The following is a 288,358-nucleotide window of genomic DNA, read 5'->3' as shown; positions in this document are numbered from 1 at the left end:
TTTTGGTTAAGGTTTAGGTTATAGTTATAGGTTTTGGAATTTGAGAATAGGTTTAGGTTATAAGTATAGGTTTAGGTTAGGTTATAGGTTAAGGTTTAGGGAATTGAGTTTAGGTTATAAGTTTAGGTTTTAGGTTTTGGAATTTGAGAATAGGTTTTGGTTATAAGTATAGGTTTAGGTTAGGTTATAGGTTAAGGTTTAGGGAATTGAGTTTAGGTTATAGGTTCAAGTTATAGGTTATAGGTTATAGGTTTAGGTTATTGTTTAGGTTGTAGGTTTTGGGATTTGAGAATAGGTTTAGGTTATAAGTATAGGTTTAGGTTAGGTTGTAGGTTAAAGTATAGGGAATTGAGTTTAGGTTATAGGTTTAGGTTGTAGTTATAGGTTTTGGGATATGAGAATAGGTTTAGGTTATAGGTTAAGGGTGTGGTCCTTGCAAATACAGATATAAACACGTCCTGCTCCAATTGGCCAGGCCCTTCCAATGCTGTCTATAGGAAATGGACAGCTTCATCATAGTCATAACAGCTGTTCTCATCTTTCAAGGACCCGACCCCCGCTCAACATCCGGATAGCTCTGACGCACATCCGGGTTTGCTCCACCAATTTCGAGTAAATATATAAACATAGCCTGTCCAAATGGCCAGGTCACTCCAATGTTGTCCATAGGAAATGGACAGCTTCATCATGGTCATAACAGCGGTTCCCACCTTCTAGGGACCCCCACTCAACATCCGGATAGCTCCGACGCATATCCGGATCTACTCCATCAATTTCGTGCTAATACATTTAAAAATAAAATAATTATACCTAAAAGCATCTGGATACCTGGGGAAGGCCTCCTATATTCGTATTATTGGTTACTCATTCCTTTGTCTATAAGCCACAATCGACCAACACTTTCTATTGCTACCTGTACTCTGAAACCAACACAAATATAACTGGGAAATAATATAAGGAATAAGAAAAAATGAATTTACCTGTACACATCATTAAATGTTTCCCTATAAGGAGGTGATATTATATCTTTGATAGCCACAACCTGTATAACAGAGAAAAATGCAACCGATACATTTGGAATATAACTGGGAAACAATATAAGGAATAAGAAAAAATGAATTTACATGTACACATCATTAAATGCTATAGGTTTAGGTTTAGGTTATAGGTTATAGGTTATAGGTTTAGGTTTAGGTTTAGGTTTAGGTTAAGGTTTAGGTTTAGGTTATAAGCTATAGGTATAGGGAATTGAGAATAGGTTAAGGTTTAGGTTTAGGAAATCAAGTTCGGGTTCGGGATCGGGTTTAGGTTTGGGTTTTCAAGTTTAGGTTTAGGTTTAGGTTAGGGAGTTGAGATTAGGATTAGGTGTAGGTCTAGGTTCAGGGATTTGAGAATATATTTAGGTTTTAGATTTAGGTTTAGGTTATAGGTTATAGGTTTACGTTTAGGTTTAGGTTAAGGTTAAGGTTAGGTTATAGGTTATAAGTTTAGGTTATAGGTTATAGGTTAAGGTTTAGGTTATAGGTTTTGGTTTAGGTTTAGGTTAAGGTTTAGGTTAAGGTTTACGTTTTAGTTATAGGTTATAGTATATAGGTTATAGCTTTAGGGAATTGAGAATAGGTTAAGGTTAAGGTTTAGGTTTAGGAAATCGGGTCCGGGTTCGGGATCGGGTTTAGGTTTGGGTTTTCAAGTTTAGGTTTAAATTTAGGTTAGGGAGTTGAGATTAGGATTAGGTATAGGTTTAGGTTTAAGGATTTGAGAATTCATTTCGGTTTTAGGTTTAGGTTTAGGTTTTAGGCTTAGGTTTAGGTTATAGGTTTAGGTTAGGTTATAGGTCAAGGTTTAGGAAATTGAGAATATGTTAAGGTTTAGGTTTAGAAAATCGGGTTCGGGTTCGGGATTGGGTTTAGGTTTGGGTTTTCAAGTTTAGGTTTAGGTTTAGGTTAGGGAGTTGACATTAGGATTAAGTGTAGGTTTAGGTTTAGGGATTTGAGAATACATTTAGGTTTTAGATTTAAGTTTAGGTTACTCATCCCTTTGTCTACAAGTTACATTCGACCAACAATTTCTATTCGCTACCTGTACTTTGAAACCAACACAAATATAACTGGGAAACAATAGAAGGAATAAGAAAAAATGAATTACCTATACACATCATTAAATGTTTCCCTATAAGGAGGTGATATTATATTTTTGATAGCCACAACCTGTATGACGGAGAAAAATGCAACTGATACAGTTTGTTACAATTCAAAGGAGAAAAAAGTTGTAACTGCAAGGCTTACATACCATAAGTTTGTTATAACTTTAACTTAAAACATAAACACAACACACATCAATGCATACCATAAGTTTGTTACAACTTTAACTTACAACATAAACACAATACACATCAATGCATAACTGACACATTAATCATGTCTACCAAGTTAGGCAATTTGTGCAACTGCATGGCCTACAAAGCTTGACGGTAAATCTTGAGACACTCATAAGGAGAATGATTGTCCCATTAAGATTGATCATCCATTTAAATGCATCAACACATCTAATATGATGCATATACCCATGTTGATACATGGAGAGGTGTGCTCACTAAGTGACACTCTTACCTAATGGACCATTCCTGCCTAACAATTCCAAGCCCCTTACTCACTATACGTACTTTCTATTTACTCATCTGTATTAACAAAGCTACCTATTTCTGTTCAAGTATTGCCCTATCCTTCTTACCTTGTTTGTGTACTTTGGTGTCTTTTAATGCCAGTACTGCAAGTAGAAGACTATCTAGTACCTTAGGGATAAACGCATGCATCAATGTGGGGACCATATGTGTAGTGGATTTCAAAACAACACTTAACGCGCTAAGTGCACCGCCTCCTTTTGCATGGCCATCCATTTTAGTAACAATCACAGCACCAACCGTGGCACTTTGTTTAAAAGCTTGAGCTTAGTCAAATGTTGCTTGGCCAATACTGCTATCCATAACAAATATAACAAGATCTGGTTTCTACAACATCAAGGAACTTAAATTAGATATAGACAGCATGTTGGCAACCAACATAAATGAATAAGAGTGATAAACCTTTAGGATAAGAAAATGAATACCGTTGCTTCAGACACTTGGTGCATTTCTTCAAACAAAGCCGCTTCCTGTTTGTGGTGTCCACTTGTGTCTACAATTATCAGATCACAATTTTCCTTCTTAAATCGTTCTACACCTTCTGCTGCAATTTTTACAGGGTCTGACTCCATGTAGCTATGGATACAACACAAATGATTTTTTATGTGAAAATGTTGGGGAAAACACAAAATGAAACAAGCAGTGTTATGTAGACATAAACATATTTTATCTGACTAAAAGACAAGCAGCACTGGCAGCATTAACAAATTTGGAACTCGTTCAGATATTCCAGGACCTAAATCGGGTTTCACTGTGATGACCCATTCTCCATGGTTGCTTTTGAACTCATACCTATGATTCAAAATTTTTGAGGCATTAGCACCGAAAAAAAAAATCACATTCAATTTTTATAAGGAAGTCATGATAATAAATAATAATACCACACTGCCACTACTGTGTATATTTCAAGCAACAAAATAAATACACCTAAATAGGGGATGGCCCTAACTAACCCCTCAATACAAAGCTATATAATGAAAAAAAAAAAACAGACCTCTATGCACAACCGCAACACTTGGATCCCCAAAAAATCAAACATCAAAGGATCAAGAGACACTTGGATCCCCAAAAAATCAAACATCAAAGGATCAAGAGAATTGCAGCTTTACAAGGCCTACCCTATCAAGCGGAAGTCATGATAACGTACTTGCATACCAATCAAGCAACAGCAATTGAACTTTTATGATTACAAATGCTACTCAAGAATCCTTAATAATGCAACTCAATTATTTCAAATACATGCATATATATATACACACACACACACAGAGTAAAAGATTAGATCAGTGATATAGGAACATGCATTTGAAGGAGAACTGAGCATTTTGTAGATCTTGGCAAGCATGGACCTACACAAAGTATCAAAGAACATATTACCAAAAGGGTAAAAAAAGAAAAACAATAAGTATAACAAAAGCACCAGCTCTAATTTTTGGGATAAAGCCCTAAAATGATCTGTAAAAATGGATGAATGGCATGGATAAAATATATACATTATGGTGGGGCCATAGATTATGGTGGTGCTGCAGACGAAATCGAATTGCATACTGAGTTACTCAGTACGCTCTTATTGTACTGAGTAAACTCAGTAGGGCCCACCTTAATCCCTAAATCCCTAAATCCCCAAATCCCCAAATCCCTAAATCCCCAATCCCCAAATCCCTAAATCCCCAAATCGTTTCAATCGGTATTGAGATTGAGAGAGAGAGAGAGATACCTTATGTGGATGCACGAGAGAGAGAGAGAGAGCACCGAGAGAGATAGAAACAGAGAGAGGGCGCGGTGGAGAGAGGACCGAGAGAGAGAGAGAGAGAGAGAGAGAGAGGATGCGCGAGAGTGAGAGAGGGGGGCAAGGGAGGGCGGCGAGGGAGGGAGGGCGGCGAGGGAGAGAGAGAGAGAGAGAGAGAGAGAGAGAGAGAGAGAGAGAGAGAGAAGAGGGAGGGTGCTTGGGTGCGCGCGGCTCTTTTGAGCTCGAGCCCAATTTTGGGCGAGACTGGACGGTGCTCTGTGGGCCCCACCATGATGTATGCTTTTCATTCATGCCATCCATCCATTTTTACAAATCATATTAGGGCTTTATGCTAAAAATTAAAGGGAAATAAAACTCAGGTGGTCCACACCACATGAGAACAATAGTGATTGGATATCCACCATTAAAATCGTCCTAAGGCCCAATGTACTGTTTATTTGACATCAAATATGTTGATTTGGTCATCCAGGACCAAATGAAGGGAAAAAACAAAAATAAGCTTGATCCAAAACTTTTATGGCTATTGATCATATTTTTAATGGTCGACGCTCATTCAACACTGTTTCCTGTAATGTGGTCCACTTGAGATTTGCATATATCTCATTTTTGGTCTCATATTGTAAAATTATCTGTAAAAATTATGGACGGCATGGATGAAACACATACATCGTGGTGGGAGCCATAGAGCACTGAACACTAGTCATTGGTTGGTGTCGGGGGAGTAGTCAATCCATTCTCAAGCGTACAGAGTAAATCCTATGGGGGCCACCATAATTTATTCATTTTATCCACTCCATCCATCCATTTTAACATATAATTTTATTACATAAGCTCAAAAATGGAGCCTATAAAAATCTGAAGTGAACCACATCATAGGAAATAGTATAAACTGAACGTCTACCATTAAAATAATTTGTAAGGCCACCGAAGTTTTGGATCAAGTTGATACTTTAATTTTCCCTTCATCCATGTATTTGTGATCTATTGAACAGGTTGGATGACAAATAAAAATCATTGTAGGCCATAAGAAGATTTCAACGGTGGAAATCATTATTCCTACTGTTTCCTGTGGTATGGTCCACTTCGTCCACGTCATCCATCTGAGAGAGAGAGAGAGAGAGCGAGAGAGTGAGAGAGGGCATGAGAGTAAGAGTGAGAGAGGACAGAGAGCGAGAGAGACTTCAAGTCTCTCTCACGAGCGGTCATGGGTCACATGGTTGGTGCTCTGTGGACCCCACCATGATGTATGTGCATGTTTCATCCTTGTCATCCATCTATTTTCATTTTATTTTATGGTATGAGACAAAAAATGAGGTATATCCCAATCTCAACTGGACCACATTATAAGAAACAGTGTTGAATGAGCGTCGACCATTAAAAACCTTTTGGGGGCCATATAAAGTTATGGATCAATCTGATATTTTTTTCCCTTCATCTGGGCCTGTATGACCTAATCAACAGATAGGATGTCAAATAAAAGGTACAGTGGGCCTTAGGAGGGTTTTAATGGTGGATATCCAATCACTATTATTTTCATGTGGTGTGGTCCACCTGAGATTTATATCCCTCTCATTTTTAGTATTTGGCCCTAATATGATTTGTAAAAATAGATGGACAGCATGGTTGAAACACATACATCATGGTGGGACCCATAGAGCACCGACCAACATCCAAAAACGGTTACTCGCCTCGATCATACTTCGTATGAGAAAGACATTGGGCAAACAAGATTGATCAACAATTTGAGTGAATTTTGATTTAAACATCTGAAATTATTTACTCTTCATGTCCGGACTGATCAGATTGTCCAAAAACAGTTAAAGGTTGTTCATAATATCAAAAATATATAAATGAATAGAAAACACAAACACAGCTTGATCTAAAACTTCTATGACCTCCAAGAAATTTTAAATGGTAGAGGTTCAATCACATTATTTCCTATGGTGTGGTCCACTTGAGCTTTGGATATGCTTCCTGTTTGTTCTTTAGACCTCAAATTATCTGTTAACTTGGATGAATGGAGTGGATAAAATAAATAAATAACGGTGAACCCCATAGAGTTTACTCTAATAAAGGTAACGAGTAATTCACTCAAATGTAGTGGAGAAAGGTTTCCTTAAAACATTCATAATCATATATTGGGCCTGCCTAAATGTGATTCACATATCCAACCCACTCATTATGTGTGTCCCACTTGGATGAGGGGTCAGACCAAGTTTCAACCGCATCCAAAACTCATGTGGGCCCCACCAAGTGCTTTTATATTTTTTAGGATGTCTTCACATAGTTTTAAATGGTATGACCCACTCGAGTTTCGTTTACCGATGATTTTTGAGATATCTTATAACTATAAATGGGACACATCAAATCCACGGTGTTGATGTTCGACACACATCATGATGAGGCCCACAAAACTTACTAACATCAATTCTTAGGTTCTCACAAGGTCAGTTATAAGTTGGGTCACAATTTTAACCAGAATATTTGGCCCATTTTACATGTCTAGTCCATTCACTCTATTTTACTAATCAATTCTCAATTTGACTAGTTACTCGCCTCAATCAGGCTACATATATATGAGAAAGATATTGGGCATACAAGATTGACCAACAATTTCAGTGAAATTTGATTTAAACATCTGAAGTTATTTACTCTTCAATTTGAACTGATTAGATTGTCCAAAAACGATTAAAGGTTCAATTAGTGGATGTGCCTAATAATTTAGTAATTTTATTTTTCACAAATAAATTTAACATTTTTTTTTAAAATGTATATATTTTTTTACTCTTTTAACTAAATATCATTTTTATTATAAATAAATTTAACTTTTTTTTTACAAAATTTAGTTTTCTTTTTTAAAAATATATATATTTTTTACAATTTGTCAATTTTTTCACAATTTTGTTTAATTTTTTAAAATTTATTTTTCAAAATATCATTTTTTAAATCTCACTTTTGTTATATAACTTTTTAATTTTTCTTGTCAAAATACAAAATCTAGTTTTCTTTTTTAAAATATATATTTTTTTACATTTTTTCAATTTTTTCACAATTTTGTTTAATTTCTTTTCTTTTTTTTCAAAATATCATTTTTTTAATCTCACTTTTGTTATATAACTTTTTAATTTTTGTTGTCAAAATACAAAATCTAGTTTTCTTTTTTAAAATATATATATTTTTTTACAATTTGCCAATTTTTTCACAATTTTGTTTTATTTTTTAAAATTTCTTTTTCAAAATATCATTTTTTAAATATCATTTTTGTTATATAACTTTTTAATTTTTCTTTTCAAAATACAAAATCTAGTTTTCTTTTTTAAAATATATATTTGACCGAATTAGGGTGCATTGGATGGGATTTAAAGGTAATGATGGTGTTGTCAAAAGATTGTCTTAAGATCCATGGGATTGCTATATATCCTAGGATCAGATCACCTAGTTTGTTTGGCACGCCCGGCCAATCTATAGGGATTTAACTTCCAATCCCTTCCAATCTACCTGTCCAAACGGGCCCTAAAATGATTTGGAAAAATGGATTGACGATGTGGATATCATAAACCGTGACTTTGGGCTACGAGCTTAAAAATAAAGTCAATCCATGACTTGGGTGGGCCACACCACATACTATAGTTGAGAGGGTTACCCTCTCATTAAAACATTCATAATCATTTATTGGGCCCACCTAGATGTGGTTCATAGATCCAGCCCATTCATTATATATGTGTGTCCCACTTGGATGAGGAGTCAGCCCAAGTTTCACACACATCCAAAACTCATGTGGGCCCCACCAATTGAATATTTTTATATGTTTTACAGATGTCTTCACATAGTTTTAGATGCTATGGCTCACCTGAGTTTTGTATACGACTAATTTTTTGACTTAAATGGGACACATCAAATGCATGGTGTTGATGTTCTACATACATCATGGTGGGGCGCACATAGATTAACCTCATGGGAAGTTCCTAAGAGGTGACCTTATAGTACCATTTCACTATTTAGATAACTCCTTCATGGGTGTTACTCTAACCGTGTATGGCCCGCCTTAATATATTTTATGTATATCGACATCGTCCATATATTTTTCCATCATATATTTAGGATGTGATTTCGAATCATAAGAACTCAATAATCTCAGGTGGGTCATGAAATCGCTCTTATGATGATTTTTTCACCTTTGAATTTTGTTGTTTTGATGAGGCTGAATGTTGAATTCTAGGGGTTGTAGGGTTTGATTTTGTTTTCTTGTTAAAGATTGTTCGATTCTACTAGTGGTGTTTGGAAACTAACCTCTGATATTAATTTGATTCCATTTGGGAAAAATTCTGTCTGTGTCAATGTCTTGTGTTTCTGCAAGTTCTAGGGTTTCTAGTGAGACTTATGTGTTGTGTTTTACTGTTTTGGAGTCCTTGGAGCTAATATGTGGGGGCCGACTGTGGATGGGTGAAGAGCTGGGAATGCCTTTCATGGAACAATCTCTACCACCTGATTGGTGGACTTAGTATGATTGGATGGATGTCGGTCGTATTTTTTTTTTTTTTTGAGATTCCATTTGGCTTAAACTATATTCCAGTTCCTTTTTAATTAACAAGCAGCTTAAACTATATCTAAGCTGTGCAAGTTTACATCTCATTGCTTTGGAGATGAGTTAATAGCCGAAAAATGATAACATGAGAATGGCCTATACTAATGTATGCATTTGGTACCAATTCTTAATGTTGGCAACACCTGGCATACATGTACCTCTCCAAAGGTCACACTGATTGGATGATCTTAACTGTCTGAAATTGTCGTTGGATTAATTTGGACCATTTTCTTTTTTACTATCCTGAGGAACATTGACTTGTACTATTCTTTTTAAACATCTATATGCTTCAATCTCCTTTGGTCTGCACTTGTGTTGAAGGGCACATCTATTCTGTTGAGTAGAACACTTATTTTAATATCACAATGATTGGATAATCTTAACCATCTGATATTACTGTTGAATTTAGACCATTTTCTTTTTTACCAAGGTATTGAGGAACTTTGATTTACACTCCTCTTTCTTAAACGTGTATATTTTTTTTTAACCTCGAGTTAACACTTCTTCTTCTTCTTCTTCTTTTTCTTTTTTCTTTTCACGTTTACATGTTTTTAATCCCACCTTGTGTATTGTAGGCCACATCCATTCAATTTGGTATAGATCCTTTTTTTTTTTCAATTTTTCTTGTGAAAATACAAAATCTAGTTTTCTTTTTTAAAATATATATTTTTTACATTTTTTCAATTTTTTCACAATTTTGTTTAATTTCTTATTTTTTTTTCAAAATATCATTTTTTAATCTCACTTTTGTTATATAACTTTTTAATTTTTGTTGTCAAAATACAAAATCTAGTTTTCTTTATATATATATATATATATATATATATATATATACAATTTGTCAATTTTTTCACAATTTCGTTTAATTTTTAAAATTTTCTTTTTCAAAATATCATTTTTTTATCGAAATCTTGTTATATAACTTTTTAATTTTTCTTTTCAAAATACAAAATCTAGTTTTCTTATATATATATATATATATATATATATATATATATATATATATATATATATATATATATATATATATATATATAATTTGTCAATTTTTTCACTATTTTGTTTAATTTTTTAAATTTTCTTTTTCAAAATATCATTTTTTAAATATCACTTTTGTTATACAACTTTTTAATTTTTCTTTTCAAAATACAAAATCTAGTTTTCTTTCTTAAAATATATATTTTTTTTACAATTTGACAATTTTTTTACAATTTTGTTTAATTTTTAAAATTTTCTTTTTCAAAATATCATATTCTTATCGAATTTTTTTTTCAAAATTATCAACATTATTAAAAGTTCTTAATTTTTATTTCAAAATCTAGATTTTTATAAAATTACATTTTCTTTCAAAATCTAAATTTTTTTCTTAAACATTGTTAGTTATTTTTCTAAGCTTTTTAACTTTTTTTTTTTTCGAAATTCATAATTTTTTTTGTTCTTAATATTTGACTTGAGCATTAGTCTAATGCAGACGGTCTTTAACAGTCTCACATAACCATAATAAGACGGCTAAGGACTGTCTCTAATAGAGACGGTCATTGACAGTCTGCTAACGACCGTCCCTAATACAGGCTATTTTTGACTGGGTTATAAAACTAGTAAAAGAAGGCCGATGACCCTCTATAATTGAGATGGTCCATGACAGTCTCAACTTACCAATACAAGACAGTCAATGACTGTCTCTAATAGAGACAGTCCTTGACAGTCTCAAACAGAGACAGCTAAGAACCGTCCCTAATACAGATTATCTTTGACGATCCCAAATTACAGGAAAAGACGGCCAACGACCGTCTCTAATTGAGACGGTCCTTGACAGTCTCAAATTACCAGTAAGAGACAGCCAATGACCGTCTCAAATTCCGGCATATAAGATGGTCAGGGACCGTCTCTTATTCCAGACGGTCAATGGCCGTCTTTTATCTGCAGTTAACGACGATTTTTGACCGTCTTAAATGCTCTGTGGACGTTCAAATTTTTAAGACAATAATAAGGCGGTCAAGGGCCGTCTAAAAGTTTAGAGACGGTTTACGGCCGTCTCTAAAGCATCTTTAAACCAAGCAATTTTAGAGACGGTCCAGAACTGTCTCTAATTCCGTCATTTTTTCCCATTTTTCACGTAGTGGTAAACTTGTGGTTATGCTTCTTACAAGATAAATGTACATTGGAAAATCCTCTTTGTAGGATCCCAGGATCGGAACCTGGCATATGGGCACTAGGAGCTGAGAATGGGGTACTACGGAGGCTATCGGCACCGGATCTGACGATCAAGATTCTTATGAATCCGATTTCTGAGTTTGGGGCATGACAAAAACCCTATCACATGAATTTTTGTGCTCATAAGCTTGTTGGGCCACCATTGTGTTTATGAGAATACACCCGTCCATATGTTTTGTCAAATCTTGTTAGGACATGCATAGACGGATCTGAAACTCAAGTAAGCCGCATGATAGGAAAAAGTGGGTATTGTAATGCCTACTATTGAAACCACCCTGGGTCCACCATAATGTTTATATGTCATCAAAATCGTTTATAAGGTCATTCTTACTCATACAAATTGAAAACACAAAAATATTAGCCTAATCCAAAACTTGTATCCCAGCAAATGTTCAATGGTGAATATTCAATCCTCTATTTTCGATGGCCCACTTGAGTTTTTGATCTTTCTCATTCTTTTAGCTCATGTCTATACATGATCTGGTACAATGCATGGACGAGGTGAATTTCTCACAAACATCATGGTATGCCCCACCTAACTTTTGAGCACAGGAACTTCCTGCAAAGGTTTTACAGGCAATCCTTGACCATGGAAATGGGAGAAATTTGTGACTAAAAACTATCCAGGTAACTTACACAGTCCACTAGATCTGAACGGTTAAATTGACTCTCACAGTTGATCTGACCCGAGAGATTTATCTTTTTTGTTCTCGATCGCATCTGTTGTTAAAAAGGATGTCTTAAATCTTGGTCCGAGATGCTCGACCAGTCGAGGGACTAGCTCGACTAGTCGAAGGTTACGCAAACTGCGTAAATTTGAGGCGGTTTCCGGATTATTCCAAAGTTGGTGCGAAAGTGCATGTAGTTTCCTAAATTATAAATAGGAGTCCCTAGGGCCATTCTAAAGTATTCTAAGGCTTTCTAAAGTATTCTAAAGGGTTTCTAGAAGGAGTTCTAGGGTTTCAAAGGGTGTAGAAAGGGTGAGATTCAAGCTTGTTTGAATCGGGTAAGTCCTCTCTCTTTGTAATTTATGCTTTCATAGTGGATTTCTGTTTCTTTGTGCTGTAGTTTTTTCCCCATAGGGTTTTCCATGTTAAATCTTTGTGTTTTCTTGTGTTTGTTTGGTACTCTTGGATTGTTATCCTAGATTCATATCTGTGTGATTCTACAGACCAAATCCCAATAAGTGATATCAAAGCTATCGTTAGGGCACAGATCTGAGTCTACAGGATTAGTAATAATGGGAAGTACTATGTATGATATTGAGAAGTACTTAAGCAAAAATAACTTTGAGTTGTGGAAGATCAAGATGATTAGTTCCTTAACCAAGTAAGGCAAGGATGGTGCTCTTGAGGTGAAAAAGTCTACCATGACTGATAATGAATGGAATACCCTTGATAAGAAGGCCTTATCCTCATTCTGTTTATGTCTCACAGATGAAGTTCTTTATAATATTTTGAGGGAGAAAACTGCAGCTAGTTTATGGGTGAAGTTAGAGGATATCTATGTGAAAAAATCTTCTGAAAATCACCAACACTTGAAGCGGTGGTGGTATAACTTCAAGATGACAAAGGATGGAGATCTGGAGGCCTACATCAGCAACTTTAATAAATTAGTTTGCAAATTGCTAGATATGAAGGAAGTGATCAAAGATAAGGAACAAGCATGTAGTTGTTGAATTCTCTTCTAGTATCGTATGAGTCATTTAAGGACATAATATGCACCATAAATAAAACCCTGAGTATCGACATCGTAATCTCAGCCCTTCAAGGGAAGGCCATGAGAAAGCTGAACGTCGACATAGGGACATCTTTCAATGCACTGATTATGAGAGGCAAGAATTTTGAGTGAGGTACAGAATCTTCAAGACATAGATCTAAATCCAAAGGCAAGGGCAAAGGAAAACTAAAGTGCTGGAGCTGTGGGATGTCTGGACACATGAAGAAGGATTGTACCAATCCCAAAGCGAAAAAAGAAAATTTAGCGGCTTCTTCCAAGGAGGTCAATGTTATCACATCTGATGAAGAGATAAGTGGTGGTGATGTATTGTCTGTGTACATGACCGGACACTTGCACAAAAATCATAGAGATGAATGGATCCTCGACACATGAGCGTCATATCACATGACTCCTCATCGGAGTTGGTTCACCAGTTATAGGAATGCGATGGTGGACAGGTCTTTATAGGCAATGACAATGCCTATAATGTTGTGGCTATTGGTACGGTGAGCATCAAGATGTTTGATGGAATGGAGCGTACTTTGAATGATGTCAGGTATATTCTTAATATGAAGAAAAGTCTGATTTCTCTCGGTGCACTAGAGGCTATAGGGTGCAAGTTCACTGGTATTGTGGTGTCCTTAAAGTTTCAAAAGGGACACTCGTGGTTATGAGAGCGCAAAGGTATGGAAACCTTTACAGGTTAATCGGAAGCACTTCAAAGGGTGGAGCAGAAGCGAATGTTGCAGATTCCATGTCTGCACGTATGTGGCATGCTCGTCTAGGCCACATGAGCGAGTGAGGTATGAATGTACTATCTGATTGTTGTTTGATTCAAACTTTTAAACATTCTGATTTAGATATATGTGAGCATTGTATATACGGTAAACAATCTAGATTATCTTTTAAATCTGGAAAACATGTATATAAGGGAGTGCTTGATTATGTGCACTCTGACGTATGGGGACCATCGCCAGAGGTTTCCATTATGGGGTCATCATGATTTATTTCATTCATTGACGACTACTCTAAGAAAGTTTGGGTTTACTTCATAAAATGTAAATCTGAAATTTTTACCATATTCAAACAATGGAAGACAATGGTGAAAAAATAATTAGTGTGAATAATAGAGGTTTGAAGGACTGACAATGGTGGAGAATTCACTTCCACTGAGTTTAATGAATATTGCAAAGAGGAAGTGATCATTAGGCACAACATAGTGCACCAAGTGCCTGAACAAAATGGTGTGGCTGAGCGAATGAATCGAACTCTCTTAGAGAGGGCCCAATGCATGTTAAGTAGTGTTGCATTGGGAAAGGACTTATGGACTGAGGCTATTAACACGACTTGCTATTTGGTGAATCGGTCTCGTTCTACGGCAATTGAATGTAAAATCTCAGAGGAAATATAAAGTGGTCATGTAACGCCCCAAAATTTTCAACACCTGAGTATTGAAAGTTCTCAAGCATTACCAAGAAATTAACTTATATGTACATGTGTAGGATACAAATCTAATTACCCTAACCTTACATCTATCCCCTGACATGAATCTAACCATTGGGAATGATCTCTATTCATAGATCAAGCCATCTGACCATTGATTATCCATCATGAGACTTGACTTGTGGACTTCCCTTAAGTAAATGAGTGAAACTGTTGAGAGCAGTTGTCATCTATAAATTAGGTCATCCGACCATTAATCACATGGATTAGTACATGTACATTCCCTACAACTAAGTCAATGTATAATCCTTCACCCATAAGTATCTAGATATAAGTTCCTTTATAAGAATTACTTAAAAATGTGCTTACAACTATGTAGACCCATTAGATTTCACAAAAAAATAAATAAATAAAAATCTTAGATTATCAATAATTACGATAATGCCTCTAACCTAGACCCTTGAATTCTAGATCGCGCAATTCTCACGGTCCGTTTAAGATAAAATTTTATACCATGCCTATGAATCATAAATTAACCGTACATATCAAATTTCAACCCTTATATCATTCCGAAAGTGACCTAATTGACAAGATCAGACAATAACCATTGATATTGGGGCCACCTGACCTTTGGATAAGCTTCAATTTTGGGATCGATCCCTTAAATTACATGGAAAAACGAATGGACGATGTGGATTTCCCAAAAATATCACGATGGGTCCCACCTAGAGTCATGTGCACATACAGCACAGGCATGACCATAGTGCGCTGAACAAAACATCGGGTCAAACTAGGTTTGACCTGATAAAAATCCTTCCCTCACGCAGAAACTAGGCCTACGTTGGGCCACCCTCCTCGCCCTTTTGGATGATCTGAGTCGTCCAACGTACTCAGGCGAGGATTTCGATCAAAACCTCGTCATCCCCATGCATCCATGAGCATACATGAGACCACAGTAACGAGGAATACCATACCAGGTTGATTGGTGGTGTAGCCCACTCAAAATCCAGATCCATTCCAAACTTAGACCCGCGACTGGGAACCGACACAGAAACTCGAAGATGGGAATTGATCCTTCAAAGAGACAACAGGAGTGGACCCGACCAACCTCAGCAGGAGCGGAACGTCCGCAGCGTAAAACAGACGAAGTCAGTTGGGAGAAGTTGTGGCCCACCAAGCATGGCCGATTGGAAAATCCAGGCCGTTCACCTTGTCGGCCATCTAAAACCATCCAAAGGCACATCATCATTAAGAGAAGGAAGGAATCTAGTGGGATTTGCAATCCCCAGTTTTCACGTGAAACTACCACAAGAACGGAAGTTCTGTCCGAACAGACCTCCTTGCAGGTCCACAGGTTGAACGTTCTTGCACCCAAGAATGTGGCCATAGATTCTTTTTATGGGCTTCATTCAATCAACATTTCAGATCCATCAGAAGGGATAGGAGGAGATCAGAACGGGCGTCGCAAAGTGTTCCGCAGCCACGCTGTTACACGCTACGCAACCGGAACTTCGCAAGAAATTTCTAGATCTAGGCTGCATAAGAAACCCCAGGTCCGAACCAGCTATAAAAAGGCCTTGTCCACTCCACAATAAAGAAATAAGCAAGAGAGAGAGAGAGAGAGATCAACGGTAGGAGAGAGAGAAGGAAAGGAGTGAGAATAAATAGAGAGAGAGAAGCTTTGTCCGTGTAGCAAGGAAGAAAGAAGAGAAGGAAAGAGAAAGAGAAAGAAAGGAAAAGATAAGAAGAAAGAAAGAAGAAAGAAAGGAAAGAAAAAGAGAAAAGAGAAAGAGAAAGAAGCGAGAAAGGAAGAGAAAGAAAAGGAAGGAAAGAAAGAAAGAGAGAGATGGTGTACTGAGTTGACTCGCCGAGTCCTAGGACTGAGTCAGGGCCAGGTTCAGGTAAAGTATGTAATACCTAATGTCTTGATTCAAGTTTTTCTGAAATAGGAATTAGTTAAGCCCTATATCTAGGCTATAAACATAACTCTAGATTTAATCCTAACCTTGTAAACCTTGTAGATCTTATGATATAGGATAATATTGAATGCGAAGGAGTATGCAGGAACACCTAGCCTAGGATGAGGACAATTCGACTTTAAAAGTGAGGGTTTTATCCTTTAAGCTTACGTTAATTTAAGTTGATATATTTATCCCACCCTTTTATGCCTTTATGCTATTTTATCGTGCCTTTTCTGTACCTTTTGTCTTAATTGAGTTGATGCATTTTATCTTGCCTTTACACTTGTCCTTTATATGCCTTTTATCTGTTATCATATTTCCATTACTTTTTCTCTGTTTTCATTTTAAATTGTTATCATCAATTATTGGCCTTTTGAGATTTTTACATGATATCTATTGTAAGAGGCTTTCCTGAGTTTATGCAAGGCTATGGATATAAGCCTTGCTCTTGCCTTTAATCATCATGAGTTGGCCTTAACCATTCTCCTCACATTCGAATTGACCTTCATTACTCACCTCTTATTCAAGCTGTTTATTGTCACTCACTTCTTTTACCTTAAGGGCTCGGCAAGTGTCTTGATATTCTTAACCTTCCATAGATTAAGAAATTCTCTCTTGATGCGAGTATTATTATAACACCCCGTACTTTTTAGTGCTCGGGTGTTTCCAGGTAATCGAATTTAGAATGAGTACAAATCTAATTCATCTAAACATTTACACATTCTAGTCCAAATCTGACCATTATGAGCGATATTCAACTATAGAACAAGTTATATGTTCGTTGATTCTTTGAGACAGATCCCTACATCACCAAGACACTCTATTTTTAGTATTTCAATCACCTTGATATAACAATTGCTCTGATGGATAAATCAGACAGTCCAATATGAATCATAGAAGACTCTAATATTGAATTATCTTAAAGACCAGGACATAAATCGTCAAATGATACCCATTTAGGCATATAAACTAAGCATTATGACATTAAATCTGCCCCATCTTTGGCCTGAAGACACAACAGTCGTGTCCATGACAAGTGGATGGAGCAAATTCCATTAAACAATTTTGGGACCCAATTCATCAGGTTTACAGTTCAACAAGCCCACGACATTCAAATTCACAACTCACTACGTGATCATTATTATCCCAACTTTTGGTAGTTGAACTTACCATAGAAATTCACTTAAATAGGCCTAGGGACCTTTAGAAACCCAATGATTGAATGGAGAGACAGTTTGACCGTTAGATTGCTGATGATCAACGCGTAAAGAATATTAATAATCATACGTAGTAACTAAAAACACTAAACTGTAAGTTCAAACCACCTAACAACATCAATTTGACAAACCCTTCATGACAAAAATACCTGAACTAGCCCTGCTAGAGATCTGACGGTGCAGATCTCTTAAATCATGAGGTGGGCCCCACTTTTTAATCACGCACATGCACAGAACCATGTACACTTGCTGTACATGGGATCGAGTTTTGGGTCAAACAAGGTTTGACCCGATAGAAATCGAAAAGCAGAGAAAATTTCAAATCTCTCCTGCCCGACGTTCTCTCAAAACCGGACCCTGTTTGACGACGCAGATGGCATTCATCTGAATACAGTTACTTGATCCAGACCATTCATCTGATAGAGAGGGTCCCACCGACCCTAACCATGTTTAAATCTACGATTGAAAATCACTTACACAACCTCAAGCAACGTCCAGTCAAGTAGTGTGAGAGAAAAATGTAGGCGTGTGGAGGAAATCCAGGTCTTCTCCCTGGCTGGCGAATCCAGCCGTCCGGAGTCATCAGACTCCATCCATGCACGCAGCGGAGGCCTCATCACATCTACAGTCCCCGGAAATAGTCCCCTACCCAGCAAAAGGCAGAGAGAACCTTGCCATTTTAGGAAACTGATCATCCAAGTCGTTTCTCCCTCTTCTAGAAGCTTCTCTCGAAAGATCCTGGCTGTAGGACTTAGGGTGGTGCGGAGATCTCGTAGCAAGGCGAGATTTTGGCGAGATATCGTAGCGGTGCTAGTAATCAACCATTTTCGGATTAGAGTCGAAACTAATGGTCCCTACTCACCATTGGGTGGACCACACGTACTCTCTTAGGATCATCCGAACCTTTTAAATGTCCCAGATCATCGAATCACCCAACCATTTCGAAAACACCATGGCTAGGGCGTCATCTCCCCTGATTAGATTGTTTTTGCCCCATTTCGAAAAGTCGATCCTTTCTCCGATCCAAGACGTTCATCATGTGGCCCATCCCACCTAAAGCTCATCAGAGAATATTGTATGGGCCTATACATACGTTCAGTTATTTATAAACACCCTGATGATGGATTTCTCGACGCTTCCTTGGTTAAGTCCATGCTAATCTTTGTAATTAGCAGTAGAAGTGTCTGGAAAAGGTAAGGCTATAAATAGCCGGGAATTAGGGAGCCTTTCAAGGTGCCTAAAGAAAGAAAGGAGAAAGTGAGAGAGAGAGAGAGAAGGAGCCAGCCGCTGGAACGAGTTCCAACAGTGACCCAACTCAGTCCCAACGAGAGTTGGGCCAGAATCGGATCTGGCCGTCCATTTGCTGAGAAGAAGAAGGAGAGAGAAAGGGTGAGGGAGGAAGATTCCTCTAGCTTAATAGCCCCTGCTTCACTCGGCGATTTGAAACCGTCTCCTGGTCAACTTAGAAATGCTTTGAGATTTCCTAACTGACTCAGCGAGTCCACTCAGGTGAACTGCTAAACCTGTAGACTCGATTCCCTTACCATCTCATCTCACCTCCTCTGATGCCAAACCTACACTAGGCCTCCAACTCAGTTGTGCCTAGAAACAAGTCTGGAAATCAGCCCAACGTTCTAATGAGTCAGGTCCGAATGCTACCAGGAGACTGAGTTTGGCTTAGGGTTGTGCATCCTTGATTTTGACGAGCTCGGACAGAACGCCTCGTCTAAACCCTCTCAGCAACTCAGAACGATCACTGCTCAGGTAAAACTCTACAACCGGTAGTTTAAATTGCTATTGACTCAATAATGATAGTAACTGGCTGGATTCTTCTCAACTGAGTTGAATCTAAAATAACCCTCAAACTGATGGCAGATGCCACCTCAAGAGAACTTGAGAAGCCTCACCAGTTCTGGAACCCAACAACTGCTACTACAGTGGGTGGTTTCCCTAAACCCGATATTCAACTAGCTGCTAGTTGAGAATCCCTACCGAGTCAACTCAGTAGTGACTCACTGATGTATTATATCATCCCACTCAGGTACTAATCGCAACAGTTCACCTTGAAGAATACTTCCCTTCAGTCAATCCCGATAACAAGGACTCCTGAACATATCTTGTAAAGACCACAAATCAGGGACAACACTCACCCAAGGTGAGGGATATCCCACTTGACTTCCTCCTTTCATGAAATTCTAAGATAGTTTGAACTTAAATGTATAATAACATTGTGTTTGTGTGAATGGTAATTATGGCTCTTCTAATTTTAATTGATGATCATGCTCCTAATCCATCTTATAAGAATTGTGTTACACTCATTATGCTACACTTAGAATTGCTTATATCCATGTACACTCCCACTAGTTACATTATGAGGTAAGAGATCTTGTTTTCATTTGAAGAATGAATTGCTACATTACCCATATCCATGTTAGAATAGTCTTATAATATCAAACATAGTAAGTTAGTCCTTAGTTTCTTATTTAGATAAAATATATGCGAACTATTATATTAACTTCTATAATTCATGTAATACAATTGTCCTACAATTAACAACTACTTGTTTAGGAGTTAGCCTTGCATTCTCTATGTTTTCCTAAGTAATGGTTTGATTGGTACCTAGCCTTGTTAGAGGAGAAAAGAGACATGATGCTTCCATTACTTTTATCTCACAAGTTGTACAAAGAATGTCAAGGGTGGATTACTACCTCACTTAAGAAGGATAGTGGACTTGTTAATAATTTAGAATGCTTGAAATGTCTCATGTTTAAATGCTAGATATCCTATTTACAGACCACAAGTCTTGACCGTGCTTATGAGATTAATCTTGTTAATCCTATGGAATGTGTATGAGCATCATGGTACACGACATTCACGCATGACATATGAGCTTTTTCGAGTGCTCAATGTAAGCTACACTCTATTCGATTTATTGAAAGCTCTAACACTTTAGTTTAACTCACAGAACCTATGCATTTGGGTCACTTTGGGTGCTTTTCTTTACATGAGGCTGTTCCGGGATTAGACACTCCTCGGGAGTACCCCATGTATTTTTTCAAGAGATCCTTGGGTGCACTCACCTGCATGGTCTTTTTCGGGTGGCTAGTTCTTCTTAAGCGTACTTATGAGTATTTTTCCAGGTGACTAGTTCTCTTTGGGTGACCCTTTATTTTCTACAAGAATGATCAAGAGGAGCAAGAAGAACCAGAAAGATTAATTGTAGACGTTCAGATTGATACAGATGATACTCAGGCAGAGACAGATGCGCAGACAGAGGTACAGGATTAGGTGGAGCAGCCACCTGTGAGAAAAAACCCACCACATGATCATAGGTTATCGGCAAGATACATGGACGACTCTAATATCGCATATGCCCTCATTACAGATGAGAGGGACCCGTCAACTATTTAGCAGGCTCTTGATGAGCCTGATGCAGAAAAGTGAAAGGCGGCTATGGATGATGAGATGAACTCATTACACAAAAACCATACATGGGAGCTGGTGGAGCTACCAGTGGGCCGAAAAGCGATCAGATGCAAGTAGTTATTCAAAAGGAAACAAAATAATACAAAGAAAGGTTAGTAGTGAAGGGTTATGCTCAGAGAGAAGGAATTGATTTCATAGAGATATTCGCGTCGGTGGTTAAGTAGATGTCTATCAGATTTGTGTTGGCACTGGTTGCCCAATACGATCTCGAGTTAGAACAAATGCATGTCAATACTGCATTACTGCACAGGGAGTTGGAAGAGTAGATCTACATGAAGTAACTAGAGGGCTACGAAGTTAAAGGGGCAGAAAAAAGTTTGCAGGTTAATGAGGTCATTGTACGGCCTAAAATAGTCGCCTAGGCAATGATATAAAAAATTTGATTCTTTCATATTGAGTCAGAAATTTACTCGAAGTGAATACGATTACTGTGTCTACTACAAAACAACGAGTGATGGGACACTACGCCAAAATCATGAATTTGCGACGGACTCACTGGACACTGCCAAAATCTCGAATTTAATCGCTTGGTTTAACGACGGATTTAATCCGTCGCTAACGAAAAAGTTCATCACCAATCCCGTCTCTCGAAAATTCCTAGTTCAGTAGTCGCGGAATTTTGCGATGAACCAAAATCCATCATTAAAATCTGATTTACGACGGATTGTGGTCCGTCGTGAAACGGCGACGGAGTAAATCCGTCGCAAATATTGATTTTATAACGGAATTCCCACCCAAAATAGCAATTCGCGACAGTTTTTAGTTGCTTTTGCGACAGATCATGGTCTGTCGTAAAAGGACTTTTCCCTTGAACATTTTTTTTTTCATTTTTTTTTTGAATATAGTGGAAAATTATGTTTTTTTGTAATTTAAGAATTGTTTTTTAATAGAATTTCAGTAGTTTAATTGTACATCTGTGTATCTAAGATTATTTTTTAACAATTGATTGAATGCAAAGAATTTTTTATTTTGTTTTTATATCAAATGAGTGGAAATTATTATTAATTTTTTTTCTTTGAAACTAATATTTAAATGAGTTGTAATATCACATGAAAAAGAATATTGAGAAGTTCAAAAAATTTAACAATGTTAGAGAAAAAATTGAGATTTTGAAAAAGAAAAACCATGATTTAATAAAAATCTATTTTTTTTGGGGGAAAAAAGAATATTGAATAAAGTTGATAATTTTGAAAAAAAGAATTTGATTCCGAGAAAAAAAAAAAAGATATCCTGAAAAACAAGATTAAAAAGACTTTAAAAAAAATGTGAAAAATTTGACAACTTTGAAAAATGAAAATATTTTGAAAAAGAAAATGAGAGTTTGTATTTTGAAAAATAAAATAAAATTGAGAAGTTCAATAAAATTTGACAAGTTTGAAAAAAATACTTTTAAAAAAATGGAGTAGTTCGAAAGAATTGAAATTTTCAAGATAAAACGATATTAAAAAATAGATACTTTAACAAAAAACTGATATTTTGAAAAGAAAAATAAAGAAGTTAAAAAATTTTGTGATATTGAAAAATAATTGAAAATGTTCGAAAATTGAAATTAAAAGAAAGTGATCTATAAAAACACTGAGATTTTGAAAAAAAAAAAATATCATTTTGAAAAAGATAATTCAAAAGTCGAAAACAAAATTGTTCTTCGAAAGGAAAAAAAATCCGCATCTTGGAAATTTTAAGGAAAAAAAAAGATTTTGGGAAAAATTTTAAGATTTTGAAAATAAAAATTCCGAATTTGTATTATTATTATTATTTTTTTTGAAAAGTTTGTTAATAAAAATGAGATTTTGTTAAAAGTTTTGAAAGAAAAATTAAGATTAAAAAATATACATTTCAAAAAAAAAAAAAAACGTGATTTTTAAAAGGAAATTGAGATTTATCTGTGAAAAAAAAAAAAAAAATTTTTTTGCTAACTTACTAGGCACATCCATTAATTGAACCTTCAACGGTTTATGCACACAGAGTCACTTGTGAAATAATAATAGCCCAAGTATAATGAAGTGTAATTGGGATGTGCTAAGGTTGATCTGAACGGTCAAGTATGTTCGAAACGTACATGCTATTAAGGATAGAGAACAAAAATCGGCTCCATATAACTTGAAACAAATCAAATCCATCCAAAACACTCTTTAAATGGGCATGATCAGTTTGTCTAGAACTAGACTAATTTTGGATAATCTGAACTGACGTTAAAATCAAATCTAACCATTTGATTGCAAGATATGGCCCATCATATTGTTGATCAACCTTGTTTACCCAATATCTTTCTCATCCAAAACATGATTGTGGCGAGTGACTAATTAAATAGAAGTTTGAATATAAAAAAATTGTATTTTCAAACAAATTAAGAAGTTTCAATAAAATTAATAAGTTTGAAAATTTTTGAGAATTTTATATAGAATTTGAGATTTTGTATTTTGAAATAAATGAGATTTAAAAGACAGATTTTTGGTAAGAATTTTACGTTTTGAAAATGAAAATTAGGAAGTTTTAAAAATAAAAATGTGATTATTGAAAAAAAAAAAAAAAGTTCAAAATTTTGATTTTAATTTGACAATGTTTGAGAAAATATGAGATTTTGGAAAAAAAAAAAATGAAGTGATTTTGAAAAAATAAATATGATTTGTATTTTAAAGAAAATTGAAAAGTTTGGTAAAAAAAAAGAAGACGAGATTTTGCAAGAATAACTTATAATGAATTGTAATGACAAGAATAACTTATAATGACGAGATTGATCTAATTCTATGATAAAGTCATTCTAAAGTTGATCTAAACGGAACGGTCAAATGTATTCATAACGTGCTAATTAGGATATACTACAAAATTCAGCCTATTTCGACTAGGCGCGCAAGTCAAGGGCAACACATGGAAAATATGGATGGTGTAGATATATAGAAAATATATAAAGGTAGGCCCTACACATAAGGGTAACACCCTTGAAGGAGTTAACTAAATAGGAAAATGGTACTATAAGGTGACCTCATGGAACTTCCATTGAGGTCAAGTTGTGTGGGCCCCATCAAGATGTGTGTAGAACATCAACACCGTGCATTTGATGTGTTCCATTTAGGTCATACGATCCCAAAAATCAGCCGTATATGAAACTCAAGTGGGCCATAGCATCTAGAACTATGTGAAGGCATCCTAATATATATATATATATATATATATATATATATATATATATATATATATATATATAAGTATTTGGTGGGGCCCACATGAGTTTTGGATGCGGCTGAAACTTGGTCTGATCCCTCATCTAAGTGGGAAACACATAAATAATGGGATGGATCTGTGAATTACATCTAGGTGGGCCCAATATATGATTATGAATGTTTTGTTGGGAGTGTAACCCCTCTCAGCTATAGTATATGGTGTGGCCCACCTAATTCTTGGATTAACTTTACTTTTAAGCCCATTGCCCACCATGGAATGGTACATCTGACTGATGGGGTAGATCCAAATTTCAAGTGGACCTCACCATAGAAAAGAGCGGGATAGTGATCAAAACCTTCTATAGCCCAAAGAAGTTTTTAATCGATGGGGTCCACTCGAACATTGGATCTGCTCATATTTTGACTCATGCTCTAAAATTATGTGGTAAAATGGATGGATGGAGTGGATAAACCTGAAGCATTCATGGTGGGCCTCACAGAGTTTACTTAGTATGCTACACGTGCTTAAAAGTCTTGGTTCGCAAGCCGAATGTTGAGATGCGCCTGCCTAGTAACTCATTATGCTTATGGTACTGAGTAAACTCTACGAGGTACACCATGTCTTATGTCTTCCATCCGCTCCGTCCATTCATTTTACCAGATAATTTTAGTACTTGAGCCCAAAAATGAAGCATATATAATGTTCAAATGGACCACACCACAGGTAACAGATGAATTGAATGTTTACCGTTATAATTTTCTTGGGGGCCAAATGAGGTTTTGGTTCAATCTTATTTTGTGTTTTCCCTCCGTCCATTTCTGTATGATCTTATGAATAGGTTGGATGACAAATAAACATCACTGTAGGGCCCAGCAAGGTTTCAGCGGTGGAAATCATTACCCCCACTGTTTCTTGTGGTATGATCCACTTGATCATTGGATATACTTCAATTTTGGGCTCAACCCCTTAAATTAGATGAAAAAAATGGATGGACGGCATGGGTAGACCACATCCATTCAAGGTGGGCCCAAATGAGTTTTCTCAGTACGATAAGAGCGTCTGAGTAACTCAATATGCAATCCGATGCCGTCAACAACGGCAGTAACTCTCCTCTCTTTTCTTTTCTTTTTTCTCTTTTTTTTTTTTTTCCTCTCAGATTAGCTAGGGCGTGCGCCGGCCCTAACTCTCCTCTCTCTCTCTCTCTCTCTCTCTGTGTGTGTGTGTGTGTGTGTGTGTGTCTCTGTCTCTCTCCATCTCTCTCTCTCTCTCTCTCTCTCTCTCTCTCTCTCTCTCTCATACCGTCCTACCTCCTCCCCTTCTTCCATTCTCCTTCCATTCTCATACACAGAGGGAGAGACGTGGAGAGGAGCTCGACGAGAAGGGGCCAACCCATTCGGCCATCCAACCTTCCACCGGCCGAAGTGAGTCCACTCCCCTTGTTCCCTTCTTCCTTCTTCCCCATTCTTTTTTTATTTTAATTTTTATTTGATTTGATGTGAGTGAGGTCTGATGTGTGGGGCCCCTGTTTATGTACATTGCTGGGCAACCGGACCAATCTGACTGAGAGCCTCATGGGATTCTAAATGTTTTTTCTCAAACCATTTGGATGGGCCAATAATCCAAGGGTTATAATCATCTAATCACGCATCTATTCTGGATTCCTTTAGATCAAGGGTCGGGATTCCTGAATCAGGGCTCCTACATATACAAACTTTCATATCACCGTACAGTTCCTGACACCCACATCGTATTTTTGTGATGGGATGCCAAACAGTCAACCCATCTCCTTCCTTGATACTTCACTTGAATTAACAAATAACAATCTTGTGAGTTTATATACATTGAGAAAGTATTGGCAATTTAAACTGACTCTGTCTTACCTTACTTGTACAAAGTACAAGGAATCAAGGTGCTTTGAGATGGCTTTACTTTTATCATGTTGGCTTACCATTGAAACCATTCTCATCCCACATGGATTTGATAAATGGTATCGCCTTAGCTTCTTCATCCATCCAGTCCTGCTTGTTTTGTGCCAGATTTTCTTATGGGTCCAATTTCTAGCAAGTAGGATATTGATTTTAGTCATTCATCCTCTTAAACGCATTTGGTATGCGTTTTTATGGGTCTTTATACTCCTAAGAAATTGAGTAATTTCCATGAATTTCCAATGCGGACCAGATGATTATGGAGCTACACAGGGTAGTGGAACGTATGAAGCATTCAGTGTTCATGGCCCAAATCAAAGTATAGTGTTATATCATTCTTACAAAGATGCGCAGATCATAGATGGATCAAAAGGAGTATTAGGAGATAATAGAGACCTGTCTAAAGAGGAGGAAGACAACTAGGAAGAATTAGATGTTCAAGTGTATGGGGATTCAAAAGCGGACAATTCGTCTTCCCTTATGTGTAGCTCTGAGTCGTCTTCCCTTATGTGTAGCTCTGAATCGTCCATCACCGAAAGGGTAGTGGAGAGTAGAAGTGAAGAAGATGTACAAATCGATGAGTTTTACAACAAGTACACTGAAAGTGTAACGCCCTGAATTTCGAGGCTCTAGCAAAACTCTACTCCCGAGATCCAACGCATCACTTATGCAACATGGATAATGATGTTTAGATGTCGTCCATAGCAATGCATTAAACGTGAGTGAGATTATACTAAAATAGCATATCATACTCTGGAAATAATTAAATTAAGCAAGCGGAAGACTAAAACATATATATTTAAATATGTGGGTGTTTTACCAACTTCAGAGTATGAGTATGTAAGCAGGCTGAATATATATAAGTATTGTTTCAAAATATACAAAAGGGGAAATGTAAAGTGTTCAACTAAACCAAAATCCCAGTGTTCCCTGTGTATCAGCACGAGGTCTACATCGACCTGCCTGATAATTGAAAGTAGGAGAACTCCTCCTCATCCATGTAGTCCTGCTCCATAGCATAGACTACCTCAGTACCTGCATCTAAACCATAGTCTGGTTGGTGTTTTAAAACACTATCCCAGGTGGGAATGAGTAACTAATTCAGTGGAACTATAAAGCAAAGGTTAACATGTTATCAAGTCAATCAAGTAGTAATGATAAAGCAATACAATAAGCATTTCCTAATTACTCTTATTAAAGCAGGGGTGATATGCAGTAATGATGCATGCCCTCGCACAAAGCTCCCTCAAAAGTGACTCCATCAACCATTTGCGCATGGCAAACTTCCTAAATGTGCACTTCCTCGCCAAAGCACATGCAAATGCGGTGCATAGTCGTTTAGCCAAGTACTTAATTAGGCTTATTCATATAGCAGATTTGGGAAGCTAAGGTACCTCCCTTTTTATCATTTACCCAAACTTAAGGATCCATCTAGGGTCGTCAATCCTAGTTAACTACATACGATAGGCAAGTTGTAGGGCATCATCCCTAATGAAAAGCAGTGGATGGGTAAATTCAAGAGTTTATACTCGCAGTCACTACGGGGAGGCTCGTCACCTCAACGCAGACCGATAGCTCGAATACAGTGTCCCATACCACCGTATTCGGCCCACGAGTTTGGGTTGTTCACCGGTCACTACGGGGAGACTCGTCACCCCAGCGTAGGCCGACAGACCACAGTGTCCCATACCACCATGCCCATCTCATGAGTCTTAGCGGATCGTGATACTATGGTTAAAATGGGGTTTTACACTGGTGGGGGTATCTTAGATTCAAGCAGTGGCGTCCATACATGGTGAACATACAATAGGTCAATCGGTTTGTTAGGGAAGTTTGATTGGTACAGGCACACGCCGATTTAATCGATATGGAGCACATAAGCACCCCGTGTGGCCTAACCACTGCCGACAATCCTCGTGCGACCCGGATTCGTCAAATTTTCCCGATGTGACACGACTAATTCGGCCACCTGAACAGGGACTGTTACCGATTGCTTGGACTACATTGTAGCCCCAATCTTACTCAGATGTAGCGAATAAATACATGTGATAATCATTTCAGCATTTGACAAACAATCCAAGTAAATACTTCATTTGAGCATTTTATCAAATACCTTGAACATGTTAACAAACACTTGCATTTTATTCATAAATTGCGTAGAGGCAAGTATGATTACATGAAATAAATTATACATGCGTACAAGGTAATACAAAATACTATCTTAATACTTGTAATAAGTACAAGTCATCCACAATTTCTCATTCAGACAATTCATCAAACAATTAGACTACACTATACCAAATACATAGACTAGGTTAGTTACAACACATTTTAGCAATTCCTTATACGGAGAGGTTAACTTACATATGTCAATGACTAACCCTATATCAGAAATCATGGAACGCACAAATCATATTCAAATACTCTTTCAAACATTTCAACAAACACATGGAATGCATATTTTTCCCAAAACAATTTATACATGTATATTATATAGAAATCAGTGTATCTAAGACAATATGGCAGCAATCAAGTCAGACATAAATCATTAGCTGACATTGAAAACCATAACCTAAACATTTATAGTCCGTACCTTTCGTCGGAATACTCGATTCGGACGCGGTTCAAACACTACGATCCTGAAAACGAAACGTTGGGCACCTAAACAATGAAATAGGTTAGCTATTTCATCGATTACTTTATTTGGATCTCTAAATCAAGATTAGGGTTAGGATTTCTTACCCAAATCATAACCGAAAACGATTGTGTAGCGAAACAGGAGAGGTGATTCAGCACGTGGAGTAGCGGGAAAGAATCACAGCAACGATCTCCCTATTTGTCTATTCTCTCCTTACTCTTTTCTCTTCTTTTCTCTCTTCTCTCTCCTAGGGTTAGAGAAATTCGTATGGAATAGAAATGGGGTGGTTTAAGGGCTTTATATAGGCCCAGAACTGATGCAAATGGCCCCAGGGCTATGGTATACTTGGTTTCTATCCAAAGGGCGATTGTGTTTGACAAACAGGGCCCATAAGAAGGTCCACAACTCACATACGTCGTAGAGTAAGTTTCCTAACAATGGATCTATGCCATGATGTGAATTTTGGTGCGGTCGGATTAGCTGATCGACCGTGAAGGACCCGTGTCAGATCAACTGTCGTACTTACTGAATCGGGGCTACAAGTATATGGATATGTGCAGGGAAATTTCCTTTTCCCATGGTGAAGTTTAGTCAGAAACAGACGGTTCGAAATCCTCAATTTCGTGCGTGAGCGAATGGCCCAATTCACTTAAGTTTCAATATATTTTCTAAAGATATTCGCGTTTCTCACACACTTCACTCAGGGCTCAAGTTGTACGTTTCTGGATACTATCTGGGCTTGATTCCCGCAATGGTTGTCAAGCCCAATAAGACGGACATAATCCTATAGTTTCGCGGTCATCGGACCTTCAATGTGCGGTCTAGGTCCGATACGGAGTTCAATGTACTCCCGAGAGCGATAGGCTCTTCAGATTTCTCCTAAGTTTTTAAGGGACGTTGAGTCAATGGTATTAATGATTTTGGGTATTGCCATTTGTGGAAATGGTAGTTCGAGTTAAATCCACCAATTATTTAGTTTAGTACTTAACTAAATTCCGCTCTAATTATGACAAAATAAGGTCCTAGGGTAGTTCTATGTCCTTTTTTTTAGCACTTTTAGTTAGTATATTATTTTAATTATTTTTTTTCAATAGTTTATTATCAATTCTACTTTATCTCCACCAAATTTTATTAAATTTCGTGTTCTAGAAAAATTCTAAAAATTCTGGAAGTAGCAACTGTCCGAACTAATAATTTTTGGACAATTGTCACATCAACCTAGATTTAACTATATTACAATTTTTATTTTATTTTTCACATATTTTTATATGAAACTAGACTTATCAAGCTTCAATCTGGCTTTTGAATCACCTAAATCAGAATTATATTGAGGGAGATATGACTTTTTTTAAGTCGGTCGAAAAATGTAGAAAATTGCAGCGAGGGTCCACCAAAATTTGGTGCACCGGCGGCGCGCCGCTAACCAGGTGGTAGCACCGCGCCCCGTTGGTGGTCCTAGTGGTGATTCCGCCACTCGATTCTTGAAATGAGTGTATCTTGCAAACCGGAATGAGTTATTTGACGTGCAATATATGATTTTGGGGTATGAGAAGCTAAGCTATTCAAATAACCTGATTATTTTGTGAGATTCCATTAGGTTATTGGTCTAAAGTCTATTTTATTTGTATTTTTACTATTTGTAGTAAATTTTAGTTTAATTATTGTTCTTCATCATTTAAACTTTAGGATTTGTGTCTAATATAAAAGTACTTGGAAAAATTTGAAGAATAAGGTGGTGAAAGGTGAGATTTTTGAAGGAGATGGGTTGGAAAGGGGATTTGAGACTTTGAGATTTAGTTTTGAGAAGTTGATAAGGTATTATGATAGGACGTCCATCTCCAAGTTGGCAAAAATCCGGGATGTTACAGAAAGAATGAAATGGTTTGACCTACTCAATTACAAGTGAACATGCGGAATAAGTGAGTATTTCTTCACCAACCAAGGAGATCTCAATATGCAACACAACACACTATGCCACAATCTATGTCACCCAATTACGGTGTTGTCAAAATCTTATTTTGGCACTTGAAAATTTAAGTACCAAACATGGGTTGTGGCACACCTTTCAACTCATTTCATTTGATTATGTTCTTGATTTTCTCACTAACCATTACCTTTTATGATAGATGCTGATGCAGGTGCAATCTTGAACAAGAAAATGGAGAATTCAAGCTTATTAGATAGCATTGAGCCTGTGAAATTCTCTCTCCTTTATATAAACTGTAGCAAGGAGGCTAGAAGAAAGCTTATAAGGAGCTTGGAGAGTGATTTTGAAATGGTGTATGTGGGCCAGACATGCTTGTGTTGGGAGGCCCTTCATCATCGATATAGGAAAGTTGAGGCACTTGCGGACTCTTCTACTTCTATAAGAAGTGCATTCTATGAGAATGTGGCAGGCAAATTTCAACAATTTCAGGTCTTGTTGGAGAGATTTATGGAGAATGAGAGGATTGGAGGTCAAAGGTTTTGGAATTATGTCTATAGCAGACTGACACTCAAATATCTACTACAAATTCCTGAGATTCCAGGTATTGAACTTCTCCTACAAAAGAAATGCAATGGCCACTCGTATCATTTCATTGTTTAAAAGCACAAAGTCTTAGGAGCATGGCAATCAACAGTGGGATGCAACAGGCAAATGGTTTGGAATACCAAGCCATGGGCCTAAACAGAGTTGAACCCGTCTTGTGCACAGACACTCCTTGTGAATCATATAATTCCTTTTATTATTATTATTATTATTATTATAAATGCCTTTCTTTAAGGCTTTAGAGACAGTGCATCATTTCTACTCTGATTGCCACAACCTACTGTAAGAGTGGCATGTACCTCAAATTTGAACCACACAATCAGTGGTAATCACCACAGATGAATTCATAACCCAAAAAGTACAGTGGAAGTACGATCCAAACTGGCTGGTTGCGGGATATCTGATAGACAAAGAAAAAGTAGTAATGGGTCCAAAATCAACAAACAAATGGCAATGAACCATGGGTAGGGAGCATTGAATCAAAATCTGATTTGGGAGATATGACCAATCTATACTAGGTTCTGCTATTTGGTAGGGAAATTTGAGGAAGATGCCACACGTTTAAACAAAAATGAATTCACGGTGGGCCCAACAGAGTTTACTAGGTAATATGTGTTGAGTTAGAACAAAGACGACCAACAGACTATATCCACCTTACACTGAGTGGTCTATTGGCATAGGTGCACAAACTGCCTCTTTTATCTCTCCTTCTTATAATCCCTTTAACATTGGGCTGTTTGGGAAGCTGGAAATGGTAGATATCACATTGATTTCCATGAATATGGTGCTTTTGCTTATTGTATTATAAGAAGTAGCTATAGAAATTAATTGTCATTATTATGCTTTTCTTGAAAAAAAAAAAGTAAATTGATTTCTTCTTAAAAAAACTTTAATACATGGGCAGTAGAAATTTATTGTCATTATTATGCTTTTCCTTGAAAAAAAAGAGCAGTGAATTGATTTCTTCTAAAAAGCTCAATACATAGGCATTCCCTCTCTTTAATAGAGACACCAACCAACCATTAAGGGCTCCTTTGGTTTTTCAACACCATAAAGAGCTTCTTCCCGAGCAATGCCATGGATTACACACACACATATCGATATTTTCATCAAGAATAGTTGTAAAACAGTGGACTGTGGATTCTTTTCCATATATTTTCACCCTTTTAATTTCTCAAGAAGGATTTCCATTTTTACATTTTGCATTCTTCCTATCTAAACGCATGAAAATAAAAGCAATTGGTAATTAATAAGGAAAAAAGAAAAAGCAATCAGAATTTATATTGATATCTGTGATGGACAAAAGCTAGATATTCAGCTCTAAACTGTTGCAACAACAAGGCAAATGAGATGGAGGGCTACACTCCAGCCATAGTTAACCAACACTCTTAAATGGAATTGAATCACCACTGTACATGTGGCAAACAATAACTGCATCACGGGCCTTATTTTGGATAGACAATAGACCAAAAACAACATTATTAGGATAATCTTAACCATTTGATTTCACCTATTCAATTATTGTTGACCATAATATTTCTAATCATCCATTCTTTCAGCTTGGATGGTTAAAGATCATTCAGTTGGTGTGTGTAACATCCCGGTTCCCGAAACCCGAGTACACTACTCGTTTTCCAAAAACCCGAGTGTTAACCTTTAACAGTGGCTCAAATTTCACTTACATTTTTTTTCTCCCTTTTATTAGAGTTAATAAACTAGAGCAATCAAGTATAAGAGGGAGTCCAAATGTGCAAATCCAAATGTTTCAAGCGGTTACTCGAAAACTTATACAAACCAATGTCTTAACCTTTACAAACATAACAGTATAAATTAAATACAAATAAAATCAGGAATAGAGAGTCGCAAGATCATCTGGCTCCTCCCATTCCACATGAACACCAGCATACGCATCCTTTATGTCTCCTGCACACTGAATACGGTTCGATAGCGTCAATGGCTATCCAGTGAGGTATAACCCCCAAGATTTATCGTATCGTCAAGATAATTGACCAGAGTTATCAAAAAATGTATAACAAATATTACACAATGATTATCATGGAAATCAGGTAAGGTTCATCAAATATGCATTCATTAAATAAATTACAGAAGATGATCTTGTTTAAATGCATGGATGTATGCACGTGCTCATAGACTTGGGGATGCACATCCAACTGGTAAAAAGTCGCCCAAGGAGAGCTAGCCACCTAGAAAAATACTCAAAGGTACGCCCAAGGAGAACTAGCCACCCGAAAAAGACTATGCAACAAGGTCGCCCAAGGAGAACTAGCCACCCAGAAAAATACTCAAAGGTACGCCCAAGGAGAACTAGCTACCGGGAAAAGACCATATAATATAGATCGCCCAAGGGGAATTAGTCACCCGGAAAAGTACACAAAGGCACGCTCAAGGAGAACTAACCACCCGGAAAAGACCAAATAATATAGATCGCCCAAGGAGAATTAGTCACCCGAAAAAGTATACAAAGGTATGCCCAAGGAGAACTAACCACTTGGAAAAGACCATATGCCATGAAAATGCATGATTAGCACAACCATTATTATTCCAATTTCAAACCATCATTTTAATGAAGCTCAAAGGTCACTATGAGGGGTTTGTTACCCAGTATAGGCCGACAGTTCAAGCATAGTGTCTTATTCCACCATCTCTGGCTCATGAGGCTAGCAAATAGGGTGTTTAAATGTAACCTACGCAACTAGTGGCCAATCGTAGCCCAACAAATGGAATTTACCATCGCAAGATTACATAGAATTATTCATTAAAGCCACTTGGGGCAATTATTTCATAAAAGCCACAAGGGCCGAATATTCCATTAATGGTACGATAAGAAGGGATTATTCCCCAAAAGTCATATAGGCATAAATGATCCACAAGATGACAAGTCCACAACGTAAATTTATTTAATCCATAACACAGGTGGCCACTAGTTCGAGGATTTCCTAAAAACACCATCAAGTAATCATAAATAATAAATTTTGCTACACATATTGTTGTTAACACATGCATAGCTAAAGTATTGACCTTAACACAGGATAGAGATAATTGAAATTCATCACATATTCAAATATTTGACTTTAAACTTAATTCGTCAACTATTTATAACATTCGAATTCAACATGGGCAACCAACCATATTAGACAATCGATAAGATATATGAACGAAGGCGAATAAATAAGTCAATTATCTAGATGTAGAAAAGCTTAAAGGGTGAGGAGGTGCGTCTCCCGATGATGATAGGGTTAATTGTAAACGCCTTAGTTGTGAAGATCTAACAAAATTAGAATATTGTGAGGGGTTAGATTTCAATGTTATTAAACTTACATGATTAGGATCAAGGTTTAGGGTTTAGATTACGCAAGTTAATTTTAAGCTTCGATGTTAGGACTCGAATCCTAATTTTTGTGCAATGAATAATATTCGTCTTAAAAGTATTGACTGGTAATATTAATAATGATATTTCACGAGTTGATATTAATATACCAATAATACCTAATATTATTATAGCATAATTAACAGTCTAAATTAGAACTAATGTTAAAAATCATATTAACAAGGATAATGATAACCCATAATGAAAATAATAATGATAAGGATATTATTTTAAAGACATTATTACACTAATCCTTAGCTAATACTTTAATAATAACAAGACTATAATAATTATTAATAATGTAATGCTAACGGAATTAATGGAAGAGATTTGAGACTAGACTCACCTCGCTGACTCGGTTGCGTCAACTCGACTCACTATTCTTCCTAGTTTCTCTCCTCCTTTTCTCTTTCTCCTTCTCTTTTAATCATTTTCCTTTCTTCTTCTCTACTTCCTCATGCAAGCCCCGCACCCTTTGGACTTGGTGCAAACACATCAGACCCGACCCGTGACTCGGGCGAGTCGAGTTAGCAACTCGCGTCCTCCTCTTTCTCCTCCTTTCTTCTCTCTCTCTCTCTCTCTCTCTCTCTCTCTCTCTCTCTCTCTTGTACCTTCCTCTCTCTTCCTTTCTTTCCCATTTCCTTTTTTCTCCCCCGAACTCAGTAAGCCAACAATGGCGCTAGAGTTCGTCATTTAACAGGGAAACGAGTCGACTTAGTGACTCGTTCCATCTTTTTCTTTTTCACTCCGATTTCCTTCCTTCCTTCTCCTTTCTTATTTCTCCTTTCTTTTCTCTTCATTTCGGCCAGTAAGGTCTGTATAGACCTGGCCCTAACTCGGCTTAAATCGAGATAACTCAGTGTAGAGCTGCTAAGTCGAGCTCCCATTCTCTCTTTTAGTTTTCTCTTCCTTTCTTCTTCTTCTTTCTGCTCTCCCTCTTCCTCTCTTCCCGCTTTCCTTTCTGATTGTCTTCCGTTTCTCCTTCCTAAGTCGGCTAGCAAAGAGTCTGGCCGCAACCCAAACTCGCCGACCCAGACTGACTCATCTCAAAGCCCGACCAACTTGATTCGAGTTGAGTTGGTGAGGCAGATTAACGTGCTCTCTCTCTCTCTCTCTATTCTTTTCTTTCCCTCATTCTTCTCCCATTCCCTCTTGCCTTCTCCTCTCTGGATAGATGGAGAACCCACTCAATCGTGGCCCGACCAAGTTCGCGACCCGGTGCGGCGGTGGTAGCACCTCACACTTTCTTTCTTGTTGTCTTTCTTCTTCTTCTTCTTCTTTTTTTTTTTTTTTTTGGACGTTGGCTGCCCTAAAAGGATGCTTCTTATAGGCCCTAATAATCCGAAAATATCGGCAACTAATCATAGGATTAGTCGCAGATTGCGACTTAAACTCGAAGTAGAACTCGTGTCCGTTACTGATTTCCCACGGATCCACTTGCACGAGCCCAAACAACGGTCAGGGATGCTCCTCTGGCATCAAGGGCTGTACACTGGACGCTTAAGATCAGCAAATGGACCCCACCACTTGCTGATGGTTTTTTTGATCAAACGAAGAAGATGATGGCCATAATCATAGCTGATTTTGATTAGGTGGCCCATCCATCTATCTGAGGCACATGGATGGTGTGGATAGGTCCCATGATCACTGTGGGACCCTCCAAACGGACGGTGATTAACGATTTTTCTTAATGGGCTTAGGTTCGACGTGTAACGGCGATGAAAGACCTTAAGCAATAGCTGAGGAAGCCCTACTTTGAAGGGCTGAGATTTGCTGATGTGGAGGGCTGTGATCGAACGAGACAGGCTATCGTAGATCGCCAGCGAGGCGCTAACAGTTTCCATTTTCGGAAAGGCCAGCCGAGTGCATTGCTCCCCTCGCGATGTTAGTCGTGTGCATAGAGATGCTCACCAACAGCTACAACCACTTAGGGTTTGTTTGGAACCATCGTATAGATACGATGAACGGTTCAGATCCATCATGGGGTCTATGATGGTGGGCCAAAATCTAGACAAACGGACGGTCTCCGTTTAAAACATGAGCAGGTGGTAAATAAAGGAGAATTTCTCCTTCTTCTTTTTTTTTTTTTGCAAATTCTCGGGTCAACATATTTTGACAGTGTTGAAGGGTCTGGTGCACTGTGAGTGCATGCACATCTCATACACATGTAGATGCAGTGGGGCCCATAGGAATGTCTTTGACAAATCCAGACCGTCAGTTCATTTTGCAAGACCATATTAGGGTAGAGTATTGAAGATGAGGCAGATCCAAAATTCAGATGGGCCACTTTATTTTATTTTTGTGATTTAACTGACGATTTCCATTGATCTGATGATTGGATCATTCTAAAATTGAACGTCAATGGTCAAAATGGTCCCAAGGGCCCCTTAGTTGGACATCAATGGTTAGATTACTGATAAGATGATCTAATATGCATTTAAAATTTTAAATAATTTTGTTACAATATTCTTAATAACGTTATTATTATTATTATTATTATTATTATTAAAATTTTAATCATTGAATATTTATATTCAGTTATGATGGTTCTATCTTTAGGAGTCCTATTATAGGCCTTTTCAAACTAATTTATTTATTTATTTCACTTTATTTTATTTCAGATTAACAGTTGGATGTGACGATACAAATAACCTACGTTATTAACCTTCATTAGGTAAGTCCCAACCTATCACTTAATTTCTATTTGATTATTTAGATTTTCACTTGTTCAAGGATAACAATCTGGTGACCTTAAAATTTGTTATTTGAGTGGCTCACAAGACTTTGTAACTACTGAGATGAAGATCTACGGTGGATCTCCCCAAATTAACGATCAGGTGGCGTAATCTTTGGATGAAGATTACCCTTAATGGTCAATTTAGGCTATAATGAAGGTAAATGTTCAAATAGGCTAGGTTTGTATTTATACTAAGTTAGGTTACAAGGTAACACCCGAGTACTAGAAAGTACGGGGTGTTACAGTGTGATTCCGGGTCGAGATTCCGTCAGTGATGGGCTTTAGGATTTGAATGATTTTGCATTCATGTACATGTATGATTGGCCTTGGGATTCAGAACACAGGGGAGGACTCGTAGCTACAAATCTAGCAAGCCAACTACAGGTGTAACCCTTCCTAGCTAACTACCACTACACCAAAATCGCTAATTAGGAACGACTATCTATTTGGAAGCTACCATTTTCTTTGCTATCCAAATAACTATCACTACATCCATCTCGTACTTGTTTCTCTGATCCTGTTTTTTCATTATGTTTCAGCTGGTGTAGGAGTGTAACAATAGTGTTGTTCCAACTACTATTGCCAATGCTTATTCTTCTTTGATCCTCTAAGATTTTATTTTGTGGGGAATTATTACAAATGGACAAGTTCTAGAAATGTTAATCATGCATTTTGCATTTTAAAATGGATGAGCTTTAGAATATTTTCTCATTACAAACTGAAGCAAGATTATGCTTTTCATAATCGTACCCATTTTCTTTGCCTTATCCAGGGCCATCAAGATTTTGGTTTCCTTAGCTGCAACATTTCTGATTGACAAAAATATACATGTTTTTCTCTTTGCCTTGTTCTGGGCCATCAGTGCGATATCAAAATGCAGTAGAATAAAATGAGATGGCTGATGTTAAGTAAGTTTGTGATGGTTCCTTTTTTCACCTTTTATACAAGGAATCATCCATTGAGAAACACCTGTAGTGGAAGTTTGATGTATGTGGATCTTTTCATGCACACAATCACAACCTTAGCAGGAGAACAATGGGAAGCTGATATATTTGGTCTGACTTTTCAAGATATGTTGTGATGGAATAGCACTTGTCTCTCATCATTTGGATTCGATTGGACAATGATAAGATTCACTTTGGCTATTAGTGTTTCATGATCAGTTGCTTTCCATTTGTACAACTTCTCTCTATTTTTCATTCTAATACAGAATCCATGTTCACCTCCAGTGATATATTTCATCTTTTATTAATGGCATGTTATGGTCCTAATTGATGGTTGATATTATTCTTCTTCAGATTAGCAATCCTTATCTTCCTCTTGCTTCTGGTGAATTGTCAATGGCAGCTGAAATAGCATTGACTGTCGTCTCTACTTCTCTGGTATTTCATCTCGCAAGTAGTAAACATCTGCACTATAAGTTCAAAACATGTCTGATCAACTGATGGTCCAAATCTCAAGCTTGTCTAATCAGCTGGTGGGCCACATATATACATTTGAGTGTGGGCCATCATTCATATCCTTTTGTTTCCATTTCTCTGGCACATGAATGGCTCATGTGATGAGCAGATTGGCCTGATCTCTGAACCAGGGTGTCCACACAGTAGGGCTTGCATGTTGTGCAGCTTGAAGCTCACACAATTGTGTAGTGAATAATCTGCAAGTTTCATTAGTATGGCTCCAATTAGGTGCCCAAAACAATTCCTAGTAGTAAGGATTTTCTAACGTCTACCACATGCTTATGTTCAGCTGCAATTGCTATCATTTCTATGGGTAGTGTGTTAAGTTATGATTTGTAAAGCCGACCAAAAGGCCGTGATGATTATGATGATAGTGACAATGAGTGAAGTTATGCTTTTTTTTATATGCTCTAATATTTCATTCATCATTTCAGAGTATTGCAATGGCCTTCATGTTTCAGTCCCCTCCGCTTCTTTGGGCCATGCTTCTTAAGTTCCCGTTCGGAGGTGCATATTCAGTTGATGTAAGAGCATTTAATCTTTTTGTTTTTTAATTTTTATTTTACCATGATTTAGAAAGGAATTATAGATAGTGAATGTCATTTGCAGTTCATAAGATGGAAACAAAGGTTAACCGTGCCTTGGTTATTTTACTGACATCTTTAATATTTGACAAAAAAAAATAGTAGTAAATGAATGTGCATGTATCAGCCGTCGTCTCTAAATATGATGGGAAGGAATCTAGAATGCATTCCAGAAAAAAGAAACCTCTTGCTTTTATACTATTTCCCAAACTCCACCTCATTTTATGCATGACTTAGAGCTGCTTACACTAATAGATCCTTAATTAGTTAACTGAAAAAGTCAGTCTTGCCCTTGGTTAAGCACAAATATCACTATTTTTCCATGCATTTGAATTAATCTTCTTTTATATACTAAAATTTAATTTAGTCTTACTAACAGGTGAAACCAGTCATGTCATATTTACTTCGAGAGAGAACTCTGCTTTACCGATTGCTGCATATCAGGTAATTACAGTTGTTATTACCCCTTTCAAGTATATCTTACCCATCTTAAACTTATATTCTACCTCATTCATCATTGTTATCTTAGTTTTCCTTCCAGCCATTTGGGCTTGGTTGTTAAATGGCACATAAGCAAATGTTTTATGGTTGGTTATACAACCTAGGGAAGAGCATAACTGCTCCATCTTTCACTATATTTGATTCATTCACAATTAGTTCATCGACAAGACCTCTTGAAAAGGTAACACTATCTTTTTGCTATCGTCCAGTTTTTATTTATCCTTGAACAGGGATTACCCTGCTTTCTAATTTTATCATAGACTAGTTGTTTATTTCTGCCTTGCTTCTTTTGTTAATTGGGTCCAATCCCTTACACTCCCCATGTCTAGAGTATCACCTGCTCTCAATGTACGGAGATGTTGATGATTATTATTTTTTTAAAAGAGCCTTTGATTCTTTTTATTTGTTTCATATAGAATCTGTAAACATGGCATTCCCTTCTTCTTAATGCCATGCCTGTTTCTGTTTTAAAAAAATTGAATTTACACTGACCACTCTGAGTTCTGTGTTTTCTAGAATTCATAAGCACTGTTCTTTCTTCTTCTATCTATATCTGCTCAATTGCTATTTTTCCTGACCTGTTTCAGGCTTTCAGCAGACAGACTTCAAAAGGGAAAAAAAGGCAGTATGGGCCTAAAAGCTTACAAAAATGCTACTGATTCTCTGAAAGTATAGGTCAGAGAGAGAGACACTAGAGCACCATTTGAATCTGTCAAAGCTGCTGTCAGCTTATTTGGTGAAGGAGCCTTCTCAGCTGAGAAATCTACTGTGAAGAGATCAAAGGCTCTCCCCACAGAGGTAAGCTATAAATCCAAGGCATCTATTTCTGAAAAAACGACAATGGTATTTTTTGGAAGCTAATTGATGTTTGTTTTATAAGCCCAACCGCTCTCTCTGGACATAAAATGCATAGTTGCATAATCCTTCTAACAAGCTTTCACTCCCATTTCAAGTTGTGCTTTGAATCAAACTTATGCTCCAGCTCCGTAACTGTTATACTTGCTAATGTTTTGGAACAGACTTCCCTGCTCCCGCATTCCATTCTGTTACGAAGGATCATATTGGCTGTTGAATTCCTTGTATTTTCTATTTCTTGTTCACATGGATCTATACATACTATTTGGTCTCCATTGGCGTAGCTTTACTGGAAGCCTGTCAAGGCTACCTGCTGTAGTAGGCTTCCAATTCCTAGTCCTGCCATGACAAGTCAATGTGGCATGTCTGGGAGATCTGGACTCTTCATAAGGTGCACCCCTCTGCGCTTGTCCTGTGGCCCAAAAATACGTAGGTCCGATCATTTGGTGGGTCACATATATGCATTGAATGTGATCGCAAGTTACTTTTGGAACCATCCATACACATTTGAACTGTTTTGCCTGCATGAGGATCCGACCAGCGTATTTTTATATATATGAACACTGGATCCTGCATGCAGGAATGTGTGATTGGAGGACTTCCCAACCTTCGATGGTAATGTTTGCTGGTGAGTCCTATGGAGTGTTTATTGCTGGAAGTGGGACTACTGATCAGGTGATGTACATAATTGAAAATGCAGTTTGATCTCTTTGTTAATATATAAATCACGATCCCATCCCTTTTTCTATTATGGATTTATGGATCTAATGATGAACCTGTGTAGAGATAGGTTTTGAATGCCAACCTGAACAAATTAATAATACAAGTCATATCAGGATGAAACATTATCACTGTTAAGTTGTATTGTCAATAAAAGGAATCTGACTTGTATAGCTTTCCTTCCTAAAAACCAGTCCAAACTTATTATGTAATTAGTGAATTTCCAAATGGTATGGAATCAATTTTGCATTTTAATTACGGCCACTCAGCAAATTGGAAATTTAGTTTGTCAAATTCAACTCTGTTCCTCTTCCTAGTGAACTGTACTCCATGCTTGGTAGTAGATATGAGAATTGTGGGTGACAGGATGAATATCTTTATGCAAATCTTCAACGAAGTATTCCATTTGATCTCCTTTGGTAGATTACAGAGAACTAGAGAAGAACGGTTTTCATTGGACCTCCTCTAATATGCGAAAAATATGAATTGATGTCTCAGTAAGTTTTCCTAAAAATTGAGATATGCCCTTTCCAGTTCTCCTAACTAAAAGTCGGTCTCTTTTATTGTTCTCAAGCCAAATGCTTTTCACAAGAAATTTTTGTTGCCTCAAGGTCTATAAAAGCTTGGTTGAATTCTTCAAGGAACCACCAAACCATATATAGTTGGAGGACTATGATCTTCTGAAAAGGCAATTTGAAGCTATTAAAGCAGATAATGATATCCTACATGCCCAAAACAAGAAACTCCATTAGGTATGTTTTGAGGTTTTTGCATTAGATTAGTGTTGAACTCTTGAAATGGTTGTGGGGTCTCTTAGAATTGTACTTTTTTCATTGAAATGATGAGATTGAGATTGGATGATTTACTAGATCATGGATTTTAACTACAGAAGGATTTGTTTTTCTTATTTTCTAGTAATATTTTTAATTTTTCCTTTCTATTTAGTGAATTGGTAGATCATGGCTCAGAAGAATATTAGATTCTTTTCTGTTGGGTTTTCTGTTTAATTTCGGTGATTATTTTTGAATAAATTAGGATTACTAGCTGCTTGAATTAGATTTGTATTCATCTCTCTTATTTTCGAGTCCTTTCATTCTGAAATATAGTTCTGTACATCTTTGAAATCTGGAGGAGAATGAAGATTGGCCTCATTGATCAATCTCATCCCCATGTGAATTATTTTTTGAATGACTATCAGGTATAAGATTAAAAAAAAACAAAAAAATTACAAACAAATCTGACAAATTTTATTAATTCGCTTATATTTAAGCGACGGATTAACAAGTTGACAATGGACTGTCGCCAATATTTTTAATGACGAATTCGGGTGGTTTTTTTTCAAATTTTAGCGACGAATCTTATCCGTCGGTAAGATCCGTCGCAAAAAAAACCGACCCAGTAAACAGCGACGGACCAAAAGACGGACTATCCATTGTTTACTTGGTTTTACGACGGATTTGGTTCGTCGTAAATTTGTGATTTTGACGTAGTGACAGATTCATCATCCTAGTATTATATATATTGATAATATATTGATCGCTAGTCATTATATGTCTGAAATCAACGTACTAAAGACTCAGTTATCAGGGACATTTGAGATGAAAGATCTGGGGACTGCAAAGAGGGTTCTTGGCATATATATTCACAGAGACAGGAAGAGGAGCAGGCTTTACTTATCACTGGCAGAATGCCTTAAAAAAGTGTTGATCAAGTATGGAATGGACCAGGCAAAGACGGTGAGCGTTCCCCACGCGACTCACTTCAACCATTCCTCGCAACAATGTCCTAAATTAAACGAGGAAAAACAGATTATGTCTCATGTGCCTTATTCAAATGCGGTTGACAGTTTAATTTATGTCATGGTTTGTACAAGACTAGATATTTCACAGATAGTCGGTATTGTGAGCAGATATATGTCAAACCCCGGTAAATAACATTGAGAAGCGGTGAAATAACTACTTCGATACATTCGATGTACAAAAGACTACGTCTTAACTTTTGAGAAGATAAGGGCAAAGTTGGTAGGGTATGTGGATTTAGACTACGCAGGCAGTGTGGATTTCAGGAAGTCTACTTCAGGATACTCATTTGTACTAGCGGGTGGAACAATTAGTTGGATGTCGAAGCTTCAGTCTGTGGTGACCCTTTTCACGATCGAAGCAAAATATATGGCAGTAACGGAAGCATTTAAGGTGTTTGGTTAAGAGGCATGATAAATTAGTTGAGACTTCAGTAGGAGGCCGTGCCAGTTAATTGTAATAACGAGAACGCTATCAATTTGGTTAAAAATTCTATTTATCACTCAACCACTGAGCACATTGATGTTCGTCACCATTTTATCTAACAGGTGCTTGAGGAATGAGGTATAACAGTGGAGAAGATTCACACCAACGTGAATTCGATGGACATGCTTACCAAGGTCGTACCTACAGAGAAGTTCAGGTTCTGTGCAACTTCTCTGGGCTTAACAATTGTCACACCCCAAACTCGAAAACCGGGCTCACAAAATTTTCGATCGTCGAATCCTGTGCCAACAGCCTCCGTAGTACCCCATTCTTGGCTCCTGTCACCCATATAGCAAGTTCTGTTCTTAGGATCCTACAAGGAAGATTTTAATCATGAATTCATTTCATAATAAGCATAACCAAAGGCATAACCCACAAACAATAACCAGAACTTCATCACAAAATTCACTATGATAAAAAACTTTAAGATACAATGTGGAGAAAGAGAAATACAATGATAATAATAACAAAACTCCAAAAGCTCTGCGACACGCTCTTGCTTCCTGTTCAGCTATGGTTTAACGTCACCTGCACGCATCAATCATGCATAAGCTTATAAAAAGCTTAGAGGGTGGTGAAAGTGTGTGTGTAATATAAACGTACTCAAAATGCAATATCAGATTGATGTGGAATATATTGATAAGTCCATGAATGCTATCAGCAATACCAAGGCTATGTAATGCAAGGCATGAATGCTATCGGCCACACCAAGGCCATACGATGCAAGGCCTACATAACCAATGTCATGTGTAAGATGCAGCTCAAGCATACCAATCCACATTAATTCAGCTCATCTTTGGAGTATCATATATCAGTATAGTTCTCTCTAGATAATCACCAGGGTCTAATACACTATACACCACATTGTCGCCCTACACTGGATGCACAACTGTGCAAGCGGAAGAGACCTCACTATCCGCTTGGCCAATAGTCAGCTAATCTCAATCCGACATATCGAGAGCAGACTCATTTACGAGCTGGTCATTCTCAGCCTAGCAATTGCCCCCTCCTCTCAGGCGGGTAAGGCCACACACTCTTCCAACCAATTACGACATAGTAGGACATGCGGCCTCCTGGTATTCAGCTCTCGTGCGCTCATGCATCCACTCAGTCTAAGCATTGGAGCATCTTCCGGTATTGTCAGGTTTAAGGACTTTCACTAAGGGACATCCTTCGCGCCCCATGTAAAGAGAAAATTTTCGATGTCCAAACCTACCATCTACGATATGCCTGTGGAGGCTATGGCCCTAATGTTACTAGGGTGTACAACAATCATAACACACAATGCAGGATGTATGAGTCACGCAGTACAATCATACATCAATCCTGCGCATATCGTGCACTCATATGGGACAACTTCGCCTATCAGGGAGTTCGATAAACAACCTGCCTTATGTCATATGCATTGGTCAACCACATCTCATAACAAACATGCAAATGATGCGTATAGGCATGTATCATAATGCTATGTTGTCACATACTCATAATCGATATCGATAACCGGCCTATATACAAGGCGGGGTCCATAGATGAATAGCCGATCTAAACTATAATATAAAGATTGGGCCTCAACTGTGGATATACCAAATTCGATAGCACGGATCCATCCGTCTACAGCAATGATGAACGCTCCTTATATCAAGGTTGGGCCTAGGTGGCCTACCTATAAACCTAAGGATCCGGAAAGGGTTCCTTCTCCATACTATTATATGGCCCGCTAGATGCCTTAGGGGGCCCAAATGAGTCCTAGACGGACTTCAAGACTAAAAAGAAATAGTCTTACAAGCAACTAATGGGGGCCCAACATCCTGGGTTATCCCAATACGAATAGATGGATCGTGTAAATTGAGAGTGCCTTGGTTTGTTAATTAGCGTGAGTGTTGAGTCAGCAAGTCAAGTGAGCCCCATAGGAAGATCATTCAAGCGTCTGCCTCAACTAGATGTGTGCACCGAACTCATCAAAGGTAAACTTTGCGTCACATCTCATGTCCTAAAACACCCAGGTATATAAAACCCTTAAAAGTGGATAGAACAACATAGGATTTAAAGTATGAAAACTATTTTGCAAATTAGGAAAATCTCTAAGTTTTCAGCTTTTGTTGATATATCGAGATCACCTCGATGAGATCGGACACCAGTTGTCGATGTCCTCGGAATGCAATCAATATCATCGAATTGAGGACATCTTGTGTCCAACAACCAACTTGATCTCTGGACAAAATTATCGATAAATCGATGGAACAATCGATTTCATCGACATTCGAATTCCAAGATCATCAAGACAGCTCGATATAATCGAACTCTGGTCAGTTTGTGTCCAGTAAGCTGTTAAGGCAAATCATGTATTTGTCGATGACTTGAAGGGAGCCTCGATATCCTCGGAATTCAAACTCCGATTGTATTGATGGACCTACGATGTTATCAAATTCGGACCAAATTGTCCAGCAAACTTTTAGGAAAATCCTCTTTAAATTATTCGAGGAATCAAGACTCCCTTGATAATATCGATATTCAAATATCGATCATATCTAAACTAGGTCGATATCATCGAATTCGGACAATGGAATGTACAGCGAACTTATAGGAAAATCTTCTATAAAAGATCGATGAATCGAACTAGGTATCGATATCATCGACATTTGAAATCTGATGACATCGTGGGAGGATCGATAATATTGAAGCCAGCTATCTCATAATTAGCCTGCTCTCTTGTTTTTTCATTGTCGAGAAATCGAACCATGTTCGATGAAATCAGAGTTCGAAATTCGATGACATCGAAGCATGTTCGATATGATCGAGTTGTGTATAAGAGATTCAACTGTGATTGTCAGTAGAATTCATATCATCGATCTGTCCCTCGATATCGTCAAAAGTATACGTTCGATGATATCGAACTCTAACAAAAATCTGACTATTTTATTACTGTTGGATCTCTTTGCCTATTTAAGGAGAGCATGCTATTGGTTGCTGTATTGAGAAAAATAGAGAGAGCTTTGAGAGAGTAACTCACATCACCTACCTTAAGCTTCTTTTCTCAAGGGAGTTCATTCCTCAATCCACCCTCATCATTGATATTCGATATAGTGAATGAACTTCCGCATTCAAGGATCTTCCAGCTACCACCTTAATAGCAGATCATTGAGCTAAGATCCCTTAAATGCCTAAGATCTTCAAATTACTCTGTCACTTCAATGATTATCATTTAATAGAGTAATTACCAACATAACCTTGACCCAACCCGTTGCCATACATTGGAGCATCATCAGTGTTGTGGATCAAGGGAGCTGAAGATTCTTCGTCATCAATGGAGGAGATTTTCATCATCATGCTTAATGGGGCTCATCTACTTACCTGTAAGTTAATAGAGTCCAGAGACCTTGTTGATCATTCTTTTGTATATGATTGGGTCACAGGTGATTCACTCATTTCAAGTCCTCATAGGAGGCCTCTGACAGGAGAGTACGTGTGGGTGCTGTGTGTTGACCCTTGCTCTTGTAGAGCATAAACTTAGGTCCTTAGTATAGTTCCTTGGCCTGTGTGGCCTAAAACTTAGGTGTTGTGTGTTGACCTTTGCTCTTGTGTAGGGCATAAACTCTAGGTTACTTATGTGGATCCTTAGCCTATGTGGCCTAAAATCCTAGGTTCCTTGTGTGGATCTTTTGCTCGTGTGTAGAGCATAAAATCCAGTTGTTGTGTGTTGACTCTTGCTCTTGTAGAGTCCTTAATGTAGGTACTTAGCCTGTGTGGCCTAAAACTTAGTTGATGTGTGTTGACATTTGCTCTTGTGTAGGGCATAAACTCTAGGTTCCTTGTGTGGATCCTTGGCCTGTGTGGCCTAAAACCCTAGGTTTCTTGTGTGGATCCTTTGCTCGTGTGTAGAACATAAAACCCGGGTGCTATATGTTGACCCTTGCTCCTGTGTGGGCCATAAACTTGTGTCTCGTGGAGACATGTCTAGGTTCCTTATGTAAGTTATGAAGGTTAGAGGTGAACCGGATTTAAAACCTCCTTTAGTGATGTAACGCCCTGAAATTCGGGGGTCGAGCATAACTCAACTCCCGAGTTTCAAAATATCACTTATACAACATATGTAATGATGGATGTATGTTGTCTTTATGAGTGCATAAAACATGGAGTAGATTAAGCCAAACTGCAAACATAATCCAGGGATAGGTGAAATCTGCAAGCGGAAGACTTAAAGAAATATATATGTATATCTATGTAAGTCCCTGAGATATGTATGCTCTGCCAGGTCATAATTACAAGTGTTTGTTTTTAAAATATAAGTATCAAAATGAAATCATCTATTACAAAAGAAACCTAGAATCCCCATAGATTAGGACATGACTCACATGAACCCGCCTGAGAACTGCATAAAAGAAAATGCGTCCTCGTCATTCTCATACTCCTGCTCTGCCTCAGGGGTCGCATTATCATCTGCATCTAAGACAGAGTCTGGTTGGTGTTGAAACACCGTCCCAGAATGTGGGAGTGAGTGATCAACTCAGTGGAACTATACAGTAAAAGTTAACATGTTATCAAATCAATCAAGAAGTAATGATAAGGCAATACAATCAAACACGTCCTAATTACTCTTGTTAATGGAAGGATGTATGTAGAAATGATGCATGCTCTCGCCTGCACTCCCTCAGCGTCTTCATCTTACGGTACGCATGACAACCTCCCGCAGTGCCCCCGGCACCAAAGCACATACAATGCGGTGCATGAACATGATTACCAAGTTGTTATTAGTCCTTTTTATACAACAGGATTGAGAAGCTAAGGTACCTTCCTCATATCAATTTCCAAACGGTGATCCATTCTAGGGTCGTCAGTCCTAGACAATCTCATACGATCATATGATTCTATGTCGCTGTCAAGGGCTCGTCACCAATCAATGCATGCCTATCATACCTTAGTTACTACCCTAAGGCTCGTCGCCTCAATGCAGTATCAAGGTATGCTCGAGGTCACTACAAAGGGCTCGTCACCAATCAATGTAGGCCGACAGCACGAATATAGTGTCCCATACCACCATAATCGGCTCACGAGTCTGGTGTGCTCACTGGTCACTACAGGGAGGCTCGTCACCCCAGCGTAGGTCGACAGCTCGACCACGATGTCCCATACCACCATGCCTGGCTCATGAGTCTTAGCGGATCAAGGTACAATGGTTAACGGGATTGCATTGGTAAGTTTGGTACCTTAGATTCAAACAATAACGTCTATACAAGGTGCACATCCACCGAGACAATCGGGTTACTTGACGAGCTCGACTAGCATGAGCGCACGTTGAGTCGAACGACATAGAGTGCGCAAACACTCCGTGTGGCCAAACCACTGCCGTCAACCCTAATATGACTCGGGTTCTTCAAACACGTCCTACGTGGCGAAAACAACCTCGGCCACGAACTCAAGGTTTGTTACTGATTTCCTGGACTATTTCATAGTCCCAAACACATTCATGTATAACCGCTATTCATACTAGCAAATCAAACGGTAATGGATCAACAATTCTAATCATACAGTATGTGAGCCTTTGATGAATATCAACTTAACATAGATTTACACATAAGTAGTGCCTGAATTTAAACAACAAAGAATGTAAATTGCATGTAGGAAATCATATACATCGATAAGATAGTTAAGAATCTCTTCTCAACGCCCGTAAATAGGATAATATATTACACACTAGATCATTCAGACATTTCTACAAACACTTAGACTACATGTTCCAACATACATGACGTCTGTCGGTGATAACACACATTTGGACAATTCCTTTCGCCAAGGAGTTGACACATACAACTAGCACGAATACATGACAATTAATCATGGCAAACACATGTTCGTATTTCATACGTATACGATACTTTATACATATACAAGGAATACACAAATCTCAATATAGCTCATATATATCAGGAACGCAATATAAACATCGCATTTGGCATGTGAAATTGCATGCACAACAATAATAAACCATTAACCGACATTGAAAGCCTTGAAAACCATAACCTATACGAATATAATCCGCACCTTAAACCAGGAAGTGCACAACAGATTAGATTCAGACGATAAGTCTTCGTCAACGGTGACTAGATAACCTAAGGCATGAATAAAAAGAGATACATCAACACTTAGACTATTCTAAGCTCGAAAACAGGTTAGGGTTTGATTGACTTACCCAAGAATGAACTTAGAATCGTCGGAATAACGATTCAGAAGTGATGGTTTAGGGACGCAGAATAACGGGGAAGAATCTCAAGATGATTCACCAACTTCTCTCTCACTTTCTCTCTCTTTTCCTCTCTCTCTCTCTAGCTAGGGTTTAGAAAAATTCGTATGGAATTTGAGAGTGAGGGTTTAAGGTCTTTATATAGGCCTAAAATTGATGAAAATAGCCCCAGGGCCAAGGTATACTTAGGTTATAACCAAATCGGGTCTATTTCGATCCAACGGACCGCTTCTGGTGGTCCCTTTTCCACGTGCGGTCTGACTTAAGCTCACTGACCATAGATCTAGGTCAGGCTGAGTTTTTGTACCGATCGAATTTACAGATCGCTCATGGCGGACCAATCTCAATTCAACGGTCATCGAAACTTTATTAGGTCCACCGACATTATGACATGCCTGGGTCATCTTCCTTGATCCGAGGGTAAATTTGGGTCAGAATCCAACGGTTAGATTGCTTAAAATTGACGCGCAAGCGACATGACTCAGATTTCATAAATTCATATTTAATTTCTGACCTTTCTCACACTCTTTACTCCGGACACAAGTAAATCGACTCATGACATCATCTGGACTTGATTTTTGAGGTGATTATCAAGCCCAACAAGGTGATCATAATTGTCTAAGATCATCGCTATCGGACTTTCGACGCGCGGTCCAAGTCCGATACAAAGTTTCCAAGTACTCCCGAGTGCAACTGGATTTAACGTTGAATCCTAGATTTCAGGGTAACCTAGCGCTAATGATTCTACAGGTTTTGAGTCTTGCAGATCAAATTTAAAGTGATTGGTGCTAATTTCACAAGCAATCGAGTTTAGTATTAATTAACCCACATTAACTTTCAGAGAATTTGAGGTAGTACTCGGTTCTTTGCACAAAATTTTTCAGGTCATTACAATCTATTCCCCTTAAAGAAAAATTTCGTTCTTGAAATTCGTACCTTCTCATACTCCTCAAGGATTTGAGGGTAGTTCTTTCTGACCTCAGCTTCAGTCTCCCAAGTAGCCTCTACTTCACTGTAATGGGTCTACAGTACTTTCACAAGAGGGATGACCTTACTACGCAATACCTTCTCCTTCCTGTCTAGGATATGTGTCGGTCGCAGTACATATATGGCATCCTCGCTTAACTGCACTTGCTCCCAACTGATAATATGCGAAGGATCAGGAATGTACTTCTTCAGCATAGAAACATGAAATACGTTATGCACGCCCACAAGTGGTGTGAGCAAAGCAAGACGGTATGCTACCACTCCCACTCGATCCAGTATTTGAAATGGACTAATAAATCTCGGCATGAGCTTTCCCTTTTTACCAAACCGCAGGACTCCCTTCATAGGGGAAACCTTAAGAAATACATGGTCTCCAACCTCAAACTCAAGCGGTCACTGCCTCGTATCAGCGTAACTCTTTTGCCTGCTCTGGGCTGTCAGAAGTCGATGTCAAATAATCTCTGGGCCAATCAAACTACGCTCGTCAATTTCTGCCCAACAATGCGGTGCTCTACACGGGCGACTATACAATGCCTCGTAGCGAGCCATGCCGATACTCGCCTGGAAACTGTTGTTATACGCGAACTCTGCATAAGGGAGACAGTCATCCCAACTGTCCTTGAAATCCAAAACACAAGCTTGCAACATGTCTTCCAGAACCTGATTCACACGTTCCGTCTGCCCGTCTGTCTGTGAATGAAACGCGGTGCTGAACTTCAATTTCACACCCATCGCTTCCTAGATACGAGTCCAGAAGATAGATGTGAATCGCGTGTCTCTGTCAGACACAATCTCCAAGGGAACTCCGTGCAGACGTACAATCTCCTTGATGTACAACCTAGCTAACTCGTCTGCAGAGTTTGTGACTCTGATCGGTAAGAAAGGAGCCGATTTTGTCAATCGGTCGACGATCACCCAAATAGAGTCATGTCCCTTCCTCGTTCTCGGTAGCCCTGAAATAAAATCCATAGAGATGAAGTCCCACTTCCATTCTGCTATGGGCATGAGCTGAAGTAGGGCGTGACATCGGCGATGCTCTGTCTTGACCTGCTGGCACGTGAGATAACGAGATACGAACTCAGCAATGTGAACCTTCATGTTGTCCCACCATTAGGATCTTCTCATATCTTAATACATCTTCGTGCTACCTGGATGCATCGCAAGCTTAGAATTATGGGCTGACTCGAGAACCTCCCATCTCAAGTCAGGAATGTCTGGGACACATAACCAGCCACGATATCGTAGGCCTCCATCTGAACCAACACTCCACTCAGAGTCCTCATCTGTACTAACTCGCTCTCTCATCTTCGCTAATAGCTCATCATCTGCCTGAGTTGCAATAATCCTCTCGTCAATGAGGGGCTGTACTCGAATGTGTGCGATAACCTTATACGGCTCTTCCACCGTGAGTTTCTGCTCAAAGTCTTGCACAAACTCCATCATATTCCATTCTGCTATCATTAGCGGAGCTGCAGACTCTACATCTTTCTTGCGACTCAACGCGTCTGCCACAAGGTTTGCCTTGCCCGGATGGTAAGAGACATCGAACTTAAAGTCTTTCGATGCTTTCATCCATCGGCGTTGCCTCAAATTTAAGTCATGCTGTGTGAAGATATACTTAAGGCTCTTGTGGTCGCAAAAGAGCTCGAACTCCTCTCCGTAGAGGTAATGTCTCCAGAACTTTAATGCAAAATGACAGCTGCCAACTCCAGGTCATGTGTAGGGTAATTCTCTTCGCGTTTCCTCAACTGTCTCGAGGCATATGTAATCACCATGTCCTTCTGCATAAGGACACAACCCAGATCAAAGCGAGAGGCGTCAGTATATATCGTATACTTAATCCCTTGCTCTAGCAATACTAGCACAGGGGCGGACGTCAACTTGTCCTTCAGCTCCTGAAAAGCTATTTCCACCTTTTCATTTCAAGCAAACTTCAAGTCTTTCCGTGTCAACTGAGACAACGGTCTGGTTATCTTCGAGAAGTCTCGTATAAAGCGTCGATAATAGCCTGCTAGACCCAGAAAGCTTCTCACCTCAGTAACCAAACCAGGCTGCTTCCAGTCCTGAACTGCAGCTACCTTAGCGAGGTCGACAGCTATCCCTTCCTTGGATACCACATGTCCTAGGAACTTGACTTCCTCCTTCCAGAAGTCACATTTTTTGTACTGCGCAAAAAGCTGATTCTTCCTGAGAGTATCCGAGACCGCTCTTAAATGCTCCTCGTGCTCTTCCTGACTCGTAGAGTATATCAAAATGTCATCGATAAAGAAAATGACGAATCAGAACAAAAATGGCCGAAACACTGTTCATCAGATCCATGAATACACCCAGTGCATTCGTAAGACCGAACGACATCACAAGGAACTCATAATGGCCGAAACTAGTCCTGAATGCGGTCTTCTGCACGTCCTTATCCTTGACGCGCAACTGATGATACCCTGACTGAAGATCAATCTTCGAAAAGTACCGTGGCCCCTTCAACTGATCAAACAGATCATCGATCCTGGGCAAAGGATACTTATTCTTCACTGTCACCTGATTTAACCTGCGATAATCTATACATAATCGCAAGGAACCATCCTTCTTCTTGGTAAACAGAACAGGTGCTCCCCAAGGGGACACACTAGGTCGAATAAAGCCCAAATTCAACAAGCCATCGATCTGCTTCCACAATTCCTCCATTTCACTTGGAGGCATGCGATACGTAGGCAAAGAAATAGGTGTCGCACCAGGCATGAGATCGATAGTAAAATCAATCTCACGCCGAGGGGGTAATTTAGGAATCGACTCGAATACATCTTCAAAATCCCAAACTACTGGCATGCTTTCAAGCGCCGAACTAGCAATACTCTCCAATAGAGAAGTATAATAACCAAAACGGAAAGGGTAACTGACCTGAACAGGGAAAATAAATGTCTCGCCCTCAGGTCCATGGATTGTCACCAGCCTAGCTTCACATTCAGTCTCAGCTCGCATCTTCGTGAGCCAATCCATACCCAAAATGACATCGTAATGATATAGAGATGCGACAAACAGGTCAACAAGAATCGATCTGCTCCCTAGATCAATCAAACAACCTATACAAATCTTGGTCATATCAGAGGACATCCCTGTAGCGGTAGTGAGTGTCACTCCCTTCATAGTAACAGTGCCCAAACTCAGGCGCTTAACTGCCGCATACGATATAATAGAGGTAGTGGACCCAGTATCCACCAACATGGAAACGGGAATGCCTTGAATGTGAGCTGTAACCTCAAAAGATCTCGATGCCAAGTCAGCCCCAGGCGCTTCAACTGTAAGCGTGTGAACTCGAGCCTGCTGCGGGCGATTCGGCGGTGGAACCATGGGTCGCTGAGGTGGCCTGACGCGAGGTACAGAAGGTCTGAAAGATGAGTGATCTGGCACTAAACAAAGGAGTGGAGTTGATATGACCTGAGGCATCCGACGACTGATCCTCTGTGGCGGAGTAAATTCACTGTCCTGCATTCGCGTAAAGCAATTACGATCCGAATGCCCAATCTTCCCACAGTACGAACAACGCAAGTCAGAACGCATCGGCTGAGCCGACGATGCTACACGTCTTGGAGGAGAATCTGCCCACAGCCTCTTGTCGGGAAATGATGTACTCGGAAAGTCAGGTCGCGGTCTGGGAACCATAGGTGCTCGCATACGGGACGACCTGTCCCCGTCCTGCTCAACTCGCAGGGACATGCTCACCAACTCAGCATAAGAAGATATGCTAGCACAACACATCTTTGATCGAATCTCAGGCCTCAACCCCTTAGAAAAATGCCACATCCGCATTGGCTGATCGCTTAGAATTAAAGGAGCAAAGTGACCTAACTCAGTGAACCGGTTCTCATACTCCGTCACCGACATCCCTCCCCGACGGAGGCGAAGGAACTCACTCTCTTTCTCATGTTAGTACGTAACCGAAAAATACTTCTCGTGAAAGCGTGCCTCAAACGCCTGCCACGACCACTCATATCCTTCTCAAACATGAAGGAGGCAAGCTCGACCTACTCAGCCTCAGAACAATAAAGCGGCCTCAGCATCTTAGAGATACGATCAATTCAGTACTTGGCATCCTTGGGTCTATGAGAACCCGCAAATGTGAGGGGTCATAAGCGTTAGAATCGCTCAAATGTGCCGCTAGCACTAGTGTTCCCAGATGGGTGCATAAGTGAAGCAGGTGGAGTCGCCCCCATCGACCGAGCAAAGATGCCAGCCATGGAAGACAAAAACTGCTACTGCTGCTACTACTGGTGCTGGATCTGTTGCTGCTGCATCAACAACATCATCTGCTCAAGCCTATCAGGAGGCGGAGCGGACGAAGATGTATGAGGCATCGACGCAGATGCATGGTTCGGCTCAGGAACCGAAGGCGTGACTGGTGGAGCCATGAGTGGTATCACAGGAGTCGGCCCAACAGCGGGGCCAGTAGCTGGCTGAGAGTACGGCCCATCACCAAAATGAGACGTGCTCGACTGTGGATCCGTCTGGCTATCGCATAGGGGGAAAACCTTGGCAAGCGACTCGCCCAAAGAGAGACGGGCCGAAGTCTTCGAGCCCTTAGGAGGCATACCCCTACATTCAACAGAGGATGCAACCTGTGATATTCAACATCCACATAATCCACCCACACAGCATTTACATTACAACTCATGGAAAAACAACATGTATTTCATTTAACAAAATTGTCGCAATATAATAACTGCAGCATTACATGGATCGCGACAGAGAAAGCATGCGAGCTAATACATCTTAAGCTTCAAACCACAAAATAACTTACAAACTACTACGCCTATAACGGCTACACACAATAACAAACAACAAAATAGAGCAAGGGACGACTACATCTGCAGCTACTCGTCAGAATCAGGAGATGGAGGAGGGACACCTTTATCCTGCAGACAACACATGATAGACTTTAAAGTTCGAGACATCTTCTTGAACTTATGTTTCACGAGGCCTCGAAGATTCATAATATCCTAGCGTAGGACAGCCTGACCCTCCTCAAGCCGAGCTATACGGGCATCCCTGGCGGCCTGATCTGCGCCCTGCTCCGGTGCCACAGGAGGAGAACTCTCACTCTTATCCTGGGCCTCCACTTCCTCCTCATCCTACTCTTCTTCTTCTTCTATCTCAGCTCCACCTTCTTCATTACTCTTTTCCTCATCGCTCTGTCTCATCCTCACTTTCTTCAAGTAAGGTTTGTCGTCGACGAGGCCCAATATCCATCTGATTAAGAGTCGTCACATTAACGTAACGGACAAGTACCGACTTTTTTGCCCCGAGTCTGTAGCCAAACTCATGTGCAAGCTTACAGATGAGTCGACCAAATGGGAGGATTCAGTCCTCCTATTCAAATGAGCGATAAGGACAATCTGACGCAAGATGTACGTTGGCACACACAGCTTCTCTCCTTGCCCCACCTGATATAGAAAATCTATCATTAGGCGCGTACACTCACTGCGGTTGCTCCACCATGGATAAACATTGAATGTGCAAATGTGGTGAAGCAAGTGGAAGTCGTCCGTCATGTTGGTTGCTAAAAGGCTTCTGTTAGGCTGCTATTCGACCAGACGACCACACAGGAACTGCGTGTGGCGATCCCTCTCACGCGCATTACTCAGATTCTTCTCACTTGCATGAACCTCGCCAAGTGGCACGTTCAGAAGTCGGGATATCAAAGTGACGTTGATCGTGGCCTCCCGATCTCTTCCGCAAGGGATCTTGAACTGCAGTGGCTCCAGCGAAGGTTCCCGAATGTGGGCATAAAAAGCTCGGACAGTACCTACATTGGCGCGGTATTCACCCTCGAACATCGGACACCAACCGGCCCCTTACAGGCGCTCCAATAAGAGATATTCCCCAAATAGCCACGGATCTACATGAGCTTTAAAAAGGACCCTACGACCCTCTTAAACTCCATGAGATAGCTCCCCTAACAAGGTTCTTCCAACGGGAGACTGAGGATCGAGATCCCGCTTTGTCCGAAACTCTCGAGTAGCGGTCGTGCTCGCGGCGGCACCTCTCTGACTCCGTGCACGGGTTGGCCGGCTAGGCCCGATTTCATCAACGGGAGCTCTCTTCTTCCCTATGAAAGAGAATTGAGGAAATAGAAAATATGATCGTAACAAGCTCGAATAGGGCCATGGAAAATGAGAGAAAAGAGGGAAATGGGAAGAATGGTGGGGCTTCCACGAATTTGAGACTCAAAGGAAGGATTTGAGTGCTCAAATGGAAAGAAAAGAGAGGGAAAACAACAATGGAGGTGGTTTTGAGATGGGTAGAATGGGGATGCACGAAAATGGAAGAAGAAAGGGTTTGGGGAGGGATTTTTGTGGGGTTTTGAGAAAAATTTTAAGAAAAGGAAAGCTTGGAGGGTGGCTTTGTGAAAGAAGGAGAGTTTTTGGGGGGTTAAAACCGTGCAACCATGGAGGAGTGGGCCACACTAGTCCCCACATGTGTCGGCCCGAGCCGGCCAGCTGGGCAGCGAGGGCTCGCCGAATCGGCGAGGTCATCGTCGGTCTCTGGACAGTCCGGCGAGGACTCGCCATTTGGGCGAGGTCCTCCTACCCCCTAAGCTAAAAAATGATGTGGGTCCCACCCTGGGTCCCCTTGGAATTGCCCCGATTGGACCCCTAGTTTGATTCGACGCTTATTGGGTCACTTAGAATAGAATCTGATACATATACACTATTACCGACTTTCTAAAGGCTGAAAAGGGATGATACATCGTCTAAACCCGTCAATGGACGGTCTAGAAGAGATTTGGAGTCGCTATGTGTGATCAGGAGTGTGCACGGACTCGATCTCGGCGATCATTTTCAGTCAACTTTCGCTGATAGGAGCAACGGGAAAACTTACACAAATTCTAGATTAATCTCACACCCTCCTACACTAAGGTGGTGCCAACGTGCATTGTGTGACCATAACCCAGGTTCGGTTTAATCCAAATCATGCTCTGATACCAACTTGTAACGCCCTGAAATTCAGGGGTCGAGCATAACTCAGCTCCCGAGTTTCAAAACATCACTTATGCAACATATGTAATGATGGATGTATGTTGTCTGTATGAGTGCATAAAACATGGAGTAGATTAAGCCAAACTGCAAACATAATCCAGGGATAAGTGAAATCTGCAAGCGAAAAACTTAAAGAAATATATATGTATATCTATGTAAGTCCCTGAGATATGTATACTCTGCCAGGTCATAATTACAAGTGTTTGTTTTCAAAATATAAGTATCAAAATGAAATCATCTATTACAAAAGAAACCCAGAATTTTCGTAGATCAGGACACGACTCACATGAACCCGCCTGAGAACTGCATAAAAGAAAACGCGTCCTCGTCATCCTCATACTCCTGCTCTGCCTCAGGGGTCGCAACATCATCTGCATCTAAGACAGAGTCTGGTTGGTGTTGAAACACCGTCCCAGAATGTGAGAGTGAGTGATCAACTCAGTGGAACTATACAGTAAAAGTTAACATGTTATCAAATCAATCAAGAAGTAATGATAAGGCAATACAATCAAACACGTCCTAATTACTCTTGTTAATGTAAGGATGTATGTAGAAATGATGCATGATCTCGCCTGCACTCCCTCAGCGTCTTCATCTTACGGTACGCATGACAACCTCCCGCAGTGCCCACGACACCAAAGCACATACAATGCGGTGCATGAACATGATTGTCAAGTTGTTATTAGTCCTTTTCATACAGCAGGATTAGGAAGCTAAGGTACTTTCCTCATATTAATTTCCAAACGGTGATCCATTCTAGGGTCGTCAGTCCTAGACAATCTCATACGATCATATGGTTTTAGGTCGCTGCAAAGGGCTCGTCACCAATCAATGCATGCCTATCATACCTTAGTTACTACCCTAAGGCTCATCGCCTCAATGCAGTATCAAGGTATGCTCGAGGTCACTACAAAGGGCTCGTCACCAATCAATGTAGGCCGACAGTACGGATATAGTGTCCCATACTACCATAATCGGCTCACGAGTCTGGTGTGCTCACTGGTCACTACGGGGAGGCTCGTCACCCCAGCGTAGGCCGACAGCTCGACCACGATGTCCCATACCACCATGCTCAGCTCATGAGTCTTAGCGGATCAAGGTACAATGGTTAACAGGATTGCATTGGTAAGTTTGGTACCCTATATTCAAACAATAGCGTCCATACAAGGTGCACATCCACCGAGACAATCGGGTTACTTGACGAGCTCGACTAGCACGAGCGCACGTTGAGTCGAACGACATAGAGTGCGCAAACACTCCGTGTGGCCAAACCACTGCCGTCAACCCTAATACGACTTGGGTTCGTCCAACACGTCCTACGTGGCGAAAACAACCTCGGCCACGAACTCAAGGTTTGTTACCGATTTCCTGGACTATTTCATAGTCCCAAACACATTCAGGTATAACAGATATTCATACTAGCAATTTAAACGGTAATGGATCAACAATTCTAATCATACAGTATGTGAGCATTTGATGAATATCAGCTTAACATAGATTTACACATAAGTAGTACCTGAATTTAAATAACAAAGAATGTAAATTGCATGTAGGAAATCATACACACCGATACGATAGTTGAGAATCTCTTTTCAACGCTCGTAAATAGGATAATATATTACACACTAGATCATTCAGACATTTCTAAAAACACTTAGACTACATGTTCCAACATACATGACGTCTGTCGGTGATAACACACATTTGGACAATTCCTTTCGCCAAGGAGTTGACACACATACAACTAGCACGAATAAATGACAATTAATCATGGCAAACACATGTTCATATTTCATACGTATATGATACTTTATACATATACAAGGAATACACAAATCTCAATATAGCTCATATATATCAGGAACGCAATATAAACATCGCATTTGGCATGTGAAATTGCACCCACAACAATAATAAACCATTAACCGACATTGAAAGCCTTGAAAACCATAACCTATACAAATATAGTCCGCACCTTAAACCAGGAAGTGCGCAACAGATCAGATTCAGACGATAAGTCTTCGTCAACGACGACTAGATAACCTAAGGCATGAATAAAAAGAGCTACATCAACACTTAGACTATTCTAAGCTCCAAAACAGGTTAGGGTTTGATTGACTTATCCAAGAATGAACTTAGAATCGCCGGAATAACGATTCAGAAGTGATGGTTTAGGGACGCAGAATAACGGGGAAGAATCTCAAGAAAACCATAACCTATATGAATATAGTCCGCACCTTAAACTAGGAAGTGCGCCACAGATCAAATTCAAACGATAAGTCTTCGTCAACGACGACTAGATAACCTAAGGCATGAATAAAAAGAGCTACATCAACACTTAGACTATTCTAAGCTCCAAAACAGGTTAGGGTTTGATTGACTTACCTAAGAATGAACTCAGAATCGCCGAAATAACGATTCAGAAGTGATGGTTTAGGGACGCAGAATAACGGGGATGAATCTTAAGAAAACCATAACCTATACGAATATAGTCCGCACCTTAAACCAGGAAGTGCGCCACAGATCAAATTCAGACAATAAGTCTTTGTCAACAGCGACTAGATAACCTAAGGCATGAATAAAAAGAGCTATATCAACACTTAGACTATTCTAAGCTCCAAAACAGGTTAGGGTTTGATTGACTTACCCAAGAATGAACTTAGAATCGTCGGAATAACGATTCAGAAGTGATGGTTTAGGGACGCAGAATAACGAGGAAGAATCTCAAGATGATTCACCAACTTTTCTTTCACTTTCTCTCTCTTTTCCTCTCTCTCTCTCTAGCTAGAGTTTAGAAAAATTCGTATGGAATTTGAGAGTGAGGGTTTAAGGTCTTTATATAGGCCTAAAATTGATGAAAATAGCCCCAGGGCCAAGGTATACTTAGGTTATAACCAAATCGGATCTATTTCGATCGACGGAGTGCTTCTAGTGGTCCCTTTTCCACGTGCGGTCGGACTTAAGCTCACTGACCATAGATCTAGGTCAGGCTGAGTTTTTGTACCGATCGGATTTACAGATCGCTCATAGCGGACCAATCTCAATTCAACATTCATCGAAACTCGATCAGGTCCACCGGCACTATGACATGCCTTGGCCATCTTCCTTGATCCGAGGGTAAATTTGGGTTAGAATCCAACGGTTAGATTGCTTAAAATCGACGCGCAAGCGACACGACTCAAATTTCATAAATTCAAATTTAATTTCTCACCTTTCTCACACTCTTTACTCCGGACTGAAGTAAATCGACTCAGGACAGCATCTGAACTTGATTTTTGAGGTGATTGTCAAGCCCAACAAGGTGATCATAATTGTTTAAGATCATCGCTATCAGACTTTCGACGCTCGGTCCAGATCCGATACAAAGTTTCCAAGTACTCCCGAGACCAACTGGATTTAGCGTTGAATCCTATATTTCAGGGTAACCTAACGCCAATGATTCTACAGGTTTTGAGTCTTGCAGATCAAATTTAAAGTGATTGATGCTAATTTCACAAGCAATCAAGTTTAGCGCTAATTAACCCACATTAACTTCTAGAGAATTTGAGGTAGTACTCGGGTCTTTGCACGAAAATTTCCGGGTCATTACAAGTGAGATCCGGTACACTTAGGGGTTGAGTGCGTCTGCCAGAAATAGAGTAAGTACATAGCCGAACCACTATAAACGATTGCGTTTAGGTTTGATATTTTCACCTTACTAATTGTGTTTACTTTGAATGTTCTCATAAAGCATGCTCACATGATTATTTAGAGCTAATAAGGATCACATCCCATACACACACAGTCGTATTGTTCATTCATCATAGACTGAACTTGCATACTGTTTAAATACTGATTAGTCTTATGATTGGATCCTCTATTTGGCTTTGAAGCCATTGGAGTTAAATTGGGGTCATCTTGATAGGAGTTTGTTAAATCAGGATTATGATAGTAGGATTTTAAATCATCATAAAAATTTTATAAAGTCCTATTCATCCCCCTTTAGGACACTTTGTCCTATTCTCACTTCTACTAAAGCAGTCTTTACCACAATTTCAAATGGTATCAGAGCGGGTCTCTCTTAAGGGCTTCACCGCATAGAGAGTGATCTTGATTAAAGTTGGTAATATGGCCAAAGGAGAGGGCTCATCTATAACTAGACCTCCTGTCCTTGATGGTTTAAACTATGCCTACTGGAAGGCTAAGATGCACTACTATCTGAGATCTTTGGATCATGATGTTTGAGACATTGTTCAAAATGGATATGTGCCTCCAACCAATCAGGTAGTACGTGATGATGGCACAACCATATCCAAACCGAAATCCAAAGAGTTGTGGTTTACTCATGATAAAGAAAAACAGAATGCAGAGGCAAAAGCAATGAACGCCATTTACTGTGTTGTGTCTCAAGAAGTCTTTAATTAGATCAGTATGTGTGGAACAGCTAAAGAAGCATGAGACTTATTGGAAACAACTCATGAGGGAACCAGCAAAGTAAAAAAGATCCAAATTGCAACTCCTAGCATCACAGTTTCAAAGTCTCAGAATAAAAGAGCATGAGACATTCATGGAGTTCTTCACAAAACTGAACATCATCTGCAACTCCATGGGTGGATTAGGAGAAAAAGTTTTGGTCCCAAAAATCTGTAGGAAAATTCTGAGATCCTTACAGGAACGGTTCAACTCAAAAGTTACAACCATTGAAGAATGTAGAAACATGAATGAAATGAAAGTAAAAGAACTAATAGGTTCCCTACAAACATTTGAAATACACTTCAAGCAAACTCCTAAACCCTAAAATATTGTCCTCAAAACTTCAAAACACATTAATGAGGAAGAGGAAAGTGAAAAGGATAATGATGATGAGGAAGTAACTCTCTTGGCTCAAAGGTTTAAAAGATTTTTCAACAAAAATCGTGGCCGGCGATATAGAGGTAAACCGATGGACAAAAAGCACAATATAGGCAAACCCTCCAAAAAGTCCAGAGAACCTCAGTGTTACAACTGTAGGAAATTTGGACATCTGTCCACTGAATGCCCCAATAGAAAAACCAAAGGAAAAGCCATGGCCACCACCTGGGATGACACTGAAGATTCAAACTCAGACCTCAGTGATTCAGAAAGTGATGGAGACCAAAAGTCCTAGAAAATACTCATGGCCTCCACATCTGCAAACATTCCAGTGATACTTGAGGAAATTAATGAACCTCAGATTGAAGAGACGTTTCCATCAGATGATGAGAAAGAAGAAGAAGAGGAAGAGAAGGATAAATTATAGAATGCCTATAATCAACGTTATATACATATCATCCATATCCTTAAAAGACTTGGGATGAATGAAACTAAAAATAAATTGCTGCAAATGGATCTAGATAAAACTTCAGAGATCAATACACCCTTGATCAATGATCTTCAGCAATACCACTCTGAAAATGATAAGATGGAAAGAATCAATTTATCCCTCAAGTCTAAGTCCTTAAAACTGACTGAACAGATTGAATTATTAAAAGATGAAAATATGCATCTTAAGAATGAGAATCACATACTTAGGTTTGATGCAGAATAATCTAGGAAGTCTGTTGAACTAAATTATAAATTCTCCTAGAGTAGTGAAAAATTAGAAAAACTCTTTGGGATGGGAAGACTTGGGAAAGATAAGAGTGGATTGGGATATGAAAAATTCAAATCAAGCTCTAAAAATGCAGCACCAATGATTGAGAAATTAGCTGCATCAGGAAGTAAACAAAAGCTACTTCTATCTGTCATTCATGTGGAGACTCAGGCCATTTTAAATTTGAATGTATTGCTTCTAGGTGGACTCAATCCAAATCCGGTTTGAATCATATTGGTAAATATAGAGCAACTGGAAGAACAGTATAAAATGCCAAGAGTCCACCAAACAATATGGCAAGAGGTAAAACACATCCATCTCCACCCAGAATGACCAAGAGAATGGAGGAGCTATTGAATCAAGTAGCTAAACTGAATCATAAAACAAATGATCTAATGAAACAAGAAAAAATGATTCAGTTACTTAATGTACCTAGACAAGTTCCTGACAAAGTAAAGGGAACATCCTCAAGGAAACCTGTCACAACATGGGTAGTGAAAGAAAAGAAAAATTGCCTTGTTACTCACTCAAATCATATAACAAGCAATAATACTAAGTGGTACCTAGATAACGGGTGCTCAAGACATGTCACAGGTGACAAATCTCTTCTCTTAAGTTACTCACATATTAATGATGGGATAGTTACTTATTGTAAGGTCCGTATCCTAGAACGTACCGTTTCGTAGACTCTCCCGGTCCTCCTGGTTGAATTTCGGCAACCTACGACTTGTGATCGGTGTTTGTGCGCGACCCTGAGTCGTGTGCTGTCAATCTGAGTCAACTTGACCCGAGACTTGTACCCTAGCCACCGTGCCGTCGCCGTGTATTACGTGTCGAGGCGATGCCCAGGTCAGGAGATGTGAGCCCGCGTTCAGTTCGAGGAAACGCCGCACATTTGCAAACCCAAGAGAAATATGTCAAATCAATCACATCACTAGTCAAAGCAAAACACCCATCCCCAAGTACAACCACCTTCCCCAAAGTCAACTCTCTCTCTCTCTTATAACCAAGTACACACCCATCACTTCCCATCACTCCATCACTCACTCACACCCATCCCTCTCTCTCTCTCTCTTTACATCCCATCCTCTCTCTCTCTCTCTCATTTCTCCATTTTCAAGCTCCCAAGAGAAACGTCCAAGCTTCCATGAGAGAAGCTAGTGTGGCCCACCTTCCTACCTCCCATCTCCACCATCCAAAGATCATTTCGACCGTTGAAATAGTTCCCTTGGAGCTCTAGAGGCTATAGGCGGAAGAAGGAAGAGGAGATCAAAGGTAGGAGTTCATAGTATTTGATTTTGATGTGGAGTCCACATGATTTGAGACCCAATTGATGCATGCATTGTATAGGGAGGGCCCATAGTGGCGGGGTCCCTCCCCTTCTCATGATCTCTCTCTCTCTCTCTCTCTCTCTCTCTCTCTCTCTCCCTCTCTTTTTCCTTAATTGCATGGCCCACCTTGATGTATTATCCTCACCATCCGATCTGAAGGCCCACCATGTTGTTACCCATTTTTGGGACATATCTGATGAAGGAAAAACACAAATATCGATTTGATCCAAAGCTAGTGGGCCATGCTGCCATGGACCCCACCCTAATTCATGGTGTATCCATGTCGTCCTGTGTGAGGACCACCATGATTCATGGGTTTTATTGCACCGTCCAGCAAGGCCCACTCGATGTGGGATCGGATTGGCTAGTGTACCTACAGTAGCTATATAACTGCTGTATTGACGTCATCAAGTGAGGTGGGCCCCATCATGCGGTAGGTATTATATCCCACCATCCATCACCCCACCGTGATGCATGTCTTGTATCCACACCGTCCGTCCAGACATGGGTCTGGACGGTGGACCATTTCAATATAAAAAAACAATAATAATAAAAAATGGAGCAGATTCAATATCTGGTGGGCCACGTACGTGGACCCCACCCCTGATGTATGTGATACATCTAAACCGTCCATCCATCTGTGAGGACCCCACCGTGATGTATGTTTTGTATTCCAGCCGTCCATCAAGTGGGACGTGTAGACCCCACCTTGATGTGTCTTGTATCCAGGCCGTCCAGGGCCCGGACACTAGACTTGATAAAATTATTTATATAGTATAATATATACTATATGGCTGGTGGGTCCCATGCATTTGGACCCACCTCATGCATGTATTCTATATCTAGGCCGTCCATCTGTTGGACGACCAACAGCTTAATGCTGCCTATGATGTCAGCAGATACATGGGTCCCTCATGATGTATATGTTATATCCCTATCGTCCATCATCTGGATGGTGGGCCAGCAACCTCCCAGTTGCTACATTCGTCAGCAAGCTCTGTGGGTCCCACTGTATGACGTCAGCAAGTTCTGTGGGTCCCATTTGGACCGTGGACACCACCATGATGTATTCATTTTATCCACACCGTCCAAATTGTGCTGGACGGTGTTGGACAATGTTTAAATAGTGCTGATTTACATGGACAATGTTTGGACAGTGCTGATTTATATAGACAATGTTTGGATAGTGCTGATCATCATTAGTGAGCCATATGCTGCCCCATAGAATGATAGTGCACAGCGATACACATGTTGCACTTACCACTATTGAAATGATTTTAGATGCAATCCAAGCCCTCACCCACATTATAGTGGGACCCACCGCGAAATATATGTTATTCACACCATCCATCTGGCTCTCATGTGATGTATGTGTTTGATCTGAGCTGTCCATGGATGAGGCCCATGTGGTGTATTTGAGGGCCCATATGCAGGGCCCACCTGTTATGTATTTGTGGCCTTTGACGAGGCCCAATATGATGTTTTTATGGCCCACTTTGATGTATTTGTGGCCCATCTGTGAGGCCCACTTTGATATAATTGTGGCCCATATTTGAGGCCTAGGTGGTATGACCCAATGTAATGTATTTATGCCTTAATTGATGTGGCCCACTTGTTGTATATGAGGCCCATGGTGCGGCCCATTGATGCGGCCCACTTAATGTATATTTGAGGCCCAATGTGATGTATTTATGACCCATGTGCCGAGGCCCATTGTGATGTATTCGAGGCCCATTGTGATGTATTTCCGGCCCATATGTATATTTCGCCCATCGATGCGGCCCATAGTGATGTATATGTAGCCCTTGTATGAGGCCTAATGCGATGTATTTACGGCCGTTGTGATGTATTTATGGCCTATTGTTGTGAGGCCCATTGCGATGTATATTAGGCCTTTGTGCGAGGCCATGGGCCCACTATATGTTTGGCTCTATGTGGGCCACTCCTTAGAAGCAATGTTGGTTAAATGTCTACATTGATGAGCAATGATGGTTAAATGTCCACATTATAACCTTCCCTTAGGCCCTTTGATAGTTTGATTGTCGAGACCGATTATCGAGGCTAATTTCGATTGTCGAGGCTGATTCCAATCATCGAGGCCGATTGTCGAGGCTGATTATCGAGGATGGATATCGAGGTCGATCATCGAGGTCGATTGTCGAGGTCGATTATCGAGGACAGATATCGGGGTCGATCGTCGAGGCCGATCGTTGAGGCTGATTATCGAGGATGGATATTGAGGCCGATTATCGAGGCTAATTGTTGAGGCCAGTTATTGATACCGATCATGAATATGTGACAGCTTATCATCATGATACATACCCATACGCATCATCTGCATGTTTGTTATGAGATATGATTGACTACTGCATATGCCATAGTGCAGGTGGTTTATGGGACTCCCTGATAGGAGTTATCCCACATGAGTACACGATATGCGCAGGATTGATGCATATTAGTCTGTGTGACTCCTGCATCTTGCATTGTGTGTTATGATTACTGTACGCCATAACGACATCAGGGCTATGGCCTCCACAGGCATGTCGTGGATGGCAAGATGGGATACTGAAAATGTTTGGTTCGAGCATCTGGGCACTTTGGATGTCCGTGGGTGAAAGTCCCTAAACCTTCGTGGCTAAGAGACGTCCCAACGTTTAGATTGAGTGGATACATGAGCGCCCGAGTGCCAAATACCAGTAGGTCTTGTCTCCCACTGTGTCGTGGTCGGTTGGGAGAGGGTGTGGCCTTATCCGCTAGATTCGTAATGGGCAAAACTAGACTGAGTTTGACCAGCTCATAAATGGGTCCACTATCGACATGCCGGGTAGGTATTGATTGACTATTGGCCAGGCGGATAGGAAGGTCTCTTCCAATCACCTGGTTATGCGCGATGGGGCAACAATCTGGTTTGGAGTATACTAGACCCCGGTGATGATCCCAGAGATGTACAGTACTGATACACGGACTTATTGAGTAGGAGTTGCATACTCATTCATTCATCATTCACTATCCACTCGGGTTGGTGGTGCGCAACTAATTGTTGTGTACCTTCGCAATGGCAAGGATTTCGGTTAGGGCGCGGGACTAACCTGAGATCAGGAGTCTATTATATTGAGTTTGGCTATCTAAATTTATGTATGAGACTGGTTTGGATATAAGTCCCTTTGATGGACCCCATAGCCTGCGATACTATGGACTATCATCCCGACTTCACTCCAGCTTGGTCATTTCATTCACACCGCATATTGTATTGCATCCGCAACATTTAACACTTTGGATTGCCATGTTTCTGCATTAATATGGCCGTTAACATTCATGCCTTGCATCGCATAGCCTTAGTACGATTGATGACACTCATGGACTTACCAGTATATTTCCGCATTACTCTGATATTGTGAGATTTTCAATATTGTATGATTATGATGTTGTATTTGTGTACTTGGCACTTACTTTGTGCATATATTTACACCACCCTCTAAGCTTTCTATAAGCTTATGCACGATAGATGCGTGCAGGTGGTGTTAGATTGCAGTAGCGTTGAGTTTGGAGCATGCAGCGGTCTTCTGGAGCTTTGATTTTCGATATATGTATTTTTCCTTTCAGCATTGTATTCAAATGTTTATATTAGTGGATATGTGATGATGATGTTGTCTTTGTGATTTGGGTAAACTTGTGTTTATGCTTATTATGAAATAAATGTATGTTAAAAATCCTCTTTGTAGAATCGCAGGATCAAAATCTGGCATATGAACGTTGGAAGCCGAGAATCGGGTACTACGGAGGCTATCGGCATCGGATTCAGCGATCGAGAATTCTATGAGCCCGGTTTCCGAGTTTGGGGCGTGACACTTATGGTGATGGAAGCACCACTAAGGTAGTAGGGCATGAAACCATAGAAGGAATGGAGATGCTAAAAAATGAGAATGCTCTTTACATAAAAGGTCTAACTCACAATCTTTTATGCATCTCTCAAATATGTGACAACAAGTATATGGTTACGTTTGACAAGCTAAAGTGCAAGATCCTGGACTTATCAGGAAAACCAGTTATGGAGGGTCTTCACACCAGTGACCACTGATACGTCATCAAAGGGAATGGAAAGGTTGATCCATATGCCCAGTGACAATTGAGCATGGAAAACAAGTCCAGGTCATGTCATCTAACCCTGGATAGATGTATGAAATGATGTATTCTTGAAGATTATCATGATATATCTGAGGTTCCTATACCTCAAAAACTCTTTTTTATGTATAAGCATGACTGATGTTTATAATTTCGGTGTCACATCTTTTTATACAAATTTCACTAGGTATACAAGCTGATAAGAATATACCATGTGATATACATGCTGGTCTGGCTATCGAAATTTGGAGATAAAATGTCATATTCTTCTCCTCGATAAATTAGTTGTCAAATTGAATAACTTGATATCATCGAGCACACATCGATATCATCGACGGCTTCTCAGAATCAGAAACGTCGGACTAAATGATCTGTTATCGAACTCCTATTTCGATAACATCGAATGAGGCATATCAATATCATCGAACCCAAACTCGATGATATCGAAGGTCATTGCCCGATAAAAAGCGGGCGAGCAGGAAAAATCTATTTTGTTTCTTCTCTTAACTGTTCGTCTTCTCTGGCCGTTTTTCCCTCTTTTGTCAACCACAAGCCATCTAGGGTGGTTCAAATCAGGTAATTTCTTGCACATCCTCTTAATCCCTCAAGGCATACGCTAGTAGTTTGGGTCATTCTAGATTGATTGACATATTTCAGTTGGAAAATCCCTTATTGGAGCTCATAGTTTTCAGTCTCTTGTCAAAATCCTTCCCACTGTCAAATTTTTTTTTTTAATATTATCTTTGTCCAAATGAGTAAAGACAAAGGGAAAGCACCTGTTGTTGGGGAATCCTCCAGACCCACCAAGCAGAAAACTCTAGCCCTAAAGAATAGGGCTAAGGCACCAGTTCAGAGGTCCTTAACACACCAATGGAGTAGACAAATGACGCGTGGTGAGGCTCCCGCTGCTGCCCCAACATCCCCACATGCTGTTGTAGGCCCTCCACCTCATATTCTTGAAAAATACATAGGGAGGCGATTGGTGCATGAACGTAAGGTTGACAGGGAGTGCATCAAACCCTTCAACTTGGAACCCCTATTGGATGCGATCGATTGACTGCCCCTTCTTGATTTCAGATGTCCATATTATGATGAGAGGACCTACTATTTTCTTGCATATTATCATTCTCCAGTCCTAGATCCACCATCCATTACTGTCACTATTGGGGATGATAACATTGACATTACTGCAGAATCCATAGCTAGCATTTTCAGTCTTACCTGTCTCCAGTTGGCTTGTCTGATCTTGACCTTGAGAACCCAATCACTCGCTCTAAGATCACAAAATTCCTATGCCAGGATAGAGATATTCCGTGGTACCAAGGGAATGTGTTAAAAGCCAAATATATGAGTCCTAAGTACCAAGTCTTGCGTGGAATATTCTCCACAAATGCTTACCCTAGAGGAACGAATAGATCTGATCTTATCGTGTTCATGGTCATCGTTATGTACTGTGCTGCAACTGGTATCAAGTTATGTCTACCTACATTGATTCTTCACCAGTTGGCGAGTGTCATCCACACCTCCAGAGAAGTCTTTGTCCCTTTCCCTCACATCATTCATGTGATATGTGATACACTTGGTCTTCCTACGACAGACGATCCTGAGTGTCCACTACAACATTTCAACAAGGTCAATGTTCAAAAGCTGGACCTTAAGTTTCATCCATATCCGGAAGGCCAACCTGAGGAAGAAATTCATGGAGAAGGGGAGATGGGAGAAGGAACAGAGCCAATAAGCGAAGATCCACAAGAGCCTCAGCTAGTTCCAACTCCGACTGATTCCGCTCAGACCCAACGATTCAAATTTCATCAAGATAGGGTTGGGGCGATGCAACATGGATTGGCTCGAATATAGGACAAGCTGGAAAAGCATGATGAGCAGTTCTCGGCATTGGAGATAATAGTGTCTTGAGTGCAGCACACGGTCTAGCAGCTCGTTGATCTGCTGACGTGCCGTCGAGATGACACGGCGTCATCCTCATCGGCACCAGCACCATAGAGTCGATAGCTCTCCTGCCATCACATACACCGATTACTCATCTACATGTATGGGCATATGTATCTTTTTGAATGCCCTACGTTCTTGTGTGTGTATGTGGTGGCTAGCTAACATGGAAAGTCTAACAAGCTGTTGTTAGTTGTTGTGATTTATGGATATCCTCAAAATGAGGAAAATACTTGTATTTTATTGTGCCCATGGTTGGGCTGGACATTTGGTTAAGTTGTTTTGTTTTAGATGTTCAAATACTGCCAAGCTTGGGCAGTTTTCTTTTGGATATTTTGAAAGCTGATCAATAATATATATATATATATATATATATATATATATATATATATATATATATATATATATATATATATATATATATATATATATATATATATATATATATATATATATATATATATATAGTTTAGATGTTTACAACATTTCCTAATTATGATGCTTGTTCTTTTGCAAATTACTCCGTGATCATTGAAGTTGTAAACTAATTTGTGATTTCTAGTGATGTTGTTATCTGTTTTTGTGAAATCACAAATCTCCTTTAACCATGATTCTCACATGTCTTTATGCTTCAACTTAAGTTAACTAATATTGATATATTTCCCTTTGCTAATGACTGATAAAAAGGGGAGAAAAAAATCCCACCATGGAGAAAAATTGTGTGTATTTATGTATGTATGGTGGTACAGGTGTTAGGGGGAGCAGTCGCAAGAAGATAAGGGGAGCAGCTACTACTAAATGTTACAAACCTTGTGTGTGAACTCAAATAGTATATTTGTAAAATTGTGTAAAGTTCCTGTACACACAATTTAGGATGTTGGTCTAGGTGTTGTTTTAGGATTTTAGGTGTTTTGTCACGTAATTGACAAAGGGGGAGATTGAAAGTACCCTAGTTTGTCAATTAGCTTAAGTGTTGAGTCAGCAAGTCAAGTGAGCCCCATAGGAAGATCATTCAAGCGTCTGCCTCAACTGGATGTGTGCGCTGAACTCATCAAAGGTAAACTTAGCCTCACATCTCATGTCCCAAAACACCCAGGTATATAAAACCCTTAAAAGTAGATAGGACAACATAGGATTTAAAGTGTGAAAACTATTTTGCAAATAAGGAAAATCTCCAAGTTTTCAACTTTTGTCCATTTATCGAGATCACCTCGATGAGATCGGACACCAGTTTTCGATGTCCTCAGAATGCAATCAATATCATCGAATTGAGGACATCTTATGTCTGGTAACCAACTTGATCTCTGGTCAAAATTATCCATGAATCGATCGAACAATCGATATCATCGACATTCGAATTCCAAGATCATCGAGACGACTCGATATAATCGAACTCTGGTCAGTTTGTGTCCAGTAAGCTGTTAAGGCAAATCATGTATTTTTCGATGACTTGAAGGGAGCCTCGATATCCTCGGAATTCAAACTCCGATCATATCAATGGACCTTCGATGTTATCGAATTCTGACCAAACTTTCCAGCAAGCTTTTAGGAAAATCCTCTTTAAATGATTCGAGGAATCGAGACTCCCTTGATAATATTGATATTCAAATATCGATCATATCTAAACTAGGTCGATATCATCAAATTCGGACAATGGAATGTCCAACGAACTTATAGGAAAATCTTTTATAAAAGATTGATGAATCGAACTAGGTATCGATATCATCGACATTTGAATTCCGATGACATCGTGTGAGGATCGATAATATCAAAGCCAGCTGTCTCATAATTAATCTGCTCTCTTGTTTTTTCATTGTCGAGAAATCGAACCCTGGTTCGATGAAATTGGAGTTCGAAATCTGATGACATCAAAGCATGTTTGATATGATCGATTTGTGTATAAGAGATTCAACTGTGATTGTCAGTGGAGTTCATATCATCGATCTGTCCCTTAATATCGTCGAAAGTATACGTTTGATGATATCGAAGATAGCTTGATGATATCGAACTCTGTCAAAAATTTAACTATTTCATTACCGTTGGATCTCTTTGCCTATTTAAGGAGAGCTTGCTATTAGTTACTATATTGAGAAAAAATAGAGGGAGCTTTGAGAGAGTAACTCACATCACCTACCCTAAGCTTTTTTTCTCAAGGGAGTTCATTCCTCAATCTACCCCCATCATTGATATTCAATAGAGTGGATTGGTGAATGAACTTCCACATTCAAAGAACTTCCAACTACTACCTTAATGGCAGATCATTGACCTGGGATCTCTTAAATGCCTAAGATCTTCGAATTACTCTGTCACTTCAATAATTATCATTCAATAAAGTAATTACCAACATAACCTTGACCCAACCAGTCGCCATACATTGGAGCATTGGAGCATCATCAGTGTTGCGGATTAAGGGAGCTGAAGATTCTTCGTCATCAAAGGAGGAGATCTTTATCAACGTGCTTAATGTGGCTCATCTACTTATCTGTAAGTCGATAGAGTCCAGAGACCCTGCTGATCATTCCTTTGTGCAGGATTGGGTCACAGGTGATTCTCACCCCTCTCAAGTCTTTATAGGAGACCTCCGACGGGAGAGTACGTGTGGGTGCTATGTGTTGACCCTTGTAGAGCATAAACTTAGGTCCTTAGTGTAGTTCATTGGCCAGTGTAGCCTAAAACTTAGGTGCTGTGTGTTGACCTTTGCTCTTATGTAGGGTATAAACTCTAGGTTCCTTGTGTGAATTCTTCGCCTGTGTGGCCTAAAACCCTAGGTTCCTTATGTGGATTCTTTGGTCGTGTGTAGAGGATAAAACTCGGGTGTTGTATGTTGACCCTTGCTCCTGTGTGGGGCATAAACTTGTGTCTCGTGGAGACATGCCTAGGTTCCTTGTGTAGGTCCTAAAGTCGACCTTGTGTACGTTGTAAAGGTTAGAGGTGAACCTGATTTAAAACCTCCTTTAGTGAGATCCGGTACACTCAAGGGTTGAGTGCGTCCACCGGAAGTGGAGTAGGGATGTAGCCAAACCACTATAAACGATTGTGTTTGGGATTGATATTTTTACCTTACTATTTGTGTTTACTTTGAATGTTCTCATAAAGCATGCTCACATGATTATTTAGAACTGATAAGGATCACTTCCCCCACACACAGGGTCATATCGTTCATTCAACATAGACTAAACTTGCATACTGTTTAAATACTGAATAGTCTTATAATTGGATCCTTTATTTGGCTTGGAAGCCATTGGAGTTAAATAGGGGTCATCTTAATAGGAGTTTGTTAAATCAGGATTATAATAATAGGATTTTAAATCATCATAAAAATTTTATAAAGTCCAATTCACCCCCATCTAGGACACTTTGACCTATTCCCACTTCTATTATAGTGGTCTTTACCGCAATTTCACAAACATCAATGGGGCCCAATGATTTAGGTTAACCCACTTAGAGAATGATGAGAATGAGCCTAATAAAGGCATAAGGGAAGGTTACAATATGCACATTTAACCTTCATTGCCCATCAATGTGGACATTTAACCAACATTGCTCCCAAGGAGTGGCCCACATAGAGTCAAACATATAATGGGCCCGTGGCCTCACGCAAGGGCCTCACATACATCATAATGAGCCTCACACAAAAGGCCTAATGCACATCATGATGGGCCTCACTTATGGGCCACATAAGCATCACATTGAGCCTCACTCATGGGCCACATATACATCATAATGGGCCTTATCACATGGGCCATATATACATTACATCAGGCCTCATTATGAGGGCCTCATGCACATCAGATTGGGCCTCACATATGGGCCTCATACACATCAGATTAGACCTCACATATGGGCCTCATACACATCCGATTGGGCTCATATATGGGCCTCATGCACCTCAGATTGGGCCTCATCAATGGGCCACAAATACATCACATTGGGCCTCATTCAAGGCCTCATATACATCACTATGAGGTGGGCCCTACACATTCCAAATGGGCCCCATCTATAATGCCCCGTCCAACCAGCACAGTGTCTTGTGGCATCCACATAGGATTTGCCGCAGGACCATTCGTTTAATCTACTCATGGTGAGGTACCACAAGTAAATTAATTAAGGATTAGCCCAACTAAGTCGGCCTGACGGGTCATGTTAGGACCTAGTGCGGGCCGCCAAGCCAGATGGCCATTTACACTTAGAAACAGCACGTGCGGGCCATATAGCGACCAAGGAAGGTCAGAAAAATTCAAAAATTTAGGAAGTCGTAGCTCTCACTGGGCTTGTGGTCCATCGTGGACCACGGACCCAATGGACACCCAGAAATAAATTATCTATGTCGTCCCAATGACACTTGCCAAATGCAACCCTCAAAGGCCAGAGTTGAAATTTGACACTCGTAAGTGAAACTGAGATTCCAGGCTTTCTAGCCATCGGATCTCTTCTACATTTACGGTGAAGGTCTAATGTATTGTTCTGCGCCCTTCAATAGAATCTAGGACCCGATCGTGGATCGGTGACCGTTAATCATAAATCGGACCCGTACGACCAAACCCCATATTCGATCATTCCCAAATTTTGCATGGCCCTTCATCGGCCCATGGAACACATATCCTATAAGTTTCATGACTAAAGGGCCACCAGAACTTCCCCAACAACCGGAATGGACCCCACAGGGCCATTTCAAGATCGGAATCGTATGATCAAACCCCATATTTGGTCATCTGTTTGTTCTCAAACTTTGCATGAACCCTCATCGGGCCTTGAGACACCTGTACAGTAAATTTGGTGGCCAAGGGGGTGTTAGGGCCGCTCCAACATCAATAGGGAGTCCTAGAGGACCATTGTGTGCATTTAAGGAAACTTAAGGCCAAAGGGCCCAAGTTTAGGAAATAAAGCCCTAACTCTTTCATAACTCCCTCCTTTACTACAACCACCAAGGAGTAAAGAGAGAGTAAAAGAGCAAAGAGGAGAGAAAGAGAGTCTGAAGGAGAGCTAGGTGGACCTTAGATCGAGGTGGGGCCTAAGGAAATTAAACCTTACAACTCCCTACCTCTTCTCCAAGAAGAAACCCTCCTCCACGACCGCACATTCATCCCGTTGATCGTTTAGGTAAATCCCTCATCCCTTCTTCTTGAAACCCATGTGTTGAGAAGGGTTTGGCTTGGATCTCTAACATACAAGTGCTTGCTTTAGGGATTCCAGCCGATATACCTTAAAGCCCTCATTTCAAGGTCGTTTTGCAAGTCTCCAATGATCCATAGCTGCGAACTATTGCTCTTAGGTGGCCTAGCACCAATTATGATATGAGTCTAATGATTTTGATTGCTTGAATGATACATTTGGAGAATCTGGACAAACCTAGGAAGGACCCTACCCTTGATCCTATCGATTCACATGAAATAGTTATGGGATGTTATTGCCTTTCCTATGGTTTGGTTCCAATGGATGATTGCATGTACTTGTCATGTTTGGTTCTCATATGATGTTGTTCTTGTCTCTCACATGATTTGTGTATGGATGATTACATGCTCATGCCTTGTTTGATTTTCCCATATGGTGTTGCTTCATAGTATGTATGATTTATTACTCTTGTGCATATGAGTCCTTAAGATGAAGGAAGTGCTTAACTTCCTCACAAACCCACACAACTTACATGCACTTTGTTACATGATAATGATAGCTTGCTTGTTAGGAGTATCTGATTCGTATGATCGAGATGCATGAAAACATGATATTGATATGCTAGTTGATAACCTGGATAGTTGGCATGTTATAGATCACCATCACACCCTTGGGTTAGTCAGGAACATGAGGAGAGACGGTAGTCCCATCGGTAGGACTATGTTAGGACTTGACCCATGGGTTTGGGCAGGTGTGTACGGGTGGCAGTAGTTCGACTACATGCGTCCTTGTGCCCAATGTCGCTTTTCACGTGCTCATCTGACTCATGCGGTCTAGCCTACTTACTAACCAACCTTGTTTGTTAACCTTATTTTCTCACATATGTATGGAACCTGGAACACCTTACAACCGTTGAAGCCCATTACTAACCATTTGAAACCAATCCACCTCCTCGTGAGCTGGGCATGGTGGAATGGGACACTTGGTCTAGCTGTCGGCCTATGCTGGGGTGATGCGCATCCCGTAGTGATCATGAGCGATCCCTTCCTTAGCACTCCCCATATGCTTGAAGTCGGGGATGGGGAACCCGACGGGATCAAGGATCGCGGAGTCTTGGCCTCACACGTTGGGGGGCCATAGCCTCGCAACCAGTTCAGGGCATTTGATACGTGGGGTGTATCAGATTCCCCAACCTATTGGATAAATGGACTTAACTAAGAACTCGTCTAACACGATCACATTGCATCGCACTATTTAGGGTGGCGACTCGGCAGTTGAGGTCGATCTGAGGGAGTGTTGGTCATACGCGATCGTTAGATGGAGTCGCTCGAGGGAGTGTTGTGGCGAGAGCATGCATCATATCATCCATCATGCATGCGCATTAATAAGATTAGTTAGGTGTTATGAATGATTTTTTTCATTAAATTCATAATATAATCGATGCCTGTTATAACTTAAGACTAATAACACCCACTGAGTTGATCGCTCACTCCCACTTTGGGATGGTGTTTTAAAACACCAACCAGACTCTCCCGTAGTTGCAAGTGACGAGGAGTATCAGGAGCCTAGCGGCACGAGCGTTGACGAGGAGGAGGAGCTGTCTTACTTCCAGCTGATGGACAACTCTCTATCGGCTTGATAGGCAGGATTTAGATCGCTAAGCAGTGGGCTCAGCTCTATTCTTTTTGGACATATAAATTTTTTTTATGGTTTTTGTTGGGCAATGCCTCGTGCGACCCATTTATATTTTTGGACTTGTACCTATACTTGATTTCTTTAATTTCAGTAGACTTGTGTGTTAGTGCTTTATGTTACAGGAAATTCCAGGCTCCGCATTTAAACTTAATTTAAGCACATATTAACAAAAACCGGTTATAAGTGACCTCGGGAACTCGGGAGTCGAGTGTATACACGACCCCCGATTTCCAGGGCATTACACCATCAGATAGACAGTTTGGATCAAACATGTACATTACGGTTGGCCTCACATCATGTTTAGATGGACGGTGCTGATATACAATACATACAGCAGCGTGGATGTAAGCCACATACATTATGGTTGGCTCAAAACAACACCGTCCAAATGGATTGTGGATATAAAATAAATACATCAAGGTGGGTCCCACCCCCACATGTGCCACACATGTGGGGTGGGCCCCTCATCCAAATAGATGGATGAAGTGTATAAAGCACATACATCAAAGTGGGGTCCACTGTCCTGAGCAGATGGAAGGATGATAGATATAGAATATATACACCAAGGTGGGTCCCATCCCCACATGTGTGGGGTGGGCCCCACATCTAAATAGATGGACAACTGGAGAAACACGTACATCACAGTGGCCTAAAGAACTTGCTGACATCTCTGCAGTAGGCCCACCATCCTGAAAACGGAAGGACGGCTGGGATGAAATACATATATCAAGGTGGACCACACAGATGGGTGGCGTGGTATACAACACATCATCAAGGCAGGGGCCCACACAGTCTAAAATGGACATGTGGCTATGGATGAAACAAATATACCATGATGGGATCATAGAACTTGCTGGCGTCAATTGCAGCCATAGCTGCTGGCCGTATGGATGGTTCAGATACGGCACGAGCATGAGGTGGGCCCACATGTGTGGGACCCACCAAATAAAGCAAATATTTGAGTTTATCCCATCCAAACAGGCTTGAGAGGCTGCTGGACATCCAGCAACATGGATAGTAAGGACGTTCAACAAATCTGGATGGCTGGGACATCGTACACACATCAAGTGGGCCACACACCTCATCATCATCATCACCATAAAAAGAGGAAGAGAGAGAGAGAGAGAGAGAGAGAGAGAGAGAGAGAGAGAAGGAGAAACGTGTGATGGAGGGACCCCGCCACTATGGGTCCCTCATTATATGCATCATATACCATTCATCAACATAGAAAAGAAATCTGGACAGCAAAATAACATAAAAATCTGAGGTGGGGACGCCATCCCCACCATGCAAATCAGGGGTCTAGATGACCCTTAAAGGCATGGATTAGGGTAGAAATCATCATGGTGGGGTCTATAGAGAATGGATCCACCATGGGTCATGCATGCAAGAAGATGAGCCAAGGGCCACATTAAGGAGATCATGGAGGATATCCACCATGGATTGGTGGGTCCTTCAAGTCCCTAAGCAGATGAAAGAAAGAAATCTAAAGGAGGGGATGAAATCTAGCTCTAAAGTGAACCCACCTTCAAATATAGGACTTCTTCCACCAATGGCCTCCAATGCTCCAAGGGGACAAGATTCAATGGTCGAGATGGTCTCTTGATGGTTGGATTGGGAAGATTAGGGAGAGGAAGTGGATGGAATTTTTTGGGAGTCCATGGCTTCTCTCTTGCTAGCAATGGAGGAAATGGGAAATGAATGAGAGAGAGAGAGATAAGAGAGAGAGAGAGAGAGAGAGAGAGAGAGAGAGGGAGTAGCTTAGGTTGGCAATGAGTGGTTTGGGGAAGAGGTGTGGCTAGGGTCATTATGATTTGTGTAAGAGGCATGCTCTCATGGGGAAGAGAAAATGATCATGGGCTAGGGTGGTTAAGGTAGGGTGAGGTCATCCTCATAATGGCCTAGGGAAATATGTCATGGGTTAGGTGGGTCCAACAATGTGTGGTCCACGGCCATGATCATGCGCGGCCCACATCTTATGATCTAGACGTCGGATTGGCGCATGAGATGCGACGTTTAAACCGTGGCGACAGCGTGGTCACAATGGCAAATGTCTTGGGTCAAGCCGACTCGGGTTTATAGGATGAGACTTTAGGTCGTGCACAAATGCAATCTACATGTCACGGGTCGTCGAAATTCGTCCGGGAGGACTGCGAAATCTTATGGAACGGAACGATTACTAGGACATGGGCCTGACAACTCTCCCCTCTTAATAAAAATTTCATCCTCAAAATTTACCATCATGTAGGATAAAACAAGGGAAGAAGAGAAATCATCATCACATCTATAGATAACAATGAATGTAATACAAAGCATAATACAAGCACAATCAATCTGCAAACAAATGGGGATAATGCTCTTTAATCTCAGCCTCGCGCTCCTAAGATAACTCCTCAACAGAATGATGACCCCATTGAACGTTCACCAGAGGAATGACCTTGGTCTGAAGGACCTGTTCCTTCCGATCAAGGATGCGAATCGACTGCTCAATAAAGGAAGCATCCTCACAGACCTGAAGAGGATGCCAATCAATCACAGGAATGGTGTCTGACCCACATTTCTACAACATCGAAACACGAAAAACGTTATGGATGCTAGACAACTTAGAAGGTAAGGCAAGCCTATAGGCCACGACGCCAATGCGCCTAGTGATCTCGAAAGGTCCAATAGATCTCAGGGAAAACTTGCCCTTCGCTCCAAATCAAACCATGCCCTTCATGGGCGAGACCTTGAGATACACTCGGTCCCCAACTGCAAACTCCAAGGGACAATATCGATGATCAGTAAAACTCTTTTGCCTGCTTTAAGCTGTGCACATCCTCTGCCTGATGATGTCAATAACCTCTGATGTCTACTACACAAGCTCGGGGCCTAGGAGATGGTGCTCTCCAACCTTGGCCCAACAACCGGGGGATCTACACGGCCTTCCATGCAAAGCCTCAAATGGAGTCATACCAATAGTCGCCTGATAGCTATTATTATACGCAAACTCAGCCAGGCACAAATGCTCATCCCAACTACCCGAGAAGTCGATTATGCAAGCCCTGAGCATATCCTCAAGGATCTGGTTGACCCTCTCAGTTTGCCCATCGGTTTGCTGATGATACGTGGTGTTAAACTACAAGGCAGACCCCATAGCCTTTTGAAAGCTCCTCCAAAACTGAGACGTGAATGTCGGGTCTCGATCAGAAACGATCGAAACTAGAACACCGTGCAGTCTCACGATCTCATCAACAAACAATTTGGCAAGCTGGTCTAAATGCCATGTAGTAGGAATCACAAGAAAACGTGCCGACTTCATCAGACGATCAACGACAACCCAGATGGCGATATGACCGCACTGAGTTCTCGATAAGCCCATAATAAAATCGGTGGATACGTGCTCCCACTTCCACGTCGGGATGCTTAACGGCTACAATGGACCAGGGGGTCTCTGATGATCGACCTTGACATGCTGGCAAGTGTCACACTCGGTCACAAAACTGGCTATCTGGCACTTCATCCCTCCCCAAAAATACTGACGCCTCATATCACAATACATCTTAGTCAAGCCGGGGTGGATAGAAAACCGTGATCAATGTGCTTTGGTCATAAGATCTCTGCGTAACTCCGAAACATCCAGGACACATAACCGACCTCTGAAGCGAAGTCTACCATCAGAACCAATCTGCCAATCTGACTGACTCTCAGATGCTGCCTCTGCCCAATAACTCTGCAATAACTCATCTGCCTACTGAGCCTCGATCACCCTTGTGACAAGAGAGGGATGAATTGACAGGCTCGAGAACTACATAATAAAATGCTATAAGCCAAACTCAAAGTCAAAAGCTGACACATCCTCAAGCATCTTCCACTCATGAATCATCATGTGCACCACCAGGCCTTGTGGCTAACGCCTAAGGGCATCCACCACCATGTTCGCCTTGCCCGGGTGGCACTGAAGATCAAAATTGTAATCCTTCAGGAGCTCCGTCCAACGTCTCTGCCTCGTGTTCAACTTGGACTGAGAGGAGATACTTCAAGCTCTTGTGGTTAGAGAAAAGCTCGAACCTGACCTCATAAAGATAGTACCTCCACACCTTTAGTGCGAAGACAACTACTACCAGCTTCAAATCATGCATAGGGTAGTTCAACTCATGGACCTTGAGCTGGCGAGACGCATAATCTACCGACTTCCCGTGCTACATCAGGACAACACCCAAACCAATACGCGAAGCATCGAAAAATACAATGAAGCCTTCACTCCCAGAGGGAAGAGTGAGGACAGGAGCGGACTTGAGACGGTTCTTCAACTCCACAAATGCTCATTCACAAGCGTCATTCCACATAAACTCTGCGCCCTTCTAGGTCAACCTGGTCAGCGGTGCTGTAATATAGGAAAATCCCTTAATAAACCGTAGATAATATCCCGCCAAGCCAAGAAAATTACGGATCACGGACGTGTTCGTGGGCTGGCTCCACTGACGCACTGCATCAACCTTTGAGGGGTCCACTGTGACACCCTCCCTTATCACCACGTGACTAAGGAACTTCACCTCCTCCTGCCAAAACTTACACTTTTCCAGCTTTGCATACAGCTAGTGGGCACGGAGGGTCTGCAAGGCGATCTCCAAATGCTGCTCATGGTTCTCGTAGGTCCTCGAATAGATTAGAATGTCGTTGATAAAGATCACAACAAACTGATCGAGATAAGGCTGAAAAACCTCGTTCATCAATTGCATGAGGATTGCGGGTGCATTGGTCAGTCCGAAGGACATGACTTGAAACTTAAAGTGACTATAGTGCGTCCTGAAAGCTGTCTTCGGGATGTCCTCCTCTCAGACTTGAATCTAATGATGACCGGAACGTAGGTCAATGTTCGAAAAGAACTGTGCACCCTGCAGCTGATGAAACAAATCATCGATCCTCAAGAGTGGATACTTGTTCTTGATCGTGACCCGGTTGAGCTCGCGGTAATCCACGCAGAGCTTCAACGAGCCATCCTTCTTGACGAATAGTATCGACACTCCCCACGGTGAACTACTCAGAGGGATGAAGCCCAACTCTCGCAACTCGTCCAATTGCTACTGCAGCTCTCGCAACTCCATCGTTGCCATACGATACGGGGCCTTTGAGATAGGCATGCTACCAGGCACAAGATTAATCTGGAACTCAATATGCCGGCGCGGCGGCAATTCCGGAATCTCCTGAAACGCATCGAAAAAATTGCAAACCACATGCAACTGCTCAATACTCACTGCGACATGCTCCTCTACTGCACAAAAATCAAACAAGACAATGACTCTCCTTTGGGCTCGACAATGAACTGGAACTGTGACAAGCAACGTATACAGAACGTGAGTGTCCTCGCGGAGTAGTTTAAGATGGCATGGTACTCGGCAAGCCAATCCATTTCAAGGATGACGTCGAACTCCGACGTCGGCAATACGAACAAATCAGCGGGCAAGAAGGTCTCCTCGACCAAGACAAGGTAAGACAAACAACATTGGCCTAGCACTGTAGTTTTCCCCAAGGGCGTCGATATGACCAACCCCTCACAGGCAGACTGTATCGGTAATCCAGTCGAACGGTAGAAATCTTCGGACATGAAAGAATGAGATACACTAGAATCGACAGAACTTGAGCAATGCATGCAGAGACAGGAATAATACCCTCAATGACTCCTCCAGAGGACTGTGAGTCCTGCTGAGCTGCATAGAATCTATCCTGAGTTGGCTGGGGAGATGCTTGTCTCCTCTGAGGGTGCTGCTGCTATTGCTGAGGTGGCCTATACTGCTGTCTCGGCTGCGACTAGGGCCTCTGCACCGAAGGTGGCTGCGGTCGTCATTGCTGTGGAGGCTACTAAGGTGCTCTCAGTTGCTGCTACTACTGCTAAGGGCAGAGGCACTCCTTCATATGGTGCCTTACTCCACTGCATCTAAAACACGTCCTTACAAATGGCCTCTGTGGTGGTGTTCGAGGTGACACTGGTGCTCGGCGGGTCGTGTGCCTCTACCGCTGTCGATGCTACTGATGCTGCGGGCCACCGGAGGGGGCCTACCTCTTTCGGTCTCTCCTCCGATCATGATTACTCTGCATACTGGCCCAATTAGCCTCATAAATCTAAGCCCTCCGTACTACCTCCTCGAAGGTCGGGAGCTCGTGTCCAATAACACGGCCTCGGAGGCCGTAACGCAAGCCGTTCTCGAAACGGCAGGCCTTCCACTCCTCATCGTTAACCAAGTACGTCGTGAACCATGATAGTGCCACGAAACAGGCTGCATACTGAGCCACAGTCATGTCTCCCTGTACTAGGGTCTCGAACTCTTATGCTCGCTGGCGACGAATGTGGTTGGGGAAGTACTGTCGGTCGAATCGGTCAACGAAGTCCTCCCATGTCCAGATGAAGTCAGCTCCTGCTGCACGAGTGACGGAGTTCCACCAGTGCTCAGCCTCACCCTCGAACAAATATGTGTCCAAAGGGACTCGCTGATGGGTTATGCACCTCATAGTCTTAAACATCTTCTCCACTCGGGAGCGTCATCTATCTGCTACGGTTGGATTGGGCTCTCCCTGTAATCGCTGGGGATCGAGCCTAAGGAACTCTCTCAACAAGGCCCTCGCGCGTTCCTACTCGGTCGACTCCGGGGTCTCCGCGGGGCACCTGCCCTGCCCCTGGAGGGCGGTTGTCACAGCTTGAAGCATCTGCTGCAACTGCTCCACACCAACTAGTATGGTAGGGGCTGTGCTGGTCTTAAGCGGAGGCACAGGATTCTTGAGTGTGGGAAGAAGAGGCTCCGGCGAGGGAACGGGGACTGCCGGAGGTGGAATAAGAACCTCGGGCAGAGGAATGAGATCCTCAAGTGGTGGAGAGGGAGCCACTCGGGTCACTCGGGCACCTCAGGTGCCTTGTGTGACTCGTGTGCCTCGCGTGTCTCACGTGCCTCATCTAGGTGGTATGGTCTACAGCAAAGAACAAAGGCATCCATCAGCCTTGAGAACCCTCGAAGGCTCAGACATTAGGGAACCAAGTTAGAAATATACACACTCAGGACTTACTTGTCCTAAGCTCATTACAGATATGTGATGCTGTCCTGAATTATCCCCAAGTTATGATTTGATACCAACTCATGTCACACCCCAACCTTGAAAACCGGGCTCACAAAATTCCCGATTGTCGAATCTGGCGCCGATAGCCTCCGTAGTACCCTATTCTCAGCTGCTGGCACTCATATACCAGGTTCCGATCCTGGGATCCTATAAAGAGGATTTTAATCATGAATTCATTTCATAATAAGCATAATTAAAGGCATAACCCACGAACAATAACCAAAACTCCATCACAAAATCTACTATGATAAAAAAAACTTTAAGATACAATGCGTAGAAAGGAAAATACGATGATAATAATAACAAAACTTCAGAAGCTCTGCGGCATGCTCCTACTCCTACTTAACTACGGTCTAACGTCACCTACACGCATCAATCGTGCATAAGCTTATAGAAAGCTTAGAGGGTGGTGAAAGTGTGTACGCAATATAAGCGTGCTCAGAATACAATATCAGAGTGATGAGGAATATACTAGTAAGTCCATGAATGCTATCAGCCATACTAAGGCTATGTGATGCAAGGCGTGAATGCTATCAGGCACACCAAAGTCATACGATGCAAGGCTTACATAGCCAATTCATGTGCAAGATGCAGCTCAAGCATATCAATCCAGCTCATCTCTGGAGCATCATATATTAGTACAATTCTCTCTGGATAATCACCATGGTCTAATACACTATACACCACATCGCCGCCCTACACTGGACGCACAACCGTGCAAGCGAAAGAGATCTCAATATCCGCCTGGCCAATAGTCAGCCAATATCTATTCGGCATGTCGATAGCGGACCTATTTACGAGCTGGTATACTCAACCTAGCAATTACCCCCTCCCCTTGGGCGGGTAATGCCACACCCCCTTCCAATTGACCACGACATAGTGGGAGACGTGGCCTCCTGGTATTCGGCTCTCGTGCACTCATGCATTCACTCGGTTTAGGCATCGGAGCATCTTCTGGTACCATCAGGTTTAGGGACTTTCACTTAGGGACATCCTTCGTGCCCCATGTAAAGAAAAGATTTCTGGTGTCCAAACCTGTCATCCACGATATGCCTGTGGAGGCTATGGCCTTGATGTCGCTAGGGCGTATAATAATTACAACACATAATGCAAGATATATGAGTCACGTAGTACAATCATGCATTAATCCTACGCATATTGTGCGCTCATGTGGGATGACTCCTCATATCAGGGAGTCCCATAAACAACCTGCTCTATGACATATGCAATGGTCAACCACATCTCATAACAAACATGCAAATGATGCGTATGTGCATGTATCACAATGCTATACGATTACATACTCATAATCGATATCGATAATTGGCCTATATACAAGGTGGGGTCCATAGATGAATAGCCGATCTAAACCATAATATAAAGATCTGCCTTAACTGTGAATATACCAAATTCGATTGCATGGATCAATCCGTCTACAATAATGTTGAACTCTCCTTATATCAAGGTTAGGCCTAGGTGGCCTACATATAAACCTAAGGATCCGGAAAGGGTTCCTTCTCCATACTATTGTATAGCCCACTAGATGCCCTAAGGGGCCCAAATGAGTCCTAGACGGACTTCAAGACTAAAAAGAAATAGTCCTACAAGCAACCAATGGGGGCCCAACATCGTGGGTTATCTCAATACGAATAGATGAAACGTACAAACATCAATGGGGCATAATGATTTGGGTTAACCGAATTAGAGAATGATGATAATGGGCCTAACAAAGGCCTAACGGAAGGTCACAATGTGAACATCTAACCATCATTGCCCATCAATGTGGACATTTGACCAACATTGCTCCCAAGGAGTGGCCCACATAGAGCCAAACATATAGTGGGCCCATGGCCTCACGCAAGGGCCTCACATACATCATAATGGGCCTCACACAAAGGGCCTAATGCACATCACGATGGGCCTCACTCATGGGCCACATAAGCATCACATTGGGCCTCGTTCATGGGCCACATATACATCATAATGGGGCTTATCACATGGGTCATATATACATACATTGGGCCTCATTATAAGGGCCTCATACACATCAGATTGGGCCTCACATATGGGCCTCATACACATCAGATTGGACCTCACATATGGGCCTCATACACATCTGATTGGGCCTCACATATGGGCCTCATGCACATCAGATTGAGGCTCATCAATGGGCCATAAATACATCACATTAGGCCTCATTCAAGGCCTCATATACATCACTATGAGGTGGGCCATGCACATTTCAAATGGGCCCCATCAGATGGATGGTTTGGATCAAACATGTACATTATAGTTAGCCCCACAACATGTCTAGATGGACGGTGCTGAAATACAATAATACATTAAGGTGGGTCCCCTCTAGAAAACAAATGGACGGTGTGCTATATGACACATCAGCAAGGCAGGGGCCCACACAGTCCAAAACGGACGGGCAGTGTGGATGTAAGCCACATACATCACGGTTGGCTCCAAACAGCACCATCCGAATGGAAGGTGTGGATATAAAATAAATACATCAAGGTGGGTCCCATCCCCTTGTCCAAACAGATGGACATAGTGTATAAAGCACATACATCAAAGTGGGGTCCATCATCTTGAGCAAATGGATGGACGGTGGATATAGAATATATACACCAAGTTGGGTCCCATCCCCGCACGTGTGGGGTGGGCCCCACGTCTAAATAGATGGACGGCTAGAGAAAGACGTGCATCACAGTGGCCCAAAGAACTTGCTAACATCTTTACAGTAGGCCCACCGTCCTGAAAATGGATGAATGACTGGTATGAAATACATATATTAAGGTGGATCACACACATATGGATGGTGTGGTATACAACACATCATTAAGGCAAGGGCCCACACAGTCCAAAATGGACGAGTGATTGTGGATGAAACGCATATATCGTGATGGGATCACAGAACTTGCTAATGTCAATTGTAGCCATAGCTGCTGGTCATATGGATGGTCCAGATAAGGCATGGGCATGAGGTGGGCCCACACGCGTTGCACCCACCAAATAAAGCTGATATTTGAGTTTATCCCATCCAAACAGGCCTGAGAGGCTTGTAACGACCTTGGAAATTTTTGTGCTAATCTTTCCTTAAGTAGTTGTTTTTGGGGTAATTAGTGCTTTACTTGATTGCTGGTGAAATTCGCATCAATCACTTTAAATTGTATCTGCATGGCTCTAAACGTGCAGATTAGTGAGCGCTACGTTACTCTAAAATCTGGGATCCATCGCTAAATCCAGTTGTTCTGGGGAATTTTTGGAAGATCTGGATCGGACCTAGACGTCGCGTCGAAAGTCCGATAGCAATGATCTTAGGCTGTTGCGGTCACTGTGTTGGGCTTGACCATCACCACAAAAATCAAGTCCATATGATGTTTTAGGTCGATTTGATTGAGTTCGGAGTGAAGAGTGTGAGAACGGTTGGAATTTAATAAGATTTTATGAAATCTGAGTTTGCTCGCGCGACGATTTTAAGCTATCTCAATCCGTTGGATTTCGACCCAATTTCACCCTCTGGATCGGGATGGTTGGCCCAGGCATATCCTAGTGCTTGTGGACTGATCGAGTTTCCGTGACCGTTGAATTGAGTGTGGTCCGCCACTGCTCTGAAGAGCCGGTCGGCACGAAAACTCGGCTGACCTAGATCCATGGTCGGTGAGCTTAAGTCCGACCTTTCGTGGTTATAGGCCCACCGAAGTGCTTCGTTGGATCGAGAAAGGCGTACTTTGGTTATTACCTAAGTATACCTTGACCATAGGGTTATTTCCATCATTTTAAGGCCTATATATAGTCCTTAAACCCTAGCTCTCATTTCCATACGAATTTTCTCTAACCCTAGCTTGGGAAGAGAGCTTGGAAAGAGAGAGTTAGTGAGAGAGATTGGTTGGTGAATCATCTTGATTCTTCCTTGTTCTTCTTCACCTTTGAACCTTTGCTTTGAATCGTTCCTCTGACGATTCTGAGTTCTTTTGGGGTAAGTTAAACTAACCCTAATTTGTGTTAGAGCTTAGATTAGACTTGGTGTTGTTGTATCTCATTTCTATCCTTATTTTAGGGTATTCTTGCGCCGTTGACGAAGACAACTCGGTCTAAATCAATTCGGCTATTCTTTCCTCGCTTAAGGTGCGGACTTTAAGTGTATAGGTTATGGTTTTCAAGGCTTTCAATCCCAGCTTAGTGATTTATTCTTGTTATGGATGAGATTTCACATGTCAAATGTTATGTTTACATTGCTTTCTGATATGCATGTGCTATATTCAGATTTGTGTATTCTAAGTGTATTTATAAAGTACCGTATACGTATAAAATACGCACTTATGTTTGCCATGATTATTGGTCATGTATGTATGCTAGATGCATGTATGACAACTCCTTGATAAAAGGAATTGTCTAAGTGCATGTATTTCAACATACGTCATGTATGTTGTTCCATGTATGCTAAGTGTTTGTAGAAATGCATGAATGACCTAAGTGTAATGATTACACTAAATGCGGGCGTTGAGAAGTGATTCTCAATACTTCTATGGATGCGCATGATTTCCTTATGCATTTACATTCCAAGTTATTTAAATTCAAGCATCTCCTATGCTTACATTTATGTTAAGTTGATATTATTCAGATGTGTATGTACATGATTTGAGTTATTGTTCCATTATTGTTTTACATTCCATATGAATATCTCGTAGTAGTGTAGGATATTTGGGACTATGCCTTAGTCCAGAAATCGGTAATTGACCCTATATTCGTGGTTGAGATTGCTTTCGCCACGTAGAGGACGTATTAGACGAACCCGAGCCGTATTAGAGTTGGCGGCGTGGTTTGGCCACGCGGAGTGTTTGCGCACTCTATGTCGTTCAATTCAACGTGCGCTCGTGCTAGTCGAGTTCGTCAACTAACCCGATTGTCCAGGTATGTTAACCATGTATGGACGCTACTGCTTGAATCTAGGGTACCGAACTTACCAGTGAAATCCTAATAACCATGGTACCGATCCGCTAAGACTCATGAGCCGGACATGGTGGTATGGGACACCGTGGTCGAGCCGTCGGACTACTCTGGGGTGACGAGCCTCCCGTAGTGACCAAAGTGAGCAACTAAACTCGTGAGCCGATTATGGTGGTATGGGACACTATATTCGTCTTTGTCGGCCTACATTGATTGGTGACGAGCCCTTTGTAGTGACCTCGAGCATACCGGATACCGCAAGGAGGTGACGAGCCGATCTGTGGTAGTAAGGGCATGAAAGGCGTGCATTGATTGGTGACGAGCCCTTTGCTACGACCTCAACTATATGATCGTATGAGATGTCTAGGATTGACGACGACCCTAGTATGGATCATTGTTTGGATGGTGATATGAGGAAGGTATCTTAGCTTCCCAATCTGATGTATGAATTGGACTAATAACAACTTGGTAATCATATCCATGCACCGCATTTGCATGTGCTTTGTAGATGTGGCGCACTTTGAGGCGATGTCATGCGTAACGTAAGATGAAGACGGTGAGGGTGTACGCGTGAGGGCACGCATCATATTGCATTCATCCTTGCATTAACAAGAGTACTTAGGATTTATTTAATTGTCCCGCTTTATCATTACTGTTTGATTGAGCGATAACATGTTAACCAAAGTGCCTTATTGTTCCACCGAGTTGATCACTCACTCCCACGCTTCCTGGGGCGGTGTTTCACACCCACCGGACTGCCTTAGGCCACGATGTTGCGAGATGTGGATGCGACGTCGAGGCAGAGCGGGAGCTGGATGACGACGAGTTGCCTTCTCCTATATGCAGTTTTGAGACGGGTTCTAGCGAGCCTCGATCATTGCGCGGGATCTATGGGATTACTATTTTGGGAACTCGAAATGATGTAACTTGTACTTATAAATTTTGATAAATAACACTTTTACACGATCGGGTTGTATAGTAATTCAAGGACTTACACTTGTACACATATTTTACTATAAGTCTTCCGCTTGCTTTATTCACTTATCCCTGAATCATATCTGCGTTTTGGCTTAATCTATCCCATGTTTATGTGCTAATACAATCAACATACATCATTCATTAATTATGTTGCATAAGTGATGTTTTGGAACTCGGGAGCTGAGTTATGCTCGACCCCGAATTTCAGGGCGTTACAAGTTGGTATCAGAGCATGATCTGGATTAAACCGGACCTGGGTTATGGTCACACACCGCACGTTGTCACCACTATAGTGTAATTGGGTGCGCGTCTATCATCGCTTTGTGTTTGTGATCCGTAGTTACAATCAGCGAAAGATTCCTGAAAACCTTTACAGAGATCGAGTCTGTACTCTTACCTGATCACACACAGCGACCTGAAACCTGTTCTAGACCCTCTATTAATGAGTGTAGATGGTCTACCTTCCCATTATTCATTTTTAAACCTTCCAGAAATCGCTGTTTGTATCAGATTTCTGTCAGAATGACCCGATAAGCTTCAAATTACACAAGGGGCCAATCGGGGCATTTTCTGTGGGACCCAGTGGGGGAACCACATCATTTGGACCAAGGAGGACCAGGAGGACCTCGCCAAATCGGCGAGGCATCGCCGATATGTCCAGAGACCGGCGATGCCATCGCCGGTTCGGCGAGGAGATCGCCGGTCGGCGGGCCGGGCCGACGCGGGCCGATCGTCCATGAGGCTTGTGTGGCCCACCCCTCCACGGTTTTCATTTTAAAACCCTTCCTTTCATCTATTTCCTTCACAAAACCCTCTTCCAAGCTCTCCTTTTCTTCAACAACCTCTCCAAACTCTCTCAAATCTCTCCCAAATCTTCATCTTCCTTCCATTTTCGTGCAAACCCATCACCCCATTCTCAAATCTTCCATCCCATTGCTGTTGATTTCTCCATCTTTCCCTCTCATTTGAGCCCTTTCATTCCCTTTTTGGCTCATAGTTGTGTGGAAGCTTCACCATCTTCCTATTTCTCTCTTTCTCTCATTTCTCATGGCCCTCTTTGAGATTGTGACGGCCATCTTTTCCATTTCTTCCCTTCTTTCCTTGATGGGGAAGAAGAGAGCGCCCGTGGATGAAGCCGGGCCGAGCCGCCCAACCCGTGCACGGAGGCCGAGAGGTGCCGCCGCTAGCACGTCCGCCACGCGAGAATTCCAGACGAAGCGGGACCTCGATCCTCGAGCTCCTGTTAGTAGGACCTTGTTGGCGGAATTGTCGCATGGAGTCTATGAGGGGCGTAGAGTCCTTTTTGAGGCTCATGTTGATCCGCGGCTCTTTGGTGAGTTCTTTTTGTTGGAGCGCCTAGAAGGGGCTGGTTGGGGTCCCTTGTTCGAAGGCGAGTATCGCGCGAATGCTAGCACTGTTCGGGCCTTCTATGCCAACATTCTGGAGCCTTCGCTGGATCCTCTGCAGTTCAAGATTCCCTGTGGTAGCGGTCGAGTTGGTATTGTCAATGTTGCTTTGATATCCCGACTCTTGAAGGTGCCACTTGGGGAAGTGCATGCCAGCGAGAAGAATGTGGACACAGTGTGCGCGAGAGGGATCGTCGCACCCGATCCTTGTGTGGTCGTCAGGTTGAATGGCGCCGAATAGGAGTCTTTTGGCTTCTCACATGACGGACGACTTCCGCTTGCTTCACCACATCTTTACGTTCAATGTGTATCCCAAGTGGAGCAACAGTGAGTGTACGCGCCTGATGGTAGATTTTCTATATCGGGTGGGGGCAGGATGCGAAGTTGTGTGTGCCGACGTACGTCTTGCGCCCGATTATTCTCATCGCTCGTTCGAGTAGACGGACCGAGTCTCTTCCCTTTGGCCGCCTCATGTGCAAGATCGCACATGAGTTTGGCTATAGGCTTGGAGCTGAGAAGCCGGTCCCTGTTCGCTATATCAACTTGAGGACCCTTAAGCTGATGGAGGTTGGTTCTGGTCGGCTTGCCTCTGAGGGTGAGGCCGGTCTGAGAGTGATGATGAGAGTTATGCTGAAGGTGGTGCGGAGTCTGAGGAAGAAGCAGAGCAAGACGAGGAAGAGAGTGGGGCACAGGATTCGAGTGATCGCTCTCCTCCTGTGGTGCCAGAGCAGGGCGCAGAGCAGGGCCAGAGATGCCCGTCTTACACGGCTTGAAGAAGGGCAAGCTGCTTTACACCAAGAGATGGTGGATCTTCGAGGCTTGGTTAAGCACAAGTTCAAGAAGATGTCCCGGACTTTGAAGTCTATCCTGTGTTGCTTGCAGGATAAGGGTGCTCCGCCTCCATCTCCTTCCGACGAGTAGCATCGTCGTGGCCGTCTTTGCTTTGTTGTGTTTTTCTTTCCGTGTGTAGCCGTTGTTGGCTTGTAGTTGGAGTTGTTGTAGTGTGGTAGCTGTTAGTGGTTGTAGTAGTTGTGGTTGTTTGTAGTGTTAGATGTTGTTGTTTTCATGCTTTCCTAGTCGTGATTCATGTATTGTTTGCACTACTTGTATTGCGACGATTTTGATTAATGGAATGCATGTGGTTTGTTTTGGTGTTGTGCTGTTGTGTTGTTGTTGTGTGGATGGATTATGTGACTTAGAATCTGGACAAGTTGCATCCTTTGATTTAATGTAGGGATGCCTCTAAGGGTTCGAAGACTTGGCCCGTCTTTCTCGATTGAGTCGCTTCTTGGGGTTCCTCCCTTGAGCGATAGCCGGTCAGATCCACAGACGGGTCCATCTCGTGTTGGTGTTGGGTCGACACCTATGGCTCCTCAAGTCACACCTCGGTTCCTGGGCCGAGCCATGCACCTTCTTCCGCTTCACCTGTTGATAGGTTTGAGCAGATGATGTTGTTGATGCGGCAGCAGCAGATTCAGCGGCAGCAGCAGCAGCAGGAGTTCCTCTCCTCCATGGTGGCATCTTTGCTCAGTCGAGGGGAGACTCCAACTGTTTCACCTATGCCTCCATCCGGGAGTGCCAGTGCGAGGGGTTAGCGGCACATTCGAGCGATTCCAGCGCTTGAGACCTCCTACTTTGCGGGTTCTCATAGAAACCAGAGGAGGCCGAGTATTGGATTGACCGCATCTCTAAGATGCCGAGGCCGTTGCACCTCTGAGGTCGAGCAGTTGAGCTTGCCACCTTCATGTTTGAGAAGGAGGCCGGTTTGTGGTGGGGCAGTGTGCTTCGCCTGTCGAGGAGGACTTCGTGTGGTCGTGGCAGCGTTTGAGGCGCTTCCACGAGAAGTATTTCCTGATTTATCGACATGAGAAGGAGAGTGAGTTCCTTCGCCTCAGCCAGGGAGGGTTGTCGGTTACGAAGTATGAGACCGGTTACTGAGTTGGGGCGGTATGTTCCTTTGATCTGGGCGATCAACCGATGAGGATGCGGCGTTTTTCGAGGGCTGCGACACGAGATCCGATCAAGATTTCTTTGTGCCTAGCATTTCTTCATATGCGGAGCTAGTGAGCATGTCCTTGCGAGCAGAGCAGACGGAGATAGAGCGTCCCGCATGCGAGCACCGATGCCTCCTAGGCCGAGACCGGATTTCTAGGGTGCACCTTTCCTTGGCAAGAGGCCGCGTGTTGATTCTCCTCCTAGGCGTTCAGCGCAACAGATGAGAGCTGATCTGAGATGTTCTGATTGTGGGACGGTTGGGCACTTGGACCGTTTCTGCTTTTCCCGTATGCGAGCAGGTGGTTTTACTCCACCGCAGAGGGTTAGCCGTCCGATGCCTCCGGTTATTTCTCCTCCTCCTCTTCGATCGGCGCCAGCTCATCCATCCTTAGACCTGCAGTTCTGGTTTCAGGCCACCTCGGCGGCCCATGGTTCCTCCGCCGAACGTCAGCCGCAGGCTCGTGTTCATGCGCTTTCGGTTGAAGCGCCTATTTGACTTGGTGCCGAGGTCCTTTGAGGTGACAGCGCATATGAAGGTATTCCCGTTTCTATGTTAGTGGATACAGGTCCACTACTTCTCTTATTTCTTATGCGGCAATTAGGCGTTTGGGTTTGAGATCTGTTCCTATACCAGAGTGACGCTTACTACCGCTACGGGGATGTCCTCTGCCTTGGGCAAGCGTTGTATGGATTGTTTGGTCGATCTGGGAAGTGGATCGATCCGTGTTGATTTGCTAGTCGCACCGCTTTATCACTACGATGTTATTATGGGTATGGATTGGCTCACGAGGATGCGGGCTGAGATTGATTGTGAAGCTAGATCAGTGACGATCCATGGACTGAGGGCGAGATTGTTACTTTCCCAGTTCAGGTCAGTTACCCTATTCGTATTGATTTTTATTCTTCTCTGTTGGAGAGTTCGGCCGAGTCGGCGTTGGTTAGTACGCCGGTAGTTCGGGAGTTTGAAGATGTGTTTGAGTCGATTCTGGATTACCTCCTCGGCGTGAGATTGATTTTGCTATCGATCTTATGCAGTGCGGCGCCCATTTCTTTACCCACCTATCGGATGCCTCAGTGAAATGGAGGAGTTGAGGAAGCGGATAGATGGTTTCTAGAATTGGGTTTTATTCGGCCCAGTGTGTCTCCTTGGGGAGCACTGTTTTGTTTGTGAAGAAGAAGGATGGTTCCTTGCGATTGTGTATTGATTATCGCGAGTTGAATTTGGTAACTATGAAGAATAAGTACCCTTTGCCCGAGATTGATGATCTGTTTGATCGATTGAAGGGGGCACGGTACTTTTCGAAGGTTGATCTGCGATCGAGGTATCATCAGTTGAGAATCAAGGATGAGGAGAAGACCGCTTTTAGGACCAGCTCCGGTCATTATGAGTTCCTTGTGATGTCGTTGGTCTTACAAACGCACCGCCGTGTTCATGGATCTGATGAAACAGGGTGTTTCGGCCGTTTCTGTTTCGATTCGTCATTGTATTTATTGATGACATCTTGATTTATTCGGCGAGCGGCAGAGCACGAGGAGCACTTAAGAGCGGTTTTGGGTACTCTTAGGAGCATCAGCTTTTCGCACAGTTCAAGAAGTGTGATTTCCGGAAAGAGGAAGTCAAGTTCCTGGGACATGTGGTGTCGAGGAAGGTATAGCCGTCGACCTTGCCAAGGTAGGTGCAGTGCAGGACCGATCTCGACAAACATTCTTGAGGTGAGGAGTTTTCTTGGCCTTGCAGGATATATCGACGCTTTATTCGGGACTTCTCGAAGATTGCCGGACCGTTGTCGTAGGTGACACGGAAGGATTTGAAGTTTGCTTGGAGTGAGCGGGCGGAGTTAGCTTTCAGGAGCTCAAGGACAAGTTGACGTCCGCCCCTGTGCTAGTATTGCGAGCAAGGGGTTAAGTATATTATATATCCTGACGCCTCTCGCGTTGTGGGTTGTGTCCTTATGCCGAAGGACAGGGTGATTGCTTATGCTTCGCGTCGATTAAGGAAACACGAAGAGAATTACCCTACGCACGACGTAGAATTGCAGTTGTCATCTTCGCATTAAAGCTTTGGAGACATTACCTCTATGGTGAGGAGATCGAGCTCTTTTGCGACCACAAGAACCATAAGTATATTTTCACGCAGCGTGATTTGAATATGAGGCAGCGCAGATAGATGGAAACATTGAAGGACTTCAAGTTCGATGTTTCTTACCATCCTGGTAAGGCGAACCTTGTGGCGGATGCGTTGAGTCGCAAGAAGGCTTTGGAGTTTGCGGCTCAGCTGATGTAGAGTGGGAGATGTTGGAGTTCGTGCGCGATTTTGAGCGAAGCTTACGGTGGTTGAGCCGTATGAGGTTATCGCACACATTCGTGTACGGCCGTATCGACGAGAGGATCGTTGCGGCTCGCAGATGATGAGCTTTTGGTGAAGATGAGGCGGCGGGTTGGTACGGATGAGAACTCCGACCGGAGTATTAGTTCCGATGGGGGCCTACGTTTTCGTGGCGGTTATGTGTTCCGACATCCCTGACTTGAGACGTGAAGTTCTCGAGTTAGCCCATAGTTCTAAGCTTGCGATGCATCCAGGTAGCACGAAGATGTATCGGGATATGAAGAGGTCTTATTGGTGGGACAATATGAAGGTCCAGATTGCTGAATTTGTTTCTCATTGTCTCACGTGCCAGCAGGTTAAGGCAGAGCATCGCCAACCTCCTGGATTGCTACAGCCCATGCCCATAGCTGAATGGAAGTGGGATTTCATCTCTATGGATTTTATTTCTGGGTTGCCGAGGACGAAGAAGGGGTATGACTCTATTTGGGTGATCGTCGATCGATTAACGAAGTCGGCGCATTTCTTACCGATCAGAGTCACTTACTCTGCAGACGAGTTGGCTAGGTTGTATATCAAGGAGATAGTGCGTCTGCATGGAGTTCCCCTAGAGATTGTGTCTGATAGAGACACGCGTTTTACATCTATCTTCTGGACTCGTATCCAGGAAGCGATGGGTGTGAAACTGAAGTTCAGCACTGCGTTTCATCCGCAAACAGATGGGTAGACGGAGCGCGTGAATCAAGTCCTGGAAGATATGTTGCGAGTTTGTGTTTTGGATTTCAAAGACAGTTGGGATGATTGTCTTCAGTATGCAGAGTTCGCGTATAATAATAGTTTCCAGGCGAGTATCGGCATGGCTCCCTATGAGGCGTTGTATGGTCGCCGGTGCAGAGCACCACATTGCTGGGCAGAAATTGGTGAGCGTAGTTTGCTTGGCCCGGAGTTGGTGCAGGTGACTTCAGAGAAGGTTGACATCATTCGATGTCGACTTTTGGCAGAGCGGCAGAAGAGTTATGCTGATACGTGGCGTCGACCGCTTGAGTTCGTAGTGGGAGATCATGTTTTTACGAAGGTCTCTCCTATGAAGGGAGTTTTGCGGTTCGGTAAGAAGGGGAAGGACGCCGAGATTTATTGGTCCATTTCAAGTTACGGATCGAGTGGGAGCGGTAGCTTACCGCCTTGCTTTGCCCACACCTCTTGCGGGCGTGCATAACGTATTTCATATTTCTATGCTGAAGAAGTACGTTCCTGATCCTTCGCATATTATCAGTTGGGAGCAAGTGCAGTTAAGTGAGGATGCCACTTATGTACTGCGACCGACGCGTATTCTGGATAGGAAGGAGCAGGTACTGCGTAGCAAGGTTATCCCTCTCGTGAAGGTGTTATGGACGCATCATGGCGTAGAAGAGGCTACTTGGGAATCTGAAGGTCAGGAAGACCTACCCTCCGATCCTCGAGGATTATATGAAGGTATGAATTTCGAGGACGAAATTTTCTTTAAGGGGGTAGATTGTAACGACCTTGGAAATTTTTGCTAATCTTTCCTTAAGTAGTTGTTTTTGGGGTAATTAGCGCTTTACTTGATTGCTTGTGAAATTCGCATCAATCACTTTAAATTGTATCTGCATGGCTCTAAACGTGTAGATTAGTGAGCGCTACGTTACTCTGAAATCTGGGATCCATCGCTAAATCCAGTTGTTCTGGGGAATTTTTGGAAGATCTGGATCGGACCTAGACCGCGCGAAAGTCCGATGGCGATGATCTTAGGCTGTTGCGGTCACTGAGTTGGGCTTGGTCTTCACCTCGAAAATCAAGTCGATCTGATGTTCTGGGTCGATTTGATTGAGTTCGGAGTGAAGAGTGTGAGAACGGTTGGAATTTAATAAGCTTTTTATGAAATCTGAGTCGTGTCGCTTGCGCGACGATTTTAAGCTATCTGACCGTTGGATTCTGACCCAATTTCACCCTCTGATCAGGATGGTTGGCCCAGGCATATCCTAGTGCTTGTGGACCTGATCGAGATTCCGTGACCGTTGAATTGAGTGTGGTCCGCCACGGCTGATCTGAAGAGCCGGTCGGTACGAAAACTCAACCTGACCTAGATCCATGGTCAGTGAGCTTAAGTCCGACCTTTCGTGGTTATAGGCCCACCAGAAGTGCTTCGTTGGATCGAGAAAGGCGTACTTTGGTTATAACCTAAGTATACCTTGACCCTGGGGTTATTTCCATCATTTTAAGGCCTATATATAGTCCTTAAACCCTAGCTCTCATTTCCATACGAATTTTCTCTAACCCTAGCTTGGAAAGAGAGAGTTAGTGAGAGAGATTGGTTGGTGAATCATCTTGATTCTTCCTTGTTCTTCTTCACCTTTGAACCTTTACTTTGAATCGTTCCTCTGACGATTCTGAGTTCTTTTGGGGTAAGTTAACCTAACCCTAACCTGTGTTAGAGCTTAGATTAGACTTGGTGTTGTTGTATCTCATTTCTATCCTTATTTTAGGGTATTCTTGCGCCGTTGACGAAGACAACTCGTCTAAATCAGTTCGGCTATTCTTTCCTCGCTTAAGGTGCGGACTTTAAGTGTATAGGTTATGGTTTTCAAGGCTTTCAATCCCAGTTAGTGATTTATTCTTGTTATGGATGAGATTTCACATGTCAAATGTTATGTTTACATTGCTTTCTTGTTATGCATGTGCTATATTGAGATTTGTGTATTCTAAGTGTATTTATAAAGTACCGTATACGTATAAAATACGCACTTATGTTTGCCATGATTATTGGTCATGTATGTATGCTAGATGCATGTATGACAACTCCTTGATAAAAGGAATTGTCTAAGTGCATGTATTTCAACATGCGTCATGTATGTTGTTCCATGAATGCTAAGTGTTTGTAGAAATGAATGAATGACCTAACTGTAACTGATTACACTAATTGTGGCGTTGAGAAGTGATTCTCAATACTCCTATGGATGCGCATGATTTCCTTATGCATTTACATTCCAAGTTATTTAAATTCAAGCATCTCCTATGCTTACATTTATGTTAAGTTGATATTATTCGATGTGTTTGTGCCATGATTTGAGTTATTGTTCCATTATTGTTTTACATTCCATATGAATATCTGTAGTAGTGTAGGATATTTGGGACTATGCCTTAGTCCAGAAAATCGGTAATTGACCCTATATTCGTGGTTGAGATTGCTTTCGCCACGTAGGACGTATTAGACGAACCCGAGCCGTATTAGAGTTGGCGGCAGTGGTTTGGCCACGCCGAGTGTTTGCGCACTCTATGTCGTTCAATTCAACGTGCGCTCGTGCTAGTCGAGTTCGTCAACTAACCCGATTGTCCAGTGTATGTTAACCATGTATGGACGCCACTGCTTGAATCTAGGGTACCGAACTTACCAGTGAAATCCTAATAACCATGGTACGATCCGCTAAGACTCATGAGCCGGACATGGTGGTATGGGACACCGTGGTCGAGCCGTCGGCCTACGCTGGGTGACGAGCCTCCCGTAGTGACCAAAGTGAGCAACTAAACTCGTGAGCCGATTATGGTGGTATGGGACACTATATTCGTCTTTGTCGGCCTACATTGATTGGTGACGAGCCCTTTGTAGTGACCTCGAGCATACCGGATACCGCAAGGAGGTGACGAGCCGATCGTGGTAGTAAGGGCATGAAAGGCGTGCATTGATTGGTGGACGAGCCCTTTGCTACGACCTCAACTATATGATCGTATGAGATGTCTAGGATTGACGACCCTAGTATGGATCAATGTTTGGATGATGATATGAGGAAGGTATCTTAGCTTCCCAATCCTGATGTATGAATTGGACTAATAACAACTTGGTAATCATATCCATGCACCGCATTTGCATGTGCTTTGTAGATGTGGCGCACTTTGAGGCGATGTCATGCGTAACGTAAGATGAAGACGCGAGGGTGTACGCGTGAGGGCACGCATCATATTGCATTCATACTGCATTAACAAGAGTACTTAGGATTTATTTAATTGTCGCTTTATCATTATTGTTTGATTGAATCGATAGTCCAATCAACCAGTGCCTTATTGTTCCACCGAGTTGATCACTCACTCCCACGTTTATGGGGCGGTGTTTCACACCCACCAAACTCTGTCTTAGCCCGATGTCGCGAGATGTGGATGCGACGTCGAGGCAGAGCGGGAGCTGGATGACGACGAGGTCGCCGCTTCTCCTATATGCGGTTTTGACGGGTTCTAGCGAGCCTCGGTCTATTGCGCGGGATCTATGGGATTACTATTTTGGGAACTGAAATGATGTAACTTGTACTTATAAATTTTGATAAATAACACTTTTACACGATCTGGTTGTATATGTAATTCAAGGACTTACACTTGTACACATATTTTACTATAAGTCTTCCGCTTGCTTTATTCACTTATCCCCGAATCATATCTGCGTTTTGGCTTAATCTATCCCATGTTTATGTACTAATACAGTCAACATACATCTCTCATTAATTATGTTGCATAAGTGATGTTTTGGAACTCGGGAGCCGAGTTATGCTCGACCCCCGAATTTCAGGGCGTTACAGTGATGAACCCCTTGTCCAGCAAATTTGGATGGCTGGACATCACACACACATCAGGTGGGCCACACGCCTCATCATCATCATCACCATAAAAAAAGGAAGAGAGAGAGAGAGAGAGAGAGAGAGAGAGAGAGAGATATGTGATGGAGGGACCTCGCCATTACGGGTCGCTCATTACATGCATCATACACCATTCATCAACATAAAAAAGAAATCTGGACAACAACATAACATAAAAATCTGAGGTGGGAACACCATCCCCACCATGCAAATCAGGGGTCTAGATGACCCTTAAAGGCATGGATTAGATTAGAAATCATCATGGTGGGGTCTATGGAGAATGGACCCACCATGGGTCATGCATGCAAGAAGATGGGCCAAGGTCCACATCAAGGAGATCATGGAGGATCTCCACCATGGATTGGTGGGTCCTTCAAGTCCCCAAGCAGATGAAAGAAAGAAATCTAGAGGAGGACAAAATCTAGCTCTAAAGTGCACCCACCTTCAAATCTAGGGCTTCTTCTTCCACCAATGGCATCAATGCTCCAAGGGGACAAGATTCAATGGTTGATATGGTCTCTTGATGGTTGGATTGGGAAGATTAGGGAGAGGAAGTGGCTGAAATTTTTTGGTAGTCCATGGATTCTCTCTTGCTAGCAATGGAGGAAATGGGAAATGAATGTGAGAGGGAGAGAGATAAGAGAGAGAGGGAGTAGCTTAGGTAGGCAATGAGTGGTTTGGGGAAGAGGTGTGGCTAGGGTCATTATGACTTGTTTAAGAGGCATGCCTTCATGGGGAAGAGAAAGGGATCATGGGCTAGGGTGGTTAGGGTAGGGTGAGGTCATCCTCATAATGGCCTAGGGAAATGTGTTTTGGGTTAAGTGGGTCCCGCAACGTGCGGTCCACAGCCATGATCATGCGCGGCCCACATCTTATGATCTAGAAGTCGTATTGGCGCACGAGACATGGCGTTGGAACCGCGATGACGGCGCGGTCGCAATGGCATAGGTCTTGGGTCAAGCCAACTCAGATTTACAAGATGGGACTTAGGGTCACATGCAAATGCAATCTACGGGTCGTGGGTCGCAGGAATTCATACGAGAGGATCACAGGATCCTATGGATGGAACGGAACGGTTACTAGGACATGGGCTTGATAGTGATGGCATAAAAGAAGGACAGAGTGTGCACGAGATGTATTGATTGAAGCTATGATGTGATGCAGAGATAAGAGAAGAGGGCAATAAGATACACGTTTGAAGATTGAAGACATGGTGGAGATTGTTGTTAAAAAGGATGTCTTAAATCTTAGTCCGAAATGCTCGACAAGTCGAAGGTCCCTTTAACTGGTCGAAGCCCTGCTTCGATTAGTTGAAGGTTACACAGACTATGCGCGGACTGTGTAAATTTGAGGCGATTTTCAGACTAATCCAAAGTCGGTGTGAAAGTGCATGTGGTTTCCTAAACTATAAATAGAAGTCCCTAGGGCCATTCTAAAGTATTCTAAGGCTTTCTAAAGTATTCCAAAGGGTTTCTAAAAGGAGTTATAGGGTTTCAAAGGGTGTAGAAAGGGTGAGATTCAAGCTTGTTTGAATCAGGTAAGCCTTCTCTCTTTGTAATTTATGCTTTCATAGTGGATTTTTGTTGCTTTGTGTCGTGTGTTTTTCCTGAAAAGGTTTTCCATGTTAAATCTGTGTTCTCTTGTGTTTTCTTGGTGCTCTTGGATTGGTATCCTAGATCCATATCTGTGTGATTCTGCAGACCAAATCCCAACAGCATCAACCACGTTTCTTTAACAGTGTTTACTAAACAAGAAGAAACTAAGGAATCCATATAAATGTGTACCAATCATGAGAACACGAGTGTAACCTTCCTTTCATTTTTTTTTCTCCTGCTTCTAAATCTCCAACTGTTCTCATTCTCATGGGCATTCTATTAGCAAAAATTGTTTAATGGGTCACCACTGAATATCCAAATTCTACAGTTTAATCATATGTTTACATGGACGTTATAATTATTATTCTCATTAGTGGGTTAGGCATGTGAATAGAGGGATAAAGATCATGAGAGAAAGCAAAAGGATGTTGGCTAGCTGTGTACAGAGAGAGAGAGGGGAGAGAGAGAAAGAGAGAGAGAGAGAGAGAGAGAGAGAGAGAGAGAGAGAGACCTAGTAGGCTACACGCATGAGAAGGTGGGCACAAACTTCGAGTTGAGAGGGGAGAGAGATTTAAAATCTAAGTCCTACGTAGATAACCACCAGTTTTCTAAAATTCCACAAATACCCTTTAACTTAAAAACACCATCAACTGTCAACTGTACCTTTCACTATCAAAGTTTACAACCTTCCTTTGACTAATAGTGTAGGAAAAATTGTTTGTCTAACCTATATGTAGTAGAGATTTAATAAAATTCATTTTATTTCCTCTACTTCTATCATGTTACTATAGTTTGAATGAAGGAAAATTTTTAGAGCACACAATCTTAAAAGGAAAACACTTGCATAATTGGCCACATATACATGTGCCTACTACTAACATAGGGGAACAACTTCATGTGGATGAGATCCACCCCATACCCACACAGGTTATGCTAGCTTGGTTCTCATCAACATGTCATGGCTTGAATGAAGGTGGCTTCCGTATCATAGTTGCTTGCTCAAAATCATATGTGATCTCGATAAGCTTGGGTTCGGATCCATGTAATCCCCCAAAGCAAATCCCAATAGGCACTCCACCTGTTTCATATCCTGCTGGAATGCTTATTCCCGGATAACCACCTATTGCGAGAACCGTTGTAGCAAAACTATCAGGTGTCACCATTGCATCCAACTTATTGTCCTTCATCGTCCTCTTAAATCCATCTTCTGACAATCTCTTCATATTCTTTATTGCGCTTCTTACATTTTCATTTAGCACATTTGTGCTCTGAGCTGCTAGAAAGATGTCCTGACCGAATTCCTTGGCTTTTTCCTGCATATAAGGTATGTTTTGTCATTTGAAAACACATTCAAGAGTTGAGTTGTGAACTAAAAACTAATTAATACATATTATAACTTAAACCAAGTCCTATTTAGACCATCTCTACTAAATGAAAATGAGAATATGATAAATTAAACTTAGAAGGAATTACAAGGCCATCCACAGAATTGTTGTTTTCAATATTTCATAATTACACATATCGTGAGTCCCACTATTACAAGGGATGTCCTAAGATATCTTAGATTTTGATGGCCGTAGATGTTTTTTCTTTAGGCCTTTATTTTCTTACATATGAACTATTTTTGTCTTTATTTATGAACCATTTAGACTTGATAACGTATTATCTAAATAAAGTTATGGTTCTCAATAGAATTTCATGGTGGAACATGATTCATTTAGCCGACACCAATTAGTTGCGATTAGGCTTATTAGATAATGATGACGATTTCCGAATCATTTATTTTACATTCCACCAATCACAAGTTTAGGATCATTCCATCTAGGATTTTTAGGCCTTTAATCTATATGGGGCCCACATTATCAACTGTTTAGACCGCTGTAAGACCTGTACCCTAAACCGTACAGTTCCTTAGACTTCCGTGGTCATCCCGATCGAATTCCGGCAACCCTCGACTTAAAATCAGTATTTGCACGCAATCCTAAGTCGCATCCAGTGATTCTGAGTCGGCTCGACTCAAAACTTGTACCCTAGCGAACGCGCCATCGCCGCGGTTCCAATGCCACGTCTCATGTGCTGATCTGATACCTATGCCAAAAGATATGGGCCCACGTTCATTTCGAGGAAAACGCCGCGTGTTGCGAATTTAGAGAGAATCTCTACAACCCATCACATCAATCCATCAAGTATACATCAATCACAAGTCAAGTACACCACCCGTACCTCATGCCACCTCACCCCTCACAAGTCAACTCTCTCTCTCTCTCTCTCTCTCTCTCTCTCTCTCCACCCATCCCTCTTTCACCCAAATTTCAACTAAGCCCATACCCTAACGATCCCTTCCTTACAACATCCATTCCACCCATCCCTTATCATCGCATCACTTCTCTCTCTCCCTCATTTCTCAAACAATTTCCCAAGCAACAAAAAAAAAAAATCCAACGTCCAAGCCTTCCAAGAGCAACCCAAGTGTGGCCCACTTCTCTACCACCCAATCTCTCATCTCTACCATCAAAACTTCATCATCCACTGTCAAAAGTTGAGCATAGGAGCTAAAGAAGCTAAGGGACCAAGAAGAAGGCCGATAGGTGGGTGATCTAAGATTTCCACTACGGATTTGAATGATTAGAGGGCCCACTTGTGGTGGGACCTATCTTGATGTATGTGATATAGATCAAGGGAGCTCATAGTGGCAGAACTCCCTTCCACCACTCGATTCTCTCTCTCTCTCTCTCTCTCTCTCACTTTTTGAATGGTCACCCTGATGCACGTATTTTATCCATACCGTCCACCGAGTGGGCCACCTTATTGCCCGATTTGAGGCCTGCGTGATTGGTCGGTCACACGGGCCCGAATAAAGGGAAAACATAAATATTACCTTTGATACAAGCTGTTGGTGGGCCACACGTGTGGACCCACCTGATTCATGTATTCCATCTAGGCCATCTGTGGCCTACCATGATGTAATGTAAATCCACGCCATCCATCCGCGACAGTCACGTGATGTACGTGTTACATATCCAGGTCGTTCAGGGCCCTCTCTTTGGTAGATGTGTGGGGCCCATCCCATACGTGCTGCACGTGTGGGATGGGGCCCACCTTGATGAGGGTATTCTACATCCTCATCGTCCACTTGATTGGGATGGTGGGACACCACCGTGATGTAAGTGTTTTATCTGCACAATCTATGGACCCCACCTAACGTGTGTTGTGTCTAGCACATGTACATGGACCCCACCAGTAGTATGTGTTGTATACATACCGTCCATCAGCCATACAGCTGCTATATTACATCTACAAGTTCCGTGGGCCTAATCATCAGGTGACTGTCCATAAGGCGACCATCCACCTGCTGGTGGTCCCATGTCAGCCCATCAGAGGGTCTGATCATGAGGTGTGTGTTTTATCACACCACTCATGTGATGGACGAGCAACACCTAACTGCTCCTATACATGATGTCAGCAAGTTCTGTGGGATTCCACTACGATGTGTGGGTTTTAATCCACTCCGTCCATCCGACAGGCCCACCTTAATGTATGTGTTACATTTAAACCGTCCATCCAGATGGTGAGTTCGTCTTAAGGCTGGAGACTAAAAATGAGGTGGATCTATCAGATGGACCATAATGCAAAAAACTGTGAAGAAATAAACGCCTACCATTGAAATTCCTTAGGCACCACAAAAGTTCTGGATCAATATGATACTTGTTTTTTTTTCTTGATTCAGGTCTTTGTGACCTTATAAACAGATTGGATGGAAAATCAACGTTATGGTGGACCCTATGTGGGACCCACCTACTATGGAAATGGATTGGCTAGGCTACCACGCACTAGTTTTATAGCTGATTGACGTCAGCAAGCTCTGTGGGCTGCTGTGATGTATGTGTCTTGTACACACCATCCATTCATTGGACGTGGACCCCATCTGTTAGGTGCAGGCCCACCATGATTTGTATATTGTATTTAGGCCATCTTAGGCTCATCGTGCAGGGCCACCTTGACGTACATATATGATGCCTATCCGTTTTGGTTAGACCATGGGCTGATATGTGTGAGGCCCTTGAACGAGGCCCATTATGATGTATGTGGGCCCAGATGTGAGGGTCCATTATGGTATATTTGAGGCACATGGGTTAAGGCCCATTGGGATGTCTTTAGAGCCCATGGGATGTAGCCCATTGTGATGTATTTAAGGCCCATGGGTGAGGCCCAATATGTGTATATGCAGCCCATTTGGTAAGGCCATTGTGATGTATTTTCGGCCCATTTGGTAAGGCCCATTGTGATGTATTTGCGGCACATTTGGTAAGGCCCATTGTGATGTATTTTCGGTCGATTTGGTAGGGCCCATTGTGATGTATTTTCAGCCCATATGTGTGGCCCATTAAATTGTATATTCGGCCCTGGAATGAGGCCCATGTGATATATTTATGGCCCATGTGCGGGGGCCCACCTGTTGCGTATTTATGACCCATTGATGCAGCCCACTTGATGTATATGAGGCACATTGGTGCGTCCATTGATGCGGCTCACTTGATGTATATTAAGGCCCATGGGTCGTGGCCCATGGTGATGTATATTAGGCCTTAATATGTGGCCCATTGTGATGTATATGCGGCCCATGAGTGAGGCCTAATGTGATGTATTTATGGCCTTTGTGCCAAGGCCCATTGTGATGTATATGCGGCCCATGAGTGAGGCCTGATGTGATGTATTTGTGGCCCATGTGCCGAGGCCCATTGTGATGTATATGCGGCCCATGAGTGAGGCCCGATGTAATGTATTTATGGCCCATGTATTGCAACCCATTGTGATGTATCTGAGGCCTGTGTATTGTGGCCCAATTTGATGTATATGAGGCCCATAGGTGAGGCCCGATGTGATGTATATGTGGCTCAGGAGTGAGTCCTAGTGTGACGTATGTGAGGCCCAGATGGTGAGGCTTGATGTCATGTATGAGAGGCCCATGTGATGCGGCCCACTTGATGTGTATATGGCCCTTTGCAAAGCCACAAGCCCACTATACGTTTGGCTTTATGTGGGCCACCCTTTAGGAGCAATGATGGTTAAATGTCCACATTGATGGGCGATGATGGCTAAATGTCCACATTGTGACCTTCCCTTAGGCCCTTTGTCGAGCCCGATTCTAATTGTTCAGGCCATTTATCGAGGCCGATTCTGATTGTTGAGGCCAATTCTGATTGTCAAGGCCGATTATCTAGGCCGAATCCGATTGTCGAGGCTAATTTCGATTATCGAGACCGATTCTGATTATCGAGGATGATTGCAATTGTCAAGGTCGATTGTCGGGGCCGATTCCGATTATTAATGTCGATTATCGGTGTCAATTGTCATTACCGATTATGAGTATGTGATAACATAGCATCATGTACATGCCCATACATATTATCTGCGTGTTTATTATGAGATGTGGTTGACTATTGCATATGTCATTGGGCAGGTTGTTATGAGACTCCCTGATAGGCGGAGATTGTCTCACATGAGCGCACGGTATGCGTAGGATTGATGCATGACTGGATTGTATGACTTATGTATTGTGTGCTATAATTACTGTACGCCCTAACGACATCAGGGCCGTAGCCTCCATAGGCATGTCGTGGATGGCTAGATGGGACACCAAAAATATTTGGTTAGAGCATCTGGGCACTTTGGATGTCCATGGGTGAAAGTCCTTAAACCTCCGTGGTCAGGAGACACCCCAACGTCTAGACCGAGTGGATATATGAGTGTCCGAGTGCCGAATACTAGTAAGCCGCATCTCCCACTGTGTCGTGGTCGGTTGGGAAGGGGTGTGGCCTTATCCGCCTAAGTGAGGGGGCTATAAGCTAGGCTGAGTTTGACTAGCTCCCAAATGGGTCCACTATCAACGAGCTGGGTAAGTATTGGTATACTATTGGCAGGCGGGTAGTGAAGTCTTTCCCACTCATTAGGCTGCGCGGCCGGCCGGGGCAATAGCCAGCTTGGAGTGTATCGGTGATGATCCCATGTATAGTATTGAATTGTGGACTTATTGAGTAGGAGTTGCATACTCAGCATTTTAACCATTCATTCATTCATTCACTATCCACTCAGTCTAGTGGTGTGTAACTAATTGTTATGTGTACCTTCGCAATGGTCAGGATTTTGGTTGGGGCGTACGACTAACCTGAGATCAGGAGTTTACCACATTGAGTCTGACTATCCAAATTTAGGTATGAGACTAGTTTGGATAAAAGTCTCTTGTGATGGACCCCATAGCTTGTGATACTATGTATTATCATCTCGACTTCACACTCCATCTTGGTCATTTCATTCGCACCGCATATTGCATTACATCCGCGGCATATGGTATTTTGGATTACTACGTTTCTGCATTTATATGTCCTAGATGAGACTGATGATATTCGTAGCTCTTCAGAATTGCATATTGTATTGCATCCGCGGTATCTGATATTTGGCTCATTATGTCTTCGCATTGCATAGTCGACCTACATTTCTTTCTTAGTATATGTCATTGGCATATTATGTCTTTGCATCGCATATTCTGGATAAGGTTGATGATATTTTATGGACTTGTTAGTATTTTCACTTGGTCCGATATATTGTGTGCTTGACACTTATCTTACGCACATACTTACACTACCCTCTAAGCTTTCTATAAGCTTATGCATGATAAATGCATGCAGGTGGCGTTAGATCACGACAGCATTGAGCTTAGAGCGTGCAGCGGACTTCTGGAGCTTCCGATATTGTTATTGTATTTCCTTTTATGCATTGTACTTAAAAGCTTTGATATTAGTAGATATGTGATGATGATGTTTCCTTTGTGACTTGCGTAAACTTGTGGTTATGCTTCTTACGAGGTAAATGTACATTGAAAAATTCTCCTTGTAGGATCCCAGGATTAGAATATGGAGTATGGGAGCTGGAAGCCGAGAATGGGGTACTATAGAGGCTGTCGGCACCGGATTCGACGATCGGGAATTTTGTGAGCCCGGTTTTCGAGTTTGGGGCCTGACAACCATGTATTGTTGTTCCATATGCAAATGATTAAAATAAGGCTTTTGATTCAATGAGGGACCTCTAATATGAGTGGGTCGAATACATGTCGAATATACAAGTAAATAGCACACATGTCAGATATATGAGCCATTAAGCAAGAAGGATATACCGAACAAGCCATGGACCAAACAAAATGTGATTGGGCAAGTTAAGCTTGTATGATAAATATAGTTAATTACTAGGAAAGCATGAGTTTTCATGTTGTAGGTGATTGGAATTAATGCAAGTGGGATTTGTTAGTTTATGTCTTGAAAGCCAACCAGGTTGCTCATATCAAATTGGAACTATGCCATTGATGAATGAAAATACACTATGGTTATGTATAATTGCTCCATTCCAATGAATCTACCTAACGAGAGTTTATGTGATATCACATTGTTTGATTGATTTGAATGACTCTCTATGACATTGTAAGAAGCAAGTACGTTTATTTGGCTAATGACATTGAGAGACTTAGTCTTATGGTTCCTCGACAGTACAAATGAGTTCACAATTGATGATGTGCTTCCTCAATATATTAAGGTTGTCATGTTACTAGATGATTTCTTAATAGTTTTGTCATGTCCAATTAGCAGGGGGTGCTTATTCCAATATATGAGTGTGCACATATATTTTCAGTCACATGACCATAGGATAATGTGAGGAGATCTAACTTCTCCACTTGCCTGACTTTGATACATTCCAAGTATTCCTTACCGAGAGATGTTCTTTAAGAAGTACTAGGTTATCCAAAAGGGAAATTACATATTCACAAATTCTCTCAACTAAGATTTACTAGAGTAATCACCTAATGATGATTGTGTTCACTACAAAAGAATATCGTTTGCAACTGACCTAGTGATTCATGCCAGTATGCCATTTTTTGGTGTTTGATCTATGTTTTCAAAACAATTTTGAATGGAAGAAATTATTTTTCATTTTGTAATAACCCAAATTTCCCATACTCGGGTCTGGAAAAGTCCGAATTATTACATAGAAAATTTTCTCTTAAATGCACTATAGGATGTTTTCACTTCCGTCAGTATGAAAGATGGCCTATATAACGTTCATGGTTAGCAATTAAAAGGAACGTCTTTATAGACACCCAACTTGGGAACCAGTCACTGCATGATCAGTTATATGTGATATCGGCCATGTAGTGGTCGGTTTGCAGTGTGACTGGTCATACCAAGACCGGTTCGCTCTAACCATGTGTGGATCCTACTCATTGACTTTGGATGGCTCCCAATCAAAACTCCTATACGGCTAAAGGCACACCCAAAACATGCCCATCGGATCAAATCGGCCACTACTAGAGCACACCAAAAGGTAGGGCCGAAGCTGTGCATGAGCCAGTTCCACCAATAGAACTAAAGAACAATTATGAATACAGATTGTGAAACATTTACAAAATCGAGTGAAGACTTTACAAAACTGAGCATGTGAGAATCGACAACCCAATGGCCAACTCTACACATAGTCGACCACTCTATGGCTGGTTCTAAGCATAGCTAACCACACATTAGTCAGTTCTTGGTTATGCAGCATAAGACTAATCACAAGCCCCTTGCCTCTGCCACTTTGCTTCAGTTTTGCCAAAGTTGACTCTGTGTTGAGCTGGGCAATACTTGATTTTGGTTTAACAAAGTCGAACCAACCTCCTAAACCCTTACATGTCACCAATGGAGTATCTCACATATGTCTATTTTAAGAGATCCCCACGGCAAAGAAAATACACAACAAGGAGAGTGGACAGGGTCAGAGAAAGATCCGAGAATTTTTATTTTTATTTTATTTTAAAAAGTAATTGTATCAATCCACTGGTTGCGGTAGCAAAGCCAAGGAAATCCAAGATGCTATAGGAAATCTATTTGATTCCACTACAATGTGCTTTCTTTCTTTTCTATTAACTATTCCAACTAGAATTCCTTGCTAATGTGTTAGGAAGCTACTCCCTACCTCTCTTTTATCTTTGTCTCTTTTAATTGAGAAGTCAAAAGTCGACATAATGCTGAAGTCAATAGAGTAGGGTTAGAATTGGAAATATCTGATCATTCATTTAGCAGAAAAGAGTGTCAGGTCTCCTCTTTTCCTTATCACATCTCAATCAACTTGCATTCCAGTTCACACATCCCAAACATCTCACCAGTATATACACTCACTTTTTTATTTCTAACTTCTTCAATTCACCTTCTTATTTATTTCTTTTTATTTATGCAATAATGCTGAAGTTCTGTTGAATCCTCTAAAAAAAATATAAAATCTCGTAAATTGGAGACCATGCTTTAAATAGATGAAAAAGTGTGCCTAAACCCTTCCTTTTCATAACTAAGTCCCTTATTAAGAATCCATGGTGCAGATCAACTTAGTAGTTATTCTAGTTGAGAATTCTTCGAATTTTTTGTTCTCTAGGCAATTTTACAGATTATAGCTAACCGCGGATTCTGAAACCTTATTCTGGCTAGTGGAGACTCCCAAAGTACTCGAAATATCCAGATGAGTCATTCTATTAACCTCGAGAAAGGTATTACACCGCGTCAAAGGAAACGAGTGGGGTACTTCTAATGCAAGCAGCATTCATGACATCATTACTTCCCTTCTCAACCCCTCTTTGGTAGCTTTCCATTACGTTTAAACTATGTGACTTGTCGGAATTCTGAATCATGTCTCATCAAACGACTCGTGGTAGACTAGTTTTCATGCATTGCATTCTAGACACACTTTGAATGTATGCCTTGTGACTATCGGAATCTTGAATCCTATTACATTAGAAGTTCTAGTATGCCTAATACTATATTTATTACTCTATTATATAACCATCTTCCATTCGTACAACCACAAATGATTCTATAGGGACTCGTGGGTGGCTATGTTTTAGCATTTATACTCTTTTATGAAAGTTACTTAGAACATATATTCCAATCAAAATAAGCTATCCTTTGAATACGAGCGGCAAGAATTACAAAAATTCCCTTACGGACCCATCACATTTTCTAAGCAAACAATGATAATCTATTCTAAAGTAAATTGTGGTATTAGTGTATAATAGCTAAAGGAACAATTCCATAAAACCAAAATCTCAGATGAGCCACTAGATCATGGAGATCTAGTATATTGACTCATTGTAGCTGTTGATCGAGAAATATGGTTCTAAAGTTAAACTGATAATTCTCTTCACCATGATGATAAATCATACTCCCATCATCAAAAATATGAATGAAAATGTATAAATGTGATTTCCAAAGTGAACCAAGAGCTATAACAATTTACATTATTCTAGATGTAGAATGATTAAACCGACCACCTCCAGTGATCTAATCAAATACAAATTTTAAACCTAAGTTATTGGGAACAATTTAAATGTAAAAACTAAACCTCCACTCTTAGATCATCATGGAAATACCCAAACTAACAAATCAGCCCATAAACCCTTCATTTAGTGTCACATTGTAATAAAATTATTTTTTTCTAGACTCTGGGCAATGGACTCCATTTAATGAAGGTCTTGTATTGCACCCTTCACAAGTTGATCATGAGAAATGATCATGAAAAACTAGGAGAGCACTTCAGTTCAGTTCAAAATCCACCTGATTATAAGCTTCCTAATCATTTTAAAACTAGCTATCTTAAGCACTAAGTAGCTTAAAGTGGGACTTTAAGTTAGAGCATTTTCCTCCATCTGTTCGCAATGAAAATTCACATAATCATCAAGATCGTTCGACTAGGAGTTTGTATAAGTTTTGGTATCTGATTGCTGAGAATGGACTGTACATCTCATGAATGATTTAAAACAAATCTTAAGTGTCCATCTATCATGAAAATTACATCTTTGATTGTCATTCATCAAAACTATGTAAGACAACACATTAGATAGTGGAAACACCATACGAACAAGACCAAAATCAAGTTCTGCCATGACACCAAAAGGGGATTGACGTGTAAACCAGCCCTTAGGCATGTGAAGTCATCTAAGGGGTTGGCCTACCACTCAAAGTGGGCCCCCCTCTTGGATAGTGCCAAATCTACTCCATACACTCATACCACTTTGTTGAAACTAGCCAATATATCAAAAATCTAAGTGAACTACAACCTACATGGGTCATCTACATCAAAATGGTGGATAACTCTTTGTTAGAAAAAAGACATAGGATATTCTAATAGTTACATACAAATACACCTTTGAAAAGGATTTAAAAATCTAATTTCATGAACATTTTGAATCCCAAATATAACAAGTGAGCCCCTCATACTCCCATGTGTGTCAAGTGTTGCAAGTTTTGCGAAAAGAAACTGTAGTGCCCCAATTTCATGTAGCCAATTATACGCACTTATACACACCTACACATATATATCTACCTCACAAGGAATACAATGAAAACTTAAATATAAAGAATCAATATACATGGTAGAAGTAATTAAATTTTTGGGATAAATGTTTTTTCAAGGAGGGTAGATTATAACACCCCAAATTTTCAATACTCAAGTATTGAAAGTTTTCGACTGTTACCATGAAATTTAATTTACTATACATATGTGTATGTCACCAATTTAGCTTATCATAACCTTACATATATTCTCTAACCATAATCTAACCAATTGTAACATCCCAAATGTTACCGTTTTATCCTAGGTTAATCCTGTTGTTTGATATATGTATTTCCCCTTAATTAATGAGAATTTTAATTTATTTTGTAAATAAATATTTATATATAATGATTTAGATACAATTTCTTTTGTAAGAAATATTTAGAAATATGCCTATAAACATGTAGAATCATTAGATTTTCCATAACTCTTAAACCAACAACAAATACAAAAATATCATTAACCTAGACCATTGAATTCCAGATCACATGGTTCTCATGATCCATTTGATACAAAATTTTATATAGTGCCTATGTATTATAAATTAACCATTCACGTCAAATTTTATCCCTTATATCATTGTAAAAGTGGACCAATTGATAAATCAACTCCTTAACAATTGCTTTTGATGTCCTTCGAGTGAGGAAAGCTTGTGGATAGTCGTAGTAAGATATTTCCCTTCATATGAGTGACTTGAATTGCTCATCATATTGATCGAGTGTGAAATGTGAGAACCCCACCTTGGTAGGCCTTTCCTTAGGCGTGAAATTAGCTGTTTTAGGCTTATCAACTATTTCTAAATCTGGACCTTCAGATTGACCCACTTTTCAGCGTCAATCGCAGCTCAAATTTGGACCACACTTTGGCCTCATACAACTATGAGATCACACAAAATTTAGACCCTAATTTATAATCCTACACCGTTGAATGATGATCACCATAAGGCCAATTCCTTTATTTTGACGCAACAGGTAAAATTTCATATTTAGGCCTTTTTCACTATTGATCAACCACCAAAATTTACCCAATTATTTGGCTATCTTGAATACAAATTTTTCCAAAAATAAGCCCTAATTATTAAACGTGAATCATTAATTGAAATCAAGTCCGCTTTGGCACCCGCTAGGAGAATTTTTAAGATAGACCAACCTAAATTTTGGATTACTAGAAAAATTATATACCCTGTTCCTATCAGACAACCCCAACACAATGAATGAGTTAGATTTGAAGGAATATTTATGATTTAAGGATATTTGAGAAACTCAATTCAATTGGGATGTGACACACCCCCTCTCACGCATATTTCATTACAAAAGGGTGTGTGTGCCCCTTCTCCACTCAAACACCTACACACAACCACTTTCCCACATCCAAGGAAGAGAGAGATGGAGAGAGAGAGAGAGAGAGAGAGAGAGAGAGAGAGACATCCAAGCCTAGATGCTCATCCATTTTCTTCCTTTTCCACATGTGGGATGTCTCCCTCTTGCTTGAGCGATGTCGTGGTTCATGTAGAAGTCCTCACACATCGAGATCTATTTACTATTTCCATCTAAGGCTAAGTTGATGTACTCCTTTAATCTTACACCAAATTAAGTTGAATTTATACATAATTATCTTATTTTCCAGTTAAAGTTGTGTATAGTTTGATATTTAAATGTGATTTATATGTTAATAAGTTACTGGATAATTATGAATTTTTTATCCATTTTGAAATTATGTTTGAGATATGATTGTAATCATGTTGGATATATTTTGTGGGTCGGATCACAAAATCATGCTCTAAATCGTGTAACTACATGTGCTCAGGTCCTAAACGGTGCATAGTTTGCATATCTAATGGAATGGATAGTTATGTCTGAAAATATTATGAATTTAATGATATTAATTTTATCTAAAATTCATATTGTAAACCTTAGAGCAGTGGGACTCACTTTTAGAGTAATTTGGACTTACCGGGTAACCCGTCTAACCCAAAATCACAATATTGTGCCTATGGATTCAGTTTGAAATGTATGAACTATTTTCTAGCCTATTGAGGTTTATTTTATTATAATTTTATATTAATTATTCCATGAAAATACTGCTAGATTTTTTATGAATTCATGTAGAGTGATGGATACAAGCCTTGCCCTTCACCGATTTTGAGAGCGAAGTGTGTTTTCACTCTGTATTGAGTTGGCTTTTGTTCATCTCCCTTATTTGGTTGAGTTAGCCTATTTGCTGCTCTTCTCTTTTATGTAGTTAGATTATTGCTACTCTTTTCCCTTTATTTGGTTAGCCTTGTGCTACTTTTCTTATGTTATAGCTTGAGTATGTGTCTTGGAGTTCCAAAACTCTCATGATTCGATTCAGTTCTTTATTGATGCAAGTGATGTATTGAAGGACTCACAACTAGTAACTTATATGTATTTATCATGAACATAATGCACTCTGGGTAGTGACCATTTTGGTCGATGCGTAAATTTTTTGATTTGGGTAGTGGTGCACACACCAATGTAAGTAATGTACAACGCATATTACATCACTTTTCTGGTATTGGATGTTGCAATTAGTCACTCCATGAACAAATCATGTTACGTAATTTATCCAATCGATGTATTGTACCATCTCAAGGTATTACGTAAATCCATAGTATTATTGGACACATCGACAAATCTCCATAGTTATAGGATGTGGCACACCTGGATTTTTATGGATTATAGTTCATAATGTGATGGTTACTATGTATGATGAGCTGCACGTACTAAGCTAGGCATGCATTCATGTATATTGTTAGTGCATATCGATACCACTCATAATGGTGAAATATGAGGTGTTTCAGAACCCTTACATTATTATTATGATGAGTTACCTGAATTATTATTAATCTTAAAGGACAACCATCACTATGAGTAGGGCATTGACACTCTTCAACAATATAGATGATACAGGTGATGCACAGGTTGAACATATGGGTGATACATGATCTCCATATGAAAGACTACGAGTGACATGGGATTATGTTGTCAATGATTTCATTTTAGTTTAGCTTTATTTACTTTTCATACTGAGAATTTAGATATTTGTAATAAGTTCCTACCTGAGTTAACATTAAATGATTAGTTGAACTTTTATATTTAAATGGAATAAGATTTATAATATGTTTGGTTTTATTTTTGTGAATGGGTACATTAATTAATGTGATATCAAAAAGAAAAAAGGTGCAATTATGAATTATTCATTCATTTATTTCATTAACACCCAAAAATTTCGAGCACGAGTATGTACTCGTGCCGTAAAAGCTCGAGGCGTTGCAATTCGTATCAGAGCATAAAAATGAGATTAACTGGGCATGAGGGCAAGGACCATCATAAGATTTATGCTACTAGGAAAGAATCATGAATTAAATACCTATATTTAGGTGAATTCCCAAAGGAATTAGTAAGTTTAGGAATTGGAAACCCATATTTAGTTCCCCATTGAAATTGTTAAGTTAAATGTGAAATTTAGAGACAAATTATAGGTTCATTTGGAACAAATTTCTAAACTCCCAAATAAATTTATTATGGACTAAAATTTGTCCTTAAATGGAGTTTCAAGCAAGAAAAATAAGTTTTTCAAATCTAGAATAGGAGATTTTCCAATTTTTTCAAAATTTTTGGTCATTTCAGTGAGAACTAACACATTACTAAACCTTTGTTAGTTTTAGTAGGTATACATTTTGAAAAAATTTGAAACTTTTCTGGTAGCTCACTTAGGTCTCTCGAAACCTCCCTCTAAAATTTTAGCTCAATTTAATTTGTAAATAATTTTATAAAAATCAAACAGTGACAAAACTTTGCAAAATATGTTGATGGACAGCAAGCCTTTTTACACCTTACATGGATGAAACACTGACCAAAATATAGAATTTTACTTTGAATTTTTTTTACAGTCTCAAAAATAAGTCTAAAAGCTAATTTTTAAATTTCATCTCCTTTTGATACATGATTTAGAAATTAAAATTTTGAGAGTAAAAGGATGTCAAGATAACATATTTTTGAGAATTTATAGCTTTTCATGTAAATGATAATACAACAGCTTAGGTTCAACAAGGGATGAACCATTTGGGCCTATCCTTTATGAAAACTAGGGTAATTTTATGGTGGAATGAAAAATTATATGATATTCTCCAAGGATCTAGAACGATCTGGACCACGGACTTACGGAACCATATTCAAGCAAGGAATAAGCGGTTTAATCCAAATACCAAATCCCAGGCGCTTACCAATGAACTCAATGCCCTGATCAAGCAGAAGTTAAAGACTCACCCGGAATGGATGATGATACCAAAGAACTCATCGCCCTGTCCAGGCAAGAGTTCAGTGTATCGGGATTAGCCATACTATAATTATTTTTTCGTGTTGCTTCAAACACCAAAAATAGAAAAAAAATTCTCTAAATAGTGAGGGAACTAATTTATGAAATGCTGTAAAATTAAATATATAAATAAATAAAATAAATATATGCATAAGGGTCATAGAACTAGCGTTATAATTCTCCTATATATGCTAATCGTTACCTTAACAAATTCCTACTATTTTGAATTGTAGACTAAACCGAAAAATCTCGTAGAACTTATCTAAGGAAAAATTATGAGAAATAAAAACCTTATGCCTATAAGATCCTTCCTATACTTAGAAAGACATTTTCACCAAGCACCAACATGTGGAATGGTTGGGAACAGAACTATCCAATTTATCCATGAGTTTTCACTAGTAGGGCTAAAAATATAGGATAGATTAATGTTCATAATTTAAACTAAAAAAAAAAAAGTTCAAATAGATTTTAAATTTTTAGAGCTTACATACATACACCTGGACAACTCCAAAAAATTTAAGAAAAATCTAATGTTGAATTGATATCAAAATAGATTTTCAAACTAGGAAGTAGTCAGAAATATAAACTTGGAATTATGGTAACATATGAGAACTATTAATGATTTTTGGTGGGCTTCCAATCTTATTATATTACTTCCAATCTTATTGTATTACTGAAACAACCCTTGGTCACATTAAAGACCAAGTTTGGATTCAAATAGAGATCCCAAGTTTAGGTATTAGATAAATACATTGAAGAAATAATACACTGTTGAGATACATTTGACTATGATATTGGCAATAGAGATACATATATAAATTTTGAGGTCGAGATTTTCTTTTAAGGGGGTATATTGTAGTGCCCTGATTTTGTGTAGCAAAATTATACACATTTATACACACCTAGACATATATATCTACCTCATGAGGAATACTGTGAAAACTTAAACATAATGAATTAGTATACATGGTAGAAGTAATAAAATTTTAGGGACAAAATTTTGTTTGAGGGGAGTACATTATAACATCCCAAATTTTTCATTACTAAAGTATTAAAAGTTCTTGAGTGTTATCATGAAATTTAATTTAGTATATACATATATAAGTCACCAATTTAGCCTATCCTAACCTTACATCTATTCTCTAACATGAATTTGACCAATTATAATATCTCAGATGTTACCGTTTTAACCTAGGTTAATCTTGTTGTTTGATACATGTATTTTCCCTTAATTAATGAGAATTTAAACTTATTCAGTGCATAAATCTTTATATGTAATAATTTAGATATGACTTTTTTTTAAGAACTACTTAGAAATGTGCCTTTACCCATGTAGAATAATTAGATTTCCTAAAACTCTTAGATCAGCAATAATTATGAAAATGTCATTAACCTACACCATTGAACTCTAGATCACATAGTTCTCATGATCTGTTTGATGTGAAATTTTATAACATACCTATGTATCACAAATTAACCATATACGTCAAATTTTAGCCCTTAGATCATTGTAAAAGTGACCCAATTAACAAATCAGCCCCTAAACCTTTGATTTTTGTGTCCATCGAGTGAGGAAAGCTCATGGGTAGCCGTAGTATAATGTTTCTCTTCATATGACTGACTTGAATTGCCCATCATATGGACGAGTGTGAAATGTGAGAATCTCACCTTGGTAGGCCTTTCCTCAGACGCAAATTTAGTTGTTTTAGGCTTACAAACTCTTTCTAAATCTTAACCTTCCGATTGACCCACTTTTCACTGTCAATCACAACTCAAATTTGGACCATGCTTTGGCCTTATACAACTACGAGATCATATAAAATTTAGACCCCGATATATGATCCTACACTATTGAATGATGACTGCCTTAAAGTCAATTTCTTCCTTTTTGTGCAACAGATGAAATTTCATATTTATGCCATTTTCACCATCGATCAATCACCAAAATTTACTCAATTATTTTCCTATCTTGACTACACATTTTCCCTAAAATTGGACACTGATCATTAAGTGTGGACCGTTAATTGAGATTAAGTCCATTTTAGCATCTGTTAGGAGAATTTTTAAGATAAACCAATCTAAATTTGGGCTTACCAGAAAAATTACGTACCCTAACTCTATTTGATGACCCTGACATCGTGCATAAGCTAGATTTAAAGAAATATTTTTGATTTAAGGAGATTTGAGAAATCCAATTCAACAAGGATGCGACACACCCCCTCTCACGCCCATTCCTTTACAAAAGGGTGTGTGCGCCCCTTCTCCGCTCAAGCACTCAACCAAAACCACTTTCCCACATCCAAGGAAGAGAGAGAGAGAGAGAGAGAGAGAGAGAGAGAGATAGAGAGAGAGAGAGAGAGAGAGATCCAATCCTAAACACTCATCCCTTCCCATGTTTCTCCACACGTATGGTGTCTCCCTCTTGCTTGAGCAATATCATAGTTCACATAGAAACCCTCATACATCAAGATCTATCTAATGTTTGCATTTAAGGCTAAGGTGAGAGATTCCTTTAAGCTTACATCAATTTAAGTTGAATTTATATATAGTTCTCTTATTTTCGCGTTGAAGTTGTTTATAGTTTGATTTTTAAATGTGATTTCTACATTAATAAGTTGCTGGATAATTATGAATTATTTATCAATTTTAGAATTATATTTAAGATATGATTTTAATTATGTTGGACATATTTTGTGGGTAATATCACAAAACTATGCCCAATATCATGTAACTATATGCGCTTGGGTTCCCAACGGTGCATAGTTTGCCCATCTAATGAACTGGATAGTTATGTTAGAAAATCTTATGAATTTAATAATATTAATTTGACTTAAACTTCATATTTTAAACCTTATGGAATTGGGACTCACTTTTAAAGTAATTTGGACTTATCGGGTGACCCGTCTGACCTGAAATCGCAATGTTGTGCCTATGGATTCACCTTGAAATGTATGAACTATTTTCTACCCTATTGCAATTTATTTTATTATAATTCTAGATTAGTTAGTCCATGAAAATACCGCTGAACTTTTTATGAATTAATGAGTGATGGATACAAGCCTTACCCTTAGCTGATTTTGAGAGCAACGCATGTTTCCACTCTGTATTGAGTTAGCTTTTGGTCATCTCCCTTATTTTATTGATTTTGCCTATTTGTTACTCTTCACTTTTATGGTTTTAGCTTATTGCTATGTTCGCCTTGTGCTACTTTTGTTATATTATGGCTTGGAGTTTCAAAACTCTTATGGTTCGATTTAGTTTTCTATTGATGCAAGTGATGTGTTGAAAGACTCACAACTAGTGAATTGTATGTATTTATCATGGACATAGTGCACTCTGGGTAGTGACCCACTAGGTTGATGCATAAATCCTTGAATTTCAGTAATGGTACACACATCGAAATAAGTAATCCGCAACGCATGTTACATCACCTTTCTAGGATTGGATGTTGCAATTAGTTATTCCATGAACAAATCATGCTACGTAATTCATCTAATCCATATGTTGTACCATTTCGAGATGTTACTTAAATCTATGATAGTGTTGGACACACCGATGAATCTCCGTAGTTATGGGATGCAAAGTGAAGTTGTATGATGAGTCGCACATGCTATGCCAGGTATGCATTGATGTAGATTGGTTGCACATATCAATACCACTCGTAATGCTGGAATACGAGGTGTATCGAAACCCTTACATTATTATTATGATGAATCACTTGAAGTATCATTAATTTTAAAGGACAACCATCACTATGAGTAAGGTGTTGACCCTCTCCAACCATACATATGATGCAGTTGATGCATATGTTGAAGATATGGGTGATGCATGATCTCCTTATGAAAGATTACGAGTGACGTGGGATTATGTTGTGAATGCTTTCATTTTAGTTTAGCATTATTTACGTTTCATAATACGAATTTAGATATGTGTAATAAGCTCCCACCTGAGTAAGTATTAAATGATTAGTTGAACTTTTATATTTAAATGGAATATGATTTATGATATGATTGGTTTTATTCGTTTGAATGGGCACCTTCACTAATGTGATCTGAGAAAGAAAAAAATAAGGTGCAATTATGAATGATACATCATTCATTTTAGTAACATTCAGAATTCTCGGGCATGAGTATATACTCGTAGGTCGTGAAAACTCGGGGCGTTACAATGTCAATCTCAAAAAATGTGCTTTCATGACCGACAATGTAGTATTTTTAAGCTATGTTGTTTCATCTCAAGGTGTTAAGGTTGATGAAGAGAATATCAAAGTAATTGTAGAGTGGCTGACTCTAAAATCGATTACCAAAGTGCAAAGCTCTGGTGACCTAGCTACATTTTATTGACAGTTCATTAAGAACTTTAATAGCATTATTTCCCTCATGATCAATTTCATAAAGGCCAAAGACTTTGCTTGGACTCAAGAATCTTAAGAGAGTTTTGACTTAATTAAGGAAAAACTAACCAAAGCACTCGTGCTTGCCTTGCCAAATTTTAATGAAGTATTTGAGGTAAATTGTGATACATTCCACATATGTATTGGGGTCGTTTAAAGCCAAAAGGGACATCTAATTACCTACTTTAGTGAGTAACTCAATGATATTTTGAAGTATTATTATACCTATGATGTTGAGTTCTACGCCATTTTGTAAGCCTTGTGGTTTTGGCATCATTACTTAATTCGTAAGAAATTTGTATTGTATTCCAATCATGAGGCTCTCCATTTTCTCAATGCCCCCCCCAAAAAAAACAAACTTATTTTTAGGCATGCTAACTGGTCTCCTATTGACAAAAGTATACATTTATAATTCATCATAAGGCTGGTACCATAAACAAAGTTGTGGATGCACTCAGTTAAAAATTTTCATATCCTTAAGACTTGTCTTTTAAGATGAATGGATTTGATTGATTGCTAGAAAATTACAAAACCGATGCATATTCTGAAAATATTTGGAAAGAGTGTAAAAATAGACAAAATGAAAACTATGCCATTATAGGTGGGTACCTTTTTAAGGGTAACCAACTATGCCTTTCCAAAGGATCTCTACGACACCAAGTCATAGCTGAGTTATATGATGGTGGCTTGGGAGGTCACTTTGGTCGAGATAAGACAACTGTTATGGTTTATGAGCGTCACTTTTGGCCAAAGTTGAATCGAAATGTAAAACAATTTGACATGGAAAAATGCAAGGGGTAGGTAACAAAATTGTAGACTATACAAATCTTTACCTGTTCTATCTCGTCCATGGGAAGACATTAGTATCGGCTTTGTGCTTGGGTTGCTAAGAAAATAACGAGATTATGATTCTATCTTTGTGGTAGTTAATCAAATTTTTTTTAATCTCACATTTTATTCCATTTAGGAATGCTACTGATGCCTCTCACATTACTCACATCTTCTTCAAAGAGATCGTCTGGCTCTATAGTATTCGAAGAAATACTACATCCGATCAAGACACAGTTCATAAGCCAATTTTGGAGATCTACTCCGATGTTTGGCAAGTGACCACCCACGACAATAGGATCTCAGGCCAAGTTTGCCTATAACAACTCTAAGTGTCGATCTACTCAAAAGACTCCATTTGAATTAATTTATGAAAAAAGAACCCAAACCATAACTTGAACTAGGTACCAACCATAACTTGAAGTAGGTACCAATTCTTAACTCGGGAAAGGGTAGTATGGAAGCTAAGGAACTTGTCAACCACATCTAAGAAGTAAAAGAACAAGTTCGAGCCAACATCAAAAGTGCTAATGATATGTACAAAGAAACCGTTGATGTTCATTGTTGCCACTTGGAGTTTAAAGAAGGTGATTTGGTTATGGCATACTTACGGACATAGATATTTTCAATGGGCACTTGTTACAAATTGAAGAACAAAAAAATTGGTCTATGTCGTATACTAAAAATATTGGGCTAAATATATTGATTTGAATTACCCAAAGGAATGGGGATTAATCCATCTTTTAACATTGTCGGCCTTTATCACTTTCATGGCGATCCAAATCAATATCCACCAAGCCTTAAAGATTTGGGCATACATTCTCAAATTGGCCCATCTAAAATTGTTGACATTCTTGATGTACGGTCCATGAATACTAGGCGAGGCACTCACACTTGGTATTTGATTCGATGTCGATATTTGCTTAGATAAATGAAGATGAATTACAAAATCTTGATAAAGAGTTTTGAAAAAAGATCTCCAAGCTGAACTCGAGGATGATTTCTTTTGATGAGGGGGAGACTGACGCAACAACCTTGGGTGTGGGGCCCAATGGCTTCCTTTGGGCCCCATGCCAATTAAAATCCTCCCCCCCCCCCTCTCTCTCCCACCCCCAATGGCTCTTTCCCTCTCTCATTCTCTTTCTATAATCTTCTCCTCCCCAACTCTCTATAAATGTTATTTTGTGATATGGGAAGAGGCATTATTATATTTCCTCTTTTTATGAGATCTCTTAATCATTAAGAGTGAGTGACTCCTCTTGTAATTGGGTGAGTGGATCCCCAACCTTGACTGAGTGAATCCTCAAGCCATACATAGTGTATTATCAACTTCGTTCCCAATCAATGCAATTAATCTTCCATTTTGTTCTTTTCATTTCTTACTTGTTTCCATTTTTTCCTTTCTTATGTGTTAGAACAACATTAAAGAGATTTTAAGCACTATGGATTTTACATGCTTGTAGTTTGTTAATGATATTTGACTTATACTAGACTTGACATTGTTAGTAATTTTTGAAGGACATGGAAGCATTAACATTTTCTTCTACTTTTAGGATTTGGATGTAGATATAATCAAAATTTTAGAAAAAAAAACACAAACAAAGGATGGAGATCTTACCTTATATTTTCATTAGTTTGACTACTTGATAATTGTCAGTATTGCTTCTCCAACGTAGGAGATCTCTCCCCAGTCTATCTTAGTAAGAGATAGAGAGTAGAGAGCCAATAGACATGGCCACTATAGGGCTAGGGTTGTGAACTTAAAAACTCATTGATAGAGTGGAACTCACACGTCACACATGCCATTGAGGGAGAGATGTTTTTCTCTCATTTTCTTCTTCTTTTCTTCTCTCTTTTCTCTCTCACACATAAAAATTCTAAGGATGTGACTGAAAGTGCCCTGATTTGTCAATATACATGAGTTGTGAGTTTGTCTGTCAAGTGAGCCCCAAACTGAAGATCACAAAGATTAAAGGCTCATCAACTGAAGAAGATCGAGCTCTCCACAAAGGTAAAAAAAGCCTCACTTCCCTCAACCAGACCCTTGAGGTATATGACCCCATTTATAGGAACCTAAACTTACCCACAACTACTTTCGAAAATCCCTTGGTAAGCTTAGTTTAGAATATTTTGAGTATTGAAGGAAATATGAACTATACGGCTAAACTTAATGTTCTAATGATTGCATCAATATGCAATCAAGGACAATTTTGTTGGAATCGAACATGATTCGATTGCATTGAAATCATGACCTAAAAGTCTAACAACAAAACTGAACATATGCTGGAATCGAACCCACTTCGATAACATCAAGTATACTCTAAGTGTTCCCCGATGCAATCGAACTTCTATTGATGACATCGAGGTAAGTTATCGATGGCATCAAAGATCATTCGATAGCATCAAAATATGAACCAGTTTATCCAGCAAGCTTTCTAAGAAAATCACATATTTTTAATTGCATCAACGAACGTTCGATAGCATCGAAATTCAAATTCCAGTGGCATCGAAGTCTGATCGATGGCATTAAAATAGGAGACAACTGTCTAGAGAGTTTTTATAGAAAAATTATATTTTTCTCGATGGCATCGAAACATGATCGATGACATCTTCGATGGCATCAAAACAATAATTGATGACATCGAAAAAGGCCTCAAACAGTCTAGTAACCAAAGCGTATTTTTCAAGGGAATCCTAATGGCATCCAACCATCCCTCGATGACATCAAAGTGCACATCGATGACATCGAAGGTTACTCAATGAGATCAAATAAAATCTGTCTTGCACCCAACTGAATATCTTGGTACATAAAGTCAATGTAATTAGAGAAGGTTCGATGACAATGTCAGAATTTCTGCCCTTTTTTTACCGTTGGGATATGTCTTTATATGCCGTTTAAGTTGCTTCTTGGATTTTTGAGCTCATATTAAAGAGAGTTTTGAGAGAGTAATTGCCATAGTTAACACCCTCATCCTCAAGCTCTCTTTCCCATATAATTTCATCATTCAATCCATTACTCAAGCATTCATTGATCTATTTAATAGCTTGGATTGAACTATGAACTCTAACATTTATTGATATTTCAACAGCACGATCTGTAGGTAAATCATTGTGCTGGGATCTTTGAATGCTAAGTTCATGGGAGTCTTTTTTAAATCTTTAATGCATATCATTCATTACAAAATATCAAACTAAACCCTAAACCCAACAACCTCTCACCAATGATTGGTGCATCTACAAAATGGTTGCGGTTCAAGGGAACTGAAGATTCTTCATCAACAAAGAAGACCATCTTCAGATTGTGCTAAAAAGAGGCTCACTCACTTATTTGTAAGTATAAAGAGTCCATTGAGTCTGAACCCCCTTCCTTTTGTAAGATAGGGTTTCAGAGTTTGAGTTAATAAACTCGTACAGTCCTTTCATAAGCCTTCAATGGGAGAATACGTTGTGTGTCTTTGCGTAGGACTTAAAGGTTCTTGTGTCGAACCTTGGCCTATGTGGCATAAATTGTTAGGATGTCTTTTGTAGATTTCTTAGTAGTGTTGTTATGTAGGACTTGTTGTCTTGTTTATGCACTTAAGGATGTCTTGTGTAAGCTCCTTTATTAACCTTGTGTAGGTTGTGAAGGTTCATGATTAACCTGATTTAAAACCACTGGATAGTGAAATCCGATACACTCTAGGTGAGAGTGCGTCCGCCAGGAGTGGAGTAGGAACATAGCCGAACCACTATATATCGTTGTTTTTGGGATTGTCTTTGTGCATCTGTTTAATTATGCTTATATGATTCAAATAATTAACTATAATGCATGAATGAATGAATGTTTAGGATTGATAGGAATCACATCCCACACACTCATATACACTATCTCTCTAGGCTAATTGCTTAACTTGCAAATCATGTGTAGCTTATGTGATTGGACCCTCCATTGGCTTGGAAGCCTTAGCGTTACTTTGCCTTACTTGGTTTAATTAATAAATCAATTTGAAGTTAAGCATTGTTTGCTTTTAATAAGTAAATACTATTGAAAAGAACTATTCACCCCCTTTAGGACACTTGGACATACCTCCATACTTCTACTATAGCAGTTTACCACAATTTTAGTGACATGTAAGATTTTTCTTTGATAACCTTCAGATAGGATCTATTTGCAATGAGGAGTTAGGGTTGTAGAGGGATATAGTTGTTATGGTTCTCCTTAATCCTATAGACTTTGATATTATCTACACCATTAAAAGTCTATAATCTTGCCTATCCATGTACCCAAATTGACCAAATCCTTCCACTCTTTGTGGGCATCATACTTAAAACATAAATCTCTTGTTGATCTAAGAGATATATCATCAAATTTCTACCATTGGATGTTCAATTAAACACTATTAGCATGCTTTAATGGCTTAAAAGAATCAATAGTTAAATAATTTAATTAAACTTATAAGACATTTAAAACACACTTGCTAGCAAAAACCACTTAATGGATGGTCCAAACATCAAAATCAGTCCATTATACATGTCCTGGGTAACTAAGTGGATCCCTTGTTGGAGTATGTAAGGCTTCTACGGTATATTAATACATACACCATACAACACTCATATGTTTTCCACCAATATAACCTAATATGGTGAGTCAAAGCTCAAAATACTAAGACCATGAAGTTCCAACACTCTTTAAATCTAAGGGTGGGAGCCAAAACTAGTACATGATCAAATCAATCCAATCTAAACTTAGTGTGTCTCCCAAATTAGGGACTTGATGTGATCCACCAATGTAAGTGTCAAGTTAGGCTTAAACAACCTGCAAATTTAGTAAACATTCATACTATCATGTGTAGTAGGGCTATGATAAAATAAGCACGATGGTGAAGATTGTCCATCCCAACTCTCTACTAGTTCCTATTACATTTGATGACTACAAACCATGATCACGGTGGTCCAATCCTGCCACAGTGGTCATAGATATTTAGGCTATTAAGATCTATGACATACATGTCAGGCCTGTGCCTTAGTGACCATTACGTTCTGTAGGATCCCGCGGTCCTCCCAGTCGAATTCCGGCGACCTACAACCTATAGATAGCATCTACGCGTGATCTTAAATCGCATCATGTAAACCTGAGCTAATTCAACCCGAGACCTATACCATTGTGACCGCATCGTCGCCGTGTCCCATGTGTCAATGCGATGCTTAGATCATAAGATGTGGACCGCACATTGCGGGACCGACCTATCCCATGTGGCACCATTCCCTAGGTAATCATAAGGGTGATGACATCACCCTAGCTATAGCCACCCTACCCTATCAATGATTGCTAGCCTATCTCTTACAAGCCATGATGGCAAAGTTCTTTCCCATGCTCTTACAAGCAATGATTACCCTACCATCATCATTACCTCTCTCTCCCTCTAATCTCTCTCTACATCCTTCTTTCTTCCATTCTCCATTAGGAAGAGCTTGGGACATACAAACAAACCCCCCAAAAATCCAGTCTCCACCCTCTACACCTCCCAATCCAACTCTCCTAAAGCCATCTCAATCATAGAAATTCCTTCCTTTGGAGCTCTAAGACCCCAAGTTGGAAGAAGAAGTTGAAGATCCAAGGTGGGTGCTCTTTAAGTAGATCCTTTTGTTTTCTTACATAGGGCAAGTGGGACCCACCAATCAATGGTGAGGATCCCATCTTAGTCCCTAGGTATGGCCAATGGCCCACCTTGATCACATGTATGTTTTGTAATGCAAGAGGGTCCCATAGTGGCGAGGCCCCTCCCACAACTATTTTCTTTCTTTCTCTCTCTCTTTATTTTTTTATGATGTGTGGCCCACCTGATGTGCACAGCACATGCAGACCATCCAGGGCCAGTAGGCCCACCGTGATGCATTTTATCCATGCCGTCTGTCCAACTGGTGGAGCCCACCTTGCTGTCCATTTCGGGATAGGCATAGACAGAGGGAAAACATTAATATCAGCTTGGTCCGTGGGGTGGCCCACCCTTTCATGGACCCCACCATGCATGTGAGTCATCCACGCCATCTGTCCACATGTTAGGCCCACCTTGTTGCCCGTCCAGTGGTAGGCCCACCTGCCTGACCATTGGACAGGCCTAGAAGAAGAGAAATACAAATATTAGTTTGTTTCAAATCAAGTGGGCCACGTGCATGTGGGACCCATTAGATGCGAGCATTTCATCCAAGCCGTTCACCATTTTGTGGACATGGGGGCCACCTTAATGATGTGTCCATCCAGGCCGTCCGTCAGCAGGATGTCCAATACGCCTGAATGGATATGAGGAAAACACAAATATCTGCTTGATGCAAGCAGCTGGTGAGTCACACGTGTGGACCCACCTGATGTATACGTTTCACCCATGCTGCCCACAATCCACATGTGGGACAGTGAAGCCCACATGATGTATGAATTTTATATCCACACGGTCCACCATCCATCCCAAGACAGTGGGACCCACTGATGTATCTATTTCTATCCACATCGTCCGTGTATGGATGTGGGACCCACCTTGTTATATATGTCTGTCCACGCCGCCCATCTGGACATGGGGCTCGTATGATGTATGTGTTTTATCCACGTTGGCTTGGGCTCACCATGATGTACGTGCTGTTCACACCATCCAGACCCTTGGATAGTGGAACTTGCAGTGACGTATAAGTTGTATTCACACTGTTCATCCATGGGAATACACCATGATGTATTTGATCCAGCCGTTCAGCAGCTGTGGACCCCACTGAGATGTATTTTATTGTAAGGCCCGTATCCTAGTCCGTACCATTTTGTTGGCTTCCGCAGTCCTTCCGGTCGAATTCCGGCAATCCTCGACCCATATCCAACGTTTACACGCGATCTTAAGCCGAGTCCTACATGCCGAAGTTGGCTCGAACCGAAACTTGTATCTTAGCGACCGCGCCGTCGCCGCGGTTCCAACGTCGTGACTCATGCACCGAACCGATACCCATGTCAGAAGATGTGGGCCCACGTTCATTTCGAGAAAAACACCGCGTGTGCGAATTCTGAGAGAATCTCTACAACATATCCCATCAATCAATCAATCACTCATGTCAAGTACAAGTCAAGTCACTCCATACCCCTAAGTACAACAACCCATCCCTCCTTTCCCATAAATCAACTCTCTCTCTCCCCTCACCATTCCCCTTTACAAAATTACAACCACAACCATACCTCTTTTACAAATTTTCAAATAAACCCATACCCTTCCTTACATCATCACATCCCTTTAATCCATTACTTCCTTCTCTCTCTCTCATTTCTCAAATCTACCAAGCAACCCCAAAACTTCATATGTCCAAACATTCTCTCCCAACCACAAGTGTGGCCCACCCACTCATCTCTCATCTACATCATCGAAACCTCATCAACCTCCATCAAAAGAGAAGGCAAGGAGCTAAGGACGCTAAGGGACCAAGGAGAAGGCCTAGAGGTGGGTGATCCACCGTTGATTCTTATTTTAGGGCCCACTTGTTCGTGGGACCCATTTTAATGTATGTGATTTAACCAAGAGGGGCCCATAGTGGCGGGGTCCCTCTATCTCACTGTATCTCTCTCTCTCTCTCTCTCTCTCTCTCTCTCTCTCTCTCTCTTTTCCTCTCCCTAGAATGTAGTGGGCCCCACCGAATTGTGTTAAATCTACTCCATTTATCAGACAGTGTGGCCCACCGCATTTTAAGAGAGATTTACCGTCTATATAGTATATATAATAGATTATATTCATATTATGATAATATTATATTAATATTATAATAATATATATATATATGCATGGTGGGCCACGTGCATATGGGACCCACCATGCTGCCTGTGTTATTCCACACCGTCCAGCATCTCTGGCCCCTGGACGTGTAGCTGTGGGTGTGGCTAACAGTGAAAGTGTGAACTGACATTGGGGTGTACTATTAGCCAAGCCTTGGGTGGACCACTCATGTAGGCCCCACCTTGATATAGAAATCAAATCCATGCCATCCATTCCATTGATCAGCTCATTTTAGGCGTTGAGCCGAAAAATGAGGGTAATCTGATCATCGGGCGGACCGTAGTATAGAAAATAATGTTTCTACCGTTGAAATACACCCCGATATTTCCATACATCAAAACCCATCTAATATTGGACTTGATGGGTTTGTACTGAGCCCAAAAAGACCAATAGGCAAGGCAAATTTCCTTGATGTAGGCCCCAACTAGGAAAAACTCCAAAAATATGTTAAAAAAAAAAAGAGAGCAGCTGACGCTGCTGCTGCTGCTACTGCAGCAGCAGACGCTGCGTATGACGGTGAAGGCAGGGACCCACGGCACCAACCATGGGCCCCACCCTGATGTGTGTTGATGAACAACACCGTACATTTGTTGGGTCCCTTCTAACACTGGCCCCCTCCCAAAAATCAGCCACATGTGATGCTCAGGTGGCCCACATCACAGAGAACAGTGAAGATTGAACGTCTGCCATTGAAACCCTTTTTGGGGCCAGGAGTTTTGGATCAATATGAAATTTGTTTTTCCTCCTCAACCCAGGTCCACGTGACCTCATCAACTGGTTGGGTGGAAAATAAACATTACGGTGGGCCCCAGGTCCACGTGACCTTATGAACAATTTGGATGGCAGAAAAACATTACGGCGGGCCCCAGGTCCACGTGACCTTATGAAGAGTTTGGATGTCATATAAACAGCACGGTGGGCCCCAGGTCTGAGTGACCTTATCAACAGTTTGGATGTCATATAAACAGTACGGTGGGCCCCCAGGTCTGAGTGACTTTATCCATGGGTCAGATGGAAAGTAAACATTATGGTGGGCCCCACTGATGTATGTATGGTGATCCACACCTTCCATTAGTGTGGACCCCACCATGAGGTATGTACCTCATATATGCCGTCCATCCTTCCCATCCCTATGGGATCCACCATGATGCACGTATTGCATCCAAACCGTCCAACCATTATTTTTTGAATTAAAATTTTAAAGCTCGAGACTAAAAATGAGACAGATCTAGGATCAGGTGGACCACATTATAGGAATCAGTCGGTTTGAACGTCCACCATTAAACCCTTGGGAATTTTAAATGGAGGAAATCCTTACCACCACTTACATTTGGGTGCAACCCATTTGATATACATGTGGCCTAAGTGATGTGGCCTACTTACCATAGATATGGCCCATTGTTGAGGCCCACCTTAATTTGTATATGGCCCGTTGATATGGGCCCACCTTAATATATATGAGGCCCATGTGATTAGGCCCATCTTGATGTAGTTGTGAATCATCTGTTGGGGCCCATCTTGATATATACAAGACCCATGTACATGAGGCCTATTTAATGTAGTGGAGGCCCATGGGTCGAGGCCCAATGGGATGTACATGAGGCCCATTATAACGTGATTCCACCATGGTTTATGTGTTGACCTTTATAGCGGGCTATGCCTTGGGAGCAATGATGGTTTGACGTGCACATTGTAAGGATACTGTTGGTTAAATGTCCGCATTGTCACTCTCCCTAAGGCCCATTGACAGGCCCATACTTGTGTGTAGGACGTCTAAGCCCATCTTCGTTATGAACAGAGCCCAACACCACATAACTTGTTTAGTATGGATCCATGATTCATGCTCATACGCATCATATATATGCTTGATATGAGGAGTGACCGGTCATAGCATATGTCTTCGGGCAGATTGTTTATGGGCTCCCTAATAGGCAGAGTTGCCCTTCATGAGCATGCGATACGTGCAGGATTCTTGCATGACTGGTAGTGTGATTCATGTACTTCATATTTGTATGACATGATTACTATATGCCTTAGCTACATCAGGATTATGACCTCCACAGACACATCGTGAATGGCAGGATCGGATACCTAAAATATTGTTACTAAGCATCAGGGCGCCATAGATGTCCTTAGGTGAAAATTTCTAAACCCGATGGTACCAGAAGATGACTCCAACATCGAGATCGAGTGGATATATGAGTGCACGAGGGCCGAATACCAGGAGGCCACGTCTCCCACTGTGTCGTGGTCGGTTGGAAAGGGGTGTGGCCTTACTCGCCCGAGAGTAGGGGGCAATACTAGGCTGAGTTTGACCAGATTGTGAATGGGTCCGCTATCGACGTGCCGGATAGGTATTGATAGACTATTGGCCAGGCAAATAGTGAGGTTTCTTATGCTCATTTGGATTATGCGGCTAGGAGAGCGGCATTACCATTTGGAGTGTACTAAACCCCAGTGATTATCCAAAATAAGAACTATACTGATATATGATGAGGATTGGTATGCTTGAGTTACATCTCGCATCGTATGGCCGTGTTATGGCCGGTAGCATTCATATCTTGCACCGCATAGCCTTGGTATGGCTTATTGCATTCATGTACTCATCACCATGATTCTACATTACTCTGACCTTGCATTCTGAGCATGCTTATATTGCGCACACACTTACACCACCCTCTAAGCTTTCTATAAGCTTATGCATGATCGATACATGCAAGTGATGCCAGGATGCAGCCGTAACATTGTCAGAGTTAGAGCGTGCAATCTAGCTTTTGGAGTTTCTGTTATTATCATTATCTTATATTTCCCTTTCATACGGATTGTACTCAAAAGTTTTTTATCATAGTGGATTTTGTGATGATGTTCTTATGGTTATTGTTTGTGGGTTATGCTTATGGTTATGCTCATTACGAATCAAATTATTATTAGAAATCCTCCTTGTGGGATTCCAAGATCGGAACCTAGTAAATGGGTGTTGGGAGCCGAGAATGGGGTTCTACAGAGGCTGTCAGCGCCGGATTCGGTGATCAGGAATTTTGTGAGCCCGGTTTTTAAGTTCAAGGAGTGATAGAAGTTAGTATCAGAGCATAACTTAGGAATAACGAAGAACAACATCACATGTTTGCTATGAGTCTAGGTTCTGAGTGCGTAACCTTCCGATTGAATTCTCTAATGTGCGATTCTTAAGGTTGATCGGCATCCTTATTCTTCCTATAGGACATGCCGCGTAGGAGAGTGACCCGATCGACTCCCGCTCCACCACCCGATGCTCTCGCTTTACCACCTGCGGCTTCTGTTCCACCGCCAGAGATCCCTGCTCCCCTGCCTGAGGATGACATTCCTCCACCTGATGCTAGTGCGGATCCGACCGTGCCTGTGAGTGCCTCTCAGTTACAACAGATGTTGCAGGTTGTGACGGCTGCACTTCAGGGGTAGGGCAGGCGCCTAGTTGTTTTGCCCGCACAAGCAGAGAAGGAGCACGCGAGCACCCTTCTTTGTGAGTTTAGACAGCTCGATTCTCCTTGTTTCTAGGGCGAGCCAGATCCGACAGCAGCTGAGAGGTTGCGCTCCGATGTGGAGAAGATTTTTGACACTATGGCGTGTTCAACAGAGCAGCGAGTCCGGTTGGCAGTGTTTCTTCTCTAGGGTGAGGCCGAGTACTGGTGGACCTTTGTTACCCGCATCGTAGGACCTGATTATGTCTGGACATGGAAGGACTTTATCGACTGATTCGAGGAGCAGTACTTCTCTGACCACATTCGACGTTAGAGCACACTGAAGTTCGAGACTTTGGTGTAGGGGGACATGATCGTAGCGTAGTACGTGGCCCGTTTTGTTGTGTTATCGAGGTTCGTTCCATATTTGGTTGATGATGAGAGGTGGAAGGCCCACTGTTTCGAGAACGGCTTACGTTACGGTCTTCGAGGCCGTGTTATTGGGCATGAGCTCCTGACTTTCCCGGCGGTGGTGCGGAGGGCTCAGATTTATGAGACCGAGTGGGCTAGCTCGCAAGCTGATCGAGATCAGAGGAGAGGTTGGAAGAGGTAGGCCCCCTCAAGTAGCTCCTAGTAGCATCGACGACCGCAAAGGTACAGGAGCCACCCGCCTGCTAGAGCACCAGTAGCCATGACAACACCCCCAAAGTCACCCCAGCAGCCATTTATAGGTACCTGTTTTGGATGTGGAGGGACAGGACACCTCTTGTCTGACTGCCCTCGCCCTCATCTATAGCAGTTGAGAGGGCCACAACAGCCTCCAGTGTAGCAGCGACCTCAACAGTAGCCTCCAGCACAGCAGCGACCTCATCAGCAACGACCGCAGCCACCTCAGCCGCTGAGGCCCCAACAGTAGTAGAGACAACAGTACAAGGTGCCGCAGAGGCATCAGTAGCACCAGGGACCTCAGAGGAGACAGACATCGCACCATCCAGCTCAGGCTAGATTCTATGCGGCTCAGCAGGACCCGCAGTCATCCGGAGGAGTCGTTGAGGGTATACTTCTAGTCTCTTCATGCATCACCCGAGTACTATTTGATTCTAGTGCTTCGCACTCATTCATGTCTGAGGATTTTTGCCGATCGACTGGATTACTGACAGAGTCTACTAGTGAGGGATTAACCGTATCGACGCCCTTGGGGAAGACTACAGCATTAGGCCGTTTCTGTTCGTCTTGCCCTGTTTTGATCGGTGATATCTTTTTGCCTGCTGACTTATTTGTGCTGTCGATGACATATTTCGATGTTATCTTGGGCATGGATTGGCTTGCCGAGTACCACGCCACCTTGGACTGTTTCGTGAGGACGGTCATGTTCTATATACCCAGCTTGCCATAATTTCAGTTCATTGTCGAGCCCAGAGGAGAGTCGTTGTCTTGCCTCATGTCCTGCACAGTTAAGGAGCCCGTTGCTTTATGTATCGATCAGTTGTCGGTGGTCTGTGTTTTCCTGATGTGTTCCAGGAGATTTCAGGATTACCACCGCACTGACATATTGAGTTCCAGATCGATCTTGTGCCTAGTACCGTGCCTATCTCGAAGGCCCCATACCGTATGACGCCAATGGAGTTGCGTGAGCTGCAGTGATAGTTATATGAGTAGCGTGAGTTGTGATTCATTTGTCTAAGCAGTTCTCCGAAGGGAGCACCAGTACTCTTTGTCAGGAAGAAGGATGGCTCGTTGAGGCTCTGCGTGGACTACAACGACCTCAACCAGGTCACGATCAAGAACAAGTACCCGCTCCCGAGGATAGACGATTTATTTGATCAGCTGCAGGGTGCACAGTTCTTTTAAAAGATTGACCTGCGTTCCGGTTATCATCAGATTCATGTCCGAGAGGAGGACATCCCCAAGATAGCTTTCAGGACGCGTTATGGTCATTTTGAGTTTCAGGTTATGTCCTTTGGACTGACTAATGCACCCGCGGTCTTCATGCAGTTAATGAATGAGGTCTTCCATCCATATCTCGATCAGTTTGTTGTAGTTTTCATCGACGACATTGTGATATATTCGAGGACCCGTAAGGACCATATGCAGCATCTGCAGATCACTTTGTAGACCCTCCATGCCCACTAGCTGTATGCGAAGCTGGAGAAGTGCGAGTTCTGACAGGAGGAGGTGAGATTCCTCAGTCACATGGTGACGAGGGAGGGTGTCGCAGTAGACCCCTCGAAGGTTGAGGCAGTACATCAGTGGGATCAGCCCATGACTGCGTCTGAGATCTGCAGTTTCCTTGGTTTAGCGGGATACTATCGGTGTTTCATTGAGAGTTTCTCCTGTATTGCAGCCCCGTTGACCAGGTTGACTCAGAAGGGCATATATTTTGTTTGGACTGACGCATGTGAGCAGGCATTTGTGGAGTTGAAGGACCGTCTGACGTTTGCTCTTATCCTCACTCTTCCCTCTGGGAGTGATGGATTTGTTGTATTTACCGATGCCTCACGTATTGGTTTAGGCACTGTCCTGATGTAGCACGGCAGGCCTGTAGCCTTCACATCTCGTCAGCTCAAGGTCAATGAGCTGAACTACCCCACGCATGATTTGGAGCTAGCAGCAGTCATCTTCACATTGAAGGTGTGGAGACATTATCTCTATGGGGTCAGGTTCGAACTCTTCTCTGACCACAAGAGCTTGAAGTATCTATTCTCTCAGTCCGAGCTGAACATGAGACAGAGACTCTAGATGGAGCTTCTGAAGGACTATGATTTTGACATCCAGTACCATCTAGGCAAGGCGAATGTGGTGGCGGATGCCCTCAGCTGACAGCCACAAGGCCTAGTTGTACACATGATGATTCAAGAGTGGAGAATGCTCGAGGATATAGCAGAGTACGACTTTAATTTTGGTCTGCAGTCTTCTATCGTTCAGCTATCTAGCCTATCGATTCAACCCTCCGCAAGGGTGATCGAGGCTCAATAGGTAGACGAGTCGTTATAGGATTACCGAGCAGAGGTAACATCTGAGAGTCAGACAAATTGGCAAATTGGTGCTGATGGTGGACTTCGCTTCAGAGGCCGATTATGTGTCTCAGATATTCCTGAGTTGCGCAGAGATCTTATGACCGAGGCACATCGATCGCGGTTTTCTATCCACCCTGGCTCGACGAAGATGTATCGTGATATGAGGAGAGAGTATTTTTGGGTGGGGATGAAGCGCCAGATTTTCAATTTTGTGGCTGAGTGTGACACATGCCAGTGTCTTAAGGCCGATCATCAGAGACCCTCTGGTCTATTGCAGCCGTTGAGCGTCCTGATGTGAAAGTGGGAGCACGTATCTACAGATTTCATTATGGGTTTGCCGAGGACTTAGCGTGGTCATGACACCATCTGGGTCGTCGTTGATCGTCTGACGAAGTTAGCACATTTTTTTATGATTCGTGCGACTTGGCCTTTAGAACGGCTTGCGAGAATATTAATCGAGGAGATTGTGAGACTGCACGGCGTTCCAGTCTCGATCATTTCTGACCGAGATCTAAGATTCACATCTCAGTTTTGGGAGAGCTTTTAGAGAGCGATGAGCACTAATTTGCAGCTCAGCACCACATATCACCTGCAATCTGATGGCCAAACTGAGAGGGTCAACTAGATCCTTGGGGATATACTTTGGGCCTGTGTGATTGACTTCGGGGGTAGCTGGGATGAGCATCTGTGATTGGCTGAGTTCGCATACAACAACAGCTATTAGGCGACCATTGACATGGCTCCTTTTGAGGTATTGTATGGCAGACTGTGCAGATCTCCGAGTTGTTGGATCGAGGTCAGAGAATGGCATATCCTAGGTCCCGAGCTTGTGCAGTAGACGTCAGAGGTTATTGATATCATCAGACAAAGGATGCGCACAGCTCAAAGCCGGCAGAAGAGTTTTGCTAACCATCGGCATCGTCCCTTGGAGTTTGATGTAGGGGACCATGTGTTTCTCAAGGTCTCGCCCATGAAGGGCATAATTCGATTTGGGGCGAAGGGTAAGCTTACCTCGAGATTTATAGGACCTTTCGAGATCACTGAGCCCATTGGCGCTGTGGCCTATCGGCTTGCCTTGCCATCTCAGTTGTCTGGCATTCACAACGTCTTCCATATCTCTATGCTGAGGAAGTGTGGGTCAGACGTAGTTCCTGTTATCGATTGGCAGCCGTTAGAGGTTCGTGAGGACGCTTCTTACATTGAGTAGCTAGTATATATCCTTGATCGGAAGGAGCAGGTCCTCCGGACCAAGGTCATACCCTTGGTGAAGGTTCAGTGGGGTCACCATTCTGTTGATGAGGCGTCTTGGGAGCGCGAGGCTAAGATTCGAGAGAGCTATCCCCATCTCTTCGATGATTGATTTTATGATGTATCCTGTATGCTGTCTTTGATTTTATATGATGATACCATATTTCCTCTTTCTTTTTGAGTTATGTTTACTTGCAATGATTGTAAATTTTGAGGATGAAATTTTTATTTGGAGGGGAGAGTTGTAAGGCCCGTATCCTAGTCCGTACCGTTTCGTTGGCTTCCGCAGTCCGTCCGGTCGAATTCCGGCAATCCTCGACCCTTATTTGATGTTTGCGCATGATCCTAAGCTGAGTCCTGCATGCCAAAGTTGGCTCGAACTGAAACTTTTATCTTAGCGACCGCACCATCGCCGCGGTTCCAACACCGCGACTTACGCACCGAACCGATACCCAGGTTAGAAGATGTGGGCCCATGTTCTTTTTGAGGAAAACGCCGCGCATGTGAATTCCGAGGAAATCTCTACAACATGTCCCATCAATCAATAATCACTCATGTCAAGTACAAGTCAAGTTACTCCATACCCCTAAGTACAACAACCCATCCCTCCTTTCCCATAAGTCAACTCTCTCTCTCCCCTCACCATTCCCCTTTATAAAATTTCAACCACAACCATACCTCTTTTACAAATTTTCAAATAAACCCATACCCTTCCTTACATCATCCCATCCCTTTAATCCATTACTTCCATCTCTCACTCTCTCATTTCTCAAACCTATTAAGCAACCCCAAAACTTCATACGTCCAAACATTCTCTCCCAACCACAAGTGTGGCCCACCCTCTCGTCTCTCATCTACACCATCAAAACCCCATCAACCTCCATCAAAAGAGAAGGCAAGGAGCTAAGGAGGCTAAGGGACCAAGGAGAAGGCCTAGAAGTGGGTGATCCACCGTTGATTCTTATTTTAGGGCCCACTTATTTGTGGGACCCATTTTGATGTATGTGATTTAACCAAGAAGGGCCCATAGTGGTGGGGTCCTTTTATCTCACCATATCTCTCTCTCTATCTCTCTCTCTCTCCTTTTCCTCTCCGTAGAATGTAGTGGGCCCCACCGAATTGTGTTAAATCTACTCCATTTATCAGATGGTATGGCCCACCGCATTTTAAGAGAGGTTCACCGTCTATATAGTATATACAATATATTATATTCATATTATGATTATATTATATTAATATATATATATATATATATATGCATGGTGGACCACGTGCATGTGGGACCCACCATGCTGCCCGTGTTATTCCACACCGTCCAGCGTCTTTGGACGCTGGACGTGCAGCCGTGGGTGTGGCTAACAGTGAAAGCGTGAACTGACATTGGGGTGTACTATTAGCCAAGCCTTGGGTGGACCACTCATGTAGGCCCCACCTTGATATACAAATCGAATCCACGCAGTCCATTCCATTAATCAGCCCATTTTAGGCATTGAGCCGAAAATTGAGGGTAATCTGATCATCGGGCAGACCATAGTATAGAAAACAATGTTTCTACCATTGAAATACACCCCGATATTTCTGTACATCAAAACCCATCCAATATTGGACTTGACGGGTTTGTAGTGAGCCCAAAAAGACCAATGGGCGGGGCAGATTTCCTTAATGTGGGCCCCAACTAGGAAAAACTCCAAAAATATATTTTAAAAAAAGAGAGCAGTTGACGCTGCTGCTGCTGCTGGTGCAGCAGCAGATGCAGCGTGTGACGGTGGAGGCAGGGACCCACGGCCCCAGTCGTGGGCCCCACTCTGATGTGTGTTGATGATCAACACCGTACATTTGTTGGGTCCCTTCTAACAGTGGCCCCCTCCTAAAAATCAGCCACATGTGATGCTTAGGTGGCCCACATCACGGAGAACAGTGAAGATTGAACGTCTGCCATTGAAACCCTTTTTGGGGCCAAGAGTTTTGGATCAATATGAAATTTGTTTTTCCTCCTCAACCCAGGTCCACGTGACCTCATCAACCGGTTGGGTGGAAAATAAACATTATGGTGGGCCCCAGGTCCACGTGACCTTACGAACAGTTTGGATGGCAGATAAACATTACGGCGTCCCCCAGGTCCACGTGACCTTATAAACAATTTGGATGTCATATAAATAGCACAGTGGGCCCCAGGTCTGACTGACTTATCAATAGTTTGGATGTCATATAAACAGTACGGTGGGCCCCCAGGTCTAAGTGACCTTATCCATGGTTAGATGGAAAGTAAACATTATGGCGGGCCCCACATGGGACCCACTAATGTATGTATTGTGATCCACACCTTCCATTAGTGTGGGCCCCACCATGAGGTATGTACCTTATATATGTCATCCATCCTTCCCATCCCTATGGGATCCACCATGATGCACGTATTGCATCCAAACCATCCAACCATTTTTTTTGAATTAAAATTTTAAGGCTCAAGACTAAAAATGAGATAGATCTAGGATCAGGTGGACCACATTATAGGAATCAGTGGGTTTGAACGTCCACCATTAAACCCTTGAGAAATTTAAATGGTGGAAATCCTTACCACCACTTACATTTGGCTGCGGCCCATTTGATATACATGTGGCCTAAGTGATGTGGCCCACTTACCATAGATATGGCCCATTGTTGAGGCCTACCTTGATTTGTATAAGGCCCATTGTTGTGGGCCCACCTTAATATATATGAGGCCCATGTGATTAGGCCCATCTTGATGTAGTTGTAGCTCATCCGTTGAGGTCCATCTTGATATATACAAGACCCATGTACATGAGGCCCATTTGATGTATTGGAGGCCCATGGGTCGAAGCCCAATGGGATGTACATAAGGCCCATTATAGCGTGATTTCACCATGGTTTATGTGTTGACCTTTATAGCAGGCTATGCCTTGGGAGCAATGATGGTTTGACGTCCACATTGTAAGGATAATGTTGGTTAAATGTCCGCATTGTCACTCTCCCTAAGGCCCATTGATAGGCTCATACTTGTAGTGTGTAGGCTGTCTAAGCCCATCTTCGTTATGAACAGAGCCCAACACCACATAACTTGTTTAGTACAGATCCATGATTCATACTCATACGCATCATATGTATGCTTGATATAAGGAGTGACCGGTCATAGCATATGCCTTCGGGTAGGTTGTTTATGGGCTCCCTGATAGGCGGAGTTGTCCTTCATTAGCGCGAGGTACGCGCAGGATTCTTGCATGACTAGTAGTGTGATCCATGCACTTCACATTTGTATGACATGATTACTATATTCCCTAGCTACATCAGGGTTATAACCTCCACAGATACATCGTGGATGGTAGGATCGGATACCGAAAATATTGTTACTAAACATCGGGGCGCCATGGATGTCCCTGGGTAAAAATCCCTAAACCCGATGGTACCAGAGGATGACTCCAACGTCGAGATCGAGTGGATATATGAGTGCACGAGGGCCAAATACCAAGAAGCCGCATCTCCCACTGTGTCATGGTCAGTTGGAAAGGGGTGTGGTCTTACTCGTCCGAGAGTAGGGGGTAATACTAGGCTGAGTTTGACCGGCTCGTGAATGGGTCTACGATCGACATGCCGGATAGGTATTGGCAGAATATTGGTCAGGCGGATAGTGAGGTTTCTTACGCTCACTTGGACTATGCGGCTAGGAGAGCGACAGTGCCATTTGGAGTGTACTAAACCTCGATGATTATCCAGAATGAGAACTGTACTGATATATGATGAGGATTGGCATGCTTGAGTTGCATCTCACATCGCATGGTCGTGCTATGGCTGATAACATTCATATCTTGCACCGTATAGCCTTGGTACGGCTAATTACATTCATGTACTCATCACCATGATTCCGCATTACTCTAACCTTGCATTCTGAGTACGCTTATATTGCGCAAACACTTACACCACCCTTTAAGCTTTCTATAAGCTTATGCACGATCGATGCATGTAGGTGACGCCAGGACGTAATCGTAGCCTCGTCAGAGTTAAAGCGTGCAGTCGAGCTTTTGGAGTTTTTGTTATTATCATTATCTTGTATTTCCCTTTCATACGCATTGTACTCAAAAGTTTTTGATCATAGTGGATTTTGTGATAATATTCTTGTGGTTATTGTTCGTGGGTTATGCTTATGGTTATACTCATTACGAATCAAATTGATATTAGAAATCCTCCTTATGGGATCCCAGGATTAGAACCTGGTAAATGGGTGCCGGGAGCCGAGATGGGGTTCTACGGAGGCTGTCGACGCCGGATTCGGCAATCGAGAATTTTGTGAGCCCGATTTTCGAGCTCGGGGTGTGACATTTATCGTCGCCGTTCGATCCCTAAATAGTGGGAACCCACCATGATTTATGTATTTTATCTACACTGTCCAGACCGAGGGGGGGGGGGGGGCACGTGATGTATGTGTATCACCCACATCGTCCAGCGGCTGTAGGGCCCATAAGATATATGTTTTTATCACTGGACGATGGGACCTGATGTGAGGTATGTGTCTGTCCATGCTGTTCACACGTGGACAGTGGGACCCACATGATGAAGGTGCTGTATCCACACAGTCCACCTAGTTTCCAAATCATTTTAGGGCCTGGGCCTCAATGGCCAGGCCCAGTTAAGCAGTCAGCAGGTTCACCAGCTGCTGGACCAATGTCCAGCAGCAGCTAGGCTGAGACCCACCATGATATGTATGTTTTATCCTTGTCGTCCTTCAATTTTCAGGCCCACTTGCTGATTGATGTATTTGAGGCCCATGGGATATGAACCATTGTAATGTATTTGAGGCCCATGGGATGTAGCCCATTGTGATGTATTTGAGGCCCATATGTGAGGCCTAACGTGATGTATGTAAGGCCCATGAGATGAGGCCCAATGTGATGCATATGAGGCCTTTGCATGAGGCCCAATATGATGTATGTGAGGCCCATGAGATGAGGCCCAATGTGGAGTATCTGTGGCCCTTGTATGAGGCCCAATGTGGAGTATGTGTGGCCCTTGTATGATGCCCAGTGTGGAGTATGTGTGGCCCTTGTATAAGGCCCAATGTGGAGCATGTGTGGCCCTTGTATAAGGCCCAATGTGGAGTATGTGTGGCTTTTGTGTAGGCCCAATATGATGTATATGAGGCCCTTGTGTGAGGCACGTTGTGGTACATATGAGGCCTTGTGATGAGGCCCAATTGGATATGTGATTCCACCATGATGTATATGATGATGCTTATGATGCTCATTCATCTTCCTAGTTGGTATTGAAATGGGCCATGCCTTGGGAGCAATGATGGTTAAATCTCCACATTATAACTCTCCCTAGGGCCCGTTGTTAGGCCCATTCTCATCTCCTTTTTGTGAGCTAACCTAAATCGTTGGGCCCCCACTTTTATTAGTATGACCCATCTCACTTTATTGGGCTAACCCAAAATGTTGGGCCCCCATTATGGACTATGCTTCCACTATGCCTTATAGGGCCCACCTTGTGCTTATTGGACCCTTAAGAAGCCAAGATTGCTACTTGATGGAACGAGCAAGGAAGCCCACTCCTTATTTTTAGGCCATCTAGGCCCATCCTTGATATGAGGAGGGTACATAGTCACCGTAGATGGAAAGATCGGTGGTATTAGGTTTGGTATATCTACTATTGAGGACCGATCCTCATGTTATAGATCAGATCTGATGTCCTTCTATGGACCCCACTATATATATATATAGATATATATATATATATAGGCTGATTATCAATTACGACTATGTTAGTATACGCACTAAGTATGTGTTAGCATAGTATTGTGATTGTATGAGGCTCATTGTGATTATCTGAGGCCCATTGCGATTATATGAGGCCCATTATGATTATGTGAGGCCCATTGTGATTGTATGACGCCCATTGTGATTGTATGAGTCCCATTGTGATTATCTAAGGCCCATTGCGATTATATGAAGTCCATTGTAACTATGTGAGGCCTATTGTTATGTACGAGGCGCATTATGATTGTGAGGCCCATTGTGATTATCTGAGGCCCATTGTGATTATATGAGGTCCATTGTGACTATGTGAGGCCCATTGTGATGTATGAGGCCCATTATGATTGTATGAGGCCCATTGTGATTCTTTGAGGCCCATTGCGATTATATGAGGTCCATTGTGACTATGTGAGGCCCATTGTGATGTATGAGGCCCATTATGATTATATGAGGCCCTTTGTGATTATCTAAGGCCCATTGCGATTATATGAGGTCCATTGTGACTATGTGAGGCCCATTGTAATATGAGGCCCATTGTGATTGTACGAGGCCCATTGTGATGTGTATGAGATCCACTGTGATGTATGAGACCTTTGTGTGAGACCCATTATATGTGTGAGGCCCAATTATGATTTGTGAGGCCCACCATGTGTGTGTGATTATGTGCATGCCACTCATTCATTATTGCGAGCCATGGACCGTCTTATACAGGCCCACCATGATGTATGTGATTATAATCATGCTTAGCATACTTCATGACACATGCCCATACGCATCATTCGCATGCTTGATATGAGAGGTGATTGAGCATAGCATGTGCCATTGGGTTGATTGTTCATGACACATGCCCATACGCGTAGGTCTGATGCATGACTGGATGGTATGGCTCATGCATCTACATTTTGTGACATGATCATTTGGTGCCCTAGCGACATCAGGGTTGCGGCCTCCACAGGTTTACCGTGGATGGCCAAACGGGACATCGAAAATGTTTGATTTGAGCATATGGGCACTTTGGATGTCCGTGAGTGAAAGTCCCTAAACTCCCGTGACTAGTGGATGCTCCAACATCTAGACAAGGTGGATATATATGAGCACAAGAGTGTCAAATACCAGAAGGCCACGTCTCCCACTATGTCGTGGTCGGTTGGAAGGGGGTATGACCTTATCCGCTTGAGGGTAGGGGGCATAGCTAGGCTGAATTTGACCAGCTCATAAGTGAGTCCGCTATCAATGAGTCAAGCCGATATTGGCAGGCGGGTAGTGAGGTCTTTTTCACTTGCTGGACTACGCAGCTGGAGTGGGCAGCAGCCAGTTTGGAGTGTACTAGACCCCGGTGATGATCCCAGAGATGTACGATACTAACATATGGACTTACTGAGCAGGAATTGCGTACTCAACATTTGATTGATTCATTCATTCACTATCCACTCAGGTTGGTGGTGCACAATGAAATCATTATGTGTACTTTCGCAGTGGTTAGGATTTCAGCTGGGGCGCGCGACCAACTTAAGATTAGGAGTTTACCACATTGAGTCTGGCTATCCAAATTTATGTATGAGACTAGTTTTGATAGAAGTCCCTTGTGATGGGCCCTATAGCCTGCGATACTACATACTATCATCCCGACTTCACACTCTAGCTTGGTCATTTCTTTCACACCGCATATTGCATTACATCCCTAGTACATGGCATTTGGTTTACCACACCTCACATGGTATAGCTGATCTGCATTGTATACTTTGATATTGTATGACTCATGGACTTGTCATTATTTCTGCATACTCTGATATTGTATGACTCGTAGACTTGTCAGTATTTCTGCATACTCTGATATTATATGACTCATGGACTTATCAGTATTTCTCCTTACTTTGATACATATGATTCATGAACGTGCCAGTATTTCCGACATTGTATGACTTATGGAATTGTATTATATACTTGGCACCTGCGTTGCGCACACACGTACACCACCCTCTAAGCTTTCTATAAGCTTATGCACGATAGATGCGTCCAGGTGACGCTAAGACACAGTCGAGCTGAGGCAGGAGCATGCAGCAGAGCTTCTGGAGTTTTGATACCTATCTTGTATTTTCCTTTTATGTATTTTACTCAAATGCTTTGATTATAGTGGATATGTGGTAATGTTGTTGATTGTGTCTGGGTTATGCTATGGTTATGCTCCTTATAAAAGAAATTTTGTATAGAAAATCCTTCTTGTAGGATCTCAGAATCGGATCTGGCATATGGATGTCAGGAGCCAAGAATGGGGTACTACGGAGGCTGTCAGTGCCGGATTTGGCGATTGAGAATTTTGTGAGCCCGATTTCAGAGTTTGGGGACGTGATAATACAACTCTCTCTTAAGAAAAACTAGGGAATTCCTCATAACTCTTTTAATTATAAACATTATAGTGGTTCACACATTAATTATGGTATTTATGGTATATACCAAACATAGGTGGTCATTGAGAACTAAGATTATAGCCTTTCATTCGCCTTTCATAACACACAATATTAATATTATATTTGATATGGGTAGATAAGTAGGTTTATGGAGTCTAGACATCAACCTCACATTGAGTCTAGACATCAATCTCACATTGATAAAGTTGAACTTATCATTTACACATACATTACTAGGGAAAGTATACCAATAAGAGGTAGATTACATCAAGCTACAATCTTCATCTTAGATCAGGAATGTTCTATTGTCCATTTAAGCAGCATTGGGTGGTGTTATTTTGACAACAATAGTGTAGTCTATAGTGGTCACCCATGAGGTTATGAAGAGTTCTGCTAAGCTAAATCAGAGGAAAGACACTCAAATGATGATCTTATGCGACAAAAAGATGACAAGAAGATTAACAAAAAAATACAGTGTTTCATGGCTAAAACAACTATATTGACATTTAACATGATTAAATTCTAGACCTTGTGAAAACTGGTTAGCTAGTGATTGAGTCTCGTAAATCTAAAGATCAAGTAGATGTCATCATCACAAAGATGTTAAAGAGGGATGTGTTTGGGGCCACGATGGGATTTAGGAAATTTATTTTAATTGGAATTGATAGATATAAAAATTAATTTTCTATCATGTTTCTCATTATTAAATAGTACTTATGAAAATCAAGGGTCCATGTGGTCACACAAAATAGCATAGAATTACATGATTAATCGGTCTATTTTAGTGCATATAATTTCATGAAATTGGGTACAATTAAACACACCCTATACTAAATTTTGAATTAACATTAAGCTGATTATAATATTATTTTTTAGAGGTGGATAAGTGCCACCAAGGAGTATATAGCATGGTCTTTAGTTACTTTTGAAATATCAATTCGATGATCTATTTAGCAAAAACTTTTTTCCTTTCATGAAACGATAATGATAATCAAGTATTTAAGTAAATCAATACCTGCGTCGAGTATTTATTATTGAAAGCGATCAAATCCGCCAAAGATCTAACAGGAGAATGGACAAGCTCCGATAGGTATGCATTTATTGATAGCTTGAACTCTGTCAACAATGCGATTTCTTCCCCACTCATAGTGACATTAAGTATGTCACTCACGTTTGCTATCTCCAAATTATCTACTAAGATTGCACCTCTTTGCCTTCAACCAAATAAAATATATGGAGGGTTAGTTTTCTTTCACAGTCATTAAAAATGGTTTTTGTTTACTAGGTAGCCTCAATTTAATAGGCAATACTCCATGCACCATAAAGAAGATCCTATCCACTGAGTGTTTGACATCTTTCGCATAAGCAATATGTAGCAATGTCTCATATTAACATTTTGTATCACTAGACAAGCTCATTTATAAACTAGGAAGCTAATGTAAGGATGGGTAAAGGACAAGTCAAATATTAGAGGGTCAGGATTGCTTAAATTTAGGACTAGTGGGATCAATTGGGTAGAGATGGCCTAAACATGCACTATAGCTCCTGACAGCCATAACTTTGTGATAGGTTATCCGTTATGTGCATATAGTATACCATTGGAAAGCTATCAACGAGTTTTACTCCTTGCCTAACATCCCAAGCTTCATTAGCCAACAAAGGCTTTGCAAAATTAAATCATTTAAAGGTTAAATTAAGGTTTTAAGTTAAACTTACAAATACTAATGGAGCATACTTTAAAAACAATTAAACTTAACTATTTCTATTAAGTTCCCTTTTTTTATTCCATTAGTTTTTAAAGTCAAGCAGTGGTTTAGAGTCCTTGTTTTAGACATCTAAGGGATGTTACGAGTTTTCATGGGATTATAATTTTTTTTTATACTATTTTTAGTAATTTTAGCTATTTGGGAAAAGTGTCATGTTTCGAGTCAAATTATAGCCAATGGTTCTTCGCCTATATAAGACCATCATATACATTTCATGAAAGACTTTAGTTACTAATATCAATTATTTTTCTCATTTTTTAGAGATTTCTCGCCTTCATTCAAGGGCTAATTTTTAAAAGAAGATGGTGATCTCTTCTCTTTTTGGCATGTAACTCACTTTGTTAAAAACCAAGTTAACTACAGATATTCTTGGTCAAGCATCATATTTAGATTATGAATGGAAATGGAAAGAAAATTGAAAACTTAAGCATTTAATATTATTTGCATTAGAACTATTGAAAAATGACTTCAATTTTTAAAGACGTTGAGATAGAAGTGGAAATCCATCTTCATTAAACAATGGTCACAAAAATCCTGACTATGACAAAGTCTAAATAATTCCTTTAAGAAATTCACTCTCAATTCCATTATATTAGTCATAATGAAATATGTAAAGGTTAAAAATAGGATAATATACCATATAATATGGAAATGTAGCAGAGTGAATTCACTTGGAACTATAATACAAAACAACTATCAATATAGACTTTAAAAAACTTGTCAAAACAAACTTCTATGAGAAATGGCCACAACTTCAATGTGTATTATGAAAGTGCCCTTGTTTGTCAATATACATGAGTGTTGAGTCAGTCAGTCCAAGTGAACTCTTAGAAGAAGACATCAAGACCAAGCCTCAACAAAAGATGAAGGCCACGATCAAGCTTAAACCTGTCAACCATAGCCTCATCATCCCACAACAAACCTTAGCAGGTATATGACCCCATATAATCCCAACTTGCCCTTAAAATGAATTAAAACATCTTTTGGTAGAGTTGGTATATAATGCACCAAGAGTATAAATGGAAGACAGAAGCTAAAACTGAAAAATCACATGTCCAGATCGAGTGCATCAAACTGTAATCGAGGGAATCTTCGATTTCATCGAACATCGTTTGATGTTATCAAAAGACTCGCCCATTTTGTCCAACAATGAAATGAAAGAAATGTAGGAAATATCGATCGCATCGATTACCATTTGACATCATCGAAGTTCACACTTCGATGACATCGAATAGCCTTCGCTTACTTGGACCTTGAAATTCTTCTTAAGAAACAAAAAATACTCTAGGTGCTCCTCGATGTTATCGAGAGTAAGTTATTGATAGCATCAAAGTCTATTCGATAGAATTAGAACTTACTCAATTTTGTCCAGCAAGTTTTTCAAAGAAAAATCTATTTTCTTCGAGGTCATCGAAAGCTATTCGATATCATCGAAATTCAAATTTTGATAGATCGAAGGGATATTCGATTGAATCAAACATGCGATAAAGCTGTCTAACAACCTATGTGTTATTTCAAAAAGAAATCTTAATGGAATCGAGTGTCCCTTGATGGATCGAAGTGCACGTCGATTTAATCGAAAGATATTCGATTAAAAACAGGCAGAATCTATTCTACTCTTAAATGAATATATTGAGTAGAGAGTCGATGAAATCGAAGGTGATTCAATGGTATCAAAATTCAAATTTCAATAACATCGAACACCCTTCGATGGCATCGACGATTACAAAATTCTGCCTGTTTTTTGACTGTTAGGATTTGTACTCTATAAATACACTAATGTTGCTCTTAGTAAAATGATCTATAATCCAACAGAGTTTGAGACTATTATTCCAAGATCTACCTACCATTTTACTCACTCTCTTTCCCATTCGAGTTTATCATTCAATCCTTTACTTAAGCATTAACTCTTATCATATATGCTTGGATTGAATAATGAACTCTAGCATTCATGTAGTTTCCAACTAATCATACTATCCTTGGAACTCCTGAATGCCTAGCTCATGGGAACCTTCTCTATTGATTTAAATCTTATTATTTAAATAAAGAAGATCAAAAACCCGTAAACCTCACAACCTTAGAGCCTTCACGAAAGCATCATCAGCAGGTTACGGTTCAAGGGAACTAAAAATTCTTCGTCATCATCAAAGATTTTCACATTGCGTGAGAACGGGACTCACCAATTAGTTTGTAAGTATTTAGAGTCTAATGTATCTGAAGTCTTTTCCTTGTGTAGGATTGTGATTCATAGTTTGAGTGTCAAACTCGCCAAGTCCTAGTTGTAGGCGTCTGACGGGAGAATACGTTATGTCCTTATGTAGGACGCGTGGCCTTACGTAGGTTGTGCCTTGTGTAGGCTCCCAATGTTATGTCCTTAGGTAGGACATGTCGCCTTGTGTAGGTATCTAAGAACCTTGTGTAGGTGTCCTAGCTTAACCTTGTATAGGTTGTGGAAGTTCATAGTTAACCTGATTTAAAACCATTGAATAGTGAAATACAGTATACTCTAGGAGAGAGTGCATCCACCGGAAGTGGTGTAGGTAAGTAGCCGAACCACTATACATGATTGTGTTTTAGATTGTTTTGAGTACATTTATCTAATTATGCATATGTTCATCATATGTTCACAATGATGCATGATTTAGTTAATGTATAAGTATTGATAGAAGTCACATCCCACACACAATACACATTATTCTTATGGGCTTTGATTTTTCATATGAAACTTGTATAAACTTATGTGAATTAGACCCTCTATTGGCTTGGAAGCCATAGAGTTACTTTGTTTTACTTCCTTATTTTAAAAGTTAGGCATAGGTTATTATTAAAAGATAACAAATTTTGAAAAAGTCCTATTCGGCTCCCTCTAGGACACTTAGTCATACTTCATACTTCAGTACTAGCGGTTCCACCACAATTTTATATTAGACTCACCAATAATATTCTTGTGCTTATTGTGTAAAGATAGTTGGTTGTAATCTACCTCAATTTAAAATTTAAAATTTTTAAAGCCAAATTTAAAATGCATTCCCCACCTACTCTTTGTGGACTATGGGAGACATGAATCCACATTTCTTGAAGAACTCTACAGAATACCTTTTATATCTTAGTATAAATATATAGAAAGAAGTGCTTATACACACCCAAATAATTACTAAGTTGCCATCTAACCTGTCACGTGTGCATAGCATCTAACTGGTGTAAAAATCAACCAAATCTGACCAAATCTACTCATCAGGCTAATGAGACCATATCAACACACATGCCAACAAAACAAACACTTGGTTCATGAGTCATGGCCTCATATTTTAACTCTCTGGCAGCGCCCTTGGAAACACCTAGTTTGATTGACCTTAGATTAGAAATTCAAACTTAAATTGATGAAATTTTACAAGAATATGGATGATCTGTGAAGATATGTAGTTCAAAAGTCCATTGGTTGATCCATATTATTTTAAAGGATCCTCTAGTGGGCAAATAATATCTCCTTACCTATTTGGGAGTGAGTAGAATTTACTTGGTTGAAACTACGTGGTAGGAATTGCCTATCTACAGGCGAGTAGAATGTACTTGATTAGAACTGTGCAGGAGGAGCAACACTCTTTGAGCACCAATATCTCCCTCATTTTAGTTCGTATTTAGACTTGGGAGGATCATAAAGTTATAAAAAAATATATTTATAAAATGATGGTAAAATCTCTTGGTTTAGACTCATTTTTAAGGATTTGGGCACATGAGTGAACAATATACTATTGTCCAAATTACATTGGTCCGTCAAATGAATTTCTAATCATAATTTGGACGGTGATTTTGTTGTGTTTGGTTTGATCTTCTCACACTAGACATTAAAAGAGCATTCATATGGTACCACGATCTCATTATTTGGACTCATGTGTGAAGAAATCCATGGCCCACATTGGTGAATGGTCATCCATGATTAAACATTCCATTTTCTATGGCTTTTCCATCTTTATCCAAATATGACTTGAACTATATTCAAAACAAGTAATTTCTCCTTAATTTGATTTGATTTACTATGATTTTTGAAGATGAATACGAATTCAAACCTAGATTTGTTAAAATTTGCATAAAATCCACAAAAATAAATAAATAAATAAAGATTACCTTCCAATATATAGAATTCCAAAGATTCTCTTGTGGCAAACCATACCCTTAGTCTTGGGAAATTACAATCTTATCCTTGCATCCTAGGACTAAGATTTTTAACACCTTATTTTGCCATTTATAATGCTCATCTTATTCTCCTTTTTTCTTTCCAGAATTTTCTCTATAAAAGGCTATTAAACAGCCTAGAAACCCAAGAGTTAAGGGCCTTTGATTCTTTTAATGGACTGAAATTTCTAAAATATGAGAGTAAAAGAGCAAACAGAGAGAAAGAGAGAAGAGTTACAAGGAAAAGAAAAGAGATAGCCTGGAAAGAATATGAGAGTTAGAGAGTAGGAAATGGAGTAAGGCTCTATCAAATTATTTTGTCATAGACTTTGCATTGATTATTTGAAATCCAAAACTTCATGAAGCCAAATTGTTGATCAAGGTTGAGAACTAAAGAGATTAGGGGATTGCATTGTTTATTGTCATTTGTTTTATAATTTCATAATTTTAATGTATTTCACTAGATTATTAAATGAAATGTGGCTTTGAAATACTTTGATCTTCTTTATAGTAACTTGGAGATCGAGATATTGGGCAAAAGAAGGTGATTAATCCTTTCTTCTCTTGTAGTTGGATTTCTTATGCTAGAAATTCCTGCTGATTAGTGCATTCGAGTCATTTTCTTGTTCTTATGTAGTTCTAGCTCTCTATACACCTTGCTTTTAATGAGCTAGTGGCTATTAGAAATTTTGAACACAATAGAAGCTTCGACTTTTATAAAATTATGATTTTAATATATACATGGATCCTCATCTAGATATAATCAAATTTAAAAATATAAAATCATATAGATAAGATTACTTGTGAACAATGCTTAAAAAAAGGATATTTTACTGACTCGGGATGGAGCTTCTAAACTTTCCTTGAAAGATGGATTGGCTTAATCAAAGCTTGTACCACTTGCTTGGCCTTCTCTATTATTGCCAATAGATATTTTGAGGCTATTTTAATAGCACTAGGGATCTTAGGCATGGTGACTCTGTCTACTTTCTTATTCATGATTATCATGGTTTGGCTTCGCTGCCCTGGTTTGGCATACATGGAGGGAACAAAATAATCACATCTTTATCAAAAAAATATTTCTCGAAATAAGGTAATTTAATTTGCATCTTGCATGACATTAGGAATAGACATCTTCCTCAATGATCCTTGAATTTCTACGTTCTTGATAGATTATTAGCTACTTGGAATATTCGTACTTCCTTCATCCAAATCCAAAGTGCTCTCCCTTCATATCTCCAAACTAGATTTATTCCTACTCGATGTTGTTATCCAATGCTCTGACTAAAGATTTCAAGCTTGGTCTCCTCCATTTTGACCTCTCTAGCAATGTCTATTGGGGAGTAATCTCTGAGGCATCTTGGCAAGGTCCTAAAGACAAATGTTTAAAAATTATCCTTCTTGTACAAACAAAACTAAGTTCCAGTAGCATATTATATATCACCCTTGAGATTCACCAATAGAGCTCATTCTCTGCCATTCAAGATCTAGACCTTTCGTCTTCGGATGTTCATACATTGACCCACAAGTTGAACGTTGATATCTCCAAGCTAGAGATTCACAAAAAATATTATTGGGTCTAGAAGAAGGAAACTTATTGAGATGCTGAATGTTATTCAGATTTCCTCACCATCTATTTTCCTTCTTTCCTTCCTGGAGTTGGATCCATATATTGTTTGCAGGATGTAGTTCTCTCTCCTACTTGTTTTCTTCCTTTAATTTTCCCTGGCCCAGGTGTAGGGTTTTTTCCTTGGCTTAAGCTGTGCACTTTTGGATTTCTCCCTAGCTTTGAGTGAGGGCATTTTTAAGCTTCCTTGAGTCATCTTCCTTTATCTAGAGGTGGGGTTTGTTTGTTCCTCTTAGGTAAAGTGGTAGGAAATATGTTTATTTCTTTACCAGTTTTTTTCTCTTTGTAATCTTTTTATAAACTTCCCCCATCTCAGTTGGTAATAAGAAAAATTCTTACCTTTCAAACAATAATAAATATAAATAAAAAGATCTAATAGCTTGATGTGAATCCTTTAAAGAAGGATCTATCTATCACATATAAGAGTTGAGCGAGATGCCCCATGCACACCTCCACAATAAGTATAAGGGTGTGCATATGAGAGTCGTCCAACAGGTGAAACCCACATGTATACATACCTTTTTTTATATAATTATTGCACCCCTTTAGGAGGTAGGAATCAAGGATCATCAAGATGAGCTAGATTATCCAACACTCATCATACACCCTCATGTAGCCATGAATGCTAAGGAAAAATACAAAGATTCACATTGTACTTTAAACTCACTTCATCTTCTCCACTTGTCAATCTCTTTTGTAGTTACATTATGACCATCTCATTCATAAAGGCAAAGATCTCATCCTGAGATGGGAGATTTACTCTCCCATATAATAGCTTCACCACATTCATGTATTTTCGGTTCTCATCATATGCAATGCCCCTTCCCACACCATAAAGAAATCCTAAATCAATCCGGCCAAAAAATCAACAAGCAAAAGAGTGACTACTTTTTCTCGAATAAGCTTTCGGTAGAGCGTGTTAGGTCTATAGATAGAGTGATATGCATCGCACGATCTCTTAGGCAGCTCTACTATCTCCATGTCCAAGTCTTCAAAGGAAGATCCTGTTCTGCGCTTTTCCATCCTCTGGTTGAGCATATTAGGCTTCACATTGCAGGTTGTAAGGCTCTTTGTATCTCTCAAGCAGGTAGGATCCTTCTCATTGAACATATGCCAGGCAGCATGCCGGTCCACTCATTGTTAGCAGTAGATGTTCTAGCTTTTATTTTTTCCACCCTAGAAAAAGAGTTCTCTAATTTCTTCTGGTGATGAGCTGACAAGAAGAAGAAACTTCACTAGACAAATTGGGATGGAATAGCACTCCCGAAATTAGAAGAAGGGCTTGGGATAACAAAGATGAGGGAAGTGATGACAAGCTGTAGGATGAAGTTAGCTTGGCCGGTCAAATTCTCTCAGAACAACAGGCCATGGACTCATTTTATGCAAGGTGAATACAACGTAAACTTCACAAAAATATCAATTAATGCCTTTTATCCATCACAATCTCCGTTCTAGAAAGGTATATGCAAGTTGTTCCCTCTAATTCAAGATCAAGTGCGATGGTTGATTGGTAGAAGTGACTGAAATCTTTGCTCAAAAGAATGGTAAGGTCTCGGCTTTCTTCGTTGTTGGTGTGTAACTCAGTTTTCAGCCAATTTCATTCATCTCAAAGTTCACGATGTACTGGGCCTAGTGGGCCTCCTCCTAGGTTCTCCTCTCCAAAACCTACTAACGCAAATAGTTATGGACCATATTCATTAGGAAGGTTTCTACATTTCCCTCTCAAATGGCAGGCATGACTGGGCCCAAGACCATTTAGTATATTTTAGTGTTAAGTCAGCGTGGGAGATGACCGGGTCCTCAGTCAAATGCAGGAGTTGGGCCAAATGGGTATGACACGCAAGGATGAACGTGATGAGGATAACTACTCCGAATCCACGGAGCTTCTCTGGACTCCTCACGAGGAAAGAAAGCACGAGGAAAGAAAAGAGAAAATAGAAATAAATTCTAATAAATTCAAAATTGATTAATTGATGAATAAAAACGAGTTCACAACCCTTTAAATAGGGCTACCAAGCAATGGGAAAGAAATTAGAAGCAAACTACAACTCAAACTCTTAGAATCGACTTACTATAAATAGTAAACTTACTATTTATAGACGGTCGTGATGTCTACTAGTGCGCAAGGTTTTCGGCCAAAAATAGTAAGTGTCCTATTTGGCTTCACCAAACCGTTCTCCTAATTATTCTAAGCTCTTTTCACGTTGGGCGCAACTCCTAAAGCCCGACGGATGAAGAGTTATAATCGAACTAAAACTTACTATTTATAGTAAAAACGAAATTAAAACAGGAAAACGACCGTCAATCCAGGGGTTTTTCGCAATTCCGGGCTGCGCAACCCGGCGTAGCTGGGTTGGTTGGCTTCAGTAGCTCGTTCTACCCCAAAATCATATATTTTACTTCAGGTAACTCATTCCGGATTGCGAGATACGCCCGATTTAAGGTTCGACGGTCCGGATCACTTCTGTCGTCGACCGGGCCTTTTCTGATCCATTTTGGCCATGAAACTGTCCGCGACCCGCTCTACATCAGTCTCCTCCACTTCAAAAGAACTCGTCCTCGAGTTCTCGTCATGCTCTGGCTCATGATACTCGGTCAGGTCCGTGATGTTGAAAGTCCGTGAGATCACCATGTCATCTGGAAGATCAACAACATAAGCATTGTCATTGATCTTTCGAATGATTGGGATGGGTCCAATCTTCTTATTTTTCAACTTATTGTACCTCCCAGTCAGAAATCTCTCTTTGCGCAGATGGACCATAACGCGGTCGCCCACCTCGAACACTTTTTATCACCAATGCTTGTCCGCTTGTTCCTTGTACGTCTCGTTCGAGGCATGTAGCTTGGTCTGCACTTCTGCATGGATGCCCATGATCTATTGCCATATGTTCTGTTGTAATGCTCGTGCCTGGGTGCTTGGGCAAAGGGACCAAGTCAAGTGTGTGGCGAGGCACTCATCCGTAAATAATCTGGAACGGTGATCTCCTTGTTGAGCGGTTCACCATGTTGTTGAATGCAAACTCTGCTCAAGACAAGGCCAAATCCCACTACTTCGATTTTTCTCCTAAAATACAGCGAAGGAGGTTTCCCAACGTGCGATTCACAACTTCGGTCTGCCCATCAGTCTGTGGGTGGTAAGCACTGCTGAATTGAAGTCGTGTATCGAATCGATTCCATAAAGTTCGCCAAAAGTGGCTAATGAACTTCGTGTCACGATCGGAAGTAATGGTCTTGGGGACCCCGTGTAGCCGCACGACCTTCCTGAAAAATAGATTCGCCACGTGTGTTGCATCAAGGGTCTTCTTGCATGGGATAAAGTGCGTCATCTTGGAGAAACGATCTACCACCACAAATACTGAATCCATGCCGCGTTGTGTTCGTGGAGACCAAGCACGAAGTCCATTGATAAATCATCCCAAGGACCGTTAGGCACAGGGAACGGGTTGTAGAGGCCCATATTCTGAGATTGCCCCTTGGAGGTCTAACAAACATGGCAACGTTGTACGGCTTTTCCCACATTGCGTACTAATTGCGGTCAGTAATACCGCTCTTCCACAAGAGCTAGCGTCTTGTCTCACCCCAGGTGTCCACCAAGGCCACCTCCATGTAGCTTCTGAATAATCTGCTCTCTCAAAGAACTTTAGGGGATGCACAATTGATTCCCTTTGAAGAGAAAATCATCCTGTATATGAAAGTCACTGTGACCTTCTTGGCACTTCATCCAAGAATCTTTTAAGTCCTCATCCTCGGCATACTGCTCCTTGAGACAGTCGAAGCCGACCACCTCATTGCTCATTGTAACAAGTAGTGATGCACGACGGCTAAGTGCATCACCACCTTGTTCTACCCTGACTTGTGCTTTAGAACGAACGTGAATTCCCGTAAAAACGCAACCCATCTAGCATGCACACGATTCACGTTAGTCCGACTATTAATAAACTTTAATGCTTGATGGTGTGTACAAAACAAACTCTCTTTCATTCAAATAATGTCGCCAATGTCGCAAAGATTACGGACAACTCAAGCTCATAAGTCGACCACTTCTTTGAGCTTCTCGCTGTAGAAGGCTACTAGCCTGCCTTCCTTGATAATACTCCTCCAATTCCGACGTATGAAGCGTCATACTCAACCTCAAACAATTTGTCGAAATTAGAAAGCACTAAGACCGGTGTTGTAGACAAACGATGCTTGATCTCATGAAAGCTCTTATCAGCTTTATCGATCCACTGAAACGGTCCTTTTTTCATGCAATCTGTTATAGGCACGACTATGGTGCTAAAATCTCGCACAAATCGACGATAGAAAGTCGCCAACCCGTGAAAACTCCTCACCTCATGAATGTTTGTTGGGATCGACCATTCCTTAATAGCTCGCATTTTTTCATCGTCCACACAAATGCCTGTGGACGTTACAACAAATTCTAGAAACAATAGGCTGTCAGTTAAAAAATTACACTTCTTCAAGTTGAGGTATAACTTGTTAAGTTCTAGGACCTGTAGCACCTGTCTGAGATGTTTCTTGTGCTCCACCTCATCCTGGCTATATATCAATATGTCATCAAAATATACTACCACAAATCGGCCAGTGAACGGTTTTAGAACTTGATTCATCAAACGCATAAAGGTACTTTGTGCGTTCGATAGGCCGAAGGGCATGACCAGCCACTCATACAACCCTTCCTTGGTCTTGAATGCCGTTTTTCACTCATCACTGGGTCGAATACGAATTTGATGGTACCTACTCCTTAGATCTAGTTTAGAGAACACCTTGGCCCCTTCTAACATATCGAGCATGTCGTCCAACCGTGGTATTGGGAACCGATATTTGATGGTAATTTTGTTAATTGCTCGGTTGTCGACACACATGCGCAAGCTTCCATCTTTTTTTGATGTTAATAATGCTGGTACGACACATGGGCTCATGCTCTCTCTCAAGAGACCCTTACAAATCAATTCCTTCACTTGCCCTTGAAGTATCTCACACTCCTTCGGACTCATCCGATAATGAGGGCGATTGGGCAGGCTAGCCCAAGGGACGAAGTCTATGTGATGTTGGATGTCCCTTATGGGGGACAATCCATAAGGTAAATCCTCAGGCCAGACTTCTTTGAATTCGTTTAGCAACAGTCTTAAACTTGGAAGGATGTTTGAGGTCCTCTTCCTCGCCTTTCACTACTACGGTGTATACCTCGCCAGTTTCCTTGAATTCTTCCATGAAATCCCGAATGGTTAAGAGGGAACTCCCCTCCACTTTAGAGGCTTCAAGGTGGTTCTCTGGTGCCATAAGGGCAATGATTATTTTTCGACTATCCTTGACGAATACGTAAACATTTTCTCATCCCCTATGGGTCACATCATGGTCCGACTGCCAGTGTCGACCGAGTAACATATGACAAGCTTCCATATCGGCCACGTCACAAAGTATTTGATCCTTATAATTTTTGCCAATTGAAAATGAGATAGTGCATTGTTCAGTTACCTTGGTCTCATTCACCTTTTTTATCCGGCCAATTGAGTATGGGGAAGGATGCTTCATCGTTGGTAGCTGCAACTTGTCCACCATCACTCTTGAGACGATGTTCTCGCTACTACCACTGTCTATGATCACATCACAGACCTTTCCGTTGATAGTGCACCGAGTACAAAATATATTGTATCGCTGTGGATGTAATTCCTTTCGTGGGGCATACAATAATCGCCTCACAACTAGAAATTTGTCACGATCCTCACCCGTCACTTCATCGCCACCTGTTATTTCTTCAGTGGTTTGTTCATGTTCATCAAAGTTATGGTCTTCTTCTATGGCCTCATCTTCAGTGCCCCCTTCGTTTATAGTCAAGTGTATTGCGGGATGTTGAGAACAAGTGTTTGATAAGTGGTCTGGTTGGCCACAGCGGTAACAATTATTCGACCTTGGCCAAGCATAAGGATTTGGAATCCTATTCGGACCCGCTGTTGTGGGTACTGCACGTTGAGGTCTGGATGAGCCGCTCCCCGTATCACGGTTTGCGGTTGTAGGAAGTTGAGGTACTGGGTCTTTTCCTCGTGGCAACACTAGATCTTGCGTGGGACCCGTCATGGGGGGTCGAGTTGAAGGATATGGACGAGCAGGAGCTCTTGCAAGTTGTGTTTCTGCCCTACCCGCCAATTGAACTGCTTCATCCACAGTCCCGACTGGGTACATCTGAACTCGGTCCTGAATTGTCGGTCGCAACCCACCTATAAATCGCGCCACCTTCTGTGACTCAGATTCTGACAGATCGTTTCGTGTAGCCAGCCGTTGGAATTCTTCAGTATAATCTGTGACTGTTCGATTTCCTTGCCTGCAATTTTGATATTGCTGGAATAATATCTGCTCATAATCACTGGGGAGAAATCGAGATCGAAGAAGACGTCTCATCCGTGGCCATGATGAGATAGGCGCCTTGTTCTGGCGAGCTCGTGAGAGTTGTAATTGTTCCCACCATGCAGAAGCACCAGATTTTAATTTAAACGCTACCAATTTTACCCTTTTATGATCTGGCACGTCCATGTAATCAAAATATCTCTCTACTTCGGCTAGCCAATCGAGAAAATCTTCTATACGTAATAAACCGTTAAAACTAGGAAGTTCAGCCTTACCTCGATAGTCTCTTTCAGCACGATCTAGATGATCACCTCCATGGATTGGTCGTCGAGCAAAACCCTCATTAAGGTCCTCGTCGCTAGAACTTGAATCATCTGGTGTAGCCCTACGGTTTGCCACGAAAATCGGGGTTGTGTCGTACAGCAACCATGGGTGGTGGAGCCACCACGGGTGGTGGAGCACCGCCTAAGGCTCGGGGCGGAAGTAGCGCATCCGCAAGACGGTCGAGAGTTGCCTGCAGCCCTTGCATGGTCAACTGACTCTCCCGGTGGAAAGCTTCCATTCTTTCCGAAAGATAACGAATCCCTGGATCACCGTCCACAGGATTTTGATTCATACCTTCGTTGTTTGCCATCGGCCCGAGGGGAATCCTCGCTCTGATACCAATTGACGCAGGGATGAACGTGATGAGGATAACTACTCCGAATCCACGGAGCTTCTCTGGACTCCTCACAGAGACTTCTCGAATCCACGAGGAAAGAAAGCAGAAAATAGAAATAAATTCTAATAAATTCAAAATTGATTAATTGATGAATAAAAACGAGTTCACAACCCTTTAAATAGGGCTACCAAGCAATGGGAAAGAAATTAGAAGCAAACTACAACTCAAACTCTTAGAATCCGCGACTTACTATAAATAGTAAACTTACTATTTATAGACGGTCGTGATGTCTACTAGTGCGCAAGGTTTTCGGCCAAAAATAGTAAGTGTCCTATTTGGCTTCACCAAACCGTTCTCCTAATTATTCTAAGCTCTTTTCACGTTGGGCGCAACTCCTAAAGCCCGACGGATGAAGAGTTATAATCGAACTAAAACTTACTATTTATAGTAAAAACGAAATTAAAACAGGGAAACGACCGTCAATCCAGGGGTTTTTCGCAATTCCGGGCTGCGCAACCCGGCGTAGCTGGGTTGGTTGGCTTCAGTAGCTCGTTCTACCCCAAAATCATATATTTTACGTCAGATAACTCATTCCGGATTGCAAGTATATTTTAGTGTTAAGTCAGCGTGGGAGATGACCGGGTCCTCAGTCAAATGCAGGAGTTGGGCCAAATGGGTATGACACTAAAAAGTGCCGCCCAAATTCTTGCTCCTTGCTTAGAAGATTTAACCAGGACTTGTTCTTGTTAACAGGAGAATTTAAACTAAGGGAGTCCACCTTGCTTCAAAATGTGTCTATTGCGCATAGAGCGGGATCCAGACATTGAATCGTTGGATCACCTCTTCGCATCGGGAGAGATTTCTTCCAAGGTATGGAATTACTACAGCATCTTATTTAATATCTCTTTTCTGGATGGTCAATCAACGAGTGCTCGTGCCTCTCACTGGTGGAATGCCTCCTCTTCCGATGATGGCTTCACATATTTGAGAGGGATTCTTGCCTATCTTTCTTTATTTGAAATCTAGTCAGCTAGGAACAGCAGCTAGTTTGAAGGCAGTTGCGTTAATGTGTCTCAGGTGATCTATAACATTCGGAGGTGGATTTTTCACATTAGCGCAATTCTCCCTCCTATAAAGGAAAACCTTTTTTTTTTTTTTTTTCTAGGAGCCTAGCAGTCTAGGAGCTTGGCATTGAATGTCACATCCAGCATAGAAGACTTTTTTCCCATCTATATAAAATGGGATCGTCCAATAGAAGGATGGGTTAAGGTCAATGTCAATAGGTCATCGAGAGGTAATCCAGGGCCGTCAGGCAGAGGGGGAGTATGTAGGGGGTGTAACAGAGAACTCCTTTTTGCTTTATCTATCGGTTATGGGGTGGAATCGAATGTGCGAGCTTAAGGTAGAGTGGTGCTTGATGGCCTCTCTTCCTGTGCGGAGCGAGTTTGGGGAATATAGTGATTGAGAGCGAGTCAAAGGTCATCGTTGATATGCTCAACAAGAAGAGAACCCAAAGTTGGAGTTTCTAGCATTGGTTGGCCTGCATTGACTCTCTCACAAAGATCCTTAAAGTTGTCTTCTAGTATGCTCCTACAGAAGTGAACAATGTGGCGGATGCCTTAGCCAGGCTGGGTAATGAATCCCAAGCTCAGAAATCATTTGAGGGGGCAGAAGACCTTCCCCCCTCCGTCCATGGGCCCCTATTTCTGGACAGGTTGGGTGTGGGGGTCATTACAGGATACTGTGTTCCAGCTTAATTTTAATTTTTAGGCTTCAATTTTTATGATAGGATGCTTGTGGAACCTTTTTTGCACTACAGGCAGGCTGAATGTATCTACCGGTGCATTTCCCATTTTCTATGAATAAAATCTCCTGTTTAAAAAGAAAAACCTAAATCAATCCCACATTCAGCTAGGAGTCCAAATCCAAACTTTAGTCCTGCAATGCCAACACCTAAGACTGCACCTCTGAGGTGACCAACACCGAGACTAAAACTATAGGCAACTCCATAATCAAAAGTGTGGCTAATTTCTCCAACTCCAATTTCAGCACTGGAGACCTCCAAAGTAACCACCTCTTATCATCACCATCTAAATCTTCATACCCCAAATGAGTAACCACCTCTCATCATCACCATCTAAATCTTCATACCCCAAATGTGTAAACATGTTGTTGTTAAGAGGAGAGAAGACTCTCTCTCTCTCTCTCTCTCTCTCTCTCTCTCTCTCATTCTCTTCTTCTTCTTCTTCTCTCTGCTTTTTCTCTAAGGCTTTCTTAACTCCCTTTAAGATATGATCTATATAAAAGGAAAAGTTAGGTCTTTTTTGAGACACTAGTTATGGTGCTCCTCTTCCTACAAACTTTGATATACACTTTACTATGTCTACAATTAGTGATTGTGCTTATCCATGTACTCAAATTGACCTAAACCATCCCTGAATCATGGCCATTCACCATTAGTCCATCAAGTGCAACCAAAACATTTTAATGGTAGAAACAAAATATTTACTGTTGAAAGCATTAATAAACCATTTAAAACTATTTAAGTTTTAGGCCTAGCTAAGAAACAACTTGATGTATGGTCCAATCACCAAGATTTAAGCCATAAAATAGTTTCTCAGAAATAAGTGGATTCCTATCATATGGACCTCAACCACATTCTAATGCATGCACCTAACCACACCCGCATATGAGCTACTAAAGTAACCTTGCAAGGATGGCCAAAGGACATTTCACTAAGAAGTTGAACTCCACGTTTTTCTTCAGGTTTAAGAATTAGTTGAAGCTAGTATGTATATAGGTCAATCCGGGCCAGACATGATTGGTTTCTCGATCTGTAGACCTAAAGTATTTCTCCAATAAAAGTGTCCAAAGGTTCTAATAACAAGATCCTTTATTCATCAACCCTCACTCTCCTATGCGCAGTAGGGGAAAGACACCAGCTCGTTGTTGAGTTTCATGGTGGAGAATTTCCATCCTGACTAATTCTTGGTCCCCTCATATAGGATGACCACATAATAATAACCATAAGCTCATCCAATGCAAGATGGACATCAACTAACGGGGAATTGAGATCTATTAAACAATACAACCGTCCTTGGCCAATGGAATTCATGCCCAAACTCAAGTTTCCGACCACCATTGTCCCTTTAACCGATGAATATGTAAATGGTTATAATAAATTCACATTAAGTAACATGTCTACAAAGGACCTGTGGTCACATGATCAGTGGTCAAGATCAACTTTGAATTTTTAGGGTACACAACAATAGAACTGGTGACTCCCAATTTCCAATGATTTGAGCTGATCCACACCTGGCACAATCACACATGCATAATTAATTCTAAATTAGAAGAAATGCAGTTATAGTGGTCAATAGCCCGCCCTACGATTGATGGATTTTGAAATACCTAGACTAGTTCTATTAAATTGAGTTATCTTGGCTTTTCTCCAGCACCAGCCCATTTATAGTCTTAATTGCGTAAGTAGCCATCTTGTTTGGACATGAGTGTTGTAGAGGCAATCGAAGCATGTATTAGCAAGTAATCATGATGAAGCATCATCATTTATGTAAATGACTTAAGAAGAGGTGTCTATATAAGATATTGATTATCAATGAAACAATTTTAGTAAGCCAAGATATAGAAAACTATTACCTCTAACTCTTTAAATAAATTATAAAATAATAATAATAATAATAATAATAATAATAATAAACTACTTCTAATTACTAGCACTTTTTCTCGGTTAAGATTTTGTTAATTAGAGGGCCTATTATATAGAGGAAAGTCCAAATAAGGAGCTTGATGTGCTAATTTCCCAAAATAAGTATCTAAATGAGTGTAAATGCAAGTGAGAGTTTTGACTCTTATACCTTAGTGTATTGAGATGCTCGTCAAAGGTTTGCTTGATCGCAGGTTCTGAAAGGAATTCGAAGAATGGTTTCCTCACAATCCCCAGTCTCTTTCCTTTGAGCCCATCTGCCTTAAGAAATTGAGTGTAGCCACCGTATGGAATAAGCTTTGATGCTTTCCCAGTTGCTTCTGCGTCTCTTGGGTCAAACCCGACGATAGCGTCCAACACATAGACTGCGTCTGATACTGTCCTACAAATGGGACTGCCACATGAAGGAAGCTGATCTTAAGTTTCTGTCAAAATATGAAGACTGTAGTATATTTAACATGAATAGTGGCCCAACACATGCGTACGTCCACCATGCACATGGGATGCAATTCCATCAATGTAGGTTGCTTGAGTAGTGGAACAGCTATTATCATACATCCTTGTTAATGATGCAATTCCAGCCATGCATCTATTACATCAATGTAAATTGGACAATGCACCATCTATAAGGAACCTAGTGTTGTATCCATAAATTGACATACACGTATGCCAAATATGCATAATTAACATGTGCACTCCTGATGTAGAGCGGGTCGCGGACAGTTTCATGGCTAAGATGGATCAGAAAAGGCCCGGTCGACGACAGAAGTAACCGGACTGTCGGACCTTAGATCGGGCGTATCTCGCAATTCGGAATGAGTTACCTGACATAAAATATATGATTTTGGGGTAGAATGAGCTACTTTAGCCAACCAACCCTGCTATGCCTGGTTACGCAGCCCGGAATTGCGAAAAACCCCTGGATCGAAGGTCGTTTCCCTGTTTTAATTTCGTTGTTACTATAAATAGTAAGTTGTAGTTTGATTATAACTCTTCATCCGTCGGGCTTTAGGAGTTGCGCCCAATGTGAAAAGAGCTTAGAATAATTAGGAGAACGGTTTGGTGAAGCCAAATAGGACACTTACTATTTTTGGCCGAAAACCTTGCGCACTAGTAGACATCAAACCGTCTATAAATAGTAAGTTTACTATTTATCGTAAGTAGCGAATTCTAGGAATTTTAGTTGTAGTTTGATTCTGATTTCTTTCCCATTGCTTGGTACCCCTATTTAAAGGGTTGTGAACTCATTTTTATTCATTCATTAATCAAATTCGAATTTATTAGAATTTTCTTTCTATTTTCTGCTTTCTTTCCTCGTGGATTCGAGAAGTCTCTGTGAGGAGTTCAGAGAAGTTCCGCGGATTCGGAATAGTTATCCTCTTGAGGAAGACGGTGCTCGACCTCACGTCATCCCTGCATCAGTTTGGTATCAAAGCGAGGTTTCTCCTCGGATTGATGGCTTCTAACGACGGGTCGGGCAACAATCCCATGGGCGGTGCTCCAGGGAATTTATCTTTAATGGTGACAGCTTGTATCGCAACGAGAGAATCAATAAGCCAAGCAAGGGCTGCAGAATTCCATCGACCGCATAATGGATCTCTTGGTGGAAAACCTAAGGCAACTCCGTGTTCCTGATGGTAATCCTCCACCGCCAATTGCTGAAACTCGTAATCACTCTGATCGCAGGATAGTCCCGGTAGTGCATCCAAGGGTCATTCTTGAGGAAGGGGGCTCTAGTGAGGAGGAAATTGACGACATCATCTTCCAACACCCCAGACATGGTGGCGATCGAGTAGATCGAACGGATCGAGAATTCAATATGCGGGTTGATATTCCTAGCTTCAATGGCCAACTACACATTAAGGATTTCCTCGATTGGCTTTGTGAAGTTGAGCAATTTTTTGACTATATGAACATCCCTGAAGCAAAGAAGGTCAAGCTTGTGGCCTACAAGTTGAAAGGAGGAGCTTCAGCTTGGTGGGAACAACTGCAACTCGCGCGAACCAGGCAGATGAAAGCATCAATCCGCACCTGACAGCGGATGAAGCAGCTACTACGTGCCCGATTCCTTCCTAGCGATCATGATCAAGTATTATTCCAACAATACCAAAATTGTCGACAAGGTAGTCGGTCGGTGAGAGAATACGTAGAAGAATTTTACCGCCTGGTGGCGCGTAACGATTTGGTCGAGACTGAATCGTAGCAAGTCGCCCGATTCAATGGTAGATTGCATATAGCTATCCAGGATCGGGTCCAGATGCAGTCTGTCTAGACGACGAATGATGCAATCAAGTTGGCTTCTCGGGCAGAAGCGCAACTTGAGCGTCCTAGCACACGGACCTATCCTACTGTAAGGATCCCTATGGAAGGTCCGCCCCAGGGAACTGCACAGCCCAAGGGGAAGGATCTCGTAGGAGCATGCGCTCAACCTCTTACGTCTGAGAACCGAGATCAGGGAAGCGAGCAAGCTAGACCCCAAATGGGCATATCGATTGCTGCTGGTTCAAGTAGAATCCCAAGCCCCTATGCTCGGCTAAGGCCCGATAACTGCTATCGTTGTGGCCAACTGGGCCACCTATCAAATACTTGTCCCCAGCGAAAAGTGGCAAATCTCGCCATCAATGATGGTAGTGTTGATAATGCTTATGAAGATCCAGATATTGAAGAACAGGAGCATACCACCGAGGACGAGGCAGATGATTCAGGTTGGGTTCAGTAAGATCACGATGAGTTGCTCGTCATGAGGCGACTATTATATGCGACAAGAAAAGAAGTGTATCCACAGTGGCATAACATCTTCCACACTAGGTGTATGGTGAATTGAAAGGTTTGTGACATGATCATTGGCAGTGGGAGCAGTGAGAACATCGTTTCCAAGGTCATGGTGGAAAAATTACAATTGAAAACGGAGCGTCATCGCTCTCCATATACAATCGGTTGGATCAAGAAGGTCAGCGAAACAAAGGTAATTGAACGGTGCACCATATCCTTTTCAATTGGCAAACATTATAAGGATGAAGTAGTATGCGATGTAGTTGATATGGAAGCATGTCACATACTACTCGGTCGACCTTGCCAATCTGACCGTGACGCCACTCATAAAGGGCGAGATAACATATATATCTTCGTCAAGGATGGCCGGAAGACCATATTGGCCCTTATGGATCTAGGGGGACCACCTGAAACTTCTAAAGTGGAGAGTCATTTTCTCTTAATCATATGGGACTTCGTGGAAGAATCCAAAGAAACAGGATAGACCTATACATTAATTGTAAAAGGGGAAGAATTCGAGCCTACCATCATCCCTGAAAGACTAAGGCCCCTACTACATGAATTCAAAGAAATCTGGCCCGATGATCTTCCTGATGGGATACCCCTCATACTGGATATCCAACATCATATCGACTTTGTCCTTGGGTCCAGTTTACCTAATTGGCCTCATTATCGAATGAGTCCGAATGAGTGCGAGATTCTGCAGGGACAAGTAGAGGAGTTGATCCGTAAGGGTCTTATTCGAGAAAGCATGAGTCCATGTGCTGTACCAGCTCTATTAACGCCAAAAAAAGATGGGAGTTGGCGCATGTGTGTCGATAGCCGAGCCATCAACAAAATCACCATAAAATACAGGTTTCTTATACTACGGTTGGACAACATGCTGGACATGGTAGAGGGTGCAAAAATATTCTCTAAATTGGACCTAAGGAGCGGCTACCATCAGATTCGAATACGGCCGGGTGATGAGTGGAAAACGGCCTTTAAGACCAAGGAAGGATTATACGAATGGATGGTCATGCCCTTCGGTATTTAGAATGCGCCTAGCACATTCATGAGATTGATGAACCAAGTTTTAAAACCTTTCATTGGGCGGTTCGCTGTAATTTATTTCAATGATATTTTGATATACAGTCAAGACGAAACCACCCATATGGAACACCTCAAGAACGTCCTTTAAGTGCTCACAAAAAATAAACTGTATCTCAATTTAAAAAATTACACCTTCATGACTATAGCCTATTGTTCCTGGGTTTTGTCGTAACATCCATGGGCATTCGAGTGGATGAGGAAAATGTGAAGGCAATCAGAGAATGGTCGGTTCCCACAAATATTCACGAAGTGTGAAGCTTTCATGGACAGGCGACATTCTATCGTCGTTTCGTGAAAAATTTCAGTACCATTGTGTCACCAATCACAGATTGCATGAAGAAAGGGCAGTTTCAGTGGACTAACGAAGCCAACAGGAGCTTTTCCGAAATCAAGCACAGATTATCCATGAACCCGGTTCTTGTACTTCCCAACTTCGACAAACTGTTTGAAGTCAAATGTGATGCCTCATATGTCGGAATTGGGGGAGTTTTGTCTCAAGAAGGTAGGCCGGTAGCCTTTTACAGTGAGAAACTTATCGATGCACACAAGAAGTGGTCTACATATGAGATCGAGTTATACGCGGTGGTCCAGGCACTGTGACACTGGCGACATTATTTGATTCAGAGGGAATTCATACTTTACATGGACCATCAAGCTCTCAAATTCATTAATAGTCAAGCTAACATTAACCATGTGCATGCTAGATGGATCTCGTTTTTGCAGGAATTCACTTTCGTACTAAAACACAAGTTAGGGCAACAGAATAAAGTAGCCGATGCACTAAGTCGTCATGCATCTTTGTTAGTCACTATGAGCAATGAGGTTGTCGGGTTCGAGCGCCTCAAAGACATATATGCTGATGACGACGACTTCAAGGACGCATGGGTTAGGTGCCAAGAAGGTCACCCCGGCGACTTACATATGCAAGACGGATTCCTTTTCAAGGAAAATCGACTGTGCATCCTGAACAGTTCGCTAAGGGAACAGATAATCCAAGAGCTACATGAAGGTGGCCTCAGTGGACACCTTAGGCGAGACAAGACGCGTGCTCTTGTGGAAGAATAGTATTACTAGCCGCAATTGGTACGTGATGTGGGAAAGGCAGTCCAACGTTGTTATATTTGTCAGACCTCCAAGGGGTAATCTCATAATACGGGCCTCTACACCCCGTTACCTGTACCTGACGGCCCTTGGGAAGATTTATCTATGGACTTCATGCTTGGTCTCCCACGAACACAACGCGGCATGGAATCGGTGTTCGTGGTAGTAGATTGTTTCTCCAAGATGGTGCACTTTATTCCATGTAAGAAGACTCTTGATGCAACACATGTGGTGAATCTATTCTTAAGAGAAATTGTGCGGATACACGGGGTTCCCAAGACTATTACTTCTGACCATGACACGAAGTTCATAAGCCACTTTTGACGGACTTTGTGGACTCGATTCGATATACGACTTCAGTTTAGCAGCGCCTACCACCCACAGACTGACGGTCAAATTGAGGTTGTGAATCGCACGTTGGGAAACCTCCTTCGATGTATTTCAGGAGAAAAACCGAAGCAGTGGGATTTGACTTTGTCTCAAGCGGAATTTACATTCAACAACATGGTGAACCGCTCGACAGGGAAATCCCCGTTCCAGGTTATTTACAGAAGAGTACCTCGCCACACACTAGACTTGGTCCCTCTACCCAAGCTCCCAGGCATGAGCATTGCAGCAGAACATATGGCTGACAAGATCATGAGCATTCATGCGGAGGTACAAACCAAGCTACATGCTTCGAACGAAAAGTACAAGGAGCAAGCGGACAAGCATTGGCAACAAAAAGTGTTCGAGGTGGGCGACCAAGTAATGGTCCATCTGCGCAAAGAACAATTTTTGACCGGAATGTACAACAAGTTGAAGAATAAAAAGATTGGACCGGTACCAATCATCCAAAAGATCAATGATAACGCTTATGCTATTGATCTTCCAGATGATATAGCGATCTCACGGACTTTCAACGTCTCGGACCTGACCGAGTATCATGAACCAGCGCAGGATGAGAACTCGAAGACGAGTTCTTTTGAAGTGGAGGGGACTGATGTAGAGCGGGTCGCGGACAGTTTCATGGCTAAGATGGATCAGAAAAGGCCCGGTCAACAACAGAAGTGATCCGGAACGTCGGACCTTAGATCGGGCGTATCTCGCAATTCGGAATGAGTTACCTGACGTAAAATATATGATTTTGGGGTAGAACGAGCTACTTTAGCCAACCAACCCCACTACACCGGGTTGCGCAATTCGTTTCCCTGTTTTAATTTCATTTTTACTATAAATAGTAAGTTTTAGTTTGATTATAACTCTTCATCCATCGGGCTTTAGGAGTTACGCCCAACGCTAGAATAATTAGGAGAACGGTTTGGTGAAGCCAAATAGGACACTTACTATTTTTGGCCAAAAACCTTGCGCACTAGTAGATATCACGACCATCTATAAATAGTAAGTTTACTATTTATAGTAAGTCATGAATTCTAGGAGTTTTAGTTGTAGTTTGATTCTGATTTCTTTCCCATTGCTTGGTACCCCTATTTAAAGGGTTGTGAATTCGTTTTTATTCATTCATTAATTAAATTCGAATTTATTAGAATTTCTTTCTATTTCCTGCTTTCTTTCTTCGTGGATTCGAGAAGTCTTTGTGAGGAGTCCAGAGAAGTTCCGTGGATTCGGAATAGTTATCCTCTTGAGGAAGACAGTGCTCGACCTCACGTCCTCCCCTGCGTCAACTCCAAAAGCACCCTACTTAATTTTTTGGCAAACTATTCAAATACCAAGGATGCCATTCACATTCCCACGTTCACATCCAAGTTTAAAATGATTCAAAAGAGGTATACCCCAAATACACCCATTTTTCCTACTTTTCATGACAGAATAGAACTACAAGTTCTCTAGAATAAATCTCTCCGTATTGTTATATGAATTTTCAGAACTTTAGCTCCTTTTTTTTAAAAAAAAAATAAAAATAAAAATAAAATAAAATTAAGATTTCCATATTCAGAACTTTAGCTTGCGGTCATCCTTCAAGGATAAAACTATTTTCATGATGGGAAGTACCTTGAATGGGGCATAGCCAAAAAATTGAGAATCTTATGTTTGAATATTTCAATCCTTTATCATTTGAGAAATTCTCCTTTTCCATTGAATGATCAAAGGGGTGAAATATTTCAATAAGGGAGTTTCTTGGCTATCCCGTATCCACCACCATGAGAATAATTCGGGTAACGATATGAGTGATTGAATAAATACCCAATCCAATGGTTGAAGTCCAAAAACTCATATTATAATACCACTAGATGTATTCTAGCAAACCATGAAAAGGTAAAAAAAAAAAAAAAAGAAAAGAAAAGAGTGTAGTCAATAAATCAAAAATTGAAGGTGAGATAACATATACAACCAATGATTGTTATGCATCATAGGAAAAATATAGCCTTGCATGGGCGAATAAGAAAAAAGTGTAATGAACGGAATGAGAGGCTGCTTCCTCATATTATTCAACTGCATATAAAACTTATTCAAGTACTTGTTTTTGGCCCGCTATGATGTGTGGATGCCATCCAAACCATGCACCAGGCACTATGATGATCAAATAGACCACAAATCATGCCACACCATAAGAAACAACAAAAAATCACCCAAAAACCTCCTAATTCACATGGTAGCTTATATGATGCTTAGATTGGCCTAATTCTTGGGGTGTCCGACTTTCATGTTATAGTGATCTTGTTGGTCGAGTTGGATGTCATACAAACACCATGGTTGGACCCACGTTCAGCAGTTGTAGAACAACCTTATTCTACATTTGTAGAAGAACCAATTTTGAATGGTATTCAGGTTTTGGTGAACATCTCTTACCCTACTGTATCCTGCCTTGAAGAAATTGGGATGACCCCACTTCGACTGGTGAGGCCCACTGTGGGTTTTATCCCTACCACTGAATTGAAACTGGAGGGGCAGAGGATCGAACCATCTGTCTCAGTGCCTAATGACACTGTCACCAGATTTGCAGCCACCGCAATTGCCGATCCACTGCTAGATCCACAAGTATCGGCCGACAGCACATATGGATTCTGCACACAAACAGTAGAGTATCAGCTTTACTACACTTTGTTATAATGTAGAAAGGAGTGCATTCATAGGAGAGTATCAGCTTTACTACACTTTGTTATAATGTAGAAAGGAGTGCATTCATAGGAGAGTATCAGCTTTACTACACTTTGTTATAATGGAGAAAGGAGTGCATTTGTGAAAATGATACTACTATACTTGTCTAACTAAGAGATGAAATAAGAAGGGACATGCATCAAAACACCGCAACAGTTTAGAGGAATATAACTATGTGTGTTGGACATGTGTCTGCTGATCATGGACTTGATTTTCTGAGCCACCATATGGATGGGGTAAGCCCAAAAGGCGAGCTGGTTGGATAACGGTAGGCATACAGTGGCCTACATCTTCCTTCTCATACACTCCTTAACGTCACTACTTTTCATTTATTATAATAACGGTCATTAGATGTATGCTTTATATCTTACTAAGTAATCGAATGATGGCATGGTATATTAGAAATTGACGGTTTACCTTTTTCTTTTGTATTATTACCTCAGCCATGTTAAGAGTATTGTCTATATGGTTTTCACCATAGTTGGGCTCTATAACAATCTCTAGAGCCTATTAATCTTTAGAAGTCTCGAAAAAATCCCACAGGAGAAAATACATTTTGGATTGAGTGAAGAAAGGTGCTTAACCCTTTCATTCTCTCTCATAGAAGCCCTTCCTTGCCGACTGCAGGTTTCTTTTGGCTATCACCGACTCCAAGTTATACATCACACCATACGAGATCTAGGGACCCTAGATTTTTATTCATATTCATGTAGACGCGTGCATATAAATTCATATTCATCCAATCATAAATGTGCACATCCATTCATCATTTATGCATTCATGCACGCAGGCATCCATCGATTCATATATACATACATGATCAACTATGCATCCATCAATGCATACAATGATGATTTTTTATTTATGCTTTGAAACTACCGAATCTTGACCATTTATTTTTTATTAAATTTGTTCAACGTATGACCGTTATGTATGAATTAGATCTGTATGGTTTTAACCATTGAATTGAGTAGCGTATTGCCCAATTATGACCATAGATCTAAGCATTATTTTAAATTAGCCCGATAGTGACCATCAGTTTGCTGGATCGTGACTGCAGATCCATCTATCAAATCTACCAATCATGACCGACAATCCGTGCCATAAATCTGTCCAAAGATGACCATTGATATGAGTAGAAAACCAGCCCAATTTCCACTATTGATTTTGCAGGACCTCGTCCGTTTGTGACTGTTGAAGTACACCTAAACCGTTCAAGAATAACCATTAAAATTGTATATAAAAAATCAAACCAATCTGATCTTTAATTTGGCGACCAACGGCGTACCCATCTCCATCCAACAATTTTCACATTTAAAACCTTCAAAATTGGCCATTGATCATGGCCAGCACAACCCTCGATTGGTACACGCCAAACCCTGACAGTTCTTTTTTTCAAAAAAAAAAAAAACCCTGACAGTTCAACCATTAACCTGTCGACCCTACAACCATCCATTTAAATCATTCATTTAAGTAGTCCCATCTCCAAATCCAAACCGCTCATCAAGCTCACCACGTTGCCATCCACGAGCCATGTGAATTGATGTCTCCAATCTTGGAGTTTGAGATCTTCTACTAGTCGAGGGACTGACTCGACTAGTTGAAGGTCCCTTCAACTGGTCGAAGCTCTCCTTTGACTAGTCGAGGGTTACGCAAACGGTGCGCGGTTTGTATGCAGACTGCGTAAATTTGAGACGATTTCTAAGGATATGCATAAGTAAGGTTTCCCCATCTATAAATAGGAGTCCCAAGGGCCATTCTCATGTATTCTAAGGCATCTTAAAGGTATTCCAAGGGTTTCTAAAAGGGTTTTAGGGTTTTCAAAGGGTGTAGCAAGGGTGAGATTCGAAGTTGTTCGAATCGGGTAAGTCCTTTCTCTTTGTAATTTATGCTTTCCTAGTGAATTTCTATCACTTTGTGCCGTGGTTTTTTCCCAAAAGGGTTTTCCATGTTAAATCTTTGTATCTCTCTTGTGATTGCTTAGTGCTCTTGGATTGCAATCCTAGATCCATATCTGTGTGATTCCGTAAACCAAATTTCAACAAGAAGTATTAGAGATATCGTTGGGGTACAGATCTGAATCTGCAGGATTAGTATCAATGGGAAGTACTAGGTATGATATTGAGAAGTACTCAAGTAAATATAACTTTGAGTTATGGAAGATCAAAATGATCAGTTCCTCAACCAAGCAAGGCGAGGATGGTGCTCTTGAGGCTAAAAAGTCTACTATGACTGATGATGAATGGAATACCCTTGATAAGAAGGCCTTATCCTCGATCCGTTTATATCTTACGGATGAGGTTCTTTATAATGTTTTGAGAGAGAAAACTGCAGCTAGTTTATGGGCGAAGTTAGAGGATATCTATGTAAAAAAATAAATAAATTTGAAAATCGCCTACACTTGAAGCGGCAGTGGTATAACTTCAAGATGGCAGAGGGTGGAGATCTGGAGGCATACATCAACAACTTTAATAAATTAATTTACAAATTGCTAGATATGGAGGAAGTGATCAAAGATGAGAAACAAGCATGTATGTTGCTGAATTCTCTTCCGACATCGTATGAGTCATTTAAGGATACAATGTATACCATAAATAAAACCCTGAGTATTGACACCGTTATCTCGGCCCTTTAAGGGAATGTCACGAGAAAGTTAAACAGCGACATAGAGACATCTTCTGGTGCACTGATTACGAGATGAAGGAATTATAAGCGAGATATAAGATCTTCAAGACTTAGATCCAAATCCAAGAGTAAGTGCTGAAACTGTGAGATGTCTGGACACATGAAGAAGGATTGTACCAATCCTAAAGTGAAGAAAGAAAATCCAGCGGCTTCTTATAAGGAGGCCAATGTTGTCACATCTGAGGAAGAGACAAGTAGTGGTGATGTATTATCTATGTCCATGATCAGACACTTGCACCATAATCATGGAAATGAGTGGATCGACACAGAAGCATCATATCACATAACTCTTCATCGAAGTTGGTTCGCCAGTTATAGAGAATGCGATGGTGGACAAATCTTTATGGGCAATGATAATACTTGTAATGTTATGGCTATTGGTATGGTGAGCATCAAGATGTTTGATGGGATGGAGCATACTTTAACTGATGTTAGGCATGTTCCTAATATGAAGAAAAGTCTGATTTCTCTCGGTGCACTCGAGGCTATAGGATGCAAGTTCACTGGTATTGAAGATGTCCTTAAAGTTTCAAAAGGGGCACTCCTGGTTATGAGAGCACAAAGGCACAATAACCTTTAGAGGTTGATAGGGAGCACTTCGGCAGGTGGAGCAACAATGGCTATTGTAGATTCCACGTCTTTACGTATGTGGCGTGCTCATTTGGGCCATATGGGCGAGCGGGACATGAAGGTACTATCTAATCGTTATTTAATATCAGCTTTTAAAAATTCTGATTTAAATATATGCGAGCATTGTATATATGATAGACAATCTAGATTATCTTTTAAAATTGGAAAACATGTATGTAAGGGAGTGCTGGATTATGTGCACTCTGATGTATGGGGGTTATCACCATATATTTCCATTAGAGGGTTATCATGGTTTGTTTTATTCATTGACGACTACTCCAGGAAATTTTGGGTTTACTTTATGAAACGTAAATCCAAAGTTTTCACTATATTCAAACAATGGAAGGTAATGGTGGAAAAATAGTTAGGGTGAAAAATAAAGGTTTTAAGGACTGACAACGGTAGAGAATTTACTTCTACTGAATTTAATAAATATTGTAAAGATGAAGGGATTATTAGGCACAACACAATGCACTACACGCCTGAACAAAACAGTGTGGCTGAGCGAATGAATCGGACTCTCTTAGAGAGGGCTCGATGCATGTTAAGTAATGTTGCGTTGGGCAAGGACTTATGGACTAAGGCCGTTAACATGACTTGCTATTTGGTAAACCAGTATCCTTTTACGATAATTGGATGTAAAATTTCAGAGAAAGTATGGAGTGATCATAAGTCGACTACTCAAATTTACGCATATTTGGTTATGAAGCTTACTCTCATGTACTATCAATTGAGAGAAATAAGCTAGACCATAGAGCCAAAAAGTATATTTTGTTGGCTATGGCGTTGGTGTGAAAGGTTATAGGTTATTCGACAAGGTCACATACAAGGACATCATTAGCTGTGACGTCAGATTTGATGAATGCTCTCTATTCTGCAAGAATGATCAAGAGGAGCAAGAGGAACCAGAAAGGTTGATTGTAAACGTTCAGATGGATATAGATGATACTCAGGCAAAGACATGCATAGACAGAGGTACAAGATCAGATGGAGTAGCTACCTATAAGGAGGAACCCACCATATGATTGTAGGTTACCGGCAAGATACAAGGATGACTCTAATATTACATATGCCCTCGTTACAGATGAGGGGGACCCCTCTACTATTCAGGAAGTTCTCAGTGAGCTTGATGAAGGAAAGTGGAAGGCGAATATGGATGATGAGATGGACTCATTGCACAAAAATCACACATGGGAGCTGGTGGAGCTTCCAGTGGGTGGAAAAGTGATTGGATGCAAGTGATTATACAAAAGAAAATAGGCTAGATATAAAGCTAGATTGGTAGTGAACGGTTATGCTCAGAGAGAAGGAATCGACTTCACAGAGATATTCGCGTCGGTGGTTAAGCAGGTGTCTATCAGATTCGTGTTGGCGCTGGTTGCCCAATACGATTTCGAGCTGAAACAAATGGATGTTAAGACTGCATTCCTACATGGGGAGTTGGAGTAGCAGATCTACATGAAGCAACTAGATCTGCTACAGAGTTAAAGGGGAAGAGAAAGAAGTTTGCAGGTTAATGAGGTCGTTGTACGGCTTAAAACAGTCGCCTAGGCAGTGGTATAAAAAATTTGATTCTTTCACTGTGAGTCAAAAATTTACTCGAAGTGAATATGATCATTGTGTCTATTACAAGACACCGAGTGATGATAAACTTATCATCCTAGTATTGCATGTTGATGATATGTTGATCGTCAGTCATTATATATCTGAAATCAACATACTAAAGACTCAATTATCAGGAACATTCGAGATAAAAGATCTGGGGGCTGCAAAAAGGGTTCTCGGCATATATATTCATAGAGACGAGAAGAGGATCAGGCTTTGGTTATTATAGGCAGAATACCTTGAAAATTTATTGATCAAGTATAGGATGGAGCAGGCAAAGTAAGTGATCGTTCCCACGCGGCTCACTTCAAGCTTTCCTTAGAACAATATCTTAAATCAAATGAGGAAAAGTAGGTTATTCTCATATACCTTATTCGAATGCGGTTGTCGTTTAATGTATGTCATGGTCTGTACGAGACTAAATATTTCACAGGTAGTCGGTGTTGTGAGCAGATACATGTCAAACTCTGGCTAGCAACATTGAGAAGCGGTGAAATGGCTACTTCGATACATTTGAGGTATAAAAGACTACGTCTTAACTTTTGAAAAGACAAGGGCAAAGTTGGTAGGATATGTGATTCAGACTACGCAGGTAGTGTGGATTCTAAGAAGTCTACTTTAAGTTATACGTTTGTACTAGCGGGTGTAGCAATTAGTTGGATGTCGAAGCTTCAGTCCGTGGTGGCCTTTTCCATGACCGAATCAGAATATATGACAGTGACGAAAACATTTAAGGAATGTGTTTAGTTAATAGGCATGATAAATCAATTGGGACTTCAGCAGGAGGCCATGCCAGTTAACTGTGATAGCGAAAGCATTATCAATTTGGTTAAAAATTTTGTTTATCACTCACGTACTAAACACATTGATGTTCATCACCACTTTATCCGACAGGTGCTTGAGGAAGGAGGAGTAATATTGGAAAAGATTCACACCAGTGTGAATCCAACGGACATGCTCACCAAGGTCGTTCTTACAGAGAAGTTCAAGTTTTGTGCAACTTCTCTAGGCTTGGCGATAACATAAAAGAAGGACGGAGTGTGCACATGAAGCATTGATTGAAACTATGATGCGACGTAGAGATAAGAGAAGAGGGCAAGATGCTACAAGTTTGAAGATTGAAGACATAGTGGAGATTATTGTTAAACTAATGTCTCCAATCTTGGAGTCCGAGATCCTCAACCAGTCAAGAGACTGGCTCGACTAGTCGAAGCTCCCTTCAATTGGTCGAAGCCCTCCTTCAACTTGTCGAGGGTTATGCAAACGGTGCATGGTTTATGTGCAAACTGTGTAAATTTGAGACGGTTTATTAGGAGGTGCATAAGTGAGGTTTCCCCATTTATAAATAGGAGTCCCTAGGGCCATTTTCATGTATTCTAAGGCTTCTTAAATGTATTTCAAAGGTTTCTAAAAGGGTTCTAAGATTTTCAAAGGGTGTAGCAAGGGTGAAATTCAACGTTGTTCAAATCGGGTAAGTCCTTTCTCTTTGTAATTTATGCTTTTATAGTAAATTTTTGTCGCCTTGTGCCATGGTTTTTTCCTAAAAGGGTTTTCCACGTTAAATCTTTCTGTTTCTCTTGTGATTGCTTGGTGCTCTTGGATTGTTATCTTAGATCCATATCTATGTGATTTTGCAGACCAAATCCCAATGGAAGGGAGGAGGAAAGGATTTGAGTTCATTTCGTAAGGGTTTTGGATTCAAATTTTCTTTAAGGTGAGTGGGTCTCTCATATGATTTTAAAAGTTCTCTTTGCTATTTTTTTTGAATTTTTTGAAACTACATTGTTTTGTGATGTGAAAACTCTAAAATTCATGTCTTTCTATAATTTTCTTTTTGATTGATTTCCATAATTATTTTTCTTAAATTCTTTGTTTTCCTTTTAAATTATTGTTGGGATTATGATTTTCCAAGAATTCCCTAAATTATGGAACCATTGGACAAGTATTGTAGGATATTGTTGCTTTCAAGTACTTTAATTGAAATTTCAGTATAATGGAATCTAGGATTTCTTTTCTTTCTTTTCTTTTAAGAATTTAGAGATTTAATAATTATTTTTATAATTCCAATTAAATTGGGGATTAAATTACATATAAATATATATTTTTTGGCATTTTAGATGATTTGAAATCTTATACTATGTTGTTCTACATTGAAAATTCCTAAGAGTGTAAATAGGTAGGGTGATTAAGAACCTTTTGTTAAAAGTCCCAAAAGTCCATTTGGTACCTTTTAGAATCTCTACCATGGGACCGAGTGGGGGACCATTGTCATCCTAGGTAATGAATCCTTACTACAGAGCTGCATGAAGAAGTATGTGAGGATTGTAAAAGTCGACGGTCAGGCTAGGTAGGGTAGGAGTTTAACCAGTTAACATATGAATAACTCATAATGTGACTGCATAGATAAACATGTTGCAATTGCAAAAATCCATAGTCAGACCAGGTGCATTTTGGAAGTATTGGTTGACTAGTAAAATGCTCTGGTGTTCAAAAGGTTAAACCATACTGGTTGTGTTGGATTATTTCATGTCTTGCATTCACTCATTCTTTCATGAAATTGTCATACATTGGATTTTAAAGTTATCAGATTGTAAAATATGCATGTGTGTAATTAACCATAGTTTACATTAATTCATCTATAATTTATGTCGTATAAAATTACATTGATCATTTGTTTATAAACTTCATTTTTTATATTTTGAGAAATATGTTATAATTGGATCAAATGTATTTTCAAACTTGTGCAAGATTTACTCACTAGGCTATTGAGCTTACCCTTTATTGTGGTTATTAAATTTCAGGAGCAAGGTTTAGACAGGGAGCAAGTGAATGGAGTCCCAGCCACTTTTTATTTCTGTTTAGGGTTTAGTTTCCTTTTATATCTCATAATTAAATTTCAAAGAATTATACTATAAAAGTGATTAAGATTTTAGATTATAGTGATCATGTCTTGGATATTCTAGTTTATTAATGGCTTATGGGTTTATTTATGGGTGATTTGGTATCATGCAATGCTTGTAAAAATTTATTTTGTAAGCATGTTTTATACAAGTCATGCACCTAGCTAGGGAGCCAGGGTCTCTTTAACTCAGGTGCCAAATTTCAAGGTGTGACACAAGCTACTACCATTATTAATGAAAATAACACTCATTTTGCACCCTTGCTGACACACATGTCAATAGATTTGGCGACTCTACTATGGATTTTAGTCAGTAGACAAGCCTAACTCGAAACATAGGATTTCTTTAGTTTTTTTTTTTTTTTTTACTCTAATTCGAGTCCATTTACATTTCATGCAATTTACATTCCAAAAATTTCTATCTAGTTCTTTATTTTCGAGCACTTTGTTGTCCTGTGGCTTATGTTTCATTTATTTTTCGTTAATTTACTTTCTTACGTCTTATTTTATACACTGGGAGCCCATGCACCACCAGAATTTTACATTGCAAGCACCACTTTGGCATGTAGGAATATATTAGGTTTTTACTAGATTCCTCTCTGATCTTATCATTAAGAAAGCTCCTGAAAGGCACTATCCAATCACTTATCCAATGACCTAATCGTCCTACCTATAAGGTATATCGCTTAGGGAACCAATTGAAGCTGAGAAACTCTAGCTGCATTCATACACTTGTGCGCCTTTAGTTATTTGTAAATACAAAAGGAGAAGGCATAAATAAAAAATACATTAAACATGAACAAAAATAGTAGAGGGATAAAAATTGGCCGCCTCCACCATCATGCCCAAAACTGGCTTCATGCCCAACATTCTTGAGAAAAGCAACCACAACCACTTCTCACAATCTAATTCTCACTTGGTCTAAAGAAACAATGGCAACAAAAGAGGAAATCCCCAGAGCCAAACTAAGCCCCCAAACGATCAAAACTTGTAGTCGATGGTATCCCAATAAATCTTATGGCCGACATGGCCAAAAGCATTAAAAAAAAAAATTAGAGCACCTAATGACACAATTCCTCCAATGGAAAATGCATATGCATAATATCCTAACACCCCATATAATCAACTTTTTCAATCTTCCTCCATATTCAGTAGTTTCCTCCTACATCAACTCTACTATTCAATATACCTCCATACCTAACATTCAACCTTCCCTGATTGGGATTGAGCCAGTATTTAGTATTTATTTTCCCTCATACATTTACGCTTAACATTTAGTAACCTCCTCATAATAGAAGCCATAGTCAGTTCCAAAAACCTTCCCCTAATAACAGCCACAAATAGTTAAAACCTCCCATAGTTAGGAGTCAAATCCAACTTCCCCTTAATGAAAGTCACATCCTACCTCCCCTTAAAGGGACCCATAGGGGTATTGAAGAGGCTAATCACTATGAACAAAAAGTGGCCCATATTGCTCACAAGGGGCAAGGCACCCCTAGTCTAGCCTCTCAAAGATTGAGCAAGTTCAAGAACAATTCGAAGAATAATTCCATCCCAGGGAGAACAAGCTACAAATGCAGTAAGGAGTGAATCTCCCATCCATAAAATTCTAAGGACTTTGCCCCTTTCCATACTCTTAAGTACCTGACAACCTCGAGATCTCAACATTCTAAAGGTATGATGATAATACTCTCAAGTACCTGATAACCTCGAGGTCAACATTCTAAAGGTATGATGATAGTTGATGCCCTACAAGCCAACTCAAGGCATTTTGTGGAGATCTTGATGATGTGATAGGGAAAAATGGAGAATTAGTTCGCCTCGTTCACAATTCATTAAAATTTGATGCATTAGTATACATCATTCAACTATCATCAAATCAAGATCTAAAAGCAACCATCAAGGCTTTATCATCCCATTTTTGTACAATCTAAACATGGTGCGCAAGATAGGAAATATAACAACCCTAAGATGGAGGAACATTAAGTCTTTGTTGGCTTATGTTCAATGATAGTAGGCCATGGCCATTAGAACGAAAAAAATATTGATGATGAGGAATAAATTTTGATGATCATTCACTTAGCAAACGCAAGTATCTGTGGATACCTTTTTCTTGTACCCATATGCCAATTCACCCAACTCATTAATGTTAGAAAACAAGTCGAAGTTGGAAAAAGAGTTGGAACAATCTCCTGTTAACCTCATCAGGCCAACCTCACAAAAAAGGGAAGGATTGAAGGAAAGACTATAAGGTATGGGAGTGGAAATGGAAATCTACCCTTACGAGCATTGTAAATCCATAATAATAAATTTAAAAAAAATGTGCCAATAAAAATATTGATCTATATGGAAGAACTATATGCTGCATTTATAATTTCAATATCAATGAATGTACCTCACTCTCGGGATATTGAAACATATCGGTATTGTAAGGAAAATATCAGATGTATCATGTAATGTTTTGCTGTGTAAGGGAAATAATGGAGAAACATTAGGAAATTGATAGAATTATTTCCTGAAATTTTAGCCAATGTTGAAAAAGACATGATTTCACATTAACAACTCAAAATTTTTACCAAAAATAAGTGTGCTTAATAGATCTCCATTATATATGGCCAGCACTATAGCTTGACATAAGTGATGGACTTAATATCTAAATGACATCCATATAGTTTGTAAGTTATACAATACATACACCAAAAAGAGTTCAGAGTGTGTGTGTGTGTGTGTGTGTGTGTGTGTGTGTGTGTGTGTGTGTGTGTGTGTGTGTCTGTCAGTCTATCTCTGTGTGTGTGTTTTTCAAAAGAAGGGTGAAATACCTAGATATTGTCAATATGCATCGCATGTATAAAATATTGAGGAATATCTCTAAAAGGATCATGGGATATTTTGCAATAAATCCATATATAAATGATATATTGGATGATGTATGCGATACTTTCATCCATACCGGAGAATTTTACAATTCCTACTGCGTTTCCTATCAGGCGCATCTGATATTGATATTAACCGCTGATATTGATGCTGCAAGCACTAGAGCACCTCACTAATGGGAGCAATGAAAGTGACCCAAAAACCTCCAAGTTTATATGTCATGGCCTGTGTAATATTTGGATATTTTTCTATTCTCTCTTCATCTTCTTAAGTAGACCTAATTATCGGGTTTGATGAAAGATGCACACCATGATGGCACCACACACAAACTCATGGTTGGAATCTCATCTATATTGCTTCATGTGATGTGGCCCACTTGAGTTACAAAACTCTCTAATTTTTCACTCTAGATGAAGCCGATGGATGAATTGGATTTTACATATACCGAACAAGATTGGGTGTTTTATGCGTCATGTAAAACTGGTTTTGTACCTGATCCTGGTCGTCAACCTAAGGCTTTTATACGGCCGTATGGCTGTTGTTTTCTTTTTCACAACTATTTATTGATCTACACCATTTATCTACTGCAATGGCTACTGTATAGACCATCCTAAAAAATCTTCAGGCTAGAAAATCCATTCACAACCGAAATACATTAGTTTGATGTAGCGTAGGTCACCGACACATTCATGGCAGTGGATTAGAGAAGGCTAGTAGAAATGATCCAGACCATCAGAACCTTAAATCAGTCGTAACTTGCAAAATAGGATGAGGTTTTGACATATTATATATGATTTTGGGGTAAGATGACCTACTTAAGCCAACCAATCCCTCTATATCGGGTTTCCCATGCTAGATTTATAAGATTCCATCAGATCGACTGTCAAAAGTCCCATTTAGTTTCATTTTTACTATTTAGTAAATTTACTATTTATAGTAAGTCATGTTTTTAGGGTGTTTGAGTTGGACTCTTAAGTATAAAACTCCGTCCTAGGTTTGAGTTCCTTATTTAAGGAGTAGTAACTTCATTTTTTATAATCAATTAAGATATTTCAAATTTATTAGGAATTATTCCTAATTTATCCCTCATGGATTTGAGGAAGCCCGATGAGGAGTCCAAAAAGTTCAGTGGATTCAAAGTAGCTATCCTATGAGGAAGATGGCATCTCGTCCCTCCTCGCGCCACAGTCCTTGTTCAACGGCTAAATAGACCATCCCTAAAAAATCATCAGGCCAAGGAATCCTTGATCAGTGGCCTACAAACAGACCATGGACAAGAGAAATATAGCGACAGTCCATGTTCAACTGATAAAGGGCCCGACATTGGGATAGCTTCAGGGCCCTTCCGTGGTGGGATGCAATAGACCAATAGCCAGTCACTGCAAACCCTCAGTTCGGAGGATCCTCACCAAGCCCGGAGCATTCTCAAAATGTATAATTTGCTGAAATGTTGGATTAAATACTGGGGATCAATGATTCTGTGGTATAGACTGAAAAAAGGTATCTAGAAGAGCTCCAAGAATAGGATATCTTAACCTTTTTAGCTGTTGCCTACAATATATAGAAGGTTAATAAATGATTGTAGGGTTTGGATCTCCTATTATTGAGGATTTCATAGGTGTTTCCCATATGGTGCAGGGTCTATCAAGGTCAGTGATTGGGATAATAAAAATGGGCCCACATATGAAGAAGTTTGCCCCTAATAAAATCAAGGGTGGGCGCATACATCAGAATCATGGTTTCTATTGATGCTCAAAACTAGTCGATCTTGCCTCACCTCCTGCAAGCTGATGAGTAACCTTACCTCCTGTGAGCCGCTAAGTACCTGCAATTTAATGGAGAATAAGAGAATACACTGGGGGCATCGGTTAAGGCCAGGGACCCTTCGATGCCTAAGTCATGCATATGGACTCACAGTAGACGTAGTAGAATCAGTATATTTGGGTGTACCTTGTTCCATGGGGGGTATTTATGAGATCTTTCGAATCACTTGCGTATTTTAGTTGGTACAAGGATATGTTGGAGGCCCCATATTAAAGTCGGATTCGAATTTCAAGAATATTTCTGACTTTACCTCGATCGGCGTGATTTTTGCCTATAACCTCCTCAGATCGATCCTATCTTTCTATGTTACAAGATTCTCTCTGGATATATCTATTATAAGGTCAAGGTCAGTACCTCAGTTCAATACCCGAGGTACCTGAGGTTGAGGTCATCTTTTGAGGTTGGCGAAGAAGGTCGACCTCCTAAGTCATTGGTCGATGCCTGGGGTCAGGTCAATACTCTGCCCTTCTCTTGGGAGTTTCCTATGATCCTTCTGTTTTATTCATGGTCATCGAGTCAATCCAATTTTACCCATAACAGTAGCCCCCTACTTTCGAGTGTTATCTCCAAGGGCTCGGGAAGTAAGTAGTTTTGGACTGACGTGAGCTTGACCTATTATGCGATCAAGAGGCTTCGAGTGTACGGGAGGTCAGCTCACTTGGTGTGCACCTCCTCATTTTACCTCCCACTATTTATTGTGCGGGGTAAGGATGAGCCTGCTGCGATGATCGAGGATATTATGACAGTATCTTCATACAAGGAGTCATGCAAAATGTGGTGAGAGTTGCTTTTTCCTTAATGTGTGGGTGGTCGTGTATGATGACTTAGTAGATACAATAGTTGAGCATGTAGGTTTTTACGTCACGTTGCTTGTAGATAAAATATTAAAAACAAGGAACCTTTTCCCTTCAAATGGGGGAGGTTCCTTATAGTCAAGTGTATAAGTCGCGAGCATAATAGGGAAAACTGTAGGAATGAGAAAGAGCACATTCTTCCCTTTAACTAAGGGAGGTCACTCATAGTCGAGCACATAATATATAAGATGAGGGACATTTTCCCTTTAACAGAAGGGGGTTCCTTGTGGTTGAGCATGCAGGTCTAGCAGACCAGATAGTACAAATAAAGAAATATTTTTTCCCTTAACTGGGGGAGGTTTCTTTATAGTCGAGCTTTTAGATAAAGACGATAGACACGATAGTAGAAGCAAAAGAGGAGACCTTTTCCCTTAACTGGGAGAGGTGCCTCATAGTTGAATACAACCTTTTCCCTCAACTGGGAGAGGTGCCTCATAGTTGAATACAACCTTTTCCCTCATTACTTGAGGTCGAGGTCGAGGTCATGGTTGGCCAATGAGCCTTACTACTGAGCTTAGTTGACTGGTTCAGCTCACTCATTAGTTTCCTTGCTCAGCTCGGCTTCCCTAAGTACCTACTTCAGCTTAGTTTTCAAGGGAGTGTACCGATGAAAGCAAATTTTTGAATGTTGGTTGGTATGCTGGCCTCAGTTTTGGTCATCCTCCTTCTTTCTTTTGGCGTTAGCGACAAAGGACTCCCCATCTTCCTTTCGCTTCATATCCTTGTCTGAGTTGTTTCCTCATCGTGTAGCTCTTCATAAACTGAAGAGTTCCTTGGCGTTGGAATATTTTTTTAGTTAGGTTAAGTAGGTCAAAAAGGGTAGTTGGGGGGGTTCTTACTAATAAAGAAGATGAACTTTCCTTATTTAAGGCCGACTACCATGGCAGCCAGAGCTATCTGGTGGAAGTAACCATTAACCTGGACAACTTCAACATTGAAAAAGATGATGTAGTTTGTTAGCAGCTCGTCCTCCCTCTGAGTGATTGTAAGGAGGTGGCCACCCTCGATAAGGTTAAAGAAAATGGTCAGCACTTCACAGGGCCCAAGGCACCTTCAAGCTCAATCCAGGATGTGAAGGACCCGAGGTGATCTGTCGGGTCTCCTAACCCAGTATAGGGGTAATTTGGGGCATTCGAAACCTAGACGACAGTTGGGATCTCATGATGTCATCTGTGAATGGGGGTTCGACTTCCTCTAGCAGTGCATCGATGGAGGCTAGGGCCTTCGCTCGATATGCCTCCTGGAGACATCCGAGTTGGTCTCGAATCTCCCTCAGTTCTGCTTCCCATGGGCCTTCGCTTTCTGTTGTTGCCTTGGGAGCCTTTTTTGCATCTCTTCTTCTCTATAGTGTGGCGCAGATAGGACTTAGAGAGCTCAATTGCTTCCACGGTTTGCACATGGATGCACTTGCTTCATGTCAGTCGATCGTTCACCACATACGAGTCACGAGACGTTTGTAGAGGTCGAGACTGGGTAGAAGCCGATGTCGCGCCCTGGTTAGGGAGGGGTGTTGTCATTCTAATATGTGCATAATTTGATTAACAATTCTGGCCAGAGCCTCGACTTGGTTTTCTAGAGAAACGAGCTGCCCTCCTCAATTTCACGACCTCTATGCAACCACTAGTGAAGGGAGGTTAGGCTAAGGATCTGACTGCAGCATTTGGGAGGTCTCAGGTTGGTCTTTTGGTATGTGTATTGGCAGCCAAAAGCATTTTTCTTTCCTTTAGCCATCACTGAGCAGATGAAAGGCTGATGATTCTCTTGATGTAAAGGGAACTTTTAAGGTGGCTTTGTTGTCGTTCCCACAGACAGCGTCAAACTAATGATTCTTAAATCTGGTTGATCCTGCCTTACCTCCTCCAAGCCACTGAATATCTAGTCAATCCTCCCTCACCTCTTACAAGCTGCTGAGTACCTACAATTTTATGGAGAACAAGAGAATACAGTGGTGGCATCGGTTAAGGTCGGGGACCCTCCAATGCCTAAGTCAAGCGTATAGACTCACACTAGGCGTAGTAGAATCGGTATATTTAGATGTACCTTATTCCATGGCGGGGCGCCTATTTATAAGATCTCTCGATCACTTGCGTGTTTTGGTTGGTTTAAGAATATGCTGGAGGGCCCGTATTGGAGTTAGAATCTAATTTCAAGAATATCTTCGAATTTACGTCGATCGACGTGATTTTCAGCCATAACCTCGTCGGATTGTTCCTATCTTTATATGTTATAAGATTTTCTCCAGATATTTCTATTCTGAGGTCGAGGTCATCTTTTGAGGTCAGCGAACAAAGCCGACCTCCAAAGTCATTGGTTGACGCCTGAGGTCGAGTCGATACTCTGCACTTCTCTAGGGAGTTTCATATGATCCCTCTGTTTTATTCTTAGTCATCGAGTAAGTCCGATTTTACTCATAACAGTTTCATTCTCCCCTAAGAAAATTGTGTTAGCACATCATTAGGTCACAAATTCATGTGGGAAGATAAAGAGGAATGGTAATCTAAAACCATTTGTGGGCTGACTTAACCCACGGGAGAGAGAGAGAGAGAGAGAGAGAGAGAGAGAGAGAGAGAGCAAGTAGGATAAGCTTACCCAATCAAGAAGATAAACAAACTCCTCCTTGGGCCTATAGTTGGTGTTGCTCTTACCACTGACAATCTCTAGTAAAACGACTCCATAGCTGTAAACATCCCAGAGGGTGTGCTCCTGAGGATGGAGAAAAGGGAAAGGAAGAATCGGTGGGAGAGGGTGTCTCCCAGGAAATCATGTTCTTCCAGATCCAAGTTCTTTGTCTTTGCGCCTAACCTAACTTTTGACACAACATCAGACGATCTTCATCGTATATTTGGGCGTTTTGGCAAGCTTGCTGATGTGTTTATCCCATGAAATCAAACCCTCAATCGATCTCATGGCTTTGCATTCATACAATTTTTCTATGAACAAGACGCCTTGAATGTTATTCACTGTCTTCATGAGAGAAGAATAGATGGAAGGGTGGTGCACATGGATTGGACTAAAAAGCAATCTGGGATGAATGAGGCATCCCATCCTCCTTCGATGCACATAGATTGGGCGAGAAAGCAATCTGGGATGAAAGAAGCTGACTTCCTTCTCAGAATCAAGTAGAGGAAGGGGCTCCAGATCATGCATATGTAGAGGTGATTTCTAAGCCGTTGAAGGGGCCTAGCCCTACTATGTTCGGAAGCTTTAGGGAGTTCACCATCGCGGACCCAGGGGCTGTTGAAAACAGACTGCGATTGTTGTGGTTTGCCTTGGTGGGGATGGCAGTGGACCAGGATGTCCGGATAAGCAAGATTCAAGATGGATTGAGGTCGTCTTCATTTAGAGCAACAACAGTGGAGGTTGTGAGGATGTCTTCTATGAAATTTTTGTTGACATTTAAGAGCAAAGGAGAAATGGAGGATTTTCATGGTAATGGTGATCTGCATAGGGAGATGGGGCTACAGTCAGTGGAGCAGTGGACAAAAGAAGAGGTTATTGGGGGAGATGGAGTTTAGATACGACTATTCGGGATTTCGGCGCAGGCCTGGATTGAATCGATCCTTATTGATTTGGCTAGCTTTTTCAGTAAGATTATTCAGATTGATTCTAATTCTAGATTTGGATATTTTTAGGCTTTTGTAAGAATAAAGGTTCTTCCTTGTCCAGGTGTTAGCTTCAGCCAAGTGTTGGGATTGTCGGTTTTGGGGAAGAATTATCCTATAATAGCAGAGTTGGAACCTTTATTCAACTATGGATGCTCTCCATCCATTTCTAAGTCTACTAAATAGAGCACTAGGGAGTGGGTTATCAGGCATTTTCATGGCCCTTCAGGGGTCTCGGTAGATGCTTGTGGTAAGGTCTCTAAAGGAGTGACAAATATTCGCAATGATTCTTTAGGGGATAAGGATAGGGATAGTGTTAAAGAAGATATGGGGGCAATCAGATGTGGGGATCAGCAACGTATTGTGAATGGGGCCAGTCAAGGAAAAATGGAGAATAAGGTAGTTGGGGACACTCAATGCATGAATGCAATTTGTAGATTTGAGTTGGAGAGGGCAGCCGATCAACTTATACTGACATCCTCAGGTGATAGCTCTTCAGGAGGTGTTCAAGGTCAGACGCAATCAGGTAGTTTCAGGGAGGGCTATTAGGGGTATTTGGTGCCAATCCCCTAGGAAAACAAATAGGTCTTTGAGGACCAATGTGAGGATCAGATGTGGAGTAGTCAGCAGATGCGGGGTGAAGTTCTGAGTCCTAACATGAACTATTTGTACACAGCTAGTGTATGGCCTCTTCAAGTTGTGTTGAGTATATAGGTCAACTAGGTTTGAACAATGGTGAGGAAGAGCTGTTAGATGGGATGCTGCCATACACCCAGTCCTATCAGAATATATAGTTAAAGGAGATTCAAGGAGATATGTTTCACACTTACTTTGAGGAAACTAACTCTGAGGGAACGGCCCGTCAGCAGGTGCGTAGCGTGCGATTTGTTTCTCTTGGAAACAAGCAGATGGGATTTGGGAAGGAGAGGTTTAGCAGTGTATTTCGCAGGGAACTGAGGGATATTACAAGGAAGGAGAACCGATACCCTGCGTTCTGGTTAGGTTCTGTTCAAAATAGGACTGATGTCCATAGAAATTATCATTGGTGGGAAGTAGATACTAGGAATGGAAATAGAAGATCTGATGTGTTTGGGGAGGATGGAAATAGAGAGGAAACCAATCTAGCTGATGTTTATGTGTTTAGCAATTCGAAAACTAGGCTATTTTGCAAGGATGATATAAGTGTAGAGCATAGGTGTGGAACAAACTTAGCCCAGAGTATGTTAGCTGACGGTGGATTTTGTGGGATGGAGAGAGCAAACCTGGAGGTCGATCTCTCACCTTACTTTACATCAGTCAGTAGAAAGGAATATGACACTGAGGATAATCTGGATAGTGATGATGGCAACCCGATAGCTAACCAGGGAGAAGATCAAGAGAAGAGCCAGGATGATGTTCAGGATAAAGGTTCAGAGTGGAGTAAACGGAATCAGGACAAGACTATACAAGGGACAAAGGAAGGGCTAATGATGACAAAAAAGAAGAGAGCAGCGAAGTATATAAGAAGACAAAGAATTCTATATGCCAAAGGGGACTGGGGATCAAGACTTCAAAGGTTAAAGAGAAGGGCAGTGAATACTGGATATGTGATGGATGGATAAGGTTATAGTGTGGAATGTCCATGGAATTGGCAATAAACGGGCCATTAGTATAGCGAAGAGGATTATCAGGAAGTATGATCCTTCGATAGTGGTGTTGCTCGAACTAATGATTGGTGATGGAAAGAGAGTTAGTACTAAGCAATCGATGGGTTTTCATGCATCCTATTCAAATTGTGATGAGGGAGGTAAAATCTAGGTCTTCTACAAGGCTCCTACCTCTTGTTCCATGGTGTTTAAAGTTGACCAATGTTTATCGGTCAAGGCAATCAAGCAGAGAGGCTCCTCCCCAATCCATATGATTTTTGTTTATGCTAGGTGTGTTAGGGCTTTAAGGAGAGTGTTATGGGAAGACTTGGCTTTTCTATCCGCTTTGATGAATGGCCCTTGGGCTGTATGTGTGGATTTCAATGCAATTGTTGACGAATCAGAGAGAAAGAGTAGAAGGGCTGGGATAGGGCTTCGTTTATTGAATTTGTGGATGCTCTCAAGTCGGCAAGCCTCCAAGACGCAGGTTTACTCAGAGCAATAATCAGGCGGGAACTTCTAGAGTATGGGCAAGGCTTGATCGGGTTCTTATCAATGCTATCTGGGCGTCGAGGTTTTTGTGGTTTAGTGTCATCCACTTGCCGCGCATCCAATCGGATCATGCTCCGCTTCTTCTCAGCTCTCTAGATCAGTTGTATGGTGGGATGAAACCTTTTTATTTTTAACGAATGTGGACTAAACATGATACCTTCTTAAGTGTGGTAAAGGAAGCTTGGAATAAGGTGGAATCCTCTCACTCGGTATATAATGTGCTCACCAAACTCAAGCAAGTCAAGTAGGATCTGAAAATTTGGAATAGGGATGTGTTTGGGAATATTTTTTAGCAGATCAAGATGGTGGAGAGTCTTATGGAAGATCTGGAGGATCAAATGTAGGATAATTCAAATTCGGTTAAGCAGTCTGGGCTTTTGCAAAAGAAAATCAGCGATATTTCCAACAGGTTAGAGTTTCTAGAGCTAATGCAGGAAATTTTCTGTAGCAAAAGTCGAGGGTTGATTGGCTGACGGAAGGGGACAAAATATGAAGTTTTTTCTTGCTACGGCTACAGAGAGGCAAAGGAGGGCTACCATTCGTCAAGTGGAGCTTGAGTCAGGGGTAATTGTGGATGGTCAGGAGGATCTGAAAGACGCTACTGTGACTCATTTTAAACATGTTTTCAGTGTAGTTTTGCATCATGCTGATTAGGAGTTGCTGCAATCTATCCACTCGTCCGTCATGGAGATTCCTACGCTGTAGGAAGTTCACTCGGCAGTCCAATCCATGTCGTCTGATAGTACGGCTGGGCCAGATGGATTTTCAGCCATTTTTTTCCAAGCATGCTGGGACGTGGTTGGCCTTGACATTCTAAACGATGTCTCCTTCTTCTTCCAAGGAGGGAAGATCCCTAGGTCAATAACTGCATCCATTATTTCCTTAATCCCAAAATCTGCGTCTCCAAAGAAGTTTTCAGATTTTCGTCCTATAAGTTTATGTAACTGTTTCTATAAGTTTTCTCCAAGATTGTGGCTCTAAGGCTTAGCCAGATTCTCTTGGGGTTGATATCACCAGAACAAGGTGCATTTGTTTAAGGCCGAACAATAGCTGAGAATATTACCTTGGCCCAAGAGATTTTCAGGGAATTGAAGAGGCCGGTTCGTGGTGGGAATATTTTTTTGAAGTTAGACATGGATAGAGCTTATGATAGGGTCAATTGGGACTATCTTATTTAGGTGTTAGCTCAGTTTAGTTTTAACAGGGAATGAATTCAGTTGGTAGAGAAGTGTTGGGCTAATAGTTGGTTTTCAGTATTGGTAAATGGTGAGATGGCTGATTTTTTTAAGTCCTCAAGGGGTTCGAGGCAAGGGGACCCAATTTCTCCTAGTCTATTTATTCTTTCAACTGAAGTTATGAGTAGTGGATTAAGAAACATGATCAATCTTTAGGTTTGTAGGCTATTTATGGTCCCTTGGGGATGTCCACATATTCCACACTTGCTATCACAAATGGTACCAAAATATCCCTTAAAGTAATGAAGAAAATTCTGGACTCTTACCAAGCTATATCTGGGCAATGTATAAATCTAAGAAAATGCTCATTTTCTGTGCTATGAAGGTGCAAAGAGTGAGAGTAAGGGCAATGGATACTATTCTTGGTTTTGGGAAGTCTTCGGTTCCATTATCATACTTGGGTGTTCATTTGGTGGAAGGTAGACTTAAAGCCAGCGCTTTTAATCATCTGATAGATAGAGTCATGGGGCGCATCAATGAGTAGAAGGTTCGTATTTTATCACAGGCAGGGCAAGTAGTTCTAGTGAAGAATATGTTGTTAAGCATCACGGTCCATACAATGGGGGCGGTCCATCTTCCTGTGTAGGTGTTGAAGCTAGTGGAGAAGCAAATGACAAATTTTTTCTGGGGCTGGTATGATGGGAATCAGAAATGTCATTAGAAGAAGTGGAGTGTCATTGCGTCGCCAAAAGATGAGGGAGGTATAGGAGTAAGAAAGCTTGCAGACATAATGAAAGCCTTTCGGCTTAAGATGGCATGAACGATTAAGTTTGGGAACGAGGGGAATGTTTGGAGATCGTACATGAGGGCTAAGTATAATTATGACTTTCTTCCAGGGGCGGTTGCTAGATCGAGAGGGTTCTCATCTCCAATTTGAAAGAAAATTAGGGCCCTCATTCCTATGGTGGAATTAGGTGCTCAATGGCAAGTTGGAGTGGGAAAGTGTAGCTTCTGAAATGATAATTGGATAGGGTTAGGTCCTCTAATCCACCTAGTGGAAATTGAGGTGCCAGAGAATTTGAAGGAAATGCAGGTGTGCCAAGTTCTTGGTCTATTGGGTCCCCTTCCCCCCTCCTCAGTGTGGAGTTCCCTGCCGAAGTCTATGATTGATCATGTGTTTCAAGTTGGGTATTGTATAGGTAAGGAGGTGGATGCCCCTTTTTGGCCACATACACCATCTGGGGAGTTCTCAGTTAAGTCAGCCTGGAAGCTATGCAGGGTCCCAAACCAGAGTAGAAGTTGGTCCTGATGGGTATGAGATGCTAAACTCTTGCCCAAAATATCTCTTTTTGTGTGGAAAGTCCTACATAATGCTGTTCCAGTGGATAGTACGGTTCAAGCCTAAGGAGTTCACTTAGCTTCAAGATGTGTTTGTTGTGTTCTTCGGGATTCTTAGGTTTATGCCCAAGAAACGCTATATCATTTTCTTGTTGCTAGCAAGTTAGCACAGCACGTGTGGTGTGCAGTTTGCAGATGGTGTGAGATCAATGTTATGGCGGCAATGTCAGTAAAGGCCAGATTAAATCAGTGGTGGGCGGCGGTAAGTGCTAAGCATGGGAAATCAGTGAAACATATGATTACTCCTTGTATTATTATATGAAAAATTTAGAGAGCTCATAATGCAGTAATTTTTGAAGGTAAGCCCATATCCAGATATAGAATAACTGCTAGGATCGGGTGGTGGGTGGCTCGGATCAATGACTCTTTGGATGAGGTATGGTCAGGTGGACAGACTAGGGTGGGTGGCTTCAATCCAAATAGAAGAGATTTTGGTCAAGCCTTTGTGATTCGATGGGAGAAGCCAACATGTTGGGTTAAAATTAATGTGGATAGTTCGGCCAGAGGAAACTCGAGGAGAGCAGGTGGGGGTGGTATTTGTAGAGGTGAGAAGGGGGAGTTCATCTTTACTTTTGCCGCCGGTTCGAACACCATTGCAGAACTTAGGGCGGTACATGACGGGCTTCTTTTTGGCCTTCAAAGGGGTATCACGAGAATCATAATAGAATCTGATTCAAGGTTGGTGTAGACATGATAAAGGGGGTTGTAAAGCCTGGGTGGAAATGGAAGGCTTCAATTTCAAGGATAAATCAACTAAAGAGGAAAGGTTTAATTCAGTTTGAGCATGTCCGGAGGGAAGGGAACGAAGGTGCAGATTTCATGGCGAGGCTTGGTAGTGTGTCTTAGGTGAACTCGTGGTTTGGTAACCATTCTGAGCTTCCAAATCAGGTTAGAGGAATTATTTTTCTAGATAAAGTAGGATTGTGATCGATAAGGATCATGTGAGTCCTTTTGGTGCAATTGTGCAGTTTTTCCTGTTTCTTATGATAGGCCCCCTCTTTTTTGTAAAGGGTGGCCCCAATGTACATTGCTTCTTTTCGAATGGAAAAACCTTTATTGGTTTTTTTTATTTATTATTTATTATTATTATTATTTTTTTTTTATGAGACCCATTTTCCTACGCATTGGCCCTTAATATGAATTTCATGGGTAATACTGTTAATTAAAGTTCCAAAGCAGTGGAGAATGTATCGGACGCCACTTGCCTGTGCCCCGGCCACGGGAAGGACCTGTGGTTGTAAGCGGATTGCGTACCGAGTAACTCAGTACGCTACGCGTAATTAGTAAACTTTGTGGGGCCCACTGTGATTGATGTATTTTATCCACTCGGTCCATCCATTTTACCAGATAATTTTATGTCTTTTGCCCAAAAATAAAGCATAAGCAAAGCTCAAGTGGACCACACCACAGTAAACAATGTGATTTGAATTTTGACCGTTGGAAAATTATTGGGGCCATAGACGTTTTAGATCAATCTGATTTTTTTCCCTTCATCCATGTCTGGGTGATCTTATGAGCAGGTTGGATGAAAAATAAACATCACTGTGGGTATCCGAAGGTTTCAACTGCGGAAATCATTATTTCCACTGTTTCCTGTGATATGGTTTATTTGAGCTTTGGATATGCTTCAAATTTGGGCCCAGCTAGTAAAATGAGCTGAAAAAACGGATAGATTGCGTGGATCAACTACATACATTGACGATGGGCCAACAGAGTTTACTCAGTACCATAAAAGCTTAAGTACCCAATCCGATTTCCCTCTGGTTGGAAGCTATGTGGGCCCATGGAGATGTCCATGACAAATGCACTCCATCCATCAGTTTGGCAAGGCCACAATAAGGCCAGAGTCCAAAATCAAGCAGACTCAAAGCGCAGGTTGGCCCCATCCTAAGAAACTGTTAGAACAGATGTATCCACCCTTGAAACCTTTTAACGGCCGTCATGATGTTTACATGCCATCCAAACTCTTCACATGGTTATTACTACTCAGATAACCCAAGGTTGAAATATCATCCTCGTACAAAACTTCTGTAACTCCAAAAGATTGTAATGCAAAATTGGCCCTAGGTGATCCCTTCTCTCTGACAACTGGTACTTGCAAAATCAAATTTAACGAAAGCTATTGTTTAACATAATTGTTGATTTAATTGAGGACCAGGCCATGGCCGATGCATGCATTCAACGCCGGCACATGTACGGAACCAAATTTGGATAGGTAAAACTGGGAAGCGGATTGGCTGGTGTACCAGCCGCCAGCGATATGTCTGGTGTGGGTACGTGTCGAGCAAAGACGAGCGTTGCAGCTCCGAGTTGTACCAACGGTTAAAAGTAGATCAAAGTCACATGGGCCACAAAATAATGTATTTATTATATCTACACCGTTCATCCATTCTGCGATATCCTTTTAGAGCACAATACCAAAAATTATTCATATCCAAAACTTAAGTGGATCACACCAGAAATAGCGGTGGGATAATCTCCCCATTAAAATATTTGTAGGGCCCACCATAGCGTTTATTTTCCATCCAATCTGTTTATAAGGTTACACAGACCCAGATGAAGAGTAAATAAAAGATAAAAAAATAAAATCTTATCCATCCAAAACTTCTGACCCCAAAACGCTTTCAATGGTAGACGTTCAATCCCCACAGCTTTTTGCAGTGAGGTTCACTTGATCTTTAGATCTATCTTTTTTTTCGGTTCAAGCGTTCGGACGAGCTTGCCAAATGATGGGACCCACAGAACTTGGTGACGTCAACACACCAGCCTTGTCGCTGGTGTGCGCTGCACCAGCCATATAGCCAATCCGCTTCCGTAAAACTGGCCGTGGCCTGGTGGAAATTGCTTCTGACTACTGACCAAGGTTACGAAGAATCCTAGTCACCGTGACCGTGACATGGCAAAATGAAATGGAGCCAAATGCCCGAAGGCCTTTAGGTAAAAACAAAACTGTCTGTCTTTTGCGCTTATACTCCAGGCCTCCGGTGACGTGGGTGGATCCCTAAATGTGGGGCCTTCTTAGTCCATATGTCTTACATGCATTCCATCCATCCGTTTCTCCATTTAATTTTAGAGCACCAGCCCACAAATTCAGCAGATCCAAATGTCAGGTGGACCACGCGTAGGAAACATTGGTGATTGACTGCCCACCGTTAAAAACTTCCTGGGGGCCACCGGAATGTTTCTGTGCCATCCAACCTGTTGAAACAATTGGTAAGGTCACAGAGACCTGGATAAAGGGACCACACAAATATCAGTTCGATCGAAAACTTTTGTAGACCCAGTAAGTTTGTAATAGAAAGCAACACTATTTCCTGTGGTGTGGTCAACCTGAGATTTCGATCTACTGAAATTTTGGGCTTAGACACTAAAATGGTCTGGAAAAACGGATGAACGGCATGGATTCAATACACATATATCAAGGTGGTACTCACCCACCTCGCCCGCAGGCCTCCCATCTGATGTGTATGTGCATTTTCATTGGAATATGCCAGACAATTTGTATCCCCATGGCCATGGCATGGTTCAATAGTCATAGTTTAGAGAGAGATTTGAACTAGGAAGAAAGAAAGGAGGAAACTCACTTTGCCTTGACCACCTCTGGCGCTCCATCCGTTGGGGGTGGATGTGGAACGAAATTTAGACCACTCACTGAGGCTGGCCTTCCCAAGGATGACAGCACCAGCATCCCTCAACCTCGTCACCACGCCCGCGTCTCGAGGAACAACTGAGCCGAGCAGGGCCAGCGAACCGGCAGTGCTGTTGAGTTGATCGGCTGTGGCGATGTTGTCCTTGAGCAGGATGGGGATGCCGTGAAGCGGGCCCTTGGAGCACTTCCCGTCGCTCCTTTCCTGGTCCGCCACGTCAGCCTGGTGGAGAGCATCTGGGTTGATCTCAATGACAGCATGCAGAATGGGGTTGAGGATCCGAATCTGGTCAAGGTAGAAGAGTACGAGTTGCCTGGAGCTAAGCTTCTGCTGCTGAAATGCCACCTGGATGTCATGGACTGTCGCTTCTTTTATGTTGAAGCCATGGTGACATGGTAGTAGCAATAGCAGCAGCAGGAAGAGGAACGGTGATGTTGATGATAATGGCAAGGAGAGGATTGCCATGGCCTCGGTGAATATAATGTTTCTTTAAACACTCTCCTGACCAGTAACCAACACTGGTTATGTGTGGCTAATATTAATAGAGTTAGCATCCTACATGAGGGCACACGTGCATTCGATTTAGAACGTTCATCAGGTGGTGACGTGACCTATCCACACCCATACCATATTTTGCCGCTGTAATTGGAGTTGAAATTATTTGAGATGTTCAGTTTTAAGGGCTCGATCATGAACCATCGCTCTTCCCAGAGTATCGGTCATAAAGGTTATAAAGGTTAAGCTTTTGCCTCTGCAGTGAATGCTGTTGTAATCGGATGTCTTAAATCTATAATTTTCACGCTGCTCCACCAGTCGAGGGGGCTGCTCGACCGGTCGAGGACAGCTCGACTCGAAGTCCAGTGTGTTTTTTCCTTTTAGGTGTCCAGACTGCTCGACCAGTTGAGGGTTACGTATATTCTATGCGGATTTTGTGCGGACTACATAAATTTGAGGCGGTTTCACAGAGGTGCGGAAGGGGAGTTTCCTAAACTATAAATATAGGTCCTTGAGGCCATTCTAGGGGATGTTAAGGCTTTCTAAAAGTTTTTCAAGGGTTCCTAAAAGGATTTTAAGGTTTCTAAAGAGTGTAGTAATGGTGAGATTCGAGGTTATTCGAATCAGGTAAGTCCTCTCTCTTTGTAATTTCTATTTCATAGTGGATTTCTGTCGCTTTGTGCCGTAGCTTTTTTCCGAAAGTGTTTTGCACGTTAAATCTTTGTATTTTCTTGTGATTGCTTGGTGTCATTGGATTGCTATCCTAGATCTACATCTGTGTGATTTCGCAGCACAAATACCCAACAAGTGGTATCAAAGACAGGTTAGGGCACAAATTTGAATATGAGGGATTAGTAATAATGGAAAGCACTAGGTATGATATTAAGAAGTATTCAGGGAAAAATAATTTTGAGTTATGGAAGATCAAGATGATCGGTTCCTTAATCAAGCAAGGCGAAGATGGTGCTCTTAAGGAGTGAAAGTCTACTATGATTGATGATAATTGGAATACTCTTGATAAGAAGGCTATATCATCAATCTATTTATGTCTCATGGATGAGGTTCTCTACAATGTCATGAGGGAGAAAACTCCAACTAAGTTATAAGCGAAGCTAGAGGATGTCTATGTGCAAAAATCCTCTGAAAATCGTCTGCACTTGAAGCGGCAGTAGTATAACTTCAAGATGGCAGAGGGTGGAGATATGGAGGCTCACATTAGTAACTTTAATAAATTGGTTTGCAAATTGCTGAATATGAAGGAAGTGATGAAAGATGAGGAACAAGCATGTATATTGCTAAATTCTCTTTCGACATCTTATAAGTCATTCAAGGACACAATATACTCTACAAATAAAACCCTGAGTGTCGACACTGTTATCTCAGCCTTTAAGGGAAGGTTATGAGAAAGCTTAAGGTCGACATGGGGATATATTCTGATGCATTGCTTATAAGGGGTATGAATTCTTAACAAGGTACAAGCTCTTCAGGTTCTAGGTCCAACTCTAAGGGCAAGGGCAAAGGAAAGATAAAGTGCTGGAATTATGGGATGGAAGGACACGTGAAGAAGGATTGTACAAATCCTAAATCTAAGAGAAAAGATTCTGAGGCTTCAACAGGGAGGCCAATGCTGCCACGTCAGATGGATCGAGTGGATGTGATGGTGATGTTTTGTTTGTGTTTACGATCAGACGGTCATATGATAATCATAAGGATGAGAGGATTCTAGACACAGGGGCATCTTTTCACATGAGTCCTCATTGGAGTTAGTTCACCAGTTACAGGGAGTGCGATTGTGGACAGGTGTTTATGGGCAATGACATTGCTTCTAATGTTGTGGCTATCGGTTCGGTGCGCATCAAGATATTTGATGGGGTGGAGCGTACCTTGACTGGTGTCAAGCACCTTCCTGATTTGAAGAAGAATTTGATTTCTCTTAGTCTGCTTAAGGCAATGGGCTGTAAGTTCACAGGTATTGATGGTGCTCTTAAGGTATCTAAAGAGGCACAAGTAATCATGAAAGTGCAACGACTCGGTAACATGTACATGTTGATCGAGAGCACTTCAAAAGGTAGAGCTGTAATGGCTGTAGTAGATTCCACCTTTACACGTGTGTGGCATGTTAAGCATGGCCACATGAGTGGGTAGGGCAGGAAGGATGTGACGCGCTAACAGAGATACAGAGCAGGTGGAGCAGTCACCTGTAAGAAGAATCACATGACATAATCGTAGGATATTAGTGAGGTACATGGATGACTCCAATATCGAAGGAGATTTGTCTTCTATTCAGATGGCTCTAGGTGAGCCTAGTGCTGAGAAGTGGAAGGTGTCTATAGGCGATGTGATGGACTCGTTGTACTAGATCAACACTTGGGAGCTAGTGGAGCTTCTAGTGGGCCAGGAAGCGGTTGGATGCAGGTGGATCTTCAGGAGGATACAACATAGATATAAGGTGACGTTGGTAGTGAAGGGTTATGCTCAGAGAGAAGGGATCAGCTTCTCAGATATATTCGCCTCGATGATATCTATTAGATTCGTGATTGGGGCTGGTTGGTTAATATGATCTTGAGTTGAAAGGATGGATGTGGAGTCTACACTTTTATATGGGAAATTGGAATATCATATCTATATAAAGCAACCAAAGTGGTTCGAAGTTTAAAGGGGCTGAGAAAAATACTTTGCAGGTGGTCGTGGTACGACCTGTCGCATAGGCAAGTGGTTTAATTCTTTCATGGTGAGTGAAGAATTGTATGTTGTTGACATGTAGATTGCCAATTATGACATGTCTGAAATCAAGGTACTGAAGACTCGGTTAAGTGGGACAATCAGGATAAAGGATCGAGGGGGCTGCAAAGATGGTTCTCAGCATTGAGACTGGAAGAAGAGTAGGCTTTGGTTATCTCAGGCAGAATATCTTAGGTAGGTATTGATCAAGGATTAATGGACCAGACAAAGCCAGAGAGCGTTCCTTATGCGTCTCTCCTCAAAGTTTTCCTCAGGACATATCTCAAAACAGATGAGGAAAATCAGGATGTATCTCATAAACCTTATTCAAATGCGGTTGGTAGTGTATGTCATGGTTTGAATTAGACCGGTTATTTCACAGGCTATCAATGTTGTGAGAAAATTCCTCGGCAAACAATATTGGGTAGCGGTGAGATGGTAAGAAGACTACGTCTTTACTTTTAGGAAGACAAGAGCGAAGGTGGTCGAGCACGTGGATTCTAATCCAGGAGACATGCTCACATAGAACGTTCCTGCAGAGAAGTTCAAGTTCTGTGCAACTTCTCTGGGCTTGGCGATGACGGAAAAGGAGGACGGAGTGTGCACGAGAAGGTATGGTGTGATGTAGAGATAAGAGAAAAGGTTAAAAAGCTATACGGTTGAAGATTGAAGACATGGTTGAGATTGTTATAATCAGATGTCTTAAATCTGTAATTCTTGCATTGCTCGACCAACCGAGGGGGCTGCACGACCGGTTGAGGGGGCTGCTTGACTGATCGAGGACAGCTCGACTCAAAGTCCAACGTGTTTTTTCTTTTAGGTATCTGGGCTACTCCACCAGTCGAGGGTCAAGCTCGACCGATCGAGGGTGCCCTTCAACCAATCGACGACCTGGCTCAACTAGTCGAGGGTTACGCAGATTCTATGCGGATTTTGTGCGAAATGCGTAAATTTGATGCGGTTTCGCAGAGGTGTGGAAGGGGAGTTTCCTAAACTATAAATAGGGGTCCCTAGGGCTATTCTAGGGGATGTTAAGGCTTTCAAAAATTTTTTTAAGGGATCCTAAAAGGGTTTTAGGGTTTCTAAAGGGTGTGGCAAGGGTGAGATTCGAGGTTGTTCAAATCGGGTAAGTCCTCTCTCTTTGTAATTTCTATTTCATAGTGGATTTCTGTCGCTTTATGCCGTGGTTTTTTCCCGAAAGGGTTTTTCACGTTAAATCTTTGTGTTCTCTTGTGATTGCTTGGTGTCATTGGATTGTTATCTTAGATCTAGATCTATGTGATTCCTCAGCAGAAATCCCCAACAAATACAGCGTGAGCCCCCGCCCTTGGGCTCACATGCAGACGGTCCAGACTCATTGTTAAAGCATCCATTATAATAATAATAATAATAACAATAATAATAATTATTATTATTATTGATACAAAAATATGGTTCACCTTCACCGAGCTCCTAGATCCTAGCACCTGCACAAAGAAACGACAATGGAGACTGGTGAGAGCAGGGGACCCTCCGATGTCAGAGTTAGGCCTGAAATCTAGGTCTAAGTTGAGTGAATGGGGTTTTGGGTGAGAGATTCTATGTACCTGTCCCAATGATAGAACTCTGTATTTATAGTGTAGGGTAGGACGTGGGAGTCCATTGAGCTCGGCACGATATCAACCATTTGGATAGACATGCGTGAAACGTGACGCTGGCGGTTATACTAAGATTGTGCACCAAATGTTACTCTTATCGTGCGTTACTGGAGTTGGTTTCTAATCGTGATTTTAGGTCATCTATCATTCGAGCCGAGCTTATCAAGTCTAAGCCTGATGGCTTTTTTGGTAAGGCCCTAATCTCAGCTGATGTCGGAATAGACAGTTTGTGTTGATTCCTTATCTAATTTGCTTGGTTCTAGAATCAGTTTATATTTGAAGTTGGTTCGATAGAGAGAGACTATGGTAAGTTACTACAAGATCGGCCACGCCGACGTTGTTATAACTTCGCTGAGCGGCATGAGACGGGCAAGACCATATTTCCCATAACAAAAGCCTCCTACTCTTTGAGTCCGAGCTCAGACTCAGGGAGTAAATGCCTGGGAAGGTGGTTCGTCACACTCCTCATGATGGTGATAGTCGGCAAAATCGGAACAAATCTCACAATCATGACTCACTGCCATCGAGACTTCGTACTACGGTGGCAACTCTTCAGTTGTCAACCTGTGGGAGGTGAGCATGTGGCTATAGTCGGGGTTCGTATCACCAGGGTGAACAAGAAGTCGCCGCGTGGACACTGGCAGATGGAGGGAGGACTCTTCACGTGCTGCATTAACTACCAGGGCGCTGCCACGTGCAATCCTGTGCTCAGCAAGTCAACTCCTCACCTACCATAATAAATGTTTGTCATGATTGCTCTTCGACTAAGAACAATATAAAAGCCTTTATGTCCTTCATTTGGCTTATCATTTGCTTGCTGTCATTTTACCGTTGTGACTTTTAGAGTAAGCGAATTCCTGTGAGTCTCCCCGTACTCTTCTTTTTAATTTCTCAAATTTTCACTTTTCCATCATTCTCAAAGCCGAACAGTTTGGATGACATCCGTGAGGGATATGCTTTCAAGGTCGATAGTGATCTAGAGAGTGGATTCTAGGCTTGGGGGATCGGCAGAGATCTTGACCGCAATACATCTGACTCCTCGGGCCAAGAAAACTAAGGGTTTGAAGGCCACTACTCCGGCGAAGGAAAAAAAGAGGGTTCCCTGAGCCCCCGCCTCAAGGATGGATGCCAGGCCTGTGGGTGGGTGTCCTGCCGAGCTTGTCCCAGGGGATTTAGTTCTAATCAACTCCCAAATGGCCAGTATCCGAGCAGTGTACCAGATCCCAGACTCTGTGAGTATCTAGGCCCCTGCTCCGCTTGACGCCCCTGGGAACTCGGCCGAGGGCGAAATAGTTGTCTTCAACTGTGCTCTTCAGTGTGGGCTACAGTTCCCGATTCATTCGTTTGTGTGGGAGATGATTGCACATTTGAAGTTGGCCTCGGGTCAACTCTCCCTAAATGCTTGGAGGTCGCTGATTGCTGCCTTCATTATCTGGCATCAGCTAAAGAACAAGGGTCTGATGCCAAATGAATTTATGTACGTCTACCAAGCCAAGCAAGACCCGTAGGAGCTGTGCTAGTATTACTTCTCAACAAGGCCTAATCGCAGTAAAGGCCTTGTCGTCGAGCTCCCGACCTCCAACATTGACTGGAAAAATAAGTGGTTCTGGGCCTCGGGGGAGTGGGAGGTGTCCACCGCTGAGCTTAGGAATCTTCAGGTCAAGGTTCCCACAAAATTCTCCACTCTAAGTCAGACATTTTGGAGGAATTCGTACTTATTTCCATGCACAAGATTTTGTAGGATAATGAACTATCCTTGCAATTTACGGAAAGTTCGCCAGAGATTTCCTTCTTCCTCCGAGCCTAGGTTGATAGAGCGCTGGTACTAAAACAGGAGTTCCGTGTCTGGCATGAGCTTATCACCCTCGAGAATGTCCATAAATCTGGCCTTTGTAGATTTATTCCTCTTCCTTCTGCTCTCGGTAAACGCTTATCTACATTTCAATTCTTATTGCCTGAAGTTTTTCTGTGCGGAGCTGTGTTATGAAGGTATGGCCAAGCTTTCAGGAACCAATAAGAGGAGGCAACCCCCACCCCTTAATGAAATCTTTCGGGTGAAAGTTACTGCTTGGAAGAAAGGAACGTCTTCCGTCCCCCGAGCAGTTCCTAATCAAGCCTCAGCCGAGCCCATGCCCGGCCTGGATCCTGCTAGTGTTGCTAGGGAGCCTATGGTCATCTCGTCCCAGCTTGAGATGTGGGGGGACGAGCTTCCAGAGCTCGTCACCCCTACTCTGTCAGAGGCTAGGAGGGAGGCTGAGAGGATGGATGAAAATATGCCCATATTTCTCATGCCCGCAGAAGTTAACTATCTGACCAGCAAAATGGGTTTGCCGATCAGGAGGGCAGAGGTGCCTACAGCCGAGCCCCAGGCATCGGTTGCCAGTGGTGTCAGCAGCATTGCTTAGTCTGCTCCTCCCTCTGGAGTGGAAGCTTATCCTTCAGGCCATTATATGTCTTGCTTAGTCGACTGGGTGGCCAAGCATGTTCCAGAGGCCGAGATCAACTTTCTCACTCGCTGACTTGAAGCTTTTCTGACCGACCTCACCTCAGTTTGCTACAAGGTAGGTGCTTTATTTCATCCGAGCAATTTCCCTTGATTCTGAACCATCCTCCTTAATTCTGATCCATTTCGCATTTTATCGGTCCAGACGATCCCTATGCTCCTATCTACTTGGGAGAAATTGATGGAGAAGACCAAAAAGGCAGAGGCCGTGGAGATGACCCTCTAAGCGAATGAAGTTCTTTGGAGGGGGAAGGCTGAGATTGAAGCACTCTTAAGGGCCACTGGCGAGGAGCGAGACCTTCTGAAGGGCTAGCTGGGGGAGTGCCTGGTTAGGGAGAGGGCGATTGAGCTAAAGCAGTCAAAGGTCGATGCTACTGCCAAGATGGAGAAGTCTCTGGCTACCCAACAAGTTGAGTTTGATGCCTCGGCGGCATCCATTATTGATGTTGCTTTTAAAGAGTTCAAATCCTCGGTAGAAAGAGTTGTCGAGGCCGAGAGCACCTATCTTTGTGGCTATGACGCATGCTTTGAGGATGTCAGGGATCTATACCCTGACCTCAACCTCGGCGCTCTTGCTGCATAGGCAGCTGGAGAGGTGCCACCCAAGCAAGCTCCTCTTGCCGACCAACCCCCTACCACTGACCCATCTGCTCCTCGGGCTGATTAATTTGTCCTTTATTGCATTATATATATATATATATATATTGTTTGATCGGATATTGTGGCAACTTAATGGCACCCTTTTGGAGAATATTTTTTGAATACTTGGATTATTTTAACGCTTTTATTTTATGGCCATGCTTTGTTTCATGTTTGATTGCATTCGTAACTTTGCCTCTTAGATTGTCCTTTATAATTGACGAACTAGCCACTTCTTTAAGGGTCAGGTCATTGGAGGTTCATTTTCCTACACTTGAGGAAATGTCCTAGGTAGTTGGCAATTTTTGACTAACTAACCTTTTCTTTAAGGGGGTCATTAGAGGCTCAATTCCCTGCATTTGAGGGAAAGACCTCGATAGTTTACAATGGTTAACGGGATGACCACTTCTTTAAGGGTCATCCCATTAGTAGGGCCCCTTATGTGTTAGAGGCCTTACGTAAAGCGAATAGTGGTATGAAATGTAGGATCGGACGAGCTCGTGCTGAAGAATACATCTTTTTATTAAAGAGTAAATTCATCAAAAACAAGTGCACCCCCTTTTTTGTAAGGGCAATAGATTTTTAAATGCTCAACGTTCCATGGGTGTGGTAGTGGTCGACTTTCGAGATCTTCGAGTCAGTTGGAACTTAGCTTGGCCAAATTGGTCACCCAATAAGGACCTTCCCAGGTTGGTCATAGAGCCCCTGTACCAGGCCCGACAATGTTATGGAAGGTCTAGCGGAGGACAAGGTCTCGGCACCGAAAGCGACTCACTTTGACTCGAGAATTGTAGAACTGGGCCACCTGCTGTTGCCGAGCAGTTGTTCTGAGCACGGTTAGATCTCACACTTCTTCAAGGAGGTTGAGGTGTGCTACCATGTGCTCAGAATTCTGATTCAAATGAAATGATCACGCTTGATCTGTGGGGAGCCCTATTTCAACCGGGACCACTGCCTCGGCTCTAAAGGATAGAGAAAATGGAGTTTCGCCGGTTGAGGACCTAGCTATGGTCCTGTAAGTCCATAATACGAATGGGAGTTCTTCTACTTAGGCACCTTTTTCTTTCTCCAGCTTAGTCTTGAGGTGATTCTTTATTATCTTATTAACTGCTTCAACTTGTCCATTTGATTTGGGATGTTGAGGTGATGAATAGGCATTTCGGATGCCGAGCCTTTGGCACATTCCTCAAAACCTTTCTTTGTCAAACTGTTTCCCATTATCCGACACCATCGTATGTTGGATTCCAAACCTACAGATTATGTTCTTCCATACGAAGTCCGTCACCTTCTACTCGGTGATCCGAGTCAATGGCTCGGCCTCTGCCCATTTAGTGAAGTAATCGACTGCTACAATGCCATATTTTGTTTGCCCTTTACCTGGGGGCAATGGTCCAATAATGTTGATTCCCCACTGAGCAAATGGCCAGGGGCTTCTCATGGGGGTCAATTATTTTGCAGGTTGCCTGGGGATGGCTGTAAACCTTTGGCACTTGTTGTTACTGTCAGATGTCTTAAATCTGTAATTGCTGGTTTGATGACATCGAACTAACTTCGATGTCATCAAAGCAAACTCGATGAAATCAAAAATTTTTGCATTTTTCAACCCCAGTCGCTGGACAGTTTTGGTCCTTCTTCTGTGACATTGAAGGCTGCTCAATGTCATTAAAGGTTTACGCAGATTCGTTTGAGGAAACGCAAATTCTGTGAATTTTGTTTTCGATTTTGCTTAGGTTTCTTTCTAAACCTATAAATAGGCATGTATCCGGGACTAGGAGCTATTCTAAGGGGTTCTAAGTATTTCTAAAAGGGTTTTAGAGTTTCAAGGGGTGGAGAAAAGGAGAGGTTTGAGGATTGCTCAAGCCGGTTAAGTCCTCTATCTTTGTAATATGTGCTTTCATAGTGGAATTTTCTATCGCTTTGTGCCATGGATTTTTCCCGCAAGGGTTTTCCACGTTAAATCTCTGTGTTCTTTTATGTTTACTTGGTGATCTTTGATTGCTATCCTAGATCTAGATCTGTGTGATTCTATAGCACAAATCACAATAAGTGGTATCAGAGATATTGTTGGGGCACAGATCTGAATTTACATGATTAACAACAATGGAAAATTCCAAGTTTGGCATTGAGAAGTACTCAGGCAAAAGTAATTTTGAGTTATGGAAGATTAAGATGATTAGTCTATTAACTGAGCAAGGCGAGGTTAAGGCTCTTGAGGAGCAGAAATCGACTATGAAAGATGAAGAATGGGAGACCCTTGATAGTAATGTTTTAGCGTCCATCCATTTATGTCTCACGGATGAGGTTCTGTATAATATTTTGAGGGAGAAAACTGTAGCAATTTTATGGGCGAAGTTATGGACGATTAAGATGATTATATAATGTTTTGAGGGAGAAAATTGTAGCAAGTTTATAGGTGAAGTTATGGAAGATTAAGATGATTAGTTTATTAACCAAGCAAGGCGAGGTTAAGGCTCTTGAAGAGTGGAAATCGACTATGAAAGATGAAGAATGGGAGACCCTTGATAGTAATGCACTAGCCTCCATCCGTTTATGTCTCAAGGATGAGGTTCTGTATAATGTTTTGAGGGAGAAAACTACAGTAAGTTTATCGGTGAAGTTAAAGAACATTTATGCAAAGAAGTCCTTTGAAAATCACCTACACTTGAAGCTACAGTGTTATACCTTCAAGATGGTAGAGGGTGGAGATCTAGAAGCCCACATCAGTAACTTTAATAAATTGATGTGTAAATTGCTGGATATGGAGGAAGTGGTCAAAGATGAGGAACAAGTATATATATTGTTGAATTATCTTCCCGCATCGTATGAGTCATTCAGGGACACAATGTGCACCCAAAATAAAACCCTGAGTGTTGACATCGTTATCTCAGCCCTTCAACAGAAGGCTATGAGAAAGCTAAACGTAACATGGGAACATCTTCCGATGCACTGATTACGAGGGGCAGAGATTCTAAGCGAGGTATAAGATCTTCTAGACCTAGATCCAAATCCTAGGGCAAGGGCAAATGAAAATTAAAGTGCTGGAACTGTAGGATATCTGGACACATGAAGAAGGATTGTAGAAATCATAAAACGAAGTAAGAAAATTTAGCGGCTTCTTCCAAGGAGGCCAATGTTGTCACATCTAATTAAGAAATAAGTGGTGGTGATGTTCTATCTGTTTCCATGATTGGTCACTCATACAACAATCATGCAGATAAGTGTCATACAACAATCATGCAGATAAGTGGATCCTTGACATAGGAGCGTCATATCACATGACTCCTCTTCGGAATTGGTTGGCCAGTTACAAGGAATGCGATGGTAGATAGGTTTTTATGGGCAATGACAATGCTTGTAATATTGTGGCTATTGGTACTATGAGCATCAAGATGCTTGATGAGATAGAGCGTACCTTGACTGATGTCAAGCACGTTCCTGATATGAAGAAAAGTCTGATTTCTCTTGGAGTACTCGAGGCTATAGGGTGCAAGTTCACTGGTATTGATAATGTCCTAAAAGTTTCAAAAGGGGTACTCGTGATCATGAGAGCGTAAAGGCACGGTAACCTTTATAAGTTGATCAGGAGCACTTCAACAGGTGGAGCGGTAGCAGTTATTACAGATTTCACGTCCTTACGTATGTGGCATGCTCATCTGGGCCATATGAGCGAGCGAGGCATGAAGGTATTTTCTAATCGATGTTTGATTCTAGCTTTTAAAAATTCTGATTTAGATATATGCGAGCATTGTATATATGGTAAATAATATAGATTATCTTTTAAAACTTGAAAACATGTATGTAAGGGAGTTCTTGATTATGTGCACTTTGACGTATGGGGCCATCGCCAGAAGTTTCCATTGGGGGGTTGTCATCGTTTGTTTCATTCATTGACGACTACTCCAGGAAAGTTTAGGTTTACTTCATGAAACATAAATCCAATTGTTTTCACCATATTCAAATAATAGAAGGCAATGGTGGAAAAATAGTCACGATAAAAAATAAATGTTTTAAGAATTGATAATGGTTAAGAATTTACTTCCACTAAGTTTAATGAATATTGTAATAATAAAGGGATCATTAGGCACAACACAGTGCGCCACACACTCGAAAAAAATGGTGTGGCTGAACGAATTAATCGAACTCTCTTGGAGAGGGCCCAATGCATGTTAAGTAATGCTGCATTGGGCAAGGGCCTATAGATAGAGGTCGTTAACGCGGCTTGCTATTTGGTGAATCTGTCCCCATCTATGGCAATTGAATGTAAAATCCCAAAGGAAGTATGGAGTGGTCATAAGCTAGACTATTTAGATTTGCACATATTTAGTTGTGAGGCTTACTCTCATGTACCATTTGTTGAGAGGGATAAGCTATACCATAGAGCCAAAAAGTATATTTTTATTGGCTTTGGTGTTGGTGTGAAAGATTACAGGTTATTCGACAAGGTCACACGCAAGGGCATCACTAGCCGTGACGTTAGATTCGATAAAAGCTCCCTATTCCACAATAATGATCGGAACGAGCAAGAGGAGATTAAAAGGTTGATCATAAACATCTAGATTGACACAGATGATACTTGGCAGAGACAGATGCGCAAACAGAGGTGCAGAATCAGGTGGAGTAACTACTTGTGAGAAGGAACCCACTACGTGATTGCAGGTTACTGGCAAGATATAGAGACGACTTTAATATTGCATATACCCTCGTTACAAATGAGGGAGACCCGTCTACTACTTAGGAAGCTCTCAGTGAACCTGATGCAGAACAATGGAAGAAAGTTATGGACGATGAGATGGACTCATTGCACAAAAATCACACATGGGAGCTAGTGGAGCTTCCAATAGACTGAAAAGTGATCAGATGCAAGCAATTATTTAAAAGGAAATAAGATAGATACAATGCAAGGCTGGTAGTGAAGGGTTATGCTCTAAGAGAAGAAATCGACTTCACTAAGATATTCGCACCGATGGTTAAGGAGGTGTCTATCAGATTCGTGTTGGCGCTGGTTGCCTAATACGATCTCAAGCTAGAACAGATGGATGTCAAGACTGCATTCCTGCACAGGGAGTTGGAAGAGCAGATATACAAAAAACAATCAGAGGGCTACGAAGTTAAAGAGGCAGAGAAAAAGGTTTACAAGTTAATGAGGTTGTTGTACGGCCTGAAACAGTTGCCTAGGCATTAGTATAAAAAAATTGATTCTTTCATATTGAGTTAAAAATTTACTCGGAGTGAATATGATCACTATATCTATTACAAGATACTTAGTGATGAAAAATTCATTATCCTAGTATTGTATGTTGATGATATATTAATTGCCTATCTTGATATGTCAAAAATCAACATACTGAAGGCTCCCTTATCAAGGACATTTGAGATGAAAGGTCTGCGGGCTGCAAAAAGGGTTCTCGACATAAATATTCATAGAGACAGGAAGAATAGTAGGCTTTGGTTATCATAGGAAGAATACCTTAAAAAGGTGCTAATCAAGTATGAGATGGATTAGGCAAAGCCAGTGAGCGTTCCCCACGCAGCTCACTTCAAGCTTTCCTCAGAACAATGTCCTAAATCAAATGAAAAAAAATAGGTTATGTCTCATGTGCCTTATTCGAATGCAGTTGGCAGTTTAATGTATCTCATGGTCTTTATGAGACCAGATATTTTACAAGCAGTCGGTGTTGTGAGCAGATACATGTCAAACCCCAGCAAGCAACATTAGCAAGCGATTAAATGACTACTTCGATACATTCGAGCTACGAAAGACTACTCTTAACTTTTGAGAAGACAGGGGCAAAGTTGGTAGGGTATGTAGATTCAGAAGCAACATTAGCAAGCGATTAAATGACTACTTCGATACATTAGAGCTACGAAAGACTACGTCTTAACTTTTGAGAAGACAGGGGCAAAGTTGGTAGGGTATGTAGATTCAGACTACGCGGGCAATTTGGATTCCAGAAAGTTAACTTCAGGTTACTCGTTTGTAATAGCGGGTAGAACAATTGGTTGGATGCCGAAGCTTCAGTCTGTGGTGGCTCTTTCCATGACTGAAGCAGAATATATGGCAGTTGCGAAAGCGTTTAAAGAAGGTGTTTAGCTCAGAGGCATGATAAATCAATTGGGACTTCAACAGAAGGTCGTGCCGGACTTTAGCATGATAAATTAGTTTGGCTCAGAGACATGATAAATCTTCTATTTATCACTCACACACTAAACACATTAATGTTCGTCACCATTTTATCCAACAGGTACTTGAGGAAGGAGGCGTAAGACTGGAGAAGATTTAGACTAGCATGTATCCAGCAGACATGCTTACCAAGGTTGTTCCTACGGAGAAGTTTAAGTTCTGTTCAACTTCTTTGGGCTTGGCGATGGCCTAAAAGAAGGACGAGTGCACATGAGAAACGTTAATGAAGCTATGATGTGAGACAAAGATAAGAGAAGGAGATAAGAAGCTATACATTTAAAGATTGAAGACATGGCAGAGATTGTTACTGTCAGATGTCTTAAATCTGTAATTACTGGTTCGTTGACATCGAAGGTTTATACAGATTCTGTGAATTTTGTTTCCAATTTTGCTTAGGTTTCTTTCAAAACCTATAAATAGGCATGTATACGGGACTAGGAGCTATTCTAAGGGGTTCTAAGTATTTCTAAAGGGTTCTAGGGTTTCAAGGGGTAGAGAAAAGGAGAGGTTTGAGGATTGCTTAAGTCGGGTAAGTCCTATATCTTTATAATCTATGCTTTCATAGTGGAATTTTCTATCGCTTTGTGTTGTGGTTTTTTCCCGTAAGGGTTTTCCATGTTAAATCTCTGTGTTCTTTTGTATTTGCTTAGCGCTTTTAGATTGCTATCCTAGATCTAGATCTGTGTGATTCTATAGTACAAATCATAACACTTGTCGCATCTCTGGGTAAAAACCTTTGAATCCTCCTACAAGGTCGGCCAAAAGTATCCTTGTCAGATAATCTTTTGGGCCAGGGTTCGGCCACTGGAATGGTTGCTATAGATGCCCTCATGAGTCTCTCTCAAGACGTAGTCAGCTTCTTCAGGGCGAAGACATCTCAAGTAAGGCATGAAGAATCCTTTCTTTTATAGAATATCGTTCAATAATTGCATACCGAGCCGACCTGAGCCTTAATCGTTGTGCTTCTAACTTGTCCTTGGGGAGCTTTCCTTCTCAGATATACTCAATGATCAGATCTATCCAACTCGGGGTTGCTCGCACAAGTTGAATAACTTTTTGGTTTGCGCTGTCGACACTTGGTTTGGCGAGGAATTCTATCAGGATGACCGTCAGAATGTCCTCATCAGTTGCTGAGGCTAACTTCGCAAGAGCGTCTGCCCATGAATTATCAGACCTCGGGATTTGGCTAATTTTACAACTCTGAAATTTGTCAATCATCTTTCAAGATTCATCTAAATGTACAATCATTCGAACTTCCTTTGCCTGATATTTCGCTGATATTTGGTTAACGACGAGCTCGAATCGCACCGAACCTCGAGTCTTTAAACTCCTATAGAGGCTAGTAGATTGAGCCCGACTAGTAATGCTTCGTACTTAGCCTCATTGTTCCAAATGCAAAAATAGAGACTTACAGCATACTGGATGATCATCTAGTTAGGGACTTATAGGACGATACCTACTCCGCCTCGCCTCGAATTAGACGACCCATCTACATAGAGTATCCAGCTGTTAAAGTCAATCTTCTTTGTCCCAGGGTCTTCGACCAATTGGCCAGGTTGGAGAGTTTCACCCTCCTGTTTCGATGTGAATTCTAATGTAGAGTGGATCATGAACACTATCATGTCTAAGATGGATCAAAGAAGGCCCGATCAGAGGCAGAAGTCATCAAGATCGTCAGAACCTTAAAACAAGCATATCTCACAAACCGGAATGAGTTGCTCAACGTACCATATATGATTTTGGGTAAGACAAGATACTTTAGCCAACCAACCTAGATATGTATGGTTACCCATGCTGAATTTGTGAGATTCTATCATATCGACGGCCGAATTCCATGTTTAGTTCCGTTTTTACTATAAATAGTAAATTTTAGTTTGATTATAACTCTTCATCCGTTGGGCTTTAAGAGTTGTGTCCAACATGAAAAGTGATTAGAATAATTAGGAAAATAACATGGTTAAGCCACATAGGACACTTACTATAAAAAGTAAATTCACTATTGATAGTAAGTTACGAATTTTAGGAAGTTTTAGTTATAGTTTGATTCTGATTTCTCTCCCATTGTTTAGTATCCCTATTTAAAGGGTTTTGAACTCATTTATTTAATTAATCAATTAAAATTAGAATTTATTTTTATTTTCTTGCTTTCTTTCCTCATGGATTTGAGAAGTCTCTATGAGGAGTCCAGAGAAGCTCCCTGGATTTGGAGTAGTTATCCTTAAGGAAGACGGTGATCGACCTCATCACGTTCATCCTTGCATTAACTTCTAAGCCAGATGGCTCTCTCGAACCACTTGTAGTGGCCTCATCGTCTTAGACGAAAAGTGCTGCGATGAAATCAACCACTACTTGACCTTTGATAGTTGTCCTGGGCTGGTACCAAATGTCAAATTCTTCGAGCTTGACTGCCCACTTGGTCAGTGGCCCTGACACCTCAATTTTCTGGAGAACTTAGTGAAGAGGCTGATCGATGAGGACCGCTATGGTGTGTGCTTAGAAGTAGGGGCGGAGTCGTTTGAACGAAATTATTAGTGCGAGTGCGAGCTTCTCTATACTTGGATATTGGGTCTCGAAGTGGACCAATGCCTTGTTGACATAACAAACAGGGTATCATTTTCCTTCCAATTCCCAGACAAGGGTCGAGCTTATGGCTGAAGGGGACACGACCAGGTAAATTTGTAATGAATCTCCTTCCACTGGCTTTGATAGTAACGGGGGTGATCCCAAATACCTCTTTAACTACTAGAATGCTTGCTCGCAGTCCGAGGTCCACTCCGCCTTCTTATTGCCTTTTACTTGTTGAAAGAACGGGAGACAATTGTCTATTTCCCTCGAGACGAATCGCCTGAGGGCTGCCACCCTTCCAATGAGACATTGGATCTCTTTCAGTGTTCGGGGAGACCCCATGTCTAGTAGAGCTTTAATCTTATCTGGATTTGTCTCGAGCCCCCTCTGGCTAACCTGGAAACCGAGTAACTTACCTGAGCTGACCTCGAACGCACACTTGGTCAGATTCAGTTTCATCCGGTACTTCCTCAAGATAGAGAATGTTTCACTGAGGTCATTTAAATGATCGGCCTCCATGACACTTTTTACTAATATGTCATCGACGTATAGTTCCATTGTGTGACTGATCTGCTAAGAAAACATCTTGTTCACCAGTCATTGGTATGTTGTCCTTGCATTTTTCAGACCGAACGGTATGACCTTATAACTGTAAAGGCCTTTATCGGTGAAAAAAGTAGTCTTCTGCTTATTCGAGGAATGCATCGCTATCTGGTTGTAGCCTGAATATGCATCCATGAACATCAAGAGCTTGTGCCCAGCAGTGTTGTCAACCAGTTGGTCGATTTTGGGAAGAGGGAAGCTGTCCACTGGGCATGCCTTGTTCATATCAGAATAATCGACGCAAACTCGCCATTTCCTGTTCAATTTTTTAACCGACACCACGTTAGAAATCCACTTGGGATAATAAACCTCCTCGATGAAGCCTGCATCAAGTAGTTTCCCGACCTCCTTAGCGATTGTCGCTTATCGTTCAGGCTCGAACGTCCTTCTCTTTTGCTTGATCGGTTTGAAAACATTTAGTTTATGAACCATCACCTTGGGATCAATACCTGACATATCTTGATGAGACCAGGTGAATATATCCTTGTTTTGCCTAAGAAAATTAATCATCTGAACACGATGGTCAGGGTCTAGAGACGTTTCGACCTGTACAGTTTTGCTAGGGTCGTTTTCGTCGAGCGGAATGGTTATGAGTTCCTCCATCGGAGAACCTTTTTCTAGCAACTCTTCCCTAGGGTCGAGCGATTTGATCATAAGAGCTTGCTTAGGTATACCTTTCCGTAACGCAACCGAATAACAGTGCCGAGCCTCACACTGGTCTCCTCGAAGGTAACTGACCCCACCTATGGTGGGGAGCTTCATCATTAAGTGGTATGTAGATACTACTGCCATCATGGAGTTGAGTGAAGGTCGTCTGAGGATGACGTTGTAGGTCGATGGACAATTTACCACTAGGAAGTCCACCATCAAGGTGACCTGGTTCTGCCCTTCTCTTGCTATGACACGTAGAGGGATCACACCCTTAAAGATGACCTTATCTCCTACAAAGCCACGCAGTAGGGTTTGGATGGGTGGGAGATGTGATCTGTCAATTTCGATCTTATCAAAGGCCTCAAAGTATAGTATATCAGCCAAACTACCTATGTCGAGCAGGATGCGGTACACCTTCCGATTGGCTATGGTCATAATCACCACTAAGGCATTGTCATGGAGGTGTCAAATACCTCACACATCATCTTCAGTGAAAGTCAAGCTACATGGATTCATATGTGGTTCTTTGCTCTGCCTTTCAGCTAGGTGGACGTAATACTTAGGATCATTGTTCCGAGCATGTGCTTTGCGCCCCCGGTTTGAATCTCTGCCCCCCGATGGTCCTCTATGAATAGTTTGGATCTCGATGTTATCATCTACCGTTCTGATTGGCTGCTGGTCTCTTTGAACTTGTTTATCCTCCTTGACATACTCTCGTAAGTGTCCTTTACAGATTAGGGTTTCAATTTCTTCCTTAAGGTTGATATAATCACTAGTGTTGTGGCCATGGTCACAGTAAAAGTGGTAGTATTTGCACTTATCATGTTGGCTTGTGTCGGTCTTCATATAGCTCGGCTACCTCAAAAGCTTCTTGTCTCGAATCTTTAAGAGAACTTGCTCTAGGGATGTGTTAAGGGTAGTGTATGAGCTGAACTTGCTTTCAGGCCTTCTGCTCGGCTTCTTGCCACGTGAGGTGTCTTCATCCGACCTCCTTTTGTTTGACTGTTGCGGAGCTTCTTCTTTGTGCTTCTTATCCCGTGAGGGATTTCCCGAGCTTTGAGAACTTTTCCATCAACTGAAGAACTCTTCGACCTTTGAATACTTCTAAGCTCGATTCATAAGTTCTCCTAGTGTGGTCAGAGGATTCTTTCTTATGGAGAAGAGGAACTTTTCTTCCTTGACTCCAGCAACCATTGCAGCCCGTGCCATCTTGTTGGAGTAGTCGTCGACTTGCATTGTCTCTTTGTTAAATCGGATGATGTAGTCTTTCAGTGCTTCTCCCTCTTTTTATTTGATGGTTAGCAGGTGGGTAGATGGCTTTTGACGTTATTTCCTGACAATGAACTAAGTCAGGAATGCTTTGCTGAGCTTGACAAATGAAATGATCGACTTTGCCTTCAATTGTTTGTACTAACCTCATGCAACTCCCGTGAGAGTTAGGGAGAAAGTGTGGCACATGATTGGTCCGGAGGCTGATTGAAGTTCCATCCATGACCGATAGGATTCTATGTGCTCGGTTGGATCCTCAGAACCCGAATATGGCATTATGGGAGGCATCCAGAACCTCAGAAGCATTGTTGCACTCATTATCTTGCTAGTGAATGGGGACTCCATTTCTTCCATCATTGCTTCTATAGTGGTTCAAGTCTGCACTTGATAAGCCTGGTGCATGGTGCCAATCTGACGTCGTAGTTCGTCAATTTGTGCTTCCCAAGGGCTGTTGATCTCGGTAACTGTTTTGCAAAAGTGGCTCTACTTCGGGAGTCTTCCCGCACCTCCTTTTCTCCAATTCGTGTCGGAGATCCGTAAGAGCTAGCACCGAAGTTCTCGAGACATGGGTTGGTGCTTACACCGATAGGCTCCGAGATGCTCCCCTTTGGGAGCCAGCAGGGGGGAAGCTTTCCACTGCTACTGGGGCAACTACCTCCTGAGCGGGTGGGGGGAGCTGACCTGCCATATGTTGCCTCATGAGACCGAGCTCATTTTCCAACATCTAGACTTAGTTTTGCAATGAGTGATATCAGCTTCCTCGATTCCGAGACCATTGTGTTGGACTCATCGGAGCTAATTCAGCATGCAACTGAGAAGATGAGTTTCGTTGCCTAGCTAGCTCGGGGTCTGCAACAATGACTGGAGGGAGTGCTTTCTTCTTTCCTTTCACCATTTTTTTTGTGGTAAAGTAGGATCGGTCTTTTATTCTGCTTCCCATAGATGACGCCAAAATGTTGATGCACAAATCTGGTTCACCCTTCGCCGAGCTCCTAAATCCAAGCGCCTGCATAGAGAAATGACAATGGAGACCCTAGCGAGAGTAGGGGACCCTCCGATGCCAAAGTTAGGCCTGGAATTTAGGTCTACGTTTAGTGGATGGGGTTTTGGGTGAGACATTTTGCGTACCTATCTCAATGGTAGAACTTTGTATTTATAGTGTAGGGTAGGACGTGGGATTCCATTAATCTGAGCACAATCTCAGCCATTAGGCTAGACCTGTGTGAAAGGTGACACTGGCAGTTACACTAAGATTGTGCGCCGGATGTTACTCCTATCATGGGGTTACTGGAGTTGGTTTCTGGTCGTGATTCTAGGTCGTCTATTGTCCGAGCTGAGCTTTTCAAGTCTGAGCTTGATGTCTCTTTTGGCGAGGACCTGATCTGAGCTAATGTCAGAGTAGACAGTTTGTGTTGATTCTTTTCTACTCTGCTTGGTTCTAGAATTAGTTTATATTTGAAGTTAGTTCAGTAGAGAGCGACTTCCGTAAGTTACTACAGGACCGTGCACGCCGACGTTGTTATAACTCCACTGAGCTACATGAGATGAGCATGACCATATTTCTCATAACAACAACAATAATAATAATAATAATAGCTTTGAACTGATGATTGTGGCCATCACCGTCTATAGTTAAATTTAGAATAATGGGAAAAAATTTTCAAGGCTCACATTCAACTCTGAAGTTGATTTACCTGCCAAACATGTGCTAGCATGGTGATCCAATCCATCCATCTCAATACCATCATTGTATTGATGTCCTAACTCAAGAATCAGGTTGATCCACTTGTTAGGTGGGTCCCACTTAGCAAAAGCAAATGTACAATTCTAACAAACTTGGCTGAAGTTTTGTAACCCATCTAACCATTTCTTATATTTGGGCTACGTGCTGACCGGAGAAGCTCTATTTTTGGGAAAGAAAGTACGAAGTAGAAGAACATGATGGATGGATTGGATCTCACACTCGTGTCATGCTGGCATGTGTGGCATGTACATGTGTTGTATTGCACACATGTGTACACTCTATACTATCGTACACGAGAATATGGACTAATCAAATTACAAAACCATCTTAGCATGTGAGCCCAGTAAGTAGCAACACAAGGAGTCTTCACAGACGCAAAACGATTTCCAATCCCAAGCAGAAGGTCTCGGAGCCACTGGACACCTGAGGTGACACATTGATTTTCAACTAATTCAAATAGAGCTTTGAGAAAGGAATTTATCTTGTGTGTTGAGATGTGAAGCCACATTTGTACAAGGCCACTTGACCAATCGAGAGGGCTGCTCAACCGATTGAGTGGCCTACTCGACCAGTCAAGGGTTCGCTCGACTCAAAGTCCATCGAACTACGGTTTTTTGGGTCCAAGGTGCTCCACCGGTTGAGGCCCATGCTCGACCAATCAAGGGTCCGCTCAACACATCGAGGTTACGCAGATTCGTTTTGCGGATTTGATGTGGACTGCAAAAATTTGAGGCGGTTTCGCAAGGGTGCGAAAGGGACGTTGCCTAAACTATAAATAGGGGTTCCTAGGGCTTTTCTAGTATATTCTAATGTGTGGGCAAAGGATTTTCTCTATACTTCTAAAGGGAAAAGGTTAGTATATTACTTATAATCTCGTTTTCTTCATAATGGAAGTTTACACCCGTGGTTTTTTACCCTTGTTAGGGTTTTTCCATGTATATTCTGTCTTGTGGTTTGTTTGGAATGTTGTGATTCTATTTCTAGATTATATTTCTTCTTGTTTATCATTTTTGGACGAGACCGAAGATTGGATCTCAGTTCACTTTGTTGTTGATGTACTGTGCAACAACTAGTATCAAAGCTATTGGTTTAGTTCAAGTGGGAGCGATGACGGAAGAAGGGAAGACTAGAATTGAGACGTTTGATGGTTCAAACTTTGCCTTCTGAAAGATGCAAATGGAGGATTATCTATATCAGAAGGACCTTTATATTTCTCTTGGAGGAAAAGAGAAGAAACTAGAAAAGATGACAGATGATGAATAGTCTTTATTAGATCGAAAGGCTTTAGGAACGATCCGACTCTCTTTGTCTAAGAGCATCGCCTTCAATATATCTAAGGTGAAGACCACAAAAGAATTAATGGAAGCCCTAACTACGATGTACAAGAAACCCTCAGCATCCAACAAGGTTCATCTTATGAAACAACTATTGAACATGAAGATGTTAGATGGAACGTGGCTGAACATCTAAACGAGTTCAATACAGTCAAGAGCCAATTGGAATTTGTTGGCATTATTTTTTAAGACGAGGTCAGGGCGTTATTGATCTTGTCCAGTTTGCCAGACTGTTGGGATGGTTTGGTGATTGCTGTGAGTAATTCTTCAAGGTACAAAGCTAAAATTCGATGATGTGGCCGGTTTAATTCTCAGCGAAGAATCTAGAAGAAAGGCATCGGGAGTTTCAGGGGATTCAGGGAATGCTCTAAATGTTGAAGGAAGAGGAAGATCATTGAACAAATGAGGCAATAAATACGGACGTTCTAAGTCAAGGAAGAAGTTCAAGAGACCAAAAGACAAAGACGGGTGTTGGCATTATGGGAAGAAGGGGCACATGAAATGCGATTGCAGGGCGCTTAAGAAACAAGAAGGAGGCTCTCAAAGTGGGAAGGATTCAATGAATCTATCTGAGGAGAGTGACATAGACGCGTTGATTTTATTTCTTGATGTGAGGAATGAGTCATGGGTCATAGACTCAGGTGCTTTGTTTCATGTCACTTCATGTAAGGAAGTTCTGTGTGATTATATGTCAATTGACTTTGGGAGAGTCTACCTCGGTGATGATGAGCCGTGCAGTATTGTTGGAAAGGGAGACATTCGTATAAGTCAGAAAGACGGAACGGTTTTGAAATTGAAGGATGTCAGACATGTACTGAGTTTGAAACGAAACTTGATTTCAGTAGGGCAGTTGGTCGATACCGAAAATGTGAAAACATTCACTAGTGATTCCTGGAAGATCACAAAAGGTGCTTTGGTGATATCTCGAGGCAAGAAGGAAGGTACTTTGTACGTAACTTCAGGATCATATAGTTCACTCGCAGTTGCATCAATTGGAGTAAATGGGCAGTTATGGTATTAGAGGTTTGGATATATGAGTGAGAAAGGGATGAAAGTGTTATTGTTAAAAGGGAAGCTACCAAGGCTAAAGTCTATCGACTTAGAATTCTACAAGGACTACATGTATAGCAAGTAGAAGAGGGTAAGTTTTAAGAAAATAGGACACGATGTACTAAGTTTGAAATGGAACTTGATTTCAGTAGGCTAGTTGGTCTATACCAGATATGTGACGACATTCACTAGTGATTCCTAGAAGATCATAAAAGGTGCTTCGGTGATATCTCGAGGCAAAAAGGAAGGTACTTTATACGTAACTTCAAGATCGTATAGTTCACTCGTAGTCGTATCAACTGAAGTGAATGGCCAGTTATGGTATTAGAGGTTTGGACATATGAGTGAGAAAGGGATGAAAGTGCTATTGTCAAAAGGGAAGCTACCAGGGCTAAAGTCTATCACTTAGAATTCTGCGAGGACTATGTGTATGGTAAGCAGAAGAGGGTAAGTTTCAAGAAAATAGGACACGATGTACCGAGTTTGAAATGGAACTTGATTTCAGTAGGCCAGTTGGTCGATACCAGATATGTGACGATATTCACTAGTGATTCCTAGAAGATCACAAAAGGTGCTTCGGTGATATCTCGAGACAAGAAGGAAGGTACTTTATATGTAACTTCAAGATCATATAGTTCACTCGTAGTTGTATCAACTGAAGTGAATGGCCAGTTATGGTATTAGAGGTTCGGACATATGAGTGAGAAATGGATGAAAGTGCTATTGTTAAAAGGGAAGCTACCAGGGCTAAAGTCTATCGACTTAGATTCTGCGAGGACTGCGTGTATGACAAGCAGAAGAGGATAAGTTTCAAGAAAATAAGAAGTACTACAAAGACACATCTATTGGACCTTGTACACACTGATGTGTGGGGATCGACATAGGTATCATCTCTTAGTGACTCACGTTATTTTATTTCTTTTATTGATGATGCTAGTAGAAAACTGTAGGTCTACTTCTTAAAGCATATATTTGATGTATTTAAGAAGTGAAAAGTAATAGTAGAAAATGAGACAGGTAAAACAGTAAAATGTCTCAGATCAGATAATGGGGGAGAGTACTGTGATGAAAGGTTTAAGGAGTATTGTACAGCAAATGGAATCAAACATCAGACAATGATTCCAGGGACACCGTAGCAGAACGGTGTGGCTGAGCACATTAATAGGACCATCCTTGAGCATGCCAGGAGCATGAGATTACATACAGGGTTGCCCAAGACGTTTTGGACAAATGTTGTGAATGCTGTCGCATATCTCATCAATAGAAGTCCCTCAGGACCATTGGATGGTGGGCTACCAGAAGAAACATGGACTGGGAAAGAAGTGAACCTTGCACATCTTATAGTGTTCGGTTGCACTTCATACATTCACATTGATGCAAAGCATAGAAAAAATTGGATGCGAAGTCCAAGAGGTGCACGTTTATAGGCTATGGGCAGCATGATTTTGGCTACCACTTTTGGGATACAGAAAATAAAAAAAATCATTAGAAGCAAAGACGTAGTCTTCAATGAAAAAGTGATGCATAAGGACAATGTGAAGTAAAATATGGCCGATGAGAAAGAATTTGTAGAGTTGGAAGAGTTACCAGACACGGGTATTACAGCACCACAGGATGAGCATGCATAGGACCATAATGAGGCAGAACCGCAGGCACCGGTTGTGAGGAGGTTTACTTGGGAGAGGAGACCCATGGTCTGATACTCACCCTCCTTACATTATCCACTGTTGATAGATAATGGTGAACCAGAGTGTTTTGAAGAGGCATTACAGTTAGATAAATGGGTTAAGTAGGAACAGGCCATGGATGATGAGATGGACTCTCTTGAGTCTAATTGTACATGGGATCTAGTCTGTCACGCCCCAGACTCAGTGATCGGACCCATAAGGGACCAGATAGCTGGTTTTGGCCGCAACAGCCTCCGTAGTACCCCATTCTCGATTCCTGGCTTAGGTTCCGATCCTAGAATCCTACAAGGAGGATTTCCATATCACAATTCTAATCCAATTAAGCTTACCCAAGATCATAGCGAGTAAATCTCAAAAAATAAACAAGGAACACACTGTAAAATCCACTAAGAATTTAAACTTTATAGGTACAAGGCTCTAAAGGAAATACATAATATAGAAAGAATGGAAGGAAAGGTCTGCAACAGGTCCTCAGCTTGTGCCAATCCAATCCACAGCTCCTGCGCTACTGCGCTGACCTAGGATCTCTTGCACGCATCAATCGTGCATAAGCTTATAGAAAGCTTAGAGGACGGTGTAAGTGTGTGACAATGGTGTTCAGAAGAATAAGGAAAATGCACAAGGAGCCAATAAACAATACCAACGCCTCCAACCGTACCGAGGCTAAGTTATGAATGCAGTAAGCCATACCAAGGCTATGCAATGTAATACATGAGTATTGGGCGTCATACCAAGGCGATGTAATATAAGGCTTATATAGCTAATACAAATGAAATGCAAAGTAATATTAGTCCTCATATCCAATCCACATATCAAGTACAGTTCCAACATAAGGAATTCACTGGGGTCTAATACACTGCTGGATGACTACCACTTTATAAGACCCGCAAAGTCAAACGAGCATAGGATACCTCACTACCCACCTGTGGATAGCCAATCACCAGCGAGGCTCGACGATAGCGGACCCATTTCACAAGCTGGTCAAACTCAGCCTAGCTATGCCCCCTCACTCAAGCAGGTAAGGCCAAACCCCATGTCAACTGACCTCATAATAGTGGGAGTCACGACTTAATGGTATAAGGCACTCTGGCACTCATGTTTTTCACTCGGTCTAGGCGTTAAGGCGTCTCCTCAGTACTGTGGAAGTTTAGGGGCTTTCACCTAGGGACATCCTATGCACCCCAAATGCTTAAGAATCATTTTCCATGTCCACACATGGCCATCCACAATATCTTTATGGAGGCTACGGCCCTGATGAAGTAAGGGAGAAAATCCACAGATGCATGAATCACATAATCAACCATGCATCAATCCCAAGCATCCACCATGCTCGAGAGGGTAAACTCTATCCCTCGAGGAGATACTAACATGTCTTACACAATGCCACAACCATGGCTAATCATACCTCAACCAAGCATGCATATGATGCGTATGAGAGTGGGCTATGAAGATGAATAAATGTGCTGATAAGGTGAAATGAGAAGGTACACTCTCTAGTGGAGGCCTATTTACCTGGGGTAGCCCATGAGACTAAGCATACAAGGCTACGGCCTAGATAATATAGAAACGAGCCTAGTAAAGGACTAAGGTGGGCATTCAACCACCCTTAGATACTAATGGGCCTAAAAAATGGGGACTTTTAACCACCATTTCCCTAAGGCATCTAACCACAAACTATAAGCTACAAGGCCCAAGGCCCAACATCCATCCACATGTTCATAAGTCCCAAAGGCATAGAAGATGGGCCCAATACAAACTCCAACCACAGGGGCCCCAAAAAGGGCAAATCAGGGCCCAAGTCCTAAGGGCCATAAAATCTAAGCATTTAGATAGACTTAATGAGCAACCCATGTACACAATTACATGGCCCAAAAACACTTTTAAGTTGGGTGAAATGGGCCCCACTACATCAGCCCAATAATTAGCAATTTAAGTGGGTATTCAAGGGCCCAAATTCACCTTTTTCCTCGGCCCATAAGTCCAGCAAATGGTGGAAGGTTAGCCTAACATATGATCGGCCAAGGTGGGACATTCCAACCCAATCTGGGCCTACTAGAAAGTTCCAAAATCTGGTATAAGTTTGGGTCCCACAAGTGGTCATCAATGGGTGGCCCAATCATGCATTAATTGAGCCCAAAATATTCTAAGGAATAGGTGAGTAACAAGTACCTATAACTCCTCGATGTGGTGGGCCCCAAATTTCTAATAAAAAAATTCAGCCATACAGTGTATATTTAAATGGCCATGGCTAGACTTTTAGTCCACCAAATCTTCTGGGCCTATTGAGGCCCAGAAACATGTCAAAATACTTGGGAGTTACTCCCATAATGTTCATCAATGCATCATAGGTGTAAGGCCCATATCTTAGACCGTACCATTTTGTAGGCTTTCGCGATCCTCCCGGTCGAATTCCGGTAACCCTCGACCTATATTCGATGTTTGTATGCGATCCTAAGCCAAGTCCTTCAAACCAGAGTCGGCTCGACCCAAAACTTGTACCATAGCGATCGCGCTGTCGCCGCGGCTCCAATGCCGCGTCTCACACCCCGATGCGATACCCGAGTAAGGAGATGTGGGCCCATGTTCATTCCGAAGATAAGGCCATGCGTTGTGAATTTTGAGAGAATCTCTACAACATGTCCCATCAATCAATCAATCAAGTACACACCCTATCTCAAGTACATCACCAATACCCCATGCTACCTCACCCCCCTCACAAGTCAACTCTCTCTCTCCCCACCCATACATCCTTTACACAAATTTCAACCCAACCATGCTTCCCATTCCCATCCCTTACAACAACCTTTCCACCCATCCCATATCAATCCATCACCTGTCTCTCTCTCTCTCTCAATCTCAAAGCAATCTCCCAACTCCCATGAGAGCTTCCAACATCCAAGCTCTCTCTCTCTCTCTCTCAAAAATAAGTGTGGTCCACTTTCCCACCCTCTCATCTCCCATCTTAACCATTCACTCTTCATCAACCTCCATCAAAATTGAAGGCATGGAGCATACGAGTCTAAGGAGCTAAAGAAGAAGGTTGATAGGTGGGTGAACCACCGTTGATTTTGTTTCAAGGGCCCACTTGTTGTGGGACCCACTTGATGTATGCATAAGGGAGGGCCCAATAGTGGCAGGGTCCCTCCCCTTCACGTTTCTCTCTCTCTCTCTCTCTCTCTCTCTCTCTCTCTCTCTCTCTCTCCCTTTTTCCTTGCCGCCGTGCACCATGATGAATGGATTAGATCCATACCATCCGGCCACATGGATAGTGGAAATCCCACTGTAATGTATCATCCACACCGTTTAGTGGATGGGCCTGGATGCAAGGTCGGCTATTCGGCTACTGATATGACGCCATCCAGGTATGTGGGTCCCACATATGGTGTATGTACGTCCTCACCATCGGTCCAGTTGGTGGGACCCACCTCAGATCTGATATCCAGACCATCCATCTAGACGTCTAAAGCCTGGACGCTGGACTCTGGACGTTGAAGGGGTCTGGCCTTAAAAAATAATAAAATAAAATAAAATAATATATATATATATATATAATATCTTATGGTGGGCCCATGTGGGACCCACCTTATACGGTAGATGATTGGTTGGTTGACCACACACCAACTATATAGCTGCTCATGTGATGTCACCAAGCTCTGTGGTCCCACACCATCCGTCCGTTTGGACAGATGTGGGGCGACATGTGATATATGGGTCTTATCCACACCGTCCGTCTGTTTGTTAGACGGTGGGACCCGCCACATGTGTGGGGTCCCCACCATCCAGCCGGGACATGGACCCCACACATGAGGTATGTGCTTTATCTATGCTGTCCAGATCGTGCCCCCCTGTTGGGCACGTGTAGTGCATCCACACCATCTCAAAAATGAAGCTGATTCAAATCTTCGGTGGGCCATGTACGTGGACCCACCCTTGATGTATGTCATACATCTGAATCATCCATCCAATTAGCTGGGACGGGCAAGAGCTTTGGGGTAACCAACTTGATGTATGGTTTCATCCCCACTGTCCAGTTGTTGGATGGTGGGACTCCACCGTGATGTAACTGTATGTCCAGTTGTCCATCTCCTAGATGGTTGCTGTTAACGTCAGCTGGTCCATGGGACCCCTTGGATGTATCTATTCCTGCACCATCCGTGCAGTGGCCCACCTTGATGTTTGTGTTTATCACACCATCTATCCATCTGTGGGAACTTACCGTGATGTATGTTTGGTATCCCACACCGTCTAAACGTGGACCCCACCATGATGTATGTGTTTATCCAACCGACCATCCATTTGGTAAGCTCATCTTGAGGCTTAGGACAGGAAATGAAGCAGATCTGATGATCAGGTGGACCACACCGCAAAAAATAATGTAGAGTGAACGTCCACCATCGAAACCTGTTCTGGGATCCTAGAAGTTTTAAATCCATATGAAATTTGTTTTCCTCTTAATTCAGGCCTTTGTGACCTTATGAATAGGTTGGATGGAAAATAAACATTTTGGTGGGCCAATCCGCGGTGAAAATCATTATCTCCACTGTTATTTGTGGTATGGTCCAGATGATCTTTCGTTATGATTTATTTGGGTAATGCTCTAAAATAACCTCTTAAAATAGATGATTGGTATAGATGGCGCGGCCCATTGATGCAGCCCACTTGATGTATATGAGGTCCATTGGTGGGCCCATGTAATGAGGCCCATTGTGATGTATATGTGGCCCGTGTATGAGGCCCATTGTGATGTATTTGTGGCTCATTTGGCAAGGCCCATTGTAATGTATATGTGGACCATGAGTGAGGCCCAATGCTTTGTATATGAGGCCGATAGGATGAGGCCCGATGTGTTGTATATGAGGCCCATGCACGTGGCCCATTATGATATATTTGAGGCCCATTAAGATTGTATGTGGCCCACTATGTTGTGAGACCATGGGCCCACTATATGTTTGGCCCTATGAGGACCGCTCCTTGGGAGCAATGTTGGTTAAATGTCCACATTGTTAGGCAATGAAGGTTAAATGTCCTCATTATGACCTTCCCTTAGGCCCCTTGTAGGTTGATTACTGAGGCCGATTTTAATTGTCGAGGCCAATTGTTGAGGCCGATTTCGATTGTCGAGGCCGATTCTAATTGTCGAGGTCGATCCTGATTGTCGAGGCTGATTATTGAGGCCGATTCTGATTGTTGAGGCCGATTGTCGAGGTCGATTCTAAATGTCAAGGCCGATTCTAAATGTCAAGGCTGATTATCAAGGCCAATTCCTATTGGCGAGGCCGATTTCAATTGCTGAGGCCGATTCTGACTATCAAGGCCGATTCCAGTTGTCAAGGCCGATTGTTGAGGCTGATTCTAATTATCGAGGCTGATTCCGATTATCAAGGCTGATTCCGATTGTCGAGGCCGATTCTAATTGCTGAGGCCGATTATCAAGGTCGATTCCTATTGTCGAGGCCAATTCCGATTGTTGAGGTCAATTCTGGTTATCGAGGTCGATTCTGATTGTCGAGGCCGATTGTTGAGGTCGATTTGATTGTCGATTTCGATTGTCGAGGCCGATTATCAAGGCCAATTCCTATTATCGAGGTCAATTCTGATTGTTGAGGCCGATTCTGATTATCGAGGCTGATTTCGATTGTCGAGGCCAATTGTTGAGGTCGATTCTTATTGTCGAGGCTGATTCTGATTATCGAGGCCGATTCTGATTATCGAGGCCGATTCTGATTGTCGAGGCTGATTCCAATTATTAAGACTAATTGTATAGGCCAATTATCGAGGCTGATTCTGATTGTCGAGGCCTAATGTGATGTATTTGCGGTCCATATTTGAGGCCCATTGTGACATGTATTCAGCTCTTGTTTAAGGCCCAATGTGATGTATATGAGGCCTATGTGATGAGGCCCATCGTGGTGCATTTGAGGGCCAAGCGATGGAGCCCATTGTGATGTATATTAGGCCCATGTGAGAGGCTCATTGTGATGTGTATTAAGCTCTTAAGTAAGGTGCATGGTATTGTATATTAGGCCCTTGTGTGAGGTCAACTATGTGGGTCATTCCTTAGGAGCAATGTTGGTTAAATGTCCACATTGTCGAGGCGATTGTGGATGCCAGTTATCGATACCGATTATGAGCATGAGACAACATAGCATCATGATACATGCCCATACGCATCATCTGCATGTTTATTATGAGATGTGATTGACCATTGCATATGTTATAGTACAGATAGTTTATGAGACTCCCTGATAGGTGAAGTTGCCCTATATGAGCACATGGTATGCGCAGGATTAATGCATGATTGAACTGTATAACTCATGCATCTCGCATTGTGTGATTATGATTACCATATGCCCTAGCGACATCAGGGTTATAGCCTCCACAGGCATATCATGATGGCCAGATGGGACATTGAAAATCTGTTACTAGGATCGGGCCACCATAGATGGCCTTGGGTGGAAATTTATAAACCCTCTTGGTACTAGAGGATGCCTCAACGTCGAGATCGAGTGAATATATATGAGTATATAAGGGCCGTATACCATTAGGTTGTGTCTTCTACTGTGTCGTGGTCGGTTGGGAGGGGGTGTGGCCTTACCCACCTGAGAGAGTAGGCATAGCTAGGCTAAGTCTAATCAGCTCCTATATGGGTCCACTATAGATGAGCTAGGCGGATATTGGTAGGCGGGTAGTGAGGTCTCTTCCATTTATCCAGTTGTATTATGTGCTTGATGGGGCGGTAAGCTGGCGTAGAGTGTACTAGACTCCGGTGATGATCCCAAAGATGTACGATATTGTTATATAAACTTATTGAGCAGGAGTTGCATACTTATTTACCCATTCACTATCCACTCAGGCTAGTGGTGCGCAACTATTTGTTACATGTACCTTCGCAATGGCCAAGATTTCGGTTGGGGCTCACGACTAACCTGAGATAAGGAGTTTACCACATTGAGTCTGACTATCCAAATTTAGGTATGGGACTAGTTTGGATAGAAGTCCCTTGTAGTGGACCCCGCAACCTATGATACTACGTATTATCATCCCGAATTCACACTCCAGCTTAGTCATTTCATTCGCATCGCATATTGCATTACATCCGCAGGCATATAATATTTTGAGTTGATATGTTTCTGCACTTATATGGCCTAGACGAATTTAGCAGGATTTACATATTGCATTATATCCTTGCCATCTAATATTTGACTCTCTATAACTCCTCATTTGCATAGATGATTTGTATTGCGTACTCTAATATTGTATGATTTATAGATTTGCAGTATTTCCTCTTACTCTGATATCGTATAATTCATGTCTTGCCAGTAATTTCGATATTGTATGATTAAGGCATTATATTAAACGCTTGACACTTATCTTGTGCACACAATTACACCACCTTCCAAGCTTTCTATAAGCTTATGCATGATAGATGTGTGTAGGTGGCTTTAGGTTGCAGCAGCGTCGAGCTTGAAGCGTGCAGCTGACTTCTGGAGCTTTGATTTTTGATATATGTATTTCCCTTTCAGCATTGTATTCAAATATTTATATTAGTGGATATGTGATGATGATGTTTCTTTTGTGATTTGGGTAAACTTGTGGTTATGCTTCTTATGAGACAAATGTAGATTTGAAAATCCTCCTTGTAGGATCCCAGGATCGGAATCTAGCGTATGTGCACTGAGAGCCGAGAATGGGGTACTATGGAGGCTATCGGCATCGGATTCAGTAATCGGGAATTTTCTGAGCCCAGTTTCTAAGTTTGGGGCATGACAATAGGGGCCTAACAAATTTGGAGATAGGGATTTAACACTTAGAAAGGTGGGCTTGCTGCTGGACTGTAGGCCCAACAGCAGCCCCAAAAGGGCAAGGGAATTGTAGGCCTGGGCGGTCCAAGGTGTAGACGGTCTGGGCCCCATACATATGCAACAAGGTGGGATCCCACGTCCCAAGTGGGCCCCACATGGGATGTCCACCTAGGGTGGATCCAACCCACATGGGCCCCACAAATATGGAGGGATGGCGTGGATGAAAGACATACATTATGTCCCATGGTGGACATCCACAACTAGACGTCCATCATGGATGGCTGGTCTAGTTGGTTGGCCCCACAAAAATGGCCCCTTGTGACCTCTGGATCATCACAAGGTGAGCCCCTCAGATATACACAAAATACTAAATGGGTTGCGCCCATTTATGTCCTCAATCACAAAAATATAGTAATGTAAAAAAATTCCAACAATGTTCATGTTGTTGTACCAATTTGGGCTACCCAATGGAGTGGGTCCAGGGTATCTAAAAATTTTGAAATTAGGGGCCAAGGTCCCTTTATCAAGTCTAGAACAAGGTGGGACCCAGAAAGGTGGCCTGCCATTAGAGAAATTTTTTTTAAATTATGGGTTACAACAGCCTGTATTGCTAGAAATTACAGCAGAAATCTGGTTGAACACCCATGTTGGCCCACTCTTTTGGAGGCTCAAATGGGGTCAGTTGGGGCTTAAATTTGGTAGGCTTATAGGTGGGACATACACCTTCAAGAATCACATTAGATGGTATCAACAGCCCCACCAAATGACCAAAAATCTGGCCCTAAGATGGGCTAAAATCTGTCCAGGCAGTTTGGACAACAACATATGTCTGATAAAAAATAAATTGCAAACATTATTTAAATGGGGATTTAACCCTAGAAAATCATGGTGTGTTCTACCTAAGTGGGCCTCAAAAACATCCAAATCATCCTTGCATGAACCCCATTTTGGTAATTTTAGGGGCCACACATCCAAGGGATGGACTGTGAAAAACGTCCTTCCTCTATGGACGGTTTGGATCTTGTCTGTCCACAAGGTGAGCCACACACTCATGATTAGAAACTTCTAACAAGAAAAGGAGAAGAAAACGGCCACAAGAGAAGGGTCTCCACCTCAATGAGGCTCTTCCCTTCATCATACATATACATAGATATTTCATTACCATAAGATGTACAATCTACATGATCGAGGCTATCTATTGAGATCTATGGTGGAGATCTAATCTCCACCAAGGATCAAAGGTCTAGATGACCCAAAGATCCCTGATCTAAGGAAGAAATAAGTATGAAGGGATCTATAGAGAATGGTCCCTTACATGCACATGCATGCAATGTAGGATAAGCTTCGAGCCATATTCATGGAGTCTTGGGGCCACCATCATCACTTGATGGGTCCCACAAGTTCCATCAATGGAAGGAGAATGAAGAATCAAGATGAAGAAGAAGAAATCTGAAAATTAAACAATGCAACACACCCACCTATCAAAGCAACTCCAAAGCTACGCCACTAGCATCAAGAAGCTTCAAGGATCATGGTCCAATGGTTAAGATTGGTTAATGATAGGTGAATTAGGAGGTGTTGGGAGGTGAGAGGGCTGGAATTGGAGGGAAGGTGCGACAGTTTGGGGAGTTACTAGGGAGAGGAGAGAAGAGAGAGGGAGAGAGAGTTGTAGGAGTGCAATCATCACTCTCTCTCTCCTAAATAAAAGAAAATTCATCATTAGCTTGTGGTTATACAAAAATGTGCTAGGCTTTAGTAGGTCTTAGGGTGGTAGGCTAGTAGGCTTTGTAGCAAACCTATTATAAGGTGACATCATCTTACACAAGCACATAGGAGAACATGTGGGGTGGGGTCCACCAACACACATCAAAGGCCCAAATCGAACGCTGCCCATAACTCATGATGTACAAGTTAGATTTAAACAGAGGATGGGGCATTGGAACTGCAGCGCCAATATGCACAAGATGACATAGGTTTCAGGTCGATCCGAGTCGGGTCGACATGACCGAACTTGGGGACAATCACAAATGCTAACCGTAGGTCGCAGGTCATCAAAATTTGACCGGTAGGACTGCGTGACCTAAAGAAATGTCATGCACACTTGGGTTAGGGTCTTACATAGTCACTCTACCTAAGGGTAAGAAAGCTCTTCATAACAAGTGGGTTTACAGACTAAAGGAGGAGTATGATGGTTCAAAATAGTACAAGGCTAGACTAGTTATGAAAGGGTTCTAATAAAAGGCAGGTATCGACTTCACTGAAATATTTTCACCAGTAGTGAAAATGTCTACGATTCGCATGGTCTTGAGTATAGTGGCTACAAAGGACTTACATTTAGAGTAGCTAGAGGTTAAGACAGCCTTTCTTCATGGGGACCTTAAAGAAGAGATATATATGCATCAGCCGACAGGATATGTGGCACCAAGAAGGGAGAATAAGGTGTGTATACTAAAGAAGAGTTTATATGGCCTGGAGCAAGCCCCGAGGCAATGGTAGAAGAAGTTCGACAATTTCATGTCAGAAAATGGCTTTAGGAGATGTCATGTAGACCACTGTTACTATTTGAATAAGTTTGATATGTCATACATCATCCTTCTTCTATACGTTGATGATATGCTTGTGGTAGGATCAAGCATGAAGGACATCTTAGATCTCAAAAGACAACTGTCTAGAGAATTTGTCATGAAAGATTTAGGATAAAGCATGATAGAAAAACAAGAAACTGGTTTTGTCGCAGGCAGAATACATAGCCAAGGTACTTGATTGATTCAGCATGGGAGGTGCTAAGTTGGTTAGCACTCCATTAGCCAATTACTTCAAGCTCTCTAAGGAGAAAGGTGCGAAGACACAGGAGGAATGAGACTACATGGCTAAAGTCCCATACGCGTCAGCTATTGGGAGTCTCATGTATGCTATGGTGAGCACGAAGCCAGACATTGCTCAAGTAGTGGGAGTTGTTAGCAGGTTCATGAACAACCCCGAGAAGGAACATTGAGAAGCTGTGAAATGGATCCTTAGATACCTGGTAGGTACTGTGGATGTAGGGCTGTGTTATGGAGGATCAGAAATCAAGTTATAAGACTACGTAGATTCAAATTTGGCAGGAGATATCGATAGCAGAAGAAGCACTACAGGGTTTGTTTTTACTCTGGGTCGTGCTGTAGTCAGTTGGATCTCTCAGTTACAGAAGATAGTATCTATCAATACAACGGAAGCAGAATATGTTGTAGCTACAGAAGCGTGCAAGGAGATGGTGTGGATGTAGGGTTTCATGGAAGAGTTGGGAAAGAAGCAAGCAGATTGCAAGCTATATAGTGATAATCAGAGTGCAATACACTTAGCTAAGAATTCAGCCTTTCAATCAAGGACCAAGCATATTGACATCAGATATCACTTCATACGTTCGTTACTGGAAGATCGATCGATTTCTCTAGAGAAGATCCATACAGGTGAGAATCCTACGGATATGCTGACCAAGGTGGTCACACGGGAGAAGTTGAAGCTCTGTTCAGCTTTGATTGGTCTTCAGGGTTGAAGACGAGGAGGTGTTGCACTCTGGATGTAGAAGATGAAGGATTATGGTGATGTATCTCCAAGTGGGAGATTGTTGAGATGTGGAGCCACATCTGGACAGGGCCACTTGACCAGTCGATGGTTCGCTCGACTCAAAGTCCAGCGAGCTGCAGTTTTTTAGGTCCGAGGTGCTCAACTGGTCAAGGCCCATGCTTGACCAGTCGAGGGTCCGCTCGACCAGCCAAGGAGTCTGCTCGACAAGTCAAGGGTCTGCTCAATCAATCGAGGAGTCTGCTCGACCAATCAAGGTTACGCAGATTCATTTTGTAAAATTTGAGGAGGTTTCACAAGGGTGTAAAAGGGAAGTTGCCTAAACTATAAATAGGGGTTCCTAGGGCTTTTCTAGTGTATTTTAATGTGTGGGCAAAGGGTTTTCTCTATACATCTAAAGGGAAAAGGTTAGTATATTGCTTGTAATCTCTTTTTCTTCATAGTGGAAGTTTGCACCCGTGGTTTTTTACCCTTGTTAGGGTTTTTCCATGTATATTTTGTCTTGTGGTTTATTTAGAATGCTTTGATTTTATTTCTAGATTATATTTCTTCTTATTTATCATTTGTGGGTGAGACCAAAGATTGGATCTCGGTTCACTATATTGTTGGCTTGCTGCGCAACATCGTGCACCCGAGGACATGCCTAGATCACTTTGTTTTTAACTAGTACAAGTGAGCCATTATTTAGTTATTTAGACCATTGATCGTAGTAGCCCCACTATGGATGAACCATTACACAAAAATTTCTAAATAGGAAGATCCTATACTCTTTTTATAAAACTGAAGGAGCACATTTGTGTCGTATTTCTAGTCTTAAACAATTCTTTTATAGTGTTCTTCAAGCTCTTCTCTAATGCAAATCCCCCCTCCCCACTGCCTATAAATAGTCTTGAAATGGAAGACCTTGGAAATTTTTGTGTTTCTTAAGTAGTTGTTTTTGGGGTAATTACACTTGATTGCTTGTGAAATTCGCATCAATCACTTTAAATTGTATCTCCATGGCTCGTGTAGATTAGTGAGCGCTAGTTACTCTGAAATCAGGGAGTATCCTAAACTATAAATAGGGGTTCCTTGGGCTTTTCTAGTGTATTCTAATGTGTGGGAGTGTATTTTCGAGTGAGTGAGAGAGTGTGAGAACGGTTGGAATTTAATGTGAAATTGAGTCGTGCCGCTTGGGCAAACGGGGATTTTTTCTCTATACATCCTAGTGCTTGTCTAAAGGGAAAAGGTTAGTACATTACTATGGTCTGTGAGCTTAAGTCCGACCTTTCGTGGTTATAGGCCCACCGAAAGTACGCGTACTTTGGTTATTACCTAAGTATACTTACCTAAGTATACCTTGACCATGGGTTTTTTTCATAGTAGAAGTTTGCACCGTGTGAATTTTACCCTCACCTTTAGGGTTCCTCCGATTCTATATTTTGTTAACCTAACCCTAACCCGTGTTAGAGCTTAGATTAGTTTTCTATCCTTATTCTAGGGTATTCTTGCGCCGTTGACTAAATCAGTTCGGCTATTCTTTCCTCGCTTGTGCGGACTTTAAGTGTATAGGTTATGGTTTTCAAGGCTTTCAATCCCGGTTAGTGATTTATTCTTGTTATGGATGAGATTTCACATGTCAAATGTTATATATGCATGTGCTATATTGAGATTTGTGTATTCTAAGTGTATTTATAAAGTACCGTTTACGTATAAAATATGCACTTATGTATGCCATGATGATGACTCCTTGATAAAAGGAATTGTCAAGTGCATGTATTTCAACATGCGTCATGTATGTTGTTCCATGTGTGCTAAGTGTTTGTGCGTGTAACTGATTACACTAAATGCGGGCGTTGAGAAGTGATTCTCAATACTTCTATGGATGCGCATGATTTCCTTATGCATTTACATTCCAAGCAACATCGTACATTTGTTAAGTTGATATTATTCGATGTGTATGTAACATTGTTCCATTCTTGTTTTACATTCCATATGAATATCCGTAGTAGTGTAGGAGGACATGCCTAGATGACCCTATATTCTTTGTCGCCACGTAGACGTATTAGACGAACCAGCCGTTTAACTGGCCACGCGAGTGTTTGCGCACTCTACAATTCAAGTGTCGAGTTCGCCGATTGTCCAGATTATGTTAACCATTATACGCTCTGCTTGAATCTATTTACCAAAGTGAAATCCTAATAACCATTGATCCGCTAAGACTCATGAGCCGACATGGTGGTATATGGGACACCGGTGACTAGTGAGCAACTTGACTCGTGAGCCGATTATGGTGGTATGGGACATTACATATAACGAGCCCTTTGTAGTGACCTCGAGCAACCTGGATACCGCAAGGAGGTGACGAGCCGATCTGTGGTAGGGGTGACGAGCCCTGATTGGTGACGAGCCCTTTCTACGACCTCAACTATATGATCGTATGAGATGTCTAGGATTGACGACCCTAGTATGGATCACTGTTGGATGGTGATATGAGGAAGGTATCTTAGCTTCCCAATCCTGATGTATGAATTGGACTAATAACAACTTGGTAATCATATCCATGCACCGCATTTGCATGTGCTTTGTAGATGTGGCGCACTTTGAGGCGATGTCATGCATAACGTAAGATGAAGACGCCGAGGGTGTACGCGTGAGGGCACGCATCATATTGCATTCATACCGCATTAACAAGAGTACTTAGGATTTATTTAATTGTCCCGCTTTATCATTATTGTTTGATTGAACTGATAGCATGTTAACCAATGTGCCTTATTGTTCCACCGAGTTGATCACTCACTCCCACGTTTCGGGGCGGTGTTTCACACCCACCAGAGTCTTAGGCCCCGATGTTGCAGATGTGGATGTGACGACTGGATGAGGCTACCTTCTCCTATATGCAGTTTTCTGACGGGTTCTAGCGAGCCTCTGTCTCGGGCTCTATGGGATTACTATTTTGGGAACTGAAATGATGTAACTTGTACTTATAAATTTTGATAAATAACACTTTTACACGATCGGGTTGTATATGTAATTCAGGGACTTACACTTGTACACATATTTTACTATAAGTCTTCCGCTTGCTTTATTCACATATCCCCGAATCATATCTGCGTTTTGGCTTAATCTATCCCATGTTTATGTGCTAATACAGTCAACATACATCATTCATTAATTATGTTGCATCTCTTCTCTAATGCAAATCCCCCCTCCCCACTGCCTATAAATAGTCTTGAAATGGAAGAAGAGTATTATTGCATTTTTTTCATTTTGTGAGATATTTTTATGATACTTGAAAGTGAGTAAAACCTCTTGTATTTGAGTGAGTGAATCCCTAAGTCATATTTAGTGTATTTTCACCACCACTTTCAATCAAAATAATCGATCTTCCATTTTCTTTATCTACTTCTTACTTGTGTCCATTTTTTTCTTTCCTTTCGTGTCTATTGGATTGACATCATTTGATATTAGAGCAAGTTGATCTAAGGTGCGAGGACGAGACCAACTTCGCCATATGACTCTACTCGAAGATGTCCATGTACGTGTCGAAGTCAAGGAATTGAAACATGCCAAGAACCACCTCCAACATATGATGGAGGAGGTCTTATGTAGGCTCTATGATCAAAGCCCCGTGAAATGAATCAATGTAACCTCTTACACGTATGGGTCAACCATTTGATGTTCTCGATGTGTTCAATGAAAAGTACTCTACAACTATTCAAATTTTACAAAAGCTCTACGACAATCTTTGCCAAAATCAACTTAAGAGATGGAACACAACTTGCACGTGCTCTACAAAATACTAACAAAAGCATTCGAGTGGAGGTCCCCAACTTTGATGGTAAACTCAATCCCAAATATTATTGTTGTTGTGGGTGAAAATGCATTGACTAAGAGTGACCAATATAACAGAGAACACAAAGCATTTCTAAGGGGTAGTTCGACACCGATAACTGAGCTCGACCTCTTTGAGCAGCTCAGCTACTCGACCATTAGCAGAGACTTCGATCGTGATCGGCCTCTTATTACCACGACCAATGGACGACCATAAGGATTGACCCGACCTACCTTGAAGGAAGGCTCGACCACAATTGACCATGGAATTTGACTATGGAATACCAACCTCGACCACAATTGACCACAGAATTTGACCGTGGAATACCGACCTCGACCCCCTAATCCATGGGAAGTCCTCGGTCTTCAGACCTAGAGGTCAACCTTGATTATCCACCCTGATCTTCTCGGATCCTGACCACTTAAAGAGATTACCATCTATGCCACTAGCGCATAACAACTATAAATATACATCGTAAACCCTACGTTCCACCAGACCCAGTTGGCCTACACTGACTTTTTCATCGAAGGGTCCCTTACTGTAGTAAGGGTCTCCACTGTTATCTCCCTTTTGCAGGTACTCAAGTGGTCAAAGGAGGACATCAGGATTTCAGCATCAACAGTTGGCGTCGTATGTGGGAACAACTTTAAAGTTGTCTCTATCTTATAAAGGCTCTGCAATGGCCAAAGGAAGGAAGAGATCTCTGACTACCATTGCTGCAACTACTCATACACTAGCAGAACAATTTGCATGCCAATGCGGTTCGTCCTCCCAGCTCCAGGCTGATTCTGGCCTAGCAGCACCTACAAATAGATCACGTAACTGGGGAGGATGACTTGTCTTCTTGGAAAACCAAGTCGGGGTTCTAGCCTGCAATATCGATCGCATTATGCAAATGCTGGAGAGGCATAACCCACCACCTGACCACGGAGTAGAAATAGCTGCAGCCACCAAGCAATCTTGACCTCCACAGATTCTTCATGACTCATATAGAGCCAGGAAGCAGCCTAGATAGCATAATTAAGCACCCAGCCACACCGCAGGAACTACCGTGCTTGCTGACTTCAACCTACACCACATGCTAGAGAACAAAAGGCACGGGAAGGCTCCCAAGGTAGTGGACGAGAACGAGGTCCCTTGGGAGGCCGAGCTTAGGGACATACGAGGGTAGATCGGTGATATTCGACAAGCATACTAAGCTTGGGGCCAGACTTCAATAGACCCAATGTTGGAAGAACCGGAACCACCATTCACCGACAATATAATGGCATCTCCATTATATCAGAGATTCTGAATGCTTCAGATCACTCCTTATTTCAAGACTGGTGATCCAGTTGAGCATCTGGAGTCGTTTAGAGCGTGGATAAAGTTTCCTAGCATGATAAGCTCGTGATGTGTTGAGCTTTCCCCCTGACTTTGTCAGGGACAATGCGAAAGTGGTACAGGCAGTTGAAGTTGAGATCCATCAGCTCGTTCACACAACTCAGTAAAGCCTTTATCACTCAATTCATTGGCAGGAATGATAGAAGAAAACCAGCAACTTATCTCTTCACCGTTACCCAAAAGGAAGATGAGATGTTGAAAGATTACATCGTCTGATTTAACACAGAAGCAGTACGTGTGGAAGGCTACTCCGAATAAATAACCTTGGCCGTCATGATATCCGACCTTAAGGTGGGTTGATTTCTCTTCTTAATTAGTAAGAAGCCTCCGACCACATTGGCCGACCTTCTTAGTAGAGCACAAAAAAACTCCAATGCGGAAGAACTCTTCAGCTTGCGGAAGAACTCTTTAGCTTGCGAAAGGCCACTCGGAGTGCGGGGAGCTTGGCCAAGGACCAAAAGTGTAGAGAAGAACAGCCTCCCTCAGTTAACAGCAAGAAGAGGAGGGAAGATACCTCAGACATAGGTCAGTGCCCGAACAGGCAACCAGAAAGTAGATTTTGTTCCTATACTCCCTTGAATCCCACTCCCGTGTAAGTCTTTATGGAAGTGTATGATAAGAAGATCTTAAAATGGCCAAGCAGGATGAATCCCTACTCCGACAACCGTGACAAACAAAAGTATTGTCACTTCCATCGTGACCATGGTCATACTACTTCCAACTATTTTGATCTCAAGGAAGAGATCGAGTCACTCATCTACAACAGACACTTGTAGGAGTATATCTACATGAGAAGGGACGGATAGCCAAACCAGTGGAACGAGCAACAGAACAACAAAAACAACAACGAAGCAATAGCTGAGATCCACACTATATTTAGAGGAACTGCTAGAGGCGGGGACTCAAACGGAGCTTGCAGAGCTCATGCCAGGAGCATAAGTAGCTCGGAGCTTCACGTCAACCTCACTAGTAAGGCCCTGAAAGAACAGAAGATGGTCCCCTGTGACCTGATGTTTACCAAGGAGGATGCCCATGGAGTCCACCACCCCCACGATGATGCCCTGGTGGTAACTATGACACTGGCCAACCATAAGGTGCACCGCATCTTGGTGGACACGGGTAGTTCAGCTAACATCCACTTCGCCGTCATCTTCTACATAATTGGGATTGAAAGATCTCAACTTTGACCCATCCGAACTCCTTTGCTCGAATTCGCAAGAGAAAAGGTCACATCCGAAGGCGGTATATACTTCTAGTGACTGCAGGAGAAGGACAAAGCCAAACTACAATAATGATCAACTTTTTAGTGGTCGACTTCCCTCTGCCTATAAATCATCCTGGGACAACCATCCCTCAACTTCATGTGGGCAGTAGTATCGACCTACCACCTCGTTATGAAGTACCTGACCGAGTATGGTATCTGGCAGGTCAGGGGTGATCAACATGAGGCTTGTCAATGTTATTCTATGGCTCTAAGAGTGCGAACGCAAAAACCTGTAATGGCTATCACTTCCCTTAACCCTTGAGAGGAGTCACTTGAGAGAGGATCCCCCGTGGAAGACCTGGTAGTTGTCCCTCATTGCGAGACTGGTCCATCTTGCACAATACAGATCGGCTCACAGTTACCCCTGAGTTTGTGGGACGAGATCATCGATCTACTAAAGCGACACGTCGATGTCTTTAAGGGGTCTCATGGGACATGCCAAGCATCAAACTAAAAGTGATGGTCCATATACTAAATGTTGATCCCGACCACCGACTAGTAAGGCAGAAGTGATGAGAATTCGAACCAAAATAGTACACCATCATCAGAGAGGAGGTCGGGAAACTCTTCGAAACTGGATTCATTGAAGAAATCAACTATCCTCACTAGATCGCCAATGTTATGCTTGTGAAGAAGTCCAACGGAAGAGGCGAGTGTGTGTCGACTACACAAATTTGAACAAGGCATGTCCAAAGGATAGTTTTCCTCTCTCAAGCATCGACCAACTGGTCGACAATATAACAGGGCACGAGCTACTCAGCTTCATGGATGCCTATGTGGGCTACACTCAGATCGTTATGCACTACCATGACAAGAAGATGACGACCTTTGTCACCGATAAGGGACTCTACTACTACAAGCTCATGCCCTTTGGGCTGAAGAATGTTGCAGCCACATATCAACAACTCGTCAATAAAATGTTTGTCCAGCAGATTGGACGCTCCATGGAAGTCCATGTCGATGACATGTTGGTCAACAGCATCAAGGCCGCAGACCACATTACAGCTCTCGAGGAGATGTTCACTACTTTAAGGAAGTACCAAATGAACCTCAACCCAAGCAAATGTGCCTTCGGAGTAAGCTAAGGAAAGTTCCTCGACTTTCTATTCAACTAGAGAGAGATTAAGACAAACTCCGACAAAATACAAGCATTACTGAATATGAGCTCACCTAGAACTGCAAAAGAAATCCAGTGCCTCATAGTTGCCACCCTCAACAGGTTTGTCTCCAAAGGTACCAATAGGTATATTCTATTCTTTCAACAACTAAGGGGAAAAGCAAAGTCAACGTAGACAGCTGATTATTCACAAGCTTTCCAGTAACTCAAGCAGTATATATGGTCTCCCCCTCTACTTTACAAGCCTAAACAAGGAGAACCACTGATGCTCTACCTGGCCATCTCAACCACAACAGTCAGCTCAACACTATCCCATTTTGTTCGGGTGTATAAGGGGTAGTGATTTCTTGTATAATGTCATTCTTTTCACAGAATTTATTAAAATGTAATGATTCATATTCACCTCCCTTATCTGTTCTCATTCTCTTGATTTTCTTATTTATCTGGTTTTCAACTTATGTCTTATACTTGATAAAGCTTCAAGGCTTCATATTTATTTCTTAGTAAGTTCCTGTTCACAACCCCAAGTGTAGGGTGATGATGTAGTAATAATCTTGGTGAAAACGAAGTCCAATCTACAAGGATTAAACTTGTGCGTACTCTAAAAGTAACTAGAACTAGAACTAGGAGAAGATCTAAGTTAGAAATCTAGAAATAAAGTAAGTAATTGTGAATATTGATTAAACTAACAATTGACAGGTGGGAACTAGGGTGCCAAGGATCCACTTGTAGCTATTGGGATGCTACTTTACTTGATTTAAGAGATTTAATTGGAATCAGAGTCCTATCTTGTCCAAGTAGAAAAAGAGATGATCAAATCTTTGAACTTCTCATTGATCTAGCCTAAATAGAAGAAGATTGTGAAGATTCGGAAGGGATTCTGTCACCAAACCATGCCTAAGGGACGATGACAAACAACAGGATTTACCAACTCCATAATCTCAAATAAGAAAAGAAGATCCTCAAAACTATCATAGATCCACTGTAATTTGAGTCACAACCAACCATTGAAAACTGAAAGTATTCCTCAAAATCAACTAGAAATCAATGAGGTTCAACATTAAAACATGAATCAAAGCAAAGTAAACATCTCAATCACGCTACAAGCTTCACCTTTGGCCCTAGCTAAGAGGTTTAGCCAACCATAGACATGATTGAACTAAAATCTCTTAAGAAAAGCATAAAAACAACTAAAGAATAAGAAGAAAAATTTCCAAACGGCGGCTCCACCCTTTTACTCCACTCATCAAACCCTAGAAGATGCCAAGGAACATCATAGGAACTCCTATTTATAATTGGAGAACTTCAACTTTTGCACTGAGTTGAAAAAGTCTGGAAACCGCCTCAAATTTATGCAGTTCGCGCAAAATCTGTGTAACCCTCAACTAGTCGAGGACAGTCTTCAACTGGTCGAGGGTCACCTTCAACCTATCGAGGATCGCACGAATTTAGAAAATAATGTTACTAGAGTTCAGTCTGAATTTTCTTAGGCTAGTCGAGTTAGAGTCAGGGCTATTTGAGGCATAGCTAGGGCTGGTCGAGCCCAGGACTAGTCAAAGTAGAGCTAGTGCTAGTCAAAGCACGCAAATTTTTAGGATTCCTTTTCTTCACTTCAAGTCTTCGAATCTCTTCATTCCTCACTTGGTTTTCTTGGATCTTTGGCATGTGAATTCTTCATTTTTGGCCTTTTAAGATCCAATCTTTGGCTTGGTGATTCTTGAGTATTAAATCCATGCTTTTAGCATTCTTTTCAATCCAAGCTCTCAGATTCACCTTGCAACACAAACATGTATAAAATTAAGCAGTATCATGTTCATAAAACTAAGATATAAATAGGGAAAAATATGCAATATTTAACACTCAACACACTCCCCAACCAGCATTTTCCTAGTCCCGAGCAAAATATGCATGAAGTAATCTTTAATTATCAACATTCATACCTTTTTCAGAAATCAATCTTTTGTGCAATCAAGTATGAATGAGTAGAATTAAGGTGAGAAAGCGGGATTTTGAAAACCTAGAGCCAAATCACATAAGCAATTAATCAAATAAATTCTTTGTCAATTCTTTCAAAGCATAGTTCATATATCAAGTTTTTCAATGTGCTCAGTGTAAATCCACTTACTTCCCATAGAAAAAATACTATATTTTCATAATGTTAGCCATGCTCGTCACTTCAAGATTGGTTGAAAACTCAAGTACTGATTCTAAACTTATCCCATTTTTCTTCTTTTCCATTTTTTGATTTTATATCGACAATCATTTGTATTCATTCAGTCTTTTCAATCTTTTCATCTTTTTTTCTTTCAGATTATTCACTTTTTCAAACTTTTTCAGTTTTTTCAACATACATGACCTTATTGTCGATCTCCTATTTTTTAACTGGTCCTTTTTCTTCTTCTAAAGTGGATAAAATTCTCCAGACTCGATTCTCAATATCTTTCAATGATCATCATACTAACAATCAAAAAATCTAGTATTATTCACAAAAAGAAAATTGAACGTGTCTTGTGATTTAGATTAACATGATATTCAAGCTTCCTCTTAATCAATTGAGTGTAAGAACCGTAAGTGATACGCTACTTAGTTGATCAAACTCCAACAATTCAAAATTTGATTTATATCTTATCATCATACTTAAAGCATTTCTAAATACACAATTTATCAATTTCCAAACAGGTTTTATCTTGAAAAATTGAAAATTTTCCAGAAATTTTGCTCAAAACTAAGAAAACGCTTATTAGTTTACCTAATCCACACTCCCAACCTAAAATCCACATTGTCCTCAATGTAAAAGATATGAGCATGTAATGCATATGAGGCAACGAAAAGAAAGGAGTAGTGAAGGAAAGGTAGTACCTGAAGAATGCGAATTATAGCTTTTCCAAGGATCTAAATGCGAAGATGGGCTAGCACACAAACTAAACAATGGAAAGCATACTATCCTAGTCCTCAATCCTATGAAAGCAATAAACCTAACTATATCTCCATCAGACTAGGAGGTTATGGACATGTCCTCTGAATCAAATTTCTCAACAAATGTCTTTAAACAATATTCATTCACTTTAAAATCATTGGCATTGTTCAGATTCTTTATCTCAATGGCTCCATAAAGATAGACATTAGTAAATGTGAAAGGACCGGTCTAATAAGATTGGAGTTTACCTGGAAAAAGTTGAAACCGAGAATTGTACAAAAGGACTTTTCGACTAGTCAAAAATGATTTCCCAAGGATGTTCTTGTCATGGAACACTTTCATCTTGTCCTTGTAAATTCTCGAGTTCTCATATGCGTCATTCCAGATTTTCTTGAGTTCATTTAGCTCAAGTTCTCATATGCGTCATTCCAGATTTCCTTTAGTTCATTCAGCTGAAGCTTGTGCAGCGAGCCAGCGTTGTCTAGGTTAAATTTTAGGTTTTTAATAGCCTAGTAAGCTCTATGTTCCAATTCCACAGGTAAGTGGTAATTTTTCCCATAGACGAGTCTAAAGGGAGACATTCTAATGGGGGTCTTAAAGGTAGTATAGTAAGCCCATAAAGCATCGGTTAAGGGGATTGACGAATCCTTGCTATCGGGGTTAACCATTTTCTACAGAATGTGTTTAATTTCCTTATTGGAAATCTCAACTTACCCACTTGTCTGTAGGTGGTATGCAGTACTCACCTTATGAGAGATGTCATATTCTTTCATTAAGCTTTCAAATGGCCTATTACAGAAATGTGAACCTCCATCACTAATGATGGCCCAAGGTGTTCCGAACTGGGAAATGATGTTTTCTTTTAAGAATCTAATGACCGTTCAATGGTCATTATTCCGGCATAAGATCGCTTTGACCCATTTAGTGACATAGTCTACTACTAGTAAAATGTATAAATTTCCAAAGGATTAAGGGAATGACCTCATGAAATCGATGCCCCGACAATCAAATGCTTCAATGATTAGTACGAGATTCAGAGGTATTATATTTCGATGGGACAATGCTCCCAATTTCTGACAATGCTCACAAATGTTGTAGAACTCATGAGTGTCCTTGAACATAGTGGGCCAATAGAAGTCGCACTGCAGAATTTTGGTCATGATTTTTTTAATAAAAAAGTGACCACCATAGGGCTGAGAGTGATATAAGGAGATTACACTTGGTGTTCATTGTCTGACACACATCTCCTTATAATTTGGTCTGGGCAATATTTAAATAAATATGTGTCATCCCAAAAGAACTTACGAACCTTGGCGAAGAATTTTTTCTTATCTTGTACAGTCCAATGTGTTGGGGTGAAACCTTTGGTAAGATAATTAGCAATATCGGCAAACCAAGGTAAGTGGGAGAGTTTGAACAGTTATTCATTAGGGAATATGTCATTAATGGGCTCATCTCAAGGGGATTGGGAAGATCAAGCCTTGAAAGATGGTCAGCCACTACGTTTTCTACTCCCTTTTTGTCTTTTATTTCTAAATCAAATTCCTGGAGTAGAAGGATCGATCTTATCAAGCGAGGCTTTGCATCATTCTTAGAAAGAAGATACTTAAGCATCGCATGATCCGTGTAGATGATATTCTTAGATCCAATCAAGTAGGACCTAAATTTGCCCAATGCGAACACTACGGCAAAGAGTTCCTTTTCCGTAGTAGAGTATTTCATTTGGGCAGAGTTTAAAGTTCTACTAGCATAATGAATAACTTAAGGCTTCTTATCTTTTCGATGGCCTAACACTGCCCCGTTAGCATAGTTGGACGCATCGCACATGATCTCAAAAGTGTGGCTGCATAATGGGTGCAGTAGTTAACATGCCCTTTGTAAGGCCCGTATTTTAGATCGTACCATTTCAGAGACTTCCACGATCCTCCCCGTCGAATTTCAGCGATCCACGACCTGTAACCGGTAATTGCGCGTGAACCTAAGTCACATCCTATATATCGGAGTTGGCTCGACTCAAAACTTGTACCCTAGCAACCGCGCCGTCGCCACAGTTCCGACGAAGCGTCTCGTGTGCCGATGGCCTGCACCTATCTCGATGAAACGCCACGCATTTACAATTCTGAGAGAACCTCTACCAAACATCACATCAATCCATCAATCAATCAAGTCATGTACAACCCATGCCCTACCCATCCCTCAACCAAACCCATACCCATCTCTTACACACCCATCACTCACACCCATCACTCACCCATCACCCATCCACTTTCATCCCATCACCCATCACTCGCTCTCTCTCTCATTTCTCTCTTCACTCCCAAGCAACCAAAGGGGTGGAAACATCCAAGCTCCCTAAGAGAGAGCTAAGAGTGTGGCCCACCTTCCTACCCCCTCATCTCCCATCCTAGCTATCCAAATTTCAACATCTTCCATTAAAGAAGGAGCTTAGGAGTCGAGGAGTCTAAGGAGCTAAAGAAGAAGGCCAATCGATGGGTGATCATAGTGCTGGATCTTGATTTTTGATTTAAGGCCTAATCGTTAGGGTTAACCCACTAGAGAATGATGAGAATGGGCCTAGGCAGGCCTAAAGGAAGGTCACAATGGGGACATTTAACCATCATTGCCCATCAATGTGGACATTTAACCATCATTGCTCCCAAGGAGAATGATGTGAATGGGCCTAGGCAGGCCTAAAGGAAGGTCACAATGGGGACATTTAACCATCATTGCCCATCAATGTGGACATTTAACCATCATTGCTCCCAAGGAGTGGCCCACATAAAGCCTAAAATATAGTGGGGCCCATGGCCTCATACAAGGGCTTAATGAACTTCACCATGGGCCACATACAATCTCAATGGGCCTCATAGAATCATAATGGGCCTTACCATAGCCACACCAATGGGCCTCATATACATCAAGTGGGCCGCATCAACAGGCTGCACCAATGGGCCGCATCAACGGGCCGCACTAATGAGCCAATATACATTACGTAGGCCGCATCATATGGGCCTCTCATACATCACATCGGGCCTCATCCCATGGCCTCAAATACATCACAATGGGCCTCATACTTGGGCCGCATATACATCACAATGGGCCCCATACACGGGCCGAATATACATCACAATGGGCCTTAGACATGGGTCTCAAACATGGGCCTCATGTATGTTACAAAGGGCCCCATTGCATGAGCCTCTTTTACATCAGGTGGGCCTTGCATACAGCTAGCGGCCCCTTTTATGCGGCAGATGGGACCCACTAAGTGGACAACGTGGAGAAGATACATCATGGTGGACCGCTGCCCATGGATGGTGTGCATACAAAACATACATCAGGCAAGTCCAGTCCCAGCTGGACGGTGCAGATAAAATGCATACATCACAGTTTATCTTATCCCAACTGGACGGTGTGGATATAAATCATGGTGGGGTTCACACCCCGCTGGTCCGAACGGCATGGATATACAACACATACATCATCGTGGGGGTCCACGTCCCACGTAGACGGTGTGGATCACATACATCATGGCAGACCCCACTCGAACAGCAGGTGGGTCCCACCATCCTTACGTGGATGGTGAATGAAATGTACATTAGGGTAGGTCCCACATCCACGGCGTGGGTATTAGACACATACATCACGGTGGATCCCACCATCCTTACTGGATGGTGTGGAAACCACACGTACAGGGCCCCACCATCCCATTTGGACAGTGGATGGCATGGGTGAAACATATACATGAGGTGGGGCCACACCAGCCAATGTAGTTCCAGATAGGTGGGTCCCATGTGGAGCCCACCATAAAATTATATATATATATATATATATACATATACAGGGAGGTGGGCCACACATAGATGGACGGCATGTATATGTAATACATATAACACTGTTTGGTCCCACCGTCCATGTGCTAGACGATGGAGATGAAGCATGTAAATCACATGGGCCCCACAGCATGAGAGCTACATACCTCTCATGGGGACCCACGTCCAGCTTAAAATGGACGGACGATGCTAATACTACATATATACAAGAGGTGGGTCTCACGTCCTAGCTGGATGGACTAATGGTGCAGATGCAAGACATGCATCAATCAGGGCCAGACGTGTACATTAGGTGGGTCCACATGTGTGGGACCCACCAGCTTTGAAATACAGCTAATTTTGTGTTGCCTGCCATCCAGACAGTCAACAGTCTAAATGGTTTGCTGCAGCTGGACGGTCCTTATTTGCTGGATCTGTCCAACTCTAAGGACCCAAAATGACTTAGAAAAAATGGATGGACAATGTTGATACAATACACCATGGTGGGACCCACAGATGGGGGTCCACACAGCCAGTTGATAAGCTGATATTTGTGTTTCTTTTCGCCCATAGTCGGCCCGAAAATGGGCAGCAAGGCAGTCCAGCTGGTGGACAGTGGACACCCCACTGTTTGGACAACTTGTAGTCCCATTGGATAGCGTGGATCATCCATCGAGGTGGGCCATCATTCACAAAAGGAGAGAGAGAGAAGGAGAGATAGAGAGAGAGAGAAATTGGCGTAGTGGAGGGACCCCGCCACTATGGGCCCCTCTTTGCTAGAACATATACATCAAAATGGGTCCCATCAGATGTGGGCCTTAAATTAAAAATCAAGATCTAGCACTATGATCACCCACTGATTGGCCTTCTTCTTTAGCTCCTTGGACTCCTTGGCTCCTAAGCTCCTTTAATGGAAGATGATGAAAGTTGGATGGCTAGGATGGGAGATGAGGGGGTAGGAAGGTGTGCCATACTCTTACCTCTCTCTTGGGGAGCCTGGACATTTTCACCCCTTTGGTTGCTTGGGAGTGAAGAGAGAAATGAGAGAGAGAGAGAGAGAATGATGGGTGATGGGATGAAAAGGGATGGACGATGGGTGAGTGATGGGTGTGTAAGAGATGGGTATGGGTTTGTTTGACTTTTGGGTGAGAGAGGGATGGGTAGGGCATGGGTTGTGCTTGACTTGATTGATTGATGGATTAATGTGATGTTTGGTAGAGATTCTCTCAGAATTTTAAATGCGCGGCATTTTTTTGAGATAGGTGCAGGGCCACATCTCCTGACCTAAGTATCACATCGACGCATGACACACTGTGTCGGAACCGCGACGATGATGCGGTCGCTAGGGTACAAGTTTTGAGTCAAGCCAACTTCGATATACAGGACGCGACTTAGGTTCACACGCAATTGCCAGTTACAGGTTGCGGGTCTCTGAAATTTGATGAGGAGGATCGTGGAAGTCTATGGAACGGTACGGTCTAGAATACGGGACTTATAATTAACTTTGTCTTGAGTGGGAGGATTTCATTGACCGATTCGACCAACAGTACTTCCCCTACCACTTTCGTCGGTAGCCCGCATTAGAGTTCGAGACCTTGGTGCAAGGAGACATGTTTGTAGCATAGTATGCGGCTCGTTTCATGGCACTATAGAGGTTCGCTCCGTATTTGGTTAATGATGGGGAGTGAAAGGCCTGCCGTTTTGGGAACATCTTACGTTTTGGCCTCAGGAGCTGTGTCATCAGACACATGCTCCTGACCTTTGAGCAGGCAGTTCAAAGGGCCCAAATTTATGAGGCAGAATGACACAATTCGCAGAGGGTTCGTGACCACAGAGGAGATCGAAAGAGGAAGACCCCCTCTAGTAGTTCCCAGCAGCAGCAGTGTTGACGGCCAGAGAGGCACAGGAACCGTCCATCCCATTGAGCACCAAAAGCACCTTCAGCACCACTACCGAGGCTGTTCACAGGCATTTGCTTCAGATATCGTGATATGAGACATTGTAAGAGTGAGTGCCCCCATCTTTCAGCAGTAATGACCTCTTTGGGGGGAGGGGGAAACATACACATCCCAAGAAGACCTAGGGAAAGTTTTATACAACTAAGCAGGACCCTCAGTCGTCAAGAGGAGTCGCCGATGATTCGTACAACCGGCCATTAGGACCATCTTGTTAGATTAGTCATTGATAAGATGGTGAGGCTGCAAGGTATCTCAGTTTCAATCATTTTTTATCCAAGGTCTGAGGTTTAGTAGGGGTCACCATAGTGTTGATGAGGCATCTAGGGAGCGCGAGGTTGAGATTAGAGAGAGCACTATTCCTATCCTTTTGTAAACTAAATGTGCCATGACATATATATATATATATATATATATGATGCTTCCTTTTTCCTTATCTGTTCTATAAATTTTGAGGATGAAAGTTTATTAGGAGGGGAGAGCTGTAAGGCCCGTATTGTAGACCATACCATTCTGTACACTTCCACTATCCTCCCCATCGAATTCTAGCGACCCGCTACCTATAACCGGCAATTGCGTGTAAACCTAAGTCGCATCCTATATATCAGAGTTCGCTCAACTTGAAACTTATACCCTAGTGACCGCGCCGTCGCCACGGTTCTGACGCCGCGTCTCGTACGCCGATGCGATACTCAGACTAGGAGATGTGGGCTGGTGCCTATCTCAAAGAAACGCCGCATATTTGCAATTCTGAGAGAATTTGTACTAAACATCACATCAATCCATCAATCAATCAAGTCAAGTACAACCCATGCCCTACCCATCCCTCTCTCACCCAAAAGTCAACTAAACCCATACCCATCTCTTACATAGCCATCACTCACCCATCACCCATCCCTTTTCATCCCATCACCCATCACTCTCTCTCTCTCTCATTTCTCTCTTCACTCCCAAGCAACCAAAGCGGTGGAAACGTCCAAGCTCCCAAAGAGAGAGCTAAGAGTGTGGTCCACCTTCCTACCCCCTCATCTCTCATCCTAGCCATCCAACTTTCATCATCTTCCATTAAAAAAGGAGCTGAGGAACCGAGGAGTCCAAGGAGCTAAAGAAGAAGGCCAATCAGTGGGTGATCATAGTGCTAGATCTTGATTTTTTTATTTAAGGCCCACATCCAATGGGACCCATTTTGATGTATATGTTCTAGCAAAGAGGGGCCCATAGTGGCGGGGTCCCTCCACTACGCTGATTTCTCTCTCTCTCTCCCCCTTCTTTCTCTCTCCTTTTGTGAATGATGGCCCACCTCAATGGATGATCCACGCTGTCCAGTGGGACTACATGCTATCCAAACAGTGGGGTGTCTACTATCTAGTAGCTGGACTGCCTTGCTGCCCATTTTCGGGCCGACTATGGGTAAAAAGAAACACAAATATCGGCTAATCAACTGGCCGTGTGGACCCCTATCTGTGGGCCCCACCATGGTGTATTGTATCAACATCGTCCATCCATTTTTTCCAAGTCATTTTAGGTCCTTAGAGCTGGACAGATCCAGCAAATCAGGATCATCCAGCTGCAGCAAACCATCCAGACTACTGACCGTCTAGATGGTAGGCAACACAAATATCAGTTGTATTTCAAAGCTGGTGGGGCCCACACGTGTGGACCCACCTAATGTACACATGTTGCCTTGATTGATGCATGTCTTGCATCCACACCATCAGTTTGTCCAGCTAGGACGTGAGACCCACCTCTTGTATATATGTAGTATCAGCATCGTCCGTCCATTTTAAGTTGGACGTGGGTCCCCATGAGAGGTATGTGGCTCTCATGCTGTGGAGCCCACGTGATTTACATGCTTCATCTCCACCATCCATCACATGGACGGTGGGACCCAACAGTGGTATATGTATTACATATACATGTTGTCCATCTATGTGTGGCCCACCTCCCTGTATATATATATATAATTTTATGGTGGGCCCCATGTGGGACCACCTATCTGGAAGTACATTGGCTGCTGTGGCCCCACCTCATGTATATGTTTCACCCATGCCATCCATCGTCCAGATGGGACGTTGGGGCCCTGTACGTGTGCCATCCACACCATCTAGCAAGGATGGTGGGATCCACCGTGATGTATGTGTCTCATGCCCACACCATGGCTATGGGACCTACCCTGATGTGCGTGTTTCATCCACCATCCATGTAGGGATGGTGGGACCCACCTGCTATTCGAGTGAGGTCCACCATGATGTATGTGTTTCACACCGTCCATGTGGGACATGGAACCCCACAATGAAGTATGTGTTGTATATCCATGTCGTTCAAACTAGCTGGGTGTGAACCCCACCATGATGTATATCCACACCGTCCAGTTGGGACAAGATACACCATGATGTATGTATTTTATCTGCACCATCCAGCTCGAACGGGACCTGCCTGATGTATGTTTTGTATGCACACCATCCATGGGCAGTGGTCCACCATGATGTATCTTCTCCACATTGTCCACTCGGCGGGGCCCATCTGCCATAAAAGGGGCCGCCTGCTGTATGCAGGGCCTACATGAAGTAAAGGAGGCTCATGCAATGAGGCCCTTTGTAACGTACATGAGGTCCATGTTTGAGACCCATGTCCAAGGCCCATTGTGATGTATATATGGCCAGTGTATGGGGCCCATTGTGTGTATATGCGGCCGGTGTATAGGGCCCATTGTGATGTATTTGAGGCCATAGGATGAGGCCTGATGCGATGTATGAGTGGCCTATATGATGCGGCCCACGTAATGTATATTGGCCCATTGGTGCGACACGTTGATGCTGCCCACTTGATGAATATAAGGCTCATTAGTGCGGCCCGTTGATGCTGCCCACTTGATGTATATGAGGCCCATTGATGCAGCCGACTTAATGTATATGAGGCCCATTGGTACGGCCCATTGATGCGGCCCACTTGTTGTATATGGAGCCCATGTAATGCGGCCCATTGTGATATATGAGACCCATATGGTAAGGCCCATTATGATTGTATGAGGCCCATTGAGATTGCATGCGGCCCATGGTGAAATACATTAAGCCCTTATGTGAGGTCATTGGCCCCACTCTATTTTAGGCTTTATGTGGGTCATTCCTTAGGAGCAATGTTGGTTAAATGTCTACATTGATGGGCAATGATGGCTGAATGTCCACATTGTGACCTTCCCGTAGGCCTGGTTAGGCCCATTCTCATTAGTCACTAGTGGGTTAACCCAAACGATTGTGCCCCATTGATATTGCTTGGCCCATCATCGACTGCTCATCTACGAGGCTGATTCCGATTGTTGAGGCCGATTGTATATGCCGATTATCGAGGCCAATTCTGATTGTTAAGGCAAATTGTATAGGCTGATTATCGAGGCCAATTCTGATTTTGATTGTCAAGGTCGATCATCGGGGACGATTCTGATTGTCGAGGCCGATTATATAAGTTGATTATCGAGGCCGATTTCGATTGTTGAGGCCGATTATCGAGGCCGGATATCAAGGACGATTGTTGAGGCTGATTGTTGAGGATAATCATCGAGGCTAATTCCGACTGTTGAGGCCGAATATCGAGGCTGATTGTCGAGGGCACATTGAGGCCGATTGTTAAGGCCGATCATCAAGGCTAATTGTTGAGGCTAATTATCAAGGCCAGATATTGAGGCTGATTGTTGAGGCCGATTATTGATATCGATTATGAGTATGTGACATCTTAGCATCATGATACATACCCATACGCATAATTTGTATGTTTGTTATGAGATGTAATTGACCACTGCATATGCCATAGTGCAGGTGATTTGTGGGACTCCTTAATAGGTGGAGTTACATGAGCGCATGGTATGCATAAGATTGATACATGATTAGACTGCATGACTCCTGCATCGTATATTGTGTGATTGTGATTACTGTACACCCTATCAACATCAGGGCTATGACCTCCACATGCATGTCATGGATGGCCATATAGGACACCAAAAATGATTGGTTCGAGCATCTGGGCACTTTGGATGTCCATGGGTGAAAGTCCCTAAACCTCCATGGCCACGAGACTCCCCAACATCTAGACTGAGTAGATACATGAGCACCCGAGTACCAAATACCAGTAAGTCACGTCTCCCACTGTGTGGTGGTCAATTGGGAGGAGAGGTGGCCTTATCCACCCGAGTGAGGGGGCTGTAAGCTAGATTGAGTTGACCAGCTCTCAAATGGGTCCGCTATCGATGAGCTAGGTAGGCATTGGTATACTGCTAACAGGCGGGTTGTGAGGTCTTTTCCACTCGCTGCACTACGCAGCCAGCCAGGGCGGTAGCCAGTTTGGACTGTACTAGACCCCGGTGATGATCCCAGAGATGTACAGTATGATTTGTGGAGTAGAAGTTGCATACTCAGTATTTTACTCATTCATTCATTCATTTATTCATTGTCCACTCAGACTGGTGGTGTGTAATTAAGTCATCGTGTGTACCTTCATAGTGGCCAAGATTTCGGTTGGGGTGCGCAACCAACCTGAGACCAGGATTTACCACATTAAGTCTATATATCCAAATTTAGGTATGAGACTGGTTTGGATAGAAGTCCCTTGTGATGGACCCTGTAGCTTGCGATACTACGTACTATCATCTCGACTTCACACTCCAGCTTGGTTCTTTCATTCGCACCACATTATACATCCGCGGCATCTGGCATTTTGGGTTGATATGTTTTGCATTTATATGATCTAGATGAGGTTAATGGTATTTGTAGCTCTTCAGAATTGCATATTGTATTGCATCCTTGGTGTTTGATATTTGACTCATTATGTTTCCACATTACTTTCTCATTATATGACATTGGCTTGCTATATTTTTGCATTGCATATCCTGGATGAGGTTGATGACATTTCTATGGACTTGCTAGTATTTTTTCTTACTCTGATATTTGCATGCATGACACTTAATTTGTGCACACACTTACACCACCCTCTAAGCTTTTTATAAGCTTATACACGATAGATGCGTGCAGGTGGTGTTAGGTCACAGCAGCGTCGAGCTTGGAGAGTGCAGCCATCTTTTGGAGCTTGATGTTTAACATATGTATATTTCCCTTTCAGCACTGTATTCAACTATTTATATTAGTGGATATGTGATGATGATGTTACCTTTGTGATTTGGGTAAACTTGTGGTTATGCTTCTTACGAGATAAATGTACGTTGGAAAATCCTCCTTGTACGATCTCGGGATCGGAATCTGGCGTATGCACGCTGGGACTCGACAATGGGGTACTACGGAGGTTATCGACACCGAATTCAGTAATCAAAAATTTTGTGATCCCGGTTTTCGAGTTTGGGGCGTGACACCCTTAAACTTATAAAAGCTTCTTGCCATTGCTCTGTCCACTCGTATGGTACATCCTTTTGAAGAAGATTGCAAAAAGGACGAGAGAGGTGACTAAACTCTTTTATGAATCATTTGTAAAATCCTACGTGTCATAAGAAGGATCGCACATTACGTATACTTTTAGGAGGTGGTAGGTTAGAGATAAGATCGTTTTGTCCTTATCCACCTCAATTCCCTTGGATGAAATTATATGTCCAATAACAATTCCATTAGGAGCCATGAAATGGTATTTCTCTCAGTTTAAAATCAAAATTTTCTCTTCACATCGCTTCAACGCACATTTAAGATTTTTCAGGCTTTCGTTGAAGGATGGACCAAAGACAGAGAAGTCGTTCATTAAGACCTCAAAATATTACCCTACCATGTCAGAAAAAAATACTCAACGTACATTTCTAAATGTGGAAGAGGCATTACACAGTTCGAATGACATCTTTTGATAAGCGAAGATGCCATAGGGACATGTTAATGTTATTTTCTCTTGATCTTTAAGGGCTATCTCTATCTGATTGTAGCCAGAATATCCATTGAGGAAGCAGTAATAGGAATGACCAGCTAACCTTTCCAAAATTTGATCAATGAAGGGTAAAGGAAAGTGGTCCTTCCACGTGAAGGTATTCAACTTCCTGTAGTCAATGCACATTCTCCAATCAGTAGTAACTCTAGTTGACACGAGTTCATTGTTAGCATTGGCTACAATGGTGATTCTGGACTTCTTAGGAACCAACTGAGTTGGACTCACCCCTTTACTGTCAGATATAGGGTATATGATACCCACATCCAACAATTTAAGTACCTCTCCCTTAACCACTTCTTTCATATTTGGATTGATTCGACTTTGTGGTTGTCGAGAGGTTTTTGTATTACCCTTAAGATGAATGCGATGAATACAAATCAAAGGATCGATTCATTTGAGATCAGTAATTGACCATCCAAGGGCTCCTTTATGTTCAATGAGAGTAGCAATTAACATACTCTCCTGTTCTTTCTCAAGGTGGGAAGAAATCACCACTGAATGTCTCATCATGACGTAAATAGACATATTTAAATCAGCAGGCAAGGGTTTTAATTTAAGCTTCAATGCTTTGAGGCTAGATAGTAGAGGCGCTGCATCATTTAGGGGCAATTTCTCAAATTGTCTCCACTAGTTAACTTTAAGTACCGATGCAGTATCAAGCATGTCATACAACTCCCTATTCATATCATCATTCGAATTGGGGGAGTGTGTCAAGCACGTCTCTAAAGGGTCAGAGGATAAAGTCATCAGAGCTCCATCTTCCACGAAAGAGTCTATCAAGTTAATGTTGTGGGCCTCGTCATCATCCTTTACCTATCTGCTCATGTTGAAAAAGATATTGAGCTCCAACATCATATTTCCAAAAGATAAATTCATGACTCCATTCCTACAATTGATAATAGCGTTGGATGTAGCAAGGAATGGGCGGCCAAGTATGACATGGATTTAAGTGCTCACATCTACAGTGGGCTGAGTATCCAGGATGATAAAATCTATTGGATAGTAGAATTTGTCAACCTGGACCAACACATCCTCAATCATCCCCCTCGGTACATGAACTGAGCGATCAACAAGTTGTAATGTGGTTCAGGTGGGTTTTAATTCACCTAAACCAATTTGTTCGTAGACCGAGTAAGGGATTAGATTTATGCTCGCCCCCAAGTCAAGAAGTGCATTCTCAATTTGGTGGTTCCCAATTAAACAAGTGATAGTTGGGCTACCTGGATCTTTATATTTTTGTGGCACACTTTGCTTGTGGATGGCACTCACTTTTTCTGTCAAAATTTTTTTCTTTTTAATACTGTGCCCCCTCTTGGTCATGCATAAGTCTTTCAGAAATTTGACATATGAAGGAATTTGTTTCACAACATCTAGAAGAGGGATGTTGACCTTTACTTGTTTCAACACCTTTAAAATATCCTGTGAGTTGGCTAGAGGTTTTGGTGCAATCAACCATTGGGGGAATGGAACAATCGACTTGCTTTAAGATTCCGGTTTTAACCTACGTGAGGCAATGATAGGTCCATCATTCTCATCTATTTTTGGGTCCTTAGAACGCCCCGAAATTCGGGGTCGAGCATAACTCACTCCCGAGTTCCAAAACATCACTAATGCAAAATAATTAATGAATGATGTATGTTGACTGTATTAGCACATAAACATGGGATAGATTAAGCCAAAACGCAGATATGATTCAGTGATAAGTGAATAAAGCAAGCGGAAGACTTATAGTAAAATATGTGTACAAGTGTAAGTCCCTGAATTACATATACAACCAGATCGAGTAAAAGTGTTATTTATCAAAAATTATAAGAACAAGATACATCAATTCAGTTCACAAAATAGTAATACCATAGATCCCTCGCACCAGACCGAGGCTCGCTAGAACCCGTCGGGCATATAGGAGAAGGCGGCCTCGTCGTCTCCAGCTCCCGCTCTGCCTCGACGTCGCATCCACATCTGCAACATCGGGGCCTAAGACAGAGTAGTCTGGTGGGTGTGAAACACCACCCGAAACGTGGGAGTGAGTGATCAACTCTGGAACAATAAGGCACTGGTTAACATGCTATCAGTTCAATCAAACAATAATGATAAAGCAAGACAATTAAATAAATCCTAAGTACTCTTGTTAATGCAAGTATGAATGCAATATGATGCGTGCCCTCACGCGTACACCCTCAGCGTCTTCATCTTACGTTACGCATGACATCGCCTCAAAGTGCGCCACATCTACAAAGCACATGCAAATGCGGTGCATGGATATGATTACCAAGTTGTTATTAGTCCAGTTCATACATCGGATTGGGAAGCTAAGATACCTTCCTCATATCACCATCCAAACAGTGATCCATACTAGGGTCGTCAATCCTAGACATCTCATACGATCATATAGTTGAGGTCGTAGCAAAGGGCTCGTCACCAATCAATGCACGCCTTTCATGCCCTTACTACCACAGATCAGCTCGTCACCTCCTTGCGGTATCCAGGTATGCTGGAGGTCACTACAAAGGGCTCGTCACCAATCAATGTAGGCCGACAGCACGAATATAGTGTCCCATACCACCATAATCGGCTCACGAGTTAAGTTGCTCACTGGTCACTGCGGGGAGGCTCGTCACCCCAGCGTAGGCCGACAGCTCGACCACGGTGTCCCATACCACCATGTCCGGCTCATGAGTCTTAGCGGATCAGGTACCATGGTTATTAGGATTTCACTGGTAAGTTCGGTACCCTAGATTCAAGCAGTAGCGTCCATACATGGTTAACATACACTGGACAATCGGGTTAGTTGACGAACTCGACTAGCATGAGCGCACGTTCAGTTGAACGACATAGAGTGCGCAAACACTCCGCGTGGCCAAACCACTGCCGCCAACTCTAATACGGCTCGGGTTCGTCTAATACGTCCTACGTGGCGAAAGCAATCTCAACCACGAATATAGGGTCAATTACCGATTTCCTGGACTAAGGCATAGTCCCAAACATCTTACACTACTACAGATACTCATATGGAATGTAAAACAGTAATGGAACAACAACTCAAAGCATGGTACATACGCATCTGGAGAATATCAACTTAACATAAATGTAAGCATAGGTAATGCTTGAATTTAAATAACTTGGAATGTAACTGCATAAAGGAAATCATGCGCATCAATAAGAGTATTGAGAATCACTTCTCAACGCCCACAATTAGTGTAATCAGTTACACTTAGGTCATTCATGCATTTCTACAAACACTTAGCATACATGGAACAACATACATGACGCATGTTGAAATACGTGCACTTAGACAATTCCTTTTCCCAAGGAGTTGTCATACATGCATCTAGCATACATACATGACCAATAATCATGGCAAACATAAGTGCGTATTTTATACGTATACGGTACTTTATAAATACACTTAGAATACACAAATCTCAATATAGCACATGCATATCAGAAAGCAATGTAAACATAACATTTGACATGTGAAATCTCATCCATAACAAGAATAAATCACTAATCGGGATTGAAAGCCTTGAAAACCATAACCTATACACTTAAAGTCCGCACCTTAAGCGAAGAAAGAATAGCCGAACTGATTTAGACGAGTTGTCTTCGACAACGGCGCAAGAATACCCTAAAATAAGGATAGAAATGAGATACAACAACACCAAGTCTAATCTAAGCTCTAACACAAATTAGGGTTAGTTTAACTTACCCCAAAAGAACTCAGAATCGTCCGAGGAACGATTCAAAGTGAAGGTTCAAAGGTGAAGAAGAACAAGGAAGAATCAAGATGATTCACCAACCAATCTCTCTCACTAACTCTCTCTCTTTTCCACTCTCTTCCAAGCTAGGGTTAGAGAAAATTCGTATGGAAATGAGAGCTAGGGTTTAAGGACTATATATAGGCCTTAAAATGATGGAAATAACCCTATGGTCAAGGTATACTTAGGTAATAACCAAAGTACGCCTTTCTCGATCCAACGAAGCACTTCCGGTGGGCCTATAACCACGAAAGGTCGGACTTAAGCTCACCGACCATGGATCTAGGTCAGCTGAGTTTTCGCTCTGATCGGCTCTTCAGATCAGTAGTGGCGGACCACACTCAATTCAACGGTCTCCAAATGATCATGTCCACAAGCACTAGGATATGCCCGGGCCAACCATCCTGATTCGAGGGTGAAATTGGGTCGAATCCAACGGTCCGATAGCTTAAAATCGTCGCAAAAGCACTCTGATTTCATAAAAGCTTATTAAATTCCAACAGTTTTCTCACTCTTCACTCCTAACTCAATCAAATCGACCAAGATCAGATCGACTTGATTTTGAGGTGAAGATCAAGCCCAACTCGTGACCGCAATGTTTAAGATCATCGCCATCGGACTTTCGATGCGCGGTCCAGTCCGATCCAGATCTTCCAAAAATTCCCGAACAACCGGATTTAGCGATGGATCCTATTTCCGAGTAACGTAGCGCTCACTAATCTACACGTTTAGAGCCATGCAGATACAATTTAAAGTGATTGATGCGAATTTCACAAGCAATCAAGTAAAGCGCTAATTACCCCAAAAACAACTACTTAAGGAAAGATTAGCACAAAATTTCCAAGGTCGTTACAATCTACCCCCTTAAAGAAAATTTCGTCCTCGAAATTCATACCTTCATATAAGCCTCAAGGATCAGAGGGTAGGTCTTCCTGACCTCAGCTTCAGATTCCCAAGTAGCCTCTTCTACGCCATGATGCGTCCATAGCACCTTCACGAGAGGGATAACCTTGCTACGCAGTACCTGCTCCTTTCTATCCAGAATACGTGTCGGTTGCAGTACATAAGTGGCATCCTCACTTAACTGCACTTGCTCCCAACTGATAATATGCGAAGGATCAGGAACGTTCTTCATCATAGAGATATGAAATACGTTATGCACGCCCGCAAGAGGTGTGGGCAAAGCAAGGCGGTAAGCTACCGCTCCCACTCGATCCGTAACTTGAAATGGACCAATAAATCTCGGCGTCGGCTTTCCTTCTTACCGAACCGCAAAACTCCCTTCATAGGAGAGACCTTCGTAAAAACATGATCTCCCACTACGAACTCAAGCGGTCGACGCCGTACAAGCATAACTCTTCTCGCCGCTCGGCCGCTAGAAGTCGACGCCGAATGATGTCAACCTTCTCTCAAGTCACCTGCACAACACTGGGCCAAGCAAACTACGCGCACCAATGTGGTGCTCTGCACGGCGACCATACAACGCCTCGAAGGGAGCCATGCCGATACTCGCTCGGAAACTATTATTATACGCGAACTCGGCATTGGAGACAATCATCCTAACCGTCTTTGAAATCCAAAACACAAGCTCGCAACATATCTTCCAGGACTTGATTCACGCGCTCCGTCTCCCCATCTGTTTGCGGATGAAACGCGGTCTGAACTTCAGTTTCACAACCATCGCCTGGATACGAGTCCATAAGATAGATGTAAAACGCGTGTCTCTATCGACACAATCTCCAGGGGAACTCCAGACGTACTATCTCCTCGATATACAACCTAGCCAACTCGTCTGCAGAGTAAGTGACTCGGATCGGTAAGAAATGCGCCGACTTCGTTAATCGATCGACGATCACCCAAATATAATCAAATCCCTTTCTCATCCTCGGCAACCCAGAAATAAAATCCATAGAGATGAAATCCCACTTCCATTCAGCTATGGGCATGGGCTGCAACAACCTAGGAGGTCGGCGATGCTCTGCCTTGACCTGCTGGCACGTGAGACAATGAGAAACAAATTCAGCAATCTGAACCTTCATATTGTCCTGCCAATAAGACCTCTTCATATCCTGATTCATCTTCGTGCTACCTAGATGCATCGCAAGTTTAGAACTATGGGCTAACTCGAGAACCTCACGTCTCAACTCAGGGATGTCAGGAACACATAACCGGCCACGAAAACGTAGGCCCCCATCAGAACTAACACTCCAGTAGAGTTCTCATCTGTACCAACCAGCTGCCTCATCTTCACCAAAAGCTCATCATCTGCCTGAGCTGCAACGATCCTCTCGTCGATAACGGGCTGTACACGAATGTGTGCGATAACCTCATACGGCTCAACCACCGTAAGCTTCTGCTCAAAATCACGCACGAACTCCAACATATCCCACTCTGCTATCATCAGCGGAGCCGCAAACTCCAAAGCCTTCTTGCGACTCAACGCATCTGCCACAAGGTTCGCCTTACCAGGATGGTAAGAAACATCGAACTTGAAGTCCTTCAATGTTTCCATCCATCTACGCTGCCTCATATTCAAATCACGCTGCGTGAAAATATACTTAAGGCTCTTGTGGTTGCAAAAGAGCTCGAACTCCTCACCATAGAGGTAATGTCTCCAAAGCTTTAATGCGAAAATGACAGCTGCTAACTCAAGGTCGTGCGTAGGGTAATTCTCTTCGTGTTTCCTCAACTGACGTGAAGCATAAGCAATCACCCTGTCCTTCTGCATAAGGACACAACCCAGGCTAACGCGAGAGGCATCGATATAAATAATATACTTAACCCCTTGCTCTGGCAATACTAGCACAGGGGTGGATGTCAACTTGTCTTTTAACTCCTGAAAAGCTAACTCCGCCTTCTCATTCCAAGGAAACTTCAAATCCTTCCGTGTCAACTGCGACAATGGTCTGGAAATCTTCGAGAAGTCCTGAATGAAGTGTCGATAATAGCCTGCAAGACCTAGAAAACTCCTTACCTTAGTAATTGAACCAGGCTGCTTCCAGTCCTGCACTGCAACTATCCCTTCCTTGGACACCACATGTCCCAGGAATTTGACTTTCTCTTTCCAGAAATCACACTTCTTGAACTGTGCGAAAAGCTGATTCTTTCTGAGAGTATCCAAAACCGCTCTTAAGTGCTCCTCGTGCTCTTCCCGGCTCGCCGAGTAAATCAAGATGTCATCGATAAAGACAATGATGAATCGGAATAGGAATGTCCGAAACACCCTGTTCATCAGATCCATGAACACGGCCGGAGCGTTCGTAAGACCGAACGACATCACAAGGAACTCATAATGACCGAAGCTAGTCCTGAAAGCAGTTTTCTGTACGTCCCCATCCTTGACGCGCAACTGATGATACCCAGACTGCAGATCAACCTTCGAAAAGTACCGTGCCCCCTTCAATTGATCAAACAGATCATCAATCCCGGGCAAGGGTACTTATTCTTCACGATTACCAAATTCAACTCGCGATAATCAATACACAATCGCAAGGAACCATCCTTCTTCTTCACAAACAAAACAGTGCTCCCAAGGAGACACACTGGGCCGAATAAAACCCAATTCTAGCAAACCATCTATCTCGCTTCCTCAACTCCTCCATTTCACTGAGGCATCCGATAGGTGGGTAAAGAAATGGGCGCCGCACTGCATAAGATCGATAGCAAAATCAATCTCACGCCGAGGAGGTAATCCAGAATCGACTCAAACACATCTTCAAACTCTGATGTTGCGGACTAACCAACGCCGACTCGGCCGAACTCTCCAACAGAGAAGAATAAAAATCAATACGAATAGGGTAACTGACCTGAACTGGGAAAGTAACAATCTCGCCCTCATGTCCATGGATCGTCACTGATCTAGCTTCACAATCAATCTCAGCCCGCATCCTCGTGAGCCAATCCATACCCATAATAACATCGTAGTGATAAAGCGGTGCGACTAGCAAATCAACACGGATCGATCCACTTCCCAGGATCGACCAAACAATCCATACAACGCTTGCCCAAGGCAGAGGACATCCCCGTAGCGGTAGTAAGCGTCACTCCTGTATAGGAACAGATCTCAAACCCAAACGCCTAATTGCCGCATAAGAAATAAGAGAAGTAGTGGACCCTGTATCCACTAGCACAGAAACGGGAATACCTTCCATATGCGCTGTCACCTCAAAGGACCTCGGCACCAAGTCAGAGGCGCTTCAGCCGAAAGCGCATGAACACGAGCTTGCTGCTGACGATTCGGCAGAGGCCGCTGAGGTGGCCAAGCCGAGAACAGAAGGATGGATGAGCCGGCGCCGATCGAAGAGGAGGAGGAGAAATAACCGAGGCATCGGACGGCTAACCCTCTGCGGTGGAGTAAAACCACCGGCTCGCATAGGAAAAGCAAAAACGGTCCAAGTGCCCAACCTTCCCACAATAAGAACATCTCAGATCAGCTCTCATCTAGCGGGCGGCGCTGAACGCCAAGGAGGAGAATCAACACGCGGCCTCTTGCCAAGGAAAGGTGCACCCGGGAAATCCGGTCTCGGCCTAGGAGGCATCGGTGCTCGCATGCGGGACGCTCTATCCTCGTCCTGCTTCGCTCGCAAGGACATGCTCACTAGCTCCGCATATGAAGAAATGCCAGCACAGGAAATCTTCGATCGGATCTCATGTCGCCCCCTCAGAAAAACGCCGCATCCTCATCGACGCCCAGATCAAAGGAACATACCGCCCCAACTCAAGAAACCGGTTCTCATACTCCGTAACCGACAACCCTCCTCGGCGGAGGCGAAGGAACTCACTCTCCTTCTCATGTCGTTACGTCACCAGGAAATACTTCTCGTGGAAGCGCGCCTCAAACGCCCGCCACGACCACACGAAGTCCTCCTCGACAGCGAAGCACACTGTCCCACCACAAACCGGCCTCCTTCTCAAACATGAAGGTGGCAAGCTCAACTTGCTCGACCTCAGAGTGTAGCGGCTTTAGGATCTTAGAGATGCGGTCAATCCAATACTCGGCCTCCTCTGGTCGGTCGATGAGAACCCGCAAAAGTAGGAGGTCTCAAGCGCTGGAATCGCTCGAATGTGCCGCTAACACTCGCACTGGCACTCCCGGATGGAGGCATAGGTGAAAAAGTAGGAGTCGCCCCTACTGACTGAGCAAAGATGCCGGCCATGGAGGAGAGGAACTCCTGCTGCTGCTGCTGCTGCTGCTGCTGATACTGCTGCTGCTGCATCAACAACATCATCTGCTCAAACCTATCAACAGTGGAGTAGAAGAAGGTGCATGGCTCGGCTCAGGAACTGAGGGTGTGACTGGAGGAGCCATAGGTGTCGACCCAACACCAGCACGAGATGGACCCGCCTGCGGATCTGACTGGCTATCGCTCAAGGGAGGAACCCCAGCAAGCGACTCAATCAGAGAAAGACGGGCCGAAGTCTTCGAACCCTTAGGAGGCATCCCTACATTAAATCAAAGGATGCAACCTGTCAGATTCTAAGTCACATAATCCATCCACACAACAACAACACAGCACAACACCAAAACAAACCACATGCATTCCATTAACCAAAATCGTCGCAATACAAGTAGTGCAACAATACATGAATCACGACTAGGAAAGCATGAAAACAACAACATCTAACACTACAAACAACCACAACTACTACAACCACTAACAGCTACCACACTACAACAACTCCAACTACAAGCCAACAACGGCTACACACAGAAAGAAAAACACAACAAAGCAAAGACGGCCACGACGATGCTACTCGTCGGAATCAGGAGACGGAGGCGGAGCACCCTTATCCTGCAAGCAACACAGGATAGACTTCAAAGTCCGGGACATCTTCTTGAACTTGTGCTTAACCAAGCCTCGAAGATCCACCATCTCCTGGCGTAAAGCAGCTTGCCCTTCTTCAAGCCGTGTAAGACGGCATCTTTGGCAATCTGCTCTGCACCCTGCTCTGGCGCCATAGGAGGAGAGCTATCACTCGAATCCTGTGCCTCATCTCTTCCTCGTCTTGCTCTGCTTCTTCCTCAGACTCCGCACCACCTTCAGCATAACTCTCATCATCACTCTCAGACCGGCCTCACCCTCGAGGCAAGCCGACCAGAACCAACCTCCATCAGCTTAAGGGTCCTCAAGTTGAGATGACGAACAGGGACCGGTTTCTCAGCTCCAAGCCTATAGCCAAACTCATGTGCAATCTTGCAAATGAGGCGGCCAAAGGGAAGAGACTCGGTCCGTCTACTCGAACGAGCGATGAGAATAATCTGACGCAGGACGTACGTCGGCACACACAACTTCGCATCCTGCCCCACCTGATATAGAAAATCTACCATCAGGCGCGTACACTCGCTGCGGTTGCTCCACCCGGGATACACATTGAACGTAAAGATGTGGTGAAGCAAACGGAAGTCGTCCGTCATGTGAGAAGCCAAAGACTCCTATTCGGCTGCCATTCGACCAGACTACCACACAAGGATCGGGTGCGACGATCCTTCTCGCGCACACTGTCCACATTCTTCTCGCTGGCATGCACTTCCCCAAGTGGCACCTTCAAGAGTCGGGATATCATTGCAACATTGACCATTCGTTCTCGACCGCGTCCAGAGGGAATCTTGAACTGCAGAGGATCCAGCGAAGGCTCCCGAATGTTGGCATAGAAGGCCCGAACAGTGCTAGCATTCGCGCGATACTCGCCTTGAACAAGGGACCCCAACCAGCCCCTTCTAGGCGCTCCAACAAAAGAACTCACCAAAGAGCCGCGATCAACATGAGCCTCAAAAAGGACTCTACGCCTCATAGACTCCATGCGACAATTCCGCCAACAAGGTCCCACTAAGGGGAGCTCGAGGATCGAGGTCCCGCTTCGTCTGGAACTCGCGCGTGGCGGACGTGCTAGCGGCGGCACCTCTCGGCCTCCGTGCACGGTTTGGGCGGCTCGGCCCGCTTCATCCACGGGCGCTCTCTTCTTCCCCATCAAGGAAAGAAGGGAAGAAATGGAAAAGATGGCCGTCACAATCTCAAAGAGGGCCATGAGAAATGAGAGAAAGAGAGAAATAGGAAGATGGTGAAGCTTCCACACACTATGAGCCAAAAAGGGAATGAAAGGGCTCAAATGAGAGGGAAAGATGGAGAAATTAGCAATGGAATGGAAGATTTGAGAATGGGGTGATGGGTTTGCACGAAAATGGAAGGAAGATGAAGATTTGGGAGAGATTTGAGAGAGTTTGGAGAGGTTGTTGAAGAAAAGGAGAGCTTGGAAGAGGGTTTTGTGAAGGAAATAGATGAAAGGAAGGGTTTTAAAATGAAAACCGTGGAGGGGTGGGCCACACAAGCCTCATGGACGATCGGCCCGCGTCGGCCCGCCGACCGGCGATCCCTCGCCGAACCGGCGATGGCATCGCCGGTCTCTGGACATATCGGCGATGCCTCGCCGATTTGGCGAGGTCCTCCTGGTCCTCCTTGGTCCAAATGATGTGGTTCCCCCTGGGTCCCACAGAAAATGCCCCGATTGGCCCCTTGTGTAATTTGAAGCTTATCGGGTCATTCTGACAGAAATGATTTCTGGGAGGTTTTAAAATGAATAATGGGAAGGTAGACCATCTACACTCATTAATAGAGGGTCTAGAACAGGTTTCGGGTCGCTGTGTGTGATCAGGTAAGTGTACACTCGGTAAAGGTTTTCAGGAAACTTTCGCCGATAGAAACTACGGAGCACAAACACAAAGCGATGATAGACCGCACCCAATTACACTATAGTGGTGACAACGTGCGGTGTGTGACCATAACCCAGTCCGGTTTAATCCAGATCATGCTCGATACCAACTTGTAACGCCACGAAATTCGGGGTCGAGCATAACTCACGGCTCCCGAGTTCCAAAACATCACTTATGCAACATAATTAATGAATGATGTATGTTGATGTATTAGCACATAAACATGGGATAGATTAAGCCAAAACGCAGATATGATTCAGGATAAGTGAATAAAGCAAGCGGAAGACTTATAGTAAAATATGTGTACAAGTGTAAGTCCTTGAATTACATATACAACCAGATCGTGTAAAAGTGTTATTTATCAAAATTATAAGTACAAGTTACATCATTTCAGTTCCCAAAATAGTAATCCCATAGATCCGCGCAACAGATCGAGGCTCGCTAGAACCCGTCAAAAAATCGCATATAGGAGAAGGCGGCCTCGTCGTCATCCAGCTCCCGCTCCCTCAGACATCGCATCCACATCTGCAACATCGGGGCCTAAGACAGTCCGGTGGGTGTTCAGAATCCCGAAACGTGGGAGTGAGTGATCAACTCGGTGGAACAATAAGGCAATCGGTTAACATGCTATCAGCTCAATCAAACAAGAATGATAAAGCAGACAATTAAATAAATCCTAAGTACTCTTGTTAATGCAGTATGAATGCAATATGATGCGTGCCCTCACGCGTACACCCTCGGCCGTCTTCATCTTACGTTACGCATGACATCGCCTCAAAGTGCGCCACATCTACAAAGCACATGCAAATGCGGTGCATGGATATGATTACCAAGTTGTTATTAGTCCATTTCACACAGCAGGATTGGGAAGCTAAGATACCTTCCTCATGTCACCATCCAAACAGAGATCCATACTAGGGTCGTCAATCCTAGACATCTCATACGATCATATATTTGAGGTCGTAGTAAAGGGCTCGTCACCAATCAATGCACGCCTTTCATGCCCTTACTACCACAGTTCGGCTTGTCACCTCATTGCGGTATCCAGGTATGCTCAAGGTCACTACAAAGGGCTCGTCACCAATCAATGTAGGCCGACAGCACGAATATAGTGTCCCATACCACCATAATCGGCTCACGAGTTTAGTTACTCACTGGTCACTATGGGGAGGCTCGTCACCCCAGCGTAGGCCGACAGCTCGACCACGGTGTCCCATACCACCATGTCCGGCTCATGAGTCTTAGCGGATCAAGGTACCATGGTTATTAGGATTTCACTGGTAAGTTCGGTACCCTAGATTCAAGCAGTAGCGTCCAATACATGGTAAACGTACATCGGATAATCGGGTTATTTGACGAACTCGACTAGCACGAGCGCACGTTGAATTGAACGACATAGAGTGCGCAAACACTCCGCGTGGCCAAACCACTGCCGACAACTCTAATACGACTCGGGTTCGTCTAATACGTCCTACGTGGCGAAAGCAATCTCAACCACGAACATAGGGTCAATTACCGATTTCCTGGACTAAGGCATAGTCCCAAACATCTTACACTACTACAGATATTCATATGGAATGTAAAACAATAATGGAACAATAACTCCAATCATGGTACATACACATCTGAAGAAATATCAACTTAACATAAATGTAAGCATAGGAGATGCTTGAATTTAAATAACTTGGAAAGTAACTGCATAAAGGAAATCATGTGCATCAATAGGAGTATTGAGAATCACTTCTCAACGCCCACAATTAGTGTAATCAGTTACACTTAGATCATTCATGCATTTCTACCAACACTTAGCATACATGGAACAACATACATGACGTATGTTGAAATACATGCACTTAGACAATTCCTTTTACCAAGGAGTTGTCATACATGCATCTAGCATACATACATGACAATTAATCATCGCAAACATAAGTGCATATTTTATACATATACGGTACTTTATAAATACACATAGAATACACAAATCTCAATATAGCACATGCATATCAGGAAAGCAACGTAAACACAACATTTGGCATGTAAAATCTCATCCATAACAAGAATAAATCACTAACTGGGATTGAAAGCCTTGAAAACCATAACCTATACACTTAAAGTCCGCACCTTAAGCGAAGAAAGAATAGCCGAATTGATTTAGACGAGTTGTCTTCGACAACGGCGCAAGAATACCCTAAAATAAGGATAGAAATGAGATACAACAACACCAAGTCTAATCTAAGCTCTAACACAAATTAGGGTTAGTTTAACTTACCCCAAAGAACTCAGAATCGTCAGAGGAACGATTCAAAGTGAAGGTTCAAAGGTGAAGAAGAACAAGGAAGAATCAAGATGATTCACCAACCAATCTCTCTCACTAACTCTCTCTTTTCCACTCTCTTTCCAAGCTAGGGTTAGAGAAAATTCGTATGGAAATGAGAGCTAGGGTTTAAGGACTATATATAGGCCTTAAAATGATGGAAATAACCCTATGGTCAAGGTATACTTAGGTTATAACCAAAGTACGCCTTTCTCGATCCAACGAAGCACTTGGTGGGCCTATAACCACGAAAGGTCGGACTTAAGCTCACTGACCATGGATCTAGGTCAGCCTGAGTTTTCGTACCGCCGGCTTTACAGATCAACCGTGGCGACCACACTCAATTCAACGGTCACGGAAACTCGATCGTCCACAAGCACTAGGATATGCCAGGGCCAACCTCCTGATTCGAGGGTGAAATTGGGTCGAATCCAACGGTCGATAGCTTAAAATCGTCGCAAAAGCGACACCGACTCGGATTTCATAAAAGCTTATTAAATTTCCAACCGTTCTCACACTCTTCACTCCGAACTCAATCAAATCGACCTAAAACATCATCTGGACTTGATTTTCGAGGTGATGGCCAAGTCCAACAAGGTGACCGCAACAGCCTAAGATCATCGCTATCGGACTTTCGACGCGCGGTCCAGTCCGATCCAGATCTTCCAAAAATTCCCCAGAACAACTGGATTTAGCGATGGATCCCAGATTTCAGAGTAACGTAGCGCCCACTAATCTACACGTTTAGAGCCATGCAGATACAATTTAAAGTGATTGATGCGAATTTCAAAAGCAATCAAGTAAAGCGCTAATTACCCCAAAAAAAACTACTTAAGGAAAGATTAGCACAAAAATTCCAAGGTCGGTACAATCTACCCCCTTAAAGAAAATTTCGTCCTCGAAATTCATACCTTCATATAATCCTCGAGGATCGGAGGGTAGGTCTTCCTGACCTCAGCTTTTAGATTCCCAAGTAGCCTCTTCTACGCCATGATGCGACCATAACACCTTCACGAGAGGGATAACCTTGCTACGCAGCACCTGCTCCTTTCTATCCAATACGCGTCGGTTGCAGTACATAAGTGGCATCCTCACTTAACTGCACTTGCTCCCAACCGATAATATGCGAAGGATCAGGGAACGTACTTCTTCAGATAGAGATATGAAATACGTTATGCACGCCCGCAAGAGGTGTGGGCAAAGCAAGGCGGTATCTACCGCTCCCACTCGATCCGTAACTTGAAATGGACCAATAAATCTCGGCGCGAGTTTCCTTCTTACCGAACCGCAAAACTCCCTTCATAGGAGAGACCTTAAAAACATGATCTCCCACTACGAACTCAAGCGGTCGACGCCACGTATCAGCATAACTCTTCCGCCTGCTCTGCTGTCAGAAGTCGACGCCGAATGATGTCAACCTTCTCTCAAGTCACCTGCACCAACTTCGGGCCAAGCAAACTACGCTCACCAATTTCGCCCAACAATGTGGTGCTCGCACGGCGACCATACAACGCCTCGAAGGGAGCCATGCCGATACTCCGGAAACTATTATTATACGCGAACTCGGCATACTGAAGACAATCATCCCAACCGTCTTTGAAATCCAAAACACAAGCTCGCAACATATCTTCCAGACTTGATTCACGCGCTCCGTCTGCCCATCATTTGCGGATGAAACGCGGTGTCTTGAACTTCGCCACACCCATCGCTTCTTGGATACGAGTCCATAAGATAGATGTAAAACGCGTGTCTCTATCGACACAATCTCGGGGAACTCCATGCAGACGCACTATCTCCTTGATATACAACCTAGCCAACTCGTCTGCAGAGTAAGTGACTCGATCGGTAAGAAATGCGCCGACTTCGTTAATCGATCGACGATCACCCAAATAGACTCAAATCCCTTTCTCGTCCTCGGCAACCCAGAAATAAAATCCATAGAGATGAAATCCCATTTCCATTCAACTATGGGCATGGGCTGCAACAACCCAGGAGGTCGGGGATGCTCTGCCTTGACCTGCTGGCACGTGAGACAACGAGAAACAAATTCAGCAATCTGGACCTTCATATTGTCCCACCAATAAGATCTCTTCATATCCTGATACATCTTCGTGCTACCTGGATGCATCGCAAGCTTAGAACTATGGGCTAACTCGAGAACCTCACGTCTCAAGTCAGGGATGTCAGGGAACACATAACCGGCCACGAAAACGTAGGCCCCCATCGGAACTAACACTCCAGTCGGAGTTCTCATCTGTACCAACCCGCCGCCTCATCTTCACCAAGAGCTCATCATCTACCTGAGCTGCAACGATCCTCTCGTCGATGACGGGCCGTACACGAATGTGTGCGATAACCTCATACGGCTCAACCACCGTAAGCTTCTGCTCAAAATCGCGCACGAACTCCAACATCTCCCACTCTGCTATCATCAGCGGAGCCGCAAACTCCAAAGCCTTCTTGCGACTCAACGCATCTGCCACAAGGTTCGCCTTACCAGGATGGTAAGAAACATCGAACTTGAAGTCCTTCAATGTTTCCATCCATCTGCGCTGCCTCATATTCAAATCACGCTGCGTTAAAATATTCTTTAGGCTCTTGTGGTCGCTAAAGTGCTCGAACTCCTCACCATAGAGGTAATGTCTTCAAAGCTTTAATGCGAAGATGACAATTCCATGTCGTGCGTAGGGTAATTCTCTTCGTGTTTCCTTAATCGACGCGAAGCATAAGCAATCACCCCGCCTTCCGCATAAGGACACAACCCAGGCACCAACGCGAGAGGCGTCGGTATAATAATATACTTAACCCCTTGCTCGCAATACTAGCACAGGGGCGGACGTCAACTTGTCCTTCTGCTCCTGAAAAGCTAACTCCGCCTGCTCACTCCAAGCAAACTTCAAATCCTTCCGTGTCAGCTGTGACAACGGTCTGGCAATCTTCGAGAAGTCCTGAATAAAGCGTCGATAATATCCTGCAAGGCCAAGAAAACTCCTCACCTCAGTAACTGAACCAGGCTGCTTCCAGTCCTGCACTGCAGCTACCTTGGCAAGGTCGACCGCTATTCCTTCCTTGGACACCACCTGTCCCAGGAACTGGACGTCCTCGTTCCAGACATCACACTTTTTGAACTGTGCGAAAAGCTGATGCTCCCTAAGAGTACCCAAAACCGCCCTTAAGTGCTCCTCGTGCTCGCCGCTCGCCGAATAAATCAAGATGTCATCAATAAATACAATGACGAATCGAACCGAAAGGCCGAAATACCCTGCTCATCGATCCATGAACACGGCCGGTGCGCTCGAAGACCAACGACATCACAAGGAACTCATAATGACCGGAGCTGGTCCTAAAAGCGGTCTTCTGCGCTCCTCATCCCTGATTCTCAACTGATGATACCTCGATCGCAGATCAACCTTCGAAAAGTACCGTGCCCCCTTCAACTCGATCAAACAGATCATCAATCCCGGGCAAGGGGTACTTATTCTTCACGATTACCAGAAGTTCAACTGCGATAATCAATACACAATCGCAAGGAACCATCCTTCTTCTTCACAAACAAAACAGTGCTCCCCAAGGAGACACACTGTGCCGAATAAAACCCTATTCTAGCAAACCATCTATCTGCTTCCTCATCTCCTCCATTTCACTCTGAGTCATCCGATAGGTGGGTAAAGAAATGGGCGACGCACCAGGCATAAGATCGATAGCAAAATCAATCTCACGCTGAGGAGGTAATCCAGGAATCGACTCAATCACGTCTTCAAACTCCTGAACTACCGGCGTACTAACCAACGCCGACTCGGCCGAACTCTCCAACAGAGAAGAATAAAAATCAATACGAATAGGGTAATTGACCTGAACCGGGAAAGTAACAGTCTCGCCCTCAGGTCCATGGATCGTCACTGATCTCGCTTCACAATCAATCTCAACTCGCATCCTCGTGAGCCAATCCATACCCATAATAACATCGTAGTGATAAAGCGGTGCGACTAGCAAATCAACACGGATCGATCCACTTCCCAGGATCGACCAAACAATCCATACAACGCTTGCCCAAGGCAGAGGACATCCCCGTAGCGGTAGTAAGCGTCACCTGCATAGGAACAGATCTCAAACCCAAACGCCTAATCGCCGCATAAGAAATAAGAGAAGTAGTGGACCTGTATCCACTAACACAGAAACGGGAATACCTTCCATATGCGCGTCACCTCAAAGGACCTCGGCACCAAGTCAGACATACGCTTCATCTGAAAGCGCATGAACACGAGCTGCTGCTAACGATTCTGCGGAGGAACCATGGGCCGGTGAGGTGGCCTGGAACCGCAGTCCAAGGATGGATGAGCTGGCGCCGATCGAAGAGGAGGAGGAGAAATAACCGAGGCATCGGACGGCTAACCCTCTGCGGTGGAGTAAAACCACCGGCTCGCATAGGAAAAGCAGAAACGGTCCAAGTGCCCAACCTTCCCACAATAAGAACATCTCGAGATCAGCTCTCATCTGCTGAGCGGGCGCAACGCCAAGGAGGAGAATCAACACGCGGCCTCTTGCCAAGGAAAGGTGCACCCGGGAAATCCGGTCTCGGCCTAGGAGGCATCGGTGCTCGCATGCGGGACGCTCTATCTCCGTCTTGCTCTGCTCGCAAGGACATGCTCACTAGCTCCGCATATGAAGAAATGCCAGCACAGCAAATCTTCGATCGGATCTCAGGTCGCAGCCCCTCATAAAAACGCCGCATCCTCATCGGCTGATCACCCAGGATCAAAGGAACATACCGCCCCAACTCAGGAAACCGGTTCTCATACTCCGTAACCGACAACCCTCCGGCGGAGGCGAAGGAACTCACTCTCCTTCTCATGCTGGTACGTCACCAGGAAATACTTCTCGTGGAAGCGCGCCTCAAACGCGCCACGACCACACGAAGTCCTCCTCGACGGCGAAGCACACCGTCCCACCACAAACCGGCCTCCTTCTCAAACATGAAGGTGGCAAGCTCAACTGCTCGACCTCAGAGCAGTGGCAGCGGCTTACGCATCTTAGAGATGCGGTCAATCCAATACTCGGCCTCCTCGGGTCTATGAGAACCCGCAAAGTAGGAGGTCTCAAGCGCTGAATCGCTCGAATGTGCCGCTAACACTGACACTGGCACTCCCGGATGGAGGCATAGGTGAAACAGTTGGAGTCCCCTCGACTGAGCAAAGATGCCACCATGGAGGAGAGGAACTCCTGCTGCTGCCGCTGCCGCCGCCGCTGTGCTGTTGCATCAACAACATCATCTGCTCAAACCTATCAACAGGTGAAGCGAAGAAGGTGCATGGCTCGGCTCAGAAACCGAGGGTGTGTCTGGAGGAGCCATAGGTGTCGACCCAACACCGGCACGAGATGGACCCGCTTGCGGACTGACTCGCTATCGCTCAAGGGAGGAACCCCGACAAGCGATCAATCAGAGAAAGACGGGCCGAAGTCTTCGAACCCTTAGGAGGCATCCCTACATTAAATCAAAGGATGCAACCTGTCCGATTCTAAGTCACATAATCCATCCACACAACAACAACACAACAGCACAACACCAAAACAAACCACATGCATTCCATTAATCAAAATCGTCGCAATACAAGTAGTGCAGAGAAATACATGAATCACGACTAGGAAAGCATGAAAACAACAACATCTAACACTACAAACAACCACAACTACTACAACCACTAACAGCTACCACACTACAACAACTCCAACTACAAGCCAACAACGGCTACACACAGAAAGAAACACCAAACAAAGCAAAGACGGCCACGACGATGCTACTCGTCGGAGTCAGGAGACGGAGGCGGAGCACCCTTATCCTGCAAGCAACACAGGATAGACTTCAAAGTCCGGGACATCTTCTTGAACTTGTGCTTAACCAAGCCTCGAAGATCCACCATCTCTTGGTGTAAAGCAGCTTGCCCTTCTTCAAGCCGTGTAAGACGGGCATCTCTGGCAACCTGCTCTGCGCCCTGCTCTGGCACCACAGGAGGAGAGCGATCACTCGAATCCTGTGCCCCACTCTCTTCCTCGTCTTGCTCTGCTTCTTCCTCAGACTCCGCACCACCTTCAGCATAACTCTCATCATCACTCTCAGACCCGGCCTCACCCTCAGAGGCAAGCCGACCAGAACCAACCTCCATCAGCTTAAGGGTCCTCAAGTTGATATAGCGAACAGGGACCGGCTTCTCAGCTCCAAGCCTATAGCCAAACTCATGTGCGATCTTGCAAATGAGGCGGCCAAAGGGAAGAGACTCGGTCCGTCTACTCGAACGAGCGATGAGAATAATCTGACGCAGGACGTACGTCGGCACACACAACTTCGCATCCTGCCCCACCTGATATAGAAAATCTACCATCAGGCGCGTACACTCGCTGCGGTTGCTCCACCTGGGATACACATTGAACGTAAAGATGTGGTGAAGCAAACGGAAGTCGTCCGTCATGTGAGAAGCCAAAAGACTCCTATTCGGCTGCCATTCGACCAGACGACCACACAAGGATCGGGTGCGACGATCCCTCTCGCGCACACTGTCCACATTCTTCTCGCTGGCATGCACTTCCCCAAGTGGCACCTTCAAGAGTCGGGATATCAAAGCAACATTGACAATTCCAACTCGACCGCTACCACAGGGAATCTTGAACTGCAGAGGATCCAGCGAAGGCTCCAGAATGTTGGCATAGAAGGCCCGAACAGGGCTAGCATTCGCGCGATACTCGCCTTCGACCAAGGGACCCCAACCAGCCCCTGCTAGGCGCGCCAACACACAGAACTCACCAACGAGCCGCGGATCAACATGAGCCTCAAACAGGACTCTACGCCCCTCAGAGACTCCATGCGACAATTCCGCCAACAAGGTCCTACTGACAGGAGCTCGAGGATCGAGGTCCCGCTTCGTCTGGAACTCGCGCGTGGCGGACGTGCTAGCGGCGGCACCTCTCGGCCTCCGTGCACGGGTTGGGCGGCTCGGCCCGGCTTCATCCACGGGCGCTCTCTTCTTCCCCATCAAGGAAAGAAGGGAAGAAATGGAAAAGATGGCCGTCACAATCTCAAAGAGGGCCATGAGAAATGAGAGAAAGAGAGAAATAGGAAGATGGTGAAGCTTCCACACAACTATGAGCCAAAAAGGGAATGAAAGGGCTCAAATGAGAGGGAAAGATGGAGAAATCAGCAATGGAATGGAAGATTTGAGAATGGGGTGATGGGTTTGCACGAAAATGGAAGGAAGATGAAGATTTGGGAGAGATTTGAGAGAGTTTGGAGAGGTTGTTGAAGAAAAGGAGAGCTTGGAAGAGGGTTTTGTGAAGGAAATAGATGAAAGGAAGGGTTTTAAAATGAAAACCGTGGAGGGGTGGGCCACACAAGCCTCATGGACGATCGGCCCGCGTCGGCCCGCCCGGCCCGCCGACCGGCGATCCCTCGCCGAACCGGCGATGGCATCGCCGGTCTCTGGACATATCGGCGATGCCTCGCCGATTTGGCGAGGTCCTCCTGGTCCTCCTTGGTCCAAATGATGTGGTTCCCCCCTGGGTCCCACAGAAAATGCCCCGATTGGCCCCTTGTGTAATTTGAAGCTTATCGGGTCATTCTGACAGAACTCTGATGCAAACAGCGAATTCTGGAAGGTTTAACCCTGAAGAATGGGAAGGTAGACCATCTACACTCATTAATAGAGGGTCTAGAACAGGTTTCGGGCCGCTGTGTGTGATCAGGTAAGGGTACAGACTCGATCTCGGCAAAGGTTTTCAGAAAACTTTCGCCGATAGAAACTACGGAGCACAAACACAAAGCGATGATAGACCCGCACCCAATTACACTATAGTGGTGACAACGTGCGGTGTGTGACCATAACCCAGGTCCGGTTTAATCCAGATCATGCTCTGATACCAACTTGTAACGCCCTGAAATTCGAGGGTCGAGCATAACTCGGCTCCCGAGTTCCAAAACATCACTTATGCAACATAATTAATGAATGATGTATGTTGACCGTATTAGCACATAAACATGGGATAGATTAAGCCAAAACGCAGATATGATTCAAGGATAAGTGAATAAAGCAAGCGGAAGACTTATAGTAAAATATGTGTACAAGTGTAAGTCCCCTGAATTACATATACAACCAGATCGTGTAAAAGTGTTATTTATCAAAATTATAAGTACAAGTTACATCATTTCAGTTCCCAAAATAGTAATCCCATAGATCCGCGCAACAGATCGAGGCTCGCTAGAACCCGTCTCAAAACCGCATATAGGAGAAGGCGGCCTCGTCGTCATCCAGCCCGCTCTGCCTCGACGTCGCATCCACATCTCGACATCGGGGCCTAAGATGCAGTCCGGTGGGTGTGAAACACCGCCCCTAAACGTGGGAGTGAGTGATCAACTCGGTGGAACAATAAGGCACATTGGTTAACATGCTATCAGTTCAATCAAACAATAATGATAAAGCAAGACAATTAAATAAATCCTAAGTACTCTTGTTAATGCGGTATGAATGCAATATGATGCGTGCCCTCACGCGTACACCCTCGGCGTCTTCATCTTACGTTACGCATGACATCGCCTCAAAGTGCGCCACATCTACAAAGCACATGCAAATGCGGTGCATGGATATGATTACCAAGTTGTTATTAGTCCAATTCATACATCGATTGGGAAGCTAAGATACCTTCCTCATATCATCATCCAAACAGTGATCCATACTAGGGTCGTCAATCCTAGACATCTCATACGATCATATAGTTGAGGTCGTAGCAAAGGGCTCGTCACCAATCAATGCACGCCTTTCATGCCCTTACTACCACAGATCGGCTCGTCACCTCCTTGCGGTATCCGGGTATGCTCGAGGTCACTACAAAGGGCTCGTCACCAATCAATGTAGGCCGACAACAGCACGAATATAGTGTCCCATACCACCATAATCGGCTCACGAGTTTAGTTGCTCACCGGTCACTACGGGGAGGCTCGTCACCCCAGCGTAGGCCGACGGCTCGACCACGGTGTCCCATACCACCATGTCCGGCTCATGAGTCTTAGCGGATCGTGTACCATGGTTATTAGGATTTCATGGTAAGTTCGGTACCCTAGATTCAAGCGTAGCGTCCATACATGGTTAACATACACTGGACAATCGGGTTAGTTGACGAACTCGACTAGCACGAGCGCACGTTGAATTGAACGACATAGAGTGCGCAAACACTCGGCGTGGCCAAACCACTGCCGCCAACTCTAATACGGCTCGGGTTCGTCTAATACGTCCTACGTGGCGAAAGCAATCTCAACCACGAATATAGGGTCAATTACCGATTTCTGGACTAAGGCATAGTCCCAAATATCCTACACTACTACGGATATTCATATGGAATGTAAAACAATAATGGAACAATAACTCAAATCATGTTACATACACATCGAATAATATCAACTTAACATAAATGTAAGCATAGGAGATGCTTGAATTTAAATAACTTGGAATGTAAATGCATAAGGAAATCATGCGCATCCATAGAAGTATTGAGAATCACTTCTCAACGCCCGCATTTAGTGTAATCAAGTTACACTTAGGTCATTCATGCATTTCTACAAACACTTAGCAAACATGGAACAACATACATGACGCATGTTGAAATACATGCACTTAGACAATTCCTTTTATCAAGGAGTTGTCATACATGCATCTAGCATACATACATGACCAATAATCATGGCAAACATAAGTGCGTATTTTATACGTATACGGTACTTTATAAATACACTTAGAATACACAAATCTCAATATAGCACATGCATATCGGAAAGCAATGTAAACATAACATTTGACATGTGAAATCTCATCCATAACAAGAATAAATCACTAACGGGATTGAAAGCCTTGAAAACCATAACCTATACACTTAAAGTCCGCACCTTAAGCGAGGAAAGAATAGCCGAACTGATTTAGACGAGTTGTCTTCGTCAACGGCGCAAGAATACCCTAAAATAAGGATAGAAATGAGATACAACAACACCAAGTCTAATCTAAGCTCTAACACAGTTAGGGTTAGGTTAACTTACCCCAAAAAGAACTCAGAATCGTCAGAGGAACGATTCAAAGCAAAGGTTCAAAGGTGAAGAAGAACAAGGAAGAATCAAGATGATTCACCAACCAATCTCTCTCACTAACTCTCTCTTTTCCACTCTCTCTCCAAGCTAGGGTTAGAGAAAATTCGTATGGAAATGAGAGCTAGGGTTTAAGGACTATATATAGGCCTTAAAATGATGGAAATAACCCTATGGTCAAGGTATACTTAGGTAATAACCAAAGTACGCCTTTCTCGATCCAACGAAGCACTTCGGTGGGCCTATAACCACGAAAGGTCGGACTTAAGCTCACCGACCATGGATCTAGGTCAGCTGAGTTTTCGCATCGACCGGCTCTTCATATCCGTGGCGGACCACACTCAATTCAACGGTCACGGAAACTCGATCAGTCCACAAGCACTAGGATATGCCTGGGCCAACCATCCCGATCGAGGGTGAAATTGGGTCGAAATCCAACGGTGAGATAGCTTAAAATCGTCGCAAGCGACACGACTCAATTTCATAAAAAGCTTATTAAATTCCAACCGTTCTCACACTCTTCACTCCGAACTCAATCAAATCGACCTGAACATCGGATCGACTTGATTTTTGAGGTGAAGATCAAGCCCAACTCGGTGACCGCCTAAGATCATCGCCATCGGACTTTCGATGCGCGGTCAAGGTCCGATACGGATTCTAAAAATTCCCCAGAACAACCGGATTTAGCGATGGATCCCATTTCCGAGTAACGTAGCGCTCACTAATCTACACGTTTAGAGCCATGCAGATACAATTTAAAGTGATTGATGCGAATTTCACAAGCAATCAAGTAAAGCGCTAATTACCCCAAAAACAACTACTTAAGGAAAGATTAGCACAAAAATTTCCAAGGTCGTTACAGGTCCCAACCGTGGGCCCCACCGTGATGTGTGCCGAACATCCACGACATGCATTTGGTGCCCCCCCTGGACAGTGGACCTCCCAAAAATCAGCCGTATACAACACTCAAGTGGCTCACGTCACAAGAAACAGTAGGGTTGGACGACTGCCATTGTCAAGCACGTCTCTAAAGGGTCAGAGGATAAAGTCATCAGAGCTCCATCTTCCACGAAAGAGTCTATCAAGTTAATGTTGTGGGCCTCGTCATCATCCTTTACCTATCTGCTCATGTTGAAAAAGATATTGAGCTCCAACATCATAGTTCTTTGCCCATTCCTCCAATTGAAATTAGGATGGTTTCTCCAACTAGGATTGTATGTATTTGATGTGAATCCTTGAACTGACAAGATCCTTGAACTGCTCCCAACATTGAAAGAATGTTTCATCTTCCTTTTGGGCGAACTTCATGATCGACTTGTTGATGGTGTTCGTTTTATGGTATGGGAAGAATTTGTTTATGAACTCCCTTGTCATGTCATTCCATCTTCCAATAGATCATGGATATCGTGAATGCAACAATGCCATAGTTTTTTCTTTTAATGGGAAGGGGAAGAGTTTCAGCCTGACCGTGTCCTCAGACATGCTGGGAAAGTATAAAGTGGCTATGATCTCATCAAACTCTTTCATGTGTAGATATGGACTTTCATATTCAACTCCATGGAACTTTGGAAGGAGTTAGATCACCCCTAGCTTCATATCGATATTTCCTATATTTTCTAAAAAAAATCATACAGGAAAGTGTGCTCGCCCCCGCCGTTATAAGAAATCTTGTAAGGTACGAGGTGGGGGTGCATGATGCACCTCATTCTCATCCTGGGCTTCCTCAACTAGATGTTGAGGTTGATTTATAGGTTGATTAATAGCCATCACTTCTATAAAATCTGAGGATCTCAAGTGATGTCTAATCTGGGGATGGATAGGCAACCCTTCAACCAATCCTCCTTCACTTAATAGACGTAGAGTGTTATCACAGACCCACTTGCGCATGAAACACTCTCGGCTTTCAAGTTCAGAATTTAACCTAAAATCTAAGAATTGAAAACTACAGCAAACAATAAGTAAGAGAGAGAGAGAGAGTTAGAACGAAATTACCAAATAGGACACGCTAGGTTAGGATTTTACAAAACATAGAACAAAGTTAGTTTCTAAGAATAAGTTCAGAAAAATTCCTAACCTAGAAACAAAATAGAAAGTTAATCCTAATCTTAACCTAATTCTAAAACTAATTAAATTCAAAAAACCGCAAGTGTCGACCCTGCAATAGCGCCAAAAACTTGTTCACAACCCCAAGTGTATGGTCGCGATGTAGTAATAATCCTAGTGAGATTGAGGTCGAGTCCATGGGGACTAAACTTGTGCGTATTCTAAAAGTAACTAGAACTAGAATTAGGAGAAGATCTAAGTTACAAATCTGGAAATAAAGTGAGAAATTATGAATATTTATTAAACTAACAATTGAAAGGTGGGAACTAGGGTGCCAAGGATCTACTTATAGCTCTTGGGATGCTGCCTTACTTGATTTAAGAGATCTAATTGGAATCAGAGTCCTAGCTTGTTCAAGTGGAAAAAGAGATGATCAAATTTCTGAACTTCTCATTGATCTAGCCTCAATAAAAGAAGATTGTGAAGATTCGGAAGGGATTTTGTCACCAAACCATGTCCAAGGGACGATGACAAACAACAGGATTCAACAATCCCACAATCTCAGAAAAGAAAAGAAGATACTCAAAGCTATCGCAGATCTACTGTAATTTGAGTCACAACCAACCATTGAAAACTGAAAGTATTCCTTAAAATCAATTAGAAATCAATGAAGTTCAACATCAAAACATGAATCAAAGCAAAGTAAACATCTTAATCATGCTACAAGCTTCACCTCTTAGCCCTAGCTAAGAGGTTTATCCAACCATAGACATGATTGAACTAAAAGCTCTTAAGAAAAGCATAAAAACAATTAAGGAAGAAGAAAAAAAATCCCGAATGGCAGCTCCACCCTTTTGCTCAACTCCTCAAACCTCAGAAGATGTCAAGGAACATCCTAGGAACTCCTATATATGGTTGGGGAACTCCAACTTTTACATTGAGTTGGAAAAGTCCAGAAAAAGCCTCAAATTTACACAGTCTGCGCAAAATCTGCGTAACCCTCGACTAGTCAAGGACAGTCTTTAACTGATCGAGGGACATCTTCGACTTGGCAAGGATCGCGCGAATTTAGAAAATAATGTTATTGAAGTTCAAGCTAAAGTTTCCCAGGCTAGTCAAGCTAGAGCCAGGGCTATTCGAGGAAGAGCCAAGGCTGGTCAAGCCTAGGGTAAGTCGAAGCAGAGCCAAGCTGGTCAAAGCACATAAATTTTTACGATTCCTTTTCTTTACTTTAAGTCTTCGATTCTCTTCATTCCTCACTTCGTTTTCTTGGATCCTTCGCATGTGAATTCTTCATTCTTAGTCTTTTAAGATCCAATCTTTGGCTTGGTTATTCTTGAGTATTAAATTCATGCTTTTAGCATTCTTTTCAATCCAAGCTCTCAAATTCACCTTGCAATATAAACATGTATAAAATAGACCATTAAGCAATATCATGTTCATAAAACCAAGATATAAATAAGGAAAAATATACAATATTTGACACTCAACACACTCCCCAACCAGCGTTTTCCTAGTCCCGAGCAAAACATGCATGAAGTAATCTTCAATTATCAACGTTCAAACCTTTTTTTCGAAATCAATCTTTTGTGCAATCAAGTATGAATGAGTAGAATTAAGGCGAGAAAGCGGGATTTTGAAAACCTAGTGCCAAATCACATAAGCAATCAATCAAATAAATTCTTTATCAATTCTTTCAGAGCATAAGTTCACATATCAAGTTTTTCAATGTGCTCAGTGCAAATCAACTTACTTCCCATAGAAAAAGTATTATCTTCTCATAATGTTAACCATGCTCGTCACTTCAAGATTGGTTGAAAACTCAAGTACTGATTCCAAACTTATCCCATTTTCCTTCTTTTTCTAGGTTTTGATTTTATATCGACATTCATTTCTATTCATTCAGTCTTTTCAATCTTTTCATCTTTTTTCTTTCAGATTTTTCATTCTTTTTGAAACTTTTTCAGTCTTTTCACCATACATGACCTTTTTGTTGATATCTTGTTTTCTAACTGGTCTTTTTCTTCTTTTAAGGTGGATAATTCTCCAGACTTGATTCTCAATATCTTTCAATGATCATCATAGTAGCAATCAGAAAATCTAGTACTATTGACAGAAAACAAATTGAATGTGTCTTGTGATTTAGATTAACATGAGATTCAAACTTCCTCTTAATCAATTGAGTGTAAGAACCATAAGTGATAGGCTACTTGATCAAACTCCAACAATTCAAAATTCAATTTATATCTTATCATCATACTCAAAGCATTCCTAAACACACAAATTATCAATTTCCAAACAGGTTTTATCTTGAAAAATTGAAATTTTGACACAATTTTTGCTCAAAACTAAGAAAATGCTGATTAGTTTACCTAATCCACACCCCCCAAACTAAAATTCATATTGTCCTCAATGTAAAAGATATGAGCATGTAATGCATATGAAGTAATGAAAAGAAAGTAGTGAAGGAAAGGTAGTACCTGAAGAATGTAAATTGTAGCTTTTCCAAGGATCTAAACGGGAAGATGGACTACCACACAAACTAAACAATGGAAAGTAAACTATCCTAGTCCTAAATCCTACAAAAGTAATAAACCTAACTATATCTCCATCAGACTAGGAGGTCAATCCTAGTAGACAGGATCAATCAGAAGTATGGACATGTCCTCTAAATCAAATTTCTCAACAAATAGCTTTAAATGATGTTGATTCACTTGAAAAGTATTACAATTGTTCAGATTCTTTATCTCAATGGCTCCATGAGGATAGACATTAGTAACTGTGAAAGGGTCGGTCTAACAAGATCAGAATTTACCTGGAAAAATATATAACCGAGAATTGTACAATGAGATCAAGACTTGAAAGATGGTCAACCACTACGTTTTCTACTCCCTTTGTCTTTTATTTCTAAATCAAATTCCTGGAGTAGAAGGATCCATCTTATCAAGCGAGGCTTTGTATCATTCTTAGAAAGAAGATACTTGAGTATCGCATGATCTGTGTAGATGATGATCTTAAATCTAATCAAGTGGGACCTAAATTTATCCAATGCGAACACTACGGCCAAGAGTTCCTTTTCCGTAGTAGAGTAGTTCATTTGGGCAGAGTTTAAAGTTCTACTTTCATAATGAATAACTTAGGGATTCTTGACTTTTCTCTGGCCTACTACTACCCCAGTAGCATAGTTGGATGCGTCGCATATTATAAGTGCTATGTTTACTAGCTCCTATTATTGTCAAATTTTGTAGTGCCAAAACCTCTTAGAATCTGTGTCTTGTGTAGCTCATCTACAAGTTCAAGACATTGCATCTCATGTACAAGATCAAAGGTCTTTACCTCAAGAACTTCAAATGCAAGATCAAGAGATATACAAGTTCAAGTACATAGTTCACTCCTTCAAACTTCAAGGTTTCAAAGCTTTATCTAAAGGCAAGACAATAGTCTTCACTTTGGTACTCAAAACTCCATTTAGAATACAAGACAAGTACTTCAATTTCAAGCTTCAAAAGGTCTCAAGTTCAAGCTTCACGAAATGTCAAGATCTCAAGGTACGTGAACTTCAAAGAACGACTATCAACTAAAGCAAAAGAAGATTCAATGTTCATACATTGCTTATAAGGTATGGATGACCCTAGATTGACCATAGGTTAGGTCATTTTGAATACATAATTTAATTGGGTCATTTTATAAGTGCATAGTTTGTTTTTTAACTAGTCTTAGACTAAGTTCGACCAGTCCTAACACTGGCTCGACCAGTCCAAGAAACCCTCGACCACTCCTAAGGTTGTTACTTATTTTCAGAATTTTTTGTTAAAGCCTTAACCAATCCTGGAGACTGCTCAACCGATCGTGTGAACAGTGCTCGACCAGTCCTGTAGGCTCGACCCAAAGTCCAGCAACTAATTTAAGTTCCACACGTCCAATCGTGGACAGGACTCAACTGATTGTGGAAGCTACTCGACAGGTCAAGTAGGTCCTTCGACTAGTCATGGAACGGTCTGATCTTCTCGTGCTCAAATTTTTAAAAGTTTGTTGATCCTTCAACCAATCGAACCTACCTCAGGACCAGTCATAGATGCGATTTCTGCACTTATAAATAGAGCAAGAAATTTAGAGTTTGATATTCAATTCAAACAAAATCAATACACCACTCTAAGAGATAAGTTAGTGATATTCTTAAGCTATCTAGTTCTTATTTTATATTCTCTTTAATTAACTTTTTACATTTGATTTTGTATTCTGCATTCTAATTTTATTTGAAAGAGGGATTGAAGTTTTCCCATTTCTTGGAATCAAAATCAAATTAAGCTAGCCCAACGTGATTTAATTTAAAATCAATTTAGAACTTAGAACATTTTCACAAGTGAGTATGAACATTGAACTTCTACGTTGAACTTCTACTCCGAATTGGTTCTTCTGGGTTGCTTCAAAAAGAGAATATCCAGATAAGTATTTTACTATTTTATAAATTCATTCTTTTGGTTTCATTGAGATTGTGCCAGAAAAATCTCTTTCTTTTAGTTTGTCTGAGGTGATCCAGAAAACTCAGAGTGTGGGGCTTTTAAATTGTGTAAGCCCACTTGAAA

The 288,358-nt window shown here is 41.9% G+C and overlaps 2 protein-coding genes across 2 annotated transcripts; both read right to left on the bottom strand.

The window, feature by feature from the left end:
* Nucleotides 1-103,650: 103,650 nt before the first annotated feature.
* Nucleotides 103,651-199,685, bottom strand: LOC131226513 (probable amidase At4g34880). Its single transcript, XM_058222154.1, has 5 exons — nt 199,158-199,685; nt 173,542-173,756; nt 165,938-166,180; nt 148,506-148,704; nt 103,651-104,188 (listed from the first exon to the last, which is right to left on the bottom strand). The coding sequence occupies exons 1-5, from the start codon at nt 199,683-199,685 to the stop codon at nt 103,832-103,834; spliced, it is 1,542 nt and encodes a 513-aa protein (XP_058078137.1). The 3' UTR covers nt 103,651-103,831.
* Nucleotides 199,686-216,558: 16,873 nt separating this feature from the next.
* LOC131226481 (uncharacterized) lies at nt 216,559-217,650 on the bottom strand. Its single transcript, XM_058222152.1, has 2 exons — nt 217,034-217,650; nt 216,559-216,820 (listed from the first exon to the last, which is right to left on the bottom strand). Exons 1-2 carry the CDS (start codon nt 217,648-217,650, stop codon nt 216,559-216,561), a joined length of 879 nt encoding a protein of 292 aa, XP_058078135.1.
* Between the last annotated feature and the right edge of the window lie 70,708 nt (nt 217,651-288,358).

Source organism: Magnolia sinica, chromosome 2, assembly GCF_029962835.1.
Source record: "Magnolia sinica isolate HGM2019 chromosome 2, MsV1, whole genome shotgun sequence".
Classification (NCBI taxonomy): domain Eukaryota; kingdom Viridiplantae; phylum Streptophyta; class Magnoliopsida; order Magnoliales; family Magnoliaceae; genus Magnolia; species Magnolia sinica.
This window is presented reverse-complemented; position numbering and strand designations above follow the sequence as displayed.

Bases quoted from the DNA above. Each gene is read 5' to 3' on its own strand.
- LOC131226481 (XM_058222152.1), bottom strand. From the start codon at position 217,650: ATGACCATAGCCAATCGGAAGGTGTACCGCATCCTGCTCGACATAGGT. The intron at 216,821-217,033 runs GTCTCATCAAGA...AAAATTGAACAG, and splicing joins AACAAGGATATATTCACCTG to GAAATGGCGAGTTTGCGTCG.
- LOC131226513 (XM_058222154.1), bottom strand. From the start codon at position 199,685: ATGGCAATCCTCTCCTTGCCATTATCATCAACATCACCGTTCCTCTTC. The intron at 173,757-199,157 runs GTGAGTTTCCTC...GTTTGTGTGCAG, and splicing joins CCAGAGGTGGTCAAGGCAAA to AATCCATATGTGCTGTCGGC. The intron at 104,189-148,505 runs GTATTGATTTAC...CCTTATATGCAG, and splicing joins ATAATAAATACTCGACGCAG to GAAAAAGCCAAGGAATTCGG.